At 33.8% G+C, this 234,515-nt stretch overlaps 4 protein-coding genes, 1 long non-coding RNA gene and 1 other non-coding gene across 7 annotated transcripts in view; 3 read left to right on the plus strand and 3 right to left on the minus strand.

The window, feature by feature from the left end:
• The window catches only part of LOC114327499 (activating signal cointegrator 1 complex subunit 2), a 125,740-nt gene extending 71,529 nt beyond the window's left edge, over window positions 1-54,211 (plus strand). Inside the window, exons 7-12 of the mRNA XM_050655736.1 lie at window positions 1,272-1,457; window positions 12,084-12,230; window positions 25,126-25,379; window positions 32,463-32,712; window positions 39,681-39,914; window positions 46,215-54,211. Coding sequence (XP_050511693.1) covers window positions 1,272-1,457; window positions 12,084-12,230; window positions 25,126-25,379; window positions 32,463-32,712; window positions 39,681-39,914; window positions 46,215-46,455 — 1,312 coding nt within the window. The 3' untranslated portion in view covers window positions 46,456-54,211. The remainder of the gene's footprint in view (window positions 1-1,271; window positions 1,458-12,083; window positions 12,231-25,125; window positions 25,380-32,462; window positions 32,713-39,680; window positions 39,915-46,214) is intronic.
• A 6,608-nt stretch (window positions 54,212-60,819) lies between these two features.
• On the plus strand, window positions 60,820-60,893 carry Trnan-guu (transfer RNA asparagine (anticodon GUU)). Its single transcript has one exon. It is a non-coding gene; the product is annotated as a tRNA-Asn (tRNA).
• Window positions 60,894-72,473: 11,580 nt separating this feature from the next.
• Window positions 72,474-181,906, minus strand: LOC114327514 (ubiquitin carboxyl-terminal hydrolase 16). 2 transcript variants are annotated; one of them, XM_050655735.1, is made up of 10 exons: window positions 181,158-181,906; window positions 156,774-157,047; window positions 144,746-144,851; window positions 144,324-144,454; window positions 140,627-140,816; window positions 127,547-127,787; window positions 114,118-114,395; window positions 111,474-111,516; window positions 97,175-97,450; window positions 72,474-84,888 (listed from the first exon to the last, which is right to left on the minus strand). In XM_050655735.1, the coding sequence occupies exons 1-10, from the start codon at window positions 181,638-181,640 to the stop codon at window positions 84,475-84,477; spliced, it is 2,436 nt and encodes an 811-aa protein (XP_050511692.1). In that variant the 5' UTR covers window positions 181,641-181,906; the 3' UTR covers window positions 72,474-84,474. The 2 variants fall into 2 exon arrangements, with proteins under 2 accessions (XP_050511692.1, XP_050511691.1); XM_050655734.1 differs by having other exon boundaries at window positions 111,333-111,516; window positions 181,158-181,905.
• On the minus strand, window positions 93,318-95,364 carry LOC114327517 (uncharacterized). The gene is made up of 3 exons (XR_007699234.1): window positions 95,100-95,364; window positions 94,606-94,904; window positions 93,318-94,192 (listed from the first exon to the last, which is right to left on the minus strand). It is a non-coding gene; the product is annotated as an uncharacterized LOC114327517 (long non-coding RNA).
• Window positions 181,907-196,563: 14,657 nt separating the features above from the next.
• Window positions 196,564-210,088, plus strand: LOC126887847 (uncharacterized). Its single transcript, XM_050655742.1, has 3 exons — window positions 196,564-196,758; window positions 207,768-207,949; window positions 209,787-210,088. The coding sequence occupies exons 1-3, from the start codon at window positions 196,668-196,670 to the stop codon at window positions 209,961-209,963; spliced, it is 450 nt and encodes a 149-aa protein (XP_050511699.1). The 5' UTR covers window positions 196,564-196,667; the 3' UTR covers window positions 209,964-210,088.
• A 23,337-nt stretch (window positions 210,089-233,425) lies between these two features.
• The window catches only part of LOC126888558 (E3 SUMO-protein ligase KIAA1586-like), a 2,235-nt gene continuing 1,145 nt past the window's right edge, over window positions 233,426-234,515 (minus strand). The window contains exon 1 of the mRNA XM_050656906.1: window positions 233,426-234,515. This exon is cut by the window's right edge and continues 1,145 nt beyond it. Coding sequence (XP_050512863.1) covers window positions 233,426-234,515 — 1,090 coding nt within the window.

Raw genomic sequence — 234,515 nt, forward strand, 5'->3', positions numbered from 1 at the left:
TCTTGAAAATATCTTTTGTACCCACCTAAACTTTGATATAAAATTTGTTTTAACATGTACGAATTTACATATTGACTTTTTTTTATTTTATTAGACTATAAAGTCGCTAGCTTACGAAATAACGAATTTGTTCCTTTCATTTGCACCATACTGTATAGTAGTGTATAGTATAGTGTAAGTATACAGTATACCTACCCCACTGCGTAAGTGTTTTATATTTTGGCTCGAAAACTCCCTGAGTAACGAGTTTTGACTAATTATACAGTATGGTGCAAATGAAAGGATTCGATATCGAAATTCGATATTTCGTAAACGGGCGAAGATAAGGAAAAATCACGTGTGATGACGTAAACGATTATTTTTTAAATGAGAATAGGGGTGGTGTGCTAGCTCATTTGAAAGGTTATTTAATTCTTTATTCGGTAATATAGCCTTTAACATAATTATTTATGCAGGGTACTAAACTTTTTTTTAATTAAATTATTTGGCAAAAAAAGCAGAATGTATGTAATTTATTTAATTCCAAATACATTTTATTGCTGTCAGAAATCAGAAAAAAGTTTTTTTTCACAAATAAACATTGCTTTTCGCTTAAATTAAAAGCTCAAATTTCCAAAGTAATTTCAACACGACACGTGCAGCTGACTGAAGCTAACTGCCCGCTCATCGGGAGTGGGTGTTCAAGGTTAACTACTTTCAGATTACGGAAAGATTACGGAAAGTTAGTCAGGGTTGGAACAGGTAAAAGTTATCAATGGCAATAATATTGAAATGTGTTTGCGGGGACCGCAGTTTAACGAGCCTCGGGCCGTATGCGGCCCGCGTGCCTGAGGTTAAACCACACTGTTTTAAGTGATAACACTGATGATGGAATATTGATTACGAAAACGTTTTGATGTGATATAACACTTTTTAGGGATTTTAAATATACCTTTTACAAGATGTTTTTATTTTTTATAATATTATTTTCAACATCTATTTGACTTAAGAGGGGGGAAGGTATGATTTAAAAATTTAATTTTTTTTATTATTTTAAATAAAAGTGCATAATTTGTGCTGTGAATGGTACTATAATTTAAAAATAAAATAAATGTACCATAGCTTCAAAAAAACTCACAAAAATGTGCATGAAATGATTGATTGATTCATTGATTGATGATTGATTTTAAACCATACCCTCCCCTTAATTGATTTTAAAGATGGATAACCAAAAAACAACTTTGAATGGATAACATACATTAATGGATGTAAAATAGTTTGTTTTGTTTTAGGATACCGTTTACATACGTAAGCATTTACAGAGAACTTTATGAGTTCATTGGTGATAGAGAAGACTTAGACTTACAAAAAACACTCTCTGAGAGGGTATTCGATGAAATTAATTTAGGTCGTGCGGAATTTGTTGATGTATACCACTTGTTTGTAACCTATTGTCTGGACAAAACGTTGGAATGCATGTAAGTTTATTTATATAATTTTTTTAAAGATCTAAACTTTAAAGATAAACCGAGAAATCGAAACTAAGCATGAAATTAGCCAGAGATCAAACACCAAAAAACCAACAGAAGGAACAAATACAACTTTGATGCTAAAACAAGAAAGTATAAGAAATAAGTTCACTGAGAAACTAGCAATTAACCGAATTGTATCACAACAAAAAGAAAAAACCCTACAAAAGAGAGGACCGGAAGAAGAGAGGACACTTGAAAGGAAATGTAATGTAAAAAAATGCAGAAGTAAAAGAACAATCCAAGCGCAAGAAAACGACCCAAGAACAAAATATACAATCATACGAAACCTAACAGGAAAAGTACAAAGAAATATACGAGAAGTAAAGGATAAATAAGGAAACAGAATAAAAAATGAGAAAGAAATACTACAACGATAGAAGGAATACTTCGAAGAAATACATGGTACTCATGAAATAACACAAGTCATACAAGACGAAGTAGAATCACCAGAGCTAGAAGTGAATATTGGAGTCATTACAAGTGAAGAAATTGGAAACACACGAAAACTTCTAAAACAAATGTACTCATTAAACTAATAAAAGCAGATACTGAGTGATCAATAGAAATATCACATAAACTTTTGAACAAAATATGAACTGACGAACAATTACCAAAAGAGTGAAAGGGGGGACTGATAATAAAAATGCCCAATAAAGGAGACCTGGGCCCTGATTCTAATTCATTTCGAGATCGAAATTTAAAAGCGACTACGCCATGACAGTCTTAATCCCTGATTCTTATTCATTTCGATTTTAGTTACAACTGGAAATATTTAAAATAAAAATGTATACCATTTTTATTCAGTTGCAATGCGAAGGCAAAACAATCTTATTTTTCACTTAGAATACGGAGCGCAGTCCAGCACTCTGAACCGACGATTTTCGACTCTTATTGGAGTCATCTTCGGAGAGGCATAGGCCTGCTGCTCCATACTCGAAGTGCCATGCCATGCCACATTGTTTGATTTGCTTGTCTAGATAATGTTTAGAAGAAATGCGTTCAATGTGCTTCCCCGTTTAGGATTTTGTCCTCTTCAGGGTTTGAGGTGAATGTATTGTGTTGGCGGCAAAAGCAAACAGTCCGAAAAACACACCGGGGCAAGCGCCGTGTCCTGGTGTTCTTGGATCCTGGGTTGTGCCGGACGGTGGTGTCCAGAAGGCTAAGAAGTCAACAGAGAAGAAAGTTTGATGGATTGTTGTTGGTTCCATAGACATTTACGTGTACTGTCCGTGCTTTGCTCTCGACCAGTCTCCCTAGAAACCATTGTACAACGACAGGCGAACCTGCGTCCCTCGTCGGCGGTCAGGAGGTGGCTTTGAGTTCAGCGTGGACAGTGTGCGTTCGAGTGGAGAAAATAGTTGCGGCTATTTTCTTGGGACGAACAGGTATAATTGTGCAATGAAGTTGGGAAACCGCAAAAAACCAACTTCTCCCTGTTCGGGGTAGGGATGAGGAAATGTTAGAGGTGGGTACGGTAGGCTAACGGGGTAGCCTCAAGGATGTTTTCGTACTCCACCGGGAGTTCGTCAATGCATGTTTGCATTAGAGCGGACGGTACATGAATCTTTTTGCGTTTGGGCTTTCGGTGGAGTACGTGGCCGGAAGATGAACAGGAACATTTGAAAGATTCTTGTGTGTCGGAAGGGGGGCCGTTGATTACTTTGATTGTGAAGTTCCTGTTCAGAGAGTTTATTCTCTCGGTGATTTTGGGGGTGTTCGAGATGTTATGGATTTCGTTTGAGGGATATCGCCAGTGCTCATAGTTGCATCTACGCAAGATTCTGCGTTCTGTTCTCAACAACCCCTTTTGTTTTTGTCTTGAGCAAAGAGAGTAGATACACGATTTGTACTCCATGACGGGTCGAATAAAGGTCTTGTAAGTGTGAATGAGAGTCTTCTTGTGTGTCTTGCCAATTTTTCCCGAGAGAGCGTTGAGAAGTCTGGCCCTGTTCCTTACCCTATCTAAAGTTGCCTTTAGATCTGCGTCCCAGTTGAGAGTCCTGGTAAACAGTACTCCCAAATAGTTCGCAGTCGGGCTAACAACAAGCCTTTCTCCCAACAGTCTCAGTGGATATTGGTCGTCTTCATTGCGTATGATTCTATTTGACACAGAAGGGGCGCGAAACACAATTGTTGTTGTTTTGTTCGCGTTTAGCGTGACTCTCCACTTACAACACCATTCGCCGACGCCGTCCAACAGAGCCTGGGCTCTTCTGAAGAGGAGTCTTGGGTTGTATCGAGAGGTTGTTGAGAGCAGAGTCGTGTCATCTGCATAGAGAAACAGCCGAGTACCTGGGATATTTTGGTTAGTGATGTCGCTGTTGTAGATGATGTACAACAGCGGTGCTAGGACTGAACCCTGGGGAACTCCAGCTTGTGGAGTGAATGGGGTGGACTTTTGATCGCCTATTTTAACTCTGACAGTACGGTTGTGGAGGTAGGAGTGTACAATTTTGGTAAATTGCAATGGTAGCCCGATGTCCAGAAGTTTCCGAACAAGCCCGTCGTGCCAGACCTGGTCGAAAGCCTTCTGCACATCCAGAAATGTGGCTATGGCGAATGAACCATCGTTGATGGTTTGAGTAACTTTGGTAGTGAAATCTATTAATGCATGTTTAGTAGATTTACCTGACTGGAATCCATATTGGAATTTTGGTATGATATTGTGGTTTTCGAGAAAGTCATTGAGCCTCTCTTAGGATTAGCTCAAGAACTTTACCCAGAGTATTGATTAATGAAATTGGTCTATAGGATTCCACGTCGGTTGGGGGTTTGCCTTTTTTCAAAAGCATGATGGTGTTGGCCACTTTCCAAGGAGTAGGAAAGTGGCTGTTTTTGAGACATGCATTGAATATTTTAGTTAGAAGAGGAATGATACTCTCTGGAAGTTTTTTGAGGCACCTTCGGTTGATGCCATCAGGTCCGGGAGCGCTGTTTTTGCCGATTTGGCAAAAGCTCTCCGTTTCCCTGTCTGTGAGGGGGTCCATGATAGGATCATAGACTGGAATGTAGTGGTTGAGAGTAACATTTACAATGTATTCTGTGTTGAATTTAAATATGCGATCAAAGTTCGGGTTATCTGGAGTTTGAAAATTGTTTTGAAGCGAATTTCTGAATGCTTCGGCTTTCCCTTCTGGGGAATTGACTATGTGATTGTTGACTAACAGATGGGATGGTTGAGATAGTTTTTGTTTTGTTAGGACTTTGAATTTTTGCCAGAATTTACCTCCGTCTCTGTAGTCCAGTTTTGAGATAGCATCTTCCCACCGGCGAGCCGTTAGGACAGATATCTCCCTCTTTATCCTGGCACAGATCCGGTTGTACTCTGTTTTGATTAGTGGGTTTCTGTTGGCCTTGTATTGACGTAGAAGACGTCGTTTTTGTTGGATTTTGGCAATGATGTATTGTGGAAGTGCCGGTGATGTATAGGTTATTTGTTTGAGTGGAATTGCGTGCGTGATCGCCTCAGTGATGAGGTTCTCGATATCGGTTGCACTGGTGTCGATACTATCGTTAGTATCGAGTTCGCCTAACATAGGGAGATTTTGTGTGATGAAGTTTTGGAATTCAGTCCAGTTAGCGTGACGATAGTCTCTTATAGATCTTGGAGGGTTTGGTTGTTTTGGAATGAGTATGTCGGTGTCGACAAGAAGAGGTACGTGGTCTGACGTTATTGAATCGCCTATGTGGCATCTATCCCCGAACCGATCCAGAATGTTACTAGTAACTAGGATATGGTCGACAATAGAGGCCCCATTGGCGTTCAAAAACGTGAATTCAGTGTTGGTGATTCTTGAAATGGGAAGGTCTAGCAGATAATCCGTGAGGCGGATGCCTTCTGGGTTTTGACGGTGATCACCAAACTGTGTGTGTCTACAATTTAGATCGCCCATCAACACAGCCTTGCCGAGCCTCGAAAAGTACTCTAGCAAATGCCTGTTGAGTGGTTGATCCGGGTGTTTGTAGTAAGAGACTATCGTGAGGGTTTCGTTATTGGGGATGTGCACGTCAATTGCCAGGAAGTCCACGTCAGGTGGACGAAAATTTTGTGGGAATGTGTGTGTGTTGTGCGGTATTCCGTGTTTCACGAGAATACCATTCCCACGTGAAACCTGACAGCGGCTTCGATGGATGATCGAATATCCTGCGAAGTGTGGATCGTTTTTCGACAGAGTATCTGTGAGTGCGAGGATCTGGATGTTATGCTTCGACAGGATATTCTTGATGAGGGGTCTCTTTTTGGAGAGACCCTGACAGTTGACTGTGCCTAGGGTGAAATCCATAAAGGGAGGGTGTTTAGTGGTTGGAGCGGAATGTCACCGTGATATTGCTCCCGTACCCGTGGACCACTGTCGAGTGGTCGTAGACTTGGCTAATCAGATTAGCCGTGATTGCAGCGATATGTTCACGAAGTTCGGGCAACAAGTTAAGCAACAGAGCAGTCTGAATCGACAAGATGTTCTTTGTTTCTGTAGGGAGTTCGAAAGGGGGGAATGATCTTTCGATCGTTAGTGGCTGTATTTCGTGTTGGGCGGAGGGGATGGTGTGTCTTTGTGGACACTTGTTGGAGTATGCGGGGTGGTCACCGCCGCAATTCGGGCATTTGGGTTCCTGCTGTTTGGTGCAGGCGCTGGATTTGTGGTTGCCGCCGCAGTGGGGGCAGACGAATGCTTTTTGAGGGCATTCGTCGATGGAGTGTCCGTTAATGCAGCATTTGCTGCAATATTTTGGAGTGGGGATTGTAGGGTCGGAGCCATGAGGAAGTTCGGCATTGTAGATTTCACCATCTAGAGTTATGCCTCGGCTCAATGCTGACGTGAATTTCTCCAAGGATTTGGTCACCACCTTGATCACTTTAGAGTCCTTGCCTGTTTTGTAAGCTTTGACTCTCCACAGTCTTTCGACCGGGAATTGCTGTTCTGTGAGCAAGTCGGTGACCTCCTGCTCGGATTAATCCACGTCGATTCCAGTAATGCAGAGGAGGTAGGTGGGCTCTTTTGTGGAAGTGTTAGCATTTCTGCTACGGCTGTGGACCGTAACCATGGTTTGGCCAGTTGCTGTATGGATAGCTTTTTCTATATCCCCTGCATTTATCGGATTAAAAAGTCGAAGGTGTGCGATTCCATGTGAGAGTACTTTGCAAGAATGAATTTTGTTGGATAAGAGAGTGGTGGCATTTATTTGCCGAAAGAAGGTGCGTTTGTTGCAAAGATCTTTTGGGAGATCTTTGATGAGATATTCGGACAGTGTAGGATCGTTTATGGCGTTAATGACGTTTTGGTTTCTGGCTTGGGTTTTGGGGCGTGGAATGGCTGCGGCATTGGCATAAGACATTTGTCTTAGTTGTCTTCTTTGGAAGACGAAATCGTTGGGTTCAGGATTGCTGATGGATGCTTGTTGTTGAGAAGTGGGTTGCTGTTGAGAAGGTTGTTGTTGAGAATGTTGGGGTGCTTGTTTTGACGGTTGAGTTGGAGTTTTTGGTATAGCACCTTGTCTATTCCGAGCGCTCTGACGCTGAGGACCAGCCTGTGCTGGTGTTCTTAGAGGCGGAAAATCGTTTGCATATCGCTGCAGAAGGGGGTTGGAGGCGTCGTCCCGCTCGATGCGAAGGTAGGCCTCGCGATACTTATCGCGGACGATTTGCATCTCCGCGCTAAGCGTCTCGAGGTCTAGCTCCGCCGTGACACGGTTGTAGCCTCTGGATGGGGGTACAGTGCCTTCCTGTTGCAAGGAAGCGAACTGGTTGGCTGTATTGGTGGCTGTAGTGGTGGTGGTAGTGGTGGCAACGCTTGTCGAGGTCGTCGTCCGAGGACGAAGCGACCGGGTGGAACTGACGGACCTTACAGATGAAGGCATGACAAATGGGCGAGGATGCAAGTCTAGCGATCGGAGGGCACCTCAGCCTCAAGGTGTTCTGGGGGGTAAACCCCAGGGATAAAGGTGGCTTGTCCACCCCTCCGTGCTTTTCCGGCGTAAGACAGTGACTATAACTACCTGATGGGTGCAGTTTACCCTGCTGCTGGTGGGTCCCTCGTTGAAAGCCTTTTTCGCAGTTAGTTTGGCCCCCTTACTCGCACTTGTTCTTGTAACCGTGTGTGAACACTAGGTAGAGTTCGGGGCGAGCGAACTCGCTCGAGCCCAGGGCCAGAGTATTCCTCTGAAACCCCGCAATCCGTCTACCTTTTTGGTTTACACGGCCAAGCGTCGTTGGTTTTTCACTCTGGTTCCAAACTAATAGCTTAGGGCTAACCGTGCGCCGCTTCTTCAGCACTTGGTGCTCTCAGGCTTCTCGCTGTTCGTCGGTAAGAGTGGGGTGTGCTAGCAGTGACCTTACTCTTCGACGTCCGGGACGAGAATGACTCAAAGTGACCAACCATGAAAGCTTATCCCCACATTGCAACTGACGTGTATGGATTAGGTGACTAGCGTCATCTGGCAATTGAAAGGTAAAGTTTTTAATCCTAATAGCAGCATTTATAATATTGAAAAATATTACTAAAAGATTTTTAAATTGAAAACTTATTGGTCCATTTCCCTGGTGACACCTCCAAGGCTTCTACAATATGCAAGCCAGATGGATGCTGCAGTGAAGACAAAAGGGAAGGAACTGCAGAAAATGGACCTAGTTACTCTATAGGAGTAATACTAATAAAAATAAAAATGTATACCATTTTTATTCAGTTGCAATGCGAAGGCAAAACAATCTTATTTTTCACTTAGAATACTGAGCGCAGTCCAGCACTCTGAACCGACGATTTTCGACCCTTATTGGAGTCATCTTCGGAGAGGCGTAGGCCTGCTGCTCCATACTTGAAGTGACCAACCATGAAAGCTTATCTCCACATTATATCTAAGTGAAAAATAAGATTGTTTTGCCTTCGCATTGCAACTGAATAAAAATGGTATACATTTTTATTTTTATTAGTATTACTCCTATAGAGTAACTAGGTCCATTTTCCGTTGGAACTTTGCCAAGCTGCAGACGGGGGTTGTGAATTGCATAGTGTAGAATTTTGTCTTCACTGCAGAATCCATCTGGCTTGCACATTGTAGAAGCCTTGGAGGCGTCACCAGGGAAATGGACCAATAAGTTTTCAATTTAAAAATCTTTCAGTAATATTTTTAATATTTTTCAATATTATTAATTTTGCTATTAGGATTGAAAACTTTACCTTGGAAATATTTACTTTATCATTTTGACACTGCTCAAAACTTGGGTTGGTCCGCTTCTTCCTTGGCTACGCAATATGTGTTGAATGTTTGTATGTAGTCTGGGTAAATTATCGAAAAAAATACCATTTTTGGGAAAAGTTATTTACCAGCTACTTTATTGCTGCAATCGAATCTTAATATTGTAGGTATATATTAGTAATCTAGGTATGCAAAGTCCTCAGAAAGTGTGCTATTTCGTTTATAAACAAATTACCGCTCCGAAATCTACTTTTTTTCAGTGATTGCTCTGTAACTCAGAATATTTTAACTTTAAACCAAAAACACTCAAATAAAAAACCAGCGTAATTTAATTCTGCAGAGATTCTTTAATTTTCAACTAAAATTTTAGTAAACTAATTATTTATCAATAATTAAATAAATTGGTGACATAAAAGCGTTTTTGTAGTAGCCGGCGAATATCCGGAAGCCGGCGACAATCTGACCAATAATTTAGCTATAATTAGGGATTCCAATGAACTGTCAGTGGTGGCCGGTGGATGGCTAAACTGACATGGCCATAGACATAGTTAAGGGGGGTGGTCATTTCGTATCTAATGTTTACATTGAATATTGACAAATTTGTAAAGAATATCCTGTTTGGTTTTGTTTTTTTGTTAATTGTGTAGCGAAATTTGTGAAATTGTGATAGCAAATTAAATATGAAGTGGTTTAAACATTGGATACGCCTATGGATGACAGTTTCGCCATCCAGCAGCCATATTATATCACGTGATTTGGAATGCCTAATTAAATTGTTAATTAAGAAATTTCGGTCGCCATAATAACGAGAATAATTACGATACATCAGAATAACTATGATTTTCGTATAAAAAGGCACTATACCTATCCAACATATTCTACAGCATTGACATTGGACTATTTCAGCGGTCTCAGGAATGTTTTAAAGTTATAAACAATTTTTTGGCTTACAAACAAATATAATGTCTCGGCAACTACTAACCTAAATTAAATTAAGAAAACGGTGTTGGAAAGGACGCGGCAGGACGCTTCTTTAAAAAAAAGTTGAATTGCGAAAAGTGGTTCCTGAGATATAACCGGTCAAAGTTAAACGGTATTTGCAACGAAGTTATAAACAATATTATCGCAATCTTTGCGATCTTTGCTTTTTATTTCGGTCCTCTTTCTATATACAAATTTTCATATATTCAAAATTCCTGTTGTAAGATATTTAAAAAAAAATTACTATACGTTTACCTTTTAACGTTCAAAATACAAATATTCTCATTTGAGAGCTGTATAGTTATTTAATCAATCTGTGTTTAAACAAATTAAAAAAAACTTATAATAAATAAATAAATTTATTATAACAAAACTAAAGAATCTTTGGCATTTAGTAATGCATTAGTTAGGCCGCTCTACTCTTAGGTCGAATTAAAAAAAATTGATCTATGGGAAGCCGAGAAAATACATTTTTTTTAACATATACCGATTTTGAACTTTGAAATTCTACGGTTTTCAATCTATTTTTTGATTGGGTTTTTGGTATTTTTCACGCGTAACAGGTACCGATAGTTTTTATTATTATATATTATGAGTCTCTTGAAGATATGAAAATTTGTATGCAGAAAGACAACCGAAATAAAAAAGGTAATGATTCAAAGATTACGATCCTATTGTTTATAACTTCGTCGAAAATGCCGGTCAATTTTGACCGATTGTATCTTAGGAATCTGCTATCTTAATTTAATTTAATCTAATAGTTGACGATATATTATATTTGTTTATAAGCCAAAAAATTGTTTGTTTAAAACTAAGACTGCTCAGATAGTCCAATTTCAATTCTGTAAAGTACGTTAGATAGGTACAGTGCCTTTTTATACGAAAATCATAGTTATTCTGGTGTATCATAATTATTCTTATTATTTTTGCGACCGAAATTTTTTAATTAACAATTTAATTGTGGCTTAACTATTGGTTAGATTGTCGCCGGCTTCTGGATATAAATATAATATATAATCTACTGCAAAAAAGCTTTATGTCACCAAGTTATTTAATTATTGATAAATAATGACTTCCCTAAAATTTTAGTTGAAAATTGAAGATTTTGTTTGGAAAACCCGAATTTTCTAAGGAAAATTTTCGCCGAAGGAAATCTGAAAAAATATCAACGTGCAGAATTAAATTACGGTGAATTTTTATGTGAGTAATTTTGGTTTAAAGTTAAATCTTCGGAGTTGTAGAGTAATAATTGAAAAAAAGATTTTGGAGCTCTAATTTGTTTATACAAATAGCACACTCTCTGCGGACTTTTGCATACCTATATTACTAACATATTATGCAATATTAAGATTCGATTCCAGCATGTCCAGCAATGAAATAGATATTAAATAACTTTTCCTTGTTTTTTACTAATTTGTCCACAGTATTACGTTACATCTTTTATTGAGTTGATAATTCACGTTGTGGACATTTTCAATTATTATATTTTCTAATTTAATGCTTTTCTCTCTAATTCATCCAATACCAGCAAATTTCCATAAAACCCAGCCATATTATTACTTTTTGCTTCAGTTTTTCTTGTAAGAAACAAACAAGACACGACACCTCCTAAACTAAACCTAACCTCGCTCCTTTCTCCCATTCCAGACATTTATATCCATAGATATATAATACCTAGACTGCGCGCTGCCATCTAAAACTAAGTGACGATTGCGGCAGAGAAAACTGAGGCTATTAGGTGGGAAGTCTCTTTCTACTCGGAGGAGTTCATAAAAACGGCGACAGTGGGAAAGTGACGTGATCGATAAACTCAACGTCATTGGATAAACCCCGTCGATTAGAAAGAGACTTCCCACCTAATAGCCTCAGTTTTCTCTATCGCAATCGTCACTTAGTTTTAGATGGCAGCGCGCAGTCTAGGTATTATGTAATATATGTCTATGTTCATATCCGTGTCACATTAATTTCGACTCAAAATGAAATGTCAGCCACTTTTTTCGAGTCGAAATTAATTTCGATTTTTATCGAAATTTAATGACGTCCTTTAGTTAGTTCAACTGAAATCTACAAGGCTCGCAAAGTCGCATTTCAACGTCGCCATATTGATTTCGACTTGTTTTGAGTCGAATTTTGAATTAGAATCAGAGCCCTGAGTAGATGCAATTAGTGTTAACATATCAGCTACTAGCTACTTTATAATCGGTGAGTTGTTCTTTTTTATGTTTCCATGCTCACTAGTAGTGGCCAATCACCAGTGTCGTATCTTTCATATCCAGTCGTATTCTCGTATGATTTCGTTATACTTTTAGTTTATTAAGTTGGTAGAGTAGTAAATGGTAGCAAAAAATGAATTTTGCCCTCAAAATTTGTTTTTGTATATTAAAGTTTTGAACATTTTAGGGGTGATGACAAGAAACAAGAAGATTTAGTAGAGTTGTATTTAAAATTGATGACTTTGGCCCTGGAGGATGATTACTTTATCTGTGATTATAACATGAAATATAACGTTTCTAACCAAAATGAAATGTTTGCTAGTTGCACTCTAATGTATCCTTTTTTCATTATAATTTTTTTAAGCTAAAAGAAGATACGAAAGCCTATGCATTGTTTTGTTGTCTTTAAATCCTGCCCGTATAGTGGCGCGCCTAGCTTAAATTTGTTGGAACTAGCCTTAGAGGGAAGTGTAAAATTCCTCCTACTCAAGGAACTAGCCAAGAACACGCGGTTATTTTACATGGCCCGTATTCAAAATTTTAACGCAGCAGTCACTATCATATTAATCTGTATTATTTTTTTTTGTTTTTGTTTCTGCAAATATGTTGGAAATATAAATTGACTATAGAGTTTTTTTCACTAGTCTTGACCTCACAAGTAAATACTTTTCGAGTTATTTGCGAGTGAATATATTCATTTCTCAAAAAATAGTACGTTTTTAGACGGATTTTCGCAAATAACTAAAAAAGGAAGTATTTCATCAAAAAAACATTCATAGCAAAAATACAGCTTATCAAAAAGTGAAAAAAATGTTTTATATAAATATGACATATTATGAAGTCGTAGACCCAGTAAAAGCAGAGTTGTAGCTAATGAAAAGTAGGTTCTGTCAAATTCAAAATTGAATATTTCTACATGAAATAACCAAAAAATTAAGAACTTTTCGGGGAAAACTCATCATAACTTTTTTAAAAAGTTTAAAAACAGCTTTATTTTTTTTGAGTTTCTAGTATCAGAAGTAAACAAGTTGCGCACAAAATAAAGTTGAACCCTTTTTTTGTAAAAAAATCTAAAAATCACCTCCTAATTAGCATCTCAAATGAAATTAATCAGTAGTGCTTCATAAGTTACTTTACGTATGTATGCTTATTATAGAGGATCTGTAAGTTTCATCGGTTCAAAGTGCTTATTTTTGAAAGGCTGTAGTTGAAAGGGCTTCAATGAGTCACTAATCACGAGTATATGCAAATTCGGAACAGCCCGAACAGCCATATCTTAACCAATTTTTGTATTACAGTAAAACAAAATATTCAAAAAACCAAAACCTTTACACTTTGGGATATTTCGTATCACTGATAATTAAAAAATTATTTAAAAAAAAAGCCTTTTTTTTCAAAATAAAAAAAAATACTGTAAAACTAAATTTACGATTAAACTTACAGATCATATGTATTATAAACAATACATAAGTAAAGTCACTTGTGAAGCGGTAACAATAATTTGATTTTATTCGTCTTGAGGGGTCAAACGAAAAACACAAACTACTTTTGTTCTTTTTAAATCGTGTTCTGTTGTGATTTATAGCAAATTTATAGCATCTCTTTCGAAATAAAAATTTTATGCAAGTTCCCTTTTAGAGGGTGATTTTCACGCTTTTTTAAAACTACTTTTACAAAAAAGGACCAACTTTATTTTCAGCGTAACGTGCTTACTTTAATGCTAGAAACATTTTTGAAAACAAAAACAAAGCTTTTTAAACACTTTAAAAAATTTGCGATGAGTTAGCAAATTTATAGCATCTCTTTCGAAATAAAAATGTTATGCAAGTTCCTTTTTAGAGGGTGATTTTCACGCTTTTTTAAAACTATCTTTTACAAAAAAGGACCAACTTTATTTTCAGCGTAACGTGCTTACTTTAATGCTAGAAACTTTTTTAAAAACAAAAACAAAGCTTAAACACTTTAAAAAAGTTGCGATGAGTTTTCCCAGAAATGTGCTTTATTTTTTGGTTATTTCACGTTGAAATATTCGATTTGGAATTTGACGAATAAGAACTTACTTTTTTAGCTACAACTCTGCTTCTACTGAGTATAAAGACTTTATACAGACATTTTTTTTTAATTTTTTATAAAGTATATTTTTATTGAATACTCTTTTCGATAAAATACTTACTTATTGTGTTATTTGCGTAAAACCGTCTAAAACGTGTTTTTTTTTTTGTTAAAAAACGAACATATTCACTCTCAAATAACTCGAAAAGTATTAGCTTAGTGAAAAAACTCAATGGAACAAAACTTGCTACAATTAATCAGTTTATCCACTTGATAGATACTAGATAGTATTAGACTTATTGATATTATAGCTACCTAGCCTTATACAAAGTGGATTTAGAAAGTCCACAACTACATTAGACAACCTAGTGGATATTGAATCTGTAATTCATGGGTCATTTGGATGTGATAAAGTATGTTTGGCTTATGGCTATCTTTTATTATATTTTATAACGCGTGCCATTTGGGGATTAGATATAAGAATTCTATTAAGTTGGTCAATTCCAGGAAATAGAAAATTTATTAATAATTTCCTATATAGACGAAACTTATTCGAATAAATAAGGTTCTTTTAGACTCAAAAATCCAATTAAACGACATTCCTCAATGGTCTACTCGTTGCACTTTTCCTTATTGCCATCAATGACATCGCTAAATCACTTAACCCACTAGTCATTTAGAAATTAGAGAATTGGTCAAACACTACTGGCCTAGAATTTTCTCCCACTAAAACGAAAACAATAATCTTCAGTAAAACTCCAAAGACGCACATTATACTACCAAAAATCTACCTAAAGAATTTCTTCTTCTACTTTTTCTTTTATATAGGCAGTACTGCCTGTTTTTCTTCAACGGTGCCTTTCATTCTGTCCCTAAATTGTCATTCCATCTTTTCCTTGGGTGTCCTATACTTCTTCGGCCTAACGGTGACTTGTCCCTGGCTATTCTTACTATCCTTGATTCAGACATCCTGCTTATGTGTTGATTCCACTCTTTTTTTCTATTCTTTACCCAGGTATTTATATCGTTACCCCACATATGCATCTGATTTCCTCACTTCTTACCCTGTCCCGTAGTCCTTTTCCAGCAATCCTTCTTAAGATCTTCATTTTGTTGGTATCCAGACATCTTTGTATTTTGCTTGCATCTGATCTTGTTTAGGCAGTGTAAGTCATAACTGGTCTAATAACTTCAGTCAGATGACTTATATATTCGGTCCTTTGTTTCCACTCTAAGGTATTTGTTTTTCCAAATTGTGTCGTTTAGGCATCCGGCCGTTCTACTAGCTTTAATTATTAGTAAAAGACTAAGTTTTCACTCTAATGGCACATAACATATCCCACCAGAATGAAAACAATGGGAACCTTCTCTGGTTACACCTCCGAGGCTTCTACAATTTGCAAGCCATACGGATGCTGAGACTAAGGAAGATGAGGGAATTCTACAATTTACAATTCACGTCACATCTGCTCAGCGCGGTAAAATTCCAACGAGACTGGTTCCCTTCATACTCCACACAGAGTAAATGTAAATCAAAAATGAATAACCATTTTCAATTTCGTTGCAAAACGAAAATACAGCCGAACCATATTCTAGTCCAATCAGAGAGTGCTGCAAGCACCTCTACCGGTTTCGAAACTTATTAGTCTCTCATCAGGAGGCACATATGCTGCTCTCCCTGATCCAACCAAAACAAACCCCAGCGTGCAGTCCCGAATTGCAACGAACGAAATGGCATAGATGCCCTAGCGGCAACTGCTAGCAAAAGACTAAGTTTTCACTCTAATGGCACATAACATATCCCACCAGAATGAAAACAATGGGAACCTTCTCTGGTTACACCTCCGAGGCCTCTTAGTCTCAGCATCCGTATGGCTTGCAATTATTCAGAATTGATTAACTTCTTGGGAATAAAACTGAATAATCGTCTATCTTGGTAAGACAATATACACTCACTCCGATTGTCAGCTCAAACGGGCTTAACTTAATGAAAAATCTCTCATAAACAATGGGATGTCGACGTCCAGACTCTTATGACTGTTCACTGAAATTTGGGTTTCAACCTGAGATACAGTCGGAAAAATAAAAAAATACCCATGAACGAACATATAAAACACGTTGTATTTTCCTGTCAACATGTCGCAAAGAAAATTGCCCAGCGCAAGTACATGTAATAATAATTATTACATGTACCTGTGCTGGCCAATTTTTTGTGTGACACGGTGACAGGAAAATACTGCGTGTTTTATATGTTCGTTCATGGGTATTCTTTCATTTTTTCTACTGTACAATACGATAAAGTGTTACGTTTGGCTTGTTCTCTTGTATGTAATGAAAGCATGGATAATAAAGACCAGCTCCACTAACAAACTTGAAGTCTTTGAAATAAGGTGCCTGCACCGAATGCTTAAAATATCATGGACATACTTAGGGAGATATTGCGAGGAGAACGATATAGTTGTCGGCAACTGGAACTCGAAGGAAATATAGAGGGTAAGAGAGGTCTAGAAAAAGATGTCATGGCTGGGTAATATTCGCCAAATGATATTAATGAAATTACTCATAATAGAATAATGTAATCGTGACTATCTAATATCTCACCTGACAATACAATGCAAAGTGGACGCCTACGCAGAAATACACGGCACCTTTAAGAAGTAAAGTTAATAATAAATAATTCAATACTTAGTCACTATTTTCCCCCTAACTCGGAAAATATCGACGGCACGAAAAAACTTGGAAGAAATTGTTGGAAATCGCGATTGCAACAATTCATGAGTCCTTACCATTTTTCTCTCGAAGAGTTTAAAGTGGCCGAGCGGGTTACTACAGTGAGTATTTTTCTCGTTAAATAAATTTTTTATTAAATAAATTATTAAATAAACTTTATAATATTTAATGATTTGTTTCAAGAATTCAAATTAGAAGACAAATTACAACTACAAAATTATTCTTGCTAATTTAAAAACGAGTTTAGAAAGTAATACATAGGTACACTCCAATAATTATTTTAAAGATTGCCATTGTTATCGTTGAATGAGAACTCAAATTTAAATCAAGTATATTCAAATGGGAAATAAGCCACAATTTTACCTAAAAATGATTTTATTAACGTTTCGACGCCCAAGTCGGGTGTCGTTGTCAAAATACAAAATACAAGGTATTTTGACAACGACACCCGACTTGGGCGTCGAAACGTTAATAAAATAATTTTTAGGTAAAATTGTGGCTTATTTCCCATTTGAATATACTTGATTATAAAAATGCCACAAGAAAATAGCTTCAGAACAACATCAAATTTAAATGCATCAAAAGAATTAAATAATTTTTATTATAATCCGATCGACCCGACCGACCCCAAATTCCGATAACCAAAGCTACCTGAATACGTCTCATAGTTGTCTCAGGTAAATTCAATCTCGCACCTAGAAAGCTGCTAACGCCATCTATTTCTAAAACCACTGGTGTCGTACATAAACGCTCATTTAGTTTCGTATCTTCCAGTATATTTATCAGTCAACGCTAAAAGTAAGTACAGGTTTTTATTGTAAGAGTTGTATCACAGCGTGAAAATGAAAGGTATTAAAAACTTCTTTTTTTTATAGTAAAAGATCCCACTGCAGAATTACCACGATCATTAGTTAGTAGTTAGTTAATTAAAATCAAATTTTTATATATATTTAAGAATAGGAAAGTACATTGATAACAGGTTGCCAGACAAAAAATGGCCGCAAATAGTTTAAAACATCTACTGACGCTTCCCATAGACTTCTCTTGACTTGATTGCCACAATGAGCATAATCCATCTTACTTTGTATATTTTTTGGTTTGCAAAGAACGACAAGACCTAGCATACGCGGATGACATTGACATTGTGGGAAACACAGTCACCAACGTAAAAGCGACTTTCAATAAATTAGAGGTAGAGGCAAAAAAGCTGGTCTAAGGGTCCATGAAGAGAAAACCAAATATATGTGCATTAGCACGTTCTACACATATGTCGCTCATCGGCAACATTCAGTTTCCTTCTCCACTGCTGATGTCGCCGATGAGTGACATGTGCTCACTTACATTACAAAAATTATTTCAGGTTGTCGGAGAAGTAGTTAGAGAAATGTATGCAGCGAACGTGTTAACAGACAAACGAGATGTGATAGAACTTTGAAAAAGTAGAAAGTTTTAAATATCTCGGAGCGACAATCACCGCAGATAACGATATCACGGAAGATGGAAGAGATAAAAGGGAGAATCCAGGCAGCAAATAGATGTGTGTATAGCCTCCACAACACTATTAAAGCTAAAAGCCTAATGCGAACATCATATACTAGGCGAAGCAAAGATATATAAAATAGCCAAACAGAGAGCAAAGAAAGCAAGAGATTTTAATCAGATTAGATGTATCCGAGATGAAAATAATAAAATACTAATTCATGAAAAGGATGTCAAAAAGAGATGGAGAAATTATTTTGACAGTTTATTAAATGAAGAATTTGACAGACAGCCTGTGGAGTTAACGGAGACAGTAACAGCAATGGTTACCAGAATAACAAACGAGGAAGTGGCTCAAGCGCTTCAAAAAATAAAGAAAGGAAAAGCAGTCGGACCAGATGATATTCCTGGGGAAGTATGGAGAGCATTGGGAGAGACAGGAAAAAGTTGACTAGCAGGTCTATTTAATAGAATTATGAAAGTTGGACAAATGTCAGACGAATGGAGAAGCAGTATATTAGTACCTGTCTACAAAAACAAGGGAGACATATAACAATGTACAAACTGCAGGGCTATAAAACTACTTAGCCACACCATGAAAATATGGGAGAGAGTAATTGATAGACGGATACGTGAAGAAACCGAAATATCCGATAATCAATTTGGCTTTATGCAGGACAGATCAACAACAGATGCAATTTTCATTGTAAGGCAACTGATGGAAAAATACAGGAATAAAGAGACCAACGCTCATATGGTATTCATTGATCTTGAGAAAGCATATGATAGAGTTCCTCGAGAGATTCTGTGTTGGGCACTCAATAAGAAAGGAGACCCTGGCGAATATGTAAAGATTGTGAGAGGGAGAGGTGTGGGAGAGACTGATAAATTCCAGGAGAAAGTAGGATTGCACCAAGGCCCGGTGCTTAGTCCTTATTTATTCTCATTAGTTTTGGACCAGATAACAGCGAAACTGCAGGGTAGCATTCCATGGTGCCTAATTTATGCTGATGATGTAGTGTTAGTAGGAAATACTGAAAGAGACTTAGAACAAAAACTGGAACAGTGGAGACAAGCTCTGGAGGAAAAAGGTTTAAAACTTAGTAGGACAAAAACAGAGTATTTGGAATGTTCATTTAAAGATGGAGCTACTACAAATAAAATGGTATCTTTGGATGGTGAAATGATTGTGAAAAGCAATAGTTTTAAGTACCTAGGATCGGTATTACAGAGTAATGGAGAAATAGATGGAGATGCATGCAGTAGAATTAGGGCTGGATGGATGAAGTGGAAAGAAGCTAGTGGTGTGTTGTGTGACAGAAAAATTCCAATGAAGCTGAAGGGAAAATTCTATAAAACAGCCATAAGACCGGCTATGATGTACGGAACTGAATTTTGGGCAGTGAAAAAGAAAGAGGAACAACGAATGCATGTGGCGGAAATGAGAATGCTTAGATGGATGAGTGGAGTGGCAAAGAAGGATAAAATTAGAAATGAGTATATTAGGGGAAGTCTAGGTGTGGCACCAATTGATGCCAAAATGAGAGCATAGGTTAAGATGATTTGGTCATGTTCAACGTCGAGACGTTAATCACCCAATACGAAGAATAGCTGAAGTGCAGATTCCTGGAAGGAGTAGGAGAGAAAGACCAAAAAAGACCTGGGGGGAGACGATAAGGCAGGACATGTTGGTAAAGGGGATTAACATTGATATGATCCAAGATAGAATTGTGTGGAGAAATGAAATTAGGGAAGCCGACCCCGCATAGGGATAAAGCAAAGAGAATGATGATGATGATGATGACGAACATCAATCAGGGTATATAAGACAGTGATTAGACCGGTTCTTATGTATGGGTGTGAGACGTAGACGCTGACAAATACAATGGAAAGAACACTCCTGTGTTTTGGGAGAAAAATCCTTGGAAGAATCTTTGGACCTTATAACGACCCGAATACTAACCAATACCGAATGAGAACAAATGCCGCGGTCAAACGGATGTATAGGACTAGCGACATGGTCCAAGAGATTAACTCGCAACGTCTAAGATAGGCAGGTCATATCCATAGACTGTCTAATAACCGCCTTGCGAAGCTAATATAGGAGGAAGCCCCGGCAGGAAGAAGACCCTTAGGACGTCCACGAATGCGATGGAGATGGAGATGGATATATGTATATCTTTCGACATGGAGGCGAGTTGGGCAGTCAGCTAAGACTCACTCCGGATTGTAGTGCTAGGAGAAGAAGTCAAGGTCATAATATTGTTGTCTGATGGCAAAATGGATTGAAATTTTTACAGCCTCATTGGTGTTTTGATGTAGTATTTTCCAATTATTCCTGAGAATTGTTCTTTTGCAACTAATTTGTTGAGGTCCACAGGACATTTCTCCGAGTTTCATGTCCAGCCAAAATAAACTCAAATGCCATTCACAGCAACATCTGATGAAGCAATTTTGAACTGTATTCATTCAATGTCTTCTTCGTCTTTTTGTATAGACATGACTCTGTCTGTTTTTTTTTAATGTGCCTCTAGTAAGTTGTCCTTCCATCGTTTTCGTGGTCTTCCCACTGATCGTCTTTTTATTGGGGAACCGTCTCTCGCTATCCTTACTACTCTATTTCTTGTCATTCGGCTTATGTGGTCATTCCATTCTATTCTTTATTTTCTTACCCAATTATTAATATTGTCCACCTTGCATCTCCGTCGTATATCTGTACTTCTAGCTCTGGGTCGTGTTTCTGCCGCGTATGTCATTATTGGTCTGATGACTCTTTTCTAAATTTCTAAATTGGCTCTGCCGTTTATTGAATAAATAAATAAATAAATAAATTCTGCCTTTCATTTCTTTTCCGATATTGTGTCATTCAGGCAACCTGCGGTTCTGTTTGCTCTATTCACTTGATCTTCCACTTCTGTTCCGAGCCTTCCGTAGCTAGATAGTGTGATGCCTAGATACTTAAACTCCATCACTTGTTCGATTATCTGACCCTCCAACTCCAATTTACATCTTATTGGATTTGCTGTTATAACCATGCATTTTGTCTTTTTTGGGGAAATTAACATGTTAAATTTTCTGGCGGTTATGTTAAATTGGTGCAGCATTGTAAATCATCTTCACTTTGAGAGATTAGTATTGCATCTTCGGCATAGTAGATTATTTTAACTTGTTTTTCTCTCATTTGGTATCCTTTTTTAGTTCTTACTTTTTTATTATTTCATCCATGATCAGGTTGAACAATAAGGACTCAAGGAATCCCCCTGTCTTATCCCATTGCCAGGCTTCAATTAGGCCAGTTAGTTCATCTTCTACTTTTACTTTTATTGTGTTGTTCTGGTAGATGTTTTCGATCGTTTTAATTATTCCTAGTGGTACCTCTCTTGAGTATAACAAATGGACAACATCCTTTAATTTGAACGTGTCAAATGCTTTCTTAAGGTCGACGAAACATAAATATGCCTGTTTGTTGTGTTCTAAAGATTTCTCTTGAACTTGCCTCATTATAAATATAACGTCAGTGCATGATCTTCCCGACCTAAAACCTTGTTGTTCTGCTGTTATAACTTCATTCAATTTGTTTGTGATCACTTCGGTTGTTAATTTTAATGTTGTCTTTAATAAGTTCATACCTCTGTAATTCTCCGGGTCCGATTTGTCTCCTTTTTTGAAGAGAGGTATTAGGATGCTTGATCTCCATTTTTGTAGTATTCTGTTTTGTTCTATTATTTTTTGTATTAGTTTTAATAATTGTTTATTGACAGGGCGGATCTGTGAAAAAACCTCTATCTTTCGTTGTAAGAGGTGGCGTTCGGATTTTTGATGATAAATTTAGGTGACAACTTCAATAATTATAATTGACTTATGCTCCTTCTCAAATATGCCCGGAACATTAATAAAAAAAAATAAAATATTTAAAAATTTTGAAAAACATCGATTTTTTCTACTTTCTTTGCTTATAACTTTAAAACGATTAACAAAGCGATGGAACAAAGTTGTACAGAAATAAAATAAAGATAATTATTGAATTTTATATGATAAACGACTGGTTAAAAATGTCTTAAATTATTACCCTTTCTGCAAAATAGCAATAAATACAAAATAAGGGGGCAAAATAAGCCTGTTTTTATTCAATGTCTTTCAACCACTTTGGTTACACTTAGAGCCTTCGTAATTCGCTTAGAGAATGCTTATAACATACTTAAAACTTCCACCAAATTTCAATAAAATCGACCTAATAGATTTTGCATAATAAATTTTCAATCTATTTTTTTTTTAAAAGTTCAAATTTTTTAAAAACCTTCTGAACAAAAAGTAGACCATTTAGAAGCTTGCTAATGTTTGTACGTATAAATAGCCGCTCTACCTATTTAATAAACTTTACAGAATTAAAATCGGATGATTTAAGCTGTCTCAGCAATGTTTTAAAGTTGTAAACCATTTTTTGACTTATAAACAAAATAGAATATCTCCGTTACTATTATATTAAATTAAATTCACAAAACGAAACTAGAAAACTCTGGGTACGACGCTCATTTTAAAAGTAAAAAAGTTGAATTATTGTGAGGACTAGTTCCTGAGATACACCCGGTTAAATATGCGCCGTACCGAATATTTTTAAACGCTTTTATTTTTAAACGCTTTTATTTAGTTCAATAGTTTGCGTCAAATCTTTAGACGTTAATTTGACTGCCTTTTCTTCAATGCAAATGAATGAAAATTTGCAGACATATGCATTCGCGGGAACAATACACGAATAATCAATAAAAAAAATTTTTATGTTTATTAATTGTTTAAATAAAAAAAAACGATTTTAATGGAAAATGCTTAAGTTCTCTTGTTTTTTACAATGTAAAAACTTGAAACTTTTACGGATTATAGCTAATGATATGAACTATACATAATTTCACTTTTTACGTTAATTGTTTACGTAATGCTTCATAAATAACCAATAAAGTTTCAAATTTTTTGCCGATTCTGACTACTTTTCCTGTTAGTACATCATAATATGTTTTATACATATTTTAAGAAACATGACGATATATTTTAATGTTTGAAAAGTGTAAGACTTAAAAGTAAAAAATAAAAAAATATGAAAAAAAAAATTTTAAGAAACGCTTTTCTTTAGTTACGAGTGAATAAAATTAAAAATATAAAAAATCCACCAAAAAGCAAAAAATAAAAAGAATTGAAAAAATCTAACACATTCGTTAAAAAAAGCGTGGGGCGAAAACCGTTTATTCGATGAAGACGCGCCACGCTTTTCTTTGACGAATGTGTTAGATTTTTTCAATTTTTTTTATTTTTTGCTTTTTGGTGGATTTTTTTATATTTTTAATTTTATTCACTCGTAACTAAAGAAAAGCGTTTCTTAAAATTTTTTTTTCATATTTTTTTATTTCTAGTTCCTTTTTGTAAATTTAATTTAATATAATAGTAACGGAGATATTCTATTTGTTTATAAGCCAATAAATTGTTAAATTTTAAAACATTGCTGAGGCTGCTTAGATAATCCGATTTTAATTCTGTAAAGTTTATTAGATAGGTAGAGTGCTTGTTTATTTGTAAAAAAATTAACTAACTTCTAAATAGTCTACTTTTTGTTAAGAAAGTTTTTAAAAAATTTGAACATTTTAAAAAAAATTAGATTGAAAATTTATTTTGCAAAATCTATAAGGTCGATTTTAATGAAATTTGGTGGACGATTTAAATATGTTATAAGCATTTTCTATGCGAATTACGAAGGTTCTAAGTGCAACGAAAGTGGTTGTAAAACATTGAATATAAACAGGCCTATTTTTCCCCCTTATTTTGTATTTATTGCTATTTTGCAAAAAGGGTAATAACTCAAGACATTTTTAACCAGTCGTATATTATACAAAATTTTATTAGCTTTATTTTATTTCCGTACAATTTTGTTCCAAAATAAATCGTTTTAAAGTTATAAGCAAAGAAAATAGAAAAAAATCGATGATTTTCGAAGTTTTTAAATATTTTAATTTTTTTATTAATGTTCCTGGCATATTTGAGAAGGAGCATCAGTTAGTTATAATTACTGATGTTGTCACCTAACTTTATCTGCAAAAATCCGAATGCCACCTCTCACATCCACCTCAAAACAGATCCGCCCTGGTCTATTAGTCAGATCTTGTCCTCCGTACTTTAGAGAGTTCGTTCGATATTCTGTCCTCTCCTGGAGATTTTCTATTTTTTAATTTTCTTAATATGTACTTCCTTTATCTCTCCCTCCTAGATGTTTATTTCTTCGTTGGTCGTAACTTCAGGTGTTGGTGGTTCATTTTCATCGGCGTTAGCAAATAGAGATCGGAAGTAGTCTGCCCATGTTTCCTTCTGAATGTGTTTCGTTTTTATTAATTCGTTCATCTCCTTTCTTTGTCCTCTGATCATTCTCCATACTTCTTTTTGTGTTCCGTAGAAGTCATGTTCCATCTGTTTTGAGAAACTCTGCCAGTGTTCCCCTTTTATTTGTCTCACTAAAGTATTCGTTTTGTTTCTGATTCGTTTGTAGTGGTTGTATGCCTGTTGTGTTCTGTATTGTAAAAATACTTTCTTCTTTTCTTCACATTTTATCTTCACTTCCTCTTTGAAACAAGGGGTTTTCTTTTTTAATATGTTAGTATTCGTTACTTTCCTCTTTCCAAGTGATTCTGCTGCAGCACTGATTATGTTTATGTATTTTGTATCATTCAATGTAAAGAAGCTAATTTACTGCTCAGAAATGTATCATTATTTAGGTTAGGTGAAGAGCTTTAGTGGGAAAGAATTAGTAGGTCTCGAGTTGCTGATTAAGGATTGTGCTCATCTTTTTTAGTTTAGGCCTTACGGCCTAATGGTTAACTATTGAATGGATGTATTAGAATGATTTGTATTCAATTTAGACCATTTTTAATCTAAAATTTAAGTACTGCCAAATCATTTATCAATTCTATATTTCTTAACTAACAGTGTAGAGATCATACACGAACTGAATTTATAATATCGTGTATTAATAAATTACCTAGGCATAAAACATTACAACGTTTGTCGAAATTAAACAAGCAAACGGTTGAGGATATATTCAAGAAATTCAAGCCACCCGAAATAGAAGTAGAAGAAGAGCCAGAACCGATAGCAGGGCCCTCCAATATGAATGGAGGAGTAAGTGACGATGACATAGAAAGTAAAATTAAAGAAATTATTGATACTTTACCCCATTTAGGAGATGGTAAGTGTTATATCTAAATCAACATAACTAAAGTACACAAATCCAAACTTACATGGAATCATCTGATATTTCTTGTTATTTGGAATTTAAAAAAATCAACATAAGAAGTCAAAATATTTATTATAAAGAAATTTAATCACCAATATATTTACATAAAAATTAAAGAAAACAATAAAGTATTGACATAATAACTTGAAACTATTTGTTTTAAAGTCAATAGCATAAAAAGTTTCAATCTATAACGAAGAATGTTTAAATTGATTTTATTTATTTGGTTTTTTTAGTAATCAGTGTTACCACCCCTAGCCCTTCTACAAGCTTCAATTTGCATGGGCATCCTCCTAGTGAAATGGTCAACATTTTGTTGTGGTAGATTGTTCGATTTTTCAAGAGCAGTTTGTACTAGCCGTACGGTGTTTAGTGGATTATCCCGGCGAGCTCTAATTTTTCTTTTAAGCATATCCCACAAATGCTCTACTATAGAGTTAAGGTCGGGTGATCATGCAGGCCACTCTAGAACAGTGCTAACTTCTGCTTCATGGAAGTCGGTAGTCACAATTAGTCACTGTCTATTAATTTTCTCCCATTGCAAGTCTCCAGGGCCTAACTACAGGCTTTAGAACCAATTCAATATACCTGCGAGATGTTGAAAGTTGATTGGATGAAGATTAAAGAAGTTTTTTTACCGATCATAACATGACACTTGCTCCTTTAGATCTGTGAACAAATCCGACAGTTTCTTTTCTTGCTTGTCTTCGTCGCCCTCTAAGTTCTCAAATAATTCCTGGTTTCCTGTCCTGGTTTTACCTGAAAATAGCCCATTTTGCCAATTTCCGACTTTCCAGTTTTGGTGTTGAAGACACCAATTTAGGCGATCAATCGTGTGCTAATGAAATATCTCGGGAATCAGTAACTGTCACGTGCTGTATAGTCCTTGGGCATGAACTGTTGTTCTTATCATTTCAACTGAAACACTTACACATGTAGCTTCCCTAAGCTGTTTTGGAGCTGCAGGTGGGAAATTGTTGGGTCTCTTCTAGCTGATTGGACAATAAAACGATCGTGGCGAGGTGTTGTTACTCTTTGGCGACTTTATCTTGGTCTATTCTTAAGTTTTCCTAATTCCGGATGCCTCTCAGGTTTTTGACACAACGCTCTGTGTTACGCCTACCACTGCAGCTATGTTTCTCTGAAACATTTCTTGCTCCAAAAGACCAATAATAATCTTTCCCCTTTGCACGTTCGTTAGTCACACACAAAGCATATTTTCGTTTTAGAACGGAAAAGTTAGTTTATTTAGGTCTGTTCGTAGAACGATCAGCAACCGTTTCCAACTATCAGACGCATGCGTGTTCGTAGTCTACGATCTCTAACTGGTAACTGCGCAGCGCTAACTGTTAACTGCGCATGCGTCTGATGGTTGCTGATCGTTTGGATCGTACTACGAACAAACCTTTTATTTTTGTTCAATTTTGAACTAAAGCAAATAATCTATTGGGACCGTGCAAGTTCGGAATAGCGCCACCTGGTTTCATAGCTCGGAAACATTTTTAGCACTTTTAATTATATTGGGCAATTATATTAGTCCTGGTTACTGGATAATTGTCAAGGCCATAGCCCAAAAAAGAATAAGAAGAAAAGGTAAGATTGAGGTTATGTTATTAAAATGTAAACATTGTACTACACGCAAAATACCACTAATTAAATTCACTTTAATAATTGCATATCATATCAATATTGTGGAGCAACATATAATTTTTACAATTTATAACACATCATTTGCGAAATCCCATTTTCTTCAACGACAGTACGTATGAAATATACGTCAATTTGACAATTTCAATTAATATGAATTATTTAAGAAATATATGTTAAGAAAGTTAAAAGATTTGTCCGCCATTCGCGCACGATCGTTTATCGTATCCTCTTCAAGTACTTGCACACAGCGAATAACGTACCGAGACGTGTTATCTGATTGTTTTATCGGTTTGTTTATTTTCAATAATAGTATTTATCTATCAAGTCAGTAAAGTTACTTTTTATTAAACGAGTCTGATAAACTGCTCGTCAAAAGTTAGGGATATAGAAAATTATGCTAATCTTCATAGTTGATTTTTTCGCGAACAGACGGATTCCGCTATTTTTTTATTTTAGATTTTTCTTTAGTATTTACACAATTGTGAAAAGGTTTACTCAAACTTATTTTTTGTACTTATACCAGGTGGAAGAAAAGAAATGTTTTTCTTATGTTAAGTTTGAGACACCCTGTAGGGAGAACGAGGTACAAATGTAAGTATACATCAGAATCGTATTGTAGTCTTATGTTTTGTGAACATGTTGCTGTTTGAATGTCCGTGATATCTTTAGAATCAAAAAAATAGACGGTTTTGTAATTTAACATGTGTTTTAACCGAAACAAAAGTTTGAGACACCTTGTAGGGAGAAAAAGGCACAAAGGTGAGTAAACCTCGATATTATGTTGTAGTCTCGTATTTTGTGAATATTTTATTTTTTTAATTTCTCTGATATCTTTAATAACAAAGAAACTAGACGGTATTACTCTTTAATATGTGTTTCTATGATTTACATGTGTGATGTGATGCATGTCGTCAGTTAAAACACATATTAAAGAGTAATACCGTCTAGTTTCTTTGTTATTAAAGATATTAGAGAAATTAAAAAAATAAAATATTCACAAAATATGAGACTACAACATAATATCGAGGTATACTCACCTTTGTGCCCTTTTCTCCCTACAAGGTGTCTCAAACTGTTGTTTCGGTTAAAACACACGTTAAATTACAAAACCGTCTATTTTTTGTTTCTAAAGATATCAGGGACATTCAAAAAACAAAATGTTCACAAAACATAAGACTACAATACGATTTCGATGTATACTCACATTTGTACCTCGTCCTCCCTACAGGGCGTCTCAAACTTAACATAAGAAAAACATTTCTTTTCTTCCACCCGGTATAAGTACAAAAAAAAGTTTGGGTAAACCTTTGCATAACTTTGTAAATACTAAAGAAAAATCTAAAATAATAAAAAAATTTGCGGAATCCGTTAATCTGTTCACGAAAAAATCTACTATGAAAATTCAGCAGAATTTTCTATATCCCTAACTTTTGACGAGCAGTTTATTATGAGCAGAGCGAGCATAGCGAGCGAAGCGAATAACAGACGAGTTCGATAGAGAGTCTTTACTGACGTGGTGCATACAAAATTTTATCGCCAACAATTTGATATTATTTTTAACACTTACTTACAATTTACAATTTAAGAATTTTTTAAATTTTAGAGGCAATAAAAATTTCATGGCAGTGACAGATGACTTATTTGCATGATGGCCGCTTTCGATTGTTAATCAATAGTTATCAATATTTAATAATTACTAAATCAGTAAAGTTTTGATTTATTTTATATGAATATAATTACAAAATACTACAGAATTTCACTTTTTGACTTAAATTTAATTAACAATGTCGTAAATTTTGTACAATATTTTTAATAATTAAAGTAAATAAATTGTAAGTTCACTCAAATAAATAATCGATTACCGTCATCGACCACTTACATTCAATCTCGATGAATCGCGGCAGATAAAGTAAAATTATTCTTTCAGTACAATAAAGTGCTACTTACTGCCGCAAATGAGTACAATAATGAATGACTTTATTCTTCGCAACAATAACAAGATTTTTCAAAAGAAATAAAGATTAATTTGAAATACATGGCGATTCCGTGTAAGTTTTGTTGTGTATATACATATTTGCATATTATATTCCAAACTAAAGCACGTGAGTTTTAAATAAAACAAGTATTTTTGGCCGGATTTTTATTATACCACAGTAGCACCGCCAGCCCAGTAGGTACATGGCTTGGCTTACTGTTTTTCTCTCTGTTTTCCGCCTTTCTTTTTCGAAATTTGTAATATTGAGTTTCTTCGGGTTTTCTTCCGCTTTATCGATCCAAATTGATTAAGATTTTCCCCGTCATTTGTTTCTTGTCAATTTATTAGTTATAATCATTCTCGATACTTTTTATCGTGATATTCTCCAGACATAAACAAACCATCTTATTTGCGGTGTTTTTATTATAACTGTAATGTTCTTCTTCTTCTTCTTCTTTTTATGTAAACATGACTCTGTCTGTTTTCCAATGTGCCTCCAGTAAGTTGTATTTCCAACATTTTCGTGGTCTTCCCAGTGATCGTCTTCCTATTGGGGAACCGTTTCTCCCGTCTATACTACTCTATTGTTATTCGCCTTATGTGATCGTTTCATTCTATTCTTCTGTTTTTTACCCAGTCCTTGATGTTCTCCACGTTGCATCTCTGTCGTATATCTGTATTTCTAGCTCTGTCCCATAGTGTCTTACCATCGATTTTTCTAAGGGTTTTCATCTTTGCTGTTTCCAGCATTCTTTTTGTCCTCTCTGTGTCAGTAAATTCAGAATTTTGTAAATTCTGCCTTTCATTTCTTTCCCGATGCTTTTATTTCTCCATATTGTTTCATTAAGGTAACCTGTAGCTCTGTTTGCTCTATTTACTTGATATTCCACTTCTGTTAGGAGTTTTTCCTAGCTAGATAGTGTGATGCTTAGATATTTAAACTCCATCACTTGTTCTGTTATCTGACTCTCCAGCTCTAATTTACATTTTAGTAGATTTGGTGTTATGACCATGCATTTAGTCTTTGTGTAAAAACTACCAGCGTAGGTTGTAAATCAAATCTACTTTGAGAGATTAGTATTGCGTCGGCGTCGGTTTTTCTCCCATTTGGTATCCTTTTTTAGTTTTTACTTTTTTTATGTCCATGATCAGGTTGAACAATAGATCCTGTCTTATCCCATTGCCAGCTTCATTTGGGTCGGTTAGGTTCACTTCTACTTTTACTTTTATTGTATTGTTCTGGTAGATATTTTCGATCGTTTTGATTATTCCTAAAGGTGTCTTAGTCCTGTCGCCAGGGGGGGTACAACGGCCTCCTTAATTCAGATGGACTTACCCAAGATTTTTTTATATATTTTGACCCGTAGAATACGAATTTTTTGGGTAACAGTTGATCCGGATGTCGATAAGATTGTTATAGACAAAGAACTTGAGGAATTACATAACAGCGATTTCTCGCAAAACAAAACATCTTTTTGTATTTTTTGGGTCATTTTAAGCAAAAAATATTTCTACAAGTTTTTTCGTAGAATGCATAGTTTTCGAGATAACCGCGGTTGAACTTTCAAAAAATCGAAAAATAAAGTAGCAATTCTGCTTACCGCATTTGAAAGTTTAAGTCAAATTATACCGGTTTTGATTATTTGCAATGCTAAAAATTAATTTTTTTATTGTTAAACCAATCTATAAACACATAGTGTTTCCCGTGCCTAATACATGCGTTTTAACGCATGCTACGTAGAAATTGCCTCGCTTGCACTTGTAGCTACTCTACCTACTCGTTCGATTTTACATGAGAAATCATTGAAAACATCACTCACATACTAGGTGTTTATAGCTTTGTTTAACAATAAAATAATAAATTTTTAGCAATGCAAATAATCAAAACCGATATAATTTGACTTAAACTTTCAAATGCGGTAAGCAGAATTGCTACTTTATTTTTTAATCAAAAGTTATTCGGGTTCAAAAATTACAATTTTTCGATTTTTTGAAAGTTCAACCGCGGTTATCTCGAAAACTATGCATTCTACGAAAAAACTTGTAGGAATATTTTTCGCTTAAAATGACCCAAAAAATACAAAAAGATGTTTTGTTTTGCGAGAAATCGCTGTTATGTAATTCCTCAAGTTCTTTGTCTATAACAATCTTATCGACATCCGGATCAACTGTTACCCAAAAAATTCGTATTCTGCGGGTCAAAATATATAAAAAAAAACTTGGGTAAGTCCATCTGAATTAAGGAGGCCGTTGTACCCCCCCTGGCGACAGGACTATCTCTTTTGTTTACAATAACGTCCTTTAATTTGACTTTCTCAAATATTCTCCAAAAAGAGCTGTTCACAATAATCTCCAAAAGCTGCAGCACACGATTAGTCGTTAAGGTTTAATTTACCATCAAGTCCTTTAACATCTAAAGGAGGAGGTTTAAATTTGCTCAGTTGTAATTTAAAGGCCTGATAGAATTCACGAGTATGGTGTTTTTTGACATTATCTTCAATTTCATTGATTTAACTTTTGTTGAAACATTCTCTTAGTTGATTTCCCAATATTCAAAAAGTTTTCTAAAAGACTGGAACACACAAGAAATGACGACATTAGACAACAAATGGAAATAGAAAGAACAATGCTAGATGACGTCGAAAAACAACAGCTAGTACGGTTACAGACACGTAAGACGAATGGAGAAAAGAAGAATCCCCAAAAAAGTGTTTGAATGGACCCCCACAGAAAAACGAAAACTAGGAAGACCAGCAACTGCATGGATAAAGAGTATCTCCAAGGCGATGTCAGAAAGAAATTTAAGAGAAGAAGACTGTCACAATAGAAAGGAGGAGCGATTAAGAATGGAAAGGCGTAGAACTTTATAAAACCGATTTAATATATACAGTGATGATCGCGCTAATAACCGGCAAAATAGCTCAAAAGATGGAAAACAATACATTGCGAAACAAAAAGAGATGAAAATAGTGGAGGTGGAAATTATCGCTATAAACGTATAAATTAACATTACATTACATAGTTTCCCACCTTTAGACGTCTGTGACAGGAGAATTTTATAAAGTTCTCCTGTTACAGTGACAGTTGTCATACTCCTTCGATACGTCTAAAGGTGGGAAACTATGTAATGTAATGTTAATTTATACGTTTATAGCGATAATTTCCACCTCCACTATTTTCATCTCTTTTTGTTTCGCAATGTATTATGTTTTCCATCTTTTGAGCTATTTTGCCGGTTATTAGCGCGCTATCACTGTATATACAAAAACTTTTCATGATTTTCAAGGAATTTTTCCAACCCACTTGATCCAACCTCCTATATTCAAGAAATTCATTTGAACAAGTAAAACTTAACTTTTACTGTAAAATATTTGCTTAATAAATAATTAGAATTTTTATACATATTTCAGGTTTTGTCTTACAATGCCTCGAAGCGTACAATTTTAATTCTGCTGAAGTAATTAATGCGATATTAGAAGAGAATCTGCCGCCGCATTTGTCCAACATTCCATTTGACCAAATTCGAATACCGCCAGAACCAGAACCTGAGAAACCCGTGTTAGCTTATCATGGCAAGAAACCAGATTATGATGACACTTTGAAATTACTGAACGATAAGAGAGATTTCAAGGAAATCAAATCTTTCGTGTTGGAGGGAGTGTAAGTTAATTTTTCAGTTGCGTTTTCATCAACTATTTCCATTTCATTTTGTGAACCTCCAAGTTGTAAGTAAGTAACTGTATAGGGTGTACCACAATTTTTTACAGGCTGTGTCTTCGAAACTACGTTGCGATGGTAGTGTGTTGGCAAAATCGTGCTGGAGGGTATTCAGCATCAAATCTCAGAGAAGATGTTCTCATGGCATAATAATGAAAAGGGGAAATAATGGCAAAAAAAGGGAAAAAGGCTACAGGTCCGGATGAAATGCCGATTGAGTTTCTTAAACTGATCGTTGAAGAAATGATAGACATTTTAATAGAACTATATGATCATGTTTATCAATCAGGTATTTTACCAAAAGAATGGTTAATGTTCACATTTGTAATTAATACCTAAGAAGCAAAATGCAAAAGAATACTCGGAACACCGTACAATTGCATTAATGACATAATAATGACGCACAACATAATTTACAGAAAGCTGGATGATAAAATTAGTGATAACTAATTAGGCTTTAGAAACGACATGACAACAAGGGAAGCAATATTCGGTATAAATGTGCTCATGCAAAGAAATCTAGACATGGCAAAGAAATCTAGACATGAGCCAAGACATGTACATAATATGCTTTATTGATTTTGAAGAAGCATTTGACAAGGTACAGCACGATAAACTAATCAATATCTTAAAACTGAAAAACATTGACAGCCTCGACATCAGAGTAGTTTCAAACATCTACTGGAACCAGAACGTCAAAATAAGAATTGAGGATCAAATGTCGGAAGAAATAGAAATTCTTCGGGGTGTAAGACAGAACTGTATATTGTCACCACTGCTGTTTAATATATATAGCGAAGCCGTCTTCCAAGAAGCTTAGGAGAGTGTAAAGATAGGATGATCATAAATGGTGAAATCCTTAACAATATAAGAGATGCCGATGACACGTCATATTCACTTCAACTCTTCAAAGTCTGACAAACATACTGGAACTGCTGAACGAAAAGTGTACCTATTGTATTAAAATGAACTTAAAGAAAACAAAATTCATGGTCATTACAAAACATCCAAAAAACATCGAGATACTCAATATTAATAATATCCAGGTAGAAAGGGTAGATAAATACAAATATCTAGGAACACTGGTTAGTCAAGACGCAGAACAAACACAAGAGATTAAAAGCCGTATAGAAATAGTAAGGCAATGACAAAATTTGTGAAAATGAAACATCTTTTATGTAGTAGAGATCTAAGAATGGATCTAAGGACAAGATTGTTGGGCTGCTACGTTTTTACAACTTTGCTCTACGCATCTGAGCCCTGGAAATTGAAGCAATTATAGACTAAAAATTGGAAGCTTTCGAGCTTTGGTGTTATCGAAGAATGCTACGAATATAATAAGTAGACAAAATTAGCAATATTGAAGTCCTTGATAGGGTTAATAAGAGGGAAGAAATTATACATACAATTAAGAGGTGGAAGCTTGAATATTTCGGTCATATAGTAAGAGGTCCTCGTTATAGTCTGTTGTGTTTGATTATAGAGGGCAAAATAAAAGGTAAAAGAGATGTAGGAAGAAGACGAACCTCCTGGTTACCAAATCTAAGGGAATGGTTTAGTCTGAGCTCTAACCAACTATTTAGAGCTGCTGTAAGTAAAATAAGAATTTCCATATCGATATCCAACTTTCGATAGATGGAATCTTAAGAAGAAAAAAATAAAAACCTTATTTTGTGAAAAGTATATGTATTTAAAATCCCTAAAAAGGGCTGTATCACAAAACGTTTTCGGAATCAATATTCCATCATCAGTGTAATCACAGGTTTACATGCTTTAAGCCACCAAAATGTACGGGTAAAAACCCTTAAATTGATTTTAAATAGTTGGGTATACATTATGTTATCTGATTTTAAAGGATGTTAAAAATATTTCCAGATTAACCTTGTTGTCACCTAAACTCTGCCATGTAAGGTTCTACCTACAATTTTCCAACCAATATGGTTGATGTCATGTGATGCCAGGGGTTAATCTGGAAATATTTTTAACATCCTTCAAAATCAGATAACATAATGTATACCCAACTATTTAAAATCAATTTAAGGGTTTTTACCCGTACATTTTGGTGGCTTAAAGCAGAGGTTCTCAAAGTGGGTGACGCGGCACCCTGGGGTGCCTCAAGCATTTGCCAAGGGTGACATGGAACATTTAAGACAAGTCGAACAACTGGCCGCTGCGCCACTGTCCAATCGAAACATTTTAACTATTTGTACTTTCTCTCGATTACAAAAATATGTTATGACAAATGAAATCAATCCTCAAACGAACTTCTATGAAATTGTTATTGCTCATTTGCAAGGTTTGGAAGAAAGTATTGTAAACTATTTTCCTGACATTGACTCAGATGACTTATATAGCTGGATGATGGACCCGTTTTCGTGTGATCCAAAAAATAAACATGTCGGAATGACAAATGAAGTTTTTCAAAATCTACTTGAGATCAGCGAAGATAGCAGTTTAAAACTCAAATACCGTGAAGGAAGGCAAGAAGAGTTCTAGATGCAGGTATATTCAGAAAATAATGTTGTTGGCAAGGTTACAGAGAAAAAACTTGTGTGTTTCACATCGACTTATTTCTGTGAGTCTTCTTTCTCCGCATATGCTTACATTAAAAACAAAAAATACAGAAGCATACTTCAAGCATCAAGGGATTTGAGGGTCAAACTTACAAAGATTCCCATAATTATAAAGGATATAATGAAAACATCATCGGAACAGTTTCATTCATCATCATCAGGGCTTTTCATTCCGGGTGGAATGTTTACCACTCTTACTTAGAGCTCTCTGATTCGCTTATTGCGGTGAATCACTCCGCATTCTACTTGTATGTTGTCAAAGTTTGTTGTATCACTTGGCTTTCGTTACAATTTTCTTCCACTCATTTCGATATGTGTATAGTTCCCTCCAGTTTCTCACTTCCAGAATTTTGATATCTTTCATGACCTGGTCCTCCCATCTCTCTCTTTGTCTTCCCCTTGGTCTTTCAGTTTTTGGTTTCCATATGGTGATCTTCTTAATCAGTAGGTCATTTTTCCTTCTCTCTATGTGTCCCAGTCATCTCAGACTCTGTGCTTTAATAAATCTAACTATATTTTTTCCCTTCATTGTGTCTCTCAGTTCATGGTTCATTCTTCTTCTCATTCCTCCGTTGTCCATTCTTATCGGGCCCATAATACGTCTGAGGATTTTTCTTTCGAATATTCTCAATTTTTCTTCATCTTCTTCCGTGAGACACATTGTCTCAGCTGCGTACGTAACTACTGATCTGATTGCAACTCTGTATATTTTCAGTTTTGTATTTCTGGATAAGTTCTTGTCCTTTATAAGCCTATGATATCTCCAGTATATTTTGTTGTCTGCTAGTATTCGTTCTGTTACTTCTTCATTTCTCTTGTTTTGGCCGTTCACTATTACTTACTCCCAAATATTTCAATTGTTGGACTCTTTCAAAAGTGTAGTTTTCTATTTTGATTTCTCTCGTCAGGTTATCTTCTCTTCTAGAGCAGAGTAGATATGTTGTTTTTCCTTCGTTAATTTCTAGACCTCTTTTCCGTGCTTCTTTTGCCAGGATTGTTACTGCTTCTTTTAATTTTGAGTTCATTCATCACATTAAGTAAGGATATTTGAATTTCAAATGTACTGTATTTTATTGATCTGAAATAAAGTTTATATTGAAATTAAATGAGCCTCAGAATTGTATTTTTTTCATTTTTTGTCGTTTCCCAAATCGCTTCAAGGGTTGGTGTGCCTCGAAATATTTTTAGCCCTACAAGGGTGCCGCGACTAAAAAAGTTTGAGAACCGCTGGCTTAAAGCATGTAAACCTGTGATAACACTGATGATGGAATATTGATTCCGAAAACGTTTTGTGATACAGCCCTTTTTAGGGATTTTAAATACATATACCTTTTACAAAATAAGGTTTTTATTTTTTGTGATTTATGGTATACAGCCAGTACAGGAATTTTTCCTTGTGATATTCTTAAGAAGAAGAATAATAATAATGAAAAGACCTCTAACATGACAAAAATTGTACTACAATGATTGCTTCTCCGTATCTCCGTAGTAAAATGTTCCGGAAGAAAACACATACTTCTTTCGGATTTTCGTTTCGGACTATTTCTTACAGGTATTATACACAATATGTACGAGTAGTTGGTACTAGCTGGTAGTTAAAAGGGGAAGAGTTCAAAATACGTGCATTCGAGGAACGAAGCGGAAAGGACAAAGAAAGAAAGAACTAGGTGAATGATACAAGTCGTTGATAAAGAACTGAAAGAAGAACGAAGTAGAAGTTGTAGAAAGGTGATAGAATAATATCAGTGAAATTGAAAGATATTGTTGTATGAGAATATAAAAATGAAGATACGAATAAGTATAGAACAATAAATAAGGAAACAAAAAATAGAATGAGTGAAGCAGAACATGCCTGGATGAAAGAACAAAGGGAGCAAATGAACAAAAACTAACAGATCAGTACCATTAATGATACTAAGTATACTAGATGGTCCGATACGTAACCTCCTTTGAAATGAAAAACAGGTTTTTACAGAAAATTCCACACCTGTAATTTTGAACCAATCAAAATACGTTATTTTGACAGATCACCATGGCAACGGAGGTATTTTATCGGAAATTTTTTGCTCGTGGGGTACCCAACAGCGAATTATAGTGGAAATTTTTTGACGTTTACAATAACAGAACATTTTTAACAGACTGGTTTTTATTTGTTTACATAATTTAGTTTTGATTCATTTTCTATCACTTGTAGTTACTCAAAACTTATGTAAAATTGAAGAATATACTATTTTCTATCTTGAAATGGTATTCCCATGCAACTACAATGAGTAGAAATTACGAATTTGAAAGCCTAAATAATTGCTGACAAAGCTATGGCGCGCTATTAAGCTGTTCATGCAGCTTTGGATTTTCAAATGCAAATTTGATGTGGAATTTTCTTACCGAATACCACGCGAAGTCAAATTAATATCCGGAATTTTTTTTTTGATCATGAATATTTTTAGAAAATTTCCCTCGTCTGCGACTCGGGAAATTTTCAAAATATTCATGATCTCAAAAAAATTTCCGGAAATAATTTGACCTCTAGTGGTATTACTAGTGAAAATTATTTTATTTCATTAAATATATTCTCCTTCTAACTCAATACGACGATTCTAGCGATTTTACAACTTCTTTATAGCGTCCGAATGATACAATTCTGGAATCTCTGCAAAATAGGTGTTTGTTTCATCAATTATCTCTTCGTTCGAGCTGAATTTTTTATTTACGAACCATCTCTTCAGATTTGAGAACACATAATAATCGAAGGGGACCAAGATCAGGAGAATAAGGTGGATGAGAAAGCAATTAGAAGCTAAACTCATGAATTTTTGTCATTTTCATAACGCCCTTGTGAGTCGGTGCATTATTTTGGAGAAGCAACACTTTTTCTTCTGCATATGGGGCCATTTCTCACTGAATTCTGCTTCAGTTTGTCCGATAATTCTTCTTCATGTGCCGTGCTCGATTATCGAGCGTTGGCTATCAAATTGGCCATAGTAATTTTATTGACCGCAACTCGGAAAAAGGATGCAGAGGATATGTTAAACCATTTTCTCTTGTTTCAAAGCCATGACGTTCTTCTTCGACCTGGCCCTCTTCTTCCGTCTACCTTGCCTTTTATTATTAAGTGGAGTATATCATATCTCTCAGGGTGGCGCATAACATGGCCAATATATTTAAGTTTGCGATTTTTAACTGTTCTGACGACTTCCGTAACTTTTCCCATCCGATGCAAAACAACTTCGTTACGAATTATATGTATTCTAATTTCTTTGTTCATGTCCCAGTTCTCATTTAGATTACGATCAAGGTAGGTGATACTATTAGTTCTCTCCAGTTGTTCACCACAAGCTGTTGCCACTTCCGGTTATCCAATAATGCAGAATAATATTGGGTGTTGATAGTTTTACCTTTTTCAATATTGCAATCCAGTGGCCATGATGAGCTTTTCGACCCATTGATCGACCCTTGGCTGCTCCGGAGCACATTTGCTGGCTTCAGTCCACTGCCGTACGTTCATTTTGTTGTCTGGTGTATAGTAGTGGATCCAGGTTTCATTAACGGTTACCAATCGATGCCAAAAGTCTAACGGATTGCGCTTGATAAGGTGTAAACACTGCTGAGAATTGGTAACACGATTATATTTTGGTCAATAGCCAACAAATGGGGTAACCATCGACAGGATAATCTTTTCATGTTCAAAACTTCGTTCAAAATATTACTAGTGTGATGTTTATACCTAAAAAAGCTTAGAATTTTTAGAACTAATGTTTGTGAGATCTCAGTGCTCTAATTGGTGAAGGATGTTACTTACTTGTCAGATCATCAGATATATATTGCCCTTCCTTTGAAGATGAGAACATGGTCAATTGAGTTGACTTCATTAGTTTCTCATATTCTCCGTGTCCCTCATGGGCGTGCTTTCTCTGTGGATAAATGCTGACAACTACATAATTATTTTATGTTGCTAATTATGTCAGTCCGTTTTTGCTTGTTTCATTATGTATAATGTATACTATCTTTTCCAAATATATCTAAAACGGTTTATTATTTTAGCAGCTTGGCATTAAAGTCACCAAGCATTAGTGAGCATTAGTTGGTATTAATTTCAAAATAAAAAATAAATTTCATTTAAAAAGTAAACAATGACAACAGCCAACTACTATAACGGATAATGTTTTGATATGTTAAATTAATGTTTGCGCAATTTTGAGCTATTATAAATTGTATACAGCCTACTACAGAACTTTAGAATCGTTTTATTCTGGTAACAGTTATGTAGCTCCTACTGAAAATCACAATTCTTCCATATATTTTTTGTCACTAAATATAATGATTGAAATTCGTTTTTAGGCAATACACTAATGACTATCTATATGATGATGAATATGACGATCGAGACTATGATGATGTGCCCATTAAAGTGGCTGATAATCAACTCGAGAAAGAAATCCTTACATATAATCCAAATCATGAAGATGCGGCTAGCGATTCGAGCGAATCAGAAGAAGAAAGTGATCGAAATCAAGCAAAGGGCGTTAACAAGACTGCAGTAAATAGTCAACCAAGTGGTTCTGGAACTAATAGGTAAACATTTTTTAAAGCTATTTTTCTAAAAAAAAAATTGTAAGTTATTACAAATCAACAATATTTATTTTAAAAATGAATAACCATTCTCAATTTGTCATCCGTATGGCTTGCAAATTGTAGAAGCCTCGGAGGTGTAACCAGAGAAGGTTCCCATTGTTTTCATTCTGGTGGGATATGTTATATGCCATTAGAGTGAAAACTTAGTCTAATATTTATTTTGTTTACTTTTTTATACTATTTTACCTGTTTTTAAACCAGGAGGAGTAAACTCAAGACAGATTAACAAACAACAATGTCACTAGAAAAATCATCAAATACATCTTCTTTTTGGTTGAACATGTTGGCCTTCGACGGTAATCCATAAATATTATATTATACTAATACGTCGCTAAGGCCTCGATGTTTACATGACTATGGAGCCGTCTACATCTTCCATCTCAAGGTCCTCGTGAAGGTCAACATTTGTAGCATCAACGATGTTCCTTAACACTTTATTCTGGAATCTCTGGATAATCTGGATATTACCTGAGTTGGCACAGCCCCAGAGTTGGCAACCATACGTCCATACTGGTCTCAGTATTTGTTTGTATAGAAGTATTTTGTTATGTGTGGACAATGCAGAGTTTCTTCCCATCAGCCAATCCATTTTTTTGTAACGGATACCTAATTCTTCCCTTTTTTTAAAGTGGACTTTCCAGCGAAATGTTTCATCAAGTGTGATATCTAAATACTTTGCAGAAGATGCATATGGTATTTGGGTATCATTTATTCTAATTGGAATGTTTTCGATTTTTTTATTTGTAAAATTAAGATGAATAGATTTAGATTCATTTAATTTGATTTTCGATTTTTTAGTCCAGTTATGTATTTTATTTATTGCTGCTGCTTCTTCGCTGGTATCACCTACTGCTAGGATAGCAGTATCATCTGCAAATGTGGCTATAGTATCATTTTCCATATCAGGTATGTCGTATGTGTATAACAGGTAGAGGACAGGACCTAATACGCTTCCTTGAGGGACTCCTGACTCCTGCTCTGCTTTCTTTTAGATCAGTGTACACGTCTTCTTGCTTAATTCTGAAATATCTGTCAGGTATATTTCTGTATATCTGTCAGGAATTTGTGTATTCGTAAGAATTTTGAGTTTGTAGACTAAACCTTCATGCCAGGCTTTGTCGAACGTCTAAAAAGATTGTAGAACAGACTTTCTTTTCTTCTAATGTTTTTTCAATTGTTAGTAATTCTGTGTACCTGATCAATCGTAAAATGTTTATTTCTGAAGACAAATTGGTGGTTTGGAATCATTTTTTTCTCTTCTATTATTGGTTTCATTCTTTTTAGCAGAAGTGATAATGGTATATGAAGAGACTTCATTTGGTGATTTTCCTGGTTTTGGTATCATTATAACCCGCTATTTTCCATAAATTTGGAACATAATATCTCAATCTAAATGCAGCATTGATGATGTTGGTCAATTTAACTATGCTTTACGAGGCAGGTTTTTAGTAATTAAAAATTAAAGGAATAACGCAGAAAAAACAAAAATCGCCGATATAACGTAATTAGAGGTAAGAGCCACGACCTTGAAAATTTCACATAAACTTGTGCACTAAATCGGCATAATTCATAGCTCTTCAATACCTTAATAATATAACTAAATATTTTCGATTCTAAAATATTATAAAAGACTTTAAAGAGTCTGAGTAAGAAAAGAATATTTAGGTATATTCTTGTGGCATTTTTAAGGTCATAGCTCTTCCCAAAATCCATTACCTATAACCTATGAACATTTAAATGCAAATAGCATCAAAATTTCATAAATGTCAATAGTGTAAAAATTTCATAAATTTGTGGAGTAAACTATCCTGCGGTTGGACCAATCACGAACAAGCATTACGGCGCGGTAGATTTGAATTACTCCTCCTATACCTCGTTTTTCTAATAGGGGGAGTAAACTCCAACTATATATTCACACCCAAGAATGCGCTAGTCACTATAAATGTCACCAGATTCATCTTCTTTTTTGGTTGATCATGTCGGTCTTCGACGGTAATCCATAAATATTCTATTATACTAATACGGCGCTAAAGAGTTCTAAAACAACTGTTTATAAATGCAGACTAAACATCTAAAAATTAAAGGAATAACGCAGAAAACACAAAAAATCGTCGACATAACTTAACACGTTCGTGCCGTCGTGTACCACATGTGGTACACAGTGCATTTTATATTTAATCGTATTTGAAAACGCTACGGCTGTATAGAAACTCTAGAAAACAAGTTACGGCTTTATGTAAGGTGGTACATGGCCCGTTGTATGTTCGTTTATAAGTAGATAATTTTTGTATTTATTATCGCAATATTTTGAAGGAACTACTAAAATATTGGAGGTTAAGAATATTTGCAATTTCATTTGATTTAGGCTATTATATTTTGATCGCTATTGATAATTATGGAGAGATAATTAGCAATAATGATTATACGGCCGTAATAAACGCAATGCAAAATAGTAGAATAGACAGCAGATATATTAACTTAATAAAAGAAACTACACACACCGGCAAAATTAGCCGAACACCTTAAAAATGGGACATGTTTGACGTCTTGAATTTCCTAAACCTGTTGTCCGATTTGAGTGATTCTTTTAGTATGTTATAGCCTTATTATTTAAGAATATCGGTGTAATAATATTGTTGCTAGACAGGTAAATGTCATTTTATACCGGGTGTAACAATCATACTGTGTTTCTTTCTTAAAGTTCGGAACACCCTGTGGAATATTCTAGCATATATAAAATATTGAAATTAAAACTCAATTATAGCCTTAGGCTTTCTTAACATTTTCTTTTTTGAATCATTTGCTTATGTTAGAAAATAAAAAAGTTATGTACTTTAACAACTAGCCACGTTTTTCATCAATAAATTCTCATAGTAGGGGAGGAAAGTATGCTAAATTTGCAGTTACTCGAGCGTTATGGGGACCTATTGGATTGTGAAGAGTGGGTGCCAAAACCGAAAAAAGTTAAGTTCAGTTTTCCATAAAGTGTGGGGCTCTTCATGTTTTAATTTAATTGTCCATTTCCACCAATCGTTTTTTCCGATTATAGCGCCATCTATCCATAATTGGAAAAAATGTTGCGAATAAAAGTTGCTTATTTTTACGTCAAGAATCCAAATCTTCAATAAAAATTGGGGGCTCCTATTTAGGATTTTAAAGTAACCCCCCATCCCACTGTAAATGTACCTCTACCATAATATTGGTTCTTAATACGGGAGAGTTCGTTAAGAGGGGTCCGAGAAAAAATCTATCCTTAGAAAAATTCTAAATCATCAGATTAAGATAAGGTAAGTTAAATACATGCAAAATAGTGTATATTTCAAAAATCTGACAAGTTGAGCGGGGCCTAAGAAAATGGTCGAGTCACAAAGTTTCACAAAAAAAGCCAATATTTCACGAAACGTCAGATCGAAAAACTAAAAAATACGTTTTCAATATTTTTTAAAAGTCTATCGAATGATACCATAAACGAACTCCCACGGAAAGGGGTGAGGGGTAATTTAAAAATTTTAAATACGAACCCTGCGATATTTCGCGAAATGAACATCAGATCGAAAAACTGCAAAATACATGTATTCAATTTTTTTGAAAAATCTCGAATGACACCAAACAGGTGTCATTCGAGATTTTTCAATTATAATTATAATTATAAAATATATTATAATCAATTATAATTATAAAATAGATTCAATGACACAAAAACTTTTATTCGACACATTTTTTCGAATTATGGATAGATATCGCTATAATCGGAAAAAAACGATTGTTTCAAATGGAAAATTAAATTAAAAAATGAAAAGTCCCCCACTTTATGGAAAACTTAACTTAACCTTTTTCTGGTTTTAGCACATACTCTTCACAATCCAATAGTTCCCCATAACGCTCGAGTAACTGCAAATTTATCATACTTTCCTTCCCTACTATGAGAATTTATTGATGAAAAACATGGATAGTTGTTAACGCACATAACTTTTTTATTATCTCACACAAGTAAATGAATCAAAAACAAAAATGTTAGGAAAGCCTAACTCTACAATCGAGTTTTAATTTTAATATTTTACATATGCTAGAATATTCCACAGGGTGTTCCAAACTTTAAGAAAAAAACACAGTATGATTGGTACACCCGGTATAAAATGATATTTACCTGTCTAGCAACAATATTATTACAACGATATTCTTAAATAATAAGGCTAATAATAATAATATCGTATGGCATTTATGCCGGGGAGATCCTTTCGGATAGTTCCGGCGCCATTTACATCTTTAACCCTGTTTTAAGTAACTAGTGCCGATGTACACTAGCCCAGGGGGACCGACGGCTTTACGTGCTCTCCGAGGCACGGTGAGACGGCTCGTGTCATTATTGGAAATGAAAATGGTTTGTCTTTGGCAGGGCTCGAACCCACGTCTACTGGCGTATGAGGCCAGCGTTTATGCCGTTACTCCACGGCCGCTCAATAACAGGTTCAATAATAAGGCTATAACATACTGAAAGAATCACTCAAATCGAGCCACTGGTTTAGGAAATTCGAGACATCAAACATGTCCCATTTTTAACGTGTTCGGCTAATTTTGCCGGTGTGTGTATGAACCAAGCTACAGCTACATACTACCTAAATGAAAATGAATACACGAACCCTGTACCATTAAACAGGGGAGTCAAACAGGGAGACACTCTATCACCCAAACTGTTCACCTTAGTTTTGGAGGACGTGTTTAAAAATCTAAATTGGAAATATAAGGGAATAAACATCAATGGCCGCTACCTCAGTAATCTACGATTTGGGGATGACATAATCCTGATAGCTACTGACCTACAAGAACTGCAAACCATGCTTTCAGAACTACACATAGAATCTTCTAAAATAGGAGTGAAAATGAATTTAACCAAAACAAAAGTCATGCACTCCGAAGAAACCATGACAATAATAAACGACAAAGTTATAGAAAAAGTTGAAGAATATATATACTTAGGACAAAAAATAATACTAAATAGGGAAATTCAAACGGAAGAAATAAAAAGAAGAAGAAAGTTAGCATGGGCAGCATTCGGCAAACTGAACTATATACTCAGAAATCAGCAAATTCAACTACATCTTAGATCTAAAGTTTTCGATGCATGCATTATTCCGATATTAACATATGGGGCACAAACATCGACAATCACAAAAAAGAATATGAACATACTCAGAGTCACTCAACACGCAATGGAAAGAGCAATGCTTGGCATATCACTTAAGGACAGGAAAACAAACACATGGATAAGACAGAAAACCAAAGTCACCGATGTGGTACAAAAATCATTAAAATTGAAATGGGAATACGCTGGACATGTAGCTAGGAGCGATCTTAACAAATGGCACAGAACAATTCTAACCTGGAGACCATACGAACACAAAAGACCCAGAGGCAGACCACCTATGAGATGGACAGATGATCTGAAACGAACTGCCGGGAAAAATTGGCTACAAGTAGCGTACAACAAAGGACAATGGAAAGGAAGACTTGAAGAGGCTTATGATCAGATGTGGACGTGAATAGCTAGACGAAGAATTAGCAATAAACTTACTTTTTACATAGTGGCCACCGGTGGTACATGACGTCCTTCAGCAACAAACTTATGTCACAGCCGTCATGTACTACCGGTGGTACATGTCTAAAGACAACAAAAAAACCATAAAACATATGTATATAAACATTTGCTGATCAATAATACACATAAATTTAGTTGTTACCCAAAAGAAAAAATTACGGCTCTGCATTACCACATTCGTAATCGGCTACGGCACGAACGTGTTAACTAACTTCTTCTTCTTCTACGACACTACAGCCCAAATTAGGCCTTGGCTTCCTTTATTTTTTGCCTCCATTCTTGCTTATCTGTGGCTGCTCTTCTCTATACACGGACTCCTAAAAGTCTTTACCTGTCCGTTAAAGTCCTTTACTGTGTCTTCCCAGCGCTTTCTTGGCTTTCCAACCGGTCTCTTTCCCTGCTAACTAACTTATGAATTTTAAATGCCAATAGTGTCAAAATTTCATAAATGTCAATAGTGTCAAAATTTCATAAATGTCAATAGTGTCAAAATTTCATAATTTAGTGGAGTAAACTTGCCTTCGGTTGGACCAATTCCAAACAAGCATTACGGCGCGGTAAATTTCAATTACTCCTATTAAAAAAAAAACGAGGTATAGTTTAAAAAAGAGGTATATAGTTATTATAGAGTTATATTTTTATAGGTCTAAAATGAACTTCTGTGAAGATCCTGCTCTACTTAGAGAACGACGAGAAGCCAGATTTAGGACACAACACAGACCACCTCCAAAAGGAAACGTTGTGGGAAAACCGAAAGGTCAAGGTCAAGAGAAAGACGTTTTGAAAGCTAGGGACAAGAAGACCGTCAACAAATCATCTAGAGCTAACCACAATAGAAAAGGTGGAGCTCAGTTTAAGCGAAATAGAGGAATGATTCCCATGTAAGAGTTACTATGGGAAAATGTTTTATGAATATTTCATAAAGTTAATATCAAATGTTGGAAGTGTAAAAAGCGAAGAGTTAAAAATGTTAAGTTTTTAATTTTTATATTTATAAATGTTCAATAAGTTTTTTTGTCCTTCCTATTATTTTTATACGTAGCCGCCTACTTTATTATTGGCTTGGCTTCAATACAATATGTGATTTTTTTTTCAGTCATAGCTTCATAGTCATGGAGCGCTTAATCTACATTATTCTGTTTATATTTTGCATACATTCTATTTTCCTATTTTAAGTAATCGAATCATTTTTTCTATCGTTCAATTCTGTTTCTTGCTCTATTACCCTTCGTTTGATTTACTTTTCGTAGAATTTTCAAATTCTTTTTTATCCATTATTTTTTGTTTTGTTTTGTTTACATCTGCTTTTGGTAAGCATTGTATGTTATTAGTAAACTTAATGTATTTTTGTATTTCCTAGTTTTTTAATTTCATGAAATGACATTGTAAAATTTAAATATTATTCTTTTCAAGTAGAATTACGAGGATTTCACTAGGCGAGTGGTTTACCCCTATAAGCAGAGCCTCAACCGACTAATTCTTTTATTTTTTGCATTTCTAATGCACCAAACCAGTTTTATTCGATTCTGTATATTTTTCTAAGTTGAAACGTATTTTTTTTATTTTTACAAGTGAGCCGACGATTATTGTTAAATATTAACAAATAGGTTATAAAAAAAGTAACTTCACCGAATTGCTTCGTAATCAGTTTTTAAGCGTATCTCATCGAAATAAACACTTTTACTCTCTTACTAATTTTTCTAAAAATGCTTCCTTTTTGAGTTATTTGCAATTTTTTGTTGAAAAACATGCATTAATTAGTGATTTTTGAGATTATTTTCTAAAAATCTACTAAATAAATTGATATTCTACGAAAAACTTTATAATCTTTAAACCGTCTAGTACAGTGGTGGGCAAACTTTTTTATTGGGAGCCACAAAATTTAAGAAATTCCAGAGGAGGGCCAGAATTATAGAAAAATACATTTTTTCCATATACTATCCATGTCGATGTACACTCGGCGGGTCGGATTAAATACTTTCGCGGGCCGTACTTTGCCCATCACTGGTCTAGTACAAGTAAGAGTATTTTGACAAGGATAAGTGGTGTCTATTTTACTAAAAACAAATAGTTTTAAATTTAAACAAAGATTTTAATTCGGCGTCGCACGCCTAAATCACTGCGACCGTTGTACACATTTTAAGGTATATGACAACGGTAGAAGTATTCGAGATATTTGGATCCATGTTTTCGGCGAGATAGAAACCATTGATCCTTGTCAACATATTCTTACTTGTACATAAAGATTATAAAGCTTTTTGTAGAATTGCAATCCATATAGTAGTTTTTTAGAAAAAATCACTAATTAAAGCATTTTTTTCAACAAAAAATTGCAAATAATTCAAAAATGAAGCATTTTTCGAAAAATTACCGACACAGAAAAAGTGTTTATTTCGATGAGATATACCTAAAAAATTGATTCCGAAGCAATTCGGTCAAATTTCTTTTTGTATAAGTTATTTGTTAATAACAATAATTGCCGGCCCACTTGGAAAAACTAAAAAAAAAAAGTACATTTCAACTTGGAAAAATAATATCGAATCGAATAAAAAAAGGTTTGATGCATTAGAAATGCAAAAAAAAATTAGTCGATTTATTCTGTTTCTAAACGTCTTTTGATGGGTAAACCGCTCGCTTAACTAATACAGTTAAAAACCATTATTCTCGTGTCATTAATTGAAAATGTTGCTATATATAGCAACTTGTTTCCGGCATACGTTGGACATTTGGTCTGGAGATTTTGGGATTGCATCCATCTGAGTATTTTTAACCACAGTTTCATATATTTTAATTTTTGTCCTTTCGTAATAACTTTATTCCACTACATACCATTGAGGCATCCCATGGCTTTGCTTATGTAATTCGTTGGTCCATTTCTCTTGAATCAGTGCTGGTTATATCAAAGATTAGACCCAAGTAGTCATAACTCTGACAACAAGAAGTTTTGTCCATTTTCGAGGTCCAGGTTCTATGACTTGTTTCCAATACTGATATATTTGGGGTTTTCGTTGCATTTACATTTATTCCCCAATCGCTATATTATTCTACCCGTTTTCTAAGCATATACTGCACGTTGTCTCTGTCAGCCATCACTATCACTTGGTCTGAACTTTTCAGATCTGTTGAGTATATATCTTGAATAAGGTTGGTTAAGGTTGGCTTGAATAAGATACAACATTCCTGTCGTAAGTCTTTTGTAACTGGGAATTCTTCCGTAAAATATTTACCTGGTTTTATCTTTGACTTTGAATCTGTATACAGTTCTTGTACAGCATTTATCGATGTGTGATTGATATTCGATCTTTTCAATGTTGTCTACAATTTTGCTATGGGGATGTTGTCATTAGCTTTCTGGCGATCTACGAAAGTGATATGAGTTTCTACATTCTTACTAGATCTTTTTTTTCTCTTATTTGTTTGAGACAAAATACATTTTTGGTGCACGATCTTCCTACACGCAAACTGTTATGTTCTTCTTCGTAATGTTTTTAATCTTCTTCGATTATATTCGTCAATACAGTCTGCTCAAGGGGCTGGTTCTCGATATGCCTCTATAATTACACTCCCTTTTGTCTCCCTCTTTGTGTATTGAGGAAATGTACGCCGTTCTCCATTGTTCTCGTAGATTCCTGAGCATTTCAGCATAAATTTCCTTAATTAATTAAGTCCAGCAGATTTGCCATTCTTTAGGGTTTAGGGTCATATTAGCCTTCGTTGCCGTTTCGGCATCCTAACTTCATCTCCTTATTATTCTACTGTTTTTTTTTTAAGTCTAGGTACTCCTGTCTTTTTTTCTGTCAGCTAACTTTTATAATGTTCTTTCCATTGGTTTGATGTTATGGTTTGTATGTGCGCTGTGTCTTTTCCTGTATATTTTCCAGATCTTGTAAAACTCCTAATTCTGCATTTTACCTTCTTCCGCATGTATTGATTTCTTAACTTTTCTGGTCCAATGTCTTATTCTTCTCTTGTTTTATCATTTTTCGTAATTGTCTATTGATTTCTGCGGAAATTTGTCTTTTTGTCATTTTAAGTACATATTGTACTTTTTTCTGTTTTACTATATTTTGTTGCAATTTTTGTTTTGTTGTATCCTGAGTGTTTCCATGGAGTCCTGATATAAACTTGCTATATTTTTATTAATTTCTTAAAATACTTGATCTATTTCTTGTAATTTTTCATACAGCTGCCGTTTATATAGCTGTTTATTACTATAGTTTCTAAAACTATTGAATTGTACTTTGTTGTTTTCAGTTCTTGCAAATCCTCTTTGTCTTCTAAGTCTTGGTCGCTGTGTATTTTCTTAAATGAAAAGACAATTTTAGCTCTTCCTAGGTAGTGATCGAAGCTGCAAATGTTGCTGTCTTTTTAAATTTCACTAGTGGATCCTATTGTGGTTGGTTCGTCTTTTCAACTGGTATTTTGAACATTCTATAAGGACATGCTTAACACTGAGTGGAACATTACAGTTGCCACATAAAGGTGGGTTGGTTTGACCAAATATGTGCCCATGGATAAGTCAGGTATCTCCTAGACGAAATCGACCAACAACACCTTGATGAATTCTGTTGGGAATTTGATATTTCGACGGTTTTAAGGAGATTTCACTTCGTGAAGTTTTGAGGTTCAATTATCCCGGTGGTTTTGTCATAATTGTTTGACCTTCAATTCAAAAATAATTTTAAATCATTTAGCACTACATTTCTCATTTCACTCGCGGTTTCACTGGTTCTTGCTTGTTGGGCTGTGCGATCCTCTGCTTCCTTGAAGGTCAATGTTTGAAGAAACTCATCTGAATTGTATAGGATGATTGCTGTGTTGTATTGTAGTTAGTTATTTTTTAATTGGTTAGTTGATCCGGGTCAACGGGTTTGAATCACTTAATACACTAGGGTCAATAACCCGGGCCTCAAGCAATTTGAATCTTTATTGATGGAACTGTATGTATGTCTTTTATCCATTATCCCTCCTGTGGTGGGCATAGGGTAGTCGAAATTTTTTTCCATTTCTACCTGTTCTTCGCGATGTAACTCATCTGTCTAAAGGTCATATTGGTTTCTCCTTGGGTACTTCTAATCCAAGTTTCTTTTGGCCGTTGTTTTCTTCTTCCTTGTGGGTTCCAACGTAAGCTGACTTTCTTTGGAATTTCGTTTTCACTTTTTCTTAAAGTATGTCCCAGCCATTAAAACTTCCGTTTGCGTATTTGTTTTCTAATTTCCCCTTCTTCTGCTCGGGTCCATAGCTCTCGGTTGGTTATAACTTCGGGACTGATGGAAATACTTTTTTAAAATACAGACACTATCAAAGAACAAGTAATAATTACTGGAAGGTTACTGATCGTATCCCTAATTTACCCTGTTTAGTTAGACAAGCAGTATATGAAAATGTAATAAAACTATTAAAACTAGGAAGGTGGAAAACGCGGTCCTCGGATCACTTCAATCCGGATCTTAAAGATCCAGATCGTAAAAATTTCGAGAATCGGTTCTTACGGGTGACAGTAAAGATACAGAGGTTTGATCCGGATCGATCGTGAACGATCTATCACTTGTACCGGGTGTCCCAATAAGAATGGCTCTCGGCCATATCTCAGGAACCGTTTATAGTACAGCTTTGAGAAAAAAATATTTATAACAAAAGTTGCCGGGAACAGCCTGGAAATTATTTTCATAATTGTAGGTCCACCGCTAGAGGGCGTAATTGAATATCAAAAATTAAAAAATCAAAATTTTAAAAAATGTACCTAATGAAAGGGCACTGGAAATCCAATCATCGTATTCTTCATAAAATTCTGCGCATATTTGATTTCACAAGTTTAAGTCTACCTTTGCAAATAAGAGGTGGGGGTGAGTGGGAACTTTGTTATGAAAAATGGCTGTAAGTCCGGTTCTGCTAAATCGAATTTTGCATACTTGGTCTTGTTGAAAACAGCTCTTTTTTGTCAATGTAAGTGTCCTATTTTTGAAATAGCCTAATGAGTAATATGCAAGTTAGGAGGCGTTATTTAATTATTTTTAGAAATCTAGTTTTCTTTATAAAATATTAAATACAAGTATGCATTTTTAATCATGTATTACAAAATTAGACCAAATTAGCAACATAATACCGAAAACCGCATGTCGATACCTTTTTTCTATCTCGAGATATCTTAAGCAATGTGTAAATTTTAAACATAACTGTTACTGTCACCGGTAAACGAGGTTAAGGAAAAGTAGTGTGCTATGGAAAAAACAAATAAACATTTTTCAGATGTAAACGTACATAATTAATTAAAACAACAATAAGACAAACAACACTATAAAATATAACAAAGAAATAAAAGCAACTACTTAGTCTTAGTGACTGCCTAAATGTTCAAATTGTTGCCCATCATTTTCGATGCAAGCATTTACTCTTTCAAGAGTAGATTGAATAGCAACAGATTTAACTGTTTTTCCCTTTTATTTATGGGGACGGATTAAAGACCTTGTTTTTGCCGTCAGGCCCACTACGCGAGAAAACATGATCTAGAATCTAGAGAATACGAAACGCCATTCAAAGCATTGCGAAAGCAGAAATTGAGACTGCTGTTCAATCAACTGTTGAAAGAGTAAATGCTTGCATCGAAAATGATGGGCCACAATTTGAACATTTAGGTCGTCACTAAGTAATTGCTTTTATTTCTTTGTTATATTTTATAGTGTTGTTTGTCTTATTGTTGTTTTAATTAATTATATACGTTTACATCTGGAAAATGTTTCTTTGTTTTTTCCATAGCACACTACTTTTCCTTAACTTCGTTTACCGGTGACATTAACAGTTGTTTAAAATTTACACGTTTCTTAAGATATCTCGAGATAGAAGAAAGGTATCGATATGCGGTTTTCGGTATTATGTTGCTAATTTGGTCTAATTTTGTAATACAGGATTAAAAATGCATACTTGTATTTAATATTCTCCAAAGAAAACTAGATTTCCGAAAATAATTAAATAACGCCCACTATCTGGCACATTACTTATTAGGCTATTTCGAAAATAAGACTCTTACATTGATGAAAAAGAGCTGTTTTCAACAAGACCAAAAGTATGCAAAATATCCAAAAAAAGTCGATTTAGCAGAACTGGACTTAACGTTGTGAAATCAAATATGCGCACAATCTTATGAAGAACACGATGATTGGATTTCCAGTGCCCTTTCATTAGGTAAATTTTGTAAAATTTTGATTTTTTAATTTTTGATATTCAATTACGCCCTTACCGGTGGACCTACAATTATGAAAACAATTTCCAGGCTTTTCCCGATGCAGCTTTTGTTATAAATATTTTTTCTCAAAGCTGTACTATAAACGGTTCCTGAGATATGGCCGAGAGCCATTCTTATTGGGACACCCGGTACAACTACCAGTAGCCCTTGGCACAGCTGTATTTACATGTAAATAAGATTGTCTGTCAATGAACGAAATATCAACGCTATATAACTTATATTTAAGTTTGCGTAATTGGTTTTCTACAGGTTTTAGTGCTATCCACTGGGTAAATCGTTGTGATAATATTCAAAATCGGAATACAGTGATGATCGAGCTAATGACCGGCAAAATAACGAAAAAATGGAAAACATATTAAGTTGTGAGATAAAAATAAACGAAACTAGTGGAGATGGGAAATTTAGCGATAAAACCTAAAAATTTATACTCTATTTATTGTTTCCCACCTTTAGACGTATCGGACGAGTTTGTCAACTGCCACTGTGAGTTGACATACTCCGCTGATACGTCTAAAGATGGGAAAAAATAAATAGAATGTAAATTTATAGGTCTTTATCGCTAAATTTCCCACCTTCACTAGTTTCATTTCTTTTTATCTCATAACTTAATTATGTTTTCCATCTTTTGCGTTATTTTGCCCGTTACTAGCGCGCTCATCACTGTATATCAGGATGGCACGCGCATTGGCAATATTTCGCTTCCAACTACTCCCAAGAAAACACTGCCTTTATCTTAGTTACAACAATTAAATAATTGCTTTTTAGCACTGACTGGTTTGGTAAAAGATTTTTAAGCCTGCGAGTAGGATGAAATTATTTTTAAACTGGCGATACTTGTGAGTTTATCCTTATTCTTCCAATGTATATTAAAAAAAAGCAATTATCGTTTTTTTTTTGTTTTATGGAAATTTAGTAGTGACTGATTCAGATCAAATAGTATGGCGAATGACACATAAATAGTCATATTATTTAAACGTTTAATATTTTGTTAACTATTTCAATTTTGTGTGATTGTTTATAAATATATCTAATGTATAGTTTCTTAAATAGTATAGTAGCAAATATTACAAGTGCAAACCGTAAATTTTGAATAGAATTCATTTAAAATGTCATTTCTATATAATTTTTGTACTTCTAACCTTTTAGCGTATAAGTAGTACAAAATTATAAGAAATCTTTTTAGAAATATGAAATTTTTGTATATTTTATAAGCTTTTACAATAATTTGAAATTAGTTAAATTTTGTAACTTTTTTGTTACATGTGTTAATATGTTTAGAATACGCTGAACATGTATTTAAAAGATGTAATAATAAACTTCCAACATTTTAAAAAACATTGTTATTGCGAACCAATGAAATATTTCCATTTTTTGTTTAAATTAAAGATTTATTTTTAACACGCTTATTATTCCGCTAAAAACCTTTTACTTACAACTGATGTTGTCGAATAAAGTCATGCATTTAGGAGTTGCATAAAAGAATTATCGAAAAAGGAGCTAAGGAAATGCCATCGTTGGTGGGTGCGATCATGGGTATTGTTCGTCCGCTATAACTTTTCTCATACGTCACGATTCATTTTCAAACAAATTAAGTCAAAACATAAAGTGAAACGAACGTCGATGTGTATATACATTTTGTATACTTAGTGTTACCAACTAGCCCGAAAAATCCGGGACATGGCCCGAATTACGAAGTCGTGTCCCGGACAAGGCTTTCCTGGCCATCCGATTTTCAACGTTTTGGTAAAATTCTATTTTGAATGTTGTTCTGAAGCTATTTCCTTGTGGCATTTTTATGATTAATTATTTATATGGGAAATAAGCCACAATTAAAATGAAAAAAATAATTTTATTAACGTTTCGACGCCCAAATCGGGTGCCGTTGTCAAAATACAAAATATTACTAAAATAAACAAAAGTGTTGTGGCTAAGCAAAAAAATTCTTCTATTTTGAAATTTTGAATACATTATTTTTATTATTTTTTTTTTATTTGAATACATTATTCTTCTAATTCAATCGTTCGACAAATATGATAGTACTTAAGTAAGAAGTAATTAACAAAAAATGTTCTGAAGCTGTTTTCTTGTGGCATGTTTGACAATTATATTTTTGATCGGATTAAACCACAATTGGTTGTAAAATAATAATTAAATTTTGATAATAACTTGTTATCTTTACATGGAAATCCAACATTAGTTGATTTTCTAATTTTTCCTTTTTTGAGAACGATTTCCGGATTGGCAGTCGAAACGTCAAAAACTAACAAAGATGTAATTATCATTACAATCAATTGTGGCTTAATCGCATCTGAATTATCATTGTCAACACAAAAATGTTAAATAATCAATAAAATGATGATATTAAAGTTTTATATTAAAAAATGGCCCGATTTTCATTGAAAAGTCCCGGATTTCAGGTATTTTTTCAGCCTTGTCCCGAATTCGACTGAATTGAAGTTGGTCACACTATTGTATACTATATACTACACACATCGGCGTACGTTTCACTTTATGTTTTAATTTAATTTGTTTGAAAATGAATCGTGACGCATGGGAAAAGTTATAGCGGACGAACAATATTAAGAAGACAAGCCTTAGGAGCCGCTTTTGGTTGATCGTTGTATCTTTGTTATCTCACAAGTATAACGAGTAACGCACACATACTTTTAATTTTCAATTTTATGCCTTCTTCGGTTATACCACTAATGTTTAAATATTCAATTATCGATTTTATAGCACTTACACGACAATCTCGGGTCCTTCTTTTTATAATTCACTAGATATGAATACGTTTTCAAATGTTTCAAGAACAGAGGCGTTCTATTCACTTGATCTTCCACTTCTGTTTCAAGCTTTCCGTAGCTAGGATATTGTGATGCCTAGATATTTAAACTCCATCACTTGTTCTATTATCTGAACCTCCAGCTCCAATTTACCTCTTATTAGATTTGCTATTATAACCATGCATTTTGTCTTTTTTGGGGAAATTAACATAGTAAATTTTCTGGCGGTTATGTTAAATTGGTGCAGCATATGTTGTAAATCATCTTCACTTTGAGAGATTAGTATTGCATAGTCTGCATAGCAGAATATTTTAAGTTGTTTTTCTAACATTTTGTATCCTTTTTTATCCTTATCACTGTTTTTAGTATTCCATTCATGAACTGGTTGATCACTAAAGGATTCGGAAAATCCCCCTGTCTTATCCCATTGCCAGCTTCAATTGGGCCAGGGAAGGAGGTAATATAAGTAATAAGAGACCTAAAAAATAAAAAATAGAAGTTTACGTCAAAGAATCTTTTTTTAAAGTAAAATTGTAGCTTATTTCCAATAAAAATAGCAAATTTTCATTAAGAAGCCACAAGAATATAGCTTCAGGATCAAAGCTGGGCCGGGTACTGATAAATTGTACTCGGGTACCGAGTACCGAGCAGGTACTTTTCATATTTGAGGAATAAGTACCGAGTACATTGCTCAAGAAAAGTACTCAGAGTACAATACTCAAAGTAGGTACAGTTACCCGAATTTCTCGAGTACATTCGAATATAGAACCCGAAAAAAGGTATGAAGGTAATTATGTCGACATCTCTAACCATATTTGAGGCCAATAGAAGCAAAACCTGCTAGATCCATTTTTTGAAATTTTTCAGGAGGCTAAAATAACATTAAAAATATAAATTTTCCAAAAAGTATCCGGCATTTCTTAATCAAAGTGGCATCAATAAATGTAATAAAATGGCACATTAATTTAGTGTAGAGTCATTTTTCTGCATGCCCCTTACATCTTCAGAAATTTGTACTTTTAGTTTAAATTTAGCAGATTTTGATTCTAAGCCCACATAATATTGCTTATTTTCATCTGCTTTTAGGCGCAATTAAGGGGACATCCATAAACTACGTCGTTGAGAAGAGGGAGGGGGCTTGCTTATTTCGACGAAATACGACAGGGGGTGGGGGGTATGAGTGCACATTCGACGTCGTTTAATATATTGGTATATTTAAATTTGTCGCTATTGTCTCTATCATGGACGTACGTCCATGGTCTCTATAAATATAATTTTTTACCAGCATTTAAAGTATCAGATATTCATATAAAAACGTATAGTTTTTGAAATAAAATTGAAAATAAAACAAAATGTTTACGAATAAATACACCTTTGTTAAAATTAAAAAGAATTCTCTTATAGATACTTTTATCGCATACATTTCGTTTTTATCAGTCACAGCCTTAAAATAATATTAGGTAGCACTTTTGTACAGGACAACAAACAATAAGACATTGTTCTTTGAGTTTAAACAAGCGCTCTGGAAGCAAACAATATTAAATTGTTAATTCATTTATGTGCTGCATACTGTGTGTGAAAAAATAGTTCTGAAAGAATGAATGGAAATAAAATATTGTGTTCTACAGGGTGTCCCGAAAAGATTGGTCATAAATTATACCACACATTCTGGGGTCAAAAATAGTTCGATTGAACCTAACTTACCTTAGTACAAATGTGCTCATAAAAAAAGTTACAGCCCTTTGAAGTTACAAAATGAAAATCGATTGTTTTCAATATATCGAAAACTATTAGAGATTTTTTATTGAAAATGGATATGTATCATTCTTATGGCAGAAGCATCTCAATACAAAATTATAGTGAAATTTGTCCACCCCATAAAAAATTCATGGGGATTTTGTTCCCTTAAACCCCCCCAAACTTTTGTGTACGTTACAATTAATTCATTATTGTGGTACCATTAGTTAAACACAACGTTTTTAAAACTTTTTTGCCTCCTAGTATTTTTTCGATAAGCCAGTTTTTATCGAGATGAGGCTTCTTTTTCAATATATTTACGTAAAAATTTTATGGGGGTTTTGTTCCTTTAAACCCCCCAAATGTTTGTGTACGTTCCAATTAAACTATTATTGTGGTACCATTAGTTAAACACAGTGTTTTTAAGACTTTTGCCTCTTAGTCTTTTTTTATGTCATTTTTTATCGAGATGTAGCTTCTTTTTCAAAATATACCTAAAAATGTAAATTATAGATAAATTTTCAGATTATTAACAGGTCTCTATAACCGTACTTAACCATATACAAATATGTGGTGGATTCGACAAATATTCAAAATATCTCGATAAACACTGACTTATCGAAAAAGTACTAAGAGGCAAAAAAGTTTTAGAAACATTGTGTTTAACTAATGGTGCCACAATAATAATTCAATTGGAACGTACACATTTGGGGGGGGGGGGGGGTTTAACGGAACAAAACCCCATAAAATTTTTATGGGTTGCACAAATTTCACTTTAATTTTTTTTTAAGATGTTGCTGCCATAAAATTGCCACATGTCCATTTTCAATAAAAAATCTCGGAGAATTTTCGATATATGAAAAAAAATCGATTTTCATTTTGTAACTTCAAAGGGCTGTAACTTTTTTTGTGTGCACTATATAGGTAAGTGAGGTTCAATCATTCTATTTTTGACCCCAGAATCTGTGGTATAATTTATGACCAATCTTTTCGGGACACCCTGTATTTAGTTAGTAAGTCGTATTTATACTTAGAGAAGATTTATACGCAAAATCTTGGTCCAATGCTATTTAAATGCATTCATTTTTTTTCGAATACTCAGAAAACTAATCAAAATTTTTGAAAAATTTAAACGCAGATTGAGAGATTACATTATTATTACCGAGGGCCAAAAGTTTCTGAAAACATCTATAATGTTTATTTTAATAAGTTACAGGGATAAAAAAGAGAATATTTAGTCTGATTTTTAAGTTCAAAAATTTCATTCAAAAGAAATATTTTGTTTATTCTAAGGGACTTTCAGCCCTCGGTAATAATGTAATCTTTCATTCTGCGTTTATATTTTTCAAATATATTTATTAGTTTTCTCAGGATTCGAACAAAGAATGCATTTAAATAGCATTGGACCAAGATTTTGCGCCTACCTCCTTAATTGTTCTTGCTACGATACATTCGCAAATAAAGTTTCAAGGTTGATTAAAAAAAAACAGAAATAACATTGAATTTTTTTAAATCACTGAAAGGGGGGTCAATGACGACGTCGACATGGGGGGTTCGTCTGTAAACGACGGAGGGGGGGGGGGTATTAAAAAGTTCAAATTTTTTACGAAGTAGTTTATGGATGCCCCCTAATGCATTAAAAGTAGGTATTGAACCATTTTGATAGGAAAATATACAAAATATACAAGAAAAAGAAGTATTTTATTGTTCATAAAACTATGGACATAGCAGGGTTTGATTCGACGTTAACATTTCGGTGGCATTTTGAAGAGGATTTAGAAGTTTTTGAGTTGAAATCTTATGCCTGTAGATTCGAAAAATTTTGGATTTAGCAGGTTTTGATTCTGATGGGCTCATTTATGAGTAGAGCGGAATATATGCAAAGTGCATATAGATGCATATATTGCATATTTTCAGACAACAAACACAACATTGCATATTTAAGCTAAACACGATTTATTTTGCATATTTTAAAAATAAATTATATAAAAGTTTAAAATTTTCCTCTCTTAGTTGGAATTTTATAACTTCGATATGAACAAGCTCGTTATTTATCTATCTATCGCTCATCTGGACTTTCCCATTACTACCTGAATTTAACAATTATGGGTGTTCCCAGAAAAATATTATTTTATTAGCGTAGCAAGTCGTAGGTACCTACCTGCTTTTAAGGGTCTAATAATTATTTTGTCAGTTTCCGGCCAACATTTGTTTAAAGTAAACGTTGTATCGCGTATTTAGTGTTTTTGAAGTGATTGGTATATATTAAATTTAAATATGTCTACCATTCAAAAAAGTGCTTGGATAAAGTGTTTTCCCGAGTTAAAGCTAAGTGGAGACTAGTATTTTGCAAGTAAAGTATTTTGCAAGGCCTGTTCCAAAATCGTAAGTTACATTCATTTTCACATTTCATTTTTTAAATGAGGAACTGACAAACAAAAGCATCATGACCCACAAAAGAAATTTTTCTGGAAAGAGTGTTTTTATTCGACAAATTCGCTTTTACTTCTATAAAGACGGACATAGAGAGAAGCATCAAAATACAAAAATCCATCAAATTGTAGACAATTCCGCTTTTGTTCTTCAGCTTAAGTAACGTACTTTGTTCTTTAAGTAACGTACAAATTGCTAAAGAACTTATGTTCATAAAAGTTAATTTTAGTTTTTTACCAGATCTAATAAATAAGTCATTAGAACAAAGGAATTTACAATTAAGTGATTCGGTTAATCTTGTTAACACTTTTTCTGCTCATTGTCAAAAAATTCCCGGAAATACAGGGATTACAATTAGAAATAAATTAAAAAATGTTTTAGAAAAAAATGAGGGCTTCGATTGTTTGAGGAAAGTTGTACGTATTTTTGAAAGCAACTTTTCTGAAGATCTTACGACTTAATATATTGTTTTATTTTTGAGTATTTTTAATATGCATTCGCATATTTAGACAAATTTAGAAAAAATACCTGCATATTTGTAGTAAAAGTAATGCATATGTATGCGCATATTTTGGTAATGTTGTGTTGCATATTGCATATATTCCGCTCTCTATTTATGAGTCATGAAAACATAAAATAATGTACAATTCCAACTGAAATAAATAATAAGAATTTAAAAAATTAATAATCAGTATAACACCACTAACACTAAATAAAATTCTTATAATGTGAAACAGCACATAATTGTAAATAATTTCTCGTTTATTGGACCACTTATATCCCCTAAGAATCAAAACTTTAAGGTATAGGGCTTTTCATTCACAGTCTTTTGTTTCGAGCTGCTGTCATATGTCGTATAATCCGTGTATATTACATAATATTATACACAGATTATACAACATATGACAGAAGCTCGAAACAAATGACAATCGATGAAAAGCCCTATTGATATTGTACCCGATTGTACCCCAGGATGTAATTTAAAAATTGTATTAAAATTAGGTACCTACCTATTAAAATAAAAAGATGGCGCCGTGCTCAAGTACATCAACTGCCTCCGTGGCGCAATTGGCTAGCGCGTTCGGCTGTTAACCGAAAGGTTGGTGGTTCGAGCCCACCCGGGGGCGCAATTTTTTGAAAGAAGAAATTAATTATTAAGAATTAAAGGCCAACTGTTTATATTCAGTATTTATATTCTAGGACCTAGGAGACTACATAAAATATATTTATAACAAAAATGAGTTTAATAGTACTTTCTCAATTTGTTTATTCCTGAATCCAAAAGAAAATTATAAATTAATTAAATGTTTAAAATTTGAAGTTTTTATTCGCATCTTTAAGGACCCGAAAGCTGCTTCTTGATCGTTACAGATAACTCCGGATAGAGAGGACGTAAAACCTTTAAAAGCATAAGAAAATTTGTCAATTTTTTAAAATCCTGTTTTCTTCTTCTTTTGTATAGACATGACTCTGTTCCTTCAATGTGCCTCTAGTAAGTTGTCATTCCATCGTTTTCGTGGTCTTCCCACTGATCGTTTTCCTATTGGAAAACCGTCTCTCGCCGTCCTTACTACTCTATTTGTTGGCATTCGGCTTATGTGGTCATACCACTGCCTGGGGTAATTACGGGGTGGATCGAGTAGCTCTGCGGTTACCACAGCCGGTCCCAAGCCCGGATAAAATGTGGAGGGTGATTGGCAAGGTCAGCAACCTACCAATCGGAAAAACACATACTGCTGAAAGAAACAATGTGAAGCCTCGGAACCGGATTAAAATCCTGTTTTATTAATTACATCCTCTTAACCTTCCTGTATGGGGGGAATGACAAAGTAAACTATATCTAAACTTCATTAACTTTAGGAAGGCGTTCGATATCCTACACAGAGAAAAGTTGTGGGAAATAGTAGAAAGTTATGGGATGCCGGACAAATTCTTAAGAATGATGAAGCTATTTTATGAATACACCACAGCAAAAGTATTATACGACGAGAATTTAACAGAACCAATCGACATTAACAGCGATGTAAAGCAGGGTTGTATACTGTCTCCCACTCTGTTTATTATTTTCATGGACTGGCGTATGAGAAAAAGCAGCAACGGTAAAACTGGGATACTACAATGGAATACCTTTGAATAATCAGAAGATCTTGAATACGCAGATGATGTATGCCTACTTTCAGCAAAGAGACAGAGCATGCAGAAAAAAAAATGAGAAATTAGCCAAAGAAGGTAAAAAAGTGGGTATGGAGATAAACATGAATATAATTCAATTAATGAAGATAAACACACCGAGAGAAATTAGCATACAAAGAGAACATCAAGAGCTGAAATAAGTGGAAAGAGTTAGTTATGTAGGAAGCATACTGAACACGACAGGAGGAGCAGAGGAGGATATTCAAACACGAATTGGCAAAGCACAGACAGCATAAACAATATTATGGAAATCTAATGAGATAAAACTGGACACCAAGACCAAAGTAAAAATCTTTAATAGTCGTGTAAAGGCAGTACATTAGACCAGGGCGCATCTGTAAAAATATTGGTAGGTACATTTGGATGTTGAGAGGTGACTCATATTTTTTTGCAGAAATTGCTTGAAAATAACTCATATAATAATGTTTGAGTTATCCTCCCACTCAAAAAGGTCCGGAACATTGTTTAAATAATCAAAATGTCAAAAAATAAAACAAAAATTCGATTTTTTTCTTGGTTTTTTGATTATAACTTTAAAAGTACCTATTCATTTTCGAGAAAAGTTGTAACGACATAAAAGTTGCGTTTAAATTAATTTCCTACAATATAGGATTAACTGAAAATTTTAAAAATTGTCACCCTTGTTGCAAAATAGCAATACTTTCGAAAAAAACCATAAAAAAACAAGTATTCGCATTTTACGTTTTTCAACCCTTTATGCTACACTTAGGACCTTCATATTTCACCCAGAAAAACTTTATGATGTGGTAAAACAATACTGTAAATTTCATTAAGATCGGTTTAATAGATTTTGCAATCCAGCTTTCGCAAAAAAAATTCATTTTTTCAAAATGTTGCAGCACTGAAAATAAAGCAGACAGCAAGTTGAATTTTGTTTACATATAAAAGAATACTGTACCTTTGATTTGCAATTTGCAAAATTTAAATCAGTTAACTACCACGGCGTCAGGAATTTTTTTAAATAAACATTAATTTTTGGTGCTACACGCAGGACAGCGGATACGTTCGCTCTGATTGGACATTCCAATGACCTTTGATAATGATTGATAAATTTTAATTTTTAGTACATTTTGAAATAAATATATAAATTTGTTTATTGCAAAATAAGAACACGTACTCTGTCCTCTGTTGAAATAACACTTTTTTTAGCAAAAACTTTCTTTGTTCATATATTTTAACTTAGAAAATAAAAGTGTATTATTTTTAAACATATGCAATTGTTTAAACAATTTTTTACAAACAATAATCAAATTAGTTTGATTTTTGTGGAATTAAAATATTAACATACAACAAAATATAGAGTAAGAACATAATATATTAGATAAAGATTGGAAGAAATTTTGGGGAAAATCAACTGAATTGAACACCGCTGTCCTGCGCGTAGCACCAAAAAGTAATGTTTATTTAAAAAAATTACTGACGCCGTGGTAGTTAACCGATTTTAATTTTGCAAATTGCAAATGAAAGGTACAGTATTCTTCTATTTGTAAAAATTTAACTTGCTATCTGCTTTATTTTCAGTCCTGCAACATTTTGAAAAAATGATTTTTTTTGCGAAAGCTGGATTGCAAAATTTATTTTGCAAAATCTATTGAACCGATCTTAACTACATTTACAGTATTGTTTTATCATATATCATAAAAATTTTCTGGATGAAATATGAAGGTCCTAAGTGTAGAAGAAATGGTTGAAAAACGTAAAATGCGAATACTTGTTTTTTTATGTTTTTTCGCAATTATTGCTATTTGGCAACAAGAGTAACAATTTTAAAAATTTTTAACCGATCTTATATTGTAGAAAATTTAATTACGCAACTTTTATTTTAGTGCAACTTTTCTCGGAAGTGAATACTTTTAAAATTATAATCAAAAAACGAAGAAAAAAAATCGAATTGTTCCTTCATTTTTTTGACATTTTGATTATTTAAACAATGTTCCGGACCTTTTTGAGTGGGAGGATAACTCAATTACTATTATATGGGTTAATTACAAGCAATTTCTGCAAAAAAATTAGTCACCTCTCAACGTCCATCTCAAAACAGATCCGCCCTGGACTACATACTATTATATGGATCACAAACTTGGAGAATAACAAAACACTAGAAAGATTGAATCTTTCATCAATAAATGCTTAAAAAAAATTCTAAGAATATTGTGGCCCAACCGGATCACAAACTCAAACTTATGGAAAAAAACGAAACAAGAACCAATACATAAAGAAATAAGAAAGACAAGATGGAAATGGTTGGGCCATATTCTGCGGAAATCGGACACAGACATAACAAAACAAGCATTGGAATTCCAACCTCCAGGTAAACAGAAACAGGGGAAACCGATAAATACATGGAAGAAAAAGAAAACAATTATTAAAGAAGCAGAAAACGTCGGCCTAACCTGGAAAGAAGTCAGAGAAAAAGCACAAGATCGGCAAAAATGAAGAGTGACAGTAGATGCCCTATGTTCCAGTGGGAACGAAGAGGATAAGTAAGTAACCTTGCTGTATTAATTTGTATTGGCAGAAATTAATATTAAATCATAGGTAGATATACGACGTATCACTTTGTAGTAAAATGCACCTGGATGTTCAGCAAATCGTTGCAGTTCCATATGACACTATTTGAAATTAACCCATTAACGCCCAAGTTATTTTTTTTTTAATTTCAAAGTTTTACTTATATCTACATAATTATCAGTAATATTGTTCAAAGATTTGAAAGGGGTATGGTTTGAAAATGTGCAAGTGCAAGAAATAAAAAGAAGCTACTTAGTACAGAAATGGACTTTTTGAGGAGAAGTTGTCAGGTCTCAAGATTAGAACATGTAAGAAATGAAACAATTAGAGAACATATGAAGGTGGAAAAAACTATAATAGACGATATTGAAAGGAGACAGCTGACATGGTTCGGTCACGTTAAAAGAATGAATGAGACTCGATGGCCGAGAAAAATATTAGAGTGGGTCCCACCGGAGAGAAGAAAAAGAGGACGACGACGGAGAAGCTGGAGGGACAATATTCATGAGGCAATGGATTCGAGGCAATTAGATGAAGATATGTGTTACGATAGAAAAAGTTGGAAGCTGGGTATGGAGAGGCGGCGACAGCCGTAGAAATCCATTATATATATGGTTTGAAAATTTTCGATTTTTTTTATTTTAAATGAAAGTAGATAACTTCAACTAAAAATTTGAGATTGATCGGAGCAAAATTACCTGAAATAGAGCATGTTGGATATGATACCTACCTTCGACTCGCTATGCAGTAGCTTTACGCCAGCGTGCCTGAGTGTAGTGAGAAATCTTCAACAGCGGCCCTCTTCTCTTTTTTAAATTACTCCGCGATTCAAAAACATATTCCGTCGTGCATCACATTACGATTTGACAGACAAAAATGAAACTGAAAATAAAAGTTGTCAAAACTTTAAACGCGTCTTTCTCAAAACTGCTTATTTCAAAAGCATACAGTGGCATTGTAACTCAAAAACTTTATACATTTCGTGAGATAACGCTGTCGAGATATTTTTTGTTTTATGCTTATTTTTTGTATGTTGATTTTCTCTCTTTTTTTACAAAAAATTTCGTTATTTTGACTTCAGAGTGATACCAAAAATTCAAAAATCGTTAAAACTAAAAAAACAGCGTCACCTCGAGATAATCATCTTCTAATAAGATCTTTTTGAATTTGTTTGTTTCACATGATCCTGTGATGAGTTCTGATTGTCCACCGAAAAATCAATTTTTTTTAAATGTCTGAAAAATTTTCCACCGTTTGTTTATTCTTCAATATTTGGCCTTGAATATTTTTTTAATATACTTTCAATTGTACTGAATATTATGTATTTTTAATTTAAAAATAATATAGATATTCTACCATGGTTTAAAAAAATCGCATATTATTTCAATTATTTGTATATTTATTATCCAAAATAATATTCGTTAAAACATTAGTTCCTGCAGAATAATTTCTTTTAAATATGATAAAATATAAAACTTTTTATGCAAATCGCAATAAACAAATGTAAAATTCTGCACATTTTGATAACGCTAAGTACCTAGATATAGATCAGTAAAGACCGACGATTGAATATTTTACATTTCCGAGATTTATTCATGAGTATAGATTGTCATCAATCAACAAGAATATTCCAGTAAACGATAAAAAAGGGCAGATATTAAACTTTTATTATTGAACTAGTGATTTTATCCGTCGCCATGCGACGCGACGGGGGATTCAATCAATTGCCAGCTAGTCACTCCACTAATTTCTTGAAAATTTTAGGATTAACAAACGTTCCAAAGAATTAAAAATTAAATTTTTAAAATAATGAACGTCTTGCATATGAACCAAGTAAATACAAAATTACGACTTATTATGTCTATATATGGAAGAGTCCATTATTTACTATTTACTCCTATTAAAGGAGAGTCCGTTATACAAGAATGTAAACATAACCTTTTAAAGTTAGTTGCAGGCGCGTAGATAGGTTTTTTTTTCTAGGGGGGTACTTAGTATCTTATTTTAAGTGCCAAGAGCAATTTTTTGCGCCAGGTACCACGCTCAAACAGCTAGGTAAATTTGAACTTTTATTAAAGTTTATTTACACAAGAAAATACAGAAGTAACAAACAAAAATCATTGAAAACCTGTCTATATCAGTCAATAATAAAAAAATACAAATCAACATATAATTAAACAAACATAACACGAACTCATTTTATATATGTTATATATTCTAGGTAAAAGTAAAAAAAAATCAATTCCACTATTAGGTAATATAGGTAAAATAACTTAAAATGCAAAACTCATCATAGGTCTATTTAACAAAATATTACACCACAGTAACTAGATTATGAAACAAAGTCAATTTTTCTTGTCCGTTGCTTTGAAAACCTATCAATAACAGCATCGATATTTATTTCAATATCTCTGTGTATATTTAATAAACTTAATCCAACTAGTCTTTCCTGACACATCGTAGACCGTAACCATGATTTTAGTCTCTTAAGTGTGGAAAATGATCTTTCAGCACTTGCCACACTTACCGGCATAACAGAAATTATCTGCATGAGTGTATATATGGTGGGAAATATTTCGTTACTGCAAAGCAGCAAGGTATCTAACGCTGTCGCTGGCAAATCATTTGTTTTATTTTCTATTCCTTTCCATTTATTTATCCAGAGCGCTTTTTCCGATTCCAACAAATCTGATAAAAATTCTACGGAATCATTTCTAAACTTACTAAGATATTCGGAAACCTTTTTTACTAGAAACTTTAAATCATTATCGCTCTGGTTTAAAACATTAACCGGTATTAAGTTGTTTATATCTAAAATTTCGAAAAGATCTGAATTGTAACGAAACTCGAGGTCTTGGAATATGTTTTCTAAAAGGGGTATAAAAACTGAAACTCTAAAATATTCTTCAGGATTTTTTGTTTCAATATTACTGCGATAAATTTGTCTGGCATTGATTCTTGGCAGTAATATTGGAACAATTTATTAACAACTAACTTAGTTGTTAATAAATTCCTTTCAAACTACACTCAAATTGTATTTATAAGCATCTTACTTATTTTATATATTATGTAATTCAATTCACTATCAAATGACAAATATTTATATTTTATTACATACTAATTTAATATTTAGTTTGACTTTGACGGATCTGTCAAACGCAAACAACGTATGCTTTGTTGATAAAATACATACAGTTGAGTCCGCGAGTCTTTACCCGTGCGTCATTAATACCTGGCGAGATAAAACACATACTTTTTATCTAGCATCATTATTTTCCACACATGAAACTCATGAGAAACCAGCTGCCGTTTGTTATTAAGTAAAAACACATGTTATTTTTATGAACCATCTAGACTCAGTGCATTGAAAAGAGATAGGTACAAAAAAAGACGATTCGGTATGTTTTCATATTTTAAGCATAATTTGTTTGACGTTTCTACTTTGTTTACTTTTGTGGCTGTCAGTCAGTTGAATTTTTTGCGGTTTTTGTCGAATTTTTGCGTTTTGAAGTTTCTTTATATTACACAAACAGTTGTTTTCACAACTAATTTTATATTGGGCTTTGAAATTTTAAGGTAAATAATTATATTTTGGCAATTAATATTTAAAACATACAAAGCTAACGTCATTCACACAGTAAAGAAATGATTGTGTTTAGATTTCCGTCAAAGTGAATAAAATAACAAAAATAAAATGTTATTGATTTTTTTTATAAATTGTTTATTTATTTATGAATCAATAATAATAAAAGAATTTATTAAGCTACTTCAAATCTAGCTGTAATTCTGCACACAAAAATTTTGAAGCAAAACTTACATTTGACATTCTATATATTTGATAACGTCAAATTTTATAATAAAACCCGTAATCGGAACAGTAGCCACTTTCTGTCAGTTGTTGTTGCGTGAAATAGATTTCCGACTTATTTCGTATGCTTTAAGTGATGACGCACGGGTAAAGACTCGCGGACTCAACTGTACAATATTTATTTGAATATAAATTTGGTATGGTCCTTTTCATGAGCATTTTTCAGTGCGTCACAAATGATAAAAAAGGTAATTCCGTGATAATACACATTTATAACATTTATAGGGCAGTCAATGAGGGAGGGTATTTGGCTCCGAATTCCATCCTACTACATCGATTTACTTGATATTTTCACAGTAAGTACGGAATAGCTCAAGAAACAAATCTACCCTATGCCGATGTGCGCTTTTATCTTGGGGGTGGTTTCCACCCCTTCTCGGGGGTGAAAAATGTTTCGGTTAAAATAGCCACGGAAGAGGCTAGAGAACCTAATTTTAAGCAAAAACTGTTCTATAATTATTTTTTGAAAACTCAATAGTTTTTGAGTTATTCGTGGTTGAAAATTGGCCATTTTCATTGACTCTTGCATTCTAGAAAAACTATGCATCTAACCAAAAAACTATATAAAATATTTTTGTAGGCCATAAAAAACAAAGAGATTTGTTCCATAATAAATCTAGTTAAAATACAAATAGGGGTATGGTAGGTAAGAAGAGTTTGTTTTTTTGCTGCATGCTCAAATCGGTTTATTCAACTTGAAATAACAGAGAAACTGTCAATTTTAGATGTATAATGATACTAATAACTTTTGTAGGGCTTGAAAAGACCTTTAAAATGGACAATACTAAATGTCGATCACATTCAAACTAAGCGAGATATTCTGCAAAAAAGTTGAAGACTAATGTATTTTAAGAAGAAATGAGAACTGTATTTAACCCCTCATCCATCAGAACTTAAATACATCGTTTCCTTCTACAATACTTTTTATTATAGTGTTATTTCTATGTTCAAAAAGTTGAACTGGATTAAAATGAACAGTTTTTGAAAAAAATAAGATTAAATTGTAGAGCGCATTTTTAAATTTTCTTAAAAATCTTCCTTTTCCTTAAAAAAATATAAGAGATACGAAAAAAGATACCCCACAAAAATGTAAGCTTTTTCAAATATAAATTTCCTTTTCATTTTTCATTACTGTATCATTTTCAAGTTACATGGAAAAAAAAGGAAGGTTTTTAAGAAAATTTAAAAATGCGCTCTATAATTTGATCTTTTTTTTCAAATACCATTGATTTTAAACCCGTCCAACTTTTTGAACATAGAAATAACACTATAATAAAAGGTATTGTAGAAGAAAAACGATGCATTTACATTTTGGTGGATGGGGGTTAAAATTACTTCTCATTTTTTCTTAAAATACATTAATGTTGTTCTGAAGCTATTTTCTTGTGGCATTTTTATAATCAAGTATATTCAAATGGGAAATAAACCACAATTTTACCTAAAAATGATTTTATTAACGTTTCGACGCCCAAGTCGGGTGTCGTTGTCAAAATATAAAATAATACTAAATAAACAAAAATGTTGTTGCTTAGTAAAAAATTCTTCTAATAATTTATTTAATCTGACTCATTTATATCGGCAATTCAGACACGTATTATACATTTCAAATTAGACAACTTTAAAATGATATTGCCAATATTGATGAGTTGCGTTCCTGGGACGACTTTACTAAAAGATAGTTCATTCGATTACATGAAATCAATCCCAACTCAAGAATATCCGCCACAAAAAATCATAGCATGTGATCTGTCTTTAAAAAGACAACCAAATGCAACGGTGGCACTGAAATTCTCGCGTTAGAGATTCCATAGTAAATCACGAGGGAAAACCTCGTGATATTATCCCGACATCGTAAGTATTTGGGTTTACATTTAGTTTACTCTCAAAACTAATACCAAATTCTGACTTGATATTTTAAATTTTAAATAATACTAAAATACTAAATATGTACTAACTCGATATGTTACTGATTTACTAATTGTGGTATTTTCTTTCTATTGATTTCCTCCTTTAATATAGGTAACCACATCCTACTGCATTCTACCGAGGAATTTGCGACACAATTGGTTTCATTTAGCATAATTAGAGCCGCTTCTTTGATTTTTCTCTTTTTACTATCTAATATTTTAATAATTTTTTACAGATAATATACTTAAAATACATTAGTTATCAATTTTGTTTGCAGCATATCTCGCTTAGTTTTAATGTAATGGACCTCATTCATAGCCCATTTTAAAGGTCTTTTTAAGCACTACAAAAGGTATTAGTAGCATTATACACCTAAAGTTGACCGTTTCTCTGTTATTTCAAGTTGAATACACCATACACCTATTTGAGAAAAAAACAAAACCAGTACCAAAAAACAAACTATTTTCACCTACCATATCTCTTTTTGTATTATAACTAGAAGATTTATAAAGACAAGTGTCTCTTTGTTTTTTTTTATAACCTACAAAAATGTTTAATATAGTTTTTTTTAAGCTAGATGCGTAGTTTTTAAGGTATTCGCAAAAAACCGTTCGAAAAGGTATTATGTTTCAATGAAAATGGCCAATTTTCAACCACGAATATCTCAAAAAGTACTGAGTTTTCAAAAAAAAATTATAGAACAGTTTTTGCTTAGAATTAGGTTCTCTAGCGAATTCCGTGGTAATTTTAACCAAAAATTTTTCCATCCCTAAGAAGGGGTGGGAACCACCCCCAAGATAAAAGCACACATCGGCTTTGAATTAGGAGATAAGTAGAGACTAGGCCCAAAATTTCATTAAACTCCTTGCAGTAGGATAGAATTCGGAGGTAATGTCCTATTCTTACTCCCATTGACTGGCGTATAGGGCTTTTCATCGATTGTCATTTGTTTCGAGCTTCTGTCATTATGTTGTATAACCTGCGTATAATATTAATATACACGGATTATACGACATGACAGAAGCTCGAAACAAATGACTGTGAATGAAAAGTCCTATTATTCTAACATGACATTTTAGTTAACTGAACAGTTGTCACATTTTATTTGCAATTTGGCATAAAAACAAATCAATTGTGTTTATTGCATTTATAAAATGGAGTTTTCTTTGATTTGTATAGTCTTATAAATTGTAATATTCGTATATATATTATATAATTCGCAAATAACTTTTTTTTTCGATTATAGCGCAATCTATCGACAACTAGAATAAATGTTATAAATGTCTGTAATCACGGACGTGCCTTTTTTCTGTCACATACAATTTAATGCGTTAGAAAGAAATCGAAAAACTGTGACGCACTGAAAGATGCTGATGAGAAAAAAGAATACCTATATAATTTGTTTAAAATATAAATAATAAAATCATGATACTATAAATAAAGAGATAGTATTTTCCCGTAGCACTAATACGTCCGAGCTCGAGCATTGATGATGCAACTGGAGACCGGAAGTTGAATTTGAATTCTTGTTAAAGTTAAATAGGATTTGTATGCATTATGTGATGAAATTATTCAATTAGCAAAATAAAATTAAACTTCAATTTATTCGAAAAAAATTTAGTGTCGAGATTCCAGTCAAAATAACTGTCAAAGATAAAATATAACCGCGAACAATTTAAAGTAATCGGATATTACGAATGATTACGAACCATTACGAACTTGCCGGTCTCCAGTTACGTCACGACTTCCGGATGTGCAATATATTATCTTGTTATTTATAGTATCATGAATAAAATTATCCCGTCATAAAAAGTTAGGTACTGTCCTGGACAAACTGCACGACTTGTCGCATTAGGATTTTATAAGATTAGGTGTGTAAAACTAAACGAAGTTTTAAACAACAAAAATATAATTGAGTTTACTACAAGTTACATTATCTATGAAAATGTTTTCTTTAAATTTAAATAAATTTTAAGGGTTACATTTTTTTCAGTCATCTACAATAAGTAGGACGCAATAAATTTTAAGGGTTACATTTTTTTCAGTCATCTACAATAAGTAGGACGCAATAACCTCTTTTCAAAGCTCATAGATATTTCGATTGGGAAATCAATTCTCATATCTACCAAACTTAAATTATGTGTTGGTGTTTGAATCTTCGGAAAAATTTAGTTATTTTGGTATTAGGGAAATAAAAGATAAACAATTAATATATAAAATTATTTTAATAAATACACAATAAAGTTATGTCTGCAAAAAATTTGACAAAAAAGCTGAAAATAATTGAAATAATTTAATAATGCAAATAAATTTAAATTTATAAATTTCCCTAGTGCTTGCTAAAATTCAATAATTTAAAAACCTCAGTGCGAAAATTAATAATATACACTCATTGCACTAATGAAAAAACGGCGAGGAGTATTATTCATAATTAACTGCAATCACAGGGTTCCTTGTTTTTAACCGTTTTCTTAAGGAAAGAGGTGTTTACTAGTACGAAATTATCTAATGCATTTGGGATAAATTATCGTAAAAATATACTATATACAAAAAAGATATTTTTATATATCCCATACATCCCGTTTTTTAAGTAAACATTAATGATTACATTTATGTAACATATCCAAACTTTTAATATTGGTGCAAATGATGCTGACATTACCTTCGAATATTTCATTATAGAGCCGCTGGATCTGTTTTCGGCGGATGTAGATGGTGCGTCATTAAGGATATAAAACGGTGAATCATTCCAGTCAGAATTTTTGCCAAGTCAAGTACACATATTATATAAAAATACTAAGAGCATACCAGTCTGAAACACTATGCTCTATGATCAATGCACCATGGTACGTCTCAAATCAAACAATACATAAAGATCTTAAAATTCAATCTGTCAAAGATGTAATTCCGTCAAAAAACACAATAACCGGATTAAAGACCATACCAACCAACTTGCCAGAAGACTGTCCACACAATAAATAATAGAAAGAAAAGAAGAAAAACTGATCAGAAAATCTAATTAGAGTACTGACAGAATCAGAAACAACCAAACAGAGATAAGAAACTTGGCAGGTTACGAAGTAGCCAGACAATTTAATTACTTAGGCTCCGTAATTACTAACAGTGGACAATAGCAATAATCACAAAGATATTCAACAACATATACAACTCTGGACAAATACCAACAGAATGGCTGAAGTCTGAGCTTATTGCACTTCCAAAAAAACCAGGAGCCAAAAAGTGCGAAGAATACCGTACGATAAACCTGATGAGTCATCTCCTAAAATTGTTCCAAAAGGTAATCCATACGAGAATTTACAAGCTATGTGAAAGTCGAATTTCGCCCAACCAGTTCGGGTTCATAAATGCTGTTGGTACGAGAGAGGCTTTGTTTTCAATACATGTCTTATTCCAGAGATGCAGAGACGTAAATTGCGACGTATACGCATGTCTGGTTGATTACGAGAAGGCGTTTGATCGAGTACAACACGCCAAGATGATGCAAATACTAAAAGAAGCAGGAATTAACAACCAAGATCTGAAAATAATTACAAACCTTACTGGAATCAGACTGCAAACCTCGAGAGTTGACGGTGAACTCACCGAATATGTCAAAATCATGCATGGAGTGAGGCAATGCTGCATTTTGTTCCCCTAATTTTCAATCTTTACTCTGAAAGAACATTTATCGAAGCTTTGCACGAAACTGAAAAGGTATTCTACTAAACGGGTACCGGCTAAATAATATCAGGTATGCAGATGACACCATAGTATTTGCGGACAACCTAGAAGACCTACAAGTCCTCATGGACAAAATCACGTATTACAGTCAACAATATGGACTCAATATAAACGTAAAGAAAACAAAGCTTATAATCGTCAGCAAGAAAAAGATAACAGAAGGTCAACTCTGTATCAACCAAACCCCTGTAGAAAGAGTGAGGCACTACAACTACCTCGGCACCATAATAAATGAAGAATGGACCGATAACCAAGAAATAAGAGCGCGCATCGGAAAAGCTAGATCAATCTTCAACCGTATGGGCGCGTTTTTCAAGAGCCACAACCTTTCTCTTGGTATAAAAGTAAGAATGCCGAGATGTTTCGTCTTCTCTGTCCTTTTTTATGGTGTTGAATCCTGCACCATGAACGAAGATATGTGCCGAAAATTGGAAGCATTTGAGATGTGGCTATATCGGAGAATTCTTAAAATCCCATGGACTGATCGGGTCACAAATGAGGAGGTCCTTAGAAGAATGGGGAAGAACCGAGAGGTACTGACCACCATCAAATCTCGAAAGTTGGAATACTTTGGACACATTATGCGAAATGAATCCAGATATGCCCTCCTACAAGCCATTCTGCAAGGAAAAATATTTGGAAAGCGAGGTCCTGGAAGAAGAAGAACATCCTGGTTAAAGAACCTCAGAACCTGGTTCAACACAACATCTGTGCAGCTTTTCCGCGTTGCTGCAGATAAGGTGAAGATTGCCATGATGATCGCCAACATTCGTCACGGATAGGCACATCAAGAAGAAGAATCGCCGCCTACGTTTAGGAGACAAAAAAGCAGATTTGAAGCGTATAATGGCATTTGAGTTATTATTGCCAACGTTCGATAATCGGACAGGGTACTGAAAGAAGAAGAATGGCATTTGAAATGTGGGTCTACCGTAGAATGTTGAGTATACCATGGACAGAACATCGCATTAATAATTCAATACTAGCAGGACTTAACATAAAAACTAGACTCACCACAACTATCAACCAAAATATACTGAAATATTTTGGACATATAACTTAAAGAGAAGGCATGGAACGAATGATAGTTAAAGGTGAAGGTAACACAGAGGGCAAAAGATCCAGAGGAAGATTTCCAGTATGAGGGTCGGACCAATAAAGGACATGACCGGTTACTCATTGTCCGAAGCAAAACAACACGCACTAGAGATAGATAATTGGACAGAAATAGTCAAACAAATTAGATGACGCCACATCCTTACGAAGGAGAAAAGATAGAGGAGGAGGATTCTGGCGAACAATAGCAAAATCAAAAGATTGCCAAGAGTTGTTAGTGTGGGTATGGAAAATATCTACCACTGCAAAAACAAATCAGTGAATTGAGAATGGACAAAAGACGATGAATCATATCATCAATTATGAAGATAAAGAAAATAATGTTACAAGCAAGTAATAGTAATGCAAAAAGATGCAAATATAGCTGGTAGTTATTTCTAAGAAATGATGCTATATAACACGTCTTGGAAAGTAACCTTAACGGCGTTCTACACCTTCGTTGCGGGGTATGCCTCTCAGAGGAAAGGGGGGGGGGGAAACTTATATGCAAGCGAAAGTTGTTAACAATGCAGTATTTTCACTTTTATTTAATAATGGTACGGTAAACAATCCTCATTTTTTAATATGTTATTCCTTACAAAAAACCTTTAATTTAAGCACAAATAATTAAAAATCGTAAATTTGGGTCAAAAGTTATTAACTTTTTAAGAATTCCCATAAGAGCCCATGTTAAAACTTAACTTTGACCCTTAATAGTAATTAAACGGCACGGTAAAACAATTTTTAAAAAATCAAGTCTTAGTTTTTTTAAGTAAACTATAACATACTAAAATTTCATGCAAATCCTTAATTATTTGCCGAAGGTGTAGAACGTCGTTAATTAATAAATGAAAAGATGAATAGATCTATAACGTGAAAAAGAAGTTTACAGATTGTAAGAGCACAAATTGCAGTTTAATAATAAATATCAGACTATTAATACAAGTTGGCAACAACAGTTAAATAATTATATAGGGCATTCGATTTGTTTCGTAAGAAGACACATTCAAATATCTCTTAAAATTGCAAAAGAGATTCAGACTGTTCCGGGTTGAAATGTCTTAATATTAATATTATGTCAATAATCAAATTAACACATTAGTCAAATTGTTTACGTAACTATTAACTATTTAAGCGCTCAAAATCTCACGAAGTTGAAGTGCGATGAGGCATACATGGTCTTAACGAACTAATTTAATCTAGATCAGAGATTCAGAAACAAAGTCCACATAGAGTTTCCGGGAACACAAAAAATACTTTATAGGCTTTTCATTACTTAAGCAAGTATTAAAAAACTTGACTGTTAACGAATTTAAATTTAACATTTTAACAAACCCGAAAAAAGAGAAGATTCCTAATTTTTGATCTTTTAAGTTTTGAAAATACTTGCCATATGAAATATAATTGGTGATTATCAAAATGGATTCAGACCTAATAGAGCCACTAGAGATAATATATTCATACTAAGAACGATACAAGAAAAAGCTTATGAATACGACACAGAACTATATAATGTGTATATAGATTTTAAACAAGCTTTTGATAGTGTGAAAAGAGACAAAATGCTGTAAGACCTTCGTAACCTAGATATACCTAAGAAATATATCAGCCTCATAAAAATGACGTTGCAGGGTTCAAAAGCCGCAGTCAGAATAGATGCAGAACTGACTCCCTGTTTGATATCAACAAGGGAGTGAGACAGGCAGACGCTCTATCAACCATGCTATTCAACCAAGTTCTTGAGTCAGACATCAGAAAAGCCAATGGAAGGACATAGCCAAACAAAGAACCATCCAGGGTTATGATGCCAAAAGAAGAAGAAGAAAGAAATACTTGAAATAAAATAATATATACAATAACAGAAAGAAAAAAGGAAGAGCATAAAAGAAAAGGGAAGAATAAGAGCAAAATCACATAAAAAATACTATCGAAGAATAGTAAAAAAATGAAAAACATGGCAAATACAATCGAAGATGGAACAAGATGGAATAAGAATACATGTATACAAATTGAAGATATATGCAATCGATTGTTAAGTATGAAGACAAAAAATAGCATGACAACTTCTTTAAATTGAGTTGACTACAAGTGACATCAATAAATGGAAATGGCCCACAGAAAAGGACAAACTGTGGTACGAATTTACTGATATTGTCCTATGACATTTGTGGAAATCCACTATCATGTCCTAATGACTTAAATATATTACAGTTTGCTTGCAGATCTGCATCTCTGATCTAGATCTGCACAAGCGAATCATTTAAAAAGTAATACAACTAATTTTGCACCGGTTTAGTCAATCGTTTGGAAGTAGATAAGTTTACTGCAAACATCACGGGAATGCAGGTCTATTTATAAGTTTATTTGTGGAAACTTAAAAATAAGAAAGCTAATTGTTAGTAAAAATAGATATTTTATACAAATATTCTAGTTTCAAACTTTTTTAATAACTGTATAAAGCTAAGAAGATAGTTTGATAATCTGGAAAAAATATCACAATAATTGAAGCCATTAGAGCAAAAAGGATATAAGTGATATTTTTGGGTACACATATATCATAAGTATATTTTCTGTAAATTCAAACTTGACCTAAAACTGTATAAGACAGAAAGAAAAAAACAAAAATTCAAAGCAGTAACTATTTTTGACCTACAGCAAACGCTTTTCATACTACTGCTTACCATATCAAAAGTTTTTTTATAAAGAAAACTGTGAATATACAGCTTTTCTGTGAAAGTACAACTTTTTAAAAGTAGCTTGAGACTTGGTCTTTTTGATATTAGGCTCCGCCTCCTAGCGCAGTGGACAGCAACAAATTTCATCAGTATTAATTCATGATCGCTGAAAACGAGGTGCTTGTATAGTTTGCGGCAAACAATATTGTTTTTTTCTTTTGCTTGTGTTGGAAGAACTCACATTCTGTAAACTTGTTGCACAGAGTGTACCAAGAAGACGAGGAGAGAGAGCACATTATGATCTTTTTTCTTCCGAATATGTTCCCATTTAGTTTTCTACGCAGATTGCAAAATAGCCAAGTTTTAAGCTATTTTTGACAAACAGTGCAGATGGACCTAAAGAAATTATGCGGTAATAGGAAAAATAAAAAAAATTCTACCATTTTTTATTACTGCACATAATTAAGTAAGCACACTCGTATCTTTCGTTGAGGAACAATTATTCAGAGCTCAAAAACTTGGGTTTGCAATATAATCAAAGACATTTTTTACTCTTGAGAATTTTGATAAATTATTAGAAGAACCGAAAATTGATAGAGGAAAGAAATATTGTAACTGGATACTCAACACATTTTGAATCATTCTTGAATGCATTCATGCGAAATGTTTATCTGGATTAAATTATTTGCGGGGAAAATTGAACTGTAGTTGCTATGAAGGAAGGAGAAGAAGGGCACAAGAAAGATCTGAAGGGAAGGACATAGCCAGGGTTATGATGCCAAAAGAAGAAAGTCTATGAAGCTGGACAGTTTCATACTTTAATTACCATTATATACCCAATTCCACGAATATACGTCTGTTTTGGATTATCGCGACAACGAATATTTTACTGTGCAAAATATGAAGAACGAAAGTAAATTGCAAATTATATTGTTATTTATTGGAGTAATTATTAGAGTAAAATACTTTCGTACTTCTTATGTTGCACACTAAAGTATTCGTTGTCGCGATAATCCAAAACAGACGTATATTCGTGGAATACACCATAGTTGAAAAGTTTACACCAAGACGCACGCAATTCTACATTTGAACACTATATTAGCACTTTATCAACAGATGACCACACAATCTGGAAGGTAACAAAGAATCTAAAAAGACCTATATAATCAACAAATTAAGAAACACGACGGTACATGGGGAACGACAGACCAGGAAAAAGTATCAACGTTTGTAGAATACTTATCTGACAATTTTTAAAGAACACCATCCATAACGAAATAACAAAACATATAATAAGTAGTAACGAAAATTTATTAAGAGCCTTCCTGGATAATGCTTGTCCTATGAAGCTACTAATAGGTAAAACCTCTCGATCCATGAGAAGTGAAACAAGAAATAGAATAATCCAACAATCATTCGACCTCATAACAGGATTAATATTCAAAATTCTACCACGAAAGGCATGGGCGATGTTAACTACAATATACGATAGTCTACTCAGGGCAGTGTGCTAGATCCTCTCCTTTACCTGATATTATGTAACTGCAAACATCTCAACCACAAATACAACAGAAATATAAACAATTGCCGATGACACTACCATAATCGCTCTCAACGAGGACACGATCACGAAATCCACACATCTACGAAACCACCTTAACCAAGTAGAATTATATGACTCAAGATATGGAAAGTAAAAGTAAATGAAAACAGATCAACTAGTCACTTTTGCAAATTGAAAAGATAAGTGTCCAAAAAACAACAATTAATTGCACGCAGATACCCGTCAGCACTCAGAAACCAAGCCAAGAAAACGCAGATTAACACTAAAGCAAGACAAATAAGTAAAGTAATCATAGAAAATGAATTGCTCCTACAAATGTTAAAAAAAAAACAATTTGGACCTATGATATGCAGTTTTGAGGTTGCTCAAAACCATCCAACATTAAGATAATACAGACAGTTCAATCAAAAAATATTAAGAATGACGTTCAGTGCTCTCTGGTTTGTAAGCAATCAAAACCCTACACGGCGACTCAGCTACACCTTTGGTAGAGGAAGAAGAATATTAAGAAATTACCTTGACAGATTCAGAGATCACCTATACTAAATTTACAATCAAGATGCAGTAGAAATAAACAAACCAAGACACGTTAAATGCTACTAGGAGCACTACCGAATCATAATTTATAATGTATAAACTTTGGAAATCACGATTTGGGATTTGCAATGTATATACATGTAATACAATGTAATTATGATTCGGGTGTGCTCCTAGTATAACGTGTTTGGTTTGTTCATTTCTACTGCATCTTGATTGTAAATTTAGTATAAATGAAGAAGTAATACTCGTAAACGCTTCACTTGGATTCGCGAGACGACTGAATAAACTATGGCCAACAGACTTAATAAATTAACTATGTAAACTAATGTAAAGTGTATACAAGGAGGTGTGTCAGACGACAGCTCCTCTCTCATGTGTAAACATTAAAAAGCCGTTTAATTCAAATAGTTTCAAATGAAGCAGATTTTAAATTAAATTGTAATAAGCAAACAATTATTTTGGATTGTATTCTGCCAATAAATCATGTGTTTTACCCAACTGTCAAATGAGGGAGTAAGGAAACAGATAAAAAAAAATAAAAACAAAAACTTATAGTGGTACTTGGCTTGAAGGTAGTTCATGAAGTTAAAAATATAACTAATGAAAAAGCCATATATGACAATGAAATTAGCTCTTAAGAGGAAAGGCGCAAAATGTCGCCTGTCAAAATTTTCAATGTGTTTTAAATGTATTGCTTTTTTTCGAATCCTAAGAAAACTAGTAAGTATTTTTGAAAAATTTAAACGCAGAATGAAAGATTCTGTTATTACCAAGGACCGAGAGTCCCTTAGAATAAAAAATAAAAAAAAGTTTCTTTTGAATGAAATATTTGCATTTAAAAAACACAGTAAACGTTCTCTTTTATTTTCACCCCTGTAACTTTCTATGAAAGTTTTCAGGGACTGTCGGCCCTCAGAGATAATGTAATCTTCCATTCTCCGTTTAAATTTTTCAAAAATATTTATTAGTTTTCTCAGGATTCGAAAAAAATGAATACATTTAAAGACATTATGCGAAAATCAGGCAATTAGATTTTTTTTGAAAATTAATTGACTGGTTTCTACTAATTTCAAGGATAACGAATCCATTAATAAAGTGAGTTTAAGGGTCGATTTCTCATACCTGCGTTAATCTACTCGTATAGTTCAGTTAACTACGGTTAAACCGTGAACGTCGGTTTATTTGGAAATGTAATTCTCATTGTCGGTTCAAGTTCTACAGCTTTCGAGAAATGCCAATAGATGGAGAACGGTAAAACCATCACCATTTTATATGACTTTTTTTATGCTGTTTCTGAATAACGTTAAATTTAAGTATTAATAGTCAGTCATTTTAATAATTATTAATAAATCTAATAAACATAAAAATAATGTTATCGTTTATCGTTATGCTTAATATGCGTCTCATGATACGTTGCAATAATACCACGCATGCGTAATCCGTGAAATCATCTGAACTGGGTTCTAATTGTTTTGAACGGCCGAATTTCACCGTTTAAGAAAGGTTCAAGCTGAACGTAGTTAAACTGTCATCGGTTGAATGTGAATTGAGAAAGACGATTTTGACTTTAAACTGACGTTCACTAGAAGTTCAGGTTAAACTGGAGTTGAACTCGATATGAGAAATCGGCCCTAAGAGGAACACCAGGCCAAATCAACAAGTGATCCCTTTCCAACCGACCTTGCCGTGTATATCTTACTTTATGTATGTATCAGTTTATAAAATATTGTGTTATTTAATTGGAATCGCAATTTAACGCGAAGTCTAGCTAATTTTTTGTTGTTTCTCGTGCTCTGAATGTAAATTATTCAAACTATTATATTTTACCAAAAGAAAAAAAAAAAAAGAAAGGAAATACGAGCATATTTTATATTCAGAATGCCTTTCTTCCTCTTAGATATAATCATTTTTAAATTTGAAACTGAATAATTAAATTAAAAAATATCTCTTTTTACCATTCACCATTCATATCTGCAAAAATGTTTTTAAATACGTTATAAATAAGTCAATTACAACTATATTTCCTTTTAAAATTGTACATAATATGTAGTTTCCAATTTGTCACTATTTTTTGTACATTCTTTCCCATATTTCTTATATCTTTTTCCACCTGTTCCTTTGATTCGTTTGCGTCATGTTGTTTTAATTGATGGTAAAATTCCTCAATCGCGCTTAAGAAAAGGCAGGGAGAAACTGCCAGCAGATAGTTCAAGACAGGCTAACATGGAAAACACAAAGGGATGCCTATATCCAGAAGTGGACCAGAAGAGGCTACGAAAGAAGAAAAGAGATATGTAGGAAGCAAAGAGATTAAAAGTTGGATGTTTTATGACTTAGAAGTTGCTGTTGAAAAATATATTATAAATAAGTAGGAAGATAAATAAGTGTACCAGTTTTCGTTTTTCTAAATAGAAGCGTTCTGGAGATATTTAAGAAAAACTAATTTCAAGACGCATCTTCAAAGAGCTCTATCTCCCTTAGGAAGCATTTTCGGACTAGTTGAATTGGGTTAAATTGTCTTAAAATTATCTCAAGAATCTCCAGTTTTCGTTTGTCGGGAGGGTTTCTGGACACCCTGTATATGTCTTTGAGATATGATTGTACAGAGATATACTTGGAATACCTATGTTGACAAAATTACCAACGAAGTCTTGCGAAAGGTCTTAAAGACCTAGAATTGTTTCAAAAAGTAAAAATTAGAAAATTCCATCTGGGTTATGTGATGAGAGGTGCAAGATACAACTTACTACAAAAGTAATCATTCAAGGAAAAATACTAGGAAGACGCAGCATATGAAGAAGACCGGTGTCGTGTTTCCGATATTTTAAAGACTGGTTTATAATATATAATTAATTATATTTAATGGCGAATAAACTCTGAGTTAAACAACGAGCCATGGAACGTGTAATGCTAAACGTGAGCCTTCGAGACCACATAAAAAACCAACAAATCATGCAAAAATCAGGAGTTCAAGACGTCATCGAAAGAACTACTACGCTTAAGTGAAACTGGACCAGCAGACAAGCGCTACTAACCCTGAACAGACCACGTGTCATATCAAGGCTAGTAATGGAGTGTCATGAATCACTAGCCCAAGCTTCGGATGGTAACAACATCATCCTGAGGTGGGTTAAAGGACACAACGGAAATAAAGGCAACCGCATTGCTGACCAGCTAGCTAGGAAGGCAGTAGGCCTAAGACTCTTAGGACCTGGTGATCTTTTTGGCTGGTCAACTGCAACAATCGCGGAAATTGTCAAATGTCACTCCCATACGCAAACCGTGAAAAGATGGGAAGACGGGCCAGAATGTAGACTCGCCAAGGTAACAATAAGGAACCTTGGGAAGTCAGCATCAGAAAAGTACTTGAGAATGACCAGGAAAAACCTACGCTTGACAGTTGGTTTTTTAACTGGCCACTGTCAACTAAGAAAACACGCACTGGGCTAGTAGACACATCTCTATGTAGGAGGTGTGAACGAGATGACTAAACTGTCGAGCATGTCCTATGTGAATGTCCGGAGTTATCGTCAATACGAGAGTATGCGCTCGGCGAGCCTTGGCATACACCTGCCGATATAGGGGAGATGTCACCAGGTGATTTGTCCACCTTCCTGGAAATGGCAGGATGGATGATGAACTAAGGACGACAACCCCCTGGGAGGATGTACAATGGGTCAATTGTGGCCTAAGTGCTGTGGGACTTGACTCACACTCCCTACTCTACAGAGACAGAGAAGTGAAACTGGACAGGGCACTTAACCAGAACACAAGATGGACGGTGGACAAGACGAATCATGGAATGGAGGCCCAGAAACTATAAAAGAAGCCGAGGACTACCACCGATTAGATGGACCGACGACATAAAAAAGTAGCGGGAAACTGGTTACAAGCAACCTAGTGTAGAGAACACTGGAAATAACTGAGGAAGGCGTATGTCCAGCAGTGGACGCGATTGGCTGATTGATAATGACGAGAAAATGGTTTAACTGCTCATCGAACATCCTCTTCAGAGTAGCAGTCAACGATATATAAATAGCTATGCTTGCGAAATTAATACATTATTGTCAGGAATACTTTCGGTCAACACTTCAACCCCATTTATATCGACTTGACTTGGTTCCGAGGGAGGACGGAGCATTCTTCGGTCACAGCTGGCCAACTCTGCGTTGTTAGAATTAGTTTGAACTCCGGAGAATGTCATACAGGCCATTGCGGCCTTTCTGCCGTATCATATTTCTTGTATTTAATATGGTAATGAGGGTTCTTGTAAATAATAATTCGACGATATCACAAATAAATAATAATTATAAAGATTCTTGTATGTGTAAGATATTTAAAACTCTGCTGTTTTTCTCAAAATCAAACACTTTCCTAACAATGAAGACATTTTTGCAGTAAGAATCAATTTGCCATATCTTTAAGAAACACAAAAGGTTTAACACATACGGAAAATGTACATATAAATTATATTTTACTATGTTGTAACATTTTTAAAATGAAATGATTCCCACAATCCTTAAGACACCTCAAACGAACTTATTTAACAGTATATTCTACAAGTCCATGTATATATATATAATTGAAAAACCCTACAATATTCTTTCATAGAATAGTAAATAAGCTTGCGCTGCTAAAACCTTGGATTCTGATACTTCAGATACATAAGAATCACTAATATAGAACCATCTTCCAGGTGGTACCTCTGGTTCTCCCGTGGCTCCTTTGGAACTGTTATCGGTTTTTTGCTTTTGGTTTTTGGGAAGGTAGTTCCATCTGTAGCTATGTTCGTCTAAAGGCGCACGTACTTTAATGTATGCGACATAGTGACCACCGTGAATGCCACCACTGTGTTCTACTACACCATACAGTGAATACAGAACCTTGGTTTGACCGTCTTCGAACGTTGGCAGGTTTTGAGAACGTTTTGAGCAAAATGGAGCTATGTCGAGAAGTGTTGTAAACTTCACGTTTTTGCTAACTTTGGCTGAACGGAAGCGGTACACCTAGAAATTAAAAAAATATAATTTTAACAAACGGTAGGGCAAACTATAAATGCCAAATCTGATATCAACACATAGTCCAAGTAATGAAGCTTACAATAGGACAAAACCTCGCAATTTTTACAGAATGAATCGATTTGCATGAACATTTGAGAATAAGTAGTGGATAATTTAAGGATCAAAATCTATATGATGTCGAAAGGCGCTTTTACCATGGAGGTAACCCCATCTCGGGGGTGGAAATTTTTTATTATATTTTAACCGCAAAAGTTGGTAAAAACATTTATTCTAAGCAAAAAATGTTCTCATTTTTTTGATAAAATTAATACTTTTCGATTTATTCGCTATCGAAAGTGTTAGTTTTATATAGATAAAATCAATGTTTGTAATCAGTTTTCTGATAATAACTCAAAAAGTTTTCGTTTTATCAAAACAACTTTGCTTAACAAAAAATCACCTTTTGAAAAAATAAACAAATCCGTTTTTTTATATTTTCTTTAAAACCAATAGTAATCGAGCTATACTTTTTATATGTTAGCTCTTCTACGTTAAATGCTAAATATTGAAGATTCAAAGTCAAACGAATGGAAAACTATGCATTTTTCGAGGATAACTTATTCAAACTAATTTAAAGTATTTAAAAATATCTATCTCCAGAAATAAAAAAAGTCTCTAGCTCAAAAATTAAGTGACTTATAATGAAAAGAATGCCAGTCCCTATTTTTTCAGCAAAAAAGTTATCGCAAACAGCCCCCTAATCACCACCCTAATTAAAATTAGTCATTGACCTTATTTGGTCTTCTTTAATTATGTATTATTAATAGCTTCTATTCTTTTTCTCATGATCATCTTTCAGTGCGTCAGTTTTTCGATTTCTTTCTAACGCATTAAATTGTATGTGACAGAATAAAAGGCACGTCCGTGATTAGAGACATTTACAACATTTATTCTAGTTATTCTAGTCGTCGATAGATGGTGCCATAATAAAAAAATATTTTTTTTTAATTAGATAATAATATTACAAATATAATCTGTATAATTTATAAGACTATACAAATCAAAGAAAATACCATTTTATAAATGCAAGAAACACATTTGATTTGTTTTTATTCCAAATTGAAAATAAAATGTGACAACTGTCAGATTTAACTAAAATGTCGTGTTAGAATAAATGTCATAAATGTGTATTATCACGGACTTACCCTTTTTCCTATCATTTGTTACGCACTGAAAAATGCTCATGAAAAGAACAATAGAAGTTTGACCAGCTTAAAATGATTAGTTTAAAAAAAAATGGAGTTAAAAGCGAATAACTAATTTTAGAAGTTTGGTAAAAATGCCCTTTTCTTCGGAATAGAAAGATTAGAATTAGAGATACGAAAAAATGTTTAAATATGAAATTGCAGTTTATTTAATTCCCAAGAACCTGGTTTGCAAAAAAATTTTCTACTGCAAAAATTGAGTGAGCTATTGACAATTAAAACTTGTAATAACATGCAAAAACCACCTTTACGAACCATTTCAAAGTAACCTCTTTTTGAGGCTGAGGATTTTAAAAGGATTTAATATTAATAACCTTATAGATCTCATAAAAACCTATAAAATTCTTTGTAACCAAACTTTCTACGATAAAAAATTAAAAAGTTACAATTAAAAAATCAATATATTTTTTTGAAAAAAAAAAAGAGAAATCTAATTGGAAGCATAATAATGTAAGTTAGCGGTGTTTTTACTCATTGGCCTTATTCATTCTTCTTTATTTATATATTATTAATAGATTCTAGAAGTTTGACTGGCTTATAATGATTCATTTTAAAAAAACTGGAGTTAAAAGCGAATATCGAATTTTTATAGTTTGGTAAAAAATGCCATTTTCTTCAGAATTGAAAGATTAGCATCAGAGATACGAAAAAATGTTTAAATGTGAAATTGTAGATTATTTAATTCCCAAGAACTTGGTTTGAAAAAAATTTTTCTACGGCACAAATTGAGTGAATTGTAAAGGAGTACCTATATCGAAAAACATTTTTTCTTAGATATAAAACAACACTTTCGATAGCGAATAAATCGAAAACTATTAATTTTATCAAAAAAATGTATAGAACATTTTTTCCTTAGAATGGTTTTTATCAATTTTTGAGGTCAAAATATAATAAAAAATTTCCACCCGCGAGATGGTGTGGCAACCACCCCCATAGTAAAAGCGCCTTTCGGCATCATATAGATTTTGATCCTTGGACTATCCACTAATTGTTCTCAAATTTTCAAGCAAATCGATCTATTCTGTTGAAAATGCGAGGTGAAAAGCTTCAGTTCCTGGACTAACAGAAGCGTTTCAATGATATACGAGGCCATGAGAGCCAGAGTGGTCTAACTGATAAGAACATTACTTTACATAATCAAAGAAAATGATCATAAACTATCAATATTCTATGGTTTTAGTAATTGTATGTTAACCAATAATGATTCTTGGTCAACATACAATTACTAAAACAATCGGACATTGTTAGTAAACCACAATGACAAATAAATTGGAAGCATTCGAATTGTGGTGCGATCCACGAATCCTAAAGATATCGTGGGTTTCGCACGCTTCCAATGAAGATGTTCTCCAAATGATGAATTCGGAACGTCTGCTCATAAACATCATAAAGAGGAGAAAAATAGAGTGCTTCAGCCATATAATTAGAGGACCTAAACACCATCTACGTCGCCTATATAAGGAAAAGTGGAGGGAAAGAGATGGATTGGTCAAAAAAGACTTTCCTGGTTGCGTAATATTAGACAATGGTGTGGTTCCACGGTAGAAGAATTATTTCACCCAGCAGCCGATAGAGAAAGGTTTCAGGAACTTAAGATGAGAACATAAGGTGAGCAATGATGCCAAAAATATGATTCTTCTCGATCGACGATGGTAAATAAATAGTTGAAGTGTGGAGTAAAATATACGGTTTTATTGACAGCTACTGATAATTACACTATAGTTGTTTGTTAGGTAACTTTCGACAATAGACTGCCCTTAATGACAGCTACTGATATTACACTCTAGTGACGTAACTTCAAACAATGACTTACGCACTTGTTAACGAGGTGTTAAGGTACTAGTACACTTTAGAAGACCAAAAATAAGCATATATCTAACTCTTAGAGAATACAAAAAATATATCTTTTTGAAGATATTCTTCTTTAGGCGCGATTCGATTGAGGGTAAAATTGTACATAAATCTGCGCGCCTGCGCACACAGACAGTATGTAGTTCCTTGCTAATCTTTCAAGATAGGTATTTATGTATCTGTATCCGTGCAAATAAGTCATTAAAAGAATATATTAGTGTTTTTAGTAAATGCATTATTTATATAATTCTTGTGTTTTTGGATTTGTGTTTCTCTGTAGTAAAATATGTAATTATTTTACACTACATAACATTTTTACACTACTTGTAGCCGTGTTGTGTAATTATATCCGAAACTTACATGTCAATTACAAGGACCTCGCTGGTGTAGTTGGTAGGGCGTTAGCTCCGTGATTGGAATGACGCGGGTTCAAATCCTGGGCGATTCATATTTTTTTTTTTATTTTTGGTTGTTTTAATAAAAAAAATTTCAAAGTGGTAGATAAGAAAATTAGTTTAATTTTTAAATAAAATACAAATAACCTGTTAAGTATATTTACTTCGTTGAAATTACCTATATAATAGAAGAATATCTTCTTACGTGCGTACAAAGTACACACACATTCTTTTTTCATTTATGCATAGTGTGACCAACTCCAATTCAGTCTAATTCGGGACAAGGCTGAGAAAAATACTTAAATTCCGGGACCGTTCAATGAAAATCGGGCCATTTTTTTAAATATAGAACTTTAATATCATCATTTTATTGATTATTTAACATTTTTATGTTGACAATATTTTTGATAGGATTACGTGACAATTGGTGGTAATGATAATTACATTTTTCAAAAAAGGAAAAAATTAGATAATCAACTGATGTTATATTTCCATGTAAGGTTATATTTAGTTTAATATAAAAATGTAATTATCATTACAACCAATTGTGACGTAACCCCCTCAAAAATGTAATTGTCAATCATGCGACAAGAAAACAGTTTCAGAACAACTAGTTTCAGTTTTCGTAAAACTATAAGAGCACGATATAAAATGCATGCGTTTTGGATGTGGTATTAGTATCACACTTTAGAAATTGTCCATTTTTTTCCTACCAATTCAATTTGATATGAATTCTTAACAAAATAACGTACAGTAGAACGTCGATAATCCGGACGTCAAAAATCCGGACCGTCAATAATCCGGATTTGTATCTACCAAAAATATCTGATTCTGTTAAAATAAATTAAGAACTTCGCTGCGAAAAACGAACCTCTACCGCCGTTCAAAAATATTTTACACATTTTTTTAAAAGCCCAAATAGTGTCTGATGTTTTTACTGTACACATGGTGCTATTATAAATTAATAACAATACAGTGTTAAAACATAAAAAAATGTTTTAATTAATTTCACCTCTAGACACTTTACTGTACAAGAAAAAACATAAAATTTTAAAACATTTGTTGTACTTTAATGTGTGTACTGGCCTTTTTTGAGGTAATTTCGATAATCCGGATGGGGTCCGGTCCCAATTAATCCGGATTATTGACGTTCTACTGTATTCACAAATTCCAAATGGAATTTTACCAAAACGTTGAAAATTAGGATGGCCCGGAAGCCTTGTCCGGGACGCCGTGACACGACTTCGTAATTCGGGCCATATCCCGGATTTTTCGGACTGGTTGGTCACACTATTTATGCACGTACACTAATATTATAGACGGCGCCAAACTCGAGCACTCGAAAAAAAGTAGTTCCGATTGCGGACAGTTAATCTCAGGATTGGGATCTCTGAAACAAAAAAATCTTACGGCATTTGAAAATGGAAGGTTTCTTACGTGACAATTTACCACAGTTAGTGAAAAATTCCGCAAAAAAAGATTTTACGGAAATTTGAAAAATTTTTGTGAAAAAATCGCCCGTTTTTCTTCAGTTTTTGATTGTTAAAAAATATTTATTTTTTATTTTTTGGTCAAATTGTGGTAAATTGTCACGTAAGAAACCTTCCTCTTTCAAATGCAGTACGATTTTTTTTTGTTTCAGATATCCCAATCCTGAGATTAACTGTCCGCCATCATATTTCGAGGCCTCTACTTTTGCGCCCTCTACAATATTAGTGTACGTGCATAAATGAAAAAGGATATATGAAGAGTACAGGGGAAAAGCAAGGAATGTCACTTTTTCATGAATTTTGGTTTTTCTCGCCAGGTGGTAGCAAAAACTGAGTACTATCGACTAGACTATCGATTCAGAACAATAATAAGAAAGATCAGTCTATATAATTTTTTTAAGAATTTTTATCCAGGCGAAGGACCAGGATTGTCCGCACGCCACTGGACAAAAATAAGGAATGTTAGCAGTTTTTTGGTGTATTAAATTAATAAGTTAATATAGATTAGTATTATATTAAGATTATAGACTAATAATTGCTAGAATTCTGCTAAGAATCTCCTAATAGCCTAATAAAATAAAAAAAAGTCAAAATGTAAATTCGTACAGGTTAAATCAAATTTTATATCAAAGCTTAGGTGGGTACAAAAGATATTTTCAAGAAAGTATCCAAATCATACAAGGGGATCATTGTTTAAATAATTAAAAAGGGGTCAATTTTGCAAAAAAAATACTTTTTTAACTGCTGAGGTAATCCACTTATCGATGAAGGTCTATGAGATTTTTTCCTGCAAAGCTGAAGAGAAAATCTTTCACAAAAGACTTACTAAATTAAATTTGACAAATTGTATATAAAACTTTAAAAACAAATTTGCAGAAAAATATTTTTAGCGTTTTAAATAAGCACTATAAAATATCTTTTTTTACAGACTAAGTTGCACTATGTTACCAGTATTAAGCAAAAAAAAATTGGTCAAAAAATATTAATATTTTTTGAGATATTGAATTTGTTTTTTAAATGTTACTATATTTTCAATAGCGAAAACGCGGTTGTTGCCAAAGAAATGTTCGCCTGCTTAAGATCTCACTATCTATATTTTACGTATATTTTCGATAAATGTATTGATAAATTCAAATTTCAATTAAACTCCCCCTTAAAATGGCATTTGAAAATTATTCAAATTTGTTTATAATTTGTTTTTTTAATAACGTCGCGGGGATTAAGTATTTTGAAATACCGTTTCGATAATTGGGTTCCTGGGAATTTTTCACTAATTAACAAAATTTTTTTGTCTTTTTTTCTTCTTCTTTTTTTGCTTGGAGTTATATTACTACGGGCCCTTTTAGGGTTAAATTTTATTAAGAATGTCGAATTTCTGAGTTGTAGATTCTAGACCTAAAAATATTAAGATTTAACTAGAATCTCTTAAATAAAATGTGGCTACTTACTGAGTTACAGGGTGTTTTATTTAAAAAATTAAGAAATATTTTTACCAAGTACTTAAAAACTATTTGACGTATCCTTATCATACTTGGCAGAAAGTGTAGCTATTGATACACCCTACTAAATTGTGATTAATAAACGTTTCTAGCTGGTGCCAGAGGCGTACGACAGGGGATAGTGAATGATTGACCCTTCCCAAATTCTACGCCACTGAGTGAATTACTATCTTAGCGAAATTTTTCGATTCTCCAATACTTTGTATGTAAATAACTTTATTGGTATCAATAAAGTCATCAGTTTGAGAGATATTGGAAGTTTAAAATGAATGAATGAATGAATCACAATAATTATGCCGCTTCATTTTTAACGTCCAATATCGGGAGAGATTAAATGTCCAGCAAACGACGGCACTGTTGCCAGATTTACCTTTTTCCTTTTAGCGGGAATTTTAAAATTAGTCTAATGCCACTTTGGTTTTAAGAGAGTTCTGTATTCTTAAATTTATAACCTTACTTTTACAAGTAATTAGGATTATTTTATTTACATGTAAATATTGAAACAAGTATTGTACTGTGTCATAATTTAAAACTCATGTTGCAGTATTTTGAAAAAAAAAATGAAGCTCAAAAGAAATATACTTATACAGTACAAATTATTTTTTTAATGGGAATAGAAATTTACGATTTCAAAGGTTAAAATGTGTTGGGATAGTATAGATGGACACTTTTTTATTGTAGTATTAAGTGGTTACATAATTATTCAGCATATTAATAAAATTACTAGTAATTTGAATTAGTTTTAATATGCATTATAATAGTATTAATTCTCATCATGTATCTGGCTAAATAGCTAAGCGCTAAAGCCACAAAATAAAAAAATTGAAAAAAACATTCTTAGTGGCCTAGCACCTTTACTTTGCCTGGGGGCGAGGCGAGTTAATAAATTCTATTTTCTTATTGCAGTCATTTTGTGACGGCTTAAGAAGTTACATAAATGATGTCTTTAAGCTGTGAAATTTTAACCGTAGAAAGACATCTTTATGACTTGTATTTACATGATATAGGGCTTTTCACTTAGTCATTTATTTCGAGCTTCTGTCATGTGTCGTCTAATATTAATATATCTATGTCATATGTTATTGATATTGCCAATGATACAAACCAAAGTCGTATGACGTAGATATATTAATATTATGTGACACTTGAACGAAGCTCGAAACAAATGACAATCGATGAAAAGCCCTATTCAATAGGGCATTTCATTCACAGTCATTTGTTTCGAGCTTCTGTCATGTGTCTCATAATATTAATATATTTACGTCATACGTTATTGGTATATGCTATATACCTACCAATGATACAAACCAAAGACGTATGACGTAGATAGACAATCGATGAAAAGCCCTATTGGCGTCTGCATATCAGGATCCGGTAATACTATATTATTTATCTATGATCAGGATATTGCTGGGTGTACACAAGTAAACAACACTTTTTTGATTAAAAGGTTTATTTCATTAAATCAAAACTTACATGGATACAATTTAAATAAGATATTTTTTCTATTTAAGGCAATATAATATAAGATATATATTTTAGTATAACTCTCCTACATTAACAAGCTTTAACACATTCAGTGGCCATGACGTATGGGTAGCATCACGAAGGTTTTACGGAAGGTACTGACGACACATAAGTTATGTGAGTAGTACTGTGTAACTAAATAAATGATTTAAGTATGTTGTACCAGCCAAGTGGAGCTTGTTCGAGATGGGCACCAAACATGTTAATCTGGTCATGCACAGAGACTTATACTATAATATGTTATATCTCATATTGCTCACTATTGTAATGAGTGAGCCTGCATACACGAACTATAATATATTATTATGGTTCTGTGTATGCAGGCTCACTCATTACTACTGTAGTGAACAATATGAGATGTAATATTATGAAATATACATATTATATATTATGGTATAGCTCTCCATAAGTGCGAAGTTTTCCACTTTTATCCAAAATTTTATGAAAATTTTGAATGGTCATATTGGTATTAATTCCACAACCCCTTCCTATAACAATAGGCCCATTGTTGGATGTTATTGCACTAGTTCTACTGGAAATACTTACTAAAATTGTATGTATCTGCATCACTTAGAAGTCTACCCAAAAAGCTATTAATACTCTCTAAACCATCATTAATACATCTTGTATACATAATAGGATTTTTTTCAGAATCAGATATTTTATTAAGATTTACTTACCATGCCCTATCTATGTGCCAGGCACTTAACAGTCTATTAGGAGCAATACCCATTACATTTGACGAGGCATTGTAAAAGGTGTCGCTTATGCCTGATATGAAAACATTTGACTATACATATAATACCAACACAGACATGTATTTAAAAAATCGGTAAATTAAAGTAGGTATCTTTTCTATTTGAAAATAAGAAAGCAGTACAAAATCCATTCCCAAATTCATCTTTTACTAATACTGTCATAAGTTCAAAGTCATAGGAATTGAGCCTATGAGTTCCATCGATTGCGATAAAGGATTTACCACACTTAATTAACATTTCCTTTTGGCACAGTATTAAGGAAAATAAGACAAAAATCATAAATGTTAAATTCAGAATGAATATCCATTAGTATGCCCTGTTGTTTGTAAAATAATATTGGACATGAGTCTGTAAGCATTCAACCCAAAAATAAACACTGGTTGCATCATCATTGTACATATACCCATCTTTCAAATCAATGCCATAAGATAGTTTAATGTTTGTGATATCTTTACTTGTAAGTAAATTAATTCTTTTTAATTCGCCTCCTATGCTATTATGCTATCCTGAACAGTCTGAAGTTTACTAAAAAAGTAAAATATAGGTATAGGAGAATCAAACACACTAGTTTGAAATTGTAAAATGTAGTAAATATTCATGAGTAATATTTAAAAAAGTGGTTTAGTGGTAACATTCTTGTTTTAAATTATATTGTGTATATCGACGGCGGAAAGGCAGGACCTCATAACTGAAAAATTTGTATAAAATGAGTTACTTCGGTTTTCGATTTATAATAAGTGCATCAGCACCTATTAAACAGCTTTTAGAGCTGGGAAAGCCTTCTAGAAGCCTTACGGAAACTTTCCCAGCTGTAATCGCTGTTTAATAGCTGCCGATACACTTATTCTAAAGCGAAAACTGAATTAACTCATGTTATAAAATTTTTTCAGTTACGAAGTCCTACCTTTCCGCCGTCGATATGCAAATATTTTACTTACATTTTTGAAGAAAGTCTCAAAATAAACTTTGAAGAGATATTTATCTGATTTTGGTATTTATGTAAGTGCTCTATATCATCCTCCTGTCCGTAATATGTTTTAAAATAGTTTCAATATTTTTAGATACTATTATTCGACTAGTACACCAAATAAACATTTTGCAGGATCCTTGGGATTTTAAAGCTCTTTCTCTATCTTGTTTTGTAAAATAATTTTTTGAGGATCACTTACATATACATTCATAATAAGATGTTTCATGTTCTTGTACTGTTCTCTTTCTGTGCCAATCTAGTGCAAATCTAAAAACATAACAGGTGATTACATGGGCAGTTATACTACTTACAGCTTACTTTGTATCTAATCTATTATCTAGTATTATTCTATTAGTATCTACCTACATAAAACTATCTTTGAAATCTAAATTTTTGATATCAACATCAACCTTAATACTTAAAAAATAAATAATATGTAATGTGGAAGTTACACCTACCTACCTAAAAGTTTTTGAATTGCAATTTTATCAACTGGAAAAGACTGCAACATAATGAGTTTTAAATTATGACACAGCACAATATTTATTGTTTCAATTTATATGTAAATAAAATAATAATCCTAATCACTTGTAAAAGTAAGGTTAAGATTTTTGACTTGACAAAACAGAACTGTCAAATTTAAAACCAAACTGCTATAAAATTTTAAAATTCCCGCTAAAGGGAATCTGGCAACATTGCCGTCGTTTGCTGGACATTTAATCTCTCCCTCCAATATCTCGAAAACTAATGACTTAATAGTTACCAGTAAAGGGTATATTATTTACATAGAAAGTATTAGAGAATCGAAAAATTTCGCTAAAATAGTAATTCCCTCAGTGGCGTAGAATTTGGGAAGAGTCAACCATTAACTATCCCCTGTCGTTCGCCTCTGGTAGTAGCTAGAAACTTTTGTTTATCACAATTTAGTAGACTGTATAGTACCCACACTTTCTGCTAAGTATGATAAGGACACGTCAAATAGTTTGAAAGTACTTGGTACAAATAATTTTTAAATAAAACACCCTGTAACTCAGTAAGTGGCCACATTTTATTTAAGTGATTTTAGACCAATCTTAATATTTTTAGGTCTAGAATCTATAACTTAGAGATTCGAGAGATTCGACATTCTTAATGAAACTTAACCCTAAAAGGGCCCGTAGTAATATAACTCCAAGAAAAAAAAAGAAGAGGAAAAAAAGACAAAAAAATTTGTTAATTAGTGAAAAATTCCCAGGAATCCAATTATTGAAACGGTATTTCAAAATGTTTAATCCCCGCGACGTTATTAAAAAAACAAATTATAAACAAATTTGAATAATTTTCAAATGCCATTTTAGGGGGAAGTTTAATTGAAATTTGAATTTATCAATACATTTATCGAAAACATACACAAAACTAAAAAGAATAAGATTTAATACAGGTGAATACTTCTTTGGTAACAACCGCGTTTTTGCAATTGAAAATAGAGTAACATTTAATAAACAAATTCAATATCTCAAAAAATATTAAATATTTTTGGACCAATTTTTTTTATTAATACTAATTACATAGCGCAACTTCTCCTGTAAAATGAGATATTTGATAGTGCTTATTTAAAACGCTAAAACTAATTTTTTGCAAATTTGTTTTTAAAGTTTTATGTATAATTATTTAAATAAATAGGGGGTCAAATTTAATTTTGTAAGTCTTATGTGAAGAATTTACCCTTCAACTTTGCAGAAAATAATCCTATACAACTTCATTCGTAACTGAATGACCTCAGCAGTTAAAAAAGTAAGTTTTTTGCAAAAATGACCCCTTTTTAATTATTTAAACAATGATCCCCTTGTATGATTTGGATACTTTCTTGAAAATATCTTTTGTACCCACCTAAACTTTGATATAAAATTTGTTTCAACCTGTACGAATTTACATTTTGATTTACATTTAGTGTAATTTTATTTTACTAGAATATAAGTAGTTTTTAGATATCATAGTAATTAAACCTTTATTGGTGTTTATCTCGATATGTATAAAATGCGACATTCCTTGTTTGCCCCCTGTACTCTTCATATATTTTGTACTCTCTAAAAGTTAGATATTAATATATAAAAAGTTTTATGTTCATTTTTAATAAAGATTCTGAGAAAAAAATTCTTGAAAAAAATAATTATTTTTGGTTTTCTAAAGTGTACTAGTACCTTAGATAGACTGCGACTCAAAATAGTCCCTTTGGCTTATTTATAATCTCACCAAAATATACAAATCATCAATAAGTTGCCTGGTAACAAAAACTATGAACTTGCAACTACAGTTTAATCGATGAAGCTATTGCAAAACTTACGAAGTTCAAATGGAAATACCACGATTTGGCAATTTATTTAGGTTGAAAAAGTTTACTGGACTCTAATAATTAAAATATTACTCGATCTGTTTCAATTATACACGGTGAAACTATAAATATTAAGGAAGTTAAGAATAATGTGAGATTACAAATTAAGGGACTAATTTGAGATTGAACAACATTGTAACAAATCCTTACAAAACAAATTTCTTACCTGAAACCGTTTCAAATGCAGAATAAGCACGGCAGGTGGATTGTATATGAGCAACTGTTTTGAAGCGTCTGTATACACGGTCTTCTTTTCCGGTCCCCCCAATCGTTTGGTACACAATTCACAGCCTACTTTATTCGTTCCAGCCATCAATTCACATTCGGTAAATTGATTCAAACAAGATTGCACAGAACATTCGCCTTCTTCGCATTGATACCGCGAAGATATCGTACCGGACCACAAGCTTTCATCTTCTGCTCCCCATTGGTCTTCCTCCATCTGTTGAGAGAATTAGAGTTTAAGTGGAAACTTACTGTAGCCTTTTTTCTTTGGCTACAATTTCGAATGTAGGAAATGATTTTAAAACAAGTTTATGTAAGTCCTTACCGCATGAAACACGCTTTTCGTGTACCATACGAAACGTGAATTTGTTGTTACATATACAAAAATCATATTTTCTAAACTATAAAACCTAAATTAATAAATCTTCGAGTAACCGAACTGAAGCTTGTTGATAGGGTTGTACGTTCATAGTAGAATATATTCTTGCCACAGTCTTGAGGTAGTGTCAGTTTCTTGTAGCCAATTAAAGAAGCGTGTCAGATATTTGGTGGCAGCAGGACTTAAAGTTTTGAATCGTTCAGCGACCGTTCCGTATTCATCAGCCTTGCCATATGATCCCATTTAAAAAATCTTATAAAACGTATATGTCTGCGGGGTCCTACAGCCTCTGTCGCATCCTGATCTCCATCTTTCTCTTCTTCTTCTTGATGTGCCTATCCGTGACAAATGTTGGCGATAATCATGGCAATCTTCACCTTATCTGCAGCAACGCGGAAAAGCTGCACAGATGTTGTGCTGAACCAGGTTCTGAGGTGCTTTAACCAGGATGTTCTTCTTCTTCCTGGACCTCGCTTTCCAAATATTTTTCCTTGCAGGAGGGCTTGTAGGAGGGCATATCTGGATTCATTTCGCATAATGTGTCCAAAGTATTCCAACTTTCGAGATTTGATGGTGGTCATTACCTTTCGGTTCTTCCCCATTCTTCTAAGGACGTCCTCATTTGTGACCCGATCAGTCCATGGGATTTCAAGAATTCTCCGATATAGCCGCATCTCAAATGCTTCCAACTTTCGGCACATATCCTCGTTCAAGGTCCATGATTCAACACCATAAAAAGGAGAGAGAAGACGTAACATCCCAACATTCTTACTTTTATACCAAGAGAAAGGTTGTGGCTCTTGAAAAACGCGCCCATACGGTTGAAGATTGATCTAGCTTTTCCGATGCGCGCTCTTATCTCTTGGTTGTTGGTCCATTCTTTATTTATTATGGTGCCGAGGTAGTAGTCCTGTCGCCAGGGGGGGTACAACGGCCTCCTGTATTCAGATGGACTTACCCAAGTTTTTTTTATGTATTTTGACCTGTAGAACACGAATTTCTTGGGTAACAGTTGATCCGGATGTCGATAAGATTGTTATAAACCAAGAAGTTGAGGAATCACATAACAGCGTTTTCTCGCAAAACAAAACATTTTTTTGTATTTCTTGGGCCATTCCAACCAAAAAATGTTCCTACAAATTTTTTCGTAGGATGCATAGTTTTCGAGATAAACGCGGTTGAACTTTCAAAAAATCGAAAAATTGCAATTTTTGAACCCGAATAACTTTTGATTAAAAAATAAAATAGCAATTCTGCTTACCGCATTTGAAAGTTCAAGTCAAATTATATCGGATTTACTTATTTGTATTGCTAAAAATGTATTATTTTATTGTTAAAAAAGCTATAAACACCTAGTGCTTGAGTGATGTTTTCAATGATTTCTCATTTAAAATCGAACGAGTAGGTAGAGGAGGTAAAAGTGCAAGCGGGGCTATTTCTATGTAGCATGCATTAAAACGCATGTATTAGGCACGGGAAACACTATGTGTTTATAGCTTTTTTTAACAATCGAAAAATAAATTTTTAGCAATGCAAATATTAAAAACAGATATAATTTGACTCAAACTTTTAAAGACGGTAAGCAGAATTGCTATTTTATTTTTTATTCAAAGGTTATTCGGGTTCAAAAATTGCAATTTTTCGATTTTTTGGAAGTTCAACCGCGTTTATCTCGAAAACTATGCATCCTACGAAAAAACTTATAGGAACATTTTTTGGTTAGAATGACCCAAAAATACAAAAAAAATGTTTTGTTTTGCGAGAAATCGCTGTTATGTAATTCCTCAACTTCTTTGTTTATAACAATCTTATCGACATCCGGATCAACTGTTACCCAAAAAATTCGTGTTCTACGGGCCAAAATACATAAAAAAAACTTGGGTAAGTCCATCTGAATAAGAAGGCCGTTGTACCCCCCCTGGCGACAGGACTATAGTTGTAATGCCTCACTCTTTCTACAGGGGTTTGGTTGATATAGAGTTGACCTTCTGTTATCTTTTTCTTGCTGACGATCATAAGCTTTGTTTTCTTTACGTTTATATTGAGTCCATATTGTTGACTATAATACGTGATTTTTGAGGACTTGTAGGTCTTCTAGGTTGTCCGCAAATACTATGGTGTCATCTGCATACCTGATGTTATTTAGCCGGTACCCGTTTAGTAGAATACCTTTTTCAGTTTCGTGCAAAGCTTCGATAAATATTCTTTCAGAGTAAAGATTAAAAATTAGGAGGGACAAATGCAGCTCCACGCATGATTTTCACATATTCGGTGTGTTCACCGTCAACTCTGAGGTTTTCAGTCTGATTCCAGTAAAGGTTTCTAATTATTTTCAGATCTTGGTTGTTAATTCCTGCTTCTTTTAGTATTTGCATCATCTTGGCGTGTTGTACTCGATAAAACGCCTTCTCGTAATCAACCAGACATGCGTATACGTCGCAATTGACGTCTCTGCATCTCTGGATGCAGATACAGGATAATAAGACTTGTATTGAAAACAAAGCCTCTCTCGTACCAACAGCATTTATGAACCCGAACTGGTTGGACGAAATTTGACTTTCACATAGCTTGTAAATTCTCGTATGGATTACCTTTAGGAACAATTTTAGGAGATGACTCATCAGGCTTATCGTACGGTATTCTTCGCATTTTTTGGCTCCTGGTTTTTTGGAAGTGCAATAAACTCAGACTTCAGCCATTCTGTTGGTATTTCTCCAGAGTTGTATATGTTGTTGAATATCTTTATGATTATTTCTATTGATTCGTTGTCCATCAGTTTAAGTAGTTCTGCTTGTATATTATTGGGACCTGCTGCTTTGCCATCCTTTAGCTGTGTTATGGCAGAATAAACTTCCTGCTGTAATATTCTTGGTCCATCATTTACCTCTTCTTCTAACTCAAAGGTGTTACCTCTTTGGCCTTCAAATAGTTTTTCTAGATATTCTTTCCACGTTCTAATTTTACTCTGTTTGTCTAAGATGATGTTTCCGTCAGAATCAGTTAGATTTCCTCTCTGTCTCCGTCTTAGTCCACCTGTGAGTTCTTTTCACCTATTTACATTGTGACTATCGTACTTTGACTGTAGAGTCTCAATTTCTTGGCATCTCTCCATTGCTTTTTTTTTCTTTCGCTTCTCTAATTTTCCTTCTTATTGATATATTGATTGTTTTATATGTGTCGGGGTCATTTTATATGTGTCGGGTCTACTATTTCGGTCATCTGTTTGATCATTTATTCTTCGTTCGATTCGTCTCTAATTGCAGTCACTTGCTCGTTTAACGTGGCTTGGACCCTCATCTTCGTGTCAGGGTCTTTTAGCATACGTAGGTCGTATGATTGTGATTTCTTTTTCTGCACTATTTTGAGTTTGACGCGAAATACTCCCACCAGTGGAACGTGGTCCCTCTCCAAGTCTGCTCCAGGATAAGTCTTGACAGATGTAAAGCTGTTTCGGAATCTTTTGTTTACTAAAATGTAATCTATTTGATTTTTAATAATTCTCCCGGGTTTGTCTTGAGGGGATTTCCATGTGTGCAGCTTTCGAGATGGTAATTGGAAAAATGTGTTGGTGACAACGAGTTCTGAGTCTTCTGCGAATTTTTCTAGGAGGTCTCCTTTGTCGTTTCTGACTCCAAGTCTATGTGCGCCGATGTACTGCGTCTTATCTTCAGCTCCAGTCTTGGAATTAAAGTCACTCATAATGATAAGAACTTCCTGTCGTGGAATTTTCTGTATAATTCTGTTGATGTTCTCATAAAACTCAATAGCTTCTTCCTCTTCTTTGTCTGCCGGGGGAGCATAAACTTGGATAATATTTATATTGACGGGGTTGGCTTGTACTTGTAGTACAAGCCAACTTGTAGTTTAAGGGCTGTTTTGGCCATCGTTCTTTTTTCATTCGCATTACATGCCCGTACCGTAAAAGTTGTTTGGATTCTATTGTATCTCTTGCTTCCCGTACTTCTCATTTCTTCATTTGGGATGTGATCAAGTCGGGATATCAGTCACGCTATTCTTAGATAGTCCATTTCTACTACTTCTAGTTTTTTTCTTCACTTTCATAGTCATTTGCCAACACTCAAACCCTACGTCAAAATCGTTTCAACAGACTTGATCGCAAACTAATTTTAGAAGTGGCTGCGCAACCTGAGAGAATGGTATGGATGTACATCAAATGAACTTTTCAGAGCAGCCGTCTCCTTAAGTCTGAATAGCTACGATGATCGCCGACCTCCGTCGCGGAGATGGCACTTGAAGAAGAAGAAAGCAATGAGTTTATTGTTGTACTACATTTCGGCCCTGTTGTATTTTCTACGGAAAATACAACAGGGCTACAACTATTTCTGTTCCGGTTCGATGTTCTTTCCTTCGCTATAACTGTTCCTAAATAGGTATTTACTTTCTTTGCATTCTTTATATCTCTAATCGAGAGTTTTTGGTATCTTTCTTCATCCTTTATTCTAATATATTCCGTTCTGTTAATGTTGATGGTAAGTCCTCAATTTTCGAACTCTTCGGTTAATTTTCGTATCATATAAACCATGTCTTCCTCATCGTTTGCAATCTTGATCGTATGGGAAGAAAAGATTATTGTTATGTACTTGTTCCCAAATTCTATTCCTAGCTACGTGCATTTTCTCCTCCAGTTATTTAATGCTTCCTGAAGATAGATTTTGAATAGTTATGAATAAAAAACATCCTTGTCTCAAGCCTTTTGTGTCAGGAAATCCGTCTGAAATTCTTCATTGTATGTACGTGTTCGCTATAGCGGTGATGTATGCATTACTTAGGCATGCCTTCGTCAATATTTCAAAAAATCTTTTTAAGGGTACTGTATCATAGGCCTTCTCTAAGTAAACGAACACTAAATGAGTGGGAAAATTTCTGGCTGTTATTTTCTCTATAATTTGTTGAAGTATTATGAACACAAGATCTGCGAGCACGGAACCCATCATAATCATCATCATCCAGCTTCTTCTCTGGTTCACTGCAATGATCTACTTATTTGGTTTAATCTCCTGTTCCTTTGTGTTCTTTTCTGAGGTTTCCTATAAACTTCCATGTTTCAGATACTCGTGTTAAACACTGACACATAAAACATTATGAACATTATTAATTTAGGCCTATAGAATCAAAACCTGCTAGATCCATTTTATGAAATTTTTCAGGAAAGTAAAAAAACATTAAAAATGTAAATTTTTCAAAGAGTATTCGGCATTTCTTAATCAAAGTGACATCAATAAATGATAAAATGGCTGATTTCAGCAGAAAACTTATGTCTGTAGATAATTAGATACTTGAACTTTGAAACTGTGTAAAAAAGGGAAAACAAAAAATATAGGATTTAGCAGGTTTTGATTATGATGGGCTCAATTTAGGATTTACTGTTCAGAAAATATATTGGTGGCAGACTTTAGGCACAAACTGTACATATTTTGTTAATGCATCAACAACTCTGTACATAATTTTAATAAAAATGTACACTCCTGGCCAAAAAAATCGGGACACCTTACAAATGGGTCCTTTTTGATTTCTCGAATCTTCTAAATCTGTTGTCCGATTTTAGTGATTTTTTTAATATGTTATAGCCTTATTCTCTAAGAATATCGATGTGGTAATAGTGTTGCCGAACAGGCAAATGTCATTGTATAACGGCTGAAACAATAATATTGTGTTTTTTCCTGAAAGTTCGTAACACCCTGTGGAATATTCAAGCATTTAAAAAATATTGAAATTAAAACTCAATTGTAGCCTTAGCCTTTCTTAACATTCTGCTTTTTGACTCATTCACTTATGTTGGATAATGAAAAAGTTAGGTACTTTGACAACTAGCCATGTTCTTCATCAATACAGGGTGTTTCTAAATAAGTGAGACAAACTTTAAGGGTTAATTCTGCATGAAAAAATAATGTTTGCTTTATAAACATATGTCCGCAAATGCTTCGTTTCTGAGATACGGGATGTTGAATTTTTTCTTACAAACTGACGATTTATTTATTGCTCTAAAACTGGTTGAGATATGCACATGAAATTTGGCAGGTTTTAAGAAGTAGTTATTTCACATTTTTTGACATACAACTAAAAATTTTATATTCACCATTGGCGTGCATACAGGTAATATGACCAAGTAATATGACCCGTATGCACGCAAATGGTGAATATAAAATACATAATTGTATGTCAAAAAATGCGCAATAACTGCCTCTTAAAACCCACCAAATTTTATTTGCATATCTCAACCGGTTTTAGAGCAATAAATAAATCGTCAGTGTGTAAGAAAAATTCAACATTCTGTATCTCGGAAACGAAGCATTTGCAGACATACGTTTATAAATCAAACGGTCATTATTTTTTCATGCAGAATTACCCCTTAAAGTTTGTCGTACTTATTTAGAAACACCATGTATTGATGAAGAACATGGCTAGTTGTCAAAGTACCTAACTTTTTCATTATCCAACATAAGTGAATGAGTCAAAAAGCAGAATGTTAAGAAAGGCTAAGGCTACAATTGAGTTTTAATTTCAATATTTTTTAAATGCTAGAATATTCCACAGGGTGTTACGAACTTTCAGAAAAAAACACAGTGTTATTGTTACACCCGGTATACAATGACATTTACCTGGTCAGCAACACTATTACTACATCTATATTCTTAGAGAATAAGGCTATAACATATTAAATAAATCGGACAACAGGTTAGGAGATTGGAGAAATCAAAAATGGCCCATTTTTAAGGTGTTGTGATTTTTTTGGCCGGGAGTGTATATGATAAATGTATTTCAATGTAAAATTATTTTTAAAATCTACAAAACCTACTTACAAATCTATATTTTGCCACAAAACATAAAAATTGACCCACAAAACCTAATTATCATGAGGTAATAGTGTCGAACTCATAAAACAAGTTTATTAATGCTATTTATAATAGACATGCATATTAAACTGATGCAAAATCGATAAATAAGAACTAAAACTATGAGCGCAAAGTTCTCAAAATTAACCATATTCATCAGACACACTTTGCTCTCTTACATATTATTCAATTCCATACTTCATCTCAGATTATGACTTACGTAATTTGTTGTGATTTTTTCTCCTGTTTCATTATTAAATTGTTAAACACAGCACATAATTTTTTTAAAACGCACAATAATTAATGGTAGAAAGCACAATAAAACAAGCTAAGTTAAGTACATGAAGAACAGTGTATATTTCAAAAATCTGACGATTTGAGCAGGGCGTAAGGAAATGGGCGAGTCACAAAGTTTCACAAAAAAGCGAACATTTCGCGAAATGAACATCGGATAGAAAAACTGAAAAATGTGTGTTCAATATTTTTCAAAAATCTATCGAATGATACCAAACACGACCCCCCACGGAGGTGGGGCGGGGGGTTACTTTACAATCTTAAATAGGAACCCCCATTTTTTATTGCAGATTTGGATTCCTTACGTAAAAATAAGTAAATTTTATTCGAGACATTTTTCGAATTATGTATAGATGGCGCTATAATCGGAAAAAACGATTTTTGGAAACGGAAAATTGAATTAAAAAAATAGAAAATCCCCACTAAAATGGAAAACTTTTTTTGGTTTTAGGACGTAATCTTCACAACCCAATAGGTCCCCATGACGCTTTAGTAACTTCAAATTTAGCATCCAAGCCTCTCCTATTATAACCTCTTAGCAGTAGCACTATAGCCAAAATTATTATAAGTAATTACTATAATATTTTTAGTATTTCGTAAAGATTGGCATGAAATTGGAGACGGCAATGGTGCTTTCATCAGCAGGTGTGGCTACGGTAGTTTCAAATGTCGTTGATGATTATTGATTGACTACAAGGAAGTATCTATTTTTTAGGTAGGAGTCCTTATCGAATGCCTGGGATATGTTTAAATATTCTGAAATTGTCTGAAGACTAATTGGTCTATATGAGATGATATGGTCTAAATATAGATGGGAAGAATATATAAAAGAGCTATTTGAAGACGACGAAATAATGGAGACAATAGAACCAAGAGGTAGAAATGGATCTACAATTACCAAAGGGGAAATTGATATACAGGGTATCCAAGACTAATTTACCCACGCTATATCTCTTAAGTCTGTTTTAGACTATAACATAAAATGATATAAGAAAATGGTATAACAAAAACTTACATGAAATGATTGTGTACAATATTAATACAAGAAGTTGTGTGTATTACATTGTCACATTTTGGTATCAAAATATGTTATGTGATTCTGCGCATTACATGCTAAAAAAACTACTTTTTTATATTTTTGTGACGGTACATGTACAAAACATGTATTGTTAACCTCAATTTTCTTCTTCTTATTTTCTTTTAAGAATATTTTAACCTCATTTTTCTCAACATTTAACTGGTTAGTTTTATCTTTGATATTTTATATTACAAAGATATATTTTATATGATGGATAAGAAAACTATTATTATCAGCTGCTTCCATTGCAACATTTCTTAAAAGAAGAGTTAACCTTAAAAGAACCAATGTGACAGTATAACGAAAATAACCTAACTGCGCATGCCTGTGTACTAAAAATTGTTATCAAATAGGACATGTTCTAATTTGTATAACATTTTCTGTTAACAGATTTTGTTTCCTGTTTTACATTATGACAAAACTTAGTATACCATTTTCTTATATAATTTTATGTTATAGTCTAAAACAGACTTTAAACGAATAGAGATTTTCGAATGGGACAAAAGGTAATATATTCTACTTGTAATACACTTTAATATGGCGTACAAAAAAAATCATCCCCTAAATAATCATCCCTTAGCTACAACCCCTAACTTTAATTTTTTTAATAGCACCCTGTATATTTTTTTATAGTTTTGGATGTGGTCTTCTATCGTCTATTCAACACATTTTTTGAAAATAAAATCGGTTCGTAAATAACCAAGAAAATATCAGTTTAGTTTTGTTAATTATGTGTCCCAGACTAATTTATCAAGGCTATATTTCATAAACGAATAAGAGATTTTCGAATGGGACAAAAACTGATCTATTACATTTGTAATACACTTTAATATGACGTAGAAAAAAATCCCCTAAATATTCATCCCTTAGTTACAACCCCTAACTTTATTTTTTTTACATAGCACCCTGTAAGTTAGGGATGAATTTTTTCTACGCCTTATGAAAGTGTATTACAAATGGAATAGATCAGTTTTTGTGCCATTCGAAAATCTCTATTTGTTTAAGAAATATAACCTGGATAAATTAGTCTGGGACACACAATTTAACAAAAATAAACTGATAGTTTCTAGATTATTTACGAACCGATTTTATTTTCAAAAAATGTGTTGAATAGACGATAAAAGACCACATCCAAAACTATAAAAAAATATACAGGGTGCTATTAAAAAAAATTAAAGTTAGGTGTTGTAACTAAGGGATGATTATTTAGGGGATGATTTTTTTGTACGCCATATAAAGTGTATTACAAGTAGAATATATCACCTTTTGTCCCATTCGAAAATCTCTATTCGTTATATAAGAGATATAGCGTGGGTAAATTAGTCTGGGACACCCTGTATATATTTAAAAAAAACCTTTTTACCACATAGTGGCGTAAGGCCTATCTGCCTCAGGAAATTGATAAAAGTACTAAAACGTACAAAAAATGATAAATCCATGGGACCGGATGAAATACCTAAAGAAATTTTAAGATTCCTAGAGAACCTCATGGATATACTAGTAGAAGTATTCAACGAAACTTACTATACCGAGGAAATAACGAAAGAATAGCTAATATAGTCGGTTCGTTAAACTCAGACACAATTGGCTAGTGATTTTAGTAAGTAATTTTGCCAATTTATAGTAATAGAACCGGGACCAGATTTCTTTGGGTTCAGTTTTCTGTTAATGCTTTTTGAATTGTCTATTTTTAAAAAATTTAATCAGTAGTTCAAGGTCATACACGATTTCCAAAATGTGAATTTCGATGCCATCCTCAGGGTTCAGATGAAGACGGTTGAAAAACTCTGGCCAAGTGGCTAACCCTGAATTTGTTTTAGCCAAATTCCCGTCTTTTACCAATTGGAGGATTGGAAGATAAAAATAAGAATACCAATCGAATTTATATGATTATGTCGTAGAGAAGAAGTGTAAGTTAAGTTATGCGATTGAATCAAATGAAATATTACTAGACTGAACGTATACAGGGTGTTTCATTAATAATTGTCCATATAGTAACTGGAGAAACCTTAGCACAAAATACGAAGATTTAACCTAAAACACTTAAATAAAATGTGGTTCCTTACTGAGTTACAGGGTGTTTGATCTAAAAATTTAAACACTATTTTTTCACAGCATTTTAAAACTATTCGACGTATCCTTTTCATACTTATCAGAACGTGCGACTACTAGACACCCTACTAAATTGTGACAAACAAACGTTTCTAGCTACTACCAGAGGCGTACGGCAGGGGATGGTGAATAGTTGACCCTTCTCAAATTCTACGCCAATGGAGGAATTACTATTTTTGTGCCATTTTTAGATTCTCCAATACTTTCTACGTAAATAATATACTCTTCATTGGTAACGATAAAGTCATTAGTTTTCGAGATATTTGAAGTTAAATATGAAACGGCACAGTTATTTTGATTAATTTATGATATTATGCTTCATATGATTAAAATTTAAAAATTATTTGTACCCAGTACCTTAAAACTATTTGGCGTATTCTTATCATACTTGGCAGAAAGTGTAGGTGCTGTACACCCTACTAAATTAAGATAAATAAACGTTTCTAGCTACTACCAGAGGCGTACGACAGGGGATAGTGTCTGGTTGACCCTTCCCAAATTCTACGCCACTGACAAAATTGCTATTTTAGTGTAATTTTTTGATTTTGCAATACTTTTTATGTAAATAATGTACTCTTTATTCGTAACGATAAAATGATTAGTTTTCGAGATATTTGAAATTAAAAATGAAGCGACACAATACACTGATCAAAATAACCGTGTCGATTCATTCTTAACTTCAAAGATCTCGAAAACTAAGGACTTTATCGTTACGAATGAAGAGTATATTATTTTCATAGAAAGTATTGGAGAATCCAAAAATTGAACTAAAAAAGCGATTTCGCCAGTGGCGTAGAATTTGGAAAGGGTTAACCATTCACTTCCCCCGTCGTGCGCCTCTGGTAATAGCCAGAAACGTTTGTGTAACATAATTTAGTAGTTTGTACAGTACCTACACTTCCTGCCAAGTATGAAACATATACGTCGAATAGTTTTAAAATTCTGAGCAAAAATAGTTTTTAAATTTTTAGATAAAATACCCTGCAACTCAGTAAGGAACCACATTTTATTCAAGTGTTTTAGGTTAAATCTTCGTATTTTGTGCTAAGGTTTCTCCAGTTACTATATAGACAATTATTAATGAAACACCCTGTATACCCAGACTCACTTTCTGATTTCCTCATATGTTATATAAAGGCCATCACATGTGCAGAAAGCAACATACTGTAATCGTGTTGTTTGTTACAATTTAGTAAATAAACATATAATAATAATAAAGCAAAAGAAGCAGTTACTAATATTTTAGAATTCTTAGTGACTACTCAAGGGTTACATTCTTTTTTATTGTTTATCTATCTATTTTAAAACCAATATTAGATACATCACAGAAGTTCTGTTCTGCTGCAAATTGTCTATTTCTTCTCTCCATTATAATGCTAGTCTTCCTCTCCCTCTTGTGTCTCATGGAACATAGTTTAAGGACTGTTTTGGTCATCGTTCGTCTTTCATTCGCATTACATGCCTGTATTATAAAAATTGATTGGATTATATTGTATCTACAATATTGTAAATTCTTTCTGTTCTTCATCTTATTTCTTCATTTGGTATATGATCAAGTCTGGATATCTGACACGCTTTTCTTCGATAGTTCATTTGTACCACTTCCAGTTTTTCTCCTCTTTCATCGTCATTTACCAATATTCAGATCCGTACGTTAAAACTGGTTTTACAGCCGACTTGTAGATTAATCCTAGGAGACCAAAGTAATGAGTTTATTGTTTGTACCACATTTCTGACCTATTGTATTTTCTGCTGCATGTGCCGTTACGACAGTCCTTCCTTCGCTATCACTGTTACTAAATCTTTAAATTCTTCGCATTTTTCGTTATATCTTTAATCGATAGTTGGGGGTCTCTTTCTTCATCCTTTATTCTAAGATATTCCGTTTTGTTACGAATTTCTCTCTGGCTCTTCCATTTGATTTCCTGCAGTGCCAATATTTCAACTTCGTATTTTTCGAGTTCTTCTGCCATACTTATCATAGCTCCTACCTTTAAGAGACATAATGACAATGAAAATAATATCGTAATAGACAACTATACTATTGAACGTGTGGCTTCTTGGCACAAAAATCAATCAAAAGAATTCCGTAAAGATTGATGACATTGAAATTATAAGACAAAAGAACCAAAATTACTATCTACATTGATTAGACCCGTAGTAACCTATGGTTGCAAAACCTGGGTACTGACGAAAAAAAAAAGAAGCTCAAGACATTCGAGAGAAAGATACTGAGAAAAGTATATGGTGCTCTGTGCAAGAGGAAGACAGCACATGGAGAATCAGGAGAAACGACGAGGTTAATGAATTGAATGAAGGTTATGATACTGTAAGATTTGTGAAAAGTCAAAGACTGTCACGGCTGGGACATGTCCAGAGAAGAAGATGCAAAAACACAAAAACAACAAAGAAAATATTACAATGGAAGCCGGTAGGAAGGCGAAAAAAAGGAAGGCCTAGAACGAGATGGTTGGATGACATGGAAGGCGACCTGAAAATCATGAATGTAAGACAATGAAAGAGAAACGTACAAGAGAGATCTGAATGGAAGGACATAGTCAGACAGGCAAAGACCATCCAGGTTTATGATGCCAAAAAGGAAGAAGATTCCGTTCTGTTAATGTTGATGGTGAGTCTTCAATTTTCGCATTCTTCGGTTCGAAAAATAAAAGCCATGTCTTCCTCATCGTTTTGCCATAATCACTTAATCATCTGCGAAGAAAATATTTGTTATGTACTTGTTCCTCTGTTGTATTCTCATCCCTGTGCATTTTCTCCTTTAGTTGTTTAATGCTTCTATAGATTTGATAGAGTTGCAGATAAAGAACATCCTTGCTTCAAGCCTTTTGTCACAGGAAATGAGTCTGTCGTTGTATTCTCCATTTTAACGGCACTTTTTGCATGTATGCACATGTTCGCTATAGCGTTGATGTATGTATTATTTAGGCCTGCCTTCGTCAATATATTAAACAATCGTTTTAAGGGTACTGTATCATAGGCCTTCCTAAGTTAACGAACACTAAATGAGTCAGTACATTTCTGGCTGTTTTTCTGTCGATATTTTATTGAAGTACAAATATATTGTCAACACAAGATCCGCCAGCACGATATCAAAAAATATCAATCGACGATTTTACATTTCTTTTGTCTCCTTTTTACGGATAGAGCTTATAAACGTCAAGCTCCAAGCGCCAAGAAATATTTACATGCTTTTTGCGGGTAAATCTATTATTAATGGAGTAGAAAAGGTATTACGGATGTATACGATTTAGCCATACAATTTATGAAATAAATAATATGAAAGTAAATTAAATGTGTCAAAATGATAAGTTGATATTAAATTAATATCTGAATCTGATCTAAATAGTCTACTAAACTCTACCTTTTCGTCCTCCGGGACGGGACCGCAAGCACCCTCCATATTACTATCTTCATCTTGATCAAAAAGCTTTTTCTGATTATCAGCATTTACTAAACTAAGTTTTTCTAGGTCAACTTTTAGATCCGCGTTCTTATTACTTACAAATGCTAGTCTTGACTCTGGTCGCTCGAACTCCTCCACAATCCTAGAAAAGAAACGGAAATTTGTGTTATAAAGTCTATGCATGCAAAAAATACATTTAAACCGAGCTGGAAGAAGATAAAGGGGAATATAAAAGGCTACGACGATTGGCAAAAACACCATAAGACAATCAAAAACAAAGATGTGGGAAGAGTTTGGAGAAGAATTACAAGAAAACTATGTAACAAATAATAGAAGCTTTTGGACAACAGACATATGGACAAAGGAAAACATAAAGAAATAACACCAGTAAGGGATACAACAAACCAAATCCAGACAAATTCCGAACAGATAGCGAAAGTATGAAAAGAATACTACAAAAATAAATTCAGAAATGAAACAATAAACGGTAGAAATGAAAAATATCAAGATAACAAAAACAAAGAATTAGAGCAAATAAGTAGAGAAGAAGTAAAACAGGAAGTATTAAACATAAAAACAGGTAAAGCTGGAGGGGATGACGACATAGACCCGGAAATGGTCAAGTACATGAAAGAAGAAGGGATAAACTGGGAGAAGAGGCTAAGAAAAGAGGTAGAAAAAGAACTGGGAACTGGGAAGTAGCGTTTAGACCAGAAAGGATAACAATTACATCATTAGAAACATAATAGAAAGAAGTATTGATTCGGGGGGAAAGCTAACTACCCTCATCCCCAACTCTGGTTTCCGGCTCTGGGGATTTTACTTAGTAATGTCATGGTCTACTTATTTCCCAATTTTGGTCCACTATCTCAATCACGAACGTCGCAAAAAACCCTTTATATTTTTTATATTCACCCCTACCCCCACCCCTTTGTCGGCCACGCAGCGTTCCGCCCCTAGAGATGTTACTTAGTTACGTCATGACCTACTTATTCCCAAATTTTGGTGAACTATCTAGATCATGAGCGTCATAAAAAAAATAATAAAATCCGCGACTTTGACCCCTTAAAACTACCCTCGGCCCCAACTCTGGTTTCCGGCCGTTGGTGAAAGTCATGTACACAACTAATTCAACATATCCCCGTATAGTTTTTCCATATTACTTATCACGCACAAAATCCGCTTCTATCTCTCCGACTATTATAAAAATGCTATGGACATAATGGACACAGGAAATAGAGAAATTAAAATAAACATCGAGAATAGTAAAATAATGGTCATCAACGAATAGGAAGAAAATGAAATAAATTCAAAAATAGTCAACTGGAAATAGTTACCGCATATGTTTATGTTGGAACTATAATTAACAATGATGGAAAAATAGACCTTGAAGAAACAAAACAAACAAACAAACTGTACTACGCACTAGCGCCAGTTCTGAGGAAAAACCATTGTACCAAGAAGTAAAAATGAAAATATATAATACAATTGTGATACCGACGATACTATATACGAGTGAAAATTGGACTTTGCAGAAAAAGCATAGTAGCAGGGTAAACGCAATGGTAATGAAACATCTACGAGCTATAGCCAGAAAGACGAAATGGGATAGAATAAGAAATGAGGTAATAAGAGGGATAACCAAATAGGAATCAATAACGAACAAAATAATAAAGATACAATTAAATTGGTATGGACATCTGACGAGAATGAAACCTAGTAGACTAACGAGAAAAATTTACGAAACAAGAAATATATCACAAAAAAGAAAAAACGCAGACCGAGAAAAAATGGACACATAAAATAATAGATGCGGGAAACATTAAACAGGAAACGCTTGAAGAAATGAAGATAATAGCACAAGACGGAAAAGAATGGAAGAGATGGGTGAATATGTAGCTAAACTAAACCCAAGCCCCGGTTTAGTTAAGCTACGGAAGGGGAGAAAAAAGAAAGAAAAGTTATAAAGTTAGCACAAGACGGAAAAGAATGGAAGAGATGGGTGAATATGTAGCTAAACTAAACCCAAGCCCCGGTTTAGTTAAGCTACGGAAGGGGAGAAAAAAGAAAGAAAAGTTATAAAGTCAATAAATACTTTTACAGGGTGGTGATCCAAGAAATGAACATAGACGAAAGCTCATTCTCTCAACTCAGCGAATGTTGAATACTCACATATATAAATAATCTCATAATTCATAAATAACCCATCTGAAATTATAGCCATCTTAGACAAATATGCGAATCTTCTGCAAAAATTGCGAAAAATTATGTCAGCATAATAACTCATTCAATTTAAATTTTGTAAAATATCTAAAATATATATTTTACTAAACAGACTTCCCAAACTGACAATACTGTGGGTATCATCAAACCGTAGGACGCAGGGATGGGTCTTGGGAAGATAGGATGGCTACAGCAATACGTGTTACTAGATCTAAGAGATGGTCAAGAAAGAGAGAATAATAGAAACCATTGGAAGTTTATTGCTACTTGGTAAAGTCGACTTCATTTTCTTTATAAAGAGACGCTTAATGTATTTGACCATCATCGGTACTCACTTAAGGGACTGCAGATGTTGGGATACAATAAGCGCCTCTTTGTAAAGACAATGAAATCGATTTACAATGAAGTCGACTTTACCAAGAACAAGACATTTACTCAACACACACACTACACATTACACCTATACCATTAAAAAAAATTAAACTGTATGAATACCTTTCGATCAAATCAAGTTACTTACTCATCATTGGGACTATTGCGTCCACAAATAGGACTCGAACTACTGCAGGTATCCAATGGGGTCTCGCTAGAAACAGGACTATTTTCGGGACTTCCCGGTGTTACACTCAGCATTCCAACCGTCGGACTCGGTACTCCGCTGTCATCTACTCGCATCTCCGGTGAAACTCCACGGTTGTTTGAATCTGGACTGCTATTGTCGATTTTATCTGAATTATAACCTGATTCAGTCCCTTTGGGAATGTATTCATGTGGAGCTGCTTTGGAAGTTGAAGCCTCCTAATAATTTAAACAAAATATTTAAAAATTTATAGTACAAGATAATGAAGATCCGCGATAGTCAGAAACATAATAAAATTATAACTAGACGAAAAGAGATATATGTACAGATGTATACAAAATTAAGGAGAACATATTTATCAATTACATGTAATTTATCTCAACTTCGCTACACGCAGTTAACAAAAGGTTTTCAAAGAATTATAAACTTGCGTGTTTAGAAATCCGCCCACTTAAAAATTTGGTCATTTTTAATGTCTCGTATTTCCTAAATCTGTTGGCCGATTTAAGTGATTTTTTTAACATGTTATAGCCTGATTCTTTAACAATACCGCTGTAATAATATTGTTGCTAAACATGTAAATTTTCATTGTATACCGGGTGTATGAATCAAACTGTGTTTTTTCTCAAAGTTTGCAGCGCCCTGTGGAATATTCTATCATTTATAAAATACTGAAATTAAAGCCAACTATAGCCTCAGGTTTTCTTAACATTCTGTTTTTTATTCATTTGTTAATGTTGTATAATAAAAAAGTTAGGTACTTTAACAACTAGACATGTTCTTCATCAATACACGGTGTTTTTAAATAAGTATGGCAAACTTTAAGGGGTAATTCTGCTTGAAAAAATAATAACGGTTTGCTTTATAAACGTATGTCCGCAAATGTTTCGTTTACGTGATACGGGATGTTGAATTTTTGAGATCCAGTTTTTGTCAAACCAGTTAAGATATGCAAATGAAATTTGATAGGTTTTGAAAGATAGTTATTGAAGATTTTTGACATACAATTAAGAATTTTATATTCACCATTAGCGTGCATACGGGTAATATGATCGGTTATATTACCCGTATGCGTGCCAATGGTGACTATTAACTTCTTAATTGTATGTCAAAAAATGAGCAATAACTACGTCTTAGAACCCACCAAATTCCATTTGCATATCTCAACTGGTTTTAGAGCATTAAATAAATCGCCAGTTTGTAAGAAAAAATTCAACATGACGTATCTCGGAAACGAAACATTTGCGGACATACGTTTATAAAGCAAACTGTCATTATTTTTTCATGCAGAATTACCTCTTAAAGTTTGTCATAGTTATTTAAAAACACCGTGTATTGATGAAGAACATGTCTATATTAAAGTACCTAACTTTTTTATTAGGCAATATAAACGAATGAATCAAAAAACAGAATGTTAAGAAAACTTGAGGCTATAGTTGCGTTTTAAGGCTGTTTTATCGGTGCACCAAAACCTAGGGACAGTGTTTTCTCTGTTATTTACCGACAGAATGTCTCGAAATTTGGACACGTTGTTCGAAATTATGTTGTCTTTAAAATGATGGTTTTACTTTTTTTATTTTTTTGAAAATTCTGTTGAAAAATTAGATTATAATGTTTAACGTTCTATTATAACCAAACTTTTTACTCCCATCACTTGAAAGAGTTTTTTTTTCTGTAATCGTTGATTTTTTTTTCACCTTTCTGTGTCCAGTAATAATCGAGAAAAGCGTGTTCCAACTTTGAAGAAAATTTGCTAAAAATATTGAAATCTAATAATGAAACGAGTTACGCAGCATTGGCGCTTAGTTTCATCGTTATCGCCTTCGTAACGACAAATCTCATGAACGTACGGTCAGTCGGTCAGTTCGCTTGAATTATTAGAATCCATTTCCAGTTATTCATTCTTGTATTTTCTTCATCAACTTGCTTAGTGTTTACAGTTTACAGTATTCTTAGTTATTTTGAAAACATTAAACTTATTTAGTTTACGGGTATTTTAAGTACATAATATATTATTAGTTTAGTGGTATAAGTTACAAGTTCTTTAGTTTACGCGTATTTTTAAGTATTACATTAGTTTAGGGATATAAGTTGACAAGATAAGAAATGAGTCCCAGGGTGTTTTAAAATAAGACAGAAAATTATACTATTATCCACGATTTGTGTTTTATTCATCAATTGGATACTTTTTTTATGTAACTGCAACCTATAAATATATTAAAATAATGTATATGTTACCGGTCAAACCCGATTTCGGGACAAACTAGTTTGGCCTAGGCCAAACTACTTTGTCCTCACCGCCTAGGATAAACTAGTATGACCTAGGTCAAACTAGTTTATCATATCACGCGTAGGCCAAACTAGTTTATCCTGATATAAATAAACACACTTCAGGCCAAACTAGTTTAGCCTAGGCCAAACTAGTTTATCCTGATATAATAAAGATTCACACTTCAGGATAAACTAGTACGGCCTTCTTCTTATTCTTCTTCTAGTGCCTATCCGTTTCGGATATTGGCGATCATCATGGCAATCTCTACTTTTCTCACTGCTGCTCTGAAAAGACTTTTAGTGGTTGTGTTGAACCACGTACGTAGATTTTTCAGCAAGGTGTTAAATGAAAGCTTATAATCCAAGGATGGTACTAAAAGTTAGGAATTTGACCTAGGCTGTCTGTCTGTCGGTCTGTCCGACCGCGAATATAACTGCTTCGTCACTATACCAGGTAGAATGACAAATGAGGTGTCAAATGAAAGCTTATAATCCAAGGATGGTACTACAAGTGACAAAATTGACCTATGCTGTCTGTCTGTCGGTCCGTCCGACCGCGAATATAACTGCTCTGTCACTATACCAGGTAGAATGAAAAATGAGGTGTCAAATAAAAGCTTATAATCCAAGAATGTTACTAAAGCCCAAACTAGTTTGGCCTGAAGTGAGCGTCTAGAACCGGAAGTCCTAGAACAAAGGACCCCGCAGAAACTTTATGGGAAATGGCTCTCTGTCAAATGCTCTGAAACTTAGGATTGTGGTAATTCTTGATGTGTAGAGCAAAAGACTCCATGGACGCGTAGCTCCAAAAAATCATAGTTCTAAGATATAAGCCTCTGAAGATATAGGTATAGAGAGGACGTTTGAGTTGGAATAAATTCATTTTCTCGAGAATGGGCGACTCTGGAGATAAATTACGAATCAGGTCAATTTTTATTTTTAAATTATAATTTTTGGCATATATATCATACTAGTGACGTCATCCATCTGGGCGTGATGACGCAATCGATGATATTTTTAAATAGGAATAGGGGTCGTTTAAAAAATGTTTATTTGATAAATAAATATTGTTTTTTTGCTTAAATTCAATATTAAAGCTGCCACCCACCGACCTCTTAGCAGTTTGGACATTTAATTTAAGCGAAAGGCAATGTTTATTTTTCAAATTAACATTTTTTTCTGTTTTCTGACAGCAGTAAAATGTATTTCGAAATAAATAAATTATATACATTCTTCTTTTTGTCTCAATTAATTTAATTAAAAAAAAGTTTTGGCCACCCTGTATAAATAATTATGTTAATGTTTACATTAGTGAATAGAGAATTAAATTACCTTTCAAATGAGCTATCACACGACCCCTATTCCTATTTAAAAAAATCACCGATTGCGTCATCACGCCCAGATAGATGACGTCACTAGTATGATATATACGCCAAAAAATTATTATTTAAAAATAAAAATCGAGCTGATTCGTAATTTATCTCCAGAGTCCCCCATTCTCGAGAAAATGAATTTATTTCAACTCAAACGTCCTCACTGTACCTATAACTTCAGAGGCTTATATATCAGAACTATAATTTTTTGGAGCTACGCGCCCATGAAGTCTTTTGTTCTACATATCAAGGACTACCAGAATCCAAAGTATCAGAGCATTTGACAGAGAGCCATTTCCCATAAGGTTTCTGCGGGGTCCTTTCTCACCTTTAGTACCAGCCTTGGATTCTAAGCTTTCATTTGACACCTCATTTGTCATTATATCTGGTATATTGACGGAAGAATTACATTCGCGATCGGACGGAAAGACGGACAGACAGCCTCGCTAAGATTTCTTACCTTTAATAACATCTTCGGATTAAAAGCATTTATTTGACACCTCATTTTTCATTCTACCTGGTATAGTGACGGAGCAGTTATTTTCGCGGTCGGACGGACCGACGGACAGACAGCCTAGCTCAAATTTCTCACCTTTGGTACCATCCTTGGATTATAAGCTTTCATTTGACACCTTATTTGTCATTCTACCTAGTATAGTGACGGAGCAGTTATATTCGCGGTCGGACGGACCGACGGACAGACAGCCTAGGTCAAATTTCTCACTTTTAGTACCATCCTTGGATTATAAAGGACGTAATTTGGGAATTCCCCGCATGTAAAAGTCCTTACATGTTCGTCAAATTACTTTCGACTCGGCTAAATTAGTGTAGGCTAGGCCGTACTAGGCGAAGGATTTCCTGGCTGAAAAATCTACGTACGTGGTTCAACACAACCACTACAAATCTTTTCAGAGCAGCAGTGTGAAAAGTAGAGATTGCCATGATGGCCGCCAACATCCGAAACGGATAGGCACTACAAGTAGAAGAAGGCCGTACTAGTTTATCCTGAAGTGTGAATCTTTATTATATCAGGATAAACTAGTTTGACCTAGGCCAAACTATGTGACAAAAATGTGATAATTCTTTTTAAAATACTATCCACGATAAAATCAATGTAACAAGGTATTCCCGACAAAACTAATTTGAATGGAGAATAATGCATTTTGTTGTCATTAAAATACTTGTCCGCCGGCGCCACTGAGTAAAGACCGAATTGTCGGTCGCACTCCCTACTTCCAATCAATTTCAAGTAGGGAATCACGTGTGTCTGACGTAAGCAGTCTACGAAAGTAAGTGATACGCCCACTTAACATTGCAATGTGCTTCAACTGATAAAACAGCCTTAAATTCAGTATTTTATAAATGCTAAAATATTCCACAGGGTGATGCGGACTTAGAGAAAAAGACACAATTTGATTCGTACACCCGGTATACAAGGAAAATTTACCTGTTTAGCAACAATATTATTACAGCGGTATTGTTCAAGAATGAAGCTATAACATATTAAAAAATCACTTAATCGGCCAACAGTTTTAGAAAATACGAAAATCAAAAATTTTTCTATGTACGCAAGTTTATTATAAAAATCAAATACTTAAGCGGACTACTGTATTCTGAATTATTTTCATGCAAAGGCCACTGAAAGACGTTGGTACAATGTTGCCAAAGGTCAAAACTATTCTTTTTTTTTTTATTGGAAATTGTGTTCGAATGAAATTAAGTTCTAAAATGCTAATCTATTATAGTAGGTAATAATTTATTTTCATAAAAAAATAGAAACTATACAAAATAATAAATAAACATCAACTTCTTAAAAAAAATAAGAAACATAATATTAGAACTAAACAAAAAAACAAAAAATGTGTGCTACTATAGTGTGCGATCTACCGTCGCTTTTCTACTACATATAACTTGTTATCTACCGAGGGATGTGGTTTATAAGCTGTATTATGTTACAATGCCGACAAAAATAATCTTTACAAAGTGAATAAAACGCATAAATCATAAGGATTATTATTTTAATTTTACAAATTAATACTTAATAATAATAATTTAATTTTTCATATCAATTTGCTATTTTATTTGGGTTTATTTGGGTAATACGCCAATTTTTTGGCTTATTCCAAACTAAAATAGTAAATTGATATGACAAAGTGTTCATTTGTAAAATTAAAACAATAATTCTTATGACTTAACCGTTTTATTCACTTTGTAAAGATTGTTTTTGCTGGTAATGTATCCATGTGCGGTTTGCGGCTATTCACCAAAATCTTTTCTCATAAGGGATTACACACAATAATGAAAGTCACCTTTGCAGGCAAAATGTTTATTGCTAAGTACTAATAAACATTTATACTACTACCATTTAGGAATATACAATAAATTTTATGTAAATTTAGTTTCTCTACTATTATTCAAATAACACCGTAATATTTTCCCAGGGGATGCGCAAGTATCAACTCCTCTTTTCAAATAAAATGGCTTGGTAGAGTTACAAATTAGTTAAGTCTTGTCTACCAACAACACAATATCTGGAACAAGAATAAATATTTTTTCTACAAGAGTTTCCTTGCTTTTCATTATTTTGTGCATATCCTTCAGGTAGATCGCACCCTCGAGGTAGATCGCATACTACAGTAGCGCAGTATGCGCTCTACCTCGAGTATGCGATCTACCTGTGCATATACTCTATTATAGTGTACAGTGTACCTATCGCAATCTGAAAATTCCTAAAGGATTTTCGCAAGTTAAGAAATGCAAATAACTCTTTATATTAAAAAAAATATATTTATGCACAAGTAATAAATATTTGGAGGAAAATAAATGTAAAGTGAAAGAAGACTAATAATTTACAAAAAAATGCACCCCAGTTATTTACAAAAAAAATTCTCTGATGTTTGGGATAGAGGGCTAAGTCAGAATTTCACAATAATAATGTTTTGATTCCCTGTGGGAGTTTTTGTTTTGATTTCCTGTGGGAGTTTTTTGTCAGTTCTTCTATCAGGCGCGGCCCCCTGCGAATGGGGGATGCTTTCTGGGTATTCGTAGCGCCAATACCCAGAGAGTAGCAGGGATACTTGCCGTGGAACAAAAACTGACCCCTGGCAGTAGGTATAAAATGCACACCCATTAATATGGAGAATTCTGATTTATGTTTAGGATCGCTGCCTGGGGATCGCCAGGGCACGTCTGGAGCCGGCGCTGGACGTGACAGCATGCGGGACGTCGGTGGCAGGGTGTTGAGGAGGCGGGCCCCTGTCATACAATCAGCTACAGCCCAACCACAACCACAAGCGAGCCAAACAACAACAAGAGCTTCACCCGCCGAAGGTGCTGCGCTGGATCATCAGCCGGCGCTCACTCAAGCGGGACGACCGAGGCAGCGCATGAAATGGACTGTGTCCATTAATGAAAACATTTTGCGCTTCTATTACGAGGTGACAAACCTCGGTCAAGAAACAATCGGCTACCGACAACAGCTGTATGCCGAATTTTGCAGGACGTACCCAGATATTCAAGTATTGGAGCAAAGAGTATCAGATCAATACCGGGTAATCATAAGGAACAACCTTATCCCAGAGACTAGACGCAATTCGATCAAAAGCGAAGTCGAACGGGAGATTAATAACCAAGAACAAGTTTTAGATCAAGTCCCTAATGAAATCCTCGATGAGCAGACTCCTGAGATTCCCATGCCAGAAACTCAACCTGATAATACATAGCAGGAAAACAACGAGTTGCGCGATAGTCTAGTAAACGAAATGACACGTGCCATACAAGAGTTTAATGGAACAAACCCACTTAGCAGACCACCGCTACCACGAATAAACTCTTGTAAGAAACTAGGTGCGCTGTTACAAATTGTGAACACTGAAGTCCTACCCAACTATGTCGTAGAAGCTCACACGTTGGAATATTTGCATATGCTAATCTACTGTGCAGCAACAGCAATTGCTAATGTAATGGGCGTTAAGATCAGAACACGACGGGTTACTAATAACGAAAGAACTGAAACAGAATTGCACTCTGGGAAAAAAGACTGCTCGGAAAGATCGAATTATTAGGGATATTGGTATAGTCACAGAATACATACGAGGTATAACAAGTAGAAAAGTCATCAGAAGAGCTGAAAAAATAATGCTGACTACCGCAAGACACTCAAGATATGATCCAGAAAACAACACAGCCCATCAGTGTCTGGATACATTAAAACAAAAGCTCTCCGTTTATTCAGGACGACTAAGGAGGTACAAAGTTAGTAACAACCGCAAAAGCGACAATGCTCTTTTTGAAAGTTCTGAAAAGGCGTTTTATCGAAAACTCAATTCCACTGTAGAACGTGTCGATAAGACTTACCCAAGCCAAGAAGAAATTCATGAGTTTTGGGGAAATCAACTTTCCACGCCAGCTGCTCTTAACAACAATGCTGGATGGATAGAAGATACGACACAGAACTGCCAACACTACATTACCACCCTTTACGAACCCTTCACTACTGAAGAAGTCTCAAATGCCATCAAAGAGCTTCATAACTGGAAGTCTCCTGGTCCAGACGGAGTTCAAAACTTTTGGCTCAAGAAGTTTTGGAGTGTTCATGAATGCTTATCAACACTAATTAATCATGTTATTTCTAATCCGCAGGATATACCATCATTCCTAACTCAGGGAACGACTTATTTAATTCCGAAGGATCAAAATAACACCCAAGATCCAGCCAAATACCGCCCAATTACTTGTCTTCCAACTTTGTATAAATTGGTCACATCCTGTGTAGCCCGGCGTATCTACCAACACTGTGCTCTGAACAATATCATAGAGCCTCAACGGAAAGGATGCGCTAAGGGTTCCATGGGGTGCAAAGAACAACAAAAAGAGGAATCTTTTTACTGCCTTCATTGATTACAAGAAGGCCTTTGATTCAGTGCCACATGAATGGCTTATAGATATATTGAGAATATATAAAGTCGATGATAATATAGTGACCTTTTTAGAGCATATCGCACCCTCAGTGCAAGACTGCAGTAAGTCAAAATAAGTAAGTTTCGAGATAAAGACGGTTTTGTTTATTTTCGTGCCAATATCAGTGAAATAAGACACAAGTTTTAAGAAACTTGTGTCTTACACAGTCCTGTTAACATTACTTAAGTCCTGTTAACATTTGATTATGATTTTGCATGCTTTTCAGCCTATATTACATTAACCAAAAATAGAAATTTAAATAAAATAATATTAATGCAAAAAAAATTAGGAATTTCAAAGTTACAACACTTTTGCACGGAAAAAATTGTTAATCACTACACATTTAGTATTAAAATTTCAAAGTTACAACAGTTTTGCACGGAGAAAATTGTAAAAAGTGTAGACACATTTACTTTTACAGTAAAACGAGTGTTACCGGCCACCTGTACTAACGGCCAGTTTAAAAATTCCCCAAACCAATTATGTATATCTAGACTACAAAAACTGGCAATGCCGGCTACCTTTCTATATCGGCCAATAGTTCTTTTATTTTTAGTGGCCGTTGCTGACAGGTTTTACCGTAGTTGTTGTCCTCTTCTCGTACATCATCTTGTGCCAAAATATTTTTATAAAAACTATGGTGGGCTTCTGGTATCATACCCGAATGGCTTAAGTATACCAAATCTTTCTTTTTGGCCATTTGAATTTTTGGCTGTATTTTGGCAAGTTTTCTGAGAAGAGATATTTTTGACCTCTCAGTATTGTCAATACACAAGTTTTAAGATAACTGTTTTTCCTTTCATGAGAAAAAATATTTTTGGTCGTAAATAATTAGTCTTAATTTATGTGGTTTTAATCCAATATCTAACAAATAAACGGTCAAACCACATCGCACACATCTTATGGAAAATAAATATAATATCACATAAAGGACATAAAATTTACATGAATAGATTGGTCTCGAAAATCTTTGTTTATTGTCTAAGCCGTTAATGGATTACGTAGACGCGCTGTATATTAAAATTAAACACCACAGATATAGATATTTAAATAACAAATATCTTACTTTTTTCATTGCTTGTTATTGCTTGTTATCGAATCCGTTGCAATGTTCCGTGCAAAACTGTTGTAACTCTGTTACATTAGAGTTACAACAGTTTTGCACGGAACTTATGTTCAAAAACGTAAAATAGTTAAACTGTTGTTATTGTAATATTTAGCCCATTAAGCATTTGAAAGTTACTAAAGTTTTACAGGGTTTTACATGTTTACAATCTAATTCCATGATTACTTCATTTTCATAAAATTTTGAGTTACTGCAGTCTTGCACTGAGGGTGCGATATAATGACGGAGTGGAAGACTAGAATGCACCTTCAAATACCTGGTGAAAATAACATGCATCTGAAAATATCGCAATCAGCCGGGGCCTGTTTCAAGGAGATTCGTTGAGTCCACTGTGGTTCTGTCTAGCTATGAACCCAATATCTCAGCTATTGAACTCCACAGACGCAGGTTTTAGCATAAAAAATAACAACAATGTGGTGGCAAAGCTTAATCATTTATTGTATATGGATGATTTGAAATTAATGGCTTCCACTCGAAACCAACTCGATGAGATGCTAAAAACTGTAGAAACTTTTTCAAATGATATTAGCATGCACTTCGGACTAGACAAGTGCCGTATTTTAAATATAGTCAGAGGAAAAGTAAAGCCCGGAGGATTCGATATGTAAAATGGCCAGAACATCGAGGCCATGGGTGAAAACGATATGTATAAATATCTTGGAGTAAAGCAAGCGCGGAGAACTGACCATAAACAAATGAAAACAGAGATAACTACTGAGTTTATACGAAGGGTAAAACAGCTGCTTCGCTCACACCTTAATAGTAGAAATTTGTTTAAGGCACTAAACACCTACGCATGTTCCGCGCTTAGCTATTCATTGGGCATTGTTAAGTGGACAAAAACGGACATAGAAAATCTTCAGCGAAAAGCAGGAACGCACCTCACAAAGGCACAAAAACACCATCCAAAAAGTGCAGTAGACAGAACGACATTACCACGGAATTTAGGAGGAAGAGGACTTATGGATATAGGTGAGCAATTAGACAAACAAATTGCTAATTTAAGATCTTATTTTCAGATGCAGGCTGAAACATCTACTCTACATCGCGCTATCTGCGCAGTAGATGACACAACACCGATAAAACTGAGGGAAGCAGGACTGCGCATAAACCACCTTACTAAGGACGAAAAAGTGCGCGCCTGGATGGGTAAACCTCTGCACGGGCGACATCCCAATGAGGTCAGCCAAGATTATGTCGACAATATAGCGTCGAACTACTGGTTGACATCAGGAAAGATGTTCCCTGAAACGGATGGTTAATTACTGGCCATTCAGGATCAGGTTATACCAACCAGAAATTACCTGAAATATATCATCAAAGACCCTCATGTTCAAAACGACAGATGCCAATATGGATGTCAAGCCCAAGAAACCATCCAACATCTTACAGGGGGCTGCCAGGCATTTGCTGCAACTGAGTACAAGGAACGGCATGACGCAGTGGGAAAATCCTTCATCAGGAGATAGCTATCAAGCTGGGACTTCTCCAAACCGACCATCTCCCATATTATCAATACGTCCCTGAGAGTATGCTTGAGGATGGCAACTACAAGCTATACTGGGACCGCACTGTGCTCACAGACCAAACAGTGGCGCATAATAGACCAGATCTCGTATTAGTCAATAAATTAACGAAACAAACAACCCTCATTGATCATAAATTTACTGAAAAGATCGCCAAGTACAGAGATCTGTAAATTCAAATACGGAGACAATGGAGAATGCAAAGTACCCAGACGATACCGATTATTATGTCTACTACTGGAGTCATTCCGAAGACCCTCCTCGAAAGTATAAAAAAGCTGGGTCTTAATGAACATCTTTATAAGACCATGCAGAAAGCAGTACTACTCGCAACGGCCAGATGTGTACGAAAATTTTTGGGAGATACACCTGCATACCAAGTCACCTAGGGCTCTATAACATGGAAAGAGTCCCACCAGAGCTCAATCCTTTTGATACCGTAGGTATCTGGGATGAGTCAATTTTCCCCTTAGAGGGAGTGTGAGCCATATGGCTAAATCTGGGATGTTTTGATTTCTTCTGTACCAAAAAAAATCGGCTCTTTTTATTGGTATATGCGGTTTAAGACTACAATAATTGTTGTAGACATCAGATTCGTTATGTGTGAATGAATTATTGATAAAGTGTAGTAAATATTAGTCAGCGTTTAAACGACTTACATATTATGTCTATGAAAACGACACGTAATATATGGAAAAGTCAATTACTCTTTTTAAAGGAGAGGCCGTTATACAAATAATGTAAACATAACACTTTTAACGTTAGGTGTTAATAATTATTTTTCAAACTATACTCAAATTGTATTATTAAACATCTTCTTCTTTTAGTTTCATGGCTTCTACCTCTTAGGTACTTGGCCAGTCCTCGTATTTAGACTGTAATTGGAAGGGAATCCTCTTTTCAAAGGGTCTGGATTTTTTCCATATTCCCTTCTTCTTTAAATTCATGATGTGGCGATTCCTAACAACAATAATCTACGTACTAAATCTACTGAAAAGCTCACCAAGTAAAGAGATCTGGAAATTCAAATACGGAGACAATGGAGAATGCAAAGTACCCAGACGATACCGATTATTATGTCTACTACTGGAGTCATTCCGAAGACCCTCCTCGAAAGTATAAAAAAGCTGGGTCTTAATGAACATCTTCATGATTTTCAAAAAACTATTTTATATTTTAATTTGAAATATTGTAAAAATTGACTGATCTTTCTCAAGGTTTGGTCATTAATATTATGTAGGACATTTTGTATTGAAATGGGGGTTGGACTTCCTATATTAACAAGTTCCGATACAGGTCAAATTGATTTGTTTTGTTAATTGGGCATTAAAGTAGCATATGAGTTATACTTCCAATTTGTCCACATTCACAAAAAGGAGTATCACTACAATTGGTTTTAAACAAATGGTCTGGTGTGGCAATGGCCCGTTCGCATTCTAATAATTGATGTGAAGTGCCTTCGATACACAAAAACATCTTCTTTAAACATCTTATTTATTTAATATGATAATTAAGTTCACTGTCAAAATATATTTATATTTTAAAATAATTTAAAATTTAGCTTGACTTTGACGGACCTGCCAAACGCGAATGTAAAACAACGTACGCTTTGTTGATAGATGCAACTATAATAATTTATTATTATTTGCATCATAGCATAATAATTTATTTAAAATACAAGTAATCAATAAATAATAAAACTATCCGGAAGATAGGTATACAGGATAGCTCAAATAAAAATAGTAACCTGCCATTTAACATTACATTAACATTAAAAAATAAAATTTATTCATTTGATATTTCGATTTGACGTTTACTTGTGTCAGCCGAACTGAATAATATACTTGAAGGATTGTGACGTCACAATTTAATTTTCAACTTTGAGGTCGGTTATTTCGAAGATAGTTCGAGACATTATCGAAATGGCGTTTGCAGAATTGGATTCAAGAGAAAAAACTACATGGGAATCGATCGGTAGATCTGCTTTAAGTATTTCAGATTCGGCGACGCACGAACGAACGAACTAACTTTGCGAATTTATAAACAAAAACAAAATTTTCATTGAAAAAAAATAACCAATAAAAAAGTACATTAGATGCATAAAAATTTCTAACCTCAACGTTGTCCTCCACATCTGCATCAGATTCGCTATCGCTTTTATTCACAAAAGTACCATCGTCGTTGAATATAATGGTATTGGACAATACATTCTTGCTACTCTTCTGTTTTTTATTTTTCTTTCTCTCTGCTCGTTTTTCTTTTTTAATTTGGTGTTTGGAGGGTTTGTTGTTATCCTCTATGTCTTCGGCTTTTCTTCTCAATAAAGGCGGAAGTTTTTTCTCACTAATAGGTAAACTGTGAACATAGAACACACTTATTAGCTGTGTACTGACATTAGTATGGTATAAATAGACCCAAACCCAGACATTCAAAGTGAAAGTTATCCTTCAACACCAAATTGTACTATATGGTTCACATATTGTTCAGTCAAAAGTTACACCATTTTTAGCGTCGGGTTTCGGGGGGAGATGGAGGAGAAGTCGGTAAATTAGTAGTTTTTTAAGTTTTTCGTCAATATTTCTAAAACTATGCGGTTTAGCGTGAACAATGTTATATACAAAAATGTTCTACATTAAATTCTAAACAAAAAAGGTCCTATGCATATTCTTAATAAAACTAACAGCTCCAAAGTTACGGAGGTAGTATAGCATAATTGGTCCAAAAAAAGGCCTAACCCCGTCATCCACAATAAAAGTTTTCCTCCAACACCAAATTGTTCTAGATGGTCCACATATTATTCAGTAAAAAGTTACACCATTTTGAGCGTCGGGTTTGGGGTGGGGGAGGGGAGAAGGCGGTAAATTAGTAGTTTTCTTATGTTTTTCGTCAATATTTCCAAACCTAAGCGGTTTAGCGTGAACAATATTCTATACAAAAATGTTCTACATTAAATTTGAAACGAAAATTTTACTGCTGGAAAGATATTTATGCGACATTGTCCATAGAAAGTTCAGAGTGGGTTTCTTCGTACCAGAGATTTGTATGGCCTAGTCTAGTAGTCTAGTAGGGGGTCCCGTGGACACTTTTAGTTCGCCGCGATTTGATGGTGGTATTATAGGTTTTTTGGGTCGCTGAATCCAATGGAAGTGGTCTGGAAGCCCAAATGTGGTGCGTTTAATTATTATTAATAAATTATGGTAAAATTAGGTGTTTTTCAGGAATTATTAGAAGCCCTGTAAATAAATTGATAGTGTTAAGGTCTTCTCTGGTGTATTTTTGGTCGCTGAATCGAATGCGACTAGTGGCGATTATTCAAAACATGTTCTTATTTTGTTAATAACAAAATAATAGTTTATTCGCCGAAAAGTTCGAAATGCGCTACCTACAGCAAGTTTGTAGTCTTTTTCATAGTATTTTTATACGGTAAATCGATTGCCGCTAGTCGTGATAGCTTAAACCACGTTCCGACTTTGTTATTAATAAATTATTGCAAAAATAACGGTTTATAGTACGTTCACTCACGGTTTTTGCTCTAAATTTAAAAAAACCGCTTGGATTGACATGAAATTTGGCATACACGTAGCTAACATGTCAAACAAAACAAGTGATATTGTTCCGATGTCTGCTTTTACCCTGGGGGTGAGTTTCACCTCTTTTAGAGGGTGAAAAAAGAAACCTTTAAAATAAATCCGGAAGTGGATAAACTGATTAATTCTAAGCAACTTTGTTCTATACAATTTTTTCACTAAGTCGATACTTTTCAAGTCATTTGTTTTTTTTGTTGAAAAATGAACATATTCCCTCGCAAATAACTCAAAAAGTATTGACTTAGTGAAAAACTGTGTAGAACAAACGTTGCTTAGAATTAATCAGTTTATCCAATTCCGGACTTATTTTATAGGTTTCTTCTTTCGCCCCCGAAACGGGGTGAAACTCACACTTAGGCTACGGCTCCACGGGCGAGAAATTGACGCTAGCAGTAGCAGTAAAATGAACTTAAGGTTCCGCGGAACGGAATGGGAATAGCCAAACTGAACCGACTACGCACAAGTCCTGTAGTCGGTACAGTTCGGCTATTCCCATTCCGTTCCGCGGAACCTTAAGTTCATTTTACTGCTACTGCTAGCGTCAATTTCTCGCCCGTGGAGCCGTAGCCTTAGGGTAAAAGCACACATCGGCACAATATCACTTGTTTTGTTTGACATGTTAGCTACGTGCATGCCAAATTTGACAGAGCAAAAACCGTGAGTAAACGTACTATAAACCGTTATTTTTGCAATAATTTATTAATAACAAAGTCGAAGCGTGGTTTAAGCTATCCCGACTAGTGACAATCAATTTAGCGAATAAAAATACAGTAGAACCCCGTAAATCCGAACCCCGCGAATCCGAACTTTCGGCAAATCCGAACCAACGGAAAGTGAAAAAAATTTAAAAATTCAGAACAAAAACTTAAAAACATGTTTATTATACAGAGTAAAGCCAGAAAATTGGACAATGTAGGATTACTAGGACTTTACATTTGAAATTTCTTAAAAATAAATATTATACTTTAATATATAGATAAAGTGTTTATAAAGGTTAAACACAAACTTACTTTGGTTCTCTCGTAGTCAACTTGAGTCCAAAAATATTGTCCACACTCTTGCGAGAACGTTTGGCTACTCAAAATCACAATGAACGCTTTGAACTACTAGTTAAGGCTAACTTTCGGATAATCCGAACTTTTCGGAATCCGAACAGGCTGTCCCCCCAATTAGTTCGGATTTGCGGGGTTCTACTGTACTATGAAAAAGACTACAAACTTCCTGTAGATAACGCATTTCAAGCTTTTCGGCGAATAAACAATTATTTTGTTATTAACAAAATAAGAACACATTTTGAGTAATCGCGACTAGTCGCATTCGATTCAGCGACCAAAAATACACCAGAGAAGACCTTAACACTATCAATTTATTTACAGAGTTTCTAATAATTCCTGAAAAACACCTAATTTTACCATAATTTGTTAATAACAATTAAACGCACCACATTTGGGCTTCCAGATCACTTCCATTGGATTCAGCCACCCAAAAAACCTATAATACTACCATCAAATCGCGGCGAACTAAAAGTGTCCACGGGACCCCCTATGTTGCGACTAGACTATAGGCCTGTAGAAGCCTCTTGAAGGTGGTGAGGTTGACGTTCCTTCAAGAGCTTATCAGTAACATACCACCGGCCATTGAAATAGCAAATTATATTCAGAAAACACAATCCTGTTAAAAATATATTTTTCTCAGTAATATTTTAATTTGCCCAAAAAATATGGAAAACCTCCACTTTACACCCTCCGTAACTCCAGAACCGTTGATTTTAGAACAATTATGCATAGGACTTCTTTCGTTTCAAATTTAATGTAGAACATTTTTGTATAGAATATTGTACACGCTACACCGCTTACGTTTAGAAATATTGGCGAAAAATGTAAAAAAAACTACTAATTTACCGACTTCTCCCTTCCCCTTCCCACCAAACCCGACGCTCAAAATGGTGTAACTTTTTACTGAACAATATGTGGACCATAAAGAATAATTTGGTGTTGGGGGAAAACTTTTATTTTGGATGACGGGGTTAGGCTTTTTTGGACCAATTATACAATCTTCTTCTTCAAATGCCATCTCCGCGACGGAGGTCGGCAATCATCATAGCTATTTGGAATTTGGAGACGGCTGCTCTGAAAAGTTCGTTTGATGTACATCCGTACCAATCTTTCCCTGGATAATGAGTTGGAGCAAGTTGTATCTCTCTCCACGTGTAATATATCCGAGATATTCCAATTTTCTGGTTTTGATTGTATTTAAGACTTCCATTTCTTTATTCATCTTTCTAAGAACCTCTTTGTTTGTGACGTGTTCTGTCCATGATATTTTTAGAATTCTTCTTTATACCCACATCTCGAATGATTCCAGTTTTTTCATTGATGCCGCATTCAAGGTCCAAGCTTCCATTCCGTAAAACAGAGTCGAGAAAACGTAGCACGTAGCACAATACTAGCACTATACTACACCGTAACATTGGAACCGTTCGTTTTAGAAGGATTATGCGTAGGACCTTTTTTGTTTAGAATTTAATGTAGAACATTTTTGTATAGAACATTGTTCACGCTAAACCACATAGTTTTAGAAATATTGACGAAAAACTTAAAAAACTAGTAATTTACCGAATTCTCCCACACATCCCCCCCAAACCCGACGCTCAAAATGGTGTAACTTTTTACTGAACATTATGTGGACCATATATAGAACAATTTGGTGTTAAAGGAAAATTTTCACTTTGGATGTCTGGGTTATGCCTTTTTTGGATCAATTGTATCATACTACATTGGTATATGTAAAGGCGGGTATACTTATGCGCTCTGCTCGGTGTGCGAGCCACTCGCGCGCAGCATATTCGTCAGATTAGTACCTGTTTTCAAGTGGCGCACAAACGGCACGCACACGGCGCACCACGATCTAGCTTCTGTCGGTTTTTCAACAAACGCTTTGATGGTTCGCAATACGTATTTGGACGGGTTTGCAAATGGTTTGTTGGTTTTTGCGCGCCTGAGTTGAATATTTGTTAGTAATGAATGGAGTGGTCGGAACTATCGGAAGGAAATATCAAACTTATTGATGTTTACCGTGGATAATCATTATTGTGGGATCCTCAACAAAGAACCATTTAAAGAAACAACTTAAAGCCGATATCTGAAGGGAAATAGATGCTGAAATAAAAAATATACATGCAGACCAATGTAAAAAAGTCATTTCATTGTTGTCTTTTTACCGGCGCGGCGTGAGAAATACAAAATAAAATTTACTATTTTATTTGGGCATAAGCCACAATTCAAGTTTGAAATAAAGTTTACTTGACGTTTCGACTTTCACTTCGGAAATAGTTATCAATATCAAAAAAACATTCATAAACTAAAAATTTAACTTTGTTTCTGGTGAAGCAACGCGTGTCTGGTGAAGCAACGCAGTTGAAACAAACAGATATATTATAATTGTGTCACCAGAAAGCGAAAAAGGTAACGCACAACTTGGAAGAGCCTATAGTTTTCTAACTTCGCTTCTGGTGAAGCAACGGAGTTGGAACAAACAGATATATTATAATTGTGTCACAGGAAAGCGAAAAAGTTAACGCACAACTTGGAAGAGCCTATAGTTTTCTAACTTCGCCTCTGGTGAAGCAACGGAGTTGAAACAAGCAGATATATTATAATTGGGTCACCGGAAAGCGAAAAAGGTAACGCACAACTTGGAAGAACCTATAGTTTTCTAACTTCCCTTCTGGTGAAGCAACGGAGTTAGAACAAGCAGATATATTATAATTGGGTCACCGGAAAGCGAAAAAGGTAACGCACAACTTGGAAGAACCTATAGTTTTCTAACTTCGCTTCTGGTGAAGCAACGGAGTTGGAACAAGCAGATATATAATAATTGTGTCACCGGAAAGCGAAAAAGGTAACGCACAACTTGGAAGAACCTATAGATTTCTAACTTCGTTTCTTAGTCCAAGCTGTGGGTGAAAAATAGGTCGATTTCAGGATATAATTCAGGAATTTTTGAAACCTATCAGGTGTTGTAAAGGACGATGCCAGGAATAACTTATACTAAAATGTAACCAAAAATTTTGTGCAGTTTTTTTATTTATGACGATTTTCATTTGTTAAATTTAGGATATTCATTTTAGAGAAAAACTTTTAAATAGAAAATTGTAGTAAATTAAAAAACCTACAATTTGAGCCATGGCAAGTTTAATTTCGTTAATACGTTATTGCAAAAGAGCCTGCAAAAGGTCCAAAATGGCCGTTTTTTGCAATTGCCTTATTTATTGTAAAAATAACTTTTATGTATTTTTTTACGCTTTAAAATGAAGATCTTTCAATATTAAACATAAAAAAAATTTGTAGTGCCCGATTGGTGAACTTGTTGCTTAGATATTATAATTTGTTTATCCCAAGAGGTCAAATGCCCAAAGCTATAACTTTTTGAAAAAAAATCGTACAGAGTTAATCCAACATCCACTCTCCTTCTAAAGACTAATATTTTTAGATTCTGATGTAAATAAATGCGTGTAACATTTTTCAACCTCTTATTTCGGGTTTGAAAATAAGGGGGCAAATTTCGTTATAAACATTTAGAACTGAAGCAGCCCCTGTATATCCTATGAGTTTCTAACTTGCACGTTATTGTTGCTGAAGACAAAATAAAGATTCAAAACCAAATAAAAATTTTCTACGACCAACTGAAGCCGAGATAATTGTTTTTGTTTTCTTAAATCTTAGTGACTTTATTTATAACAATTAAGAAATTATTTCACCGTCATTGACTAAAGAAATACTTATATTATCTTAAAATAAAAATTATTTTAACCGAAAATTAGATTTAATTATTAAAAATGATTTTTTCTACGAGCGTGCAAAAATGTCTACTTTCGCGCACGCATTTTAGTTTAGAAAGTTTTACTTTTCCGCACGCGTGTTACTTTTCCGCACGCGTGTTACTTTTCCGCACGCGGTTTTTACTTTTCCGCACGCGGTTTTTACTTTTCCGCACGCGTGTTAATTTAGATATGTTAATATGGCCTTAAAGAAATTATAATACATGCAATAAACTAATATTTAGATATTATTTACTAATTTATTTCAAATATATCTTATTGTGTTCCTGTTTTAATGAAATTAACGCGACAATTCGATGAAATAAAATTATTTTGACATAATATTCGAAAGTCAAATCGGTAGACAATAACAGTCGTTTTGAATCATCGTCATGGAAACCAAAATCGTCGTCATGCTAACTAATTATATTGAAAGTCTGGTTTTGACAACCTTGTCAAAGAATTAATTTGTGTATGTATTTTCATATTAATTAAATTAATTGATTACGATTTGGTAATTTTTTAAAGACTCTTAGAAAAAATATTGTTCCTAACTCTTGCAGAAAGTCTCTTTTCCGCACTCGACTGCTTGCCGAACTCCCGCTTCGCGTCGTTCGGCAAACTGCAGTCGCATGCGGAAAAGAATGACTTTCTGCACTTGTTAGGAAAATAACTATTTAAAGCGTAGTGGAGATTTATTTTTCGTTACGACTGTGATTTATTGTGTCGGTTGCCCTTAGCAACGGCTAGCAACTTATAATACATTGAATCACGGTTTTTGCTTTAAATTTTAAAGAACCTCCTGGATTGACATGAAATTTGGCACACACATAGATAACATGTTAAAGAATAAAAATGATATTGGGCCTCTGTGTGCTTTTATCCTGAGGGTGAGTTTCACCCCTTATAATGGGTGAAAAAATATATGTTCAAAATAAGTTTGGAAGTGGATAAAACGTCTAATTCTAAGCACCTTTTGTTCTATAACATTTTGTCATCAAGTTAATACCTTTCGAGTTATTTTCGAGTAAATACCTTCATTTTTCAACAACAAAAAGACACGTTTTTAGGCGGTTTTTGACAAATAACTCAAAAGTAAGTATTTTATTGAAAAAAAAAAAAAGAGTTTTAACAAAAATATAGCAAATTAAAAATTGAAAAAAATGATGTATGCATGAAATCTCTAGACCCAGTAGAAACAAAGTTCTAGCTAATGAAAAATAGGTTCATATCCGTCAAATTTCAAAGTGAATTGTTTCAGCGTGAAATAACGAAAAAATCATGCACTTTTTGGAGAAAAAGCATTACAACTTTTTTAAATTGTTTAAAAAATATGTATATCTGTTTTTAAAAAAAGCTTATAGCATCAAAAGTAAGCAAGTTACGCTGAAAATAAAGTTGATCTCTTTTTTTTTTTGTCAAAAAACTCGGGAAAGTCGCCCCCTAATTAGCATCAAAAATGAAATTAATCAATTTTACTTCAATGTTGTGTTACTCGTGTATGTGTCGTTTATGTCTGTAAGTTTCATCGGTTCAAAGTGCTTATTTTTGAAGGGGTTGTAGTTAAAAGGACTTGAACTAGTCAATAATCACTAGTGTATGCAAATTTAGAACATTTAGAACAGCCGTATCTTAACAAATTTTTGCCTTCCAAAAAAAGCAAAAAAATACAAACTATTCATAACAGCAAAAACTACATTTTTTTACTCTTTGTGATTTTTGGTCACATTAATAAATTTTAAGTTATTTAAAAAAAATCATTTTTTTCAAAATTAAAAAAGATTTACTTTAAAACCAATTTTTTTAATAAACCCTTTGAACCGATGATACTTACAGATCATATAAATAATACATGAGCAAAGTAACTTGTGAAGCGGTAATGATTAATTATTTGATTTAAGATGGTAATTAGGGGGTGATTTCCCGAGTTTTTTAACCAAAAAAAAATCAGAGATCAACTTTATTTTCAGCGTAACTTGCTTACTTTCAATGCTATAAACTTTTTTTAAAAACAGATATACATATTTTTTAAACACTTTAAAAAAGTTGTAATGATTTTTCTCCAAAAAGTGCATGATTTTTTGGTTATTTCACGTTGAAATAATTCACTTTGAAATTTGACGGATATAAACCTATTTTTCATTAGCTAGAACTTCGTTTCTACTGGGTCTAGAGATTTTATGCATACATCATTTTTTTCAATTTATAATTTGCTATATTTTTGTTATAACTCTTTTTTTCAATAAAATACTTACTTTTTGAGTTATTTGTCAAAAAGCGCCTAAAAACGTGTTTTTTTTTTGTTGTTGAAAAATGAAGGTATTTACTCGAAAATAACTCGAAGGGTATTAACTTGGTGAAAAAATGCTATAGAACAAAAGGTGCTTAGAATTAAACGTTTTATCCATTTCCGAACTTATTTTGAACATATATTTTTTCACCCCTTATAAGGGGTGAAACTCACAACCAGGGCAAAAGTACACAGGGGCCCAATATCATTTTTATTCTTTAACATGTTATCTATGTGTTTGCCAAATTTCATGTCAATCCAAACGGTGCTTTAAAATTTAAAGCAAAAATCGTGATTCAATGTATTATAAGTTGCTAGCCGTTGCTAAGGGCAACCGACACAATAAATCACAGTCGTAACGAAAAATAAATCTCCACTACACTTTAAAAATCATGTTTAATAATTAAATCTAATTTTCGGTTAAAATAATTTTACTTTTAAGATAATATGTCTTTCTTTAGTCAATGACTGTAAAATAATTTCTTAATTGTTATAAATAAAGTCACTACGATTTAAGAAAACAAAAACAATTATCTCGGCTTCAGTTGGTCGTAGAAAATTTTTATTTGGTTTTGAATCTTTAATTTGTCTTCAGCAACAATAACCTGCAAGTTAGGATGTACAGGGGCGGCTTCAGTTCTAAATGTTTATAACGAAATTTGCCCCCTTATTTTCAAACCAGAAATAAGAGGTTGAAAAATGTTATACGCATTTATTTACATCAGAATATAAAAATATAAGTCTTTAGAAGGAGAGTGGATCTTGAATTAACTCTATACGATTTTTTTTCAAAAAGTTATAGCCTTGGACATTTGACCTCTAGGGATAAACAAATTATAATATCTAAGTAACAAGTTCACCAATCGGGCACTACAAATTTTTTTTATGTTTAGTATTGAAAGATCTTCATTTTAAAGCCTTAAAAATACATAAAAGTTATTTTTACAATAAATAAGGCAATTGCAAAAAACGGCCATTTTGGACCTTTCGCAGGTTCTTTTGCAATAACGTATTAACGAAGTTAAACTTGCCACAGCTCAAATTGTAGGTTTTTTAATTTACTACAATTTTCTATTTAAAAGTTTTTCTCTAAAATGAATATACTAAGCTGCAAAATTAAAAATCTTTAAAAATTGCAAAATTAACAAATGAAAATCGTCATAAATAAAAAACCGCACAAAATTTTTGGTTACATTTTAGTATAAGTTATTCCTGGGATCGTCCTTACAACAACTGATAGGTTTCAAAAATTCCTGAATTATATCACGTTTTTTCACCCACAGCCTGGGGTATCTGGTGAAGCAACGCAGTTGAAACAAGCAGATATATTACAACTGTATCACCGGAAAGCGAAAAAGTTAACACATGGCTAGAACCTATAGTTTTCTAACTTCGTTTCTGGTGAAGCTACGCAGTTGAAACAAGCAGATACATTACAATTGTGTCACCGGAAAGCGAAAAAGGTAACGCACAACTTGGAAGAACCTATAGTTCTCTAATTTTGTTTCTGGTAGTTTTCTGGTTGTAGGAACAAGCAGATATATTATAATTGTGTCGCTGGAAAGCGAAAAAGGTAATCCCTGAAATGTTCAGGACTGAAACAATCGCTTAGCGAAAGGCCATACGGGCGATAATTTACGGCGCCATAAGAGCAGTAAACCTGACGAGGCATTGGTTGACTAAAGGCGGGTTCTCATTAGCCAACCTCATTGATCAATAGCGCTGATTCTATGCAACTGAACATGGAATTCAAATTCACACTATTTCAAGGATATTGAATTCGGTCTACAAAGTGCTAACTTTAAAAATGGCTGTAAAGAAGAAAAATTATGCATGCTGGCGTTCGCATTGTGTGTAAATATTTAAAAAAACGTAATTAAAAATAGGAAAACAAGAACATCTCTGAATGTCTTTTGCAACGGAAACACCTCTTAAACGTTTTGGTTAGGCCAATTCGCTTAGTCGAACCAAAACAATTTGGGTTTATGGTTTATACAGATCATCCGTTCCTGTACCACTTTTATTTGCTTTTAATATTATTTTATTCAGTTCAACTTTGTAGGTTGTCCGGATACTTTTAATTTTATTTTTAATATCTTTTAGAGTCAGGGTTTCTATTTCCATTCCAAAACGATTAGCTTCATAGCGTTTTTCCCGCTTTATTATATTTTTATATTGTTCACTCCTAATATTCCATAGCACTCCTCTCTCTGATATCAATTCTAGAAACTTGCAGATATGGTTGTCTCTCCATTTAAAATTTGACTTTTTTCACGAAATTATAATATATGTATGGTTTTCACAAAGAACTTAACCTCATTTATATGCTTACTATATACAGTACAACCTGCCACATCCGGACCTGTCATATCCGGACCTTTCCATATCCGGACGATTCTGCCGTCCGTATCTACCGAAATCTACCAAGAAAAGCAGTACTGCTGTTGGACAACGCACCCTCTCATCCCGACCCAAAAGAACTAAAAGATGGCGAAAGTGTCTTTTTGCCCCAAATGTGACATCCCTCTGTCAGCCTATGGATCAAGGTATTATAGCATTTATAAAACGTGCCTATCGACGAAAGTTATTGAAGGCGTTGGTTACTGGAATGTATGAGGAAGAAAACGTTTCAGAGACTATAAAAGAAGTGGTCTTGATATCCGGATTTTTATATCCGGATCGGTCTGTCGCCACATTGATCCGGATATGGCAGGGCAGGTTTTACTGTATTTAACTCCACAAAATACAAGTCAACGCAACTGAACGCTAGTTCTCATTGTCAAGCACTGTTCTATTTGATAGAATCATTTCCATTGATCTATCAAAAGTAGGAAGGCTTTTCACTTTTATTGAAATACCATATGATAGAACAATATCGCTGAATCGACGTTCATATAAATCTATTTTTCTTCTATAGCATAGAATCAATGATATTGATCAATGAGATTGACTAATGAGAACCCGCCTTAACCAATTGTAGATGAAGTAGTTAGTCAACCAATGTCTGGTTTACTGCTCTTACGGCGCCGTAAATTATCGCCCGTATGGCCTTTCGATTAAAATTCGACAATTTTTACGATCTTATATCAGGAGATTAGAAACGCGAAAGGGTTGACTTTATTGGAAGATGATAAGTTCATTCGATTACATGAAATCAACTTTAACTTAAGAATATCCGAAAATCAGAAGAAAGAAAATCAGAGAATATCAGAAACATGATGATTACAGTGAAATTTTCTGTTAGTGATCCCATAGTAAATAACGAGGAAAAAAAACCTCATGATTTGATCCCGACAAGGTAAACATTTATTCGTACATTTAGTTTACTCTCAAAATCAACACGAAACGTTCGAAATATTTTATTAGAGATATTTTTACTGTTTATTTGGAACGTCAAATAAACTTGATTCAAACTCAAACTGTGGCTTATTCCACATAAAATAGGAAATTGCATAAGATGCCACAAGAAAATAGTTTCAGAACAATACCAAAATAAGATATAGTAGAAGTACAGGACAGAGACATGATTATCTAAAATTACTAAACGTTCGTAAGTTTCCTCTGGTTCGTCAAAATGAACAATTTTAACGAACAATAACCGCGCCACGAACGCGCGGCGCGGATATCTGTCTCCGCCTTAATGCTCTAGAAATGAAAATATGAAACAAGTTAATTCTAATTGAATTAAATCCTATTATAATCTTTTTCGAGTATTAATAAGAAGTTATTTACAGTACATTCTTTTGATATATTCATGTGCACTGCACATTTTACGCGAAAATGCTTGTTTGCCTAGCAGTTCTACCTTTTTTGCTTAACATTAAAGACAGTTTCATATTAACAAGGTTATGAAAAGATTTAGATATTTGAAACATCGCTTCATTTGTTTATTTAGACGAAACGTGGATTTTTGCTAAAGGTGGAGTAAAATTGATTTTGCAGGACGTGAGTACAAAATCCATAAAACACACCGATACTGGGGGAAAGGGACATACAAGTCTACTGTCTACTATAAAAATAATGTTCCAAAGTTTGTTTTGAACACTTTTAATAGAGGATGGGGTGACTTTATTTGTCGAATACTTTATTCTTTTTTATTCTCTTAATTCGAATAAGATATTCGTCTAAAAAGAATAATAAAAGAAGAATATAATATGCAACTGATACCCTAGATGTAAATATAAAATGAATTATATTTAGGAACAGAAAAAAAAAAACAACTTAATTGTTTATTTGATGTATGCATTCATCTTACGTAATTTTCAAGTATAGGCTTGGATCTCGCATACTAAAAAAAAGTTTATTAAGGATGGGACGGCGCACAGAACAATAGAAATCACACGTCCTCGGCACTTCCCGGTCACGCCCCGTTCCGTCGTAACATAAATCAGCCAATGCTTTTCATATCGGACGATGCTTCACCGTGCCCCGTCCCGTCCACGTCGTCGTTGTAACATAAATGCGACTTAAATGTAACAATAATAAAAAAAGAAAATACCTTAAATCTAAGAAGAACTCGTCACGGTGTGAAGTGTGTCCACAATCCTGGCATTGAAGAGTACTTACAAGTACGCCTCTAAATACCTGTTCTGTCGGTAACAGCATTTCAGAAGCTTGCTGACCATAAAATTTCACAATTTTCTTTTTATCACCTTCCACCGATGCTGGATTAGTTTTAACATTAAAACCTAAAAAAAAATTACATTAAATAACAAACTTAATTTTGCATAACTGAAAATTAGCAGTTAGAAGTATATAACGAAGCCGAATTTTATATTTCTTCTTTTCGCGCTCCTTATAGAGCGTCGCAGATTTAATTTTATAATACGGTGGTGAGCGTAAGTCAGCTGGCATTCTAGGAAACGACGCATGAGCGAATTCCACCGCTATCTCCCGCGTTCAGCTTGCATCACCTAGCAACACGGCCGGCTGGGCATAAGTCGACCTCGAAACGAACGAATAGGTACCGGTTTTTCGTGCGTTTAGTCGTTGTCTTTCGAGTGAAACGGCAGAGAACATTCGAACATTAAGTTTTACGTCATAACAACTTGTACTTTTATTAAAACAGTTTTAGTAATTATCTAGATTATGCTAAACCAGCATTATTATCGATGTATCGGTACTAGACGTGGAAACGAACTGTGGCCTCCAAGATTGTAAGATCTATATCTCCAAGATTGTAAGATATCTTAAATCTACCCCAATAAATATTATAGAAGTCGAATCTGTAGAACCTCCACTATCTTTCAGAAGGCAGCTAATTAGTCATAAATTTATGGCTAAAGCCATATCCAAAGAAGCCGCTATCTTCGTAACATTCACGACCTCACTGTCCTAGTACTCACCCATCCATATTGGCACTCAAAAGCTACTCCACTCCTAGTAAACAGCTATACCACACTGGCACAAATCTCTAACTCCCTGTCTATCAACAAAACTATACCTATCTGCACCGAACCTCCCCATGTTTTCTTTTCAAAACATATAAAAACATACTACCTGGACCCAAAAGAAAACTTTCTAGAAACCATTAATGGAAGATGGCCTGAACACCAATACATATATACTGACGGATCCAAGTTGAATGGAAAAGTAGGTTGTGCTTTTTATGACGCAAACTCTTCCCAATATTACAAGTTCAAGCTACCAGATGAGTGTTCCATATATACCGCCGAAACAATTGCCATAGCAAATGCATTTAGATACGTCCAGTCGAGAAACACACAGAATCATGTTATATTCACTGACAGTAAAAGTGCAGTTGACCGAATAACAAACTTGAAATCATCGAAAAACCTTACTAACATAGAGGCAGAAATGTTAAAACTGAACTTTGAAGCAACAAAACAAAGGAAAACAATAACTGTAGTGTGGATTAAAGGGCACTCAGGAATAAAAGGTAATGATGCAGTGGATACACTAGCCAAATCAGCCACTGACACAGGCTACCATCTAACCACCAATATTGTTCCATATACAGATCTTACCTCCAAGTTTACTTCACATTTAAAACAACTGTGGCAGCAAGAATATAATTCATCAGTCACAGGGCTTAACTATGTCGGCCACCAAAATAACATACCATTGAAAAGCTGGTTTCATGAATTAACAAAACGAAACTTCATTGTTACAATAAACAGAATAAGATCTAATCATGCTATGACTCCTTTGTACAAATATAAAATAGGACTGGATGAAAACCCATATTGTCCGTGCGGAGAAGTTGGTGATATGAACCATGTAATCCTAGAATGTTCAAGAAATAAGAAGAGCATTGAATCATTTTTCGAAGAAATGGTAAATCTCAAATTCTGTTTGCCAACCAGTCTAAATTGTATAATTTTTAGTAATAATATTAACTTATATCAATGTTTGTATAATCATTTAATTCGTTGCAAAATGAAATTGTAAAAAACTAACACCATTGTAAGCAATTCTGCGATACAAAATATTATTGTAAGTGTGTTCACGAAAAAATTAACATAAAAAAAATAATTAAAAAAAAGTTAAAAAAAGTAAAATAATGATAAACAAATAAAAAAAACAATGAAAAAAAAAAGGAAATAAAACTAAACAAAAGACTACATAAATAAAGCATTAAAAAAAACAAAAATATAATTAAAAAAATATATATACATATAAAAAAATGCACTAAACAGAAACACACACATTTTACTAACATAATAACATTTATCCTAGGGTGTGAGAATTTGAAAAATCAATTTATTTATATTGGATCAAAAAAAATGCTCCCTTTATATTTCATAAATAAAAAAATAAGTCTGGCTAATTGGTTCATGCCAAAGCCAACTATAAAAAAAAATCCCGATCAGTTGGACTTCCACAGTTCACTACTATACAAGTCACAGGCATGTTGTCAGCACTCAAAATCACCAGAAACGTAGTTTATAAAATAATTAATCTAATGAATGTTTAAATACTATACTTCCTCAAAATCGCGACAAAAAACAAATAAGAAAAATCAATAATTACATTGAGTTTAGGTTAAGAAAAGTTTTGTGTGCCAACCAAAGATCACGTGGTTTATCTTTGACAGGTCGATAGATTGCCTAATTAGGCAATTGACAATTTTGGTTATATTTAGGTATATTCTTCTTCTTTAGTTTATGGCCTCCACCTACTTGGGTATTTGGGCAGCTCGTCGTCGCGGAATAAAGGAAAAATATTTATATTCTAATGACATTTATCTTATGTCATTGTAATAATATATACCAGTTTGTTGAGATTGGAGTTTGATATAGTTATAGAAGGAAAGAAAAGAAGGTTTACTATGGAAAATAAAACCATTTTGTAAAAGTACAAATTTTCTATGAATAGTTCAAACGATCAAAAACACTTGTAACGTCACATAACTGTATTTTATACTGACGTTTATAATGTCTAATTTAAAATTATATATACAATTTTGTTTACTTTGTTGGTGAAGAATGTAAACATATAACCGGATGACGTCACGACGCGTTTTGGGCTGACTGGTATAATTTGAATTTTTAATCGTCTTTAGGGGCCAAACGAAAGACAAACAAAACTTTTTTATCTTTGATACATTTTTTAAATTATGTTCTGTTGTGATTTATAACATTTTTTTTTTCGAATATAAAATTTTATACAAGTTCCCTATACGCATTTCTATTCTAGCCCTTATTTCTGTTGTTTGATCATTATTATCTGAAATCCAGGTTCCTAGGTATTTGTATTTATCAACCCTTTCTATCGGTACATTTCCCAAATGTATGTTTGTTAAGACAAAAGGGACTTACGAATAATAAAAAAACCTTTATTGGAATCAAAGAGCACAAATTGTAATACACAACGAACCCAGTCCAGAAATTGAAATCAGGAGAGGTGTTAGGCAGTGATGAATTATGCCTCCATGACTATTTAATGTATATAGCGAAGCCATTTTTGAAGAACCACTTCTCTCTCAAAGTGAAGGAATAATAATTAACGGAAGATTAAATAACATAAGATGTGCAGATAACAGCGTGATTATGGCAAGGTCTGCTCAACAACTCCAATTACATACTACTAAACAAAACAGTTCCTGTGAAAAATATGGACTAAAAATGAATATAAAAAAGACCAAATACATGATAATAACAAAGAAAACAACTACATTTAATATATTTAAATAGTCTTATTGATGCAGCAATAATATTAGAAAATATATTCACCTAATTTCTCAAGAATAACAGTCTTATATCGTCGCAAGTCTTCTTCTCGGGCAGCTTCCAATAAATGTCTTAATAACTCGTGGGCATCATGTTGATCTCCAAATCCAAATTGTGGTACTTTGTTAGTAAACCTACAAAAATAATAATGCGTGAAGTTACTCATAAGAGGGTTGGTTATAAAGGCAGGGTACACAAAATACATCAACATACACACCTCAACAAAAAATAGTGCTAGTGGCCAGTTGAACTCAAAAATGTTGTTTTTTTTTTCACTCAAAAGATCACCACTATCTATGACACCACCACTATCTTGACAAATTAGATTTAGAAATATTCAAAAGCCACATCTCTGTGCACAATTCTGTAATAATATTCCCGAATTTGCCTATCACGTTTATAAGAAATAACGTTTTTTAACATACCTCAACAAAAGCATTCTCGGAACATACACTTCTTGTCTACCACTCTGTAATTCTCTTAAAGTGTCAGCTAAAGTTGAAGGTAATGGTTTCCACTTCTCAAGATCACCTAAAAAAATTTGTTTATAATATGTGTAATAATAAAGTATAGTTCTCCCCGCCGAACCATATTCCCGCATGCATCCCAGTAACCCCTCAGTCTTTACTCTTGACAAAGCTGCCAAGTAAGTGCTATTGCTAAACAAAAGGGATTCTTTTGGTGTAGTGCTCTGAAGTGGTTTGTTGTGAGATAGCAACCAAGCGGCAGAGCTGGGGAGGATTCGAATCACATAGGACTCGAATCCTGGATTCGAATCCTTTTTGAGGATCCGAGGCCGGTGATTCGAATCCTTTAAAAAAAAAGATTTGTGATCCGGATTCGTCGAAGAAATCCTAAAGGATCCCTACTCGAATCACCAATGTTATGTTCGGATCCTTTTAGAGATTATACTGCGCCGGCGCGACAAGCTGACTCAAGCTTCGACTTGTCACGAAGTGTAAACAAACACAGATTGAGAGTGAAGACCGAATGCATCGGAGTTTGTAAAAAGTTAGTTATACTGTTATAGTTACAAAATAGAATTAGTAAATAAATTGGTATAATATAAACTATAGATAGACATAATATAAGTGAACGTGTAAAGCTACAGGTAAGTGAAAATCTGTCTATTATCTATTTTTCTATTTATGCACAATGTACAAATTGAATATGTAGGCGATATCAGTCGACTAAAGGCAAAGGGTAGAGATGGGTATCGCGAGTACTCGAAGTTTGAAAAACATCAATGTTTTGTTAAAAGTAAAGTTAGTAAATAAGGTATCTCTGTATTTAGTATCTACTGATTTGTCATCATGAACCAAAGAAGAAATAGGTTGAAACCAGATATGGCATCAAAATTAACTTTTTGAACTTAAAATTTGAAATTTTGCGGAGGTATAAATTTAATATACAAAAGTATAATTATAGTCTTGATTTCAAAAATCCATGTATGTAATGTAATTTATAATGTAGGTAGTCTGTTTTAGTCTTCAGCAAAATTAAATTACACCGGTTAGAAAATGGTATTATTTATTAAAAGTCAAATGTGAAAAAACATCGATGTTTTCACAACGAAGTTTTTTTACCTATCGATGTTTTTAATTTCGATAACCATCGATATGAAACATCGATGTTTTTAAATTCGATACCCATCCCTACTAAACACCTAAACGGATATACAGTATGTTAACTTTTTGATTGTGACTCCAGGCGAGTGGTCTAGAAAAACAATCCTGTTTAATAGAGAAAAATAGAATATTAAAACTGACCCACTACTGGTACTGGTAGGGAGTGTAACCATGTTATAACAGGCTGTTTTTATTCCTCTTATGTCCCAATATAATTATTGTTCACCATCGAAAAATATATGATTGTATGTAATCTTATCCATTCTATGAAATCTACCAGTACAGTTCATTATTTAGTGCTCAGCTGACTATTTTTTAAATTATTGACAATTGTGTCAAACTAAATGTTAGTACACTTTTTAGTTATTAAATAATTCAAAATGAGTCATTTCTGTGAAGAATATAATTATATATACGTGTTTTTTTTTAATTTTGAAAAACTTCTTTGTTTCTGAGTTTCTGAAGGTTCACGCACATAATGTCACGCAAATGACATACCCTACTTATTCTGATACTCTGTAGTTCTTTACGAGTTTCTTCATGAAAATAGAGCATTGATTTATTAATATCAACTGTTATACTTAGTCATTAGGTAATTACTACTATAACCAATGTGAAAGATACATTTTTTTTTTCAGGAATATATTACTAATGTCTTCAGAATCTTCAAAACAACCTTCTGGTGAAGATGACAGTAGAAAAGATCCATTTGTTTCATTATCGGATCAAGAACCATCGTACTGTACTGACTCTGAAGACGATGAAATAATTGAAACACCAAGACAACCCAAAAAAAAAAAGAATCGAATAACAAAACTGTATGATATTTTCGAAAAAAAGGAAGAGCAAAGTGTCAAAAGTGGTAATGTCGTTGCTGAAAATCCTCCAGTAGAAAATTCTAAAATTGATTTTGAAAGATTTGAAAGTATCTCGGTATTGGATGGAAAATATTTCAAGATTTGCAAAATGAAGAATGACAATGATGTCGAAGCAAACTGTCAGCTCTGTTTTCCGATCATAAAGAAAATTAACGGGAGTCTTAATTCATCATCTAACTTCATCAGACATATAAAAAGAGTTCATCCTGAAAAACTAGAAGAGTATAAGCGGTATAAACAATCTAAGAGAAATTCGAAATTAAACAAAAGATGCCACACTATAACTGATCCTGAAGGACCATCGACGGCATCGACTAGTGCCAGTAGCCATAAGCAACCTAGACTAATGCAGACACTTCTAGGCAGCGGAAACGTTAGGGTTGACCAAGCTAATTTTGAAAAACGGGTGGTAAATTTTATTTTAGGTACAATGTCTGCTATAAACATTATAGAACATGAAAGTTTCTTGGCACTTTTTCAAGGAATGAATGTTAAAGTTCCATCAAGAAAAACAATTATGAAAAAAATCAATCAAAATTATAATGAAAATATGTGTCATATTAGAGAAAAACTAAGAAATACTCGCTTTTTATGTACGACAGCTGATATTTGGTGTAACAAGAAACGAAGTTTTCTTGGGGTTACCGTGCATTGGATCGAAGAAAACTTGGTTAGAGGATCTGCTGCAATTGCCTGTAAACGATTTAAAGGCGCACACACTTACAGACATATTGGCGAAATGCTTGAAAATATAAACTTGCAGTTTGGTTTAACAGAAAAAATAGTTGGAACAATTATAGATAATGGAAGCAACTTCGTTAAAGCATTTGAACAATACCACATAACCAATGATGAAGAGGAAGCGATAAATGCAGATGATATATTTCAGGTAATAAATATAAATGAAGAGAAAGACACGGAACTTTTGGAGAATGACGATATGGATGTCGATTCAGCTGAACAGTTCACTTTACCGAAACATTTCCGATGTGCCAGCCATACACTAAATTTAATAGCCACAACGGATTACAAAAATTTAATTAAAGAAAATGCAGTTCTGCGAAAGCGCCATACTGCAGCATTTCAAAAATGTAACCTGCTTTGGAATAAAGCTAATAGACCAAAATCAAATGAAATTATTCAGAACATTTTAGGGCACACACTTAGCCGTCCAGGTATTACTCGATGGAATTCACTTTATGATTATGTAAAGCAAATTCTAAAAGAAAAGGTCAAGCTCAATACACTTTTTAAGAAACTGGAACTGGAACCATTTAAAGGGACTGAACTTTTATTTTTAGAAGATTATTGTATGGTAATGGAACCTCTAGCCCATACATTAGAATTTCTTCAAGGAGAGCACGCGAACAACTCATTTTTTGGGTTCTTGTTACCGAGTTTATTATCTCTAATAAATAAATATGAAAAAAAAGTAGCGGTCCGTACCACATACAAATATGGAGGTGAATACATAGCCAAAATGTGCCTCGACAACCTGAGAAGAAGATTTGCTGACATACTGTCGCTTAATTGTAAAGAAGTCGTAATTGCAGCCGTTTTAATTCCTCAATTTAAATTCAGATGGTATAATATCGTAAAGTATCCTACATATACTAAAGAGGATATAAAAAAGTTTATTATAGACGCAGCTAGAGACTTAGACGATTCAAACTATGATTTCTTATCAGATGAGAGTGACACAACCAATTTAGACCAATTCTTTGATTTCAGTGACGACAAGGTCAAGGTACAGCCTCCAATATTAAATAACGACAGTGAAATGGCAAGAAACTCCTCCCAATCATCATCTGTACCTAAAAGTAAAACATCTTCAAAAATTGAACTGGAGCTGTTGAGGTATTTAGAAGATAAAAGAAATAATATACATATTATTAATGAATATCCTACACTTAAAAAAATTTTCACAAAATTTAACACTTGCCTTCCTTCGTCTGGTGCAGTCGAACGATTATTTTCATTTGCAGGTATAATCGACGCACCTCGAAGGAATGGCCTGACAGACGAAAATTTTGAAATTTTGGTGCTATGTAAGGCCAACCAAAAGAAATATTTTTAAAAATTATAAGTTTTTTAAAATTTTATTTTATGTTTATTATTTTTGTTCACTTTATTGTTGTTTGTTGTTGTTGTTCTGTTTATAAATAAAGTGTATTTTTTGTAGATTTTTATTTATTTATGGTTCATATTCATAGGTTATTGCCAGTGCAAAAATATTCATAGGGAGTATGTGGCTCAGTGGTCCATATTTAGAGTCAGGACTTTCGGATCCATGGTTTCCGGGTTCTAGTCCTGTTGGTGACGGGGTTTTTCTGATTAATTTAATTAATTCAAAACTAATTATGTTACATAGTCCTTAGGTAGGATTCCCCACTCGATTATTCATTGTTAGGTTCTAATTAACAGTGCTGTTCCTAAAGTGTCACCGGGAAAGAGTAACCAACCCTACACAAAACACACGTTATAAAAAAGTTAAACCAAACTGAGAGTGGCTAAATGGACAGAATCTATTTTTATATCATTTTTATGCATGTCGTGGTGAGTAATAGATAGACAGAAGACAGTATTAGATTAGGAATCATACATCATTACAGTGATATGATCCGTGATTCGTGATCCGAAAAATGGACTCGAATCACGTGATTCGAATCCTTGTTTTTTAGTAAAAAGTATTCGGACTCGGATCCGTGATTCCTATCATATCTCGTGATTCGGATCCGTGATTCGAATCCTTTTTTTGAGGACTCGTCCCAGCTCTGCCAAGCGGAGGCATGTTCTAATTTCTATTGCCGACAAATTAGCTGCTATCCCAGAATTTGAAAAGAAGAGTTCACCCAAAATTGTTGCGGCGAATCACGGAGTTGGGAGTTTCTATTCTTTCAAACTGAATAAAATCCAAGTCTAGACTTCAAGAGCAAGCGGTAAAAAATTCGGACAGAAAATATTGAGAATATTATATATATCGGGTGTTCTACAGCATTCGCCGTTTCCCGCATCCTATTCGCCATGCTTTTCGGTCACGAATATCTTCCTCGTTGAGTTGTCTACTGTTCATTGCTTTCTCTACATCTTGTAACCATGTTCTCTTCGGTCTGCCTCTTTTTCTTCTCTCGGGTGGTGCATACTGGATCATTTTCTTGGGCCATCTTGTTGGTCCCATTCTCTGGACGTGCCCGTACCATATCAATCTTTTTTGTTGTATTCTGTCTATAATATCATTTTCTACTTCCATTCTTTCTTTTATTTCTTCGTTTGGGATATGCTGCAGTTTAGATATTCTGCAGCTTCTTCTAAGCGCGTCCATTTCTAAAGCTTGTAGTCGTTTATTTTGTCGGTCTTTTACTTCCCACACTTCCGAGTTGTACAGGACAATTCCTTCCACGATAGTTTGGTAGATTTTTTTCTTTGTCTGATTTTGCAATCATGTACTCCACCAAATGCCATTCAGCTGTTTTATAGCTTTTCTTCCTTGACTTATTCGATATTCTATATCTTGATCGCATGTGGAGTGTTTGTCAAAAATAGAACCTAGATATTTAAATTCATCACATCCTTTTATGTATTCCCCTTCTAATTCTAAGTCTTCAGTATCACCTCCGACTACAAGGTATTCAGTTTTCTCCATGCTCATTTCCAAGCCCCATTTTCGGTACTCCTCTTTCAATTTTCTAATCATGTAACTGGCGTCATCTTTATCAGCAGCAATCACAACTTGGTCGTCAGCAAATAGCAACGTATACAAATAAGAATCTCCTACTGGTATTCCCATTGTTTGGCATTTCCTAGTCCAATATTTTAACACATGTGTAAGGTAAATTTTAAATAAAGTGGGCGACAGACAGCATCCCTGCAAAAGACCTTTCGAAGTTTCAAAGGTATTTGAAAGTTTCGTTCCAATTTTAATTGCTGTTGTTGCATTAGCATAGAGATCTTTTATTGTTTGGATGTATTTTCTATTTAAAGTGGTTTGTTGTAATACCTCAAACATTTTTTCTCTGGGAACGGTATCGTATGCTTTTTTTAAGTCTACAAATACCATGTGAGTTTCTAGATTCCTAGGAGAACGTTTTTCTAGTAATTGCCTTATGCAGAAAATGTTATCTGTGCATGGTCTACCTGCCCTAAATCCACTTTGTTCTTCGGAATCTTGCCACTCCTTTTCTATCCGTTTCTTTATTATTCGTCCGTACAGTCTTCCAACTGAGCTGGTCACACTAATGCCTCTGTAATTATTACAATTTTTTCTACCACCCTTTTTGTATATAGGGGTAGTTATGGAGTTTTTCCACTCAGAGGGCACGCCACTATTGCCTGAAAGGCATCCGTTGAATATTTCAACTAAAATTTCTTTTGCCTGTGTCGTGCTGTGCTTAATGAGTTCAATTGGAATACCTCCAGGACCAGGAGCTTTATTGTTTTTCATTTCTCTTAACGTTAGTTCTAGTTCTTGAATAGTTATATCTTCTAGTTGTTCCAGGTTGTTTGGGGCGATGATGGTTTGCCTTACATATTTCTGTCTATTCTCTTGCAATAGGTTTCTAAAGTATGTTTCCCACTCGTTTATACTTATAAGGGATATCTGGCATCTTTCTTGTACGTTTTGTCTTGTATTTGATATTGTTCTCCAAGCTTCTCTGCTTTTTGTTCCTCCCATAAGAGTGTCTATTTCTTCACATTTCTTCAGCCACATATTTTCTTTGGTTTTAATCACTTCTTTTTTTGTTTCCATTCTTATTCTTGCGTAGGTTTTTCGGTCTTCTGAGCAATTGGTACTGAGCCATTTTTGATATGCTTCTTTTTTTCCCTCGCTTTTCTTTTAAAGAATCTGTAAACCAAGGGTGATGAGTGTTATTTGAGGATTTTTCCCCTAACGCTTCGAATGCAGCTTCATGTAAGCACTTTTTTCCGATCATATTTTTCATCTGCTGTTCTTGTATTAAACTGTGTATTGGTTATCTTTTGGCTCAGCCTTAACTTAAAAAGAAAGGAGATTGAATTATCTTTCAGTGCATCGATGTTGTATTTGTACTGAGGCGGGTGTTCTTCTGTAATCTCTTCCTGGGTTTCTTCAATTTTGTTGTTCAAGATATATGGAAAGTATAGATCTGCTCTGAGTAAAAAGTGGTCAGTTCCACATTCTGCACCTCTATAGACTCGTACATCTTTCGTCACAATTGATGATTTCTGCTTCATGATGACGTAATCTATAATCGATTTCAATTATTGAGAATATTAGATTCTGAAAAAATAAACGAATCTTTGTATCTTTGGTTCATACAACAGAGAAAAAAAAAAGCATTCCCCTGACAGGTCCAATACTGCAAGAGAAGGCTAAAATGTTGTGCTGAAGCTATTTTCTTGTGGCATTTTTGTAATCAACTATTTTTAATGGGAAATAAGCCACAATTTTACTAAAAAAATGATTTTGGCGTTTCGACGTCCAAATCGGATGCCGTTGTCAAAATACAAAAAATATTAATGAATTAAACAAAACTGTTGTTGCTTAGTAAAAAATTCTTCTAATAATTTATTTAATCTGACTCATTTATATCGGCAATTCAGACAATTCAATATAGTCAATAATATATTTATATATTATTTTATATTTTAGTGTTATTTATATATCTATGTATTATTAATATTATTTTATAATTTAAAATAACATATGTAAATATTAAGGTCAGAATTTGGTATTCGTTTTGAGAGTAAACTAAAGTAAGACCTAATACTGACGATGTCGGGATAGTATCACGAGGTTTTTTCCTGGTTTTCCCTCGTGATTTAGGTACTATGGAATCTCTAACGCGAGAATTTTACTGTCATCGTTGAATGTGGTTGTCTTTTTAAAGAGAGATCACATGTTATGATTTTTTTGTGACGGATATTCTTGAGTTGGGGTTGATTTCATGTAATCGAATGAAATATCTTTCAGTAAAGTTGTCCCAGGAACGCAACTCATAAATATTGGCAATATCATTTTAAAGTCTTCTACTGTAAAATGTATAATATTATGTCTGAATTGCCGATATAAATGAGTCAGATTAAATAAATTATTAGAAGAATTTTTTACTAAGCAACAGTTTTGTTTAATTCATTAATATTTTTTGTATTTTGACAATGACATCCGATTTGAACGTCGAAACGTTAATAAAATCATTTTTTTTTAGTAAAATTGTGGCTTATTTCCCATTAAAAATAGTTAATTAGAAAGCTAAAATCTTAGCGGAGTAGTTAGATGAGGAAGGAAAAGATTTTTGTGCTAGCTCTGGCTGGTTAGATAGATTTAAAAAGCGTTACGGCATTTGACAACTGTACTTGTGTGAAGAAAAGTTATCTGCTGATTCAGACATGGCAGATGCTTTCAAAACAGAGTTTGACGATTTTACCCAAGGCTATATGGCACCTAATTTGTTGGCAATAGAAATCGTATCATGCTTCCGCTTCTAGTAAGGACCAGATTTATAATGCAGTCGGAACAGGAGTAAATTTTAAGATGTACTTAAAAAGTCACCTGCCTCAGCAACTGAAACAGCTGCCCCATGTCACAAAATGAAAGAAGAACCAATGTGTGTCGACAAGTCAAAAAACATGTATTAAAGGATATTGTGTCCAATGCTTTACCAGTTTTTTTATTAAAAAACTACAGAAATCACTCTTTATTTTCTCAACATCCCATACATAGGTAATTTTTAAACAGTCATGGTGTAAGGTAATGGAAACTTCTTCTTGTATTTTTTCCTTCTGCCTATTACGGCGTCGGACAGATTACGGTAAGGGAAACAAAATCATAAAAAATTTCAATAAACCAATAAACTCTAAAGTAAATTGTTTGACATGCATTTGAATTTAAATTAAGCGGGGCTTTACTGTATTTATAGATATTTTCTTTGTCCTTCATCACATTTACTTTAAATCATTGGTTTACAACCTATGGTACATGTACCATTGGAGGTGCATATCATTATTTGCGGTGGTACGCAAAACACAAAAGCACAGCCAAAATTAGCAAGCTTTTGTGTTCCTAAATGGGAAGTATTCACGATAGTTTGTTCCTACATACAAAGGTTGGTAACTCCCAAGAGGAAAAGTGATTATTCTCCCCCTAGATTATTTGTGCCTCGTTCCTAAACAAAATCATTAACTGAAAGACAAGTTTACTGACGAAATTTGGTTGTGACAACTATACTGCGCGTCATGAAAAAGGGGCCACCTAAAATTTTTGGCATTTTTTAATTTTTACGAATCCTACAAGAAATTTATTGCCATTAGACGTTTGTGTAATGTTCAAGAATATGTTCTAAAGCAGTATGCAATGATTTCTTAAATAACAAATGTCAAAAAAAACTTCTTCCAAAATGATGATTTTATTGGAAAATTAAAAAAAATTAACATTGTACATTTTTTTTGTTTTCTTTATAAAAATTATAATTAGGTCGTGATTATTAAAACTCTGTATTACCACCTCTATTGTAAATTACACTCCTCATTTGATTTGGCATTAAATTGATCAAATTCTGGATGTTGTCTTGAGGAAAAGTTTGAGCCGACTTTGAGCCGGCTAGTTCATTTTTGGCATACCGACGGTTTCCAGGTATTGTGTTACCATCCTGACCACGTGTGACCGCGGGTTGTCTTGCATGAAAATAAAGTTTTCGCCCTCAAAACCAGCAAAAGGCATTACATGCTCATCTAGAATTTTGGTAATGTATCGGTGAGCATTCAACACTCATCTATCAATAAATACGAGATCAGTACGCACTTGAAATGAAATGCCTGCCCAAAACATTACCGAACCTCTTCCAAAAGCAACACGTGCTCGCCGAACACAAGCAGCATATCGTTCCCCACGTCTTCTGTAAGTTTTGATGCGACCATCTGAGCCATAAAGAACCATCCTGGACTCATACTAAACAAAACATTTTTCCAATCTTGTATCGTCCAATGCTAGTGCTCTCTTGCAAACTGTAGTCGACGTTGTCGAGGTGCTGCTGTTAACAAAGGTCCTGTTGCTGGATAGCGAGCTCTTAGACCAAATTCCTTCAACCTTCTTCTCACGGTAGAAGTGCTTAATATCCACCCGTGAGCATTTTGAAAACGGTCGTGGATTGATCTAGCAGTATAGAACCGATTTTGCAAAGAAGTGCGTTGCAAAGACCAGCCTTCTCTGGCCGTCGTGATTTTTCTTGGGCCTGATCCTGGTCGTAGTTCGTGAGATCCAGTCTCTACACAAATCATTGGTAAGTTTTTTGGACCATATAACGACTGATTCCAAGCTGTCTGGTCACTTATCTTTGACTCATTCCACTACCAATCAAAGTAACAATTTGAACAGATCTAACAAATCTCCCAGCCATAGTTTTGAATTTAAAAATTGCACGATTCACTCTTTGAACAACTGCACACTAATGAAAGATTTTTGAAAAACAGAATGACCATATTCCAAGAAAAATAAGGTACAAACAACACGTGCATTATTCGAAGTCTTAAAACTGATATCAATTCTGCAACATTATTACGCTTAATTGACCTGTTGGTGCCTAAAAGACGCTAAAAGTGTTTCTGGCATTATGGGAGTTTAGTTACAATAGAATAAATTGTATAAACTTAAAGTTATTTAATAATTCTCATAAAGTCTAGGTGGCCTCTTTTTCATGACGCGCAGTGTAGATATCTCAGTGATATATATTTACCAGAATAAATGATTTGAATTTGGCGCTAACAAGCGCTTCAAAAAATAAAGAAAGGAAAAGCGGTAGGACCAGATGATATTCCTGGGGAAGTATGGAGAGCATTGGGAGAGACAGGAACAAGGTGGCTAGCAGGTCTATTTAATAGAATTATGGAAGTCGGACAAATGCCAGACGAATGGAAAAGCAGTATACTGGTACCTGTTTACAAAAACAAGGGATATATACAACAATGTACAAACTACAAGGCTATAAAACTGCTTAGCCACACCATGAAAATATGGGAAAGAGTAATTGATAGACGGATACGTGAAGAGACCGAAATATCCGAGAATCAATTTGGCTTTATGCAGGGTAGATCAACAACAGATGCAATTTTCATTATAAGGCAGTTGATGGAAAAATACAGGAGTAAAGAAACAAACGCTCATATGGTATTCATTGATCTTGAGAAAGCATATGATAGAGTTCCTCCAGAGATTCTGTGGTGGGCACTCAATAAGAAAGGAGTCCCTGGAAATGGAGAAATAGATGGAGATGCATGCAGTAGAATTAGGGCTAGAAGTGTAAAGAAGCGAGTAGTGTGTTGTGTGACAGAAAAATTCCAATGAAGCTGAAGGGAAAATTCTATAAAACAGCCATAAGACCGGCTATGATGTACGGAACTGAATGTTGGGCAGTGAAAAAAAAAAGAGGAACAACGAACGCATGTGGCGGAAATGAGAATGCTTAGATGGATGAGTGGAGTGACAAAGAAGGATAAAATTAGAAATGAGTATATTAGGGGAAGTCTAGGTGTGGCACCAATTGATGCCAAAATGAGAGAGCATAGGTTAAGATGGTTTGGTCATGTTCAACGTCGAGACGTTAATCACCCAATACGAAGAATAGCTGAAGTGCAGATTCCTGGAAGGAGTAGGAGAGAAAGACCAAAGAAGACCTGGGGGAAGGCGATAAGGCAGGACATGTTGGTAAAGGGGATTAACATTGATATGACCCAAGATAGAATTGTGTGGGGAAATGCAATTAGGGAAGCCGACCCCGCATAGGGATTAGGATAAAGATAAACCCGTTTGCAATATACAACCATACTGATTCTAACGTTTGAAACAGAGAATAGATAGGTATTTCAGTTAGGTGGACCAAAAATATAAAAAGAATTTTGTGATACATGACTCAAAAAGTTTGAGAAACACTGCTTTAGACTACTATTTAAACCAATTTATATTCTAAAGAAATTACCTTCTAGTGGTTCCAGTTCAATCACCTCTTTATTTTCTAATGTAATTTTACCACCAGGAAGTTTGAAATATTGGTTATCTGCCGATGTTTCTTCTAACAATTTCAGTAAATAAGGAGTTTGTCCAAGACATTGCAGAACTGAGTTAAAAAAACAAGTATTTCCTAAATTTGAGAGACCTCTTGCCCTTGGCAGTTGAGCTGTAGCCGAATTATTCAGCTTTGGAGTTGCTCCTGTACTCGCTGTAGATGGCAGTGATGGACTAATGTCCAATGCCTAAAAACACCAAAACGGTTCAAATGTTTGTCATAATAAAGGATAAAGCATGTGTAATAACTCCAATAGACAATGTTTGGGTAAACACAATTCATTGACAACAGTAATTTACACAAACCAAATTATGTATGCAAACTAAAATGTATAATACAGTATGGGGCAATATAAACAGTACCTACTGAAATGCGTATGTGTCAAATTTTTATGTGTCATGCACAAAAACATATCGAGTTGTTTCCAAACGTCGTTATAACATATTATTATCGTCGGTAATGTGACAATACCTCCTATTAGTGGAGTCACTGAAGGTTTTCACCTCCGATTTCGTTGAAACTTCATCGATTTTCATGGAAATTGGTGAGTAGTTAGAAGATACTTCAAGGAACAACGGTGACATGATGCCAACTTGAGCTTTTACCCTGGGGATGGATGCCACCCCTTCTCGGGGGTGATATTTTTTAATAAAAAAAATACCAAAAATCGATGGACTTCTATAGAATCGATAAAACTTCTACCTAATCGATAGAACTTCTAAGCAAAATTTGTTATATAAAGTTATTAACATAAATCAATACTTTTGAGTTTTAAATATCAAAAATTTTATTTTTTCTTAAAAAAATGCATGTTTAAAAGCTGTTTTCACGTATTACTCAAAAACTATAAGCTGTTGTAAAAAACTATTATTACCAAAATTTAAGATAATAAAAAATTTAATACACTCCCCACTTAAAGAACTAAACTAATGTTATTTCAAAGTGAGTTATGGGTAATTGAATGTATATTTTTTTCGACGAGTACTCAAATTTAAGTATTCAAGCTTACATAACGGGAAAACGATGCATTTTATAGAATATACTTGTTAAGCACTTGTCAAAGTACTTGGAGCACCTATCAAATGACCTCCAGTAGAAGTTAATAGAATCAAAATTAAGCAAGTTATGATGAAAATAAGAGAACCCTTTCGATTTTTTAAGGAAAAAGTGAAAAATAAAACATACGCCATTTCCACAAAAATTAAAATTTGTAGTAATCCTCACAAGAATTTCTTTAGGTTAATATAGTTAATGATTTCAACAATTTTGACCGGTTTAGAATGCATATTTTTGAAAAAAAGATACAATTTAAAAAAATCAGAATTTTTTAAATTATCGTACTTTTCATTTTTTTTTTTGATAATAACTCCAAAAATACTCAATATACGTAAAAAATTATATATAACTAAATTTTAGTTTTTTCTGTTCCAAAAACTTTACCCATTTTACTATTTCCGTAGAGTAAAAAATAACCGAGATAGAAACGTTGAAAATTTCAATTTTGCTGCGAGAACTATGTAACCGGAACCATTTAACCTTTTATTGTTAAAAAAGTGAGATGTTTAAAAGACTAATTTCGACATTTTTTAATAGCTCTTGGAATCAACTTTTAATTAGTTTTTAGGTGAACCTGATATCTTAAAAATTAACGGAGTTATTTACAAAAAAACAATAACATTTTTTTTGGAAAAATTTTTAAAAGATACATTTTGAAATATTTTTGGTTCATAAATTTTAATGCTATCAACTTGTTCGAGGGCTTATTTGATAGATATTTCTATGAACTTTGACAAATGTTTAATAAGTTTGTTATAAAATGCATGATTTTGCCGGTATTTAGGCTTGAATACTTAGATTTGGGTACTCAACGAAAGAAATATAGGTACATTCAATTACCTATAACTTACTTTTAGTTAACATAGAAAGGTTTTTCTAGTTAGGAGTTTATTTGATTTTTCATTAGCCTCAATTTTTATAATAATAACTTTTTTGTAAAAACTTGTAGTTTTTGAGTTATTTATGAAAAATCGGTTAAAAACATGCATTTTTCTCACGAAAAATTAAAATCTTTGATCTTTAATAACTCAAAAAGTTTTGATTTATTTTAATAACTTATATAACAAATTTTGCCTATAATTTGTCCCTCTCTCGAATTGTGGGGTTATTTTTAATAAAATAATTTTCACCCCCGAGGAGGGATGGCATCCACTCCCAGGGTAAAAGCGCAAGTTGGCACCATGTCACCTTTGTTCCTTGAGATATCCTCTAACCACTCACCAATTTTCATACAAATCGATGGAGGTTCAACGAAATTGGAGGTAATAGCTCATATCCACCTTCAGTGACTGCAATGAATTTTGTAAGAGAGATTTCAACCTTTTTTGGGGTCACCTCCTGTTTTCATATATTTTTTGACTTGTTTTGTAGTCAATTCAACTTTTTATTTACTAAAAAACATGTTAAAACTTACATATGAAAACAGAAAATGACCCTAAAAAAACTTTGTCGAAATTCTCTTACAAATTCATGAAAAAGCAAATGGGAGGTATTGTCACATCACCGACGATATGACGTGAATGTTGTGTTAATGTTAGGTGCTTCAGGATGGTTCTCAGAGTTGCAGAAAAAATTTTTATCGTGGATTATTATTTTCAGTCATACAGAAATGATCGCGAAAACGGTCCAAGCTTAAAATCAGTTGCCGCCACATTCAGGTTTAACAGTGTTATGTTAGTTTCATAGTACGGGAAGTGTGATGTGCCAACGTAAAGGCCACGTGTGTCATCCAGTGTCACAACCAATACGAATCATGGGTGTGTTCTTAATCAAATGCTGCAATCTCCGAAACGAAGCCTCAGAAGACTTTTTTTGTGATATACGGTACCTATGTAGGGTGGATCGAAAAATTGAAGTTTCGAAAACTGTTTTGGAATAGTGCGCAAAAGTTGCCAATTAATGTTACAAACCTAATAGTCGAGGAAATGAAGCTGGAAAAATGGCAAAACCTCGCAATTTTTTCGTCCAGCATCGATTTGTACAAAAATTTGGGATTAGGCTCATTTCACCCTCTTGTTCATTTTCTATATTGAGCCGTTGTACGTTTTTGGTTTTTTAAGGGTGAAAACCACCCCTAATTGTAAAAAATTATAAAATAACATTTTAAACTTTAATATTGTCAACATTTGCTTCTTATTAGTTACATAATGATTGTTTTGTGCTTTAAGATATAATATCACAATATTTCAACCCTTAAAACCACCCTTGTTGGAGCTATATATGAAAAGTTTACTTATCCTAAAAGAATAATTTCGGCTTGCATCAATTTACATAAAAATTTGGGGTTAGGATCATCTTACCCTGTACTTCATATTCTATATCATACTCAAGGGCGTTGATTATTTTTAGGGGTGTGAACTACCCTTATTGTCAAAAATTATATAAAAACATTGTAAACCTTAATATAGGTAAAATTTGGTTTTGACTGGTTAAATAATGATTGTTTTATACTTTAGGATATAATATCATAATATTTCAACCCTTAAAAACCACCCTTAATAACATTGCAATTTTTATAAGTAGACAATATAATAGATCTATACAGAAAAAAGTAGAATTAAAGAATTACAAGAACATTTATTTACACAAAAATACGAATTTACAAATATATAAAAATACACATACAAATAGTTTTTTAGTCATCCAGTATACGAACCGGCTCTGTGGTATTATATAGGTACATTGAAAATGCTCTATAAGGGGACTATTCGAATTTTTCGTAAAAAAAATTAGTTCTATAAACATAGCTCCTTCATTTTTGGCGATAAATTTTTTTTTCAATAATAGTTTTGTAGAATTTTTGAAGAGTAATAAAACTGTGTAAATTATATTCCGTAAGATCCCTTACTTTTTAATTGAGGTGGGTTTAAAGGCCTCGAATAAGGGGATGTTTGCTCGTAAATAGATGTTTTAAACAGCTATATCTCGTGAACTGTTCACTGTAATGAAAATCTATGTACAAGGAAATTTTAGCTATTAAAAAATCTATAATTTAGTAATCTATTATTTTTTTCGTATCTCCAGTATTTTTGGAGATATTTTGAAGAAAATGATAAAAAATGCAAAATTGCAAAAAATCAATTTTTCTTTAAACTCCAATTTTTCTAAAATTAGGCCTTTTAAATAGGTAAAGCTTCTTGAATGTATTGATAATATAAATATAAACGGAATTACAGAAAGGTGAAGACCAATTTTTAGTTACAAGGGTAGTTAGGGGGTTGTTTTCACTGTTTTTTTCGTAGAGAAAAACAGGTACCGACTTTTTTTTTATCATAAGTTGCTCAATTTTTATGCTAGAAAGTTTTTATTATCTGTTTTGAAAGATCTTATTGTATACTTGAAAAAACATGTAAGTTTTCCTGGAAAATGCAAAGTTTACCCGTTATTTGGCTTTGATTATTTCAAATTATGCATTTGACGAAAAAAGCTAACCTTTAACATGCCGTATCTCGGTTTGTATTGGTCGTAAAAATATTATAGAAAAACAGTTTCGTTTGTGTTACTAAAAGATACAATTTTGATATCCACAGTTTTTTTTGATTAAATGCATATTTTTCGAGTTATTGTCAAAAAACCCTCTAAAAAAGTCGATTTTTCCGTCGAAAAACTGTTACTTTCAACCACGAATAACTCGAAAAATATTAGTTTTACGAAGAAAATATAAAAAACATTTTTTTCTTAAAATTAAATTTTACATCGATTTACACGGTTAAAATGTAATAAAAAATTCCCACCCCCGAGATGGGGTGGCAACTACCCCCGAGATGGGGTGGCAACTACCCCCAAGGTTTTAGCGTACAGCAGCATGATATAGAAAATGATACTTGGACTATTTCCTACCTTGTGTGAAAATTTCAAGTAAATCCATGCTGGACGAAATAATTGCGAGCCAAAATGCTTCATTTCCTCGACTATAATATTTATTTGCGATTTTTCAAAAAAATTTCATCTTCTGCCCTCTACCGGGGGTTGAAAAAATAAAAAATACGAACTTATGATTCTAATTGAAAAGGTAAGTAATAAGTACAGGCTATTATTATAAAAATGATATCCAATTGAAATATTTTTGAAATATGTCAAATTTATTCTTCTACCCACTCCCTTACCTCCCCCTTAACTTTGATTATCTATTGTTTGTAGTCTCTTTTGGACTCAAATTTTGGCATATATTTGCGCGAATCAATTTTTGCCTAATAAAACTGTATTTTTTTTGTGACCCAATAACCGACGAATATGCTTCAGTTACGAGCTTCACGATTCTCTCTACAGATTGGGCGTGAGAGGGAAATGTAGGGATGTCAATGATTTTCTCAGGAGATCCGGAAATAATATTTTTCAAATCCTCTACTTTCAAACGTTGAAGCAATGGAGGGCAAGTTATTTTATTGTTTTGTCAATCAATAAAATCAATATAGTCATCTGCTTCAAAATTAATTTGTGGAATAATAAAAGGTCGGATGTTAGATGAATTATTATTGGCCTTTGTTTTTGCCTTGAGAATGCGACGAAGTGCAAGCTCTCTTAAATGCGGGCGAGTGTCATGCAGCCTGCATAGCAGAAGATTTCCGGATGTACAAAATAGGCAATTCTTTGATTTACAGGGTCTATAAAACTTTTCAAATTTTGCTTTAAGTATCAACTACGCTTAATTGTTTGTAAAACATGCTTTGCACCATTTACACATGATGAATTGCATTTGATCTGAAACCATAAAGGAGCATAAACCGTGACAATAAATTTGGTCAGTTCATTTAATTCTAATGTTGGATTTTCAGTGCTAACATAAAGACGTATAATGCGATTCGCCAACGTTAGCCATCGAGAATGACTTAACTTTCCAGGGCTTTGGTTTAATAAATCCACAGAACATTCCCTGTAGAAATCGCGACACAAATTTGAAACAAATATTTCTGATCGGCACTTAAGTCAATTAATTCTACTTCTGTTAACTCACAGTCCGGCATATTTTCGAAATGCACTATTTGATTTCCTATAGTTCCTGCAAAAACTCTTGGACGTTCAGAGCCTATTTTAGTTCAAATCAGGCCCGAGGCACTACACAATTTATCGGGCCCTAAATATAAACGAAATGAAACTATATGGACGAAATAAAAATCGGATCGAAAAACTGAAAAATGCATGTTCAATATTTTTCAAAAATCTATCGAATAACACCAAACACTACACCTCCACTCCGGAAGTGGCGTGGCAACACAAGGAAAATCCCTACCAAAATGGAAAACTTAACTTTTTTGGTTTTAGAACCTAATCTTCACAACCTAATAGGTCTCATGGCACTTTAGTAACTGCAAATTTAGCATCCAAGACTCCCCTACTATTTGTATCAATTTTTTGTAAAATATCATTTTCTATATTTAAAATAGCCAAAGACAACAGACTTTGTTGATTTAGAGAATTTTTTAAATTCGACTTTACTCTTTTTAGAACCACAGTACCCAGAACGATTTTTCACCTGAAGAGTTGCTATTGCTAATGGGTATAGTTAAATAAATTATAAGCAACGTTTCTACATTTGTAAATGATATTATGTTATATTCAATCAAAAAGCTCATTATACTTTTAAGATTAGATCGCTTTTCAGCGAATTTTTTAAGTTTAGATGTGCTGCAAATTTCTTTAAAATGTGACACTTCTTCCATTAAATCATCAACATAGATATCGTTCTCATAATATTCAGCAATAGTTTTCAAGTTTACTGTTTCAGTATTGTCTGTGAACAAGATATAGTCGGTTCGCTAATCTCAGACACAACTGGCTAGTGATTTTAGTGAGTAATTTTGCCAATTTTGTAAAATTGGCAAAAAATAATTACTAAATACAGTACAACCTGCCATATCCGGACCTGTCATATCCGGACCTCCCCATATCCGGACGGTTCTGCCGTCCGCATCTACCGAAATATACCGAGACAGCTGTTGGACAACGCACCCTCTCATCTCGACCCAATAGAACTAAAAGATGGCAAAATAATGTATTATAGAATCTATAAAACGTGTCTATCGACGAAAGTTACTGACGGCGTTGATTACTGGAATGTATGAAGGAGAAAACGTTTCAGATACTATAAAAGAAGTGGTCTTGATTGATATCCGGATTTTTTCATATCCGGATCGGCCTGTCGCCACATTGATCCGGATATGGCAGGTTTTACTGTAGTTAATAATTTCTAAATAGTTAGTAATTTTGCCAATTTTGGAAAAATTGGCCAAAACCAAAGAAATTACATACTAAAATCACTAGCCAGTTGTGTCTGAGTTTGGCGAACCGACTATATTAAAAATATCCTTTACTGAATTATAAGCATCTTTTCGTATAAATAGTCGCGTGATTAAAGTATCACAAATAGGTAATGTAAAAAACTATTTATTTTAAAAGTTTCATGTCCTTTTAAAAAAATCGTTTCGGGAACTCTTGAATTTTCATCAAAAAATTGTTTTCCGTTCTCGGGAAAGCTCATCTTTATATTAAACGCTTATTGGCTATAATTTTTTAGCTTCATTTTCAATTTCTGAAAATATTTGTCTTGTTTTCTGTATACCTACACATTTGATTAAACTAGTTATTGTAAAGTTCACACATTACTGTAGCTACTGTAGCTTCTACTGGTTGCATTTATTCTGTCCAAAAATGTATTCCAAATCGTCGAATAAACTAACGTAGGTATTCATTTTCCCTAATAAATCATTTGCTTCAATTGACGCCATCCTTTTTTGGTTTGAATCTTCGCTTAATTGGCCCAATGCGATTTTAAATGAATGAAATAAAAGAATTTTGAAAATTTATTTTCTTATTGCAATAAAATTTTTTTTAGTAATCTTTCCGGGCCCCATTAAAATGCGGGCCCGAGGCAGGTGCCTCATGGGCCTAGTGGTAAAATAGGCCCTGTGGACGTTGAGTTTGGCCTTCAAGCTTTTGGAAAAGATGCCAAAAGCAATTCATTAGCGTGAAGCTGACAGATAAATCTTTGTAAAGGGCGGCCTAACTTTAATTGTAGTTGAGAAATTATACCATTTTTTCTTCAAGTATTTACCACAGTTCCGCCATATTCTACTACCACTAGTTCTTCTAGATTTTACCTATAACTCTCTAAAAAGTTCACAATACTTTGATAAATGCTTAGAGCTGATCCGGAAAGGAGTACTGTGTGACCTAAAAATATGAAGCCTGGCTCTTGAACTAATGAAACGTGCTCTTCAAGTGCGGTTCTTCTGTGGGGCTTGCCTTTAATATTTTCGATAACGAAGGCTTTATCTTTCCTTCCGTCAAAATATATGGCCTTCAAAGTTTCGGGGGAATTTTGCATAAAGCCTTTTCTTGATTGATCTCTTGCTCTTCTCAGTTTGTTTCTTGAAAGTCCAAAGTCGCAGCACCCCCGCACCCCTAAGATGGAACTAATAGACTAAACAAACAAGGGCCGCCAGGACCGGGCTTCTGTTAATAATGCCAAAAAATTGTTTTTTTTCGTTTTTCAAAAGCCTGTAGAGGGCAGAAGATGTAATTTTATCCAAAAGTCTTAATAATACTTTCTTATTGTCGTTACTAAAGGTAAATTTTGGTGGGTATTCCAATTCAATTTGTATTTTTTTTTTATTTTGTGATTATTACTCCAACATTTTTTTTTTTCGTTTTTCAAAGGCCGGTAGAGGGCAGAAGATGTAATTTTATCAAAAAGTTGTAATAACACTTTTTTATTGTCGTTACTAAAGAAAACTTTTGGTGGGTATTCCAAATCAATGTGTTAATTTTTTTTTAAATATTGCGATAATCGATCCACCCTACTATACAGCCAGCTACAGGAAAACTTTTTTCCTTATGGACCTCAGAAGAACGTCATTAAAATTGAATATCAATGATCAATTGCTCCGTCGAATGATCAACAATATTGCTGAGATTGCATACAAAATACAGACAGGACAAGGGACAAAGTGCAGCTGAAAAGATTGTAAGAGTCAAATACTGCACATGTGTGTTCACTATATGGATGAGGATGCATCATACTCAAACTCCATCTTTTTTAAATTTAATGCATTTAAAAGGATTCATCAACAAGCAGACAACACAGTTTCTTGAATTATCAGCGCTCACTGGCGGATCCAGGGGGGTGTCACAAGGGTCATGACCCCCCCCATAATTGTAAACCCACGTATCCTAGGATTGGTAAGACTAAGTGACCTTGCACCAAAGATAGGTAATTAAATCACCCTCAAGACCCATGATCCCCCCCCCCAAACAAAATTTCTGGATCCGCCACTGTCAGCGCTACAGGGAACAGATTATAACGCCATTTCTACATGATCTTCAGCGATTTTGTTGTGCCAGGAATCTACCACTTAATCACGACTGGACACCCTGTCACATGGCCAGGGAGTGTCTTCAAATGCTGAGCAATCATTTTGGGGATCGCCTTATTTCGCATAGCTATGATTTTCCCTATCCATCGCACTTACCAGACCTAACCCCATCTGATGCGTGCATACGGGGAATGCTAAAGAAGGCTGTTTTTCGTACCGATCTACGGCCTGACATTCCAAAATTGTGGACTAAAATTCAAGATTTTGAATTCAAGATTGTTTTGAATAATGTTTGCAAGGCTATATCATGTATATTAAATATAAAAATAATAATAAACATTTGAATATTCATTTCAGTACTGTTTATTTTGCCACATACTGTAAATATTGAAATGAAAATAAATATTGAATTGACAAATAAATAAACAAAATATTGGTGATATGAAACATGATACTTTAAAACTTTTTTAGTTTTAGATAATAAGTGTAATTTTTACAAAGATGTAACCACTTTCTTTATTTAATTACAAAATTTGAATATTGCAATATTATTTTTTGTGACTGAGACAATGTTTGTGCCAGTGTGTTATAAAAAGATTTATTATAAAAATAAAATTCAATCATAAATAAATAAATAATTTAGAGCCTCCAACTTTTACAATTTAGATATCATAAAACTTTATTTAATTAATTTTTTTATTTATACTTTGTTTTTAGTGCGGCAGATTCGTGCAAATATTATAAGAATTGTGCATTTTAATGATAGAATCATATAATGTGAACCACATATACTACACATAAAAGGTTCAAAATTAGATAGGAGGCCATCTCAGATTTTGCCTTTTACAAAAATGGCGGGGATTCAAAATGGCTACTATACATATGTGACTAATAGCATGATAACTTTTGAACGAGACTTCAGATTTCAACCAAATTTGTTATATAGGTTCTTTCTTTGATGTATAAGATCGAGATCTTGAACCGGAAGAACCGGTTTACCAAAAGTTGTGTTTTTCCTGGTTTTTATGTAAAAATATGTTGTTTTTTTTTCAATTATTTCAGCATGTATGTATTAGTTTTTCAAATAGTTAATACGGCCATTAAACAGAGAGCGTAAAAATATTTTTTAGGAAATATTTTTAACTTTTTAGTTAAGTTAATAACCATTTATTAAGTGCAAAACGTATCTTCACATATACCTATATGCGGCAGATTCGTGCAAATATTATAAGAATTATTGTGCATTTAATGGTAGAAACATATAATTTGGACCACATATACTACACATATAGAGGTTAAAATTTAGATACGAGGCCATCTCAGTTTTTGTTCCTTTATACGACTTTATGCGACTATACATATGTGACTAATAGCACGATAAATTTTGAACGAGACGTCAGATTTCAACCAAATTTGGTATATAGGTTCTTTTTTTGATGAATAATATCGAGGTCTTGAACCGGAAGAATCGGTTTACCAGAATTTGTGTTTTTACTGTTTTTTTTTTATGTAAAAATATGTTGTTTCTTTTTCAATTCTTTCACTCTGTATACATTAATTTTTCAAAAAGGTGATACCGGCGTTGAAAAGAGAGTAAAAATATTTTTCAGGAAATATTTTGAACTCTTTAGTTATATTAATTACCATTTAATACATGCATAACGTATCTTCACATGTAGGTACCTATGTGCGGCAGATTCGTGCAAATAATAATATAAGAATTATTGTGCATTTAATGGTAGAAGCATATAATTTGGACCACACATACTACACATACAAAGATTCAAATTTAGATATGAGGCTATCTCAGATTTAGTCTTTTACCAAAATGGCGGGCATTCAAAATGAATCTGCCGCCCATAGGTACATGTGAACATATGTTATGCATTTATTAAATGGTAACTAACACAACTGAAAAGTTCAAAATATTTCCTAAAAAATATATTACACTCTTTTCAATGGCGCTATTACCTTTTTGAAAAATTTATATATATATATATATATATATATATATATATATATATATATATATATATATATATATATATAGGGTGAAAGAATTGAAAAAGGAACAACATATTATTACATAAAAAAACAGTAAAAACACAAATTCTGGTAAACCGATTCCTCCGGTTCAAGACCTCGATATTATTCATCAAAAAGAGAACCTATATACCAAATTTGGTTGAAATCTGACGTTTCGTTCAAAAGTTATCGTGCTATTAGTCACATATGTATAGTCGCCATTTTGAATGCCCGGCATTTTTGTAAAGGGAACAAAAACTGAGATGGCCTCGTATCTAAATTTGAACCTTTATATGTGTAGTATATGTGGTCCAAATTATATGCTTCTACCATTAAATGCACAATAATTCTTATATTTGCACGAATCTGCCGCATATAGGTACATGTGAAGATACATTTTGCATTTATTAAATGGTAATTAACATAACTAAAAAGTTAAAAATATTTCCTAAAAAATATTTTTACGCTCTTTTCAATGGTGGCATTAACTTTTTGAAAAATTAATACATAGGGTGAAAGAATTGAAAAAAAAACCCATATTTTTACATAAAAGCCAGGAAAAACACAACTTCTGGTAAACCAATTCTTCCGGTTCAAGACCTCGATCTTATACATCAAAAAAAGAACCTATATACCAAATTTGGTTGAAATCTGAACTATGGTTCAAAAGTTATCGTGCTATTAGTCACAATGTATAGTCGCCATTTTGAATCCCCGCCATTTTTGTAAAAGACAAAATCTGAGATGGCCTCATATCTAAATTTGAACCTTTATATGTGCAGTATATGTGGTCCAAATTATATAGGGTGAGGCAGATAACTGGCCTATTAGAAATATCTCGAGAACTAAAGGCAACAGAATCATGAATATTTGAATAAAGGGGTTTTGAAGGATGATCTATTAAATGAAAATATTTTCATCTCTTTGCAACCTCTGGTTATACCGGAAGTTGCATATAACTTCGTTTTTTTAAATGGGACACCCTGTATATTTTTACATTTTTGGATTCTCTTCGATGTCTTCTTTCTTAAAATATGAGGTTTTGTAATATTATACAGGGTATTTTTAAAAGATAATTACGTTTTTTTATTAATTTCGTAGCAACATTCACACCCTGTAGAATTGTAGTAGTTTGACATCTAAAACTCTACTTACGTTCAAATGATTTTTAATATAGTCTACTATTGTTAAGAATCATTAGTATAGCTAAATTTTAAATTTTAGTATGCAGGATTGGTCGAAACTCGGAATGAGTATTTTCTGAGGTTTTTTAAATGGAACACCCTGTATTTTTGTATTGTAATGAAATGATATTTTATAGTACTTTTTTATTTCTTAAGCATTCCCTATACCTAACTGCTTTAATTTGCGAGTTATTGGTGATTCAAGCTAAACATTAATTGCACCAAAAAATACGTAACATTTTATTAGGTTGGCCGTGAAAATACTCAATCCCAAATAATTTTTCAGAAATAAATACATATTAATCCAGACTGATCCTTAAAATTACCAATAATGGTTTAGCTATCAAAATACCTACGTAGTTAAGATTGTTGGTGCGATTAACAATTAAGCACAAATTAAAGCAGTTAGGTATAGGGAATGCTTAAGAAATAAAAAAGTACCATAAAATATCATTTCATTACAATACTAAAATACAGGGTGTTCCATTTAAGAAAACTCAGAAAATACTCATTCCGAATTTCGACCAACCCTGTATACTAAAATTAAAAATTTAGCTATACTAATGATTCTTAACAATAGTAGAGTATGTATATTAAAAATCATTTGAACGTAAGTGGAGTTTTAGATGTCCAACTACTACAATTCTACAGGGTGTGAATGTTGCTACGAAATTAATAAAAAAACGTAATTATCTTTTAAAATACCCTGTATAATATTACAAAACCTCATATTTTAAGAAAGAAGACATCGAAGAGAATCCAAAAATGTAAAAATATACAGGGTGTCCCATTTAAAAAAAACGAAGTTATAAGCAATAACTTATCCGGTATAACCGGAAGTTGTAAAGAGATGAAAATATTTTCATTTAATAGATCATCCTTCAAAACCCCTTTATTCCAATTTTCATGATTCTGTTGCCTTTAGTTCTCGAGATATTTCTAATAGGCCCTTTATTTGCCTCACCCTGTATACTTCTATCATTAAATGCACAATTGTTTCACATATCGGCTGCACTATTTATAAATTAATGTTTAATATACTAATACATTACACATTAAATATTATTATCTTTGATTGGGTAATAGAGTGATAATATGGAGCAAATCTATCTATACTTTTATCTACTATTAACAAATTATGTTTACATTCTAAATTTAAACAAAACTATTATTAATAACATTTTAGAAGTTATCGTGAAATGGACTTGGAAATTTTTATTCCCAAAAGGAAATATGAAGAAAATTTTTATGAGCCAAAAGCATATTTTTGATATTTAAATAGAGGAAAACCAGTTTTTCCCTTTGATCTTTGCTCATTCTCACTACTTCCTATTCTCTCATGAGCATCAGAAAAAAACGAGCCACCTAAATTTTAAGAAATTTTTTATCTTTTTTTTAAGTGAAAACTACTTTAGGGACGTTGTGCACTTTTTGGATGGGGAAATACTATTAAATTAGCGACTGTCATCGCTTCGGCAAAATAAAATTTTGAAGTGAAAACTTCTTTAGGGACTTTGAGCACTTTTTAGATGGGGAAAAAGTATTAAATTAGCGACCGTCATCGCTTCGGCGAAATAAATTTTTGAAGTGAAAACTTCTTTAGGGATGTTCTGCACTTTTTGGATGGGACGTACGCAACGCGTATATAATATAGGTATAGCACTTCTGTTTGGATGGGGAAAAACCATTGAGCTCGCGACCGTCATGGCTACGGCGAGATATTAGTAATTTATATACTATCAGTTGAATTGTGTATAAATTTGACTGAAGTTATAAAGGTTGGAAGAGGGATAGAGTATGTACACAAAGGCGCTTGGTTCGCCAGAAGTTTTCACTTCTGTCGGCACTCCCAAGAGTGCCCTAAATTTTTTTTTTTGTATTTATATAGAATTAAATATATTGTGTATTAATTCAGTTACTGTTGTAGTACATAACTCGACATTATCATTAGTAACAAATGGAAAACAGGGAAAAATTTTGGCAAATAATAAATGTATTGAAAATTTCGACATACCATTACAGTTACAGCTATAACAAGAATTGAATTATAGGGCCAGGAAAGTCAAGTTATCTCATTTTAATAATGTGTGTTGCTACCACGGTTCACGATGATACTATCATTAAATTTGGCAGAGAACTGATCACATATTGGATGTCCCTTTGGAAAAAGTGGTCCATTTCTCAATGAGAGCCATTCGAAGCTTTTCACCTGTTGTTGGAGCAGGTGTATTACACCTTGCAATCCTTTTGAGAAGGCTTCATATAATATATGCTCAAGGGGTTACTTAATGTCTTCACTTTAACAAGGCCAGTCCATTTTTGGAATACAATCGAGGCTTGTACTCCAAATCTTGCATTAGCAGAACACCATTGCCAAAACCCAGCATATGGAATCCCATGATGTTGTAGAATCTCTGATATGTATCTCCGTGCCGTTAATGCATCCCTCTCAATCAATATAAGATGCTTGGGTGCCTCAAAAAAATCCCTACCCAAAACATTACTGAGCCACCTCCAAAAGAATCTTGGTATGACCAAGTGCAGGCAGCACGACATTCTCCAACCCTTCTTTACCACAAATTGATATTCTAAACTCATCCGTCAACAATACTTTTTTCCAACTGATGTGTTTACAGGCAAATGCAAATATACATCTTTTGTGATCAGCAGTAAGTAATGACCCAATAAGTTTTTGTTGCGGAGACTTGCTTTCATTTTTACATAAGCATTTCTTGCTATTTCCATCCTGGCCCTTATTTCTGTTGTTTGATCATTATTTTCTGAAATCCAGGTTTGCACATATTTGTTTTTTTACTTATCATATATTTAACCTTTTTTATAGGTATTAATTTTTAGTCCATATTTTTCACATAAACTGTTTGTTTTGTTTAGTAGTAATTGGGAGTTGTTTAGCAGAGCTTACAGATAATGCATTTTATTGATAAAGATATATTTTTACCAACCAATAAAAATCCTCTTGAAGCGTTGGGCCTCTGAGGCCTGTTGAGCTGAGCTATATAATAAAAATCCTTTCTCAAATCAATTATGACTTTTCTAATCAAAATCAATCAGTTATATTCGAAGTGGAAATCAGTGTGAATGCGCATCTTATCAATGAAATTAGATATGTCTAAGACATTCCATAAGCCGCTAACAATAAGATGTTTTAACATCGCATTAATCATTGTAAATTAGTCAATGGATATTAGTACAGTGAAAATAATTAGACGAGAACTGGACGATAATGATTATAAAGGATAAAGTTTTTTCTACTTTAATGACAAAAAAAGCAAGCTCATTAGCAGAACCCAATTCAAAATTATTTTGCACATCATATTTGAAACATTATTTTTTTGAAACATCTCATTTTTGTTGGCAAAAAAATATATTAATTTGTCTGGACTAAATTACGGTTCTGTTTATCTTTAAAGGGTTATGTTAATATCAACATTCACACAGTGTTGCCAAACTGAATTTTTTGTTATTTTCGGTGTAAATTTTCCCACTGATCTCTGAGGGTACTATACATCTTAAAGCTGTATGTAATACTGGTATGTTAAAAACAAATAGATTTTTTTGAAGTTATACTTCTTTAGGCGCGATAGTGAGTGAATTTTTATTATTCTGCGAGCATTCGCACAGAGACAGTATGTTGTTCGTTGCTAAATCTTTTAAGTTATATGTATCAGTCCAAAAAAGGTATGGAAAAAATATTAGTATTTTTAGTAAATATATTTATTATAATTTTGGGTCTTTGGATTTGTCTTCCTCAGGAATAAGGTAATACATATTATTAAAACATTTTTATTTAATACTTCACTTCGTCAATTTGTTACCGTGGTTTGTCATAATGTCAGAGAAACCGTCAAAACAATGCATTCGTAGTTGGGTTCCGGGTCCCGGGTTCAAATGCGGACAATTGCTGTCTTTTTTTAATTTTTGGAAAGTCGTAAGTAACTATTAAACTCAGTTTAATATTTAATAAAATAAAAATAAACTGTTAAAAATATTTTATTTCGCTGAAATCATATAATAGAAGTATAACTTCTTACGTGCGTACAAGGTACACACACATTCTATTTTATTAATTGAATGGTGGGCTACAACACCAAAAAGGCACCCCCTACACCCACAATTCAAGCCATACAGCCAACATCAGGTGACAATTTCGTAACTGCAAACAATCCACCTCAAAGCCTTACAGAGACTGACATAATTGGGGAGCTACAGGAGCGTCAAAAACGCGCCAATAACATCATGTTATTCAACGTGCCAGAGGGAAATGATTTAGAGGAAACCAGAAAAGTTTTTGAAACATTGTTGGAAAATCCACCTAACATAGTGAAGACCTGGAGAATGGGTAAGCCAAACAAAAACGAAAATCGAGCATTAAAAGTGATACTTGACTCTCCAAGTGAAGTGGAAAACTTGATTAAAAATGGTTACAAACTCAAAGGTAAGAAAATATTTGTTAAATTTGACTTAACCTCCAAAGAAAGAGAGAAATATAAGTCTGTGCAAGCGGAATTAAAGACACGCAAAGATAATGGAGAGAATGTAGTCATTAGATATCAGAATCGAGTTCCATGTATAGTGCAAGCAAAAAACTCGAAGTAGGGCCTTTCATTGGTACGAATAAATTTAATTATCACCCGAAAGAAAATATTGATGTTTTTTACCAAAATGTGCGTGGTCTTAGAACTAAACTAAATGCTCTTCAATCAAGTGTTACTGCAAACTGTTACGCTATTATTATATTAACTGAGACATGGTTGACCAACGATATTAGTGACAGTGAGTTGGGGTTATTTGATTATAACATTTACAGACGTGATAGAAGCCAAAATACAATTAATTTGTTAAGAGGAGGTGGTGTGCTGATAGCAGTATTAAAGAATCTTACAAGTTCCATGTTAGACTCCCCAGACGGTATTGAGCAATTATTTGTTAAAATAGGAACAGGTTTGGACACGATCATAATTGCTGCTGTCTATATTCCACCACGTTCTCCATTAAACAAGTACCAGAACTTCTTTACCACGGTAGATTGTATTATGGAAAACCATGAAGAATCTGTATGGCTTTGTGGTGACTTTAATATGCCATATTGCACTTGGTCAACCGAAGATTTCTGCTCAGTACCGGTGGCAGAGGTTGGTGAACGGAATCATTCAAGTGATGTGGTCACCCTATTAGCAGACTCTTGTGCATTTCACAACTTATATCAGGTGAATGAAGTCCCCAAAAACACTGATAGAATCCTGGATCTGATACTATCCACTAATAAAAATACTTCTGTTACATTGAGCGACCACCCATTGGTACCAGCTGATAGATATCATCCTCCATTGAACATTCAGATTAAGACTAATACGAATCACACAAATGAAGGCAGTCCTCAGAGTGATATATTTTATTATGATTTTAAATCAGCTGATTTAACTCTCTTAAATGACTGTTTAAGTCAAATTAATTGGGATGAATTATTATTAAATCACTCAGTCAATAATATGGTAAACATTTTTTATGATATTCTGTACTTTTTTGTTCATGCTGTAATTCCTCAAAAAAAAGTATCTAAAAGAAAATTTCCATTATGGTTTACCCCAGAGTTGAAGCAGCTGACAATCCAGAAAAAACAGGCTCATAAAAGATTTAAAAATTCAGGGTTAAGAGGTGATTATGTTGATTTTAGCATACTTCGAGCTGAGTGTAAAAACTTATCTCAATTGTGCTACCTACAGTTTGTTGAAAAGTCTGAATTTTCTTTGACAGATCAAAGAAATATAAAACAGTTCTGGAACTTTGTTAAGAGCAAGCGAAGTGGAAATGAATTACCACCTTTGTTGTTCTTTAAAGATAAAGAATGTCAGTTGGGACCTGATCTGCCTGATCTTTTTGCAGAATATTTTCAGTCAGTTTACACTGACAAAAATATCAATCCGCAAAGTAAACCCTCATTTGATCATATTTGTATCTCTGATTATAACATTCCTATATCAACCATTTACGAGGAGATGGCTAATATTGACATAACGAAGGGACCAGGTCCAGATGGCATCCCTCCTTCAGTTCTGAAATCTTGTAGTTTTGTTCTTTCACGTCCACTCCATGTGATATTCAATAAATCTCTTGCTTCAGGTATCTTTCCAGATTTCTGGAAAGCGAGTTATCTTACGCCTATCTATAAGTCTGACAACAGAGCTGATATATCCAACTATAGACCAGTATGCAGTCTTAATTCCATTCCAAAATTATTCGAGAAAATAGTAGCAGCTTATTTAAGATCAAAATTAAGTTTGTCAGTAATAGAAGAGCAGTTTGGGTTTCTTAGCAAAAAATCTGCAGAATTAAATTTAATTACTTTTACTAACTATCTGTCGGATGTCTTGGATGGGGGTGGGGAGGTTTACGCGATCTACACAGACTTTTCCAAGGCATTCGACAGGGTAAACCACAAAATCTTGCTCAACAAACTAGAAACTGTTGGTATTCAGGGAACATTATTGGAATGGCTAGCCAGTTATCTAACTGAAAGATGTCAAACTGTAAAGGTAAATAATTACATGTCTAAAAATATTCCCAACCCCTCTGGAGTACCGCAAGGGTCCCACCTGGGACCCTTATTATTTTTATTATTTGTCAATGATATTTCGGACTGTTTTAGATTTGCTGAATTCTTGTGTTTTGCAGATGACCTGAAATGCTACCTCAAAATATCCTCCAAAGAGGACTGTCTTAAACTTCAATCAGATCTGGCCAGATTGGATGGTGTGAGATCAATGCCATGGATCTAAACATCACTAAGTGCAACTCCATAACTTTTACTAAGAAAGTTAATAAAATTAATTTTGAATATAGTATTAAAGGAACACCATTGTCCCAAGTCTCATTAATTAGGGACCTTGGGGTCACAATGGACTCCACACTCTCTTTTGTCAATCACATTGACATCATAGTTTCTAGAGCACTTAGGATGCTTGGATTCATTAAGCGAAGCACACATGACTTTAGGAGTATTAATGCTATTAGAGTGCTGTACTGTAGTCTCGTCAGGCCTTTATTGGAATATTGTTCTTCAGTCTGGAGCCCCCATTATACTTCACACATTCACAGAATTGAGCAGGTGCAGAGAAAATTCCTTAGGTACCTAGCATATAAATCCAATATACCTCGTGTAAATGAATTTTCATATGATTTTGCATTATTACAAGATACATTTTCCCTGCCTACTTTGAAAGTGAGGAGGGATCAGGCAGATCTCAAAATATTTTTTAAACTCATTAATAGCATGATTGACTGTCCTTCATTGATGTCCACAATGTTGTTTTCAGTTCCATTAAGAAACACCAGATCAGTTAACGTATTTCATCAGCCATTTAGGAGAACCAATGTTGGCCTTAATTCTTATATACCTAGAGTGTCACGAATGGCTAACTGTTATGCTGATAGTTTAGATTTTTTTAATGAAAGCTATAGTAAATTTGTGAGCCTGTTAAAGCAAATTGTGATATAAATTTTTCAATGTGATATATTGTGATGTATTGTATTTGTACCTGTCAGTTTTATATTATATCAATGTTGTATTGTTTTATTATTTTAACTTTAACTTTATTTTTCTAAGCACTTTGACTGTTTTTAGATTGTTTTTATATTAAGATTTTATTATTTGACTAATTCTATTGAGGTTTTTAAACTGTAAATTATTGTACTAAAAGTGGGCAAGGCCCGTTAATAAATAAATAAATAAATAAATAAACAATGTTGTAAGCGACAGAATCGAGATTATGCAGGAGATGAAAAAAACACATTGACAAGCCATTTATGAACATATGGATACCAACATTGCGGTACGAAAAACTCAGGGAAGGCAAAATATTTTTAGCCAGATTGAAAGATGCTCGCATTGGCCTTTGGATATACAATAATATTGCATTAAAACCTCACTTTGACCCAATATGTCGCTTACAACATTGTTGTAGCCCACCATTCAATTATAGATATGAATTTGGTTTAGTCTAAAAGTTTGTTGTCTTCTATGTATATTTATTGTTAATTGTGAATTTAAAAATCAACAACAATACATAAAAAAGATACATTAAGTGTATATCTGTTCACTAGATAATGAGTTTCTCTATTATTATCATACCCTGAATCCCTTGATGATTCTGCAAGAATACATAATATTTGAAGAAAATAAATAAATAAAAGAAGTACAAAACATCTTTTACAATAAAGAAATCTTCACACATACATTCATCATCACTATAAGTAATCTGCTACCTTATAAAGAATAGACGAAATGGCTCCTTATGGTAGGGGAGCCCAAGCGGGGATTTTTGCAGTTACTAAGCACATCAGATTATCACGGGGAGAAACCTTGTACCCTGTAAATGTACCTCTACCATATATTGGCCCTCAATACAGGGGAGTTCGTTAAGGGGGTCAGAAAAAAAATCCATCCTTAGAAAAACTCGAAATCGTCAGATTAAGATAAGGTAAATTAAGTACATGCAAAATAGTGTATATTTCAAAAATCTGACGATTTGAGCAGGGCGTAAGAAAATGGGAAAAAAGCAAATATTTAGCAAAATGAACGTCAGATCGCAAAAACTAAAATATATGTGTTCAACATTTTTCAAAAAGCTATCGAATGATACTAAACACGACCCTGCACAGAGAGGGGTGGGGGGTAAATTTAAAATTTTAAATATGAACCCCACGATATTTCACGAAATGAACATCAGAGCGAAAAACTGAAAAACTCATATTCAATATTTTTGAAAAATCTATCGAATGACACCAAAAACGACCTCCCATGAAGATGGGGTAGGGGGTTACTTTAAAATCTTAAATAGGAGCCCCCATTTTATTGCAGATTTAGATTCCTTATGTAAAAATACATAACTTTTATTCGAGACATTTTTTCGAATTATGGATAGATGGCGCTATAATCGGAAAAAACAATTGTTGGAAAGGGAAAATTAAATTGAAAAATGGAAAATCCGCCACTTTATGAAAAACTTTTTTTGGTTTTAGCACCTAATAATCACAACCCAATAGGTCCGCATAAAGCTCAAGTAACTGCAACTTTAGCATACTTTCCTCCCCTACTATTAGTGATCTACAAAAAACAATACAGTAGAACCCCGATTATCTGTGCTCCTCAGGACCGGACGTGGCACGGATAATTGAAAAGCACTGATAATCTGAACATGTATTTCTTATATATAATACATATTATGAAGAGCTATGAAGAGCATTCACGCAAAAGTTAATAAGGCCACAGTTGAAATGTATTAGTTAAACATGGATTCGGCATCTAAAAGCAAATGATATTGATAGATATTTAATATCTATCAATATTTTCATCAAAACTTGTACTAAAGTTGATCAATACAAAGTAATAAACATTTTAAATGTGTTTATCCAAATAAAAAATTCAGCTGCTTCAAAGAATAATAGCAAAAGAACAAGTTTCTCAAAATTGGTTTAATTGGACTTATCAATTTTTGCGTGAATGCTCTTCATATGTACATACATACATGCATGTGTACCTACCGTAAAAAGATAACAGAAAAAATAAATCTTTCATTATGAGTCTCCCTCTCAGCGTACAGAGTTTCCATCGAGTAATTTACAGTGACGCTATTTTGATAAAACCTTAAAAATGCAATTTAAGTAGTGGAAAATCATAGCATGGATAATCCGCAGCCCGGATAATCCGCACACGGATAATCAAAGTTCTACTGTATATTGTTTCAATAATGTAAATTATCTAAAATTGTGGTTTGAGGCAACCTATTATAGTAAAGGGTACAAATTAAAATCATACTATTGAACCCAAATTTCAATTTCACTTGCACTATTGATATAGACAGGGGCAGACAATAGGTGGCAGGAGCAAACTCTTGGATATCTAAGGAATATAGATTCATTTTCATTAAGTATTCGCTCCGTGCATGACTGACGCGACACCTAGCATAGTTGCCAGAAATTTTTAGCGAACACAATTTGACGTTAAACATATGATACACATATCACATATGACCTATTTGACGCTAATGTAAATATTTATTTACCATTTTTGATAAAATTTATTATATACAGTGTCAAATAAATGTCAAATTAAAAAGCGGATATTTGAAAGTTCTCTGAAGAAAATATCAATTAAGCCTTTTTCTTCAGTTTTTCGTTATAGTTTAGTTATGTTAACATTAATAAGTGTACCTACATCGAAAGCAATTAGGCAGTGTAAATTATTAGTACCAGATTTTAACATTAGCTGGGTCTACTGAACTATGTGTGTGTGTGTGTAACACAAAATGGAAATATACCACCAGATAGGGAAGGGAAGAAAGTCAGTATGAAAATATAAATAAATATAAATATTAAAAATCAAAATGGCAATAATAAGGTAAGCGAAATATCTATTGAAAAAATAATTATTCAATCATTATTCGCCAAAGTTGTCATATTTCGCCACTACGGGAGCTAGCATAGTTTCGTGTATCCCCCACCATGGTCACACACTGAGCGAATTCATTATCTGAAGAATGGGCAAATTTAAAGAGAAATCCTCAGACAGGTCGATTTTTATTTTTAAATTAGGACTTTTTGGCATATTATACATAATACTAGTGACATCATCCATCTGGGCGTGATGATGTAATCAATGATTTTTTTTAATGGGAGTAGGGATTGTGTGATAGCTCATTTGAAAGGTAATTCAATTCTCTATTCAGCAATATAAACAATAACCTAATAATTTATACAGGGTGGCCAAAAAATTTTTTCTGAAATAAAATAAATTGAGACAAAAAGAAGAATGTATGTAATGCAAAATACATTTTACTGCTGTCAGAAAACAGGATAAAAATGTTAATTTGGAAAATAAACATTGATTTTCACTTAAATTAAATGTTCAAACTGCTAAGAGGCAAGTGGGTGGCAGCTTTAATATTGAATTTAAGCGAAAAACAATATTTATTTATCAAATAAACATTTTTTCCTGTTTTCGGACAACAGTAAAATATATTTCGAATTAAATAAATTACACACATTCTTCTTTTTGTCTCAATTAATTCAATTAAAAAAAAATTTTGGCCACCCTGTATAAATAATTAGGTTATTGTTTATATTACTGAATAAAAAATTAAATAAACTTTCAAATGAGCTATCACACAACCCTCTCTCATTTAAAAAAATCATTGATTACGTCTGACGTCACTAGTACTGTATATATGCCAAAAAGTCCTAATTTAAAAATAAAAATCGATCTGTCTTAGGATTTCTGTTCAAATTTGCCCATTCTCAAGATAATGAATATATGCAAACTCAAAACGTCTTCACTGTATAATTGGGTACATCAGTCTGTAAACTGTTTGGAAGTGGCAGAAATGGCTAGGTATTGTTAATCTCACCTATTTTCCTTAATAATACTCATAATGCACAGCTTTTAAATGTAAACTATACCTGTAAATGTAATTGTTGGTATACATTTACAGGTACCTATAGTTTACATTTAAAAAATTAAATGTAAACCATGTTGGTAAAAAATTAGTTATACAATTGAAAGTAATATGGTTGATTTATATAAATAGATAAATATAAGTACTTAAAAGGATATATAAAAATATGACCAGAGATAAAAAATAATGACTAAACATTATGTGTTATTAAATACAAATGATAACAATAATTTACTAGTAATTCCTTACTTTATCAGATAATTGAGGTATATGTAGTTGTTGCTTTATCTTATTAGATTCAGCCTGTTTCCGAAGGTTTTCCACAGCATCTAGTAGTTTTCTTTTGCATGTTAAATTAACTTCTTCATCACAACCATAGCACCAAACACTCCAGATAGTGGTATTTACACACATAGAATGAGAATCTGAACGTGGAGTTTCAAAATGCTGCAAAGCATGCTGATTTCTTCCTCTACCACAGGCCTGATTTCCACATTTTAAGCAAAGCCATAGAGAGTTGTCAAATTCAAGATCACCCATATCGTTAGTTTCAGGAGTCTTTTTACAAAACTCACAATCTGTGAGAAAGCCAGTTCCATTTAGAGCTTTTCTCACCTTCTGTAGATCAACAGATTTATTGATGTGAGAACATTCTACATTATTTTGGTTCTCATCAGCGGATTCTGACGAAATATCGGCGTTTGGATCACTTTGGTGCTTCTTTTTGTTCATAGTTGCTTTGATTTTCTAATTTTCCACGATCTTTTATGCTAATTGAACATGTCAAGGCTCTTTAAACTTTCTGAAAACGTGTTGAGGGTTGATTTCAGAATTTAATTACCTACTCGTTTTCACCCTATATAGTCTAAACGTATAACACAAAAATGTATAACTACTATAATCAGAAGTATAAGATAATTTCTAATTAAAAAAAACCCAGATCACTTTTTCACTTTGACAATGCATTGCACTTCAAACTAGTAACTTCTAGGAACTTTCCATTGATCAAAGTTGACAAGTTGATGGTATCATTGACTGTCACATTAGTAATCATAGAACCATGGAACTATAAATATTCAAAAAAAATAGTAGTATTGTTAGTTGCATAATAGTTGTTTATGAAACAGTTCATGAAGTATGCTTTTACGCACGCGATGTTTAGAGCGACGAGCACGAGCGACAGCGGCGCGAGTGCTATACATTGCGTAAGTTCGCAAAAAGTACTTCACGTACAGTTTCATACAATATTTTATCTACGATAAACAAATAAAAAAACTGTAACTCTTCGTCACTGGAATTCATTTCTATTCTACAATTTTTAGAACTTTGACATTTAAAAATTCTAACTTCTTTCAAACCACAAAACTGTCAAAACTTTTGTTGTAATTTATTGCTCACATGCCATCACCAAGACAACGCGAAAGGATATTTGATTATATGAAAGTGTGCCAAAAAACAGTGCGAAAAAGTAAATCCCATTTAAAATACATTGTTACCTCACGCACACTTTAAATTTAAATCCATCACGCATTGCTATCTATAATGACAGTTTTCACAAACTAAAAATTTATAGAAAATATGAGATAGAGTAGATAAAAGTTATTTCATGTTTCCATCAAAAATATAAATACTCTGGGCAAATTGAAAAAACAAGGTTATTTACCAGCTATTATGGCTGGAATCGAATCTTAAGAATGCATATTATATTAGTTGTATAGGTACGCAAAGTTCGCAGAAAGTGTGCTACATATTTTGTTTACAAACAAATTAGCACTGCGAAATCTTCTTCTCTTTTTTTTTTAATTATTGCTATGTAACTGCGAAGATTTTAAGTTAAAAAAAAACACCCAAATAAAAATTTACTTTAATTTAATTTTACACAGATTTTTTTCTGATTTCCTTCGAAGAAAATTTTTCTCGGAAAATCCGGGTTTTACCAAAAAAATCTTAAATTTTCAACTAAAATTTTAGGGAACCAATTATTTTTGAATAATTAAATAGCTTGGTGACATAGAAGCTTTTTTGTAGTAGATTGTACTTCTGGAAGCTATAGCGACAGTCTAACAACTAGTTTACTTATCCTTCGTTCCCGCTGGAACATAGGGCATCCACTGTCACTCTCCATTTTTGCCGATCTTATAGCCTTTGGCCCGAGGGATATACGCGTTGACCGAAAGCGTTATTATCTATAATACCCGTGGTGCCTTCAACGTTTAATGTTCGACTAAATTATTCTTTATATGCAAAAAATTTGAATGAATTTAGAATTAGTTTTCAAATAAGTAAATTTATCAGCAATAGTCGTAACGTAATTGTAATAGTATTTACCATAGTTTTACTTAGGTTGTTACTTGTCAACTTGACAATATTTAACTACATAGTTATTTAAATTTAATGCCCTAGGGCGTTATTTTGAAAAATAACCCCCTTGGGAATTAGATTTAAATAACTAGTTAAATACTGTCAAGTTAACAAATAACAACCTAAGTAAAACTATGGTTATAGTCGGTTTGCTAAACTCAGACACAACTGGCTAGTGATTTTAGTAAGCAATTTTGCCAATTTGGTAGAATTGGCAAAAAAATAATTACTAAATAGTTAGTAATTTAGCCAATTTTGGCAAAAAAAATTAGCTACTAAAATCACTAGCCAGTTGTGTCTGAGTTTAGCGAACCATTGACATGTTAAGCGTAGACTCGACATACTCACCAAAAAAGCGAAACGCGGAAACAGCATGGAAACAAGCCATCGGTGGTCTATCTATCTCTTTTAACCAAGCGACCCCGCGCATGTGACTGACAAAGATGGCTGGACCACTCAATCCTATGTCGACGTTACACCTCGATGCATTGAGTGGCATATCCCTAGCCAAGTCTATCCTTAACATGTCTCTGTAGCGAACCGATTATAACCTTTTTCTCATGAGGATATTTCAGTGCGTCACAGTTTTTCTATTTCTTTCTAACGCGTTAAATTGCATGTGACAGAAAAAAACGCACGTCGGTGATTACATTTCGTCGGTGACATTTATAACATTTATTCTAGTTGTCAATAGATGGCGCTATAATCGAAATAAAAATTATTTTCGAATTATATAATATATCTACGAATATAATCTGTACAATTTATAAGACTATACAAATCAAAGAAACTACCATTTTATAAATGCAATAAACAGAATTGATTTGTTTTTATGCCAAATTTGCAAATAAAATTTGACAACTGTCAGATTTAACTGCCATGTCACTAAAATGTATATTATCACGGACTTACCTTTTTTTACATCATTTGTGACGCACTGAAAAATGCTCATGAAAAGAAGCATAGCACAATTACGTTATAAATGTACTTATTTAAAAACTAATTAATTCAAAATTCATTCAAATTTTTTGCATATAAAGAATAATTTAGTCGGACATTAAACGTTGAAGGCACAATGGTGTATATCCCTCGACTAAAGGCCCTCGGTATATATACACCATTGACCTCAAGCGTTACTATACCCTTGGTACGCTTTGTACCTTAATAACTATTATAAAAGCTGTCCTCATTCTCGGTCATTAAAGACACTTCATTTGTTTTTAAAACAAATTACTTAGTAATTTTTCCTTGATATATTAATTTGTAAATTTTTTGGCGTTTACTATATTTTCTATTATCTTTTTGATTTCTTTCTTGGAACCGTTTATGTTACGTTTTTGTTCTTATGCTACGACTTTTGAGTTTTCTCCTTACAGCATAGAACCATAAAAATTGAAGTTATAAGATTTAGGTCCGGTCTTTTCACATCGGGAAGTTTATCTGTCAGGTTTGCATCAGAGGCGTAGCTACCGCCGTATCAGCCGTATCAATTATACGGGGCCCCCGACATTGAGGGGCCCCAGCGCGGCATGTCGAAACAAAATTCTATTCAAAAAATTGAACAAAATATTTTACAATTACTTCACTATTAAAACGCTTTGAACAGTATGTATTGTTTGTATATCGACATTTTCGTGAAATGGATTTTTTATCTACATACAAACTATATTTATGCACAGGTACCTATCTATTTTCTGCCTCTCGCCTTTTTATAACTACAGAGCTTTTTTGTTTTCAGCTAATTATTTTTATTATTGTCCGTTGGCTGTGTGTGAGACATTGTGTAATGTTAATGCCAAATTGCAATATTTGTAATCGCTTTACCTTTGAATATTTGAAAAATTGAAACACTGAGTATTGTTTGCTTATATTTTCGTGTAATCTGTTCTTTATCTATAAATTGTATTAAGGTATATCTATGTATTTGCCAGTCGCTTGCCGTTCAAGTACAGAGTTTCTTTGTTTACGTTCATTTTCAATGTTCATTTACCCTTAGCTTGAAAAAACTGAATCTGTTTTAAAATAATGAGTCTCAACAATTCAAATCTATTTTTCGACTTTGGTTTATTAAAGTTTATTAGGTTTATTATTATTATTTATATTTGGGTGTTATACGCAGAACTTTTTAGTTCTTAAGGTTGTATTATGCAATTTACAATCTACACTCACCGGCGGAGAAAACGGGCACCCCAAAAAATGGGTCATTTTTAATGTCTTGTATTTTCTAAACCTGATGTCCGATTTAAGTAATTTTTTTAATATGTTATAGCCTTATTCTTTATCAATATCGCTGTAATAATATTGTTGCTAGACAGGTACATTGTCATTGTATACAGGGTGTACGAATCAAACTGTGTTTTTTTCTCAAACTTTGGAACACCCTGTGGAATGTTCTAGCTTTTATAAAATACTAAAATTAAAACCCAACTATAGCCACAGATTTTCTTAACATTCTGTTTTTTTATTCATTCGCTTATGTTGGATAATAAAAAAGTTAGGCACTTTAACAACTACCCCTGTTTTTCGTCAATACAGGGTGTTTTTCAATAAGTACGGCAAGCTTTAAGGGGTAATTCTGCATGATAAAATAATGACAGTTTGCTTTATAAACTTATGCCCGCAAATACTTCGTTTGTTGTTCTTACAAACTGACGATTTATTTATTGCTCTAAAACGGTTTGTGATATGCAAATGAAATTTGGTAGATTTTAAGAGCTAGTTATTGCGCATTTTTTGGCATACAATTGAGAATTTTATATTCACCATTGGCGTGCATACGGGATATATTTAAAATATTTATACCCGTATGCACGCCAATGGTGAATATAAAATTCTTAATTGTATGCCAAAAAATGCGCAATAACTACCTCTTAAAATCTACCAAATTTCATTTGCATATCACAAACCGTTTTAGAGAAATAAATAAATCGTCAGTTTGTAAGAAAAATTTCAACACCCCCTATCTCGGAAACGAAGCATTTGCGGGCATACGTTTATAAAGCAAACTGTCATTATTTTATCATGCAGAATTACCCCTTAAAGTTTGCCGTACTTATTTAAAAACACCCTGTATTAACGAAAAACAGGGGTAGTTGTTAAAGTGCTTAACTTTTTTATTATCCAACATAAGCGAATGAATCAAAAAACAGAATGTTAAGAAAACCTGAGGGTATAGTTTGGTTATAATTTCAGTATTTTATAAAAGCTAGAACATTCCACAGGGTGTTCCAAAATTTGAGAAAAAAACACAGTTTGATTCGTACACCCTGTATACAATGACAATGTACCTGTCTAGCAACAATATTATTACAGCGATATTGATAAAGAATAAGGCTATAACATATTAAAAAAATTACTTAAATCGGACATCAGGTTTAGGAAATACAAGACATTAAAAATGACCCATTTTTGGGGTGCCCGTTTTCTCTGCCGGTGAGTGTATTTAAATTTTTCAATATACAGTTTCATTAATAATTGGAAATAATTTAACTGTAAATTCGTGGTCCCAAAATATTAAGATTTAACTCAAATCACCTAGTCCAAAAATGCTTCCTAAAGGAGCTAGAGCTCTTTGAAGAAGGCGTCTTGTAATTAGTTTTTTTAAATATCTCCAGAACACTTCCATTTAGAGAAACGAAAACTTCTACGCCTATTTATATTCCAGAGATTAATAGTCTCCATAAATTGTGAATTTCTAGTACAGGTCATAGGCGTCCGTTTTGGGTAGGGCAACGGTTGTTTTATCGCATATCCTTTTTGTCTGTAACTTTTAGCCTTTTGGACACTGGAGTATTAAATTGGGAAACATTCTAGTAATAAAAGGTACTCTTGATTTAAGTCGGTCGGATACACCGTTTTCTAGAAATGTCGATCTGAAAATTTTGTGTTTTTAATTTGAGAGAACTTTTCAAAAAAAGCCACGAAAACAAAAAACGAAAACTGGTACGTTTATTTCAGAGATGAATCTTTTTTTGACACTAGATTTTAAATTATGAGGTATTCTAGTATTAAAAGTTACTCTTGCTTTAGGTCGGTAAAATACACCGTTTTTTTTTTCTGAAAATTTTTTCAAATTTTGTTCAAATTTAAAAAACGAAACATTTTCAAATCGATTTTTCTATAAAACGGTTTATCCTACCGACTTCAAGTAAGAGTAACTTTTAGTATAGTCGATTCGCTGATCTGAGACACAACTGTCTACACTACAATCACAATAAAAATGCACTATATAGAAATAAACAAACCAAGACACGTTGAATGTTCGAGGAGCACTACCAAATCATGATTTAAGAGTGCTCCTCATGCTTGTTTATTTCTAGTGCATCTTTATTGTGATTGTAGTGTAGACAGTTGTGTCTCAGATTAGTGAGTCGACTACACTAGAATACCTCATGATTTAATAATCCAGTGTAAAAAATGCTTAAAAGTAACAAACAAAAAAGTTATGCCATAAAATAACCGTTGCCCTACCCAACGAGGACGCATATGGCTGGTACTAGAAATTCGCAATTTATAAAATCGATTTATCTCTGGAAGATAAATAGACGTACCAATTTTCGTTTTTCTAAATAGAAGTGTTCTAGAGGTATTTAAAAAAATACTAATTAAAAGACACCATCTTCAAAGAACTCCAGCTCCCTTAGGAAGCATTTTCGGAGTAGATGATTTGGATTAACCCTTAATATTTTGAGGCCAGGAATCTACAGTTAAAATATTTCCAATTATTAATGAAACACCCTGTACTGTTTTGTTTTATTTCATTATCTTTTATTTTGTAATAATATTGAAGATTTATGTAATTTCTGTAAACTGTATTTGTTATTGTTTTTTCCTAATCTTTGTAAGCTTTGTCCACAAAATTGTAAAACTTTTGTTAAACATTTTTTTAGCACTATGTCATATCAGTGGTGGCTGGTGGAAGAGGGCCCCGCGACAAACTTTGATATGGGGCCCCTGTGGGGCTAGCTACGCCACTGGTTTGCATGTAGCTGTTAGATAAACTTCCCGATAACTACGCTTTGTTTTTAAAGCAAGAGGGGTAAACTAAAAAGGACACGCTGCAGTTTCTCAACACGACTCTACTAATAAGGTAGAGTCTACGAGAAGTGCACGGTAAATTGAAGGTGTAATTACAAAAAAAAATATGTATGTCTTTGTACTCACTTTATAATGCTCAAAAAATTACGGGATTTGGATTTCAATGCATATTTTTTTTATAATTCTCGTATCAAAGTTACGCGTGAAGTTAGGCGTATTCGTAATTCCTAGGGACGTCCGTAATCGTACTTCCTGGGGACGTCTGCTTAAGGTCCCACTACATTATGACTTAGTGGGACCTGAAACAGACGTTCGTAATCGTACTTCCTGGGACGCCTGGATTTGTAATTCCTGGGGACGTCCGATTGAGGTCCCCCTACATTCGGACTTAATTGGGACCTGAAACGGACGTCCTCGGGACGTCCCGTGCTATCTGGGCAGGAGCTCCGGGGGTCAGTTTTGATGGCGTATTTGTATTCAGTAACCTGAAAAATCACTCGTGTAATCTGTTTGCATCAATTTAGTGCCGATTTCCCTCGAAACTCCAGATGAAGTGCCCCTAAACACCATAGGTGCTCCGGGTGTAGGTTTTTATGGCGTATTAGTTTTCAGCAACCCCAAAAACCGTCCAAGTAATCTATTTGCATCAATTGTCGAAAACCCTCCAAACTCCAGAAGATGACGTACCTTAGCAATGACCCAGGGCACCAGGTACTCCGGAAGTCGGTTCTGATGATGTAGTCGTGTTCAGCGACCCCAAAATCCCCCCGAGTAACAAGATCTGGCCCATTAATAAATATCTATGCATATTTTGACATGGTGATGCACTTTCCGATGCATTTTATGCACTTTAAAATGAAATTATGCAAGATGAAGTAGTTTTCAATCCTAATAGCAATATTAATAATATTTAAAAATATTAAAATACTACTAAAAGATTTTTAAATTGAAAACTTATTGGTCCATTTTCTTGGTAACATCTCCAAGGCTTCTAAAATTTGCAAGCCAGATGGATGCTTAAGCGAAGAAGACAAGAGGGAATTCAAAAAACTTACAATTCACGACCCCGTCTGTTCAGCTGATAAATTTCAACAGGAAATGGACCTAGTTACTCAAAGAAGTAACGACCAATATAAAAGAAAGCTTTAGTTTTGTTTTATAAAAAAATTTAAAGCACTCATGGGAGTGCCGACAGAAGTTAGAAGTGAAAACTTCTTATAGTATCTAAATTACGAGCTCAATGCTTTTTTCCCATCCAAAAAGAAGTGCTATACCTATAATATATGCGCGTTGCGTACGTTATTCGATATTTATGTATACATATACATAATATATATGTACGAAATTTAGTTCGGCAAAGTGATGACGGTCGCAAACACAATACTTTTTCCCTATCTAAAAAGTGCAAAACGTCCCTAAAAAAGTTTTCACTTCACAAATTTATTTCGTCGAAGCAATGACGGTCGCTAATTCAATACTTTTTCTCCATCTAAAAAGAGCACGACGTCTCTAAAGAAGTTTTCGGTCACGAGCACGAAGTCTCTAAAAAAGTTTGCACTTCAATAAAATAAAAATTCCATTTTTATTCAGTTGCAATGCGAAGGCAAAACAATCTTATTTTTCACTTAGAATACGGAGCGCAGTCCAGCACTTTGAATCGTCGATTTTCGACTCTTGTTGGAGTCTCATCGGAGAGAACGTAGGCCTGCTGCTCCATACTCTAAGTGACCAACACCGAGAGTTTATCCCCCACACCGCAACTGACGTGAATGGACTAGGTGAGTAGCGTCATCTGGCAATTGAAAATTGAAGTAGTTTTCAATCCTAATAGCAATATTAAAAATATTAAAATATTACTAAAAGATTTTTAAATTGAAAACTTATTGGTCCATTTTCTTGGTAACACCTCCAAGGCTTCTAAAATTTGCAAGTCAGATGGATGCTGAAGCGAAGAAGACAAGAGGGAATTCAAAAAACTTACAATTCACGACCCCGTCTGTTCAGGTGGTAAATTCCAACAGAAAAAGGACCTAGTTACTCTAAGAAGTAACGACCAATATAAAAATAAAATAAAAAATCCATTTTTAGTCAGTTGCAATGCGAGGCAAAACAATCTTATTTTTCACTTAGAATACGGAGTGCAGTCCAGCACTCTGAATCGTCGATTTTCGACTCTTGTTGGAGTCTCATCGGAGAGAACGTAGGCCTGCTGCTCCATACTCTAAGTGACCAACACCGAGTAGTTTTCAATCATAATAGCAATATTAATAATAGTATTAATATTACTATTATAATTGAAAACTACTTCATCTTTCAATTGCCAGATGACGCTAGTCACCTAGTCCATTCACGTCAGTTGCGGTGTGGGGAATAAACTCTCGGTGTTGGTCACTTAGAGTATGGAGCAGCAGGCCCCAGGTTCTCTCCAATGAGACTAAAACAATAGTCGAAAATGCTGGACTGCGCTCCGTATTCTAAGTGGAAAATAAGATTATTTTGCCTTCGCATTGCAACTGAATAAAAATGGAATTTTTATTTTATTTTTATATTGGTCGTTACTTCTTTGAGTAACTAGGTCCATTTTCTGTTGGAATTTACCAGCTGAACAGACGGGGTCGTGAATTGTAAGTTTTTTGAATTCCCTCTTTTCTTCGCTTCGGCATACATCTGGCTTGCAAATTTTAGAAGCCTTGGAGGTGTTACCAAAAAAATGGACCAATAAGTTTTCAATTTAAAAATATTTTAGTCATATTTTAATATTTTTAAATATTATTAATATTGCTATTAGGATTGAAAACTATTTCATCTTTCAATTGCCAGATGACGCTAGTCACCTAGTCCATTCACGTCAGTTGCGGTGTCGGGGATAAACTCTCGGTGTTGGTCAATTGGAGTATGGAGTAGCAGGCCTACGTTCTCTCCGATGAGACTTCAACAAGAGTCGAAAATCGTCGATTGAGAGTGCTGGACTGCGCTCCGTATTCTAAGTGAAAAATAAGATTGTTTTGCCTTCGCATTTCAACTGAATAAAAATGGAATTTTTATTTTATTTTTTTTTTGAAATTATGCATTTCCACCCATTTTTCTATAGTAGACTTTTTTCCTGACTTCATCATGGACACATGCAAAAAGTTGCAAGTCTCTAAGAGCTGTATTTAAAAATCGATTTATTCCGGTGTTTTTAGTGCTAAATGCACCGGTATATAACTCGAGTGATATTGTTCCAATAAAAAAAATTTAGAAGATAAATGTTTAGTTTTTAAATTTTACATAAGATTTAACTAGAAAGTTTAATGTTTATTGTTTAAAAATGGAAAAAAAGTGCAAAACATGAAATTTTTTCGATCCCATTACGTCATGATCCGCCTAAAATACTCTATACTATAATACAACTGAAACGTACGCTGAATTTCGTTAAGATTGGTTTAGTAGTTTTTGCCAACTAATTTTGCAATCCGGGGCCCGCAAAAAAATTTCCATAAAATGTAGGTAATTTGCAGAATTATTCTGGACCAAAAATAAGCAAATTAAATAGTCAAATCAATTTTTATTACTTATAAACTTTCAAGTGCTTTCAAACGCACTTTGAATTTTTTTTTAAGTTACGGTGGTGGGGGTTGTGCTTCCGCACGCCAAGCAAAAAGTACCGATTTACTTTTCGCTCTGAGTGCCCAGGAACTACCCCCCTCCTCACCATAAATTTAAAAAATTCCCTAGGCTCTTCTAGTTGACCGATTTCCGATATTTCATAGTGCGATTGAAAACTTGATCCTTCCTGTTATGTAAAAAGAATTTCGACTATTTAAAGTAAATAGGTACTTTTTTTTTCCAAATTTGCAATGTTTTTTGTGGTCCGTGGATTTCAAAATTATTATGAAAAAACTATAACGTAGATTCTAACGAAATTTAGCATACATTTCAGTCGTATTTCTAGGCGAAATATGAAGGTTGTAAGCATAGGCGCCCATACCTATGGGCAGGGGGGACGTGCCCCCCTAGCTTCTCGGGTGACATAAACTATTATATTGTCATCCAAAATGTAATGTGTAACATCTTCACGTTTGTCTCCCCCTAAAAATTTTTATATGGGCGCCCATGGTTGTAAGTTATGTTTAAGAGATTGAAAAAATTTAAAGAAAAAACCCAATGTTTTGCAATTTTTTCCGACTATTGCTATCTTTAAAGAATAAACATTAAATTTTCCAAGTACTAGCTAGTCAAATATGTAAAATGAAACTTTTTCTTGTAAAACTTTTTTTGTACGAGTAATATCTTTCGAGTTATAAGCGAAAATATGGACGCAAAAAGCAAAAATTTACATTTTTTTCAGATTTTGTTAATTAAAAAATTCAGCTGAGGTTTTCGACTGTCACATATCGTGATTATTTATGCAAGGTACATCCTGAAGTGATTTCGGCAAAAAAATACCTACTCCTATGGAAAATGTCCATTATACGACAGTCAATGAGAGCAAAAACAGAATATTACCTACGAATTCTATCCTACTTCATGGATTTTAATGAAATTTTGGGCCTAGCCTCTACTTATCTCCTAATTCAAAGTCTACCCTATGCTGATGTGTGCTTTTCTTGGGGGTGGTTTCTACCCCTTCTCAGGGGTGGAAAATTTTTGTTTAAAATTATCACGGAATTCGCTAGAGAACATAATTCTAAGCAAAAACTGCGCTATAATTTTTTTTGAAAACTCAATATTTTTTGAGTTATTCGTGGTTGAAAATTTGCCATTTTCATTGAAAAATGTCACCTTTTCGGAAGGTGTTTTGCGAATACCTTAAAAATTATGCATCTAACGAAAAAAACTATATAAAACTTTGTTGTAGCTTATGAAAAATAAAAGAGAATCGCTTCTTCGTAAATCTTCTAGTTATATAGGTACCTAATACAAAAAGTTATAATAGGTAAAAAGAGATTTTTTTTGGTACAAGCTTAATTCGATGTGTTCAACTTAAAATAACAGAGAAATGCTCGATTTTAAGGGTATAATGCCATCAATATCTTTTATAGTGCTTGAAAATACCTTTAAAACGATCACTATTAAATGTCGATTATAATCAAACTAAGAGAGATATAGTGCAAACAAAATTTATGGCTAATTTATTTTAAGATAAAATGCGAACTATATTTAACCCCCCATCCACCTGGTTTAAAATCATCATTTTACTTCTACAATACCTTTTATTATAGTGTTATTTCTATGTTCAAAAAGTTGGATGAGTTTAAATTGCATGGTTTTTGAAAAAAATAAGATCAAATTATAGGTTTATTATAAGTTTCTTAAAAATCTTTCTTTTTCTCCATGTTACTCAAAAATTATAAAGAGATACAGTAATGAAAGAAAAAACAAAATTTTATCTGAAAAAGCCCTACATTTTTGTACTGTATTTCTTTTTCCTATCTCTTATCATTTTCGAGTTACATATGGAGAAAAAGGAAGATTTTTAAGAAAATTTAATTCTATAATTTGATCTTATTTTTTTTCAAAAACCATTCATTTTAAACCCATCCAACTTTTTAAACATAGAAAAAACACTATAATAAAAGTTATTGTAGAAGAAAAACGATGTACATATTTAGATTCGGTGGATGAGGGGTTAAATATACTTCTCATTTTTTCCTTAAAATACATTAGTAAACATTGTTTTTTGCACCATATCTCGCTTAGTTTGAATGTAATCAACATTTTCAGTGCTCGTTTTAAATGTCTTTTCAAGCACTACAAAAGATATTCATAAGCATTATACCCCTAAAATCGACCATTTCTCTGTTATTTTAAGTTGAATACACCGATTTGAGCATTCACCAAGAATAAAAATCTTTTCACCTACCATATCTCTTTTTGTATTATAACTAGATTTATGAAAAAGTGAGTCCCTTTTATTTGTCATAAGTCGAGTCCGGATTTCTAAGCATAATGCTTGTGGTAAATAATACAAGCAGGACTATTTTCGTTTTAAAAATGAACGAAATGTGCAAAAATAAGTCATTCTGACACAACTTTTTTATACTTTTTTGCTTTTTTTTTTAAATTTGTATGCCTTTTTTGAATTTTTGTGCTTATTTGGTGCTTTTTGTTTATATATTATTATCATTTTTATCCAAATCTAATTCACTGTATGTGTCTAGCACGCGGCCTAAATCGCATTGCTGACACTATACGACTGCAATTTCCACTTATTAATACGTTGATAAAACTTGTGAAAATTTTTTTCATTAAAGCTCCTTTAAGGGTGCAAATGTTTAGAGAAAGATTTCCTAACACTTCATTACCACCTGAACCAGTGTTAACTAGGTGGGGTACATGGTTAGATGCAGCTTTACACTACGCCGAATATTTCGAAAATTTTAAAAGTTTCGTATTGGAACTTAAAGATACTGTTAGCAAACCGATAAAAGATTGTCAGGATGTTTTAGGTGAAACAGAATTACAAAACGATCTTGCTTTTATCAAAAGCAACTTTTGTTTTGTGAGTGAAACAATAAAATGTTTAGAGAAACAGCAAATGTCATTAGTTGAGTCGATCCAAAAAATAAACAGTTTGGAAAAAATATGGAAGGTATCCCTGGAAAAATTGGTCAGAGAGTATTAACAAAAGTCAAAGATGTATTAACAAATAACAAAGAATTTCAAAAGATGAAGAAAATATTGTCAGTTTCAAATGGAGAACACGTTGAAGGTATAAATATGGATCCAGCAGTAGTGACAAAGTATGCCCCGATAACCATATTGTGGACGTTGAAAGAAGCTTTTCGACATACAAACATGTTTTGAGTGACAGGCGCCGAAACTTTACGATGGAACATTTAAATGAGTACTTATTGGTTATTCTGGCGCTCGATAATAATGTAATCTTTCAATCTGCGTTTAAATTTTTCAAAAGTATTTGTTAGTTTTTTAGGAATCGAAAAAAATGAATATCTGCATTTAAAACACATTGAATATTTTGACAGGCGATATTCTGCGCCTATACGCTGTGAGCTTCGCTGGTATCGCCAACTATCAGATTACGAGTGCAACTTTTGCTGGAAATTTAATGAGAAAAGTATTGCGAATAATACCAAATAATTGCTTCAAATTTATTATTTAATTTTTATAGTGTAATATTTACAATGTAAAAAAGCAATTAGATTATTTTTTTAAGGATTTTGCTTATTATTTTGACGTATTGACTGGCGAATATTAGTTTTCTTCTTTCCTACTTTTGATACTTTGACAATTATCGTGTAGATGGCGCTTAGATTAATAGATTAATTATTATATTATAAAATGTAAAAAAACAAATTTTAATATTTAAAACGTAAGTATATTTAAGTTAAAAATATATACCACAGCTTTGGCCAACTAATATTTGTCCTATTAATGTTTTTAATTTCAATGTTTTAAATTAATCACTTTGACATTTATGTCAAATTTCCAGTAGAAGTTCACCGATTTGTCACTACTGGCGCTCACAAACTTTTAAATATCCCCTCTACCTACGAGCTCATAGCGGATACCTATAAACAAAAATGCTAATATTATATTTTCCTTCTTCTAAAGAGTGTCGATAAAAAATTAGGTTAAAGCATTTTTGTTCCAGTAATCTATTTTTTTTTTGTTTGTTCTATTTTCTTTTTAAATTTATAATAGGTACTTACTAGTTCTTAAACTAAGCTTAGAAATAATTATATATATTTTAGGCTTATTTTCGTAAAAAAAATGGTTTGTAAAAATTTATATGCTTATTCTCATGCTTTTTTTGTATAAGAACATGCTTTTTTTCATTTAATCGTTATGATTTTTAAGCGTTTTTTGGCGTTTCTTTATGCTTTTAAATCCGAACTCTAGTCATAAGCTACAAAAATGTTTTATATAGTTTTTTTCGTTAGATGTATAAGTTTTAAGGTATTCGCAAGAAACCGTCCGAAAAGGTGTAATTTTTCAATGGAAATGGCAAATACGAATAACTAAAAAAATATTGAGTTTTTTAAAAAAAATATAGAACAGTTTTTGCTTAGAATTTCGTTCTCTAGCCACTTCCGTGGTTATTTTGACCAAAAAATGTTCCACCCAAAAGATAAATGCGCCATAGGATATAGGTTTTCTTAAGTTATTCCCTATTTACAGTGAAAATATCAAGTAAATTGATGCAGTAGGATGGAATTCGGAGCCAAATACCCTCACTGACTGAACTATTATGGTCTGGGTAATACTTCACAAAAATCGCTACTCACTTACTTATTTAGTTAGAGCCTAATATACCTTCCAATTCCTGTCAAGTAATTTCAAAATAAGTGTCATCTAATTACCTGTCAGATTTACCATAAAAATTCTTGTAAACGTATCACCAAAAAACTTAGCACAATGGGCGAAGCAGCAGAAAATCTTAATTATGACTGTAATTATAATATGTTTCTTGCAAAAATTATGCTCTCCAATTTATCCACAAATGAAGGTAAATTATTATTTATTATTGTTATTATTAATTAATTTTAACCACTTTGAAACACTCACATTACCCTCACTAATTGTTTATTGAGTTCGATGTCTTCCATTTAGAAGAGGAAAGTCTGGTAACCCTTTCCCGGATCTGTATTCATACGGTCGTTGATTTATACACTTTCTCTCCAACTTTATTGCTTCTTCTGTTCCTCCCTTCTTTTACTTAATTGTCTACAGTTTATAACGTCTTAAGGGATCTACATTATTTCTTCATTCCTATGTATGTATATAGTCGTAGTAATTTATTAATAATCTATGCCTATAACTTTAAATCATCAAATAACATCTATGTATCTTTCATTTAAGATCATAATCATCAATAGCATCAATATCATAATCAGCCGAGAGATCTATTTAGAAAAATACGCTACTTAACAAGAGACTTTAAAGCCAGAACTTGGCTGAGAACAAACAGAGAAGATATAGCAGAGACATGGAGATCGTATTGCAGGGACTTATATAAAGATGCTCAACGCCAAGAACCTGTTAATCAAATCTCTGACAAGGTGGAAGAAGAACCTGATATACTTGAAAATGAAGTAAGACTCGCGATCAGTAAGCTCAAATATAATAAAGCACCAGGTCCAGATATGATAACAGCAGAAATGCTCAAAGCCACAGAAGAAACTGGCGTAAAACTACTTCATCTACTCTGTAACCAAATATGGCATTCAAAACAATGGCCTGAAGACTGGACAAAATCTACAATAACCACAATTCATAAAAAAGGCAGCTTCCATAAATGCGACAATTATAGAACTATTTCTCTTATATCACATGCCAGTAAAATAATGCTACATATAATCAACGAGAGACTAAAAACATTCCTTCAAAGAGAAATTCCACAAGAGCGAACTGGATTTACCAAAGGTAGAGGTACTATAAATAGAGAACACCTGTTAAATATAAGACAGATAATCGAAAAATCTAGGGAATTCAATATTCCACTGTACATAATATGCTTTATAGATTATCGTAAGGCGTTCGACAGGGTCAAGTGGAGACACTTATGGCAAATACTAAAAGAAGTGGGCGTACCCCAACACCTTATTTCGCTTATTGGGACCGTGCAAGTTCGGCAAAGCGACCTCTATTTCTACGCTCTGTACTTTTATTCGCACTTTTAATTATATTGGCCAATTATATTAGTCCTGGTTGCTGGATAATTGTCAAGGCCATAGTCCAAAAAAATAATAAGAAGAAAAAATAAGATGCAGGTTATGCTATGCAAACGTAAACAATTGTATGTAGTAAATAAAATTAGTTATTAAAATGCAGTACTGCAAGCAAAATACAAATAATTAAATTTACCTTTATATAATAAGTGCATATCATATCAATATTGTGGAGCAACATATAATTTTTCTGCTTCAATGACAGAAGGTATGAAATATACGTCAATTTGACAATTTCAATTGACAATATGAATTATTTAAGATAGTTGAAATATTCTCCGCGACTCGCGCACGGTCGTTTCTCGTTTCCCTTCCAAGTACTTGCACACCGCGAATAACTGAACTATACGAACACACTACTGGATCAGTTAAAGTGCTTGACACACTTTCAAACGAATTTCATCCAGAACGGGGTGTCAGACAGGGATGTATACTATCGCCACAATTATTCAATATATATGAAGAGCATATTATGAGAAGAGCACTTGAAGGATGGGAAAAAGGCATCTCAATAAATGGTCATAAAATAAACAACCTACGTTTCGCAGATGACACAGTCCTTCTTGCAAATAGTCAAGCAGAGCTGATTGATCTTATACGACTGGTTGAAAACGAAAGTCAAATATTTGGTCTGCAATTAAACATATCAAAGACAAAGCTCATGATAGTGGATAGACTACATAACAATCATCCACATATAACCACAATTGATCGGTTTGAGGTTGTGAACTCAGACTTGTATCTGGGATCATTAATCACAAACACAGGGCCACTACAGGAGGAAATAAAACGTAGATGTGATCTAGCAAAAGTCGCCACAGCAAAAATGACCACAATATGGAAGGACTGTCAAATTTCAAGAGCGTTAAAGATGAGGTTGATCAACTGCTTAATATTCCCAATACTGACTTACGGATGTGAATCTTGGACCCTGAGAAATTCGGAAAGAAGAAAGATAGACGCCAATGAAATGTTCTGTTGGAGACGAATGCTACGAATTCCTTGGAACGACCATAGAACAAATAATTCGATTTTAAGAGAGCTAAAAGTTAGCCAACGGCTCTCCAGTAAAGTCCATCTCCAACAATTAAAATACTTTGGACATGTTATGAGAGCCAACACAGAAAACATGGAAAGACTCATTATACAAGGAAAGGTGGAAGGCCGAAGATCACGAGAAAGATCCCCAACAAGTTGGATCGATCAGATTACAGGAATATGCAAAAAACCTATGCATGAATTAAAAGAAATGACCAGAGACAGAGATCTTTGGAGACGGACAATACACGACATCACGTCGACCACTACACTCCCTCCGGGGGGTCAGGATTGAAGAGAGAGATCTTTCATTTTGATATTTGTATTTAAAAAGTTTGATGTGAAGACTTGTATGTGCTCCTTTATTTTGAATAATTATATTCCAAATGTGTAAAATTCTAACTATTTTTAATATTTTACGGTTTAGAAAAAAACGGTAGTGTGATACCATTGGGATTTTGGATATTTATTGGTATACATGACCAGTGTCCCTTACTATGTAGTAAGGAGTAAAATAGTAAGTAATTAAATTTTTAGCTTAATTCAACTTACTGCAGAAGCTGGTTCGATAATTTATTGAGGATATACGATTTTTTATACACTCATTAACACTCCTGGACATCGTTCTGATGAGGTGGTCGATATTCTGTTGAGTATTTCATTCCAGGCCATTGCAACTTCGTGAGTAAGAACTGCTAAAGTCTGTGGAGGGTGATGTTGCATGTTAAAGACCCTGCAACCTATTATGTCCCAGACATGTTCAATTGGAGACAAATCAGGCGATCACGGTGACCAAGGTAAATAGTTGATGTGATACTGATCCATCAAGACTAAAGATTCATCATCATTCTCTTTGCCTTATCCCTATGCGGGGTCGGCTTCCCTAATTGTATTTCTCCATACAATTCTATTTTGAGTCATATCAATATTAATCCGCTTTACCAACATGTCCTACCTAATCGTCTCCCCCCACGTCTTCTTTGGTCTTCCTCTCCTACTCCTTCCAGGAATCTGCACTTCAGCAATTCTTCGTATTAGGTGATTAGCGTTTCGACGTTAAACATGACCAAACCATCTCAACCTATGCTCTCTCATTTTGGCATCAATTGGTGCCACACCTAGACTTCCCCTAATATACTTATTTTTAATTTTATCCTTCTTTGTCACTACACTCATCCATCTAAGCATTCTCATTTCCGCCACATGCATTCGTTGTTCCTCTTTCTTTTTCACTGCCCAACATTCAATTCCGTACATCATAGCCGGTCTTATAGATGTTTTATAGAATTTTACCTTCATTGAATTTCATTAGAATTTTCCTGTCACACAGCACACCAATCGCTTCCTTCCACTTCATCCATCCAGCCCTAATTCTAATGCATGTATCTCCATCTATTTCTCTATTGCTCTGTAATACCGATCCCAGATACTTAAAACTATTGCTTTTTACAATCAGTTCACCATCCAAAGATACCATTTTATTTGTAGTAACTCCATCTTTAAATGAACATTGCAAATAATCTGTCTTTGTCCTACTAAGTTTTAAACCTTTTTCCTCCAGAGCTTGTCTCCACTGTTCCAGTTTTGATTCTAAGTCTTTTTCACTATTTCCTACTAACACGACATCATCAGCATACATTAAGCACCATGGAATGTTACCCTGTAGTTTCGCTATTATCTGGTCCAAAACTAATGAGAATAGATACGAACTAAGCACCGAGCCTTGGTGCAATCCTACTTTCACATGAAATTTATCAGTCTCTCCCACACCTGTCCTTAACACTAGTCGTTACTCCCTCATACATATCCCTCACAATCTTTACATATTCACCAGGGACTCCTTTCTTATTGAGTGTCCACCACAGAATCTCTCGTGGAACTCTATCATATGCTTTCTCAAGGTCAATGAATACCATATGAGCGTTTGTTTCTTTACTCCTGTATTTTTCCATCAACTGACTTATCATCTGGTCCGACTGCTTTTCCTTTCTTTATTTTTTGAAGCGTTTGAGCCACTTCCTCGTTTGTTATTTTTATTTTGGTGACCATTGCTGCTACTGTCTCCGTTGACTCTACAGGCTGTCTATCAAATTCTTCATTTAATAAGCTGTCAAAGTATTTTCTCCATCTCTTTTTAACATCCTTTTCGTGAACTAGTATTTTATTATTTTCATCTCGGATACATCTAATCTGATTAAAATCTTTTGCTTTCTTTGCTCTCTGTTTGGCTATTTTATCGATCAAACGATTATCTGGCAATATGCCATTTGGTATTGTCTTTTGCTGGATGATTTTAAGGTATGAAATAAGATTAGTTTCTGCTACTTCCTGAATCGAGCGTCGTGCTGTTATATTGCCTATGATGAAAATTTGTGGTGATTTGCTACCACCAGCAATAGCACCCCATACCATAATTTCCACGATTTAGTGGACTTGCCGCTCTCTGTCAAATTGTGAGTTACGTCTTTCACCACGTCGGCTTCTCACTCTTGCCCGACCATCGTGCATCACCATCACCAGACAGAATCGGGATTCGTCACTAAAGACAACCTGCTTCCATTTTCGGTTCCATAGAATTCTTATCTACCCCAGGGCAAACGGCTACGCCGATGTTTCAGTTGTGATATGCAGCACTCAATGTGGATGATAAGAAAAAAACGCTAAACTATCGTATTCAGCAATATAGTGTATGCTGTAACGACGAAATTCACCCTGTGGGAATAATGTAAATAGAATTGACAAGATGTTGGTATGTCATGGAAGGGGATGATAACGTGTTTCAAAATTTGAAAGACATGTCCTCGGTTGCTCAGTACGGAACAGATACGGGGTCTTAACGGGGTGTTATTAATATTCTCTTATTAGCTTAGAAATAGAAAAAAAAATAGAGAAAGTCAAATAGAATATCAAATAAAAAGAAATAAAATATTGGGCGCCACTGGTTTCCTTATGGGAACCAAACATACAAAAATAGAAACATTAAAAAAATAGCTCAAACCAAAAATTAACAAAAACATAGTCATTACAAAATATATAAAATACTTTTATATGAATGCAAATCAGTGTAACTTACCTTATATGTCTTTACTCAGCCAAATCTTTGTACTTAAGAAACAAGAAAAAGGGAACAAGACAATAATAAAATAGTATTTTGCAATGAATCGGACAGTATTTATTGAAACAAAATAAAATTGAAAAGAACTGTGATCTCTTGCGGATTTACAAAAATAAGAGATCGAGATCATGTTTACCAAAAAATTAAAAGTTTACAAAAAAAATAATACCTTGTACATAGTCCTGTATCTTCTCATAATTGATTTTCAAAAGTCCAAGGTCCAAGGCACAGTTACACTTCACTATAGTCACATTACAAAAAGAATAGATATATGGAAAGTACATATGCTATCCATAGTTTATAGAAAGATTCAGCATTTATTTCTTAAAACAAATTGGTACCTACAGTGGCGTAACTAACGCCAATGCAACCAATGCGGTGCATTGGGGCGCAGGCCTTAGGGGGGCGCAAAAAACTGATATTCTGGAAAAATGTTAGCAAAAAAATATGTTAAAACAAAACTCCCTGTAGCTTCCCGAAAATAAAAAATGTAAAAAAAATATTCGTGGTATTTTATTCCGTTCAGTCACAACAGAATGTTGGTGACTCTTTTGTTTACTATTATCGTTATCTTTTCTCCTCGGCGCGACGATGCACATCTGTGTTTATGGCTTTCTCATCACAACTGTTTTTGTTTATTTATCGTTGTTAGCTACAAAGATATTCAGGTAAATTATTTTAGTATTATTTTAGTAACTAGGACAACGTGTCCCTGTCATGTGTCAGTCCTTGTAAGATCGTAAGGTTCAGTAGCTTTATTTGTTACATAAAAATACAAAACAAATTTTGTCGGTGTATTTGTTATACAATTGATCTGAAGTGAACCGTTTATTTGTGCGTTTTAGTGGATTTAGTGTGAACAAAATGAACGGAAATAAAAGACGGGGGGTGGAGAATAAGTCTTGGAATAGGGGCGCACGAGGAATACTTGCATTGGGGCGCAGGTCAGACTAGTTACGCCACTGGGTACCTACTGTTCACAACCAAATATTGAAAAAAACTTATAATTTCTTCTGTATGTTGAACTGAATTAAAAAAGGCAAAAACTGCTTCATGCTCTAACGGCAATGCTAGAAACTTCCAACAAAAAAAACTTCAAATGACTTCTTACTGCGTGCGAAGAGATTATATACCAGCATTGGTATGAAAAGTCGCGTTCGCCTAAAAGCGGCTGAACGCGGTGGTCCACGACTTGATTAGACCATAATGGAACACTATAACTCCACTACTTAAACTCAATGGGAAACTAAACCCTTCAGGTACCGCAAACAGCTGACCTCCGAGGCTCTAAGAACTTGAACTGACTTCTCTGCTTGGACGCCAAAACTAGAATTCATCTAACGATCTCTCTAACTCAATCTCTCAAAAATTAAACGTCTCTTCCAAATCTATCCCACTTCCTATTAATATTTCTCAATCGACCAATTACAGATTTAAGGCACTTGCTTCATTAAAATCTCTACCAATAGGAAATGCAAAATACGCTTTGGGTTGAACCCTCTTGTGCACACCAAAAACATTCCATCCAATCATCAAAGTAATAAACAAAACGGACTCTAGTAGTTCGTACAACCTTTTTCCCACCAAAAGTGTTAATTCAGCTTCTCTATAACCGAGGCCTGTTCCCAGAATAACCTCAAGGTTTTCTTCTCAGACGAGTGAGCAAAAAAATACATCTGGACTTGTTGATCAAACTCGGGACTCCTATCGTCACTTGTATAAACATTCCACAGTTCTACTGTCACCAATAACACATTACTGAAAAATTTACGGCTTTGATTCTTTTGTCAGTTCAAAATAATATAAACACTTTTGTAGATAATCGATCTAATATTGTGAGAAACGAAAAACTGAACAACTCCACGCAATACACAGTACAATTTCTAAAGCGATTGTGAGAATTCAACAATCTTCCTCTGAAACACAAACATGATTTTAACCAATTTAGAATACAGGGTGAATTGAAAATGTTAATGATTTTCGTACCGTTACAATGCATAGTTACTAACGATGTTTTTCAAACCACTGATTTGCTGTGGCTCGAGTACTACTGAATCTGTCTCTTAGAACCAGATGTCTTAATCGTCGATCTGGTCGCCCTGTGGTCTCTCTGTGACGTTCAGAATCCTTCGTTCGGTATCTTCGGCCTTTCTGAGCCCACTCTTGTTAACACTGCAATACACTACGTAGGATCTGTTGTTTCTCCCATAAACTTTTCTTATCGATAGACCGGCTTCATTATATTCATTTCGATAATTCGACCCCTCTCTTAGTTGGAAGATCAAGGCGAATGCATATTAATCAACGGAGATCATCTAAATAATATTATGCTGAAGAGCTTTGCAGACAGTTTAGAGAGCTTAAAAAGAATAATATCATCTTCAGAGAAAAATCGCGTAACCGATTATCGTCGATCTTCTATCTTTATAACTGTTTAACTTCTATTTACATGTAAGTTTTGATAGTTTTTTTATTTTAAACATAGTTTGTATATTTTAAGTACCAATTTTTTAACTTATTGGTGTGCAATTTGATTTATTTATATCTCTTATAGGGTAATTTTACAGTAAATTATTTTAAACTGTGTCATTGCCCTCTTGATTATACTAGGAATACAAAATACAACTATTATATACTACTAAGCTATAATTGGAAGCCTTAAATGCTTTTGGTTCATTCACTTTTAAGCCCATTCCGAAAGGAAGGACAAAGTAGTATCCAACCACTTACCAGCTGGTCCATCTGAAGGGGTTAATGAGTAAGTGGAGGGATAGCTTATACCGGCAATCACTCGATAAATTCTGCTACATCTTAAGAGCTTAGGCACAAAATTTCTGGCCAATCCTTTTTAAATGCATTCATTTTTTACGAATGCCGAGACAACTCGTCGCCTTAATATTATAACTTGATAACTCGAAATTAGTAGTTTTGAGATAAACGAGTTTAAAGATTTTAAAGATATTTGTGCTGCTACCATGATGTTGGTAAATACGGAATTCACTCTGCGGCTCTAAAATACTGTTCCTTAACTTTTTGGCAACTGATCTATTTAGGAATATGGTGCAAATTTGTTTTCCAATATGGAAAAAAACATGAAAAATTAAAGTTATCAACTTTTAGCACTACCATAATGTTAACATTTGGTAATGTCGCATGTTGTGCTAAGTCGCATATAAGTGAACTTTTTAACACAACTAATATTTTAAACATTATTTTGTTGAAAATTAGCCCTCTGCCATGGGGGTTGCCAGATCTGCTAACAATTCTCGAATTCTTGCATTAAAATGAACCGAATAAACCGATAGCAATTATGTGGTAAGTTCAATGGTTTCAGAGAAACACGTGCTAAAACTAGATAACTCGAGTTATCTAGTTATAGCATTCAGTGTATGTCGTATTCACGATTATTTCGATTAAATAATAGCTTGATAACTTATCTTGTCAAGTTTTAGCACTGAATATTAGTGGCATTTGAGTTTTATCAACTTTCGTCAATCATAAATAAATACTTAACCCGTTTGACGTGAGATATCAAGTTTTTACACAATATGGAGGCAAATAAAATACATCTTGTGCACTAGTGATCTCAAAAACGTCAATTTTGGAGTTATCAAGTTATAGTACTAAGGCGACGAACTAATAACTATTTTTGAAAAATTTAAACGCAGAATGAAATATTACATTATTACCGTGGGCTGAAAGTCCCTGAAAACTTCTATAATGTTTATTTTAATAAGTTACAGGGGCGAAAAAGAAAATTTAGCGTGATTTTTAATTTCAAATATCTCATTCAAAAGAAATTTTTTGTTTATTCCAAGGCTCTTGCTAATAATGTAATCTTTCATTCTGCGTTGAAATTTTTCAAAAATATTTATTAGTTTTCTCAGGGTTCGAAAAAAAATGAATGCATTTAAAAAGCATTGGTCCGAAATTTTGCGCCTACGCTCTTAAAGCCTTCAGATACATAACTTAATAAATAACAGTTGACTGTCTTGTGAACTCTTGTTGTTAGGCATAATCTCTTCTAGTTACCTTAAGTGTATGACTCCTGGAAAGTTTATCACTCCTACAATATTTTATTTCCTCATAAATGCTTTTTGGATAACATTTTCATAATTCATAATTATATGTTTAGATAATGGTCCAACTAAGCTTTATATACAGGGTGTAACAAAAATACAGGTCATAAATTTAATCACATATTCTGGGACCAAAAATAATTCGATTGAACCTAATTTACCTTAGTACAAATGTGCACATAAAAAAAGTTCTTCTTCTTCACGTGCCATATCAGAATTATCCCACGTTGGCGATCACCATTGCGAAGGCTTCTCGATCTTCTGCAATATGGAATAATTGTCCTGCATTTGATATCTGAGTCCATTCACGAATGTTTTTTTAACCAAGAAACTTGTTTTCTTCCTACACCTCTACGGCCCTCTATTTTGCCGTTGCATCAGTTGTAATATTTTATATCGACTTCCCCTCACTATATGTCCCAGATAAGACATTTTTCGATGTTTAACAGTCTTTAGCAGTTCTCTATCTTTGTTATACAAAAAGTTACAGCCCTTTAAAGTTACAAAATGAAAATTGATTTTTTCCAATATAGCGAAAACTATTAGAGATTTTTTATTGAAAATTGACATGTGGCATTCTTATGGTAGTAGCATCTTAAGAAAAAATTATAGTGAAATTTGGACACCCCATAAAAATTTTATAGGGGTTTTGTTCCTTTAAACCCCCCCAAACTTTTGTGTACGTTCCAATTAAATTATTATTGTAGTACCATTAGTTAAACACAATGTTTTCAAGACTTGTCTTCCTCTTAGTACTTTTTCGAAAAGTCAGTTTTTATCGAGATATTTCGATTTCGTTTTTATCGAGACTTGGTAATAATATGAAAATTTATTTATGATTTACATTTTTAGGGATATTTTGAACCATATTAAAAAGAAGCCACATCTCGATAAAATGTGCCTTTTCGAAAAAATACAAAGAGGCAAAAAGTTTTAAAAACACTGTGTTTAACTAATGGTACCGCAGTAATATTTTAATTGGAACGTACACAAACATTTGGGGGGTTTAAAAGAACAAAACCCCATAAATTTTTTATGTAAACGTACTGAAAAATAAGCCTCAACTCGATAAAAACTGCCTTATGGAAAAAATACTAAAAGGCAAAAAAGTTTTAGTAATATTGAATTTAACTAATGGTACCACAATAATAATTTAATTGAGACGTACACAAAAGTTTGGGGGGGGGGAGGTTTAAGGGAACAAAATCCCTAATAAAATTTTTATGGGGTGCACAAATTTCACTATAATTTTTCTTTAAGATATTTCTGCCATAAGAATGCCACATGTCCATTTTCAATAAAAAATCTCCAATAGTTTTCGATATATTCGAAAAAATCAATTTTCATTTTGTAACTTCAAAGGGCTGTAACTTTTTTTATGTGCATATTTGTACTAAGGTAAGTTAGGTTCATTCGGACTTCGGTATTTTTGTTACATGCTGTATTATTCCGGACACAAAATCCGAGAACAAATTTGTTCAAAAAACAAATATTCCATACGTTAAACGAGTTAAACCTATATTTAATGAATGTGTGTTAATTTTGCTTATTTCAGATAGGCAGAAAGCAATCAAATGGATGAAAAAATTAACCAATTGTAATAGATCTATTGAAGAAATGATGCTACGAAACGACTTTATGTACTATTTAGTAGTAAATATTCAACAAGGCGAACTTCAACCTCCTTTCACAGAAAATCCACCTTCTAGCGCATTGCCAAATATAGCACATCTTTTAGTAAGTAATAAATAAAATGGATTTGAAATCCAGCAGATTCTCTAGTAAAATAATTTAAGTCGTAAATAGTAAGTATATCAAATGATAAAAACAGTATCGTTATTGACAGTCCATCGCATATCTATCTAAAGCTCTTTTAGATAGATATGCGATTTCCATCCATATTGGACCGGCATGTCTCTTTAAATCATCTGCCCACCTAATCTGTGGTCTTCCTTTGGGGTGTTTATTCACAGGATCTCCATTTGCCTTCCATGTTTATCGGTCCTGTGTTCTGTGCCACTATTTACCATTGTTTCACTCCAATTTTCCCCAGATCTTCTCTGACTTAATCTTCTCACGTTTTTCTAGGCCGTCCTACAGACCTTCTTTCGTCTGATCTGTCAAAAAACACTTGTTTGTAAGGCGATTGTTGTTAATGAATATCACATATCCTGCCCATCTAAGTCTATTGACCTTTATATTTCTCGCTTTCCTTTCCAAAGAGAGACTCTAATTCGGTGTTGGGTTTACGTCTCAATTCGTTTGTCACGCAATTTCTGCAAGGGCAATATATTACTCCAAGGATTTTACGTTCCTACACTAGCAATTTATTTACTTCTTTTTTCGTTAGCGTCCATGTTTCGCTTCCATACATGACTGCTGTACGTATTATGATTTTGTATATCTCGATTTTTGCACCCTATGAGAGAATTTTATCTTAGATGTTGCATTAAAAGGAAAAATCTGTTTCCCGCTATTATTTGCGTTTCAACTTCGCGTTATACTTTTTCTGTGACACCCGACTGTTTCAGTTCCCGGACTAACAGACGCCGAAGATGTTTACCGGGAACCTTTTTTTTATATGATTTTAATGCTTTATGCACCTGTGGTTAATTGATTTCTGTGGGACCCTAATTTAAAGAAAGATCTCGACCGAGTTTGTTTACAGACCTTTTCCTAATAATTGTTCTTTTGTTATTGTACTAGAAAATTCGATTTTACGTGCTTTAAGTTATTATGTAAATACTCGTTTATTCTGGATCATTCTTTTGTATTCGAGATGATTAAGCATTGTATAAATAAGAGGGATTTGGAAATTAGCAGTTAGTTGTGAATTTGAATACATCGGTGTACTTGATATGTCCGTATTGGGCGCGATATTTTTGAACTTGTAATTCTTCTTCTTCTTCTTTTTATGTAGACATTACTCTGTCTGTTTTTCAATGTGCCTCCAGTAAGTTGTCATTCCATCGTTTTCGTGGTCTTCCCACTGATCGTCTTGAACTTGTAATTATGTAAATAAATTATTAGATTTGGTGTAATAAATCAATTAGATATCGTAGTTTGTAAAATAAAAGATATCAATTCAGTGTCTTTCATTTGTTTAGAAGTTATTAAAAATAAATAAAGTCAACTAAAATTAAACTTAGTGCCTAAAAACATAAATAATAAAATAGTAAAGTCAACCGCGTAAAGTCAGTTTTGTAACAGTTCATTGGTGATTGTTGCTCCTAGATATTTAAACTCTTTAACAACTTCGAAGTTTTTACCGTTTATGACGATCTATTTTGTTTCCATTTACTTTTAGACCGATAGTTAATGCAGCTTTATTTTTTTTTATTTGATATTCATGTTTTTCGTTGTTTTCATTATTTTCTTCGATTTGTGTACAATTACATTTTTGATCTTCGTTAATTTTAGATCTTTGTATTTTCTATTAGTTATCTTTTTAAACTATGGAGTTTGAAATAATTTAATTATTTAACATTAATGATTTAAAAATAATGTTTTAATAGAAAGTATAAATTGTAGCTTATTTTAATATGTTTTTATAAACATTTACATTTTTTTCTAGCCTGGTGGGATCGCAGATATGGAAACAGCCGAAGAAGAACGACCGTCAGCTAGAGGACCCATGCTGTACGAGAAGTCTCCCGATGGCGGAGCATTTTTAGCAGCTCAGCCTGTGCCAAGATGTGGAGCATTTTGTTATTTAGCAGTTGTAGCGAGAGATTCAAGAAATAAAGAATGATAGTCAATTGATTACTGTACTATAACTTGTCAGTAATTAGTCCACATTAAAAAAAAAAAAGAAAGAAAAAACATATCGAACTATTGACATTGTGCTGTGTAATAAATGATTTTTATATATTTAAATATGCTTTATTGTTTTATTTAATAAGATATAACGCTTGTAAATATCAACGGTTAAAATATAGTTAATTTATAACACCAAAGATAAAATATAACAATGGAAATTAATTACACAAAAGCTGTTTTGGAATGCAAGAATGGATATTACATAAATAATTCTAAAAAAGTCCACCAATTCTAAAAGTAGAGATGGAAAATGCCATTAAACAATACCAACAAAAGCCCTGGACTTGACGAAGTTTACTTTTCAAAGTTTACCCTCAAATACTTAAGTTAATCATAGTCATTAAATCTTCGCTTGTCCGCTGCTGGACATAGGTGCGGTTCAAACAATGCTTTCAACCACACATTGCTATGGTACATAAGATCCAAGGCCAAATTTTTCATTGTTTGAAAAGAAATACATAACTAAAATATCAGGTTATAAAAAATCTTGCCCGATTTTTTCAGAATAACTCTTTTATTTTCTTACAAGTGGCTCCTCTAGTCCTCTATATAATATCGTTTCTTCAACCTTAGTCATTGACTCTTGTCTAAGAACCTTTTTTTTTTTTTGGAAGTGGGAATCTTTTCAAGACCGTCTGGGAAGGTGTCCCAGGTGTGTCGGATTCGGTCCATCCTATCTGTATCACGGGCCGCCTACCGACTAAACCCACCCCCTCTTCTCTCCAGCCGACGAGTCTGGGACCGCTCTTAGCGAGCATATCTGACCCGTCGACCTTACTCATATCTCCCCTCCGGCACTCCTAGCGTGCATTCCATGAATCAGTTGGCCCCCGGGCCGACCCCCCGCCCACGCCCCGCACCAGGCCAGTCAGCGAAGCGACCGTCTGGCGCAACCCGTGCGCAGGTAGGGCGACAAGGAAGCCCCCAACCCCGGATGAAAACAGCCAGAAGATGTCAGTTGGCAGTTACGAGCAACTCCAGTCGTTCATACTTTCATCTATGCACTCTTTTTCGTCCGCTCCTTCATACTTTCTCTCATTCATACTTTCATCTATGTAAGCTTACTCATCCACCCATTCAATTCGGAAATTAAAATGGGACAGTCTGTGTAGGTCGGATGTAAAAGGTCCTTCCACACTGACTGTCTCAGAAAACGATACAAGACATAACACAAAGGAGGAAACGAGAGTGAAAAAGAGAAGAAAAGAGCAGAGATACAATGAGAGAAGAGAAAAGAAAGAGAAAAGACATAACGGAAAAGGAAAGAAAAAAGAAAGGACAGTGAAGAAAGAAAAAATAGAACACATAGACAGGAAAAACCGAAAATAAAAAATTGTTGGAAAGAAATATTAACTTATGTAAATAAAATTAAAGAGGTAAATAAATAAAATACGATAAAATAAATAACTAAAAATATGAAAAAGTAAAATAAGTAAATAAAAAAAAATAAAAATAAAAATGGGCAGTCAGCGTGGTTTGGATGTAAAGGGTCCGCCCCCCGCTGGTTGCCCGATCACAACACAGACACATTTTAAGAAAATAAATATAAAGCGGTCATCCCGCTTGCAGCCGCCTCTCTTTTTCTTCTTTGTGCTTTATTGTCTTTGTGACAAAGGCAATGATCAGCTCAAAGTCTGGTTTGCTGTCGATAGCTCTATCGATCAGCTCATGAGGCTCGCCTAGTGGAGATCCCAGGCCCAGCTGCAGTTCGGTACGCCCCGCGCGATAGGCAGGGCATACGAACACGACATGCCGCGCGTCATCCACCACACCACACTCGGGACATAGATCGTCCCCAGTTTTCCCAATACGGTGGGTATATTGTCGAAACGATCCATGCCCCGTCAGAAACTGTGTAAAGTAGTAGTTGACGCGCCGATGCCGACATCTCTAAACTTCTAGCTCTCTCCAGTGGTCCTGAACCTATCGCCCCGTTGCCCCTTCGGTACATTTGGACTCTCTCCCTGGCCAGGATGTGCACTGGCTGAGAACAGCCACTACCTGTAAAGCAATGGTTGATACAGTCCTGTACGCGCTGCACACTCTGATCAGGGGTTTCCTTTGAGCCCTCAGAAGCATGTCTTTATACTTTTTCATCCGGAGGACCTCATGCCACACTGGGGCCCGTATAATATTGTGGATAATATTGATTGTAACATCATTAGCCTCTTCTGGGATCCGGGCCCCCCTATATTTGGCATGAGTTTATTCAGCGTTGAGGTCCTCTCCTCCGCCTTTCGACATGCTTCTATCACATGTTGTCCAAATGTCAATCTCTTGTCCAAAGTTATGCCTAAATACCTTACTGTCCGTTGGGGTCTTATTTCGGAGCCTTGATATCTGAAAACTGTATCATCTCTTTTTCTTGGTCCCCTCAAGATTATTATTTCTGTCTTTTCTACTGCTAACTTTAAATCGCTTTTCTCTATCCACGCCGCGGTCTTCTCTATCGCTTTATTTACTTTTTCCGTTATACCCCGACTCATATCATCTTCCACCAGTAAGGCTAGATCGTCCGCGTATGCTATCGCTCTAACTCCTGTTCTCTTGTGAATTTCTAGTACCCCGTTATATAATATATTCCAAAGTAAGGGTCCCAGGACTGACCCCTGGGGTACTCCCGCGGTCATTTGTTTCTTTTTCTTCTTCGATATGCATACGGATCTCTCAGATAGATAGTCCTTAATTATGTTGGACAAATATTCCGAAGCCCCACATTCGCCTATTCGGTTCACTATGAGGCCCCAGTCTGCTGAATTAAAAGCGTTTTTTATGTCCAACAGAACAAGGACCACCCATCTTTTCTTGCTTGTCTTAGCCGCATCCCTTATCCAGATAGCGGCATCGATTGTCGATCTACCTTTTCTAAACCCATATTGTTGACTAGATAAAACTCTCTCATCTTCCAACATGCCCTCCAGCCTCCTCTTGACAAGTCCCTCATAGAATTTACCAAGGAAGTCCAGAAGGCATATTGGCCGATAAGAAGTTGGTGAATCAGGGGGTTTCCCAGGCTTTAGGAGTAGAACCAAGTTCGCTTCCTTTAAGTCCCTGGGAAACTCTTGTTTCTGCAGTAGCTCATTACATATTTATCTGATCAAACCTGGTTTCTCCGTTGCTATAATCTTTATTGCCTCTGGTGGCAGCCTGTCAGGGCCGGGAGCTTTCCCTGTCTTCATTTCCTGACCAGCGGCTTTTATTTCCTCTTCCGTGAACTCCTCGACCATGGTAGGAAATACCTTAATAAAATTCTGTGGTTCCTTAGTGGGGAAGAGGAGCTCAGCTGATTTCATCCGCTGGTCTTCGTCGAGTCTATATGGGGCCATTATCTTCAAGGTTTTCATTGTAATCCTGTATGCGTCGCCCCATATATCCTCGTCCAGTGCTTTTATCAGGGTCTGCCACTTTTCCTTTTTCTCTCGTTTTATTTTATTATTTAATGTTTTCTTTAAGTCTTTATATATTTCTTTGAGCTCGAGGTTGCCCTGGCTTCTCGTGTAATTCCTTCGAGCTAGCTCTGAGGCATCTCTCCCGTAAACCTTCTATCTCATCCGTCCACCAGTAGGGGGATTTTTTATCATTTTTCTTCTTAACGGTGGCCAACTTTGCTGCATTTTGTAAAGCTCTTCTCAGTTGGTCAAGGTCAGAAATCTCTTCTTCGTTTATTTTTCTGACCTCCGATAGGTACTTGCTTTTATTGAAGTATGATTATGTGTGACCTATCGTCCGTTTTAATCCCCCTTTAACCTTTATCTCATATTGTATGTAACGGTGGTAGGTAAATAATTGATGGTCGAGGACGTCCCATCCGTGCACCTTTCTGGATAGCCCTTCGCTTGCGAACGTGACGTCAATATGTGATTGGCTGGCCCCCCTTACGAATGTGGGTTTGTCGTTGTTTAATACTTGGAGGCCAACCTGGGCTATCCATTCATTCCATAGTTCCCCCTTTTTGTCGTTTATGGGGGAACCCCATAATCTGGACTTCGCATTAATGTCCCCGGCGATCAATATTTCTTGTTCGCTTATGGCGGTGCTCATTATTTCATCAACGATGGCTTCGTATCTCATCATAGGGATGTTCGGAGATATGTAGCATGCCAGGAGGCTGAAACCCTTCAACCTGATGAGGATATGATTCCCCCCCCCCTGACAATGCTCTGCACTCCCACATCCCTATTTCTAATGAACACCGCCACGTTCTTTCCATTGTCTTGAACCCAACCACCGCCCGACGTAATCTTTATGTTTGGTTCGGGGACGATGAGCAGGTCTATGTCTAGCTTGCAGGCTTTTGCGAGGACAAGGTCGTGCGCTCGACGCGCCCTGCCCACGTTTACCTGCAAAATCCGTATACCAGCTTGATCCTTGAGGTCCACTTTGGTTCAGTTCCCTGAGGTCGTTTCTGCAACGGATTCGCGTCTTTCTACTGAATCAAAATGCCTACAAACTAAAAAAATAAATAAATATATATAAATAAAATAAATAAGTTCGTAAAATAGATAAAATTTGTATAAATAAAATTATTCAATAAATAAATTATATAAATAGGTAAAGAGAATAAATAAAATGAAATAAATAAATGAAATATATAAACAAAATTTGTATAGATAAAATAATGGGGTGTTTGATTTTCAATACAGTCTATTCTTCGCGAAACTCTGTGAGAGGTGGCTTCCTGTTTCACTGGTGGACTGTATAGGGGCCCACTCCCATTCTCCAGAAAGCAACCTCTCACCTTTTTACTGTTCTTTCTATTTTTATTACTCACCCTTCTGGAGTTCCCCATTTCTTCCCCTGCCGTACACCCACGCCCTATAGGCTGGGCATTGCATACGGTCCATCCTGTGTCCCTCTTTTTTACAGGTTAGACAGTATGACGCACTGCTACACTGTACCGCAGTATGTCCCGTTTTAAAGCAGTTGTAGCAGCACGCTACCCTGCTCTCCCCCTTACATTCGTAGGTGTTGTGTCCATAGTGAAGACACTTGTAACACCTTGTGGGGGTGTATCTTTCCATTATAGGGCATGACACCCAGTCTATCACTATCGCATTATATTTGCGTAGCTCCTCCGCTTTTGTAGGGCGCACGGCTATGGTGGCAACCTGCTCCCCTTGTCCATTTGTTCTTAGCATTTTTATACTTACCTCTTCTTTGGGTATTCCCGTATATACCTTAATGGCATCGTGCAATATTTCTTCTGTGACCCCTGAGTGCAGTTTAGTAATCGTGAAATTATGCTCCTTTCTCCTAATTGCCATATTCATGCCGGACATCCTAGTATCCATTTCCTTTCTTAGCTTTTCAGCAGCTCCCTTCCCCTTTAATTTTTCGCGGATATCCCCCCCTGTCTGTCTTCTTCATCCTGTCTACTTTAATTCCAATTTTTCCTATATCGATCTTTTGGTTCATTTCCTTCAAGACGTCGGTATATTTCTTCCCTCCAGTTTTGATTAGAAGGGCCTTTTCATGTTCTTGTTTAGCCCCTTTATCAATTTCTTTCCCTCTAATCACGATTTCCCACGTTATATTTTCTCCCCGACCCACGAATTCTAAGGCTTTCCGCACGTTTTCTTTATTTATTTCATTATTTATGATTACACGAATTGTTTCCGGCGGTTCTTCCCTCTCTTTGATTTTCTTCATGGCCCTCTCGGCCATTTCATACATACCTTGCTTCCTAGTTTTTGCTACGTACGTGTACCACAGCCTTTTTCCGGTGGCCATGGAACTTTTCTTCACATTTTCTATATATTCAATGCTTCCCTCTTTACAACCCTCAATAATTTCATAAACTTCTTCCCTGATTGTGCGTATGGCGCTTTCTACCCCTCCCTCTTTTATATCGTTATTCGTTACTATCAAACATTACTTCTTCTCTATCGTGTCTTGTAGGCCCCCCTGTTCCCATTTTGTTTTTTCGTATACTTTTTCTTCCCTTTTCTTTTTGTATATTTGACTAAAATGATTAATGTTCCCCCCTTCGTTAAGAATTACATACCTAGTCTATTATTGATTTATGATTCAGAACTGGTTTTGTATATCATACATATACTGTTACATATTCTTAACGAATACTGCTCACATAGGTATATACTCGTAAGCCTCGTTCCATTCCTCCTCGTTTTTACTTCCCCCCGAAAATCATAGTCAACTTTTAATAGAATACGAACAAGACACGCAGTTTGCAACTCACAAATGGAATATGAGAATCTCTTCTGAAGTAACTGTGAGAGACAGACTATCCAGCATATAGGCCTAGATCCAGCGTACCAAAAAAGTTGATTAATAGCAAGCTGAAAATTTGTTAATGGTTTAACGGTGTCTAGTCGGACAACCTTTGACGTACGGGAACACTGGAACAGGGGAAATTTTAACTGTGGAACAGTTTAAAAATTTGGAACGTCAAATTACGAAAACGTCTTATGTATTTTGTCGGACAGAACATCCAATTGATTTGTTACCATTTTATTAAACTATCATGCAAAAATCAGACTGCTATTACTAACCAACATGATTCCTGTCATTTGACATGTACTTCGTGTTCCACTCATCAAATATGAGGGGTGTAAAATCAAAGGCGGCAATCTCCACTTTTTCTTGTTTTGAGTTAGGGACGCCATCTGTTGCGTTTTTTTATTATCTGTTAGATAAAACTATTTGTGAGAACCAAAAGCGGTCTTAACTGTATACAAATCGCAGTGAAAAATTCATATTGGGATCAAAATCGGCAATCTCCATAGCTGAGTGCGTACCAAACACGGCAATCTCCGCTGCAGCCAATAAGAGCCACGTAGCGGTCGCATGTGATCAACTGTGAATGTCGTGAACTCTGTCGAAACCTGTTAATATATACCTGAACTTCCGGATATTTTAGTTTAAGTGACATGCATATAAATTGCTTTTACATATTATATTATTTTCTTCTTCTTGCAGTACCGTCTCCTATCGGAGGTTGGCTACCATCGCAGCAATTTTAACTTTGTTGGCTGCAGCTCTGAACAATTGTATTGAACTGCACCCGTACCACTCTCTTAAATTTCGCAACCAGGAAATCCTCCTACATCCAACATTTCTCTTTTCCGAGATTTTTCCTTGGATTATGAGCCTTAGCAGGGAGTACTTTTCCCCTTTCATTATGTAGCCTATATATTCCAGTTTTCTCGTTTGTATTGTTTTTATGACTTCGCATTCCTTCCCCATCTTCAGCAAAACATCTTAATGTTACTCTATCTGTCCATGGTATTTTCCACGTTTTCCTGTAGCACCACATCTCGAATGCCTCAATATTTTTGATGTTTATCTTTTTCAGTGTCCAAGTTTCCATGCCGTACAACAGTACAGAGAAAACATAGCATCTTAATATTCTCGTTTTTAATTTCAAATTTATGTCCCGGCAGCATAGGAACTTTTTCATTTTGATGAATGATTGTATAGCCATTAGCACAAATATTTTGAAGTGATCTTGGGTTAAAGTACGTCTTAACCTATTTTTTATGTACTTCAACGTTGAAAAGCTTTTTTCTCAAGATACTTGTGTCACTGAGAGAGTGACATGTAAATGCTTATTTATCTGTAGTAATTATGTATGTACATATTATAGTCTTATTAATTTACTTAAACTGCATTTAACAATCAAAAGAGATTTAAATTTTTGTGAAATGTTTTGTTAACATCATTCGACTCGAAATTTAAAAATATTGTTGTTACATCTAGAACTTTTGAGAAAAAAACTTATTTGACCGGCCTCAAGAGGCCGCAGCCTCTCGGTGATTGCACCGTTTCATTTATATGGCCAGCACGCCACTGATTTTCAAACAATGCTTTCAACCACACATTGCTATGGTCCATAAGATCCAAGGAAAAATTTTGCATTGTTTGAAAAGAAATACATAACTAAAATATCAGGTTATAAAAAATCTTCCCAGGTTTTTTCAGAATAACTCTTTTATTTTCTTACAAGTGGCTCCTCTAGTCTTCTATATAATATCGTTTCTTCAACATTAGTCATTGACTCTTGTCTAAGAATTACATACCTAGTCTATTATTGATTTATGATTCAGAACTGGTTTTGTATATGTATCTCTTTCTGTCTAAAAAAATATTACATATTCTTAACGAATACTGCTCACATAGGTATATACTCGTAAGTCTCGTTCCATTCCTCCTCGTTTTTACTTCCCCCGAAAATCATAGTCAACTTTTAATAGAATACGAACAAGACAAGTAGTTTGCAACTCACAAATGGAAGATGAGAATCTCTTCTGAAGTAACTGTGAGAGACAGACTATCCAGCATATTAAGATGAATGCCATTTGAGAAAATAAATTATTCATACTAAAATCACAATAAAGATGCACTAGAAATAAACAAATCAAGAAACGTTGAACGTTACGAGGAGCACTCGCGAATCATGATTTACAATGTGTATACATTGTAAATCCCAAATCATGATTTACAAAGTTTATACATTGTAAATCATGATTCGCGAGTGCTCCTCGTAACGTTCAACGTGTGTTGGTTTATTTCTAGTGCATCTTTATTGTGATTTTAGTATACAGTACACGCCACCATACTATAGTTTATTTTTGAAGTGAAAACTTCTTTAGGGACGTTGTGCGATTTTTGGATAGGGGAAAAGCATTGAATTAGCGACCGTTATCGCTTATGCTATATATTATTTGTATGTATATATAAATTGCATAGAAGTATTCAAATTTAAAATAAATGTAAAACCTATTTTAGGATGGGGAAAAAGATTTATTTCGCGACCGTTATCTCTTCGACGAAATAAATTTTGTACGTATCTATATTATGTTTATCTATACATAAATTGTATAGAAGTATTTGAATTTAAAATAAATGTAAAACCTATTTTTCTATAGGGAAAAAGGATTTATTTCGCGACCGTCACCTCTTCGGCGAAATAAATTTTGTACGTATATGTATTGAAGTGAAAACTTCTTTAGGGACGTTGTGCACTTTTTGGATGGGAAAAAGTATTCAATTGGCGACCGTCATCGCTTCGAACAAATAAATTTTTGAAGTGGAAACTTCTTGAGGGTCGTTTTGCACTTTTTGGATGGGGAAAAATTATTAAATTAGCGACAGTCATCGTTTCGACGAAATCAATTTTTGAAGTGGAAACTTCTTGAGGGTCGTTGTGCACTTTTTGGATGGGGAAAATTATTAAATTAGCGACCGTCATCGTTTCGACAAAATAAATTTTTGAAGTGAAAATTTCTTTAGGGACGTTGTGCACTTTTTAGATAGGGAAAAATTATTGAATTAGCGAACGTCATCGCGACCGTCATCGCTTCGGCAAAATAAATTTTTAAAGTGAAAACTTATTTTGGGGACGTTGTGCACTTTTTAGATGGGGAAGAAGTATTGAATTAGCGACCGTCATCGCTTCGACGAAATAAATTTTTGAAGTGAAAACTTCTTTAGGGACGTTGTGCACTTTTTGGATGGAGAAAAATGATTAAATTTGGATGGGGAGAAAGTAATAAATAAGCGACCGTCATCGCTTCGACGAAATAAACATTTGAAGTACATAAAAACTTCTTTAGGGACGTTGTGCTCTCTTTGGATGGAAAAAAGTATTAAATTATCGACCGTCATCGCTTCGATGAAATAAATTCGTGAAGTGCAAACTTCTTGAGGAACGTTGTGCACTTTTTGGATGGGGAAAAAGTATTGAATTATGGACCGTCATCGCTTCGACGAAATAAATATTTGAAGTGAAACTTCTTTAGGGACGTTGTGCACTTTTTCGATGGAAAAAGCATTAAATTAGCGACCGTCATCGCTTCGATGAAATCAATTTTTGAAGTGGACACTTCTTGAGGGACGTTGTGCACTTTTTGGATGGGGAAAAAATATAAATTAGCGACCTTTATCGCTTCGACGAAATAAATTTTTGAAGTGAAAACTTCTTTAGGGACGTTGTGCACTTTTTTGATGGGCAAAAATTATTAAATTAGCGACCGTCATCGCTTCGACGAAATACATTTTTGAAGTGAAAACTTTTTTAGGAACGCTGTGCACTTTTGGATGGGGGAAAAGTATTGAATTAGGGACTGTCATCGCTTCGACGAAATAAATATTTGAAGTGAAATTTATTTAGGGACGTTGTGCACTTTTTCGATGTAAAAAAGTATTAAATTAGCGACCGTCATCGCTTTGATGAAATCAATTTTTGAAGTGGAAACTTCTTGAGGGACGTTATGCACTTTTTGGATGGGGAAAATATTATATTAGCGAACCTTCATCGCTTCGACGAAATAAATTTTTGAAGTGAAAACTTCTTGATGGACGTTGTGCACTTTTTGGATAAGGAAAAATTATTAAATTAGCGACCGTCATCGCTTCGACGAAATAAATTTTTTAAGTGAAAACTTTTATAGGGACGTTGTGCACTTTTTTTATGGAGGAAAAGTATTGAATTAGGGCTGTAATCGCTTCGACGAAATAAATATTTGAAGTGAAACTTATTTAGGGACGTTGTGCACTTTTTCGATGTAAAAAAAGAATGTGTGTGTACTTTGTACGCACGTAAGAAGTTATACTTCTACTACATCTTATGTGATTTTTAAGACAATACCAAAAATTTAAAAAAATAAAAGAACGCACACAAACACATTGAAAAATGCCACAAAGAAAAAATTATTTTTGAACGATAATAATTGTTGGCAAAAATTTTAAATACGCATTTTCTGAAAAAAATTTATATAACAAATATACTTACAATCATAAAATGCATAAAAAAATAAAAAAATAAAAAACTTGCATCGGAAACCGAACCCGTGAATTTCGGGGCGCTTTGATTCGTAATCGAAGCCTAGACTCACTCGTCCAATTCCACATTATTTGTCATGTAGAAAAATAGGGTAACTGAACGTTTTACTGTTTGACAGTTGTTTTGAATATAATTAAATTATGTAGTTTAAATTTTGTGGAAGAAAATATTAACATATAACAAAACAGTAAGAAACAATATATTAGATGAAGATTGGTAGAACTTTTGTTGGTAATCAAATTAAGTATATAAATCAAAGCATTACATACCTACTAGATAAATAACTCTACGCCAAAAAATCATAATTTAAAAATAAAAATCGGACCTAATTTGGGATTTCTCTCTAAAATCCCCATTCTTGAGAAAATAAATGTATTGATGTGATCTTGATTATTGATATGAGATAATATTCTTATTTGTCATTTAACTTAATCAATGCATTAATAATAATTTAATTAAATAACCAGATCACATATCAATATGTTTTCAATCTCAGGGCGAATTATAAAATTAATTACTTACTTACGTGGCTTCTCAGTATTTCTCAATGGTTCCTAATCGGGATAGGAAAGAAAAGAGTAAAATAATACACACATATGGGTTACAATTATAATCAAAATATTGTTTATTTTATTTAAATGGCAATCACTGCTTAATATGTGCTAGATCTTATTATTCTTAAACATAACATTTACAAATGGGAATCTTATTTCCTTTTGGTTTCCAATTGAAAGTTTTTATTAACATTTAACTATTAGGATTTATTAGCAACAATTCTATTTAAGTTTGATGAAGCTTTTCTGATATTATTGATTATGTTCTTCAATTTTAAATGTGGTATTTAATACGAAAAAACCCATACATTCATGTCCAAACAAATGAGACTGACCTTTTTCTGGTGAACTGAGAATGTCTTCACACAAGACCCGTTTCCTGCTATCCTTGGCTGCGATCAAAACCTCGTCCTGGCTTCCAGTAATGTTCTCCTTTGAAACTAGCTCGTATAGCTCTCGTTCCTGCTTCTGTCGTGATGCTGTGTTCTACCTTTTTCGAAACTGCAATCAGCTACCGGGAACTCTTGGCTCAAGGAGGTTCTTTACTCTCAACCTGGCCTACCTCTCGTTCCACGATAGATACTCCACACTCACGGAACTACACCGGCTTTCTCACTCTCCGTACATTACCGTCTACTACTGGACTTCACTTCTCGCCAGCTCAAAACATTCTGATCTCTATTTGTCATTCATTCCCCTACTTTCTAAATATCCCTTCCAGATTCACAAATCAACCTTCCACCACCAACTCTCATTCGCAGTATTCCTCAAAACCAATTTTTAATCTTTCTAAATATGCTTAATGGATTTCAAAAAAAAATAGTTAATTCCCATTCTAAAATTACTTTCTACTATTTACAAAATTTAATGACCTATTATCTACTTCAACTGAGTCTTATTTAGCATAGGCTAATGATCGAACCTTCCGCGAACAACGATAATGACCTATTATCGATTTCAACTGAGTCTTATTTAGCATAGGCTAATGATCGAACCTTCCGCGAACAACGATGATGGTACGCGCCATTCACTTTGTTTATTCTAGTCGCATTGTCCGAGTTTCGTAAGCTTCTTCTAATCACTTCTTAAAATTACATATGACAATTTGTTGTATACAGGTTGTTCTAAATTTATATGCCCGTGGTTGAGAAAATTGAAAATATTTTATATTAAATTGAAATCTGCTTATAATTATCAAAATTTAATTTTCATATCAAATAGAAATATAACAAATCCCCGCCTTGTATTCGATAAAATTTATCTGCATTTTTAAATAAATTTTCTCGAGGCAAAACCAACTCCCTGTATATTTCCTTACTTTAATCTACGTCTTATATCCTAACTTACTATCTACTTCATGTAATTCTGTCTTTTATTCGTGATATTGGTATACATCGTGAATATTATAAATTCCTCGGATCTTTTCCGAGTTCCTGTGCCTCAACTCATAACTATTTATCCCATTTTCATTATTCACGATGTACGGGCCTTCGAAAACAGGCATCAACTTTGCGCAAATGCCCCCAGGAAGATTTGATACTCGTAATGCCCTCACGAGTACTTTTTCACCCTTTTGGAAAGTCACTGGTCTTCTTTTTCTATTTTGTTCCTGTCTTTGGATATATTTTTCGTAGCTTCGCCGTAATCTTCTCTGTACGGTTTCAATCACCTGTTGATATTCTTTTGGCTCTTGGTCTTCCCATGGCCTTATCGGCAGTACACCCTTCATGATGTATTCTGGGGTCTCTTTTGTTACTGTGCTCGGAATTGTATTTAGATACCTTTCTATTTCCGCCATTTTCCTGTCCCAGTGGCGATGTTGACCATCTGTTGCAATGCGAAGAAATTTCGTCACTTCCTGTATGAATCGTTCCGAAGGATTACTCTGTGGATGCCTGATGCTGACAAAATTTGTCTCTATTCCTCGTTCTCGAAGTTGTCCCTTGAAACGATCATTTCGGAAATACGTTGCATTGTCCAGTAGAATCTTTTTTGGTGTTCCTACTATGGCTATAAAATTGTCGATTTTTCTTAATATCTCTTCCCCCTTTGTGGTGCGGCAACTATATAATTTTACGTATTTTGAAAACACATCCACCATTACCAGAATATGTTTGTTCCTTTTAGTGGTCATAATTAGATCGCTTAACATATCTATTGCTACAATGTCTAGTTTGTTTCGGGCTTCAATATTTTTGGCAACATTTTCGTTTTTGAAATTCCGACTCTTATATTTTTGACATACATCGCACTTCTGGGTAATTTCCTTTGCAATGCGGTAATCCTGTCGGCTGATGTAATTTTCCCTAAAAACGAGCCAAACTTTTCTGCTACCGATATGCCCATTGTCCTCATGTAATTTCTTTATTATCTTTTCGGCCAATGTCTGTGTCACTAAATATAGTTCCTTTCCGTCTATTCTCTTAAAATATATGTTATTTTCTACTTCCGCTCTTCTTTTCTCTCTTTCCTCTAGGTCTTCCTGGTTTGTCCTTATCTCATTTAACGAATATATCCCTTCTTCTTGTATTAATCTAATTGTTTCCTTTTTTCCGGTGTCCTCATCCCGTGTTAGAGCGTCGGCTATTATGTTGTCTTTTCCTTTTATATATCGGAACTCAAAATCATACTCCTGTAATAATAGAATGCCTCTATGTATTCTATTATTTACTAATCTATTCTTCATGATATGTACTAAAGCTGCATGGTCTGTTTCGATTGTGAATTTTGCCCCCAATAAGTAGAACCTCAATTTGTTTACGCAATATAGTACACTGGCAAACTCCAATTCTGTAACACTATATTTTCTCTCATGTGTTTTAGTCACTCGAGATATAAAACATATCGGCACTTCTTGGTCGTTTTGTATTTGAGACAGAACTCCTGCAAATTTTTGTATGGACGCATCAGTTCGGAGTATAAAAGGTAAATTGTAAATGGGGTGGTATATTTTCGTTCCTTTTGCGAATTCTCGTTTTAATGTTTCGAAAGCTTCCTCCTGTTCTTCTTTCCAATTCCATTGTTCGTTTTGCTTCATCCATTTTTTGTGACTGGAGTTGCATAAGTTGTAATATCTTTTCTAATTCTGACAATTCTTTTTTTCCTGTTTCCATGATTGTTGTGTCTAAAATATCTTCTTGGTCTGAATTTTCCTCTTGATCTGAATGTTCTTTTTGTTTTTTGTTGTCCTTGCTTTGGCTTCTTGTCACAGTCATTTGTTTTCAAGAAGTACTGTCCCCGCCAAATATGAAATTTTACTAGTATGTTACCAAGACGACTTTTTCTCACCCAAATATTATAAATTGTCAATAAATATATCAAATGTAAATATCGTAAAAATAAAATATTAAATCAGTTATGTAAAATTTGTACCTAAAGAGATCTAAAATTTTATGTTATCAAATGTAAGTATCTCACTTTTTACCACAGGCATATAAATTTCCAAATACCGGCTTTACTCTTTCTATCCTTCAAATTTGCCACTAGAAATACTTTTCAATGCTTTCCACGTTGGACGACAGTTGATGTGATCTTGATTATTGATATGAGATAATATCTGTACCATCTGTGAATAAGTCGATAAATCAAAAATACAAACTTTTCAGTATGGCAATTTTAAACAAATTATTAGTTTTGAAGAATAAAAAATTTAAGTTCAGTTTCGTTTTCGTAGAAATTGTTGGGTAATCATGCAATGAATGACGTACATAATTATGAGCTTTTACCATGTCACTTACTTTAAAAAAAATCTCACTTACCCACTTATTCACGCCAAATTTCTGTGGTCCTATTGATTTACCGACTTATTGTGCTTAGTGTAAATTTCCAGGACAAAAAATTCAACCTTTTCTTATACTTTATTTCTTTATAAAAAGTAACATCAACGTTAATTGGAAAAAGAAACTAAAAAACTACTGGTTATCTGCATTAAACTCTTCCAAATCAGGGTCCAAGTCTTGCATATCTGTAGTGGGCAAATTTCGGTAAAAGTTATGAAAAACTTCATCGATGAGCGGCAAAAGATCAAGTAGGTCTTTCTTTTTCTCCTTACTAATTGGCAGAAGCTTATCTGTGATTTGAGGCAATGTGTTTGGTACAAACTCTAGAAGCAGTTCTTGTACAACGTTAATGAAACGGGTTTGTCTACTGTTTTTTTTTGTACATGTCATACATTTTAGCAATAGATAAGTCACTAGACAAGTACTTTCTAGATGTCCTATTTCTGCAATAGTGGCTCTCGTATTTAGAAAATGACAAAATGTGATCTTTGCTATTTTGAATTTCTTCCGCAGTGCGTTTATTACCTGATGGCGCAATTCCACGTCTATCAGGAGAAATAATTCCAGAAAATGCATTTTTTTCTTTTCACCCACTATCTCAATAAATCCTTTAGTTTCGCCAAGGGTTGCAATGAGGCAAGTTTTACAAATTGGCTTTTGTATGCCAGCAATAATGACGCTATATTTATATGAACCTTCTCTATATTTTTTTCTTGGTCCTAGCTTTTCTGTTTTCTTTGGATTAATGTTAATTAGAGAAGCAATATAGTTAGCCTTTCATCTTCCCGACTTCCCAAGTTCCAATAATTTTGAAAACATTTTCCCCGGTCTTCATCTGAAAACCTTTCATTACATTTCATACGACATGCTTTTAATGGTCTCATATTTCTAGGTTTTACGACCTTTCGTTTTTCAGTAGTGTAACTTTTACCAGCATTTCTGAGTTCTTTACTTTCTTGTCTTTGCTTTCGTGTCCTTCCCTGTTTCTTCTTTTTTTCTGTACTATTTGGCTCGTTTTCCACTGAAACATCGTCTTTTCTGGTCCTGACGGACTAGACTTGACTTGAATATCTAGTCACTCCCGGTTCAAATGTAAAACCCCCTACTATTTTGTTATGTTGATAAACAGGTAATTGAATATACCGAGAAAAATAAAGCAAAATGCAACGTGCCCAAGTGGGTATTTCTGCATACCTAGTTATTCACTGACTGAATATTATGTACCCGGATGGTCAAGTTAGGATACATTATTTCAAACAAATATTTAAAAATGAATAACCATTTTCAATTTCGCTGCAAAACGAAAACACAGCCGAACCATATTCTAGTTTTTGATTTACATTTACTCTGTGTGGAGTATGAAGGGAACCAGTCTCGTTGGAACTTTACCGCGCTGAGCAGATGTGACGTGAATTGTAAATTGTAGAATTCCCTCATCTTCCTTAGTCTCAGCATCCGTATGGCTTGCAAATTGTAGAAGCCTCGGAGGTGTAACCAGAGAAGGTTCCCATTGTTTTCATTCTGGTGGGGTGTAGAATAGCATTATGTTGTTTTATATGCCATTAGAGTGAAAACTTAGTTTTTTTTTTTTTTTTTTTTTTTTAAATATTTAAAACTTCAATATTAGATAAGTCGATATACCGGTTCTGATACCTAATAAATCGTCAAATCCAAATATGCACGGGCTTCTACCAAGTAACCTATTGCATATTTGAATTACTCATTTATTCACCTGACGGAATTGAAAGAGAACAATTTCAAGATTGAGATATCTTGTTTTTACGAAAATTTGACTTATCCACTTATTCACGGATGGTACAGATATTCTTATTTGTCATTTAATTTAATCAATGCATTAATAATAATTTAATTAATTAACCAGATCACATATCAATATGTTTTCAATCTCAGGGCGAATTATAAAATTAATTACTTACTTACGTGGCTTCTCAGTATTTCTCAATGGTTCCTAATCGGGATAGGAAAGAAAAGAGTAAAATAATACACACATATGGGTTACAATTATAATCAAAATATTGTTTATTTTATTTAAATGGCAATCACTGCTTAATATGTGCTAGATCTTATTATTCTTAAACATAACATTTACAAATGGGAATCTTATTTCCTTTTGGTTTCCAATTGAAAGTTTTTATTAACATTTAACTATTAGGATTTATTAGCAACAATTCTATTTAAGTTTGATGAAGCTTTTCTGATATTATTGATTATGTTCTTCAATTTTAAATGTGGTATTTAATACGAAAAAACCCATACATTCATGTCCAAACAAATGAGACTGACCTTTTTCTGGTGAACTGAGAATGTCTTCACACAACACCCGTTTCCTGCTATCCTTGGCTGCGATCAAAACCTCGTCCTGGCTTCCAGTAATGTTCTCCTTTGAAACTAGCTCGTATAGCTCTCGTTCCTGCTTCTGTCGTGATGCTGTGTTCTACCTTTTTCGAAACTGCAATCAGCTACCGGGAACTCTTGGCTCAAGGAGGTTATTTACTCTCAACCTGGCCTACCTCTCGTTCCACGATAGATACTCCACACTCACGGAACTACACCGGCTTTCTCACTCTCCGTACATTACCGTCTACTACTGGACTTCACTTCTCGCCAGCTCAAAACATTCTGATCTCTATTTGTCATTCATTCCCCTACTTTCTAAATATCCCTTCCAGATTCACAAATCAACCTTCCACCACCAACTCTCATTCGCAGTATTCCTCAAAACCAATTTTTAATCTTTCTAAATATGCTTAATGGATTTCAAAAAAAAATAGTTAATTCCCATTCTAAAATTACTTTCTACTATTTACAAAATTTAATGACCTATTATCTACTTCAACTGAGTCTTATTTAGCATAGGCTAATGATCGAACCTTCCGCGAACAACGATAATGACCTATTATCGATTTCAACTGAGTCTTATTTAGCATAGGCTAATGATCGAACCTTCCGCGAACAACGATGATGGTACGCGCCATTCACTTTGTTTATTCTAGTCGCATTGTCCGAGTTTCGTAAGCTTCTTCTAATCACTTCTTAAAATTACATATGACAATTTGTTGTATACAGGTTGTTCTAAATTTATATGCCCGTGGTTGAGAAAATTGAAAATATTTTATATTAAATTGAAATCTGCTTATAATTATCAAAATTTAATTTTCATATCAAATAGAAATATAACAGTATGTATTCCAACCTAATCCAAATGTATAACTACAATATGATTATAATAAAAACTACTTACCAAATTAGAGTTTTCCTTGTCCAAAATAGTCCAAAAGTCCAATAATATAAGTATATGAAAACTATTTAAAAAGGCAGTATAACTATTAACTAACTTTGTTTCTTTTCCCACAAATTTCAAAACGCAACAACCATAAATAATCAAACTACGTACAGCTGTGCCACAGCCGCCATATTGAATAATTTTTGACATGTCATTTGAACATCCAATCAGATCAAAGTTATAATGCGCATGCACCGGGAGCATAGGTTTTAACATATAAAAATTCACCCTCATATCGCCGGTAAAGAAGTATAACTTCAAAAAGAAAAAAGTATGAATCGTCCGGGATTTGAACCCGCAATCTCGCGATTTTTTGATCTCAGGTCCAGTGCTCTACCAACAAGGCCATCAAGCCGCATGCTACTTACCTTTCAGATATACATAATTATACATCACGGTGACAAGTGAAATATAAAAATAGATGTTTTATTATTTTACGCCCAAGGAAGACAAATCCAAAGACACAAAATAATATAAATATTTTGACGTTTCACAATTTAACAATTCACTTTTAACTGCAGTGCCTTAAAAATTTTAAAGCACTAGTGCCTTAAAGTAGCATTTTTAACGCTCCTATGGAGTCCTAAAAATTGCATTTTTAACACGTTTGTAGAAAAATATATTTAAAAACACTAATATATTCTTTCCACACCTTTTTTGGACTGATAGGTACATACATAAATTAAAACATTTTGAAGTATAACTTCAAAAATATAATATGAAAACTATTTAAAAAGGCAGTATAACTATTAACTAACCTTTGTTGTTTCTCTTCCCATAAATTTTAAAACGCAACAACCATACATAACCAAACCGTCAACCGTCCAAATCACAGCTGCGCTACAGCTGCCATATTGGATAATTCTTGACATGTCATTTGAACATCCAATCAGAACAAAGTTATAATGCGCATGCGTCCGGATCGTAGGTTTTAACATATAAAAATTTACCCTCATATCGCGCGTAAAGAAGTATAACTTCAAAAAGTATTAAATTATTGACCATCATCGCTTCGACGAAATAAATATTTGAATTGAAAATTTCTTTAGGGACGTTGTGGACTTCTTGAATGGGGAAAAAGTATTGAATTTGCGACCGTCATCACTTCGCTAAAATAAATGTTGTCCATATATAAATTATGTGTATGTATACATAAATAGCATAAGACATACGCATCGCGTATATCGTATATGATATAGGTATAGCCCTTCTTTTAGGGTGGGGTAAAAGCATTGAGCTCGTAATTTATATACTATAAGAAGTTTTCACTTCTGTCGGCACTCCCACGAGTGCCTTTAATTTTTTATTAACCAGGAGGAGTAAACTAAAAAGACAGATTCACACCCAAGAAAGTCACTAGAATAATAACCATCATAACATCTTCTTTTTTGGTTGATCTAGTCGGCCCTCAACGGTAATCCATAAATATTATATTAAACTAATACGTCGCTAAAGAGTTCCAAAAACAACTACTTTTTATACAGGGTGCGCCAAACCTCTGGTCTTCTTTGATTACGGCTAAACTATGAGATATACAAAAAAATGTTTATAACAAAACTAATGTGTATCAAAGAGGTCTATAATTTAAAATTATTTTCAATTATACAGGGTGAGTCAGAATGACGGTATGAACCAAAGTTGTATTTTTTTAAATGGAACACCCTGTATATTAAATCATTTTTTAATATATTATTTAAAAGTATGAAAAATTTGTATAAGGTCTTATAGGCCTAAAGTTAATAATTTTCGAAATATTTACATTTTTATTGAGAAAAATGGTAATATTTATAGGGTTGTGGATTATGTTTCCAAGGAAATAAAAATTTAGGTGATAGGTAAAAGTTTTTAAAATATAGTGTTATTTTTAAATAATTTAATATTTTTTACTTTTAGCCATAAAATATACAGTGTGATCACTATTTGCAAATACAAAATTTTCTCATTTTTTTTAAATGGGACACCCTGTATATTAGTTTTGCGTTTGGTAGTAAATATTACAACCTTTCTTTTGGTATAAGGTTGTATGTACCTAGCATGTTTCGTTTTGTAGATATTTTAAAAAAACTATAGATTTTACGTTTTTGCGGATTTTTTATTTAAAAATTTTTTTGCAAAAAAAATAATTATAATCTGGTTTTAGAAACATACACTAAAATATAAAATATGAAAATAAAAACGTAATTAAAGATTAAAATAAATCGTATGCTAGTACAATTCAATTGAATTTAATAACTTTAAATTATTTTACAAAAAATATTTTACCATATTAATGAATACATAAATTAGTTACTAAATTAAATAAACAACCAAATTTTAAATCAATCGTAGTAATTCTTCTACCGCAGCAACTTTCCTATACCAAATTAATTGTTAGTTATATTGTATTTACGAGTAAGATCAGTTAATAACTTTTTAATTTACCTACATCTTGAGAACGTATAAAGTATGCTTTGAAACAAATGAACGTTATGGAAGTATATTAAGAAGTAAATAGTATCTATGTACCTACTCGTGTCACAAAATCTGGTAATAATTTCTAATGGTTTCGCCCAAAACAAATGTCATATTCAAAAATGATTCGGTTAAAAAATTAAAATTTAAAATAAAAAAAATTGTTTCAAAAATTTCAACTACAAAAGTATTCCCAGTTTTTGTGACACCAGTAAATACTATTTATATTAATAAATAATTTGGATGATACATTTAACATTCATTTGTTTCAAAGTATACTTTATAATAATTTTTATATTCTCAAGATGTATGTAAGTAAATTTAAAAGGTAAATTAAAAGTTTAACTAAATACAATTTAACTAACAATTAATTTGGTACAGGAAAGTTGCTGTAGTAGAAAAATTACTACGGTTGATTTAAAATTTGGTTGTTTATTTAATTTAGTAACTAATTTATGCATTCATTAATATGGTAAAATATTTTTTGTAAAATAATTTAAAGTTATTAAATTCAATTGAATTGTACTAGCATACGATTTATTTTAATCTTTAATTACGTTTTTATCTTCATATTTTATATTTTAGTGTATGTTTCTAAAACCAGATTATAATTATTTTTTTTGCAAAAAAATTTTTGAATAAAAAATCCGCAAACACGTAAAATCTATAGTTTTTTTTAAATATCTACAAAACGAAACATGCTAGGTACATACAACCTTACACCAAAAGAAAGGTTGTAATATTTACTACAAAACGCAAAAGTAATATACAGGGTGTCCCATTTAAAAAAAATGAGAAAATTTTGTATTTGCAAATAGTGATCACACTGTATATTTTATGGCTAAAAGTAAAAAATATTAAATTATTTAAAAATAACACTATATTTTAAAAACTTTGACCTATCACCCAAATTTTTATTTCCTTGGAAACATAATCCACAACCCTATAAATATTACCATTTTTCTCAATAAAAATGTAAATATTTCGAAAATTATTAACTTTAGACCTATAAGACCTTATACAAATTTTTCATATTTTTAAATAATATATTCAAAAATGATTTAATATACAGGGTGTTCCATTTAAAAAATACAACTTTGGTTCATACCGTCGTTCTGACTCACCCTGTATAATTGAAAATAATTTTAAATTATAGACCTCTTTGATACACATTAGTTTTGTTATAAACATTTTTTGTATATCTCACAGTTTAGCCGTAATCAAAGAAGACCAGAGGTTTGGCGCACCCTGTATAAAAGTAGACTAACAATCTAAAAATTAAAGGAACAACGCAGAAAACACAAAAATCGCCGATATAAGGATATAACTTAATTAACCTATAAAATGTCACTAGTGTCAAAATTTGATAAATGTCATTAGTGTCAAAATTTTATAGCAGTTGAGTAAACTTGCCTGCGGTTGGACCAATTACAAACAAGCAATACAGCGCGGTAAATTTGAATCACTCCTCTTGGTTAAAAAACAAACCATAGACACATAGGAACATTGAGCTATTCCTGGCCTGGACCCTTCACTTGTTGCAATGTTTATTTTTATGTCTAGTGACGTTTAGAACGTCAGAAAATGTATACAAATTGAACATTAACATAGAAAGTTGACAAATAATAGATCAGCAGTATTAAATCCAGCTGATCTAATTTTGACGTCTATAGTTGACATTTTGTTAAAGTTGTAAAAGTTTTAAAGTATTGTAATATTCTTGGTGTTTGAATAAAGTTATTTTAAAGCAGAGTAATAATACTATTAATTAATGTATTTTTGTATGGAAATTTACTTTTAACAGTTTCTTGACAGTAACATGACAGGGATGAAAGTCACATCTGAGAACAGACCGGATTAGCCCATAAGCATAGCAATTAGATACCTACCCATGTGTCTAGTATGGTGGCTCTTACCAGTGGTGTAGTGGTAAAATTAGCTGTGCCGGAGCTATACCTCTACCGGAAAATTTTTGAAAATTAGCCTACTACCCAAATCGTGAGTTTTAAGGCCCTTTGGCAAATGTTTTGAAAAGTTTAATAATTAAACTAATTAATGATCTTTTAGAGTGATAGTAGTTACAGTAGGGCCTCCTACACATTCTCCTCCAAAGAATAATTTTAACTTTAAAATATGGTAAGACTTTCTTAAGGTAGATTATTACAGTTTGATACCTTAAAAACTGTTTTTAAGGTATCAAACCATAATAATCTACCTTAAAAACTCTATAATTTAAGTTGGAAGCCTTGCTGACAAAAATTAAAAAAACACTGGTGTAAGTTAGGCAAATATTGTAAATGACTAAGTTTTCATTTTCAGTAGTATTAATTTATTATTGTGAAAAAATACACCCACAAGTTACATTAGTATATATATTTTTTATTATTTAACACACACAAACATTATAATCTGTGCCAAAAAAATTAAGAATTATTTGAAAAAACTACATACAGTACAAATAACTTGTGTATTTAACAAAATACATATAATAAATACATCAGATTAATTATAACATACATACTCAAAGTAAGTGCCAAAATGCATCCTTCTTTGCGTTCTTTTTGGGTTTTCTGCAACTCTTGTCCTGGAATCGTCTGCAGACCGGTGGCTCCTCAGCCATTTAGTGACGTACGTCTCAGGCTGCCATTCTTGGAGAGGTGGACCTTGGATTTTTATGAACATCAATGATGATACATGAGCAACAGTCAAAGCGTTTCTTGATGGTGTAACCATATTGTTCATACAACTGAAACCCCGTTCACAATCAGCTGAGCTGCAAGGTATTATTTTAGTGCAGTTTAACAGTTCTTGCAATCCATCAGGCACTTGTCGGCTGTTGTCCAAATAGTCTCTGTAGGCAGAGACAGCTTTGTTGACGTTCAATTTAAATCTCTTGCACAGTTGCTCTACTTGAGTTTGACCAAAACTTGGTGGAATGCAGGTTGGCCAATACTCAGGTTCTAATACTTTAAAAGAGTTTATAAGATCTTCATATTGGGCTTCCCCATCAAATGTGGTGACAAACATTCTTTGCTTTAGGTTATTTATAACACTAGAAATAAGTTGCTGTCCATTGAACGATACAATTTTTGGATTAGTTTTTAACACAACTGATGCAAAATTTCCTTCTTTTATGGCGATTTGTGCTTCCAGAACTTTCGTGCCTGGCTTCTCCTTTAAGTGCTCTAAATATCTTACGGATCTGTTTATCAGTTTGTCTGCATACACAATAGAAGTGTTTCTATTCTCTAAGCTCTCTGATAACAAAGCCAATTCAGCAAGAATGTCAAACATAAAGGCCAAGTTTAGTAGAAAACTCTGAGATGTTAGCCTATTTAATAAACCACTATATTTGCTTTTTTCAGTCGATGTTCTGTCAGGATCGTTTATGGCTTTAGAGAAATGGTTTGCCACAGCTTGAAAGCCAAACCACACAGCCGAAACGGTACGAAAGCTACTGGCTACCCATCTTGTGCTCAACACTCTTCCGATTTTGTTCATCTGAATGTCAAGTTCTTGTGCACAGTCTTTTAACTCACGCTTGTTTTTTGGAGAGGCGCTGTACAGCGAGTACAGTTTGTCCATAAATATC

Source organism: Diabrotica virgifera, chromosome 7, assembly GCF_917563875.1.
Source record: "Diabrotica virgifera virgifera chromosome 7, PGI_DIABVI_V3a".
NCBI lineage: Eukaryota > Metazoa > Arthropoda > Insecta > Coleoptera > Chrysomelidae > Diabrotica > Diabrotica virgifera.

Coding starts and splice junctions, on each gene's coding strand:
- LOC114327514 (XM_050655734.1), bottom strand. CDS start 181,640: ATGAACAAAAAGAAGCACCAAAGTGATCCAAACGCCGATATTTCGTCA. Junction 111,517..114,117: donor CGCAATAGTCCCAATGATGA/GTAAGTAACTTG, acceptor TTTCTTTTCTAG/GATTGTGGAGGAGTTCGAGC. Junction 97,451..111,332: donor CCGTCCCGGAGGACGAAAAG/GTAGAGTTTAGT, acceptor TTCTCTCAACAG/ATGGAGGAAGACCAATGGGG.
- LOC126887847 (XM_050655742.1), top strand. CDS start 196,668: ATGGGCGAAGCAGCAGAAAATCTTAATTATGACTGTAATTATAATATG. Junction 196,759..207,767: donor CAATTTATCCACAAATGAAG/GTAAATTATTAT, acceptor TGCTTATTTCAG/ATAGGCAGAAAGCAATCAAA. Junction 207,950..209,786: donor CAAATATAGCACATCTTTTA/GTAAGTAATAAA, acceptor ATTTTTTTCTAG/CCTGGTGGGATCGCAGATAT.